Source organism: Notolabrus celidotus, chromosome 7, assembly GCF_009762535.1.
Source record: "Notolabrus celidotus isolate fNotCel1 chromosome 7, fNotCel1.pri, whole genome shotgun sequence".
Lineage (NCBI taxonomy): Eukaryota > Metazoa > Chordata > Actinopteri > Labriformes > Labridae > Notolabrus > Notolabrus celidotus.
In genome coordinates, this window is record NC_048278.1 from 33,793,260 (window position 1) to 34,040,543 (window position 247,284).

The 247,284-nt window shown below is 41.3% G+C and overlaps 3 protein-coding genes and 1 long non-coding RNA gene across 9 annotated transcripts; 2 read left to right on the forward strand and 2 right to left on the reverse strand.

Annotated features, from left to right (window-relative positions):
* Positions 1-11,116: 11,116 nt before the first annotated feature.
* Positions 11,117-36,085, reverse strand: ift27 (intraflagellar transport 27 homolog (Chlamydomonas)). Its single transcript, XM_034687507.1, has 7 exons — positions 35,883-36,085; positions 34,327-34,406; positions 16,943-17,002; positions 14,537-14,596; positions 14,265-14,382; positions 11,544-11,653; positions 11,117-11,425 (listed from the first exon to the last, which is right to left on the reverse strand). The coding sequence occupies exons 1-7, from the start codon at positions 35,914-35,916 to the stop codon at positions 11,321-11,323; spliced, it is 567 nt and encodes a 188-aa protein (XP_034543398.1). The 5' UTR covers positions 35,917-36,085; the 3' UTR covers positions 11,117-11,320.
* On the forward strand, positions 35,470-96,037 carry LOC117815662 (synaptogyrin-1-like). 5 transcript variants are annotated; one of them, XM_034687504.1, is made up of 5 exons: positions 35,470-35,549; positions 39,003-39,144; positions 79,868-80,105; positions 87,053-87,198; positions 92,530-96,037. In XM_034687504.1, exons 2-5 carry the CDS (start codon positions 39,043-39,045, stop codon positions 92,740-92,742), a joined length of 699 nt encoding a protein of 232 aa, XP_034543395.1. In that variant the 5' UTR covers positions 35,470-35,549; positions 39,003-39,042; the 3' UTR covers positions 92,743-96,037. The 5 variants fall into 5 exon arrangements, with proteins under 5 accessions (XP_034543395.1, XP_034543394.1, XP_034543393.1 ...); XM_034687503.1 differs by having other exon boundaries at positions 35,493-35,549; positions 38,928-39,144; XM_034687502.1 differs by having other exon boundaries at positions 35,494-35,549; positions 38,925-39,144.
* Positions 96,038-99,592: 3,555 nt separating this feature from the next.
* Positions 99,593-133,764, forward strand: tab1 (TGF-beta activated kinase 1/MAP3K7 binding protein 1). Of its 2 annotated transcripts, none has more exons than XM_034687499.1 (11): positions 99,593-99,663; positions 103,730-103,860; positions 104,638-104,791; positions 105,741-105,836; positions 106,622-106,757; positions 120,087-120,203; positions 123,407-123,518; positions 126,009-126,153; positions 126,511-126,724; positions 127,945-128,098; positions 133,069-133,764. In XM_034687499.1, the coding sequence occupies exons 1-11, from the start codon at positions 99,631-99,633 to the stop codon at positions 133,292-133,294; spliced, it is 1,518 nt and encodes a 505-aa protein (XP_034543390.1). In that variant the 5' UTR covers positions 99,593-99,630; the 3' UTR covers positions 133,295-133,764. The 2 variants fall into 2 exon arrangements, with proteins under 2 accessions (XP_034543390.1, XP_034543391.1); XM_034687500.1 differs by having other exon boundaries at positions 133,072-133,764.
* Positions 133,765-206,581: 72,817 nt separating this feature from the next.
* On the reverse strand, positions 206,582-206,799 carry LOC117816173. Its single transcript, XR_004631902.1, has 2 exons — positions 206,763-206,799; positions 206,582-206,662 (listed from the first exon to the last, which is right to left on the reverse strand). It is a non-coding gene; the product is annotated as an uncharacterized LOC117816173 (long non-coding RNA).
* Positions 206,800-247,284: the final 40,485 nt, after the last annotated feature.

Below are 247,284 nucleotides of genomic sequence, written 5' to 3' on the forward strand. Positions count from 1 at the left end.
TGACAGCTGCACACAGAACAACTCTGAAACTATAACAATGATGTGTATGATTTCAGCTGTGCAGGCAGAAACTGCAGTAACCTCAAATACCTCCACTTAACAAAAATGCAGTATGTTTAAATGAGTGTGATCACCTGAATATAACAATCATTAAGTTTCTGTAAAGTTAGAATGAGCCTTTAACTTCTACATAGGAGCAGGTTCCCTTCAATGGAGGCCGCCATTTTTCTACTGTAGCACAGAATGGACGCTAATGTGTTTTTTTATTAAGCGTAAGAGAGAAGTCAGAAGAAGCTCACAGAATTAAAGTTGTAAGAATCCTGTACACTGTAATCAAATTAGACTCAATCAATAGATTTTTGAGTCTAATTTGATTTTCAGTCTTAAAGTCAGAGTATACTTAGACCTCCTTCTACCTGTTAGATCTGACCTGACCTTTCTGGATTTTTTGGGGAATGTATAAGATAAAAAAATATTTTTAAAAATAGTGGAGAGTAAAGTTTTTGGATCTTTTACTTCACTACGTTGGGTGATAAGTCATTAAGTTATATCCTTATACCTTTGTTTTATTGATACAATTATTTTGTTTTGTTTATTCAAATAGTTTATTTTACAATGTTTTCATGTTTCGCATCAGAGACCAAATTTTCACTTTTTTCAGGTTTTATCTTCTGAAGCAACATTTTCACTTGATCATGTGTTTTCGCGTCAGAGTGAACATTTTCACTTTTTCATGTTTTTCATGTCAGAGGCCAAATTTTCAATATGTCATGGTTTTTTCGTCTTGGGAGCAAAAATTTCACTTGATCATGTGTTTTCGCGTCAGAGTCAAAGTTTTCACTTTTTCATGTTTTTTCATGTCAAAGGCCAAATTTTAACTCTTTTTCAGGTTTTCCTTAGTTACTTTTTTATTCTTTCCATTAGTAAAAGGCTCATCCCTTTTTTCTATTTCCTTGATTAACCCATACCTGATGCAGTGACACTGATTAGGAACAGAATGGTAGCCACACCCTTTTTAAGTTGTTCTGCCTGTCTGCAAAATGTTTGCCTGATGAAAGTCTCATACAGAAATGTTGCTGTTAAACTTTTTACCTGCAAGTGGAACAGTGTGCAGGATTCTTGCAACTCTATTTAATGAGTGACCACACAAATTGCAGCAGCTGGAAAATGAATTAGAAGAGAGTGGTTGTTGTGTGCAAAAAAAATTGTATTGATAGACATTTCTGATGGTACAAACATAACAAATGGAGGATCACACTTATAATGCATCACAGGAGCTTCTTGTCCATAAAGGCCACCGTCACTTCACTGACTAGAGGGATGGGCAGGGGAGCGATTCAGTCTAGAAACTCTGGGTTTCAAAAGTCTCTTTTCTTCCAAGGCAGCTAACTTTGTACAACAACTTGGAGAGACAGTGTGGATTTTTAGGGTTCATTGATAACTTTTTCATTTTAAATGTTTTTTTGGGGCCTGCCAAAGAGAGCATCTGCTGCTGCAGAAAAACACAATTGCCACTATTGTTTGGCTGTGAGAAGTTGCCATACAATCAACTGAGACTGTTATTGGGCTTCTGCCTTTATTTGATAGGACAGCTTGAGAGAGACAGGAAATGTTTGGAGAGAGTGGAAGATGAGATGCACGAAATACTGTCAGGACTGGGAGTCGATGAGGACTTGGGCTTTTTGGATAATCCTTGTATCATAATCCTGCAACAACTAGTTGACTAACGGGACAAATTCCACCAGATCCGTGTCTGGTCCGTCTCCAATCCGTCACTGGTTTCTATTCCAGTCAATGTGTTAACTTCCACTGGATCCGTTAGCTTTGAACAACAACTTTGAGTTGACAAAAAATGGTGCCTCAACTCTACCAACTCCATGTGCACAACATGTTCCCACATAATGTTTACACTTCCCTGAGTTCATGGTGGTATAAAATGCAGAAGTACATTGCAGCAGAGACTCTTCCTCAGGGTGTAAACAGTGTGTACTGCAACATGTTGTTTGTTAAAGCAGGAACACTTTTCAGTTCCAAGGTAGAGTATTCACACAGCATAATGGACACCGTGTCCTTTGCCTGTCTGCATGTCTTCTTCTAAGCACGTCCTCTCTCACTCTATCATCCACCGTCATTTATTCACTCTCTAATCTTTACATTCTCATCCACTTGTTCAGTCTCTCTCTCACTCCCTCTCTCTCTCTCTCCCTGTTAGATGTCTATTGCCTGGCTGACCTGCAGTTCCATCAGCTGCAGAATAAATGTCAAATTCTTCAACATCATCCTCCACGTCCTGCTGCATGATACTTTGTCTGTACATGCTCTATCTCCCTCTCTTCCTCCATCTCTCCTCTCCTCCATCTCTCTCTCTCTCTCTCTCTCTCCCCTCCCCTGGTGCGATGATCAAAGTGGCTGGCATGTCTCTCTGCAGTACTGCTGTGATCACTGAAGAGAGGCGAGCAAGAGAGAGCGAGGGAGGGAAGGAGGAGGGAGGGATGTAGGGGAGTTGAGGAGGAGGAGGAGGAGGAGGAGGAGGACAGACGGAGCCGAGCAGCACCACACTGCCCCCCTCTGGTGTGGAGGTACCAGATGAATTTTACATTACAGGGTTTGGACTCGTTGACCTCGGCAGAACATAAATCTTCCTCAATCAGCGTGAGTACGGCGGAGGGTTAATTTAGTTGACCTTTCCATATTTAGAACAGACACAGCTTTATTTTAAGATTAACACTCTTATGGAAGCATTTTAAACAAATTGGGTCTGCAGTTTGCTTCTGGAATTGTTATAGATTTTATGGATTAGGAACTATAAGTCAAACAAAATGATACATTTAACAAACTTCACTGTTGTATATCAACCAAGCCTTCACCAACATGTAAACAACTCACAGCCTACCTCCTGAGTTGAGCTTCTGCAACTAAGGAAAAACACAACTGTGAATAACTTTCTGGCTGGGAGAAGTTGCCACACAATTGCAAACTTTCCACTCCCACTGAAGATGCAGTTCAATGTAAACATTTAGATTGTAAAATGGCAAATCATCTGTTTTTTCACAGTTTTAATAAAGTCATGGATTCAACCAGAGTACTAAGAACCTTTAGTCTAAGGAAGTACTTATTAGTACTGTCAGCCCATTTAGATTCATGTGTATCTGAACCTGGGATATGAGATCTGGCCAAGTGGCAACCTCCGGTCTCAAAATATGAAGCCAATGCGGAAGTGTTATAAACTGCAGTTCATCGAGAATCCGCTTGAGGCTGGCTGCAGAAACACCAGAAACCACATACACACCAATTCAAAAAAGACGATCTTTGCAGCAGAAATAAACATGTTTACAGCCTGGTTCAAAATATATATATATATATAATATGGCTCCCGCCGACGATCAGCTTCAAAACAGCGCTTCAGGAACAGATGGATGAAGTCACGGATACTAGGTCCATTATTCAAACAGTCTATGGATCTGGCACATTAGTTACTAACTTCTCTTTTGCACACAACTTGACAAGAATGATGATGGCACGACAATTTGAACCTTTACTGCTCCAGGTTTTTACTTTTATACAGAATTTTGTCCACTGTATAAATGCTCAAGTGGGCCTGGATTTGTGTTTTGGTCCAGCTGTTGTCCGCTTTTTTAGAAGTCCTACTATTTGTTGAGGACAATGCATAAAAACCAACATACATGTTCCACTGCAGACTTTGGAAATTAACCCATAAAGCAGTTTTATTTAGATTTTATAAATTATATTAAGTTAAAATGTTAATACTTCTAGGGCTACACAGTGGTGCAGTTGGTAGCTGTGTTGCCTCACAGTGAGAAGGTTCCTGGTTAGAGTCCCTGGTCTGGCAAGTGCCTCTCTGTGTGGAGTTTGTTCTCCCCATGCGTGCCTGGGTTCTACTTCCCACGGTCCGAAAACATGCTCACCAAGTTAATTGGTCACTCTAAATTGCCTGTAGGTGTGAGTGTGTGCATAAATGGTTGTCTGTCTCTTCATGTTTGCCCTGTGATAGGTTGGTGACCTGTCAAGGGTGTACCCCACCTTCCGATTGAAGTCAGCTGGGATTGGCTCCGGCCCCCCGTGACCCCGAACGAGATTAGCGGTCAAGATAGTGGATGGATGGATGTTAATAGTAAAGGTGGGCAAAGTTTTAAATGTAAGGTAAGTAAGTAAGTGTGAGTAATCCCAGGATGAGACTACAGGCTGCTCTAAATTACACAAGAGTGGACACGATATGCCCAAATCATTCCATCATTGATAGGGTAATCTTTTTGTCCCATTCCAAAGATTTAGGGTCGAAAACATTTGTAAGAATTTCTAATTTTAAATAGACAAAGACCAGCTAACTTGTGACGACCACTTTGTAGCATTGCAACAATGGAGGAGGCTTCCAGAGAGCTGGGCTCCGGATTTTTGGAGGTTGAGCCTTAAAGGGATAGTAGCTGTAATGAAGTGCTTCAGACAGAGTATGACAGGAGGGTTTTCAAACATCAATCATTATTTTTTCTGAGCTGTACATCATGTAAAGCTACTCCAGAGGTATCAGAGGGACACCCCTCTTTAAAATGGAATAGAATATCTTGATTGACATTGTCACAAGAACAACGAAATTAAGTGCAATCTTGTTTCAGTGCAAATAGATAATATAAAAAATATGTGCTAAGAAAACACAGAAACCCACAAGACAGACAAACCCACACATACATCTACATTGGACATTCATTGCACAATTCCCTTAGGCAAGATATCACAGTACTGAATTTATCACAGTACTGAATTTATAAAATAAAGTTCTGTGAGCACCCAAAGTACCTCCAAAGGTTACTCTGTAGGGAAACTTACAGTTGAGGAAACTGAGCTTTACTGAGCTTAAGAGTGGGTAGGCTGCAGACTCTTTTATAGATTTTATAACATAAGCACACGGATAACAGATGGATGTAAAGGGATTTCAAAACCCACTCTTTGACACAGAGCCAGTGGACTTGTACCTTATGAATGTTGAATGAGGATGAACCATCGAGGTGTATGCAGCTTCTGATTGGCTTCTGCTTTTTTGAAAATAGTTGACATGCTGGAAGTTTGTTGTTTAATTTGTGAAAACATATGAAGAGACTGCAGATATGATACTTATTTTACAAGCCACTCGAAATAAAGCCCACAAACTACCCAGTTCCCTTGAAAATGTGAGTGCAATCTACATTTTTTAGTATGGGCATGGTATGTTTTGCAAGAACAGGCAGCTTGTTTCTGAAGATGGCAGAGATGCAGTCATGTAACAGAGCATATTTGTTATTATGCTTGTGAGCTTTGAGGCGTTATGGCTGATTTTTGTCACGCTGCAGTTCAGACAGGAGGGGAGCAGATCTGGGGGAACAGCTGCTGTTTCCTCTCTCACCTGTAATTAGCTAGCTTTTTAGGTCACAGACAGTTAGGGGCTATGAAAGTAGCTTTTCACAAACACACACACACACACACAGAGTGAGAGAGAGTGAGAGAGAGTAAGCGAGGACTAAGGTTGAGGTCAATTCAATCAAATTCCAATGTTAATATGGGTTAGAACAATTTACAATTAGGCTGTAATGATATAATTTGGTCATAGCGCTTTGGGGCACGTCTGATATAAACTGCAAAGGATCATGGGAATTAGCGTGCAGGAAGTCATAACTTAAGAACCATAGGGATTGGACACAGACAAGTAAGACTGGAAGTCACCAGACAGACAAAGAGCTGATCTGCAGGAAAAGTGCATGAGAAAGAGAAAAAGGGGCGAGCGTAGGTGTAAGATATGAGCTGGAACTCCGTGCCCTCTCTGCTCAGGCTGTGTCATGAATACAAAACTGTGTGTGTTTGTTTGGGTGAGAAGCACTGCAGTGAAAAAACAGCTTAAATAAAACCCTGACGTTCCAGAGCAGACTCACGCCTTGCACAGATAGGACATGCAGATATGCACAGAGAGGTACGCTAACGCTAAGGGCTAACTGCAGCTGTCAATGCAGCTCATAACCAAACATGCAACTTGCTTTATATGATGTGAAAGAGCAAAGTAAGCATCATTTGTAAGATGTGAGCATATGGCTGCATGATATTGTTAGGTAATCGGAGAATGAATACATTAAGTGTTAGCTGGAGGTGTTTTCTCAACTTTTGGCATTTGGTGCACATTACATTTTCAATTCTGCAGCTTCAGCCCTCCAGTTTTGGTTTATGATAATTGTCTGTGAATTTTCCACTCTCGTGAGAACTGACCTCATGTTTGAGGCTATGCAGTTGGTGTCTGAGATGTTCCATAAGCTAACCAATGCTTTGGTGCCAAATGTGCACAAATGGCACTGCATCAAGCAATACACTACCAGTCAAAAGTTTGGACACACCTTCTCATTCAATGGTTTTTATTCATTTTAATCATTTTCAACATTGTAGATTAATACTGAAGACATCAAAACTATGAAATAATCTGGTTTTGCCATAATCTGGATTACAACAGTAGTCAAATAGGGCTATCCATTGTGTACTAACCCTACCTCTGAACAACACAACTGATGGTCTCAAACACATTAAGAAGGCAAGTCATTCTACAAATGAACTCTTGACAAGGCTCATGTTAAAGCTACGGAAAACTAGCATGAATTTAAATGTAGCATTTCCTCAGGACTCCATCTAACCCCTCCGCCCCTCCCCTTGGAGCTCCTCCAAAATGACGCCCCCGCTCACATGCTCGAGCGCCGCTGATTCACGACCATATGATCGTGACTGATTCAAAACCGGTCCTCAGCACATCTTTGTGTTTTGCACTACGTCAACTCATGTCTCACTCAGTGGTAAGAAAACACCAAAACATTCTCATAGTGAAAGTTAAAAACACAAACAAACAGGAAATGTACGCGCAGGAGGCGGGCAGAACGGCAGGACGGGATTTGATTGGTTTCATAATTTGTCTCCTGATGGCAGGGATTGGTTGGTGTTTTCCCAGGTTTACTCCGGCTGTAGATAGCAGCTTTTATTCCCGCTCTTTTTTAAGAACACATTATGTATTGATTGCCATCGGGACATAAAGATCATTTTAACCAGTATAACAAAAAAGTGTATCTAAATCTGACTACCAACCCCCGCTTTAATTAGAAACCATCCAGAAGGAATTTCAACATTGTAGATTAATACTGAAGACATCTAAACTATGAAATAATCTGGTTTTGCCATAATCTGGATTACAACAGTAGTCAAATAGGGCTATCCACTGTGTACTAACCCTACCTCTGAACAACACAACTGATGGTCTCAAACACATTAAGAAGGCAAGTCATTCTACAAATGAACTCTTGACAAGGCTCATGTTAATTAGAAACCAGTCCAGGAGACCACTTCATGAAGCAGACTGAGAGAATACCAAGAGTGTGCAAAGCTGTCATGAAGGAAAAAGGGGGCTACTTTACAGAATGTAAAATATAAAACTTATTCTTCTTTGTTTAACACTTTTGTGTTAATTAAATAATTCCATATATGTTCTTTCATAGTTTTGATGTCTTCATTATTAATCTACAGTGTTTCAAATAATTAAAATAAATACAAACCCTTGAATGAGAAGGTGTTTCCAAACTTTTGACTGGTAGTATGCATTCAAATGCACTTTTTTATAAACTGCTGGAGCTTTTATTGGCATACATCTTCACCAAAGAGACTCATCAAAGACTAGCTCATTTTACACCACTCTCCCCTTACTCTGATATGTGATAATCCATATAACAGCAGTACGGTTTATTGGTGGTAGTGGTGATAGTTATAGCAAATGTTCCACCTCTAGATCACGCCTTATTTAAATATAAAAAGGAAGAGCCATGATAGAGCATGACACGGTGTTTCTGTGCCCACTGAAGCCATGCATGATAAAACCAGAAGCACTTATGGTATGCTTCAAGTGAAAGCAGCCACCTAATGGCACATGTAGGTATTAATATGTAAGGCATGAGCAGTTTTAAAACATTCATTAGAGGTCTGCTGAGCACTGCAAAAAAAGATACAGAATTAATTACAGTATATCGCATCATAATCTTCTGCTACATGGTCAAAATCAGAAGCACAAAGGCTGCACTTCCAACACAGTCGTGGAGAGATAGTTGTGTTTTGCGTCAGTGGTCTTAAGAGATGTCTGAGTCAGTATTCATTTTATCCTGACACACATTAAATACTTTCTAATTTGCCTCTATCACCTTCAGCAGGCCTCTCAGGTTTGAATAGCAGTTTGGGCGATCACTTCTTCTCTCCCTTGTGGCTAAAAGAGGAACAGCAGATCCTCCAGGTGTGCTGTAGAACTGCACCGAGGGAGTTAACGTGCTTTAAATGTGAATGAATAAGAGGAGAAATACTGCGTGTCGTAGGGACAGATGACTGAGCAAACTGGAAGAGTAAAAAAGCCACCAAAACAGGCTTATCTCAACGTTTCTATTATTGCTGACCAACTGTTTCAATATCTGTGGAAATGAAGAAGTCTGTCCCAAAGCAATAACCCGACAACCCACGCTATATCCGGAGATGTTATTAAGTGATGCTCCCAAGACAGGCGTCTCCATTTAAAATGAATAGAAGTCGGACTGAAGGATACCGTCGAAGTGCCGTGAGTTATTTTCCAGGATGGTCCAAAGCTTGTGAAACCTCAACGTGTGTGTGAGCATGTCAAAGCAAAAGGAAAGTACTGCATTAACAGAGAATCTACATGATGATTCACAAAGAAGCAGGCAGTGCTGCTATTATTTGAATAAACGCCTGCTAAAGATGAAGTGCAATGAGCAGACACAGCAGAAAACACATGCAGACACCCACACACAAACATATACACACGACAGGAAGGGAAAAAAAACAGTAAGGGTGAAAGAAAGATCTTAATTGCTATAATTACTGTCACCCACTGAAGGAGTAGAAACATTGTGCTGCAATAACAATAACAAGCTGTTAAATACAGTTTCTGCAGGGAAGAAAGTAGCCAATTAAGTTACTTAGCATGTTATGCAGTGACCCTGAAGTCTGTGTAAAAGATCATAGACTGTATACATAATGGATGTAGTATCCGGGACGTCACCCATCTGTTCCTGAGTAGGGTCAGCCCATCAAGTCTGTGCAAACTTATAAAGTCATTGACACAAAATGGAACTTTGAGGCAAACTGTGCAGCAGTGTGCAAAAAGGCTCACCAGTGTTTGCACTGTTTGAGGAAACTTGCATCCTTTCACAATGATCAAACTATTATGACCTTGTTTTACCGTGCGTTTGTTGAATCTGTTCTGTCCTTTTTTCTAGTGTCATGGTTTGGCCAAATCTCTCTAAAGGAAAGGAGTTCAACAAACCAGATTGTTAGATGATCAAGCAAGTTGATTGGTGAGCCACAGGCATACGCAGCATCCCTGTACACTAAACAGCGGATAGCGCCCTCTATTTTAAATAATGCCTCACACCATCAGAACAATGAATTCCAGCTTCTTCACTCTGGATGACGTTTTTTAGTCCCAAGGTGAAGGACAAAGCGATACAAAACAAGCTTTGTTCCTGCTGCTATTACTGAGCTGAACAAGCCACAGAAGTTTGACAAGTGGACTGGTGGCTGGAGAGGTGCTGGTTCACTTGCATCGGCCCTTGAGCAAGGCACCAAACCCCCAAGTGCTCAGGGTGTGCTGGTTGACGGCAGTACTCTGACATCTCTCCCTAACCATGTTCACTGCATGTGTGTGCATTTGTATGTATATACCAAAAAAAAAAAAAAACTGTATGTGTAGCATGTCCAAAAATAGCATGAGTGAAAAAATTTAATTTCCCCCCTGGGGATCAATAAAGTACCTTTATGTTTAGCACATTAAGTAGTTTGTTCTGTCTTGTGATTCTGTAATGACCCAACATTTCACTGGCTGCAAAACAAGTTTACCTATGGGTACAATAAAGTAACCTGAACCTGAGCGCTGGTTTGAAGCCAATCGTCGGCGGGAGCCATATTGGAAATCGTGAACTCAGCCAAACTTAGTGTGACGTAAGAAGGCAGAGTTTAAACCTCTCAGCCAACAGCAATGTGTTCCCGCCTGTCAGTCAAGTCAGTCATGTCCTTATTTGGGCAAAACTTGTAATCTTAATATCTTCTGAACTGACGTGTTAGAAAAATTCACCCCCGTATAGTGTGTGCCAAAGAGAAAATAGCTACATAGGTCCCAAGTCGTTTTTTGAACCAGGCTGTAAACATGTTTATTAATGCTGCAAAGATCGTCTTTTTTGAATTAGTGTGCATGTGGTTTCTGGTGTTCCTGCAGCCTGCCTCAAGCAGATGCTCAATGAACTGCAGTTTAAACACTTTTGCATGGGCGTCATATTTTGAGACGGGAGGTTGCTGCTTGGTTTGAAAAATGTCCGATGACTCTCAGAGTAAGGAAACATCCAAATGTTGCAATTCAGTGACTGCATACCTGAAGTAGGACACAGGACTGTCTCCTGCCTATTACACGCTGCAGTCACTTTAAATGTGGCGCATAATGAGATAAAACACCATTGTGTCTGGCTTGAACCAGCGCGCCCCCGTTTGAATGGTGGCAGCTGGCCTGAGAGGCGGGGGAAGAGAACAAGGACGTGGCTTTGACCTGGTTTGAATGGGAGACGGTTAATTAGAACGGTGATTACTGGTTGTTAGCGCCGCACCAGAGACATGCCTGAAATGATGTGAGAGGACTGCAGCTGGGGAGTTAACATAACAAGAGAGAGAGGGAGAGAGAGAAAGAGGACAGAGAGAGAGAGAGCAGGTAGGATGAGTTTTTAAAAAAAAAGCAACAAAAAGAGAAAAACTGATAAAAAGTGAGACAGAGGAGAGAGCAGAGCAAGTGAAGGAGAGATGAGGAAAACAATGAAGACAGCAAAAAGTGTCATTGTGATTATAATAACATATTAAAAAGTACGGGCAGGGAGGAATAAATAAGGCTGAGCTTGAATCTCTTATCCTGCATAAAATCCGGAGCAGATAAGGACAGAGGAGGAGAGAAGGTGCAGACTCTGCAGACTCTGCTCTTTCCTCCACAAAGAGCTGAAATGTTCCATCGTGGCTCTGCTGATGACCCTGTGAAAGTAAACCCCGCTGTGTAATGATAGACCCCACGTCATCTTAGAAAAACATCTTTATTCACGGTCATATCAAAATATCATCCTGAACAAGCCGTCGTCTGCCAGGTGGATACAAAAGAGCAGAGTTTCATCAGATCAGCTGACATGTGCAGATGTCAGCTTATTACATTTTCTGAATGGAAACCTGCGTTTATTAAGTTATGAGTGGAAAGTCAATGTGTGTGTTACTCTGGAGGGATCTAGCCTGGACTGAGGTTCTGGATGGTCTCCAGACGTTCTCTGTACAGAGAGTGGAAGGCCCGGGCTAAACTGAGGAGCGGTGCATCGCAGTTCTCCTTATCCTTCTGTAAGAGACAAACACAAAACCCCAAGGATGTGATGATTGATGGTGTTTGCTGCTCATACAGTCATACAACATGACCCCTTTGGTAGAATATAATGTCCATGTTGAGGTGCACTTACAGCTGATGTCTCGTGGTACTCCAACCCCTGGCCTTGGGCCCAGTCCTGGGCAACAGAAGCCTGGACCTCCCTTCGAGCAGACAGGTCTGACTTGTTGCCCACAAGGACACCTGAGACACACACACACAAATACACATATGGTCACACAGGGAAAAAGAAGGGGGAATAAACCAAAGCTTGATATGTAAGGCAGCTGGACTGGTAGAAATTCTTGAAGACGTTTCACCTCTCCTCCGAAAGGCTTCTTACAAAGGAGAGGTGAAACGTCTTCAAGAATTTCTACCGGTCCAAGTTGCCTTGCAGATCAAGCTTTGGATTACCATGACCTGGATGACTGAGAACCTTCACAGACAAGGGGGAATAAAAAACCCAAAAAGGAATATTTGACCAAGTATTGAAACATTGCTTTGGATTCAAACATTGGATTAACTTTAGCCTCAGGACCTTCAAACTACACATCAGTCCCTCCAGGAAGTCGCGATTTCGCGATCACAACTATCAATGCAAATTCAACTAATCAGCACGATTTTTTCACGGCCTTGCAATTTTATACAATCACCGCAACTTTCCCGCAAATTTGACCAATTACATTAATCTCAGCCCATGTACGTCATCGGTTTCGTCAGCAATTTGACTTCCTTGTAACATAAACGTAAGTCCTCACTTGATCGGCACTTTTCAACAACAAAACACGCACAGAGAACGGGTGTAAAGGGAGGACAGCAGGCAGGACAAGTGACGATGACGACGTTGTTATTTATAGATACTAGAGTTATTATCTGAGGGGCTCAGTGTTAGCTTGGTCACCTACCTGCAGCAGGTGTGCTTTATGAACCAGCTCTCCCTCCTCCATGCATCTGTCTCATCTTCATTGATGATTTTTACCCCCCGGTGTGCGTTAGTGACAAAGACACCATTGGGGGATGTCTGTTTAATATTTGAGGTTTGATGTTGTTGCAGCCATTGCCGTAAAAAGCTCCAGTCTTCAGCTTGATTTAATCCAGTTTGGTGATACATCAGACACATTTAGTAAGTTTTGATCAATTTCTAGTCATTAAAGATGCAGATTCATTTCAGAGTGCCGTGTCTGTGCCTCTGTCGCTGCGAGGTGCATTTAGGGACCGTCGTGAATGTGCAATACAGTCCTTTCATGGACTTTTTTCAAAAAGCTGTCGCAAATTCAGGCTTTTTGGGCCGCAACAATCACAAAAAAATCCTGCAAAATCCTGGAGGGACTGACACATGAATGATCGTCATCTGATTCTATCCATGTTCACTATCACCCAGCTGTGTTTGATACTGACTCCTATTGGTCAAAACCATAGACTGTGTAAATAATGTACGTAGTATCCGTGATGTCACCCATCTGTTTCTGAAGCGCTGTTTTGAGGCCAGTCGGTGGCGGCAGCCATATTGGAAAAGTTGAACTCAACATGACTGCTGTCGAGCGAGTGTGACGTACAGAGGTGTACTTTGAGTCTCCTAGCCAACAGCTACAGTGTTCCCGCCTGTCAATCAAGTCAGCTGTGCCTCTCATAATGGAAAACTCGTAATCTTAATATCTTTGAAATTGACCCATTATGAAAAAACTCAACCCCAGTACAGTGTGTGCCGATCAACACATGAGCTATCCAGACTACACTAGTTTGTACCAGGCTGTAAACATGTTTATGTCTGCTGTAAAGATCGGCTTTTTGGAATTGGTGTGTATGTGGTTTCTGGTACTTCGGGAGCTAATCCCAAGCGGATTCTTTATAAACTGTAGTTTATAACACTTCTGCATGGGCTTCAATTCTCGCAGCCAGAGGTTGCTGCTTGGTCAAAACTCCATAACTAACCCGCATAGCAAAATTGGTCTGGCCCGGTTCTGGCCCACAATACACTTAGACTGGGTATGTTGGCCGAGTCCGAGTCTGGCCTGATGTGGCATGCCATCATATATACAATGCCATCATTGCCAGACCTGGTCCACATCCGGTTGACATACCACTTGCCATGCCAGCAGTCAGCCAGCAGTGCCGGCTTGATGCCAGATCTGGCCCAGACCTATCAGACCAATTTTGCTATGTGGGAAGTTGTCTAATTTCTCTGAAAATTGGAAAAACCTGTTCCTACACATAAAGCCAAATCAATCTGAAAGGAGGTCGACTCACTTCATCATTACTTTTTGACACTGTGGCAAAAACGTCAGCCTCCGTTAGCATTATAAATCAGTAAACAACATGGAGGACGTTTCTAATGCTGCTTTCACAAAACTAAAGATTCATAGTTAACGGCTGCTGTCATCAGCAAGGAATAAAAAGGAGAGAAAGAGGGAGGTTAGAAGATAAGATCTTGAATGAAAGGAAAGACGGGCACCAAACACAAAACTTAACTTGGAATGGGCTTCGGTAGAGTTAGAGAACTGAGGAAATGTCACCAGACTTTAAAAGTTATGAGGCCAGAAGACCTTAATCAGCTTCTGTGGCTATTAATACATCAGCTCAGAATGCCAATGAAGAAACACTAAAAGTTAACATTACTGTGACCATAAATGGTTAATGTGATTTATGACTGAAAATCAGGCGTGAATAAAAATGAAAATGTTCGGTTAATTGATAATTTGAGAAAAATACAAGTCCTTCATATCACATCATCACTGAGAAAATCAAGAAATAATCAAGAGGTACTTCAAACTTCTATCCCTGGCTCTTCTCTACTTTGACCTTTACTTGTTGTTACCTGGAACAAGGCGACCCTGGCAGTGAGCCTGAACTCTCTCCATCCAGTGGCTGCAGTTGGCAAACGACTGCTCACTGGTCAGGTCAAAGACCAGGCACAGCAACGACAGCTCGCCCCACTATGGAGGGGAAGGTGACGGGCAGGAGTTCAGATTCAACATGTGAAGAGGAGAGGGAAAGAGTAAAAACAGCAGCTCCTTTATCCCCACTCCTGGATGGTATATTTCAGTCTAGTTTCATGCAAATGGAAAACTTTGGAGAAACAAGCCTCACCATCTTCTCGCAGGCTTCCACTAACGTCTCCTTCCCTGCAGAGTCTATGATGTAGAGCTCCTGGAGGGGAGAGGCGAGAGGAGAGGGAGGGAAGAAGTGTTAGACATGGAGATTTAGTCAAATTGCAGGGTTTTAAACTTACCATTCCTTGTGCTTCCTCTTGCTCAGGCATCACTGTTCTTCCTACAATGCTACCCCATCGCTTACTGAACACAGATAGGAAACTAACTGCATCACATATCAAGGAGATCTTCTGTCACAGTGAGTAATGCATTCCTATTATCACCAACCCCATCAGTTGATTTAACCAATTTCATAAAAGTTTCATCCGTGTGGAGGACACGAGATGGAGGAGGCAGGATTCAGCACAGTCACACTGTGGACAATATTTTATGCTTTTATTAAATGGACAAAATGTACTGCTTTATTTCAAGGTGCAAGTATTATGACCACGGGGGATCTATCAAACATCTGTACTTTAACTGCTTCCTAACTCTTCAATAAAAAGGCAATGGATAGGGAAAATTCAGATGAGCATAATGTTCATTACAACGTATGAAACAACATATCTAACGGCACCTCTCCTTTGGAATCATCTACCAGTCAGGGTCCAGGAGGCAGACACCCTCTCTACTTTTAAGAGTAGGCTTCAAACTTTCCTTTATTATAAAGCTTATAGTTAGAGCTGACTCAGGTTTGGACCCGCTTTTATCTTGGTTATGCCTCTATAGGCTTAGACTGCCGGGGGAACTGACACACTGACCACGGTTACATGATGTTTTTTAATCCTGAATTAATAATTTGGAATTAAATAATTCGGAATTAAAGTTTTCTCCTTCGTGTTTACATGGAAATAGTAATTCCGAATTGAGGTTTACATGGAAAACACGTTTAATTGTTTTTATTCAATTCCTCTTAACGTCTGGGGGTTGGGAAGGGTTCTGATTGGACATTGGTGGGCGTGACGTATTTACATTTACCGGAAGAAAACAGACTCCATTTCCTGCTCCTTTCATTTTCGGTTACAACATGGAAGACCACACAATAAGTTCGAATTTCGCTTTGATTTTGACTATAGTTTTTAAAAAAGCAGCTCGACACAAACGTACTGCTTCACTTTTGTCAGCTGAGGAGGAGAAGAGAGAGAGAGGACCAGAGAAGGGAGGCGGATGACTGTACTTTGGCGAATCAAATGCGGTTAGTGCAACGGCTGCTCTACCTCAGCCTGAAATATGTGCCCACCAGCGCGGAGTATGTGCGTCATCGCGACAGGACAAGGGAACGAGCATGAGCAGAACGACCGGAATTAATTTAAAGCGGAATGAACGTATACATGGTCGAGGAATTGCTTAACCCCTCTCTCCCCCCATCACTTACTTAAACCCTCCCTGTCCCATTAAAGTTACTAGCCATAGTCCTTTTTGGAGTCCCTGAGCTCCCTTGTCTCGTAGGTATCCATCTTACCACTATCATCTCTCTCTTAATCCCCTCTATCCTTCTTTCCAACCCAAACTCGGTCTCAGCTGATGTGTGTCTAACATGAGTCTGGTCCTGCTGGAGGTTTCTGCCTGTTAAAAGGAAGTTTGTCCTTGCCACTGTAACTTGGAAAAAATGCTGCAAAGTGCTCTGCTCATGGTGGATTAAGATGTTTTTGTCTTGGCTATGAAGAGAACTGTAACTTTGGACTGTTAAGTTGAATGTCACAATTGATGTCTGACATGCATTCACTTCAAAGCTTGCATATTACCGATTACGGTCTGCTTTCCATGTTTCTTTTCTGTGCATCACTGAGAGTGACATGCTCCTGGATGTCAGACTGCAGTGGCCCTGTGCAAATCACAACGGAAAATCAGAAAACACTACAACATTAACCAAACCATGTCCTTCCGGGTCAAAGGATAGACCAGTCCAATCAGCGACGAGTCATGTCCCCCGAGGGTATCTACTTCTTCTGGTGTGGTTAATGTCGTAGTGTTTTCTGATTTGTCGTAGTGTTTTCAGAATTGCTGTTGTGATTTGCACTTCAGGGCCACCGTATCAGACCCATCGGTGTTGCATTGGCTGCCATTTTGCTATGTTTTATTTACCCTGTCACTGTTTTGTGCACAGCTCTCTGCAGAGATGTAAGGATGCAAGATAGTTCACCCCTAAGCAACTCAGCAGCAATGTTATATCAGCTCCAAGCATGGGGCAATGATGTAACTGACACATTACAGACAATTAAATTTGTTGGCGACTAATTCTGTCATCAGTTTTCGTCAGTAATGACAACTAATCGATACACGGCTGTTTTGAAATATGTGTCTGTGTCTGAAAATATGGATTGATGATTTTTATGTCTGCTCAGCTGGGAAGCAATGAAGTTATATTGGTCGCCTTGTGAAGATGTTCAGTGAATGGACTCACCACGCTGTCGTTGGTCTCTGGGATGTTGACACATTTCATCAGCAGCTCCACTCCAGCTGTCTGCAGAAGAACCACAAGCAAGATGTTAATTCATGCAACCACAATGTAAAGCTAGCAGATCTTAAATGTGCAGTTTATGTTTGGTCTTTATGGTGAAAGACAACTCTATAAAAGCTCTAATTTGAAAGGTAGTCTAATCAGTTTTTCCACAAAAGCAGCACTTACTCAAATCTGATTGTAGCTGTTTTATCACTGAACACTTTACAGCTACAATAATCTTCCTGTGGGTTTATACAGAAAAAGAAAGAGAAGAAAAGAAAAGAGACGTTTTGCTGGCACCGAGTTGACACCATACACAGTGGCAAAACAAACTGTCTGGTTTGATTTATTGTTAATGTCGAAACACAAGCATGACTAATTAGCAGCTTGGCTTGGCTTGAAAGCAGCTCCACCGTCCTGAAACCTTCTCTCATGTGTCTCCATTACTGTGAATCTTATTATTCTTAACATCTCAATAAAGAAGAAAGCCTTTAGGGAGACAAACAGCAGCTCTGTCCAAGCCAAAGTGAGATACAGGCCTCCTTTGGGCCCAACAGTGGCAACAATGAAGACAGAGTGAGCGTCTTAAAGGTTAATAAAAATGTAAGGGTGGAGGTTACATTTATACCGGGTTGACATTTACTGGTAGGTAGTAGTTTGTCTGTTGTTTGTAGTCTAGTCTCCAGTCCTTTTAGCAGATCACAGTTTAGAGGTTGTTTTCCCTTTTCTTAATTTGACTGATAGAACGGTTCAGGACGGATGAGAGAGGGTTATAATTTTAATTTTGTGGCTGGAGAAAAAACGCTAAAGGTTGAAATATTAGTGGATGACAAAGTCTAGATATTAAAACCAGTTATTTGGTTGAAAAGATAGAAATGGCATGCAGGCAGTAGAAGGTGACAATACTGATGAATAACTTTGAAGGACAGCAAAATCTTCAATCAAATTGTTATTATTATTATCATTACTATTTAATTTTTTTTATTGTTGTTATTATATAGAAGAAGAAGAAGAAGAAGAGGAAGAAGAAGAAGAAGAAGAAGAAGAAGAAGAAGAAGAAAAAGATGAAGAAGAAGAAGAAGAAGAAGAAGAAGAAGACGAAAAAGAAGAAGAAGAAGAAGAAGAAAAAGAAGACGAAAAAGAAGAAGAAGAAGAAGAAGACGTAAAAGAAGACGAAAAAGAAGAAGAAGAAGACGAAAAAGAAGAAGAAGAAGAAAAAGAAGAAGAAGAAAAAGAAGAAGAAGAAGAAGAAAAAGAAGAAGAAGAAAAAGAAGAAGAAGAAGAAGAAAAAGAAGAAGAAGAAGAAGAAGAAGAAGAAAAAGAAGAAGAAGAAGAAAAAGAAGAAGAAGAAGAAAAACAACAACAACAATAATAATAGTTATAATAACAAAATGATTATTATTTTTTTTGTATTATTATTATATTCGTTGTTGTTCTTTTATTATTATTTAATAATTATTATTGTCATTGTTATAATTATTATTATTATGTGTGTCATTATTATTATTATATAGAAGAAAAAGAAAAACAACAACAATAATAATAATAATAATAATAATAATACAAATAATAATGATTATTATTGTTATTATTACTATAGTTGTTCTTCTTATCATAACTATTATTATTATTAGTGTGTCATTATAATTATTATTGTCATTATATAGAAGAAAAAGAATAATAATACTAATACAAGTAATATTGATTACTATTGTTATTATTATTATTATTATTATTATTATTATTATTATTACTATTTTATTATTGTTGTTATTATTGTGATTATTTTATAATCATAATAATTATTATATTTGTGTCATTATTATTGTTAATAATAATAATAATAATAATAATAATAATAATAATAATAATAATAATAATAATCAGGGTCTGAAAACATCCATGACAAACACAGACATACATCAGTATCCAACTTGAGCACTGTTTCTCTTCGTGATGATATTCACTTTCTTAAAAGCTACTTCATCTCTTTTTAATCTCAACCAGAGAGAAGAGAGTGTTTTAAGTTTTAACAGTTAAATGCTTAACTAAGCTAACCAGATAGTTGCTAACTTAGTCTATCAGGTGATGTACAAGTTGCTTTATCAATAAAAGGAAACTCTCGGGTCTGGCTCAAACCTTCACTTCCTCATACGTTGAAAGTGAGCTAGAACTGTAAATTTGTCAAATAAAAGTGTCTTAAAGGTGCAGTACATGGAAATTAGAATATTTAGCATTATAGTGGTCAGATTGTAGACTTAAACACTCCCCTCTCGTTGGTGAAGCAACCGTGGACTTTGTCCACACGCCTCTTATAGCTGCTTTAACAAAATAAGTGTTGATAGTTTCCTCACAAAGATTATAAAACAACACAAATAGTGAAAGTATGAACTCATATTACAGGAACAAGGTGACCTGAGACAGAAATAACATCTCTGTCTTGTTTTGCAGAAGTATATGATTAAAAATGTAGTCTTCTCTGCAATCTCAAGAATCTAAACTTTTTGAGTTTTGGTGCAGAGGATGGAGACATGAGAGGTGGATATTTCTTAAACTTCATCCAGGGCAGCTCACAGAGGTACAGCAGGGGAGATATAAAACGAGATTAGAGTGCAGGCAGCAGAGGGTAAGCAGGATATGATAAATATGGTCTTATGACAGATGCACGTTCTTCACAGGGCTTGGAGATCTAATGAAGTCCTAAGTGGACTGGATGCTTGCAGCCTGCCTTTCGCCACTGTGTATCCACTGGTGTGAGATCAGTGGTGACCTTGAAGAAGCAAGAGGAGGTTTTTTTTTTTTCTTCACATCAGCATCAAACTCTAAATTGATCTGATCTCCTGAGCTCACACTTAACTGAGCGTGTCAAATGCCAGAGACTGAAACTCTGCAAACACACACACACACACTCATACATTTCACACTCTCTGCCTCTGTGAAAGACAAACACACACACACACAGGACCAACATTTACCTGAATCATACACAGCAACAGTTCATAACACGGATCACACACACACACACACATAAGCAGACGGTGCAGCGGTCTAATGAGCTGGTGTGATGCATAGGAAGCCTCTCACTGGAATGTCAATGAAGGCCTATTAGTAACAAATAAGCTTGGAATATTGCTAACGGGCCGTCTGACATTTTCAAAGGAGGACGTGAGCAGAATGGCCGACAGCTTCCGCTACCCTTCAAAATGAAAAGTTGAAGAACATGAGGGATGACTATACGACGTCTCCAAACGAGGAATAACTCTTCAGAGCGCCGCGTGCTTTTGTCTTCGCTCGGGACGGAAAGGACACGCTGTTCCCTGTTTCCATCTGCAGTGAAATCTCCAGGAGAAAATCCAACCTGACACATCTAATGCTGCTTAAACTGCTAATGCACCTCTGAGTCATGACGCTCCGTGATCTATTCATGATGCTCTGAGTATGCACAGCCATCATAAAGCATTGGATTTCATGCACAGAGCCCGTTTTAGCAGACAGAGGTATTTGGAAACGTATACGTACACTGATCAGGTAGAGGAGACAGTAAAGAGATCCACTTTTATTTGTTTCTCTCTTTTTCTTACAAATTACTTCAAAAATTCAAAGCAGCAGTAAAAAAAAGGATAAACCACGTCTCACAGGAATAACTGTGAAATCTTTTTATTCTCAGCAGAACTAAATAAGACGTTTAAGATACTTTTATTCAGATCTATTCAAATTATTGAGCATTTATTTCTGGAGCACTTTTTAAATAATTTGACACCCCAGAGAACCTAATGGGATATTTAAACCAAAAGGCTTGTAAAAGCTTCTGCCTTGAATTGTTTTAAATATAATTTAGACTTTTATTGTTTGGTAAAATAACTTTAAAATAGTTTTCAGATTTCAATTCATGTTCAAAGTTGACATTAATTAGTTGTTCAGTTCTGTTAATTGACTGTTCAATGCAATGCAAAGATAAATGACTCCCTAAATAAATGTTTGGGGGTCTGTGAAATAATTAGAATACATTTATACATTATAAAACTGTGCTGTGTCATTACAAAACAGCATACACCATTTTTATGATACCATTTGCTGGCTTGAAGGGATATGTGAGTCTTGCTACTGTTAATTTTCTGAAAGCGTTTAAGATCAATTACTTGAAAAGTATAAATGCTGTCATGTTGAGTCCACAAGGAATGAAATGACCCTCTGTTTTAAAGTATACAAGTGGTATTTACTTGATTCAAATTGAAGTGTTATCTGTTTATCACTATGGTACAGGTCTGTAAGTGTTTACATTGATACGTTTTACAATACAAATAGTTCCAAGGGAAATAAGAGTGCAAATGGTAGTAAGCATGTGCTTAATCTGTGTTACAGTTATGAGGGGGTCCTTGTACAATTTTCTCACCTGTAAGGAGTCCCTGGCTCCAAAAAGTTTGAGAACCCACTACATACTGGGTTTGAATTTAGTATGTAGTATGACTGTTCTGCTCCATTTGTGTTGCAGTGTGCTGGGCCAGACGTCACTGGAATTCCGGTTTTGGGAAGCGGAAGTAAACAACGACCAAGTTGATAGATAAACTGCTTCTTTAACATCACATATAATTTAAAAGTTAAGAAGTGGTTTATATGTAATTTAATCATTTTCACAGAAACTAAAAACTGAGTTCCCCCCGTCAAAAAAGAAGAAAAAGAGAAAAGCGTAACGAGCGCTGTGCATTGTGGGAAACAGAACGCGAGGAAGACTGGACAGATGCATACTGTGAAATTTTACCGAAAACAGCCACAGTGTCTGCTTTCTAAACCACCTACTATACTAGCAGTACGTACTGATTTGGCCAAAATTCAGTATGTAGAATGTGAACAAGAGCAAAATCTGCAGTATGCCAAAACTACCTGGATGTTGACTCTGCTTTATAGTGAATCAGAAGAGCCGGCTCGCATCAAGAGAGAGCCGGCTCCCAGTTTTTTCCTTTCGCTGCTTAGCTCTCACAGTGCTCAGCCCCAGCTCTGCTCACAGCAGAACTTTGTTTTGATTGGTCAGCATGGTGGCCATGCAGCCAATCACATGTGAGGATATAGGATACAGGTGATGGAGGGGAGGCTGTGTATCGTGGCTTCATCTGTTCCTTCTGAGAGAGTCTTCTTGAAGACCGGACAAATACTCACTGAAAGGAGAAACCGGATGAGCCCATCTGATTTTTCTCAATGCCAAACTGAGGACATTAATAATGTTTGTTCCAGTTTAGTTCTGGTTCCGTTTGCTTGAGTTTGGTTCTGGTTCTGTTTGCTTGAGTTTGGCAAACAGAACCAGATCCAAACTGGAACAAACATTATTAATGTCCTCAGTTTGGGTTACGATTAGGGTTAGGGTTAGGGTTAGGGTTAGGGTTAGAGTTAGGATTAGGGTTAGGGTTAGGGTTGGTGTTAGGGTTACGATTAGGGTTAGGGTTAGAATTAGGGTTAGGGTTAGGGTTAGGATTAGGGTTAGGGTTAGGGTTCGAGTTAGGGTAAGGTTAGGATTAGGGTTAGGGTTAGGGTTAGAATTAGGGTTAGGGTTAGAATTAGGGTTAGGATTAGGGTTAGGGTTAGGATTAGGGTTACAATTAGGGTTAGGGTTAGGGTTACGATTAGGGTTAGGGTTAGGATTAGGGTTAGGGTTAGGGTTAGGATTAGGGTTAGGATTAGGGTTAGGTTACGATTAGGGTTAGGGTTAGGATTAGGGTTAGGTTACGATTAGGGTTAGGGTTAGAGTTAGAATTAGGGTTAGGGTTAGAATTAGGGTTAGGGTTAGGGTTACGATTAGGGTTAGGGTTAGGGTTACGATTAGGGTTAAGGTTACGATTAGGGTTAGGGTTACGATTAGGGTTAGGGTTAGGGTTAGGGTTACGATTAGGGTTAGGGTAAGGATTAGGGTTAGGGTTAGGGTTAGGATTAGGGTTAGGGTTAGGATTAGGGTTAGGGTTAGGGTTAGGATTAGGGTTAGGGTTAGGATTAGGGTTAGGGTTAGGGTTCGAGTTAGGGTAAGGTTAGGATTAGGGTTAGGGTTAGGGTTAGGATTAGGGTTAGGGTTAGAATTAGGGTTAGGGTTAGAATTAGGGTTAGGGTTACGATTAGGGTTAGGGTTAGGATTAGGGTTAGGGTTAGGGTTAGGATTAGGGTTAGGATTAGGGTTAGGTTACGATTAGGGTTAGGGTTAGGATTAGGGTTAGGTTACGATTAGGGTTAGGGTTAGAGTTAGAATTAGGGTTAGGGTTAGAATTAGGGTTAGGGTTACGATTAGGGTTAGGGTTAGGGTTACGATTAGGGTTAAGGTTACGATTAGGGTTAGGGTTACGATTAGGGTTAGGGTTAGGGTTAGGGTTACGATTAGGGTTAGGGTTAGGGTTAGGGTTAGGGTTAGGATTAGGGTTAGGGTTAGGGTTAGGATTAGGGTTAGGGTTAGGGTTAGGATTAGGGTTAGGGTTAGGATTAGGGTTACAATTAGGGTTAGGGTTAGGGTTACGATTAGGGTTAGGGTTAGGGTTACGATTAGGGTTAAGGTTACGATTAGGGTTAGGGTTACGATTAGGGTTAGGGTTAGGGTTAGGGTTACGATTAGGGTTAGGGTTAGGGTTAGGGTTAGGGTTAGGATTAGGGTTAGGGTTAGGGTTAGGGTTAGGATTAGGGTTAGGATTAGGGTTAGGGTTAGGGTTAGGATTAGGGTTAGGGTTAGGATTAGGGTTACAATTAGGGTTAGGGTTAGGGTTACGATTAGGGTTAGGGTTAGGGTTAGGATTAGGGTTAGGGTTAGGGTTAGGATTAGGGTTAGGATTAGGGTTAGGTTACGATTAGGGTTAGGGTTAGGATTAGGGTTAGGTTACGATTAGGGTTAGGGTTAGAGTTAGAATTAGGGTTAGGGTTAGAATTAGGGTTAGGGTTAGGGTTAGGATTAGGGTTAGGGTTAGGGTTACGATTAGGGTTAAGGTTACGATTAGGGTTAGGGTTAGGGTTAGGGTTACGATTAGGGTTAGGGTTAGGGTTAGGGTTAGGGTTACGATTAGGGTTAGGGTTAGGGTTACGATTAGGGTTAGGGTAAGGATTAGGGTTAGGGTTATGGTAACGATTAGGGTTAGGGTTACGATTAGGGTTAGGGTTAGGATTAGGGTTAGGGTTAGGGTTAGGGTTAGGATTAGGGTTAGGGTTAGGATTAGGGTTAGGGTTACGATTAGGGTTAAGGTTACGATTAGGGTTAGGGTTACGATTAGGGTTAGGGTTAGGGTTAGGGTTACGATTAGGGTTAAGGTTACGATTAGGGTTAAGGTTACGATTAGGGTTAGGGTTAGGGTTAGGGTTACGATTAGGGTTAGGGTTAGGGTTAGGGTTACGATTAGGGTTAGGGTTACGATTAGGGTTAGGGTTAGGGTTACGGTTAGGGTTAGGGTTAGGGTTAGGATTAGGGTTAGGGTTAGGATTAGGGTTAGGGTTAGGATTAGGGTTAGGGTTAGGATTAGGGTTAGGGTTAGGGTTACGATTAGGGTTAGGATTAGGGTTAGGGTTAGGATTAGGGTTAGGGTTAGGATTAGGGTTAGGATTAGGGTTACGATTAGGGTTAGGGTTACGATTAGGGTTAGGATTAGGATTAGGGTTAGGGTTAGGGTTAGGGTTAGGGTTGGGATTAGGGTTAGGGTTAGGATTAGGGTTAGGATTAGGGTTACGATTAGGATTAGGGTTAGGATTAGGGTTAGGGTTAGAATTTGGGTTAGGGTTAGAACCAGAACTAAACTCATGCAAACAGAACCAGAACCAAACTAAAGCAAACAGAACCAGAAACGAACCAGAACTGAACCGAACCAGAACCGAACCAGAACCGAACCAGAACCGAACCAGAACCGAACCGAACCGAACCAGAACCAAACCAAACCAGAACCGAACCAGAACCGAACCAGAACCAGAACCGAAAAGAACCAGAACCAGAACCGAACCATACCAGAACCGAACCAGAACCGAACCAGAAACGAACCAGAACCGAACCGAACCATACTGGACCGAAACCGAACCAGAACCGAACCAGAACCGAACCAGAACCGACCAGAACCGAACCAGAACCGAACCAGAACCGACCAGAACCGAACCAGAACCGAACCAGAACCGACCAGAACCGAACCAGAACCGACCAGAACCGACCAGAACCGACCAGAACCGAACCAGAACCGAACCAAAGGTAACAGAACCAGAACCAGACTCAAGCAAACAGAACCAGAACCAAACTCAAGCAATCAGAACCAGAACCAAACTCAAGCAAGCAGAACCAGAACCAAACTCAAGCAAACAGAACCAGAACCCTAACCCTAACCCTAATTCTAAGCCTAACCCTAATTCTAACCCAAACCCTAACCCTAATCCTTACCCTAACCCTAACCCTAATCCTAACCCTAACCCTAACCCTAATTCTAACCCTAACCCTAACCCTTACCCTAATCCTAACCCTAACCCTAATCCTAACCCTAACCAAACTCAAGCAAACAGAACCAGAACCCTAACCCTAACCCTAATCGTAACCCTAATCCCTAATTCTAACCCTAACCCTAATCGTAACCCTAACCCTAATTCTAACCCTAACCCTAATCCTAACCCTAACCCTAACCCTAATCCTAACCCTAACCCTAACCCTAATCGTAACCCTAACCCTAATCGTAACCCTAACCCTAACCCTAACCCTAATCCTAACCCTAACCCAAACCCTAATCCTAACCCTAACCCTAATCCTAACCCTAACCCTATTCCTAACCCTAATCGTAACCCTAATACCAACCCTAAACCTAACCCTAACCCTAATCCTAACCCAAACCCTAATCCTAACCCTAACCCTAATCCTAACCCTAATCGTAACCCTAACACCAACCCTAACACCAACCCTAACCCTAACCCTAACCCTAATCCTATCTAACCCTAACCCTAATCGTGACCCTAACCCTAATTGTAACCCTAACACCAACTCTAACCCTAATCCTAACCCTAACCCTAACCCTAATCCTAACCCTCATTCTAACCCTAACCCTAATCGTGACCCTAACCCTAATTGTAACCCTAACACCAACTCTAACCCTAATCCTAACCCTAACCCAAACCCTAATCCTAACCCTAATCCTAACCCTAACCCTAATCCTAACCCTAATCATAACCCTAACACCAACCCTAACCCTAACCCTAACCCTAATCCTAACCCAAACCCTAATCCTAACCCTAACCCTAATCCTAACCCTAACCCTAATCCTAACCCTAATCCTAACCCTAACCCTAACCCTAACCCTAATCCTAACCCAAACCCTAACCCTAACCCTAACCCTAATCCTAACCCTAATCCTAACCCTAACCCTCATTCTAACCCTAACCCTAATCGTGACCCTAACCCTAAATGTAACCCTAACACCAACTCTAACCCTAATCCTAACCCTAACCCTAATCCTAACCCTCATTCTAACCCTAATTGTAATCCTAACACCAACCCTAACCCTAACCCTAATCCTAACCCTAACCCTAATTCTAACCCTAACCCTAATCCAAACCCTAACCCTAATCCTAATCCTAACCCTAATCCTAAACCTAGGGTTAGGGCAAGAATGGTTTCGTAACAGAATAAATTGGGTAATTATAAGGCTTCTCATTAAAACACTGTACGTAAAAGGGTTTTCAACACAAACCATTATTTTTTTCAAAGTTAAGGTAAAACATACGGCTACATATGATCCTAAACTAAAAGTCGTTCGGGAGTCAAAAGAGCCGGCTCTTCTTTGGGAGCCGAGTCAAAAGAGCCGGCTCTCTTAAATTAGCCGAACTTCACATCACTAAAGCACATGCTTACTACCATTTGCACTCTTAGTTGCCCTTAGAACTATTTGTTTTGTAAAACTTATCAATGTAAACACTTCAGACCTGTACCATAGTGATAAACAGATAACACTTCAATTTGAATCAAGTAAATACCACTTGTAAACTTCAAAACAGAGGGTCATTTCATTCCTTATGGATTCAACATGACAGCATTTATACTTTTCAAGTAATTGATCTTAAAAGCTTTCAGAAAATTAACAGTAGCAAGACTCATATATCCCTTCGAGCCACTAAATGGTATCATAACAATGGTGGATATGCTGTTTTGTAATGACACAGCACAGTTTTATAATTTATTAAAAATGTATTCAAAGTATTTTACGGACCCCCGCTATGATTCGCGGACCCCCAGGGGTCCCAGGACCCCACTTTGAGAACAACTGGTCTAAGCACCCCACATACAGAGTCTATAGTCCTCGTCGCAGAGGTCACAGGTTCGACCCCTGACCGTTACCATGTACAGTCATGGCCAAAAGATTTGAGAATGACACAAATATTACATTTTCACAAAGTCTGCTGCTTCAGGGTTTTTAGGTGTTTTTGTCAGATGTTTCTATGGTATAATGAAATACAATTAGAAGCATTTCATAAGTGTCAAAAGCTTTTATTGAGAATTACACAGAATTCATGCAATAAGTCAATATTTGCAGTGTTGACCCTTCTTTTTCAAGACCTCTGCAATTCTCCCTGGCATGCTGTCAATCAACTTCTGGACCAAATCCTGACTGATGGCTGTCCATTCTTGCATAATCAATGCTTGGAGTTTGTCAGAATCTGTGGGTTTTTGATTGTCCACCGGCCTCTTGAGGATTGACCACAAGTTCTCAATGGGATTAAGATCTGGGGAGTTTCCTGGCCAAGGGCCCGAAATCTTAATGTTTTGTTCCCCGAGCAATTTTGTTATGACTTTTGCTTTATGGCAAGGTGCTCCATCATGCTGGAAAAGGCAGTCTTCATCACCAAACTGCCCTTGGATGGTTGGGAGAAGTTGCTCTCGGAGGACGTTCTGGTACCATTCTTTATTCATGGCTGTGTTTTTAGGCAAGATTGTGAGAGAGCCCACTCCCTTGACCGAAAAGAAACCCCACACATGAATGGTCTCAGGATGCTTCACTGTTGGCAAGAGACAGAACTGATGGTAGCGCTCACCTCGTCTTCTCCGAACAAGCCTTCCTCCAGATGCCCCAAACAATCGGAAAGGGGATTCATCAGAGAAAATGACTTTACCCCAGTCCTCAGCAGTCCAGTCCCTGTACCTTCTGCAGAATATCAGTCTGTCCCTGATGTTTTTACTGGAGAGAAGTGGCTTCTTTGCTGCCCTCCTTGACACCAGGCCTTCCTCCAAAAGTCTTTGCCTCACTGTGCGTGCAGATGCACTCACACCTGCCTGCTGCCATTCCTGAGCAAGCTCTGCACTGGTGGTGGCCCGATCCCGCAGCTGTAACACCTTCAGGAGACGGTCCTGGCACTTGCTGGACTTTCTTGGGCACCCTGGAGCCTGTTTGGCAACAATTGAACTTCTCTCCTTGAAGTTCCTGATAATTCGATAGACGGTTGACTGAGGTGCAATCTTACTCGCTGCTATAAACTTCCCTGTTAGGCCCATTTTGTGCAATGCAATGATGGCTGCACGTGTTTCCTTGCAGGTAACCATGGCTAACAGATGAGGAACAATGGTGTCATGCACCATCTTCCTTTTAAAGTGTCCAGTCACTCAATCATGACAGATTGATCGCCAGCCTTGTCCTCATCAACACCCACACCTGTGTTAATGTGTGTGACACCTGTGTGTCATTGAAATGATGTTAGCTGGTCCTTTTGTGGCAGGGCTGAAATGCAGTGGAAATGTGTTTTTGGTGATAAAGTTCATTTTCAAGACAAAGAGGGACTTTGCAATTAATTGCAGTTGAGCTGATCACTCCTCATAACATTCTGGAGTATATGCAAATTGCCATTATAAAAACTGAAACAGCAGACTTTGTGAAAATTAATAGTTGTGTCAGTCTCAAAACTTTTGGCCATGACTGTACTACATGTCTTCCCCCACCGCTCTACTCCCCACATTCCATGTCTCTCTTCAGCTGTCCTATCATAAAGGCAAAAAGCCCAAAAATATAACTTTAAATATATACATTTCAAGTACTATGAAACGGTTGGCTTGAAGTAGGTGTTTTAACAGTTGCATAGCAACAGCAGAGACCGTGACCAGCACTTTCGTGCTTGTTTCACTGCATCCAGCAAATTCAGTGGTGACTGCTGGACACAGAGCCTTGATCTACAGGTACACAAGCTAACCTGCATGCTTCTCCTCCAACTTTCTAAGTGACATCTTCTCTTCTTCTACACTTTCTACATATTTCTAACTGCAGGGTCGATGATTGTGGACGCTGAGTTATATATCACAAGACGGTAAAAAATCAATACAAATAAGGGTGGATTAAAAATCGATTCAACAAAATTTGCATTGGGATATTATTTTTAAACAGTAGAAGGCGCTATCTGCATTTCACTCCGCTTGTTCAACATCATGAAGTCTCTTGCGCTGCTCTCGTCACTCGCTGAGTTGTGTGTAACAGACATGGAGGCAGCAGGTGAAGACCGAGCAGTTCAGGATGCACCTTTGTGTTTCAACTCAGAGGTATGGCAGCATTTCGGCTTTCCCTGATATCCCCTAAAAAATACATGTCAATTCAAAGCCAGGAGCATGAGCTGCACTTTAGTTTATTTAACGAGATTCACCTTATTTGTTTTAATATTTAATACTTTCATATGGGAAACATTCACTTTCCATTATTTTAGAATTGTTCTGAAATTTTCCAACAAGGTGTTTTTGTACGGTCATTTTGAGTTATTTTGCAAGGTGCTGAAAAAAAAGTGTGCAGTGGTTTTATTTGAGTTACAACACACCTTAAAAATGAAAAAGGATGACTTTGTTTTGTCCTGTGTTGTTTAACTTGTTGTTGCTTGCTTGGGTTGTTTATTCATTGTGTGCATTTGTTGCTCAGTCTATACGCTGCTTCATTTGAATTGTATGCCGCTAGTTTAATGACTGATAGTGTCGTACCTTGACAGCCTGAGATGTGTATGTAGAAGGAAATTTGTGACACTGGTTTGCTTGTATAGTAATAAGTTTGTTACAATAAACAACACCAGTATTGAACAAGCACCACGGATGCCAGGAGACTGACTAATGCCAGAGGAAGTGTCCTCCCGAAGGCTGTTGGACATGTTCTTATTTAGGTTTAAGTGATGTCCACGATGCACACACGCTTCTCTTAACATCTGGTTTACCTTAGTACTGGACCCCAAGTTCTGAAGACATAGGGGGGGCAACTGTCACCGTAATTTACAGAACAGTAAGGGTGTCTTTATATGAACTTTAACATTTCCTGATTGCTGCTTCAGATTGTCTTGCTCTGTGTATTTTGTGTCCTTGGCCACTTTCTCAAAGACTGTCATGTCATCTCCTTGTGTAGCTTTTAGTCATTTTTAATCGTATGGTGCTATTTGTACTTTTAGTTTCTCCTCTCCTTTTTTATTTCCATTTTATTCATTTATTTTTGTTTAATCTTGATCTTTTAAGGGAGCCTTTTTAACGTCTGGCAAGGGGCTGCAGATGCAAACTAGCCTTTTGGCTAATTCTGCCATATTTACAGAAGTGTTAATTAATATGCATGGTCCTGTTAAAGCTGCTGATGGTAGTCGTGATATAAACATCAGTTTGGAGAGAGATTTTGAATGTCAACACAAACCCACCCCACCAGATTCCCCCTACTTCTGCTTCTCATGCTTGTTGAATGCTTGCTATGAGGAAGTAGTGCCAGCTTCCCAGCCAATCAGGACAACCTAGTAGGGGCCGCCCGCTCGACCAATGAGGACAGAGGGTCGAAGAGTGGCTCTGATTGGTTCGTGATAACGGGAACAAGGGGAATAATAACATTGCTTGATACAAAGACATTTGAAAACACAGAGATTTGGCCATAATGTCAAATTACTTCAATTACTGATGAGTATCAATGGTTATAGTGACTTTTAAAAATATATATTGCAATTGTCCATATCTGAGAGTTGAAATAAAATAATAGTTATTTCAATTTTGAGTTGAATCCAGTTTTCTTGAAAATCGTTAGTGAATCAAAAAATTGGGATTTTAATCGAATCCTGGGTTAACTGTATCCTTACATCCCTACTGAGTTATCATTACATCCCTACTGAGTTATCATACAGCCACATAGATGTGTTAAGGCCAGTTTAGCGCCCAGCTAACATCCAGAGTGGACCAGTGTAAATGAAAGACACAGCACCATGTCAGCGCCTTTCTACTCTGTTTGTCCTGTAGTGGTTCAACATGAACAGACACGTCCAGCATCACAAACTACAGTGCATCAGCCTATGCAGTGTGGAGGAACTCAACACTGTTGTTGTGTACTGTGTGTGTGTGTTTGTGTGTGTTTGTGCTTGTTAAGTACCTGTTCTGGTGGCTTTCCAGAATCCTGCTGTATTAATTATCGACGTTCCTGTCACCTCAGAACCCCCAATACTGCTGATACTGCAGGAGCTGCTGTACCACACACACATACACGCAGAAACACACACACACCCACACTTGGCTCTTGTCCAGTGTTTCACCCACCAACCCGTTCTGTACCCTAACCAGCTACAAGGACTAAAAGTAAACTCAGAAATTAGTGTGCTAATGCGGTGTTGGTCCCTGCACTGTACGTACCTGCATTAGCTAGCATGAGTGCTGAAAGCTTTTAGTGAGCATCCCCTGAAACACTGACGGAGGGACTCAGAGAGCAGCCGCGACCCCATATATCACAGAGTCAGGTTAATGACACAGTTCCCTCCCTCGTGCAGATTAGCATAAATAATGCAGATTAGCCTTCTCTGCATCAGCATTAATTGGTACATTATGCTGTTTTGCACTTCGGTGATTCCTGTAGTACATTCAGCAGACCTCTGCAGGACCTTGAAAAGCTTACAAGGAGTTCCACTAAGGAAAGTACCCGGGTTTTAAATGATCCACAGTATCACTGACCATCATTAGTCTGGATCATTTGTAACTGTTACATCTGGGGGAAATAAACTACAGAAGAAAAAAAGAACAAACATTAAAGTGGGCAATTCAATCTGTCCTTACTCCCAAATCAATGATTGATTGACTGCATGTGATGTTAATGACTTAGTGTTATTCATTCTGTAACTCAGAGCACTTTATTGACGTTCAGCTGCACTGTGTATATCTATAAGAGAGCCTAAGATCATGGCAGGTATGAGTACAGAGTTCCATTCCCAATACTATATAAGAAGCAAACACTGAGAATATTTTCAAACTGTCAAAAAATGTTTATTTTATTTTCAGATTTGTATTTTTAGTATCTTTAACAAGCTTAATTTTTGACATTTTCTTTTGTTATTACATATTTTCTATATTATTTCACACATTTTATTGTTCCCAAATCATATCTGTGTGCTTTCTTATTGGTATCTGTTTTATTTTTGCTATTTATTTATTTCCTGTCATGTTATCGCCATCAGACTGTTAAACTGCAATGGAGGCCACAGACTGCATCACGCTGTCATACAAACACTGAACAAACACGCATCTGTTGAAAACAGAATCTTTTGCTTGTTTTAGGAAAATGATTTGAATGAATTTAATGCCACCATTTCATTCAAAAGAAGTTGGGAAAGGGTCATGTTTACTTCTCAGTTTCAAGTTAAATAATATTGTTTTTAATTGTTTCACTATATGCCAGTGCAGTATTTCACAAAGTCTGGAAGATTAAGATGGAGACTGTCTGTGATGTTACCTGTGCGCAAATAAAGTTTATTTTGTCAAAATATTTGGAATCTCAAGCATTTTTTAGTAAGGCTACCAACAACACTAAAAACAACTGCCAATCATTTAGCATATTTACTTGCCCCTGAGATGTTATTGGGGAAAAAAGCTTAAGAAAAATTGCAACTTTCAATTTTTTCAAAAAGCTGTCACAAAATCAGGCTTTTTGGGACGCAACAATCACAACAAAAAAATCTGCGAAATCCTGGAGGGACTGATTATCTTTGTTATATTATATTATGTTATATAACATTATTATTGTTTACTTCAACTTACAGTCATATTATAAACCCATATGTATTTTTTACATTGCTTAATCTGTCATAACCAAACCATAATCACACCATGTCAACCTGTCACTACTGAAACATTTTTAATACTGCCTGTAATTACTACTATTTAAACCATTTGTAACATTTGTATATATCTTAAAGATGTATTCCCTTTATTAATCTATTTTATTTTTAAATGTTTTATATATTTTTTTAAACTTATTCTTGATTGTACTTATATCTGGGTTGCTGCAACAACTGAATTTCCCCCCGGGGATCAATAAAGTAATATCTTATCTTATCTTATATTTTCCTGTTTTTACCATATTATGAAATTCTTACACCCCCTCTTACTTCCTGTTAACAAACATAATGTGAAATGAACATTATGAAGCTCTGGATTCAGTTGATTGAGTCACAAACTGCAACTGCACCTTCAGGCAGGACTTAACAACTAAATACAGAAAAAATATTGCAGCACTTCACAGCACCTGGATCAGGGTATTCCCAAAATACTGCTGCCTATTCTGGGCTGGCAGGGAGCCAGAATTAAACCTCATGAGTTGCTCCTTCAAAAAAAATATTCAAGAGCCTCAGTTATCCTACCTGAATGTAAAAATATAAGCCCGTGGCTAGTCCCTGACTCAGAGCACAGCACAATCCCTAAATCCCTTAACTGGTTGTTTTACAACCTGAATCCTCCACTATGGCTGTGTGATGTGAATCTAACAGTGTATACTTCTCTTAAGAGGAGTCTTATATGTAGGTTGCTTCACAGCATATAAGGCAGTATGCTTGGGACTTCATGCACTTGCTGGGGGAATATAAGAGTGTTACACAAGAGATCAAACCTGCAACCTTTTATTTGTACGCATCAAGCTACGAGGGAGGAGAGCTGGTATAAGAAGAGGGAGGTTTATGGAGAGGAGATAGAAGCCGTGTCTCTCCTCTCTCATCATGGGCAACATGTGAGATCTCTGGCTAATAAGATGGACGGGCTAACAGGACTAGCCAGGAGTCAGATGGAGATTCAATGTGGCTGCATCAGGATATTCCCGACCACAACGTCTCCATTGGCGGCTTCCAGACTGTCCGGGCAGACCGGGATGGCACGGAGAGCGCTTTGGGCCTCCGACCATATTATCTGCACAGGGAGATCTCACATGTCATACTGGTAGCTGTTAACATCCCCTCTCTGCCAACCCGCCACCAGAGTGCCCTCTTCCTGATCTCCGGGGACTTCAACCATGTCTTTTCAACAGAGCTTATTATTGTATTTGTATAACTTATTGTGTATAGAGCAACTGTAATGACTGAATCCCCCCCCCTGGGATAAATAAAGTATTTCTGATTCTGATCAAAGTTCTCACCATGCTGTAGTTCTTCTGGAACAGAGTACCATCACTGTTGAACATATGGGATAGGGCACTTTTCCCCACTGCTGCGTCTCCTACACACACACACGCACGCACACACACACACACACACACAGAAAGAGAGAGATAGAGAAGATATTGACATATTATTTTAGCTTGTCTTAGTAATGCATGCTTTTAATGCCAGCAGGCTAGACTACTGCAAAGCTCTCCTTTCTGGTCTTCCAAAGAACACAATCAACAAACTGCAATTAATACAAAATGCAGCAGCAAGAGTTTTAACGAGGACCAGAAGGAGTGCTCACATTACGGCTGTTTTAAAATCTTTACATTGGCTGTCTCATATCGTATTGATTTTAAAATGATTTTACTAGTTTTTAAGGCGCTGCATGGCCTTGCACCTGACTACATATCAGAGATGCTTTTAGTGTCCAGGAAGGTCTCTCAGGTCCTCCGGCTCCTCTCTTTTAGCTGCTCCTCAGAGGAAAACAAAAACATTTGGTGACGCTGCTTTCAGCCACTACGCTCCCAAACTATGGAACAGCCTGCTGGAGGATCTGGAGATATTGAGACTTTTAAACGTTAACTAAAAATGTATTTATTCAGTCTGGCTTTTATGTTGGGTTTAACAATTTTATTACTTAACTTTAACTGTAATATTGATTTGAATGTTGTTTTATTGTTTTAGTAATTTTACCTGTTATCTTGTTCTATTTATATTTATTTATCTTATTTATCTACTCAGTTTTATTGATATTTTTAGCCTTAATTTTATTTTCAACTTTTATCCTTACCCTTTTAAAATTTATTTATTTTAACTATTTATATTGTTAATATTAATTTGATGCTTTAACTTTTTTTAATTACACATATTTAATTGTTGGTGTGCATTTTTCAATCGCCACCTTTCATACAAATCAAATGCAACCCAAAGTGCTTTAAGCAGCTGTATACATAAAGCTTGATTAATTGATTGATTGATTGATTGATTGATTGATTGATGATAGTGTGTTAACCATGCTTTCTCAGTGTCTGTGCCTGTATGCCAGACTGTAAATGCTGCTCAGCTTTTTTGTTTGTTAATCAACAGAAGACAAAACACCTGGGTTCACTCATTAACAAGGAATAAAGTGCATGTGCAAATGTCCCTCTTGGGTTTCCGTACAATTCAACTCGTCCACCACTCCCCTCCTTCAGCAGGCAGAGTTTGAAAGCTGGTATGGACACATTTTATTTTCAAAACATGTTTCAAAAAAGGAAATGTTACGGATTTGTCAATTAAATATAGGGTATGTACTACCAGGCGGAAGCTACATTTGTTTGGGGTGCAAATATCATCACAACGTGAGCGAGGAGCCTTAACTTTGTTGTCCTATACTGTCTTAAAAGAGGTGTAATAAAAACAACTTTAAGTGCGTTTAGGTGCATACAGGACAGCATTATGTGACTAGCTATCATGTTTTTAGTGCGTACTCACATAAAACGTGCTTTAGCATGATGTTTTTTAGCATTAGCTCTAGAAAGGTTAACACAGCTTGCTCAAACCTTACCTACAAGAAGACACCTCGCCCTCAACTTCACCATAATACGTGTCGAATCTTAAACACAGCTCGTGAACTCTCTTATTTCATCAGTGGCGCGTTTAAAAGGCTTCTAAACATGCAGAACTTTATGATATTAGCCGATTATACATCAGGGTATCTTCTTCCTACTTCCTCGGCAACATGGATACAACGCGTCTCTAAGCAACCAGCCACAGAGCGGTTTGATTGGTCCAGAGAGAGCATGCGCTGGAAGTAGTCGTGCTGTCATTGGCTGTTTGTGATGACGTACACAGTGACGCGTGTGAGCTATTTTTTCCTGAAGATTGACTGTCAGGTAGAGATATAAATCACTGGGAGCCAAATATAGAATAAAATAGTCAAATAAAGAGCCAGTTTGGTAGTTTTTTAACATTGCTGGTTGGGTTAGGTATGGAGTCAATGTTTTAGAATAAGAACAGCCTGATAAAAGACTAAGGCAAGTTTATTTATAAAGCACCATTCATACAAAGAGAAATTCAAAGTGCTTTACAGAGTTAAAAACAAAAACCAGAACAGTAACAATCCACAAAAACATACAGTGAACACTTCAAATTTTACATGAGGCCAGTTATGTTGGATACTCTCTCTCTCTCTCTCTCTGTACTAATGTAACTTAATTGTAATGTTATTATTATTATATTTATATTTTTATTTGTATGCCTTATTCTTATGCCTTTGTACAAAGAGAGCACATTTTACCAAGACAAATTCCTTGTGTGTTCAAGCATACCTGGCCAATAAAGCTGATTATGATTCTGATTAACGTAGGTAATAAATAGTGTTAGGTCTTATTATTTATCTAAATAAGGAGGGATTATTCTTAATAATCAGCCCGCTTTGCTGCTCTGAAGTGCTCCGGACACAGAATCACAACTGATCTTGTCTTGTCTTAATCCAAAATGAATAGTTGAATTTATCAATTCATCTGATAACTTCTTCCCAAGGATTAAGACTCACACACTGAATCTTTCCTGTGTCAAGTCGCAGCCTGAAGCTGGCTCAGACCTCTTGTCACCCCCGCAGGGTGCTCGTTTGCCCAACATTTAATTGTAGATCCAATATCAACTTAATTCCATAACACCATACCTTGTCAGAAAATATCCAGTTTAACCCTCCTGTTATGTTTGTTTCTCTGGAACAGCAACAATGTTCCTGGGTCAATTTGACCTGGGGCATATTCAGTTATCCAAAAGTGTCAGAACCCCAAAAAATCCCAATACACATTTTTGTTTAGAAATCAAATTTTTAACTCCATTACAAACCATTTAAATCAATATTTAGTCCATTGGTGTTCTTTAATTCTCACAGATCATGGCTCAGTGAGTATAACTCACTTGTTTTTCATTAGAATTCATGTTAAAACATTTTTAAATGTACATTGGAAAGCCCTAAATATAAATACAATAGTTTTACATTACATAGATTTTTGTTTATTTTATTTTACATTTGAATTTTTTATTTTTATGAAGTGATGTTGATAAATTAACACGAGACACCTCTTCTGTCACATGCTACCCAGATTTTTATGCTGCATTTAGCTGGTTTGGAAGGCATATATTGCCTAAAATAGACTTTAAAAAGGGTCAATTTGACCCGCAACATAATAGGAGGATTGAAGTCTTTAGCAGACTAGACTACTGTAATGGGGTCTTTACAGGACTCCCTAAAAAGTCCATCAGACGGCTGCAGCTCATACAGAATGCTGCTGCTCGAGTCCTAACAAGGACCAAAAAAGTAGACCACATCACTCCAGTTCTTAGATCCCTACACTGGCTTCCTGTCTGTCAGAGAATAGACTTTAAAATCCTGCTGATGGTTTATAAAGCACTGAATGGTTTAGGCCCAAAATACATTGCTGATCTGCTACTACTTTATGAACCACCTCGACCTCTGAGGTCATCAGGTACTGGTCTGCTTTCAGTCCCTAGAGTCAGAACGAAACATGGTGAAGCAGCGTTTAGTCATTATGCACCACATATCTGGAACACACTCCCTGAAAGCTGCAGGTCTGCTCCAACTCTCACCTCTTTTAAATCAAAGACTAAGACCTTTTTTTATTTGCCACTGCCTTCCTATCTTAGCTCATTTTAACTCACTTTAAATTAAAATTTTAATGTCATTTTTAATATATTTCTAATTTTCCTTTTCTTTTCTGTTATATTATATTTGTCATTTTAATTGTGTTCTTTTATGCCTGTCTGAATGTCTCCAATGCTTTTAATGTTTTAATGTAAAGCACATTGAGTTGCCCTCGTGTATGAAATGCGCTTTACAAACAAAGCTGCCTTGCCTTGCCTTGCCTAAAGGGTAAGGGTAATGTAAAGTATCTGACTTCCAAGCAAAGCTGTTCAAAACCACCAGGGGGCGTGTTGCCTTACCTCCCTCTGCACCACAAATCACTTATTGTGTCAGGGACTTTTTATTTTTTCGATGTTTAAGCATTTTTTTTTATCTCTGTCAAATTGTTATTAGATTGTAACAGCAGTTTATAAACAGAAGTCAAAGTTCTGAGTCAGCACAAGGTCACAGATCAGATAATAATCTATCTGTATACACTGAGCTGTCTCAGTTATGTAACTTAGCTTTAATGAATATCATGTTCTGCTTGAATCAACTTGTTCCATCGTCTACTCCTCCAGTATGCTCTCCGTTTTGTACAACAAAAAAAAATGCCCCTTGGACAAATGAGAAAAGCGCGTGACTTCTTGTGGCGAGCCTAAAGAGCAGAAGCGCGTACTCGCGACGTAGTGAGCGCTCCGTGCGAGGCGTGACAACAGAGGCGCGTTCACGTGTTCGCCACCGGCTCCTGCGCTGTAAAGAGAGAGGGGGGGAGAGAGAGCATCATCAAAACAGTGGCACACAGCTAGCTTCCTTTTGCCCTCACATCCGAAGAGGACACCTGGGAATTCAGAGGTTAAATCAGAATAAAAACAACACGAGAGAACAGAGGAAGCTGCGCGTAAAGGGACCGAGGAGAAACGAGCATCCATCCTTGCATCCTTGCATCAGCAGCAGCAGGAACAGATTCGGGGATTTTCCGTATCGGTTGCCCGGTGCTCCACACACCCTGTGCCTTTGAACCAGCAGCGGCGGAGGAGGAGGGGAGCACCAGAGAGGAAGGGGGACCATGGAGGGGATGCAGGCATATGGAGCAGGGAAAGCTGGAGGAGCCTTCGACCCCGTCACCTTCTTCCAGCAGCCTCAGACTATTCTCCGCATAGTGTCTTGGGTGAGTGACCAATGGAGGGAAAAAAAATATTGGGAATAATAAGTTTGTTTATATAGGCTTTTAATTGAAACCTCATTTTACGCACAAATTACGCATGCAATTACCAAAATACCAGTTTGAATGACTTCCCTTGTAACTGTTTATCCTGAAAAGGCCCAGGCAGGCATCATAAGAGTTAGAGACTATAATGCAATACACATCAAATCCTCCTTCATCCCATTATTCCACCTCCTTATTAGCCTAAATAAAAGGCTGCTTACACCTTGGACATTTTCCTTTGTGTTTATGGCTCTCAGTGTGGAGTTTTCATTAGCCTGATGTAGGCCCAGAATAAGTCCTAATCACTGCTAATAACATTAACGGCCCTCCTTTCTAATAATATATTAGTCAGCAACTAATGTTTTCTGATAAGCACAGTACAACACACAGGCACACACACTCCAAGGATTTGTTTACGAATAATCTCATAATATCTGCCCACCCTTCTTCCCTCTTGAGAAAGCATGTTGTTGAGAAGGGAGAGCAACTGTAAGTAGTGTTTTTAGCAAGCATGGCAAAGAGATGAGGGCAGGGAAAGTCCTCTAAGTCTCAATAACAACTATGGTATGTTCTTTATTTGTGGATCCTTCAACCTACATTTGTTTTTGGTGATAAATCATAAAAACAGTCAAACAAAAACAGAAGAGAGACAAAGATCGCTACAACAGCTTCCTCTATTATTAGCTCTACGTGTTTATTTCTTGTTACAGAAAGCACAGAATGCAAACTAGACTTCTCACATGTCTGCTGGATGAATGGATGGAGAAGTACTTTGTGGTAACTTCCACACATATTATGCACACTAATGTTTTGATTCCTCAAACTGGCAGTACAATTTGCTTCTAGGCTTGCATGAAATATGCTTTTTGACACATTTTAGTCATGGTGTATTTATTGAGTTTTCCATACGGACAGACAAATACAACAAAGACAATACAGAAATAATAAAGAGAAAACCAGACAAAATTAAATGCAACTGGCTTCCAGTCACAGGACAGCCAAGACAAAATGATATTAGAAAACAAAAAGCAAAATAAAGACAATAACAATTTAAAGGAGAAATATATAAATAAATTACATAAAAATAAATTAAACAGTGCACCAGATCGCAGAGTTGGTGATTCTTACAGAGCCATGCCCCTTTTTATCCGTTCAGCGGCACTGTCAATCGTTCCACGTAGGAAATAAAAGGATGCCATATTGTATATACATTGTAAATAGACACTGTTCCACCCCACTCACTGTGCTCTCGCATCTTCAACGAACATAGTGCCGCAAAATTCTGCCAAGTATTTGAAAGCCAATGCCCTCACCCACCCGTAAATTCACCTACCAATGACTTAACTGACCTTTTTAACTCTACGTGTCTATCCTTTTTAAATACCATTGCACCTTTTAAAGTAAGGTCTAAGTCAGCCAAAAGGAAGCAGCCCTGGATTGATGAAAATATCCGTAACAATAAAAGGAACTGCAGAAGGGCAGAGCGCAAATGGAAGAAAACTGGCTTACAAGTACACTACAACATCATGAAAGACCTTTTATCTCAATACAACACCTTGGTTAAGAATGCGAGAGCACAGTATTTCTCTGAATTGATTTTAACTCATCAACACAACCCTCGGTTTTTATTTAAAACGGTCGATCAACTTGTAAATCCAGAACCCCCTCCTGCCCCAGTTTTTAGTAACACTGACTGTGAGAAGTTTTTATCATATTTTACTGAGAAAGTGGATTTTATCAGAGCCTCGATCACTCCTGATTTTAATTACTCTGACGTCCCTACTAAATACGACGGTTTTAATCCCTTTTATCAGTTTTATCCAGTTACTTTGGTTGAACTTTTAGAAATGGTATCACATATGAGAGTGTCCTCCAGCCCTCTTGATGTGATGCCTACAAGGTTTTTACTGAAAGTAATGGATTCTGTGGGGCCTTGGCTGCTTTCCATTTTTAATAGCTCCCTGTCCAATGGTTGTGTCCCTGATTATTTTAAAAATGCCTGTGTCCATCCTTTGTTAAAAAAACCTGGACTGGATCCTTCCCTTCCCCAGAATTACAGGCCCATTTCTAAGTTACCTTTTATTTCAAAGATTTTAGAAAGATTAGTGTCCAAACAACTCCTCTCTGTGCTGGAAAATAACAAGACTTTTGAAAAATTCCAGTCTGGCTTTCGCAAGCATCACAGCACGGAGACAGCACTACTTAAAGTCACTAATGACCTTTTAATGGCTGCAGATCAAGGCATGTGCTCAGTCCTTGTGCTCCTGGATCTGAGCGCAGCCTTTGACACTATAGACCACAACATTTTATTGGACAGATTAGAGCATTGGGTAGGGGTTTCTGGTACGGTTTTAGAATGGTTCAAATCTTATTTTAATAATAGAAGGTTCTGTGTGTCTGTAAATAATTATGTTTCTGGTTTTACTGAGGTGAAGTATGGTGTGCCTCAGGGGTCGGTTTTGGGTCCGATTTTATTTTCCTTGTATATGCTCCCCCTGGGGCACATCATAAGCAAGCATGGTGTTTTATTTCATTTTTATGCAGATGATTCACAGTTATACCTGCCCATCAGACACACAGACCCTGGCATGCTGAGTTCACTGAATAATTGCTTGTCAGAAATAAAGAGCTGGATGTCAAGAAACTTTTTACAATTAAACTCAAACAAGACAGAGATCATTTTAATCGGACCACCACACATGACCAAGCAGTTACTGCCATCTGCTGGTCAAATGGCGAACCACATAAAACCTGTTGCAAAGAATCTTGGCGTCTGGTTTGACAGCAATTTAACATTTGAGCATCATATCACAAAACTTGTACAGTCGTGTTTTTACCACCTCAGAAACATTTCTAAAATTCGGTCCGTTTTAACTTTTAAAGACACTGAGACGATTTTACATGCTTTTATCTCATCACGCCTGGACTATTGTAACAGTCTTTTTAGCAGCCTGCACAACAAATCACTTGATCGTCTCCAGACTGTACAGAACTCAGCTGCCAGGGTTTTAACCAGAACCAGAAAATTCGACCACATCTCTCCGGTTTTAGCTTCCTTGCACTGGCTCCCTGTATGTTTTAGAATTGATTTTAAGATTTTACTGATTACTTTTAAAGCCCTGCATGGGCTTGCTCCGAGCTATATAGCAGACCTTTTAACACCCTATGAGCCGACACGTACATTGAGATCCTCGGGCAGAGGTTTACTGTGCATTCCAAACACTAAAATGAAAACAAAAGGGGACAGAGCGTTTGCAGTAAGGGGTCCGACGCTCTGGAACCTTCTGCCCGAGGAGATCAGGTCTGCTGAGTCAGTGAGCTCTTTTAAATCCCTTCTTAAAACATACTTTTATCGCAGAGCCTTCCCGGATTTTATCTGAATTTTATTTTATTTTAACCGTCTTTAAGAAATATATTTTGAAAGAATTTTATTCCTTTAGAGTTCTTTTAAGGGAATTTTATGTCTTTTAAAATATGTTTTATTTCTTTATCTTGACTTGTGTGTTTTTATGATCTGCCTGTTTTATTTGCTACCCATGTAAAGCACTTTGTAACCTGGTTTTGAAAGGTGCTCTACAAATAAAAAATATTATTATATTATTAAATACATCACCTCACAAATCCACCTGCTGAAAGTAGGAGGACGGTCACTCTTCCAATTCAAGAGAATGAGACGCCTCGCAAGAAGGGCTGAGTAGGCTATACGACTCAACTGCACTTTAGTCAGAGTGAGTTCCCCCGATTGCACCCCAAAAAGACCCAGAAAAGGACACGGTGTGATAGTTTGACCTGTAAGCTCTGAGTATACATGAAATATTGCAGACCAGAATGTTTTGAAGTTTGGACATGACCAAAAGGTGTGAATAAGACTGGCTGGAGCTTGTTTGCATCTGTCAGATGTAGGGCTAACACCAGGGAAGATTCTGGAAAGCTTGACCTTTGACATATGGAGGCGGTGAACAATTTTAAAGGTGACATATCATGCACAATGGACTTTTTAATGGTTCTTTACCTGAAATATGTGTCCCTGGCATGTCTACAAACCCCCCGAGGAATGAAAAAAATCCATTCTGCCCCTGTTTTGATTTCTCCACCTTTCTGTAAATGTGTGTGAAACCAGCCGTTTCAGACTTCCGTGTTTTTGTTACGTAACAACAATATCCGGTCTGTCACGGAGTCAGAGCTCGGAGCTTGTTCAGCCCATAGACTGTATAAAATAATACTGAATCCCCCCTCCGTTTTTCATTCCCTGCACAAATGTGTGCTAACAAGGAGCTTAGGAGGGAGGCATGCTAGTTGTAAGCTGTCTTAATAAACACAAAGGTCGGTTTTACTCCCCACGTCTGCAGATTTGAAGATCTAGTGGATGATTTTTATTTGTCATGGATAAGTGCTAGCGCTAGTTAGCATAGCTACATAGCTACATGTCGTAGCTGTGTACCAAGACACGTCAACATACTGACAAATAAAACAACAAGTAACACAGAATCTGTGACCAATCCTTCAGAAAGGTCCGGCTGCCTTTCTGGTAGAGGTCGGTTTTACTCCCCACGTCTGCAGATTTGAAGATCTAGTGGATGATTTTTATTTGTCATGGATAAGTGCTAGCGCTAATTAGCATAGCCACATAGCTACATGTTCGTAGCTTTGTACCAAGACACACGTCTTGTGTACACACGTGTATATTCAGCCAACATGTAAACATTAGATCAACGTGCTGGACAGCCGAGACCACATCCACTTCCTGAGGGGGCGTGGTCAGAGAGAAAACAGAGTGTTCTGAGGAGGGCTGAAGAAGAGGGCTTTTCAGGCATGCCAAAATCTGATTTCAAAGTGTTTTTTTGAGCATAAACTTTAAAGACATGTTTTGGGGACCTCTTAGACCAATATATATTGATGAGAAAAGCGTGATATGTCACCTTTAAACTGAATAAGGCCATGCACCGCACAAATGGAAGTTGAGTGAATTCCTTTAAGTATTTTAGACCATTGATCTTCAGAGATATTAGTTTCCAGATCACTTTCCCAGTTTTCTTTGATAATTGAAAGAGACGAATCTTCCAAATGAAATATAGCAGCATAAAGTTTAGATATTGTTCCCCTAGCTCCTGGATTGATTTCAAGGATCAAATCAACTGCAGTTTTTGGTGGCAGGGAAGGAAATTGAGCAAATTTATTTTGAATAAAGTTTCTAATTTGTAGATATCGGAAAAAGTTGTTTGCTGGAAGAGCAAACTTAGCTTTAACGTGATCAAATGACATAAAGATGTTTTCTGTGTACAAAAGTCTAAAGTTTGAGATTACTTTTTGACACATTTTGTCCAAAAAACTCTTGTTTTTATTTTCTTTTAATAATAACAAGGTCAAAATATGTAATTAGTCAAAATTAGTACAGGTTTTGTTATCAATTAAATCCTTTCACAAGTTTGTTTTTCTTCTTCATAGTTAGCTTCTTTTAAAAATGAACCATACAATGGAAACATAAAGTATGTGTTTATACCTTAGCATCCCTCCTGAATACAACACCCTGCTGGTGTATCCTTCAGAGTGTCCTCACTTTCCAGCAGAAAGTCATACAGATGAGATTATTTTTTATTTATAGGTCTGTGTCTGCGTGTCCTTAAATAACGCCAGGAGTGATTCCAGGCTCGCTGAAAGAATAAGAAGCAGGTGGATTCTTGTAGAAACGCAGATTACACTTTCCAGTAAAGCTGATCTGAACTCTCTGCTGCTTTATTACAAACAAACGAACACGTTCTGTTTTTCAATGGAAGGGTCTTTAAGAGTAGTTTCATGAACTCTTTGGCTTGTATTTCTTTTTTCTGAGTAAAGAGGCAGGTTCCCAACAAATATGGTCACCCCATGTTAAGAATGTGTCCCCCTTGTGACCGACTCTACAAGTGTGACTGAAAGCAAACTTAGACTAACCGTGTCTTTCATGTCTGAACTGTTTGAATTAAGCGTGGAAATAGGTCAAGTGCGTGTTAACCCTTTAGCTCTTACATGACTTGTGAAGCTGGTCATGTGAAGAGTCATTGAACCATGAGAGATTTCTCTGATTCATGTCATCGGGTCCAGTTTATTTTTAGCGTTATGGTTCTACATAAAAACAGAAACCAGTTCATCATTTTCATGACAGAAAAAGACTTTTGTTTTATTTGGCATTCCCAGTCATCACTATCATCTCTCTCTCTCTTCATCTCCTCAATCCCTCTTTCTAACCCCAGCTCGGTCTCAGCAGATGGATGAGTCTGGTCCTGCTCGAGGTTTCTGCCTGTTAAAGGAAGTTTATCCTTGCCATTGTAACTTGGGACACACTGGGATCCTGTCTCACCCCTCTCTCCCTCCCTGTCACTTACTTTAACCCTCCCTGTCAAATTAAAGTTACTAACCATAGACCTTCCTGGAGTCCCTGAGCTCCCTTGTCTCGTAGGTATCCATCTTACCACTATCATCTCTCTCTCTCTGTTAAGCTCCTTTATCCCTCGTTCCAACCCCAACTCAGTCTCAGCAGATGTGTGTCTAACATGAGTCTGGTCCTGCTGGAGGTTTCTGCCTGTTAAAGGAAGTTTGTCCTTGCCACTATAACTTGAGACACACTGGGATCCTGTCTCGTCCCACTCTCCCCACCTATCACTTATTTTAACCCTCTCTGTCAAATTAAAGTTACTAACCATAGACCTTTCTGGAGTCCCTGAGCTCCCTTGTCTCGTAGGTATCCATCTTACCACTATCACCTCTCTCTCTTCATCTCCCTCTATCCCTCTTTCCAACCCCAACTCAGTCTCAGTAGATGTGTGTCTAACATGAGTCTGGTCCTGCTGGAGGTTTCTGCCTGTTAAAGGAAGTTTATCCTTGCCACTGTAACTTGGGACACACTGGGATCCTGTCTCATCCCACTCTCCCCACCTATCACTTATTTTAACCCTCTCTGTCAAATTAAAGTTACTAACCATAGACCTTCCTGGAGTCCCTGAGCTCCCTTGTCTCGTAGGTATCCATCTTACCACTATCATCTCTCTCTCTCTGTTAAGCTCCTTTATCCCTCTTTCCAACCCCAACTCAGTCTCAGCAGATGTGTGTCTAACATGAGTCTGGTCCTGCTGGAGGTTTCTGCCTGTTAAAGGAAGTTTGTCCTTGCCACTATAACTAGCTAAATGCTGCAAAGTGCTCTGCTCATGGTGGATTAAGATGAGATCCTGTCTGTAAGATGGAAAATTAGCATAAATTTGAATGTAGCATTTCCTCAGGACTCCGTCTAACCCCGTTTTTTTGCCTCTTTTTTAAGAACACGTTATGTGTTATGTATCAGCTTCATAATTACCCCATTGGAGTTTGATCTTACCCTATTTATTATTTTCTTATACTGTTGTTTCTGTCAGGCAGTTCTGTTGGAGGGCCTATTTGCACTAAAGATTTTAGGAAGTCGTGAAAAAGCTGATCACAATTCCATTGTTTCCCCAGAGCTCAAAAAACAGCCCAAACTTAGAAAATGTTGACATTATAATTCAATTTAATTAGAATGTGACATCAAATTTGAAGCATTTTTTACATATTAAAACCTGAAACAAGCTATTTTTTTCTGTAATATACAAAAAGATAAAAATATTTTGTCCTGTTCTCCATTTTTGTCACACAGTTATGAATTGATTTAAAGGCGTATCTAATCTAGGAATTTAAAATAACTTGTAAAAAAAGGTGCCTACAGTTTTTTTTCCACATAGTTCAAAAAAGGCCAAATTTTAATTGTTAATCAATCATGAAAAAAAGTGCTGTTATTTAGTTTAATGTTGATTTACTGATCCACTCTGTCTCCCACTGTGTATAATGTCATCATGTTAAACAAACACATTATTTCCATAATCAGAACTCATATCAAACACAGTGCGTTAAGTACACCTTTGAGAACCTGGTATATAGTGACTTCACAGGTCCCCATGCGGAGCCCCGCCCCTTCAGTGTCACCCGAGCAACAATGTGTCTCCATAGTAACAGCCATAGCCTGAGTTGTGATGTTTGGTGTGATGGTGCTAAAACTCAGTCTGCTGTGGACTGTGGGGGAGGAAACACTCCGAGCACTTTCATGGTTTGGTGACGGGGACGTCAAATAAGGACCTGTGTGTGTGTGTTTGTGTGTGTGTGTGAAGTCAGTGTGTGGATGGTGGTTGAGAGTTCATCTTTAACTCTTTCTTTATCTCTCACTCCTTGTGCCTTTCGAAGACTGTGTAGAGGTGACGACAGTGTGTGTGTATGTGTGTGTCTGAGAGTGTGATTCAGCCTCAGGGAGCCCGCCCAGCATGTTTCTGGTGATGCAGGATGTATGGAGGAGATGAATTCAGCCACAGATGGAGGGAGAGCACCTTGTGTTTGATGATTTTCCAGATTCAATTAAAAAGTAATCTCCCTGCCTCTGGTTCTACTTTTGATCTACTTTCCAAAGAGCGTCATTTTTGAAGTTTGGATCATTGCTTTCTTTGCTTTGAGGTGATTCTGGAGTTTTCGCTGCTCTTCAAGGACTCGGGTTCATCATGAGGGCAGCTTAAAACATCTAACAATTCTTTTTTTGTGCGGCTAAATTTGGTGTCGCGGTTTCCTCTGTGCTCTATTTCTCAGAAGAATCATCTGAACTTTCAGAAGTCAACATTCGGAGAGCAAAGTTTCTGTTAGCCACTGGCTGAATTTGCAGAGGCCTGACTATGAACTGAAGTGAAACAGTGTGATATTAATGTGTGGTTTTCTTTTAAAATATACACTACCAGTCAAAAGTTTGGAAACACCTCCTCATTCAAGGGTTTGTATTTATTTCAAAACTATCAAAGAACATATATGGAATTATTTAATTAACAAAAAAGTGTTAAACAAAGCAGAATATGTTTTATATTTTAGATTCTGTAAAGTAGCCCCCTTTTTCCTTCATGACAGCTTTGCACACTCTTTGTATTCTTTCAGTCTGCTTCATGAAGTGGTCTCCTGGAATGGTTTCTAATTAACATGAGCCTTATCAAGAGTTCATTTGTAGAATGACTTGCCTTTTAATGTGTTTGAGACCATCAGTTGTGTTGTTCAGAGGTAGGGTTAGCACACAATGGATAGCCCTATTTGACTACTGTTGTAATCCAGATTATGGCAAAACCAGATTATTTCATAGTTTTGATGTCTTCAGTATTAATCTACAGTGTTGAAAATAATTACAATAAATAAAAACCATTGAATAAATCAATCTTTATTTGTATAACGCCAAATCACAACAAACGTTATCTCAAGACTCTTTTACAAACAGAGCAGGTCTAGACCACTTTATGTCAAATTATGAACAGAGACCCAACACCAAGACAGGGTAAGACTCAGTCTGACACCACCTTAATCCACCATGAGCATTGCACCTCGCAATATTTAGCTAGTTACAGCGGCGAGGAAAAACTTCCTTTTAACAGGCAGAAACCTCGAGCAGAACCAGACTCATGTTAGACAGCCATCTGCTGAGACCGAGTTGGGTCTAGAAAGAGGGATAGAGGAGAATAAGAGATAGAGGGAGCGGTGATAGTGATAGGACGAGTAGTAGATGTTGCCGTTGGAGTCCGGCACATCCGTATCAGCTGGAGTCTGGAACGTCCACAGCAGGACATCTACGGCAGCTCAGAGGAACCTACGAGACAAGGGAGCTCAGGGACTCCAGAAAGGTCTATGGTTAGTAACTTTAATGGGACAGGGAGAGTTAAAGTAAGTGATGAAGGGGGAAGGGGGTGAGATAGGATCCCAGTGTGTCAGTGCACCAGTTCCCCGGGCAGTCTAAGCCTATAGCAGCATAACTAAGAGCTGGTCCAAGCCTGAGCCAGCTCTAATTATAAGCTTTATAAAAAAGGAAAGTTAGAAGTAGAGAGGGTGTCTGCCTCCTGGACCCTGACTGGTAGATGATTCCAAAGGAGAGGGGCATGTTACCTGAAGGTTCGACCTCCCATACTACTTTTAGAGACTTCAGGTACGACCAGCAGGCCTGCATGTTGGAAGCGTAGCGTCCTAGAGGGGTAATAGGGCACTATGAGCTCTTTAAGATATTACGGTGCCTGATCATTAAGGGCTTTGTAGGTCAGAAGAAAGGAATGAGAAGGTGTGTCCAAACTTTTGAGTAGTAGTGTAAGACTCAAGTCAACATTTACTCTTAAAAACTACAAAGAGGGTTCCAAAAAGTGAAGCCTTAAGATGCTCCAAAACACTCTTTTTAAACCACTAACATGCCGTCATCTCCACGGGATATTCATGTAGACTATAATGATGATTGCATCCACCTGTTTTTATAAATTAGTTAAAGCCTACTCTGTTGCTTTAAAATCTCATTCTGTGTGCAACATTTCCGGTCAGACTTCAATCTTTTATCTGATTAACTTTGAGCAGCTGAAGAAACCTCTGCTGCAGGAACACTCCCACATGAGAAACGTAGGTTAGCATTTTTAGAAGTAGCCGTGTTGTTGTTGATGATTTTGTAATTGCTGAGTAAATATTAGCATCACAAACACACACTCCTCAGTGCAGCACATTCTATCAGCCCCATGTAAAACAGGAACACACACACACAAACACTCACAGTTTGTTAGTGCCCACATGTCAGAATTCAGCCGCAGCATGAGAGATATTTTAATATGCATGTGGCATATTTGCATTGTACTCATGCTTTTATGTGCCTGTAGAACTTATGTTGGACAAAAGGGTATTTTGCATTAAATGTCACAGTTATAAATAAGATTATTAATATGTCTTGGTATTTGTCCTGTTAGTGTCAATAAGAGTTTACAGTGGTAGGTTATATTGTGTTGAATCTCACTCAGTCAGTCAGTGCTCTCATGTTTCTATTACAACAGATAATATGACCTCACTGCTTCAGTTTGATGAACTACAGAAGAACACTTCATTAAGTTTGTTGTACTCCTCTGTTTGTTCACCTCTGTTGGTTTGAAGTGAATAAATCAGGTTCAGTGTCTTAAGCTTGAATTACAATCTACCTATAATACAATTTTAATTTTTAATCATTTTAGATCCCTCTCCTTCAGATATTTTGCACTTAATTGACAATATATGCCAAAAAAATAATAAATATTAATATTTTTCTTTTTTTATTTGTATTATTTTATCAAAATTCAAACATTTTCTCCCTCTTTCACATTGATGTGTGCTTTCAGGGCTTGAACCAACCTAATTCAACCTAAAGTGTGACTCTTAGACTTTTAACACGGTTAAAGCTCCAATGAGAAATTTTAGCTTTTTACAAAACAGACTGATATTTATATTGATGCCTCTTTATGACCTACAAAAGCTTAGAGACAATCAGTGACATGATAGATTACTCCCAAAAAGTCATTTTTGATGTTTAAATCTAGCAGAGGGTATGTGACAGTTGGTTGACTAACCGCACGCAACTGAAATAGTAATAATTTTATTTATAGAGCGCTTTCAATCAAAGGGCTTTACAAAGCTTAAAAACAAGTAAAAAAACAGACACAACACATCATAGGAAACAGCAGTAAACTACAGTAAACAGGTAGGTCTTCAGCTTTGCTTTAAATACATCAACCGGACATGCTAGCCTAATGTCGACATGCACCCGACTCTATGTTCCATAGAGTGGGTGCATGGAATGAAAAGGCCCGCTCACCAATAGTCTCACCACCGCCTTTTTTTTTTTTCATTTCCCATGGTAAAGATGTTCAGTGAGTGTTGAACTAAAGCTAGGTAAGATTCTTTATAAGAAAACACTGCCACAAGAAAAAAAATCAAAGAAATACCTCTTTGTCCACAGGGGGCGCCAAAATCATCACAAATCAAAAGTTCCTCACAGGAGCTTTAAGACTATTTTGTGTACTTGCTAGTTACAGCAGAGCCTGTCGTGACTTTGGAAGTGTAATTTCAGTTTTCAGTGTTCAAACGAAGCGGCAACCTCAGGCCGTGATAATTGAAGCCAATGTGGAAGTGTTATAAACTGCAGTTCATTGAGGGTCCACCTGAGGCTGGCTCTGGAAGTTCTGGAAACCACATACACACCAATTCAAAAAAGCCAATCTTTACAGCAGAAATAAAAAACACTGTAGCTGTTAGCTAGGAGGCTCAAAGCCCGCCTCTTTACGTCACAACCGCTCGACAGCAGTTATGTTGAGTTCAACATTTCCAATATGACTGCCTCCGCCGATTGGCTTCAACACATTCTCCTTATAATGTTAAAGGTGACATATCATGCAAAATGGACTTTTTAATGGTTCTCTACCTGAAATATGTGTCCCTGTCTACAAACCCCCCCGAGAATGAAAAAAATCCATTCTGCCCCTGTTCTGATTTCTCCACCTTTCTGTAAATGTGTGTGAAACGAGCCGTTTCAGACTTCCGTGTTTTTGTTACGTAACAACAATATCCGGTCTGTAACGGAGTCAGAGCTCGGAGCTTGTTCAGCCCATAGACTGTATAAAATAATACTGAATCCCCCCTCCATTTTTCATTACCTGCACAAATGTGTGCTAACAAGGAGCTTAGGAGGGAGGCATGCTAGTTGTAGGCTGTCTTAATAAACACAAACGTCGGTTTTACTCCCCACGTCTGCAGATTTGAAGATCTAGTGGATGATCTTTATTTGTCATGGATAAGTGCTAGCGCTAATTAGCATAGCCACATAGCTACATGTTCATAGCTGTAGCTGTAGCCTGTACCAAGACACACGTCGACATACTGACAAATAAAACAACAAGAAACACAGAATCTGTGACCAATCCTTCAGAAAGGTCCCGCTGCCTTTCTGGTAGAGGTCGGTTTTACTCCCCAAGTCTGCAGATTTGAAGATCTAGTGGATGATTTTTATTTATCATGGATAAGTGCTAGCGCTAGTTAGCATAGCCACATAGCTACATGTTAGTAGCTGTGTACCAAGACACACGTCGACATACTGATAAATAAAACAATAAGAAACACTAAATCTGTGACCAATGGTTCAGAAAGGTCCTGCTACAGGCGCCTCTCCGTCAGGATCAGATTCTGGATCAGATTCAGAGGGTTGAAGTAACGCGGGTCTGTGAGCAGCCGTGTATATTCAGCCAACATGTAAACATTAGATCAACGTGCTGGAGAGCAGAGGCCACATCCACTTCCTGAGGGGGCGTGGTCAGAGAGAAAACAGAGTGTTCTGAAGAGGACTGAAGAAGTGGACTTTTCAGGCAGACCAAAATCTGATTTCAAAGTGTTTTTTTGAGCATAAACTTTAAAGACATGTTTTGGGGACCTCTTAGACCAATATATATTGATGAAAAAAGCGTGATATGTCACCTTTAAGATCTGTCTACTCAGTATGTTTGTATACTAAAATGACTAAAGCTCCACTGGCTAAGATCGAATTACAAGTCATTGCAGCTCTAAACCACTTGTTTTACAGTCTTAACTTGTTTTCCATACAGAGCATGAAGTGAAAATTCCAGTATTTTAGTGTACAGGGGTTTAAGGACAGATCACAACCTCTGTTAATTCTAATGTTAATAATGCACCTCGGACAGACGTGAGCTTGATGTAGAATAAATCAGTGAAAATCCTTTTGTGGGCAATGCACATGTGACCGAGGGCCAGCAGGAAGTGATCAAACAGTATAAATGCAGATGGAATCAGTGGTGGTCGAGGTGGTTTTACATTTACTGGCAGACTCTCCGTTTACTGTGATGATTAAAGTGATGCGATTAAGGAGATGAAAGAGGACAGGATATGGTTCTGTGTCGAGTGGATGCGTCATTATCTCAATGTAAAGAATGACACACACACACACACACTGAGGATGAAACAGCTTTCAGCAATAGCAACAGGAGGAGTAGTGCTTGTGTTGCTTTTCTGTGGAGGAGAAACACGACTGATTGTGATAACATGATGTTACTTTGGCAAGTCCAAACACAAGTGATAAAAGGAGAGGTTATTTGTTTGATGCAGAAACATGATTGATGACATTGAGGAGCCTTAAAGAAATATTCTTCTTTTTGTTAATGGCTAATATGCACCACACTGAAAATGATAACTCTCTTTTTTGGTGATCTCATTTCTTTTTCAAGATCATACAGAGGCATCAGTGTCACTTTCAGTCTGTTTCATAACCAGCTAAAAACTCCTCATTGGAGCTTCAGTTCTAATTAACCTCACACGAGTTAAAATCACAAGAAGAAGTAATAAAGAGGAGGATTCTGTTGCTCTGCTTTACACGATCAAGGAACCATCTGTTTCCCAATGATGATCTATCATGTGATCATGTTTTCACTAATTGTCTCCTTTATTTGAAAGGTGAGGGATTGTAGAGCATCAAAAAGAGAGGCATGTTGAAAAGAGAGAGAGAGAGAGTGTGTGTGTGTGTGTGTGTGTGAGAGAGAGAGGGTAGAGCGGCGTGTCAATGAGAGGATATGAGTGTTTCTGAGTGCTGGACCTGTGATTGTGTCACTGTCTCTCCTCTGTGCTGCAGTGGCTCTCCTTGAATTGTACTTTGACAAGGTCTCCTCCCTCTATCATTCTCTCTCTCTCTCTCCTTCTCTCTCTCTCTCTTTCGCTCTCTCATTACATGAGCAGTTGCTGCCATGGTGACAGCAGCAATCAGGTATGCCCAGTCCAGGCCAGCACACCGCAGCAGCAGCAGCAGACAATAAGCCCACACACAGACACACACCCTAACACACCAGCACAGTGTAAAATATCCTCCAGCAGTGATCCTGTGTTATTATGTGGTCTAGCTCATTTCAATGCTGAATAGGGGCGTGACAATGTGGCAACGTATATATAATACGTCATTGTAAAACATCCATTATGCCTATCTCACTATATATATAATTAGATTTAAAAAAAAAACAATACGACACTCTAAACAGACTCTTTGACTCGACCCCCCACCACACGTGACTCCTCTTGGTGCTGCTCATGACATTAATCTGATAATTTACCTTTAAAGGTTATTTTGTATTCTTCATTCAGTCAGATACAGTTCATGACATGATTGTTTTGCAGTTTATAAGTTTTATCGTGGAACCGCTGTGTCTTGATATTATTATTACAGGCATTGTAGTATTGTATATTGTACCAAATATCGTGTCATATCAAATCCTGTGGCTTAATATCGCATTGTATCATCAGACCTATTGTTGTAGAACTATTATTGTATTGTGTGTAGAGATGACCACAATTAATCGATTATCGATTAATTGATTGTGAAGAAATTACTCGAAACACACATTTTTGTTATCAATTTTCCGTCACGTGGAACAAACATCATGTGGTCTCATATTACACTCAGCTATCAGGGAGGTGTTTTAAGTTTAAAGCATGTTTGGATATGAATCAGCTGTTAAAGGTGTTGCACACAGCGGAGACGCTCAGCTGGCGGCTGCGGCTGTACGTCAGGTCTCCACGTGCGCTTTTTAAAAGAGGATCAATACGCAACTGCTGCCAACAACAACACGGACACGAAGGTTGACAACTTTAAACAGGATATTTCCACCTTTGGATACGAAGGCAACAGACAGGTGGGAAATTCTGGTACGCTACGTTTACAGACCAGCAACATCAGAGCCGTCTGAGCTTTTCTCCAGCGGGACTGATTATGACCCGGTTGCGCTCCTGGCTGACACCTGACTGAATACACATGATTATTTTTCTCAATAAAAACGAGTAGACAGAAAACTGGACACTGTGAGTCTGAAGTACTTTTCTGTTAGTATTATGAGCCTTCACTTTATAAGATTATATCCTAGGAGAATATTTTAATGAGCCTGATCGTTGATATTCTGCGTGTCAAACACATACCCGTATTCAATCCCGTCAGTTCTATGCATTTTGTTGCTGTAGAAAATAAAATTTAGGGGGGAAACAACCTATTTGGCATTGTTTTTGACGTAAGAATAATATTTTTTTCAATTAATCGATAATTGATCGTTAACATTTTAAAAAATCGATCACAGAAAATACTTAAAATGTACATCCCTAATTGTGTGGTAACGTGTCGTATTGTCATATCATTACGTGTGGTGTGGTGCTGTTTTGTACCGTATTGTATCGTATCATACCGTGTCGTGTCATGTCGTACCATATTGTATTATATCGTATCGTACCTTGTCATGTCTGCCGTATTGTATTGTCCGTGTCGTGTCATATTGTGTTGTACCGTATTGTATCGTCCGTGTCGTGTCATTTTGTGTCGTACCGTATTGTATAGTCCGTGTCGTGTCATATTGTGTTGTACCGTATTGTATCGTCCGTGGCGTGTCACATTGTGTTGTACCGTATTGTATCGTCCGTGTCGTGTCATATTGTGTTGCACCGTATTGTATCGTCCGTGTCGTGTCATATTGTGTTGTACCGTATTGTATCGTCCGTGGCGTGTCACATTGTGTTGTACCGTATTGTATAGTCCGTGTCGTGTCATATTGTGTTGTACTGTATTGTATCGTCCGTGTCGTGTCATATTGTGTTGTACCCTATTGTATCGTCCGTGTCGTGTCATATTGTGTTGCACCGTATTGTATCGTCCGTGTCGTGTCAAATTGTGTTGTACCGTATTGTATAGTCCGTGTCGTGTCATATTGTGTTGTACCATATTGTATCATATCGTATCGTACCTTGTCATGTCGTACCGTATTGTATCGTCCGTGTCGTGTCATATTGTGTTGTACCGTATTGTATCGTCCGTGTCGTGTCATATTGTGTTGTACCATATTGTATCATATCGTATCGTACCTTGTCATGTTGTACCGTATTGTATCGTCCGTGTCGTGTCATATTGTGTTGTACCCATAGACTGTAAAAAATATGGACGTAGTATCCGTGGTGTCATCGTTTGAGACCGGAGTTTGCCGCTTGGTTGTACCATATTGTATAGTACCGTATTGTACCGTTTCGTGTGGTTTTGTTTCAATTCAATTCAATTCAATTCAAAACCTTTATTTATTCTCAAAAAGACATTTAGGTTTCCCTCATTTAAAATGTTGTCGAGATCACAGGCACATCAGAAACAGCAAACAAACATACACAATCATTCACAAAATAATATATTAATTAAAACATTCGTGTTGTGTCATGTTGTTTCGTGTGGTTTCAAATCATATTGTATCATCAGTGATGTAGAAATGTTATTGTATTGAGTGGTAAGGTGTCGTATTGTGTCATATCATTACGTGTGTGTGGTGCTGTTTCCTAACACATTGTATCGTGTCCTACCGGGTCGTGTCGTACCGTATCGTACCGTGTGGTGTCGTGTGGTGTGGTGTTGTACCGTGTTGTACCCTATTGTATTGTATCATACCGTGTCATGTCATGGTGTGTCGTACCTTATTTTATCATACTGTGTAGTGTATGTTGTACCGTACCGTATTGTATCGTGTGGTGTTGTTTCGTGTTGTGTCGTATCATATCGTTTCGTGTGTCGACATATCGTATCATTAATAACCCTGCATCACCTCTTTTTTACACATTGTACTAATCATTTGCTGTCTTCAGTTTCTATGATTAGAACCACCTCAAAGAAAGAAAACAAAGGGCCTTTGAGTTTTTGACTTTTTTTCACAAAAGAAGTGATCTGAAATCAACACTTGGGGCTCATATTTAATGTTTAAGAACCATTAGTGTTGGAAATAAGTTGATAAAATAATCTTAAATTGGAGCTTTAGATGCAACCGGCCTGTCATGTAAAGTCAAACCTTGATTTGTCTTCTCTTTCTGGTGAATGTGCAAAATTACAGCAGAGTTTTCTCCTTTTATTTGTATGTATGAATCAGTTTGATTGACAGGGACAACATGTAGGCATTGTTACATCATATTAAAGCACTGATGCAGTCTGTATACGTAGGGACCTGTTACTGTACATTTCTGTGGTTGCATCTAGAGTGGTTTATTGTGCTTTGAGTAAGCTTGGAATACACAAACCACACAAATTAAATGAAGCTGTGGATTAGGTTAACATTAGATTACTGTAGATTAGTGGTCAGAGTGGACCAGGGGCCAGAGGTGAAAGAGACTTCTGAGAATTCAGATTCTACTTCGCAGAGGTTTCATTTTTCATGTGGCTTTAATCCTTTTTTTTTCACGAGTGTAGTATTTTGTTGTTTTAATTGAGGCACTGTAACTTCACATCCACAGAGAGTGGGGTGAAATAACGTGACCAGCTAAATGCTGGCTCTTCACTAAACCAAGACTTAAGCAGAGGTGGTATTTTGTGTGGATTTGCAAAAGAAGTTAAAGCTATTCTATTTTAAGTTCTACTTTCTCTACACATTTTCTTCTGTCACTCTTTAATGTTGCAAATAAATGCAACATCCTAAATGACCTTTAAAGCTAGGGTTGGTAGTCTCGGTAAACCAGCATGAATTTGAATGTAGCTTTTCCTCATGACTCCGTCTAACCCCTCCCCTCCTCCCTCGGAGCTCCTCCAAAACGACGCCCGCCCCCCCCCCCCCCCCCCCCCCCCCCCCCCGCTCACATGCACGAGCGCCGCTGATTCTCGACCATACTATCGTGACTGATTCAAAACCGGTCCTCAACAAAACATTATCATAGTGAAAGTTAAAAACACAAACAAACATGGCTGCTGTTAGTACTCACAACTATCATGCTAGCATTATCCAGTTGTACCGGTGACACGATATCAGGAGAAAAGTTATAACACATATATAATACTGTAACAGCTCTACTGTTTGTTAAACGTGTTCAGTGTAGATGTTCTTAATTCCTACAGTGTTGACAGTCAGTGAAGGCATCAGGAGAGGTGTAGAGTGTGTGAGCGGGAGAGAGGAGAGACAAGAGGAGAAGTTCTTCATTCATTTAAACATTGATTGTTGTTTTGTTGGTTGGCGTGATCACGGCCGACAGTGACCGGTTATTAAAGATCAACGTGTTCACGAATCGGCTCGTCATCACTACAGCGTCCGGACGGACGCTACAATAAATATATATTTTCTGTAGGACTTACTGAACGTCATTAATTATTCTGCTTGTTGGTGAGAGCTTTTTAGACTCTGATCCGGACTACAGTCCTGAGCAAAGCACCTCATCAGGTCAGAGGGGACAGGCCCGAGGACGAGCGAGAGGGGCAGTGAGTAGAGTCAGGGGAAGTAGAGGCAGGAGACGGGGACTCGGAGGAGTGCACGCCGGGGAAATGTACGCGCAGGAGGAGGGCAGAACGGCTGGACGGGATTTGATTGGTTTAAAATTTGGGGAGCAAAAAAAACGCTGATTGGTTGGTGTTTTCCCAGGTTTACTCCGGCTGTGGATAGTAGTTTTTTTTCACTCTTTTTTAAGAACACATCATGTATTGATTGCCATCAGGACATAAAGATCATTTTAACCAGCATGACAAAAAGTGTATCTAAATCTGATTACCAACCCCAGCTTTAAGAGAGGCTGCAGAATGGGTACTGTGTCCTGCCTGTTGCAGCGGTTGCTGGTTGACTGCCAGCCATGACCATTTGCTTTTTTCTGCAAAATGTCTAGAGTAAATGTTAAAAAACTGTCTTATAATAATAATAATAATAGTACATTTTATTTAAAGGCGCCTTTCTCGGCACTCAAGGACACCGCACAGATATAAATATATACATACACGAATTTACATTAAAGGAAACAAAATCAGAGTCAAAAATGAAAACAATATAAACTAACAAGGGGTAAGAAAAAATAGAAACAATAACAAAGTGACAGTGCAATTGGAGTCAGACGGAGTAGGCGGTTTTGAACAGATATGTTTTGAGTTGTGATTTGAAATGGGGGAAAGAATCTGTGTTTGAGTTGAGGTGGCAATGAGTTCCAGAGACGGGGAGCAGAGCGGCTGAATGCTCGGCTCCCCATAGTGGTGAGACGGGCGGAGGGGACAGACAGGTGTATGGAGGAAAAGGATCTGAGGGAGCGGGAGGGAGTGGGAACATGGAGGAGGTCGGACAGATATGGGGGGGCGAGGTTGTGGATGGTCTTGAATGTCAACAGAAGGACTTTGAATTGAATCCGGAACTGAACAGGGAGCCAGTGGAGGACAGGAGTGATGTGGTGGATGGAGGAGGTTCGGGCAATGATACGGGCAGCTGAATTCTGGACCAGTTGGAGTTTATGGAGGGATTTGTGAGGGAGGCCGAAGAGGAGAGAGTTGCAGTAGTCCAGACGGGAAGAGACAAGGCTTATGAGTGTATTAACTTGGTAGAAATTGCCCTCACCTTGACATCCTCAGTCAATAGCGTTTCAGTCTAGCCTCGGTTTCCCCCCAGAACACATAACTCACAGACATAACTTCAGAACTCTTGGTGCTGTGGTGTGTGACACACTCACTCTTCATCAACTTGAAGGGTGTCATCGTCTCGTCAGATCATACCACTGTCCCAGTTCCCAACGTCAACACATGTCAAGAGTCCAAAAGGAAGCAGATAATTTGTCAGATTCACTGCACGTATCATCGCATCACGGCTCCTAGAACTTGTCTGCTTCTGCTTGGATGAATGTGGCTAGATGCCGTTTTACTTTGCACTTAAACTGTCATGATATTATGAGTTTGAGTTGCTCCACCTTTTCCATAAATACACTTTTCTGGATTAAATCTTAATATAATACAAGCAAAAGTAAAGTACATGTTTCAAAAAAAGCAATTAACTACCACCATTTTTTTATTCCAAAAATCATAGTTTTACTGATAAAGCCAAGCTGCCTTTTGATAAAAAAAAATCAGCATTTTTAAATCACTTTAAATCAGGGGAGTGTCTTGAATATCTTTATATATAAATTTATCAAAATAATATTAGAGTTCTGACCAAGCGGCAAACTCCGGTCTCAAACGATGAAGCCTATGCTGAAGTGATATAAACTGCAATACATCGAAAATCCGCTTTAGGCTGGCTGCAGAAACACCGGAAACCACATAGATATGAATGGGAAAAAGACGATCTTTGCAGCATTAATAAACATGTTTACAGCCTGGTTCAAAAAACGGCTTGGCCCTACAACGCTAATCTCTCTAATGGCACACACTGTACGGGGGGTGAATTTTTTTCTAACATGACGGTTAAGAAGATATTAAGATTATGGATTTTGCCCAAATAAGGACATGACTGACGTGACTCCCGGTCGGGAACACACAGCCATTGGCTAAGAGACTCACACTACGTCACACTCTGCCTAGTTGAGTTCCGCATTACCAATATGGCTGCTGCCATCGATTTGCTTCAAAACAGCTCTCAGGAACAGATGGGTGACGTCACGGATACTACGTCCATATTTTTTACAGTCTATGGTTCTGACTAGTGTTGTAGTACTTGAGACCGGTCTTGGTCTCGAGGCCGCTTATTCCAGGTCTCGGTCTCGTCTTGGAATCGAAAGCATTTTTAATCGGTCTTGTCTCGGTCTCGGACTGAGCGGACTCAATATTTTAAAACAAGACTGGTCCAGACCACCACTGATGCACTCTGTGTCCCTGTCATTACTGTGATAAGAGAAAAAACTCAACTTAAGGAGTCAGAAGAAAGGCAACAAAGACAAAACCAAACCTTGTTTGTTGCTGTCAATAGTATTCAAAGCAAACTTAAATAAAATAAACAGAAGTCTTTTATTTTGTTTACTCTCATGATGGTTTTTCATTGATACGTATGGTCTTGGTCTTGTCTCGGTCTTGCCCTGCCTTGATCTTGGTCTTGACTCGGTCTTCATCCCTAAATGTCTTGGTCTTGTCTTGGTGCACTCTGGTCTTGACTACAACACTACTTCTGACACTAAGTTGCAGGTGACTAAGCCTCTTTTTGGAGAGTGAGTGTGGTGGGTTGAAGATCAAAAAAGCCTTGGAATTACTCGTGTAAGTTCACTTGAAGAGGAAAAAACTCCCACAGGACTCCGAAGTAAAACTGATTAAACAAATTCCTTTAATCCACAGTTTTGTTAAACAGTCTTACTGGATGTTTCAAAGTCAAGCTTTCCTAAACAAAGAATTATAATACTACGGTAAAGAAACCGTGTGGCTCGGTCCTTGATTGATCCTCAACTGTTTGCCCCAGTCTCACCCTACGGACACACACAAAAGCTATCTCTCTCTTAAAGGGACAGTAACATACTCACTGCTGACAACAGTACCATTCTGCCTTTTAACTTTACAAAATATCCACATGAAATAAATGAAATTACTTTTAGCTGACTCAAACATATTTTATCACTTAACTTATACAATAAAGATGAAGATTAACTATCAACCATAAATTGTTGATTATTTATTTACCTTTTAATATGCCTGAACGTAACTTGGCCCTTACAGTGAGCAATGAACTTGATTTCTTTCTAATGGCCAGCAGGGGGCAATTCCACTTGTTATAAGCATAGACTGTATGAATAATGGACGTAGTATCCGTGACGTCACCCATCTGTTTCTGAAGCGCTGTTCTGAAGTCAATCGTCGGCGGGAGCCATATTAAATGTGCTGAGCTCAACATAACTTAGCGTGATGTAAAGAGGCGGGCTTTGAGCCTCCTAGCCAACAACTACAGTGTTCCCGCCTGTCAATCAAGTCAGCTGTGCCTCTCATAATGGAAAACTCGTGAAAAAATTCTCCCCCCGTACAATTTGTGCCGATCGAGAAATGAGCTATCCAAACTACACTTGTTTTTTGCACCAGGCTGTAAACATGTTTATTTCTGCTGCAATATCGGCTTTTTTGAATTGGTGTGTATGTGGTTTCCGGTACTTCTGGAGTCAGCCTCAAGTGGACAATCAATCAATCAATCAATCTTTATTTGCATAGCGCCAAATCACAACAGATGTTATCCCAAGACACTTTTACAAACATAGGAGGTCTAGACCACACTATGTCAAATTATGAACAGAGACCCAACTTCAAGACAGGGTAAGACTCAGTCTGACCCCACCTTAATCCATCATGAGCATTGCACATTGCAGTATTTAGCTAGTTACAGTGGTGAGGAAAAACTTCCTTTTAACAGGCAGAGCCAGACTCATGTTAGACAGCCATCATGCCTCGACCGAGTTGGGTCTGGAAAGACAGATAGAGGGGAGTAAGAGAGAGAGGTGATAGTGATGAGATGAGTAGTAGAAGCTGTTGCCGCTTGAGTCCAGTACGTCCGTATCAGCTGGAGTCCAGATCGTCCGCAGCAGGAGGACGTCTACAGCAGCTCAGAGGAATCTACGAGACAATGGAGCTCAGGGACTCCAGAAAGGTCTATGGTTAGTAACTTTAATGGGACAGGCAGAGTTAAAGTAAGTGATGAAGGGGTTGGGGGGAAGGGGGTGAACTAGGATCCCAGTGTGCCAGTTCCCCCAGCAGTCTAGGCCTATAGCAGCATGACAAAAGCTGGTCCAAGCCTGATCCAGCTCTAACTATAAGCTTTATCAAAAAGGACACTCGATGAACTGCAGTTTTTAACACTTCCCATTTGCTTCAATTCTCGCGGCCGGAGGTTGCCGCTTGGTTATAAGAAGATTTTGGTTTTTAATAGTACATGACGTCAAGTTGGAAAATAACTGAGTAACAGGTGATGAAGCACAGTACCCTTCAGTGTCTGGCTACCTGTGATTGACACGTGGCTGCAATGATAACCTGTCAGCCAGGGTTCATCACTTCTGGTTTGAACTAGCTAAGGTAGTGACAGTGACAATGTTAAACTCAGGGCTTTAAAAGAGCGGCTCACAGACAGATTGGTGATGATGCTGTGGTTATTTGCATGACTTTTATACATAGTTTTTTGGTATGAACACAATTTTGGCAAACGTGTGTTAATTTGCTTCATAACTTTAAAGGTTAAAGGTGTTTTATTATTTTTATTTTTATACATCAGTCGACTGTGAACACATTAAGTTGAAGGCCGCAGTCAGAAAGACCTGGACAAAGTGCAGCGTTCAGCCATGGTCTGTCCGTTAGTGTGTGTGTGTGGGTGTGGGTGTGTGCAGCTGAGTCTAACACAGGATTTTGTTGGAGGTACAGTGGGTAAATACCAGGGTGACCAGAGGCCCGGCTCAATTGTCTGGCCTTTACAAAGGATCCAAAAGGTCTTTCATCCAGCACAACAGCAGCTCTAAATCATTCACAACCAGCCAGACTGGACTGCTATGATTTAGGTCTACACAGGCACTGAGAGATCTGTTTGCAGTGGGAGTCTGTTACACATCGAGTTCACCAAAAGCTAGACCTGAGTTTTATTTCTAAAGCAAGAAGGGAAAATTATGATAACAGAAAACGTAAGGTAGAAAGATTAGTGACCTCTGGTGAAAGCACATGGATTCACGCATTCATGCACACAGTTTAAAGAATGTGGACGAACACACACACACACACACACACACACACACACACACACACACACACACACTTCCTTAATGTGCAATTTGTAAGTGAACCTCTGATAGTCACAAGATCAGAAACCCACGTGGTGTCCTTCACAGTGCTTGCCTTCATCATCACCAGAAGCCTTGTGATCTGTCAACGGATCAGAGGAGCCGGGGAACCTTCACACGCACACGCACACGCACACTCACACACACACACACACACACACACACACACACACACACACACACACACACAGATTAAGAAGTCACATAACAAAGGTATCACAGCTAAAAAGAGTGGGGGAGGGTGTGAAAGTCATATATGAAACCTTATCACATGCTCTACTTTTCATGGCTCCTTAGTGAGTGAGGAATGTTGTTGAGGTGCAGAGGGTTCAAATTCTTACTACATCTCATTTGTCTGACTTTCATTGTTTGAAATATCTCTACTTCTAAAATGTTCTTTAGCTCATATTGATCTGATTCTTGGGACCCCATTTATTTAGAGTAAGAACTTTTGATCTGTGGGTCAGCACAAATCAAAGACATGACAATAAAGCACTACAAAATTGTCTTTAACATCAACAACACAACATAAATAGAGACAAGAATTAGCTTGAAGCTAACCGATCACAGAACAGTACCTGTGTTTGGGTCCAAGTACCACAAAAAGAGCCAAGTTGAATTTTTAGCAATCACTCTGAAGTGTCAATTTTTAGAACTCTGCTGGTGAAGTTTGGAAAAGAGAAGTAAGTAAGCTAGGAGGAGGAGTTTTTTTCTTAAGATAACTTTCTTTTGACATGATGTTTAGTCCTCATGGCTGATACTGGAGCAGGATTAGCGAACATAAGTACATTTTCTGTTGAAGTATTGTCTTAGACGGAGGACCTCAACAACCAGGGCTTTGCTAGCAAGATTAGATTTTTATGCCGGCGTGTGAAGGCTTCACTGCTCTTTTAGGACATAAGAGTCAAACTGTGAGCTTATTTACGTTATTCAGACATTTATTGGAACAGCAGAGCTCACATCATGACACTGAGGCTGTGACAGGTAACGTTAACCTGTTTCATCTGCTCACCTTTTGTAAGCTAGCTAACGATAATAAATCAGAATTACAAAGTTTTGCTTGTTGATAATTTTAGGTAGCCACAAATCAGAACATGACCGCATCACTCTGCAGTTGTCTTGAGCAAAGAAAAGCAGTGTTTAAAAGAATATCTGTATTAGCACAACTAATGCTCGCTTTGGCAAGAGCGACATCTTTACAACAGTGGTTGATGGTGCTCATGGGAAATGCAGTATTCATCCCAGAAAAACACTTCACTGCTTGACTTTGACCAAACGTGTCACCTGAATCAATATGGTATGAAATTTCGTCACTGTGCCTTTATTGGAAAGGACAGCTGAAGAGAGACAGGAAATGTGGGGAGTAGAGAGCGGGGGAAGACATGCAGTAAATGGTCATAGCTGGGAGTCGAACCATCGACCGCTGCAACTATAGCTTCTGTACATGGGGCGCACTCAATCAACGGCTCTCTGACTGTGGTTATTGTGGCACTCAATATTACTTTTCATCTTCATTGAATGTAGCGGTAGTTTGTCTCAGTTTAACCAGGACCTGTGAGTAGCAGTCCTGGTTGCTTGACAAACTTCTCTTTTCTGTTGATCTTGGCGTCTACTGAGGAACAGTACCTCTGATCTCTTTGCTGATCTCGTCCTGAAGAAGCACAAGTCTTGATTGTGCAGACAATTGTTACACTGTTGTCCTGTAACTGTCTAACATATCACTGATTGTGAGTCTTTGAGGTTGAAAATGGGAACAAAGGTACTTTTGGTCCGTCAGTCACACAGGCCTTTAGTGCCCAGTGGAAAAAGGTATTAGAATAACTCTATAGATATAGTTATTGTTGTCACTGGTGCCCTTGTCTGCTGTTGTAGCTCAAACAGAGGTATCAATATTAGTTTCAGTCTGTTTCTTAACCAGATAAGAAGTCCTCACAGGAGCTTTAAAGCGTTGGATTTAGGTAGAAGAAATGCCAAGCATCTTGCAGAGGCCTGTCTGACGTCAGTGTCTTTTACAGCTTTGAGTACAATGATGTAGGAGATACAGATGTTTTTATGCTTCTGATTGGGACAGGCAGATAAAGAAAATGAGCATTACATCTTGTGATATGCTCTTGATGCGCACATGAAGGGCATGCTCCGGCTCCAGTCATCACAAACTGGGCTGGATTTCTGCGAGCAGCCGGAGAAAAAAGCTCAGTAATTCAATCTGCTCCTCGCCATGTGACAGCAAATATAATTGTGACCCAGAAGACGACGCACTTTCAAAACCAAACCAACTAGGTCATGCCAAAGCCAATCCTTGTTTCATGTGAGGACGTTTTTTGTGTGTTTGTATCGCTGAACGAGGGAGAGAAAAAGTGTGGAACATGAAGGCATGTAGAAAAAAAGAAGATGATCCCTGGTGGTGAGTGTGCGTCCCAGTGGAGACTCTCAGGGGAGAGTCATAAAACCAAACCGTGTCACACCGCTCAGAAGTAGTGGCCCTGCAGGTCTTGCTGTCCTTGTTATGAAACTGACTGTGCTTTTCTGTACCCAAGTAAAAACACACAAGGGGCACAGATGTATATGTTCTGTATTCATCATGTTATCCAAAGCCCTCTGTAGTCCAGCTTTTACAACACCAAACAGACTGTGTGTTTTTGGGAGCATTTGACGCCTTTGTTAAACAGTAACACGGACACAGAGGTCAGGAATGACAAACACCATGACATTGTGTCCACTCAGCCGTACAGAGGACCTCGATTTGTGTGCTATTCATTGACTCGTGTTGCCCTTTTCAAGAAGAAATGTAAGTCATGTTGTGAGCTAAGCTTAGAAATTTAATATGTGATAGCATCTGAAACATTAGCCTTCTTCATGCTAATAAGACTTTAGGATATATTGAATTCTGGAAAGGGGCTAAGTGAAGTTTCAGATGTTTAGTTTACAGATATTTGTTTGCAGAGGAAAAGGTTGATCTCACTACATCGTGTTTTCAAATGGTACAAATTGACAAGTACACAGACATGTTGGCCACATTGAAGTGTAAGTGACTTTGAATGCCTGCTCTGTTTGTCTCATTACAGTACTTTCAATCAATCAAGCAAGCAAGCTTTATTTATACAGCATCTTTCATACAAATCAAATGCAACCCAAAGAGCTTTAAATTGATTGAAAACAAGAAAGAAGCAGACATATTAAAAAGACATATTAAAATAACAAAAATGGATTTTAAAATAGAGGCTAATGCACACCAATAACAATAAGATATGTTTAATTCCCATTAAGAATATACATAGTTTAAATAAATAGATTAAAAAAGGGTAAAGATAAGAGTTGATAATAAAATGGCAATGTTCTTTGACACCTGTCTTTTGCTGCAGATTATTTTGGGGGGTTAATGCCTTTATTCGTAGGATAGGTTAGTGGAAAGAGTGGGACATTGGGTAGAGAGAGTGGGGAACAATATGCAAAGGGCCACAGGTATAAATTGAACCAGGGCTGCCCACTCCAAGGACTACAGCATCTGTACTAGCAAAATATTGCCTATACAGTATAGGTTATCTCAAAGGGTAGGCAGGATAAGCCTTGGCTTCAGCCTACACCTTTTTTGGTCAGCATGTGATTGGCTAAAATATATGTGGATGTCTATGCATGTGTATATGCATGCATGAATGTACTTGTGTATGTATGTGTATGTGTATGTGTACGTATGCATGTGCATATCAATATATGTGTGTGGACGTATATGTCTATATGTATTTTCTTGGTTGATGAATCCCTCAGTGAGTAAATGCTGTGGGAGTCAGTCATGTTTTCACAATTCTTCAATATTTGAAGATGTCAGGGTTGGGAGAGCCAATAACTATAAGACCACAAGGCCAAACAGGGCCTAATATTTTTGAAACATCTTTCCGGCATCAACTTTAAAATGTATTTACAACTTTTTTTAAAGTAATGTTTTTGGGCATTTTAGCCTTTGTTGGATAGGAAAGTTGGAGAGAGACAGGAAACATGGGGAGTAGAGAGTGGGGTAAGACAAGCTGCAAATGGTAGAGGCTGGGAGTTGAACCTGCAACCACTGCAACAAGGACTACAGCCCCTGTACATGGGGTGCACTTAAAACCTCAAAGCCCCAAGGTTCTTGCACTATTTTCAATTTTAGAGTTTAATTGATATGCAAACCATCAAAATCTGATTCCTTCAACATTTTACACAACTTTAAGACTTTCTGAAATTGCAGTTGTACTTGTATCAACTGATTAAGTGGGAGCATGTAAATTGAAAATAGCAGGGTACCTCAAATAGAACCCTGTGGAACCCCGGAGATGAGGGAACACTTAATGAAGAGAACTCACAGATTTGAACAGAGAAGGATCTTTTAGTTAGATAAGATACAAACCAGCTCAGAGCTCTCTCCCTGATGCCAACCAAAGATATCAGATGGTTCATTAAGATTTCATAGTGGACCGTATCAAAAGCTGAGACAAGATCAAGAAGAATAAAAACCTGTATCCAGAAACAAGAAGGTCTCTAGAGACCTTGATCAGAGCAGTATCTGTATATAAAGAGAGTAAAAGCCTGATGGGAATCTATCACAGACCAGGTTTTCAGTCATAAGGATGTAAGATTGTAGGTATGCCAGAAACATCGACCACTTTCCTCCTCAGTTTGTGCATCTTTGGAAAAGATTGAACTACTCTGAGAGGACAGGTCATGTGACTAACTGTGTTTCCTTGTGTGCTTTGCTATGTTTCTTGACCGTGATCTAAAGTAAGCCATTCCTGTGAGGCAGTGAACACACCGTGTGTTGCAGCCGTATATGCATGAATGTGTGTTTTTTGTGCGTCTTTGTCGGAGCACGCTCATTTTTCTCAAGACCGCTTGTGGGCAGAGGCGGGGCCAGCAATAAAGGGAGATGGGAGAAGACGAGAAGGAGGGAGGGAGAGAGCGATGATGCAGCCGGTCTAAAAATAGCACCGCCTCCATACCCCTTCTGCCCCCAACGCTTCCCTACGCTCTTCCTCACCGCAATCCCTCCATCTCTTCATCGTCTCTCTCCTTAATGAAAAAAGGCTGCAAGTAGATGGAGGGGCGATAGAGGTGTTACTATCCTCCTCCACACAGCCTCCGTTTCACAGAGAGGGGAGCGTGTGAGACTTTAGACGGAGCACAGAGGGGAAAGGGGACAGAAGGTAGAGCGTGCGAGATAACAGCTCCAGTTTGACATCAAGACGCCAGCTCATGTTTCCTCTCTTCATGCTGGAGAAAGCTATTAGCTGTGCACTTAGTTTGTCTTTAATGTGGGAATCGTTGATGTTATTTACAGCTTCGTTGCACAAAATGAACCTGAATCACTGTAAAGAGCATAATACTGAGTCACTAGTGTTATGGCTGATTAATAGGCTGCAAGAGATAAAGCCTTTACTTAATCAGAGACAGTCAAACAGGAAAGATACACTTACTGTTGTTTCCCTTAGTCATGAGACAAAAGTCAGACTGGTGCTCAAGAGTGCTTCAAAGGAGCTGATTGCACTTTAGATAAACATTTCATCTAAGCTAACAGGCCTCAGTTTCAATCCAGATATTTAAAGGACAAGTGCTTTTGTACAATGTGATATACTACATCAGGGGTTCCCAGAGTTTTCAGCCCGCGACCCCCAAAATATAAGTGCCAAAGACTTGCGACCTCCACTGTCCCTCAAAGTGATTTAATGTGGCTTCATTTAGCTGGTCTGCAGAAAATGAGCCTACAGTTATGAATTAACCTGCTGCTCATAATGCTTTTGATGATGAACTGTTCACAAACCTTAAACTTAGGAGTCATCTGGCAAAAAGAAAGGCAGAAAAAAATCATTACATTTTCTATTTTCAAGGTCAGAAACCAAGTACTTAACATTAAAGCTGGGGTTGGTAATCAGATTTAGATACACTTTTTGTCATACTGGTAAAAATGATCTTTATGTCCTGATGGTAATCATTACATGATGTGTTCCTAAAAAAGAGTGAAAAAAGCTGCTATCTACAGCCGGAGTAAACCTGGGAAAACACCAACCAATCACCGTTTTTGGCTCCCCAAATTTTAAACCAATCAAATCCCGTCCAGCCGTTCTGCCCGCCTCCTGCGCGTACATTTCCCTGGCATGTACTCCTCCGAGTCCCCGTCTCCTGCCGCTGCTTCCCCTGACTCTACTGATTGCCCCTCTCGCTCGTCCTCGGGCCTGTCCCCTCTGACCTGATGAGGTGCTTTACTCAGGACTGTAGTCCGGATCAGAGTCTAAAAAGCTCTCACCAACAAGCAGAATAATTAATGATGTTCAGTAAGTCCTACAGAAAATATATATTTATTGTAGCGTCCGTCCGGACGCTGTAATGATGACGAGTCGATTCGTGAACACGTTGATCTTTAATAACCGGTCACTGTCGGCCGCGATCACGCCAACCAACAAAACAACAATCAATGTTTGAATGAATGAAGAACTTCTCCTCTTGTCTCTCCTCTCTCCCACTCGCACTCTCTTCACCTCTCCTGATGCCTTCACTGACCGTCAACACTGTAGGAATTAAGAGCATCTACACTGAACAGGTTTAACAAACAGTAGAGTTGTTACAGTATTATATATGTGTTATAACTTTTCTCCTGATATCCTGTCACTGGTACAACTGGATAATGCTAGCATGCTAGTTGTGAGTACTAACAGCAGCCATGTTTGTTTGTGTTTTTAACTTTCACTATGAGAATGTTTTGTTGAGGACCGGTTTTGAATCAGTCACGATCATATGGTCGAGAATCAGCGGCGGTCCTGCTGCCTTTCTGGTAGAGGTCGGTTTTGATCCCCACGTCTGCAGATTTGAAGATCTAGTGGATGATTTTTATTTATCATGGATAAGTGCTAGCGCTAGTTAGCATAGCCACATAGCTACATGTTCGTAGCTGTGTACCAAGACACACGTCTACATACTGATAAATAAAACAACAGGAAACATTAAATCTGTGACCAATCCTTCAGAAAGGTCCTGCTGCAGGCGCCTCTCCGTCAGGATCAGATTCTGGATCAGATTCAGAGGGTTGAAGTAACGCGATCTCTGAGCAGCCGTGTATATTCAGCCAACATGTAAACATTAGATCAACGTGCTGGAGAGCCGACGCACATCCACTTCCTGAGGGGGTGTGGTCAGAGAGAAAACAGAGTGTTCTGAGGAGGACTGAAGAAGAGGGCTTTTCAGGCAGACCAAAATCTGATTTCAAAGTGTTTTTTTGAGCATAAACTTTAAAGACATGTTTTGGGGACCTCTTAGACCAATATATATTGATGAAAAAAGAGTGATATGTCACCTTTAAGTTTGTATTAGAACAACCCTTTTGCTTGGGAAGTCGAGAAGAATCCAATGAAGGCATTAAGGAAACATATTTGAACCTTTAAATGAAATACAGAGGACACATACTGATGTCAGATAGGTCCGCTCAGGGTTAAACCAGGACATGTCCTTAAACAGTGAAGATAGTTTATAGTCAAAGTGTTTCCTCTTGCACAGTGAACTGATTGTGAAACAGAGTATTTTAGTTTTGACATGATAAAGTCAAGTGCAATAAAAAAAACTGTGGCTCTGCTTCGGTTGCACTTCAGATGTTGAGTTCTTGACGTCAGCAGTGAAAATGTTCCCGAGTGTTCAGTAGACGGAGTAACAGAGAGACTGAAACGCAGATAAAGAAGAGCAGAGGAGAAAAACTGAGCTGTAATCCCCATCATGACTGACATCCTGGTTTCCTCCCAGCCTGGTTGTTCATGGCCTTCGTGGTCGGGCAGCTGTCAGTGGAAACACAGTCTATTGTGGATTCTCTCTTTTGTATAGCTGTCATTTCTTACATAAACACAGACACAACAGCTGGGTAAATTACTGGAGCAGCTTAGGAACGTAGGGTCCTTTTTTACTCTCACACTCTCACACACAAAGTCCTTAAACACATGAGCTCATGACATTATCTAAACTATTTTAGGACGGTCAGATTCTCTTGAATGGTCCTTAACACAACTTAAAGTACTCAGACTGATTTAGATGAGAGGGGGGCTCCTGAATGGGAGAAGGGGGACCCTCTGTAATACTGACTGTCTGGGTTAGAGTTGAGGTCAATACAACTGCAACAGGTATAACGACATACCCGCAATACCAACCTCTATTTACATATCCTGCACAATCTGTACTTAGGGGACCAGATTTTGGTATTGGAAGTGTTCTGTTCTCCTTTTTTATTTTTGATTATAAGCAGTGTAGTCTATATTGTTTCAACGTCAATAGCAGAAGAAATCAAAATAATCCAAGTGGAGAACAGAACAGGCAAAACGTGAACCAACGTGATGCCAGATAGAAGCTCAGGGGTGGTTGTCAAATAATGATTTAGCTTTACTTAACCTCTATTTCAGATGCAAGTATAGTCAGTTGTTTGCTCTTGGGTGTTCTGTCTCAACTACAAATCCATTCTCACTTCTGAAGTTCCTTGTCCTGAGGGAAGCTAACAGACGGGAGGTTTTATGCAGATGATGAAGAAATTCCTTCCATCAGGGAAAAGTCAGTGAAGAGTTTGGGTAGAAGATATGATGAGGACCTGAAGGATAGGAATCAGGTAGGACAGTTTAGGAAAGATGTAGCAGATCCCAGATCAGCTGGGTCCATCATAGAGAGAACTACATACAAACCACAGGTTACAGAGCCTTTCTGTGGTTGAATTTCTACTCATTTGGAGAGTATTCCATTACTTTTGTGCTTTAATCATCACTGAGTTTGCTGCATAACTACAAAGTTTAGTTTTTGCAGGTTTAGATGAATTTAATATGAATAATTCTGCTCTACTTTGTTGTCCTGTTACCTTCACAGGGCACGCTCCCGAGACGGAGCGCCCTGTGTACACATGAGCATTGACTAGAATGGGAACATATTGGCTGCGACGTTTGCGGCGCAGGTGTAACGGGACACTGTGCATTAAATTGGGGGTGGAAAGTTTGCAGCACATTGGTCCGCCCACTCCCTCTTGATTAAAGCTGGGGTTGGTAATCAGATTTAGATACACTTTTTGTTATACTGGTTAAAATGATCTTTATGTCCTGATGGCAATCAATACATAATGTGTTCCTAAAAAAGAGTGGAAAAAAAGCTGCTATCTACAGCCGGAGTAAACCTGGGAAAACACCAACCAATCATTGTTTTTTGGCTCCCCAAATTTTAAACCAATCAAATCCCGTCCAGCCGTTCTGCCCTCCTCCTGCGCGTACATTTCCCCGGCGTGCACTCCTCCGAGTCCCCGTCTCCTACCTCTACTTCCCCTGACTCTATTTACTGCCCCTCTCGCTCGTCCTCGGGCCTGTCCCCTCTGACCTGATGAGGTGCTTTGCTCAGGACTGTAGTCCGGATCAGAGTCTAAAAAGCTCTCACCAACAAGCAGAATAATTAATGACGTTCAGTAAGTCCTACAGAAAATATATATTAATTGTAGCGTCCGTCCGGACGCTGAAGTGATGACGAGCCAATTCGTGAACACGTTGATCTTTAATAACCGGTCACTGTCGGCCGTGATCACGCCAACCAACAAAACAACAATCAATGTTTGAATGAATGAAAAACTTCTCCTCTCCTCACTCCCACTCGCACACTCTACACCTCTCCTGATGCCTTCACTGACCGTCAACACTGTAGGAATTAAGAACATCTACACTGAACACGTTTAACAAACAGTAGAGTTGTTACAGTATTATATATGTGTTATAACTTTTCTCCTGATATCGTGTCACCGGTACAACTGGATAATGCTAGCATGACAGTTGTGAGTACTAACAGCAGCCATGCTTGTTTGTGTTTTTAACTTTCACTATGATAATGTTTTGATGAGGACCGGTTTTGAATCAGTCACGATCATATGGTCGAGAATCAGCGGCGCTCGTGCATGTGAGCGGGGGGGCGTCGTTTTGGAGGAGCTCCGAGGGAGGAGGGGAGGGGTTAGACGGAGTCCTGAGGAAATGCTACATTCAAATTCATGCTGGTTTTCCGAGACTACCAACCCTAGCTTTAATATCCCAGATTATTACCTGCTTCATCCACACATTGGCTCAACCTGACTATGGGTAGACTATCATTTTGGGGGGCTGGCAGGTAAAAACAGCATAAAATCAGGGTGAAAAATTCAAGCTGTCTGGGCTCACACATCCAAAAAAAAGTTTGGAAATCCTCAGAGGTGCACATGTAAAAGGGTCTTCACACACTCAGGATCCATCACTCAGCACAGTAAAACACACACACACACACGCAGGCTGCAGACAAACATAAACACACTCTGTCGTGGTCTCATCCAGACTGAACGGGCTCCCTGGAGGTTCGCCTCGAGGGTTTGTCGTTGGATGGAGTTTTCTGATCGGTTGTTATCAAGTGAAGTACAAAGCGGACTGCTCCGCTGACTGCGCTGCAGGGTGGAACGCTAACACTGTGGGTGTTTTGTGTGTGTGTGTGTATGTGGTCTCATGTTTACGGTCTTTCTGTGATGCTGTAATGATTGGACGACAGCAGAGCAGAGGAGAGGAGAGGAGAGATGGTATCTTAGTAACCTGCTCCTGGCATGGGTTCCATTTCGTGTCTTCACTCGGGGAGTTAAAAGGCAGACAGGAGAAGAGAAGAGGAAATAGGAGAAAGGAGGGATGAAAGGAGAGGAATACAGAGGGTCAGATGCTGTCATCGGAATCACATCCCACTGTCAGATTGACTCCATTTTGTCGCTAACGTCGTCACTGAGCATCCACAGCGAAACCTGCCTCACTTGTTCTTTGGTTTAATAAAACCTGCATCAGACTTTAAACTGCTGCCGTGCATTTGTTCAATAACTCAGTGAGGCTTTCAAGGATTTGAAAAGGTCAGGAATCACAAGAGGGATGAGGAGTCCACCAGGGGAATCAAACACAGCACTACCAAGTTTTACAACCACGTCAAAAGGAATCCTCACTTCATAAATTTGTCTGTGATATGTTTCTGCTGGTGCAATAAGGATGATTTATAACTTGTGGAAAAAAATAACAGTTTGCTATACCGGCCCAGAGAAGGCTGATGGTTATCTTTATGTTCATGACTTGTTTCCTCTGCCCCATGTTATCCTAACATTTTGTTCTCAAACTCAAAGTTGCTTTACATAAAAATAAAGCAAATAAATAAAACAGAACAAGGACAAAGACAGAGGTGGGGCGGGAGTAGAGGTAATCTATTGTATGCTTTTTTGAACAGGAAGGTCTTGAGGTGGTTTTTTTTTGCCTTTTATGATAGGACAGCTGAAGAGAGACAAGAAATGCGGGGAGTAGAGAGCGGGGGAAGACATGCAGGAAGTGGTCATGGCCGGGAATCAAACCCGCAACCCCTGCGACCAGGACTGTAGCCTCTGTATGTGGGGCGCTTAGACTGCTAGGCCACCAGCGCCCTGAGGTGGTTTTTAAATGATTGTAATTCTGGGGCGCTGGTGGCCTAGCGGTCTGGGCGCCCCACGTATAGGGGCTGTAGACCTCGTCGCAGAGGTCGCATGTTCGACTCCTGGATGGTCGACCGTTTGCTGCATGTCTTCCCCCGCTCTCTGCTCCCTGCATTTCCTGTCTCTCTTCAGCTGTCAAAAAAATAAAAATGATTGAAATTAGTCAGAATGATGGATGTGTGGAGGGAGGGAGTCCCAGAGAGTCAGGGCAAAGGCTTTGACCCCCAAGATGTGGTGCTTGCACTTGGTGATGGGGGACAGGAGGTCGGCATCTGATGATCTGAGGCAGTGAGATGTGGAGTGACGTTTGAGGAGGTCAGTCAGGTGTGAGGGTGCAAGGTTATTGAGGGCTTTACGGGGAGACAGTGGAGGTGCTGAAGGATGGGTGTGATGTGGGCTCTGGAGAGGGAGTGGGTGAGTAACCGGGCAGCTGAGTTCTGGGCATATTGGAGTTTTTGGAGGTCAGTGGAGGGAAGGCTGTAAAGGATGCTTTTTGCAGTAGTAGAGGAGCAACTTGGAGCAATTTGCCCTGTGCAATAGCTAAACTATGCACAAGTAGAAAGTGTCCATAGTGTATATATTATTTATGTAAATATTTTTGGTATTTTTTAATTTTTACCCTTTATTATTATTTTTTGACTTTGTAAGTACAATGTCATACTCTCCTGTCTCTAGCTGAAAACTGCTGTAAATAAAAAATTCTATAAAGTCTATATCTTATCTTATCTAGTCTTATTCACTCACTCCAGCATCCAGGTAAACCATCTCAATGAACGCCTGAGTGTTTAAAAAAAGTCACACAAAGTGATTCTGAAGCAGCATATTGTGTATGTAATGAATAATTCCACTTTTTAAGAAATGTCAGAGTCCAAAAGTTCCAGCAGCAGCTCTAAATCTCACTTAAAAACTCATTATTGATAATACCAACAACAACAAACCGAGTGTACAGGAGCTGTTTGTTACCTTTGAACACTGCCAGGCTCATTTTTTTCCCCCAATGCTAGTCTTTATGCTACGCTAAACTAATCCACTACTGACTGTAGCCTTTGAACTGACAGATCAGAGAGAGCTTAATCTTTCATCTAACTGTTGGCAAAGAAAGCAAATGTGCACATTTCCCAACAACTTCAAACTCTTCCTGCAGGAAGAGAAAGAGATGTTTGAAATATTGACTCTCACCTCGAGTAAAACTGTACTTTTAAAGATCCTGTTGGAGCAGATGAGAGATTTGTTGATTTCATTGAAGCTTATTCAGAGGTATAAAGGTGCTGGTATGTAAAGCACCTGTGTTATTTTTTAAAAGACTGCATGTCCCCAGTGCTGAAACAGCTTTGTATTGCCTATGGCGTAAAATTAGAAAGCAGAGGAATTGTTGAATGATAAAAGGCTAATTAAATTTTATTGTAATTTAGTGTTTCTTTCCTCTGATGTCTGCTCCACTGAGATAATTGCAGAGTTGGTTAATTTGCTCCTGCAGATAACAGAAGTTAAGGGCAATAAAAAATGTGATGGATTGTGATTTCACAGGCATTTAAGTGTTTTAATATTTTAAAAGAAAAAGAAACAAATAAGGTCATTAACTACTCTCACCAAACATGATTAAATCTCTGATGTTTTTCTATGTGATTATTTTCTAAATCAGACACAGCCTTTTTATCCTCATTTACACAACAACATAAAAGCTAAGCATTAGCGCTGTGCACTGTGGATGTATTGTAAATATCAGTGTGTGTTTAGCAGCAGTCACACTGAATTGCAAACAGCACAGGAAGCTAATTTCTCTGCAGTCAAACTCAATATTTTCTGTGGAAACCCAGAGGCACGTTGAGCGAAAGTGTTTTAAAAAAGACACGACGGATTATTCATAAAACTCCCCCGCAGGGTTTCTGTGACATTACGGGGCTGAGAGCGTCACGCCAGAGTGTTTGCTTTTTCAAATATTATCCAGTCAGTCTAAAAATACCACAGCAGCAGGTCGTATGCAGTCGTGATGTAAAGGGCTTTTTATGAATTATTACAAAGCAGAACAGGCTGAGTCAGTGGTTTACAAATTCATCAGTGAACAGGTTGTTCAGGTTAGGTCCTTAATTTTATCTTGCACACACACAACCACAGTGAGGATGGACAATGCTCTGAGCAGACTGTGCAAACAGTCTTTGAAAGGCAAAGATTCACACACCAACATTTACTCAGGTAAAGACCACAGGAGTGAAGCTTAGAAAAACTATGGGAAAGCTCTAAGTAGTGTGATTACCTAGATAACATTATTCAGTTTTTATGACATTTTTCAACGGCATAAATCATAATGTCTACAGTTTTGAGACATCAGTATGCAATTGTTTAATTTTTATTGAATGGTCTTTAAAGTTGAACGGGAAGATTGATTTTCCTTGAGATTAATAAATCTGAAACTCTTTTTTTCATTAAAGCTTTGTTTATTGGACTTTTTACACATTTTGTACAGAAGATCGACTTTACCAATTCAGGCAAATTATGTTTTTCTGTTAAAGGCCCTATGAGGAGTTTTGAACTGGCCGAGAAACAGACTGAAAATGATACCGATGCCTCTTTATGACCTTCAATAGGAAACAAGATCATCAGCGACAACACTAACACCTTCTCTGTAGTCATTTTTAATGCCTGAAACTGCCCTGAACGGGTTGGTGCTAGACCAGATGATGGACATCTCGCTTCAGAAACAGCCTTTATTTTAATGTTTCATGGAAAATAATCACATTGCCTTATAAAGTTGACTGTTAAAAGACAACAGGATGAGGTTTTTGTTGAAAAGACTACTTTTGCATGTATAGGACAAGAGATAAGAGGTATCACTTTGTCCACAAGGGGGCGCCAGAATCAATACAAAACAAAAGTTCCTCAAAGCAGCTTCAAATGAAACATCACAAAATAAATAAAATCAATATATCAGCGAGTAAAAATAAATGATAGAAGAGAAAATATAGATTAAGGGTCTTGACATTGTCCACAAAATAATGCAAGGAGTGCAAATACAGATTATACACGTACACACATTACAAATTACATGTTTGTTTAAGTGGATAAATAATTCATTAATACAAAAAAAGTAATAATAAATCATATTATTTCTAATAATTTGAAATAGAAAATAAAATACAATAAATATGAAACTCTTTTTATGGTGTCCTTTTCCATAATTTTTTTCAATACATTTCCTGCCAAAAAGAGAAACAAAAATAGAACTTTTGCTGTTTCCTTCTTCTTCTAGTTTTCTGATGGTAATTTTCCCCCCTAACTTTCTGATTCAAGGTTCAAGGTCCCCTTTGTCATTCACGGTGCCGTTTTTTATGCACCCTTGAGGAGAACTAATTACTCCAAATCTTCTATCCGGTCTGCTATCAGGCTTTTAAACTCAGACGGTAGTTATTTTAGTCATTTTAAATAACATTGGTATGACAAAGTATATTATTTTGTCTTTTAATCTTTGCCTTATCTTACTGTTATTTATCACACTTCATATAAACTAAATTAACTTATTGCTGTCCTTCCCCGACCCTCTGGTCTCATGTACAGATCCGGTGCTTCACTTGTAGCATGCTTATATGATGGATGTGTTGTAAATGTTAAATGTTGTATGGTAAGCTATGAATGAAATGCTCTTCTTGGGATCAATAAAGCTGTCTGAATCTGAATCTGAATTCAATCATGTTAAAAACCTGTCCTGTCGGACTCTGGCTCTCTGAAGTTAATAAATGTGTTCCACTAGAGAAGATAACTTACAGCCTGAGAAATAGGAGTAAAACATTTTATAAGATATGGCAGCCCTCTCTGGACTACATGGAAAACCTGCCATCTCACATGATGGACTATGTCACTGTATAACAAAACTGTATTGAGAATGTCTTGAATATCACCTTTGAGGTGAAGATTCATTTTTGTCTCTCGTCTATTTTTGTAACTTTTATTATTTTTAAATTATTGATTATTATTTTGTTTTGTTTTTCTATTTTTTATTATTATTTTGGAACTACCTACAGTCTGTATTTATTAATTTAATATTAACTCCTCATATAGTAGGCTTCCTTCTATTATATTCTGTCCTTTGTACAAGTCTATTTTCTGTTTGTGTTTAAATCTAAAAAGCAAAATAAAATATAAAAAAAAAACATGAAGGAACAAAAATGTTACTCAGGTCCAACAGGGTACAAGATAAATAACAAGCTAAAAACTAAATAAATAGATATAGACCCCATAAATAAATAGAATACATAACCTTAAAGCCTATAGTAAATTAATGAAAAAACATAGTTCAAAACCAACATGTTAAAAAGAAAAGTGCAGTTAGTATTTGCACGCTGTCACAGCAGTAAAGTGCAGAGGACAGACTTGGGTAGAAATATATATAATATGAAAATAATCTCATAAAGATAGTGAACTCCAGCCCTTTGTTCATAGATTCAAACTATTGCTAAAGATGCCCGCATGTTGTCAGATATCATGAAACATCATACTACTCTTCCAAAATCTTCCTTTTCATTTGACTTCTGTCCGATCTGCTTCACTCTGAGAACTCAAAAGACCACAGTCCGTATATTAGGTGGTAAAAGTGCAGACATGCTGGAGTGATGCTGGAGGTAACACAGTAATGTGTACTGACAGGTGTGAACACACCTCTGTTAAAGGCTTCAAAGCATAAAGCACGGCTCTCCTGGTGTACCTTCTCCTGCCTGTGTGTGTGTTTCTGTGGGAGGACAAGTATTAAAACAGATTTCTCTGTGTGGGTCCTGTCGACACAAAGGTCCTGACATTATCATGACCTGCGAAGGCTGGCTGTTTCCTCTCTCACAATCCCATCTCTTCTTCTCTTCTCCTCTGCAGCTCTTCTCCATCGTGATCTTTGGCTGCATCGCCAACGAGGGCTACATCAACCGCCCCAATGAGCGGGAGGAATACTGCATCTTCAACCGCAACCAGAACGCCTGTAACTACGGAGTCTTCATGGGCTCCATGGCCTTCCTCTGCTGCATGGCCTTCCTGGCTCTGGATGTGTACTTCCCCCAGATCAGCAGCGTCAAAGACCGGAAGAAGGCGGTGCTGGCTGATGTCGGGGTATCAGGTAAACTCAGTGATCATTCAGGCTTCATCTACTGAACTTTTTGATGAGGGAAGTCTAACATAAGGCATTTTTCGACCAGAGGAACTTTACCCCGGAACTACGTGCGTTTCAACCGGTGGACCCAGGGTCTAAACTTAGTTCAGGGGTAGATAATCTCCCCCCTAAAAAAACCCTGCTAAGGGGGTAGTACTTTTCAAAGGTCCCGGGGCTCAGGACCTGCAATGCTGAATGTGATTGGTAGATTGACCGCAGTGTTTTCATTCCACCCGTCGTCCACAATAACATCACACACATCTGTGATTCACTTGATTTCTCTTTCTTTCATTAGTTTTTATTTGTTCTATCTTTTTTGTATGTGTGTGTACTTTTCAAAAGAAGAAGCTGTGAGTCTCTTGATTTAGCAGCTTGTAACAGTAGTCTTCTCTCAGCCCACTGTGAATGCGTCTCTCCCGGTGTTGCGGTTTTAAAAGTGACCCTGTAAACTGAAGACCTTCAGCTGAACGTGTCAGTGTTTGTGGAGTTTACACAGCTGTTGAAACACAGAGGGAGTTCCTGGGAATGCAAACTAGTTTAGTTTTTTATTAAGATTTCAAAACATCCTCATCAGATATTTAATGATCGTCTAAAGACGTTTATGAGGGATGCATCCGGCTGAGAGTCTCCAGTTAACAGGGTAGCGGTTTAAACCAAAACACCGGCTGATCTCTGCCACGGCTTTTTGAGTTCAAAAGGATTTTAAAGCCGTGTTGAAGCAGTCTTATCTCCTCTCACTTGTTGATTCAGTGAATCCATCTGTGATGAAATATAGCACAATCTAAAACAGCTGATGTCTCTTCCATGCTAACAGGCTAACTGTTGTGTTGCTCATAATGATACCTGCCTGTCCGTCTGCTTCTATGGTGTCATCTGTGATGAATGGCATCCGTCTTTGTTTTACTGCCCTCTACTGGTCTGGTGGTGTAGTGCATTTACTTTTTTTTTCTCTCCATATGTCACTGGCCTGATTTGCACAATCAGCCCGCGGTTGAAACGCAGACAACAATGTTCACACATCAGTCACGGGCCTTTGTATTGCTCTAACTTTTCACCCCCATACAGCGACCCTTTGTGTTATCATAGTCCTGCAGACCTTGGGCTGACACTTCCTGACCTCTGTTTTGGTGAAACATCTTTATTTTTCACATGTTTTACATAAATGCAACCAAAGACTATAATAATGTTTCCCATGAGCTCACTTCCCACGTACCCTGGCATAAAAAACAATCAAAACAGCAGCTTGTGAGGCAATAACTCTAAAAAGTGAAGGACAGGATCAAATCCAGTGGCTGTCATTTCTCTCTGGCTGTACCGACAAACACAGTTACTACCATGGTGTGCAGAAATAAATATGTTGCCTTAAGATTAAAGTAGCAGATGACAGATCATGGGTAAGGATTCATCATATAAACCAGGTAAAATAAAATCAAGTCAAAGAACATGACCTTCTCAGGTTTGAACTTTGATGTGTCAGCACTTTATCTGAAGCATCTGAAACACAAATATTACAGACTTAGATTTGTCCGTAGGTACCCTGGGATTCCTGAAGATCTCCCTACATGCCTTCAAGGCGCCCTCAGTATTCATAGCTTATCCAGTTGTTATGGAAAGCATTATGGAAAACTCTGCAGACACAAAGAAGACTAAAATAAGCTGAAGTCTGTGAGAGTGCTTCTGGGTTGGATTCTCATTTTTCAATGTGTTTATCACTTTTAGCTCCCCCTTGTTACAGTACAGAGTTGATGATGTAGTTGAGATTGGATGTATGAATGTGTGTAGATATAGTTCCTGACTCTTCGCTAGAAACAAAAAGAGAGACCACATCACTCCTGTTCCAGTTTCCCTCCATTAATAATAATAATAATACATTTTAATAATACAGACACTGTACAATTGTTCAAATCAATACAAGCAAGGAACACAAATAAAAAACAACAACCGTACAATCACAAATTAAAAGCTAACTTAAAAAGGACAGTTTTTAATAGAGATTTGAATGTTGAAGGGTCAGAGTAGTTTTTGATTTGAGTGCGGAGAGAGTTCCAGAAGGTGGGGGCGGCTATGGAGAAGGCTCTGTCCCCCCAGGTTAGGTGCATTGGCTCCTGATACATTTTAGAATTGATTTTAAGATTGTATTATTGACTTTTAAAGCACGCTCTGGACTTACACTCCAGTAGATTAATGATCCCCTCACGGCATACGTGCCCGGCCGTATCCTGAGGTCATCCCACAGTCGAGGCTGAGGACCAAAGGTGACTGGGCGTTTTCTGTCAGAGCTTCGACCCTCTAAAACAACCTCCCCGAGGAGATCAGATTGGCCACTTCTTTATCCTCTTTAAAGGTGACATATCACGCTTTTTTCATCAATATATATTGGTCTAAGAGGTCCCCAAAACATGTCTTTAAAGTTTATGCTAAAAAAACCACTTTGAAATCAGATTTTGGTCTGCCTGAAAAGCCCTCTTCTTCAGTCCTCCTCAGAACACTCTGTTTTCCCTCTGACCACGCCCCCTCAGGAAGTGGATGTGCCTCGGCTCTCCAGCACGTTGATCTAATGTTTACATGTTGGCTGAATATACACGGCTGCTCAGAGATCACGTTACTTCAACCCTCTGAATCTGATCCAGAATCTGATCCTGACGGAGAGGCGCCTGCAGCAGGACCTTTCTGAAGGATTGGTCATAGATTTAGTGTTTCTTGTTGTTTTATTTATCAGTATGTCGACGTGTGTCTTGGTACACAGCTACGAACATGTAGCTATGTGGCTATGCTAACTAGCGCTAGCACTTATCCATGATAAATAAAAATCATCCACTAGATCTTCAAATCTGCAGACGTGGGGAGTAAAACTGACCTCTACCAGAAAGGCAGCAGAACCTTTCTGAAGGATTGGTCACAGATTCTGTGTTTCTTGTTGTTTTATTTGTCAGTATGTAGACGTGTGTCTTGGTACACAGCTACAGCTACAGCTATGAACATGTAGCTATGTGGCTATGCTTATTAGCGCTAGCACTTATCCATGATAAATAAAAATCATCCACTAGATCTTCAAATCTGCAGACGTGGGGAGTAAAACCGACCTCTGCCAGAAAGGCAGCCGGACCTTTTCTGAAGGATTGGTCACAGATTCTGTGTTTCTTGTTGTTGTATTTGTCAGTATGTCGACGTGTGTCTTGGTACACAGCTACAGCTACGACATGTAGCTATGTAGCTATGCTAACTAGCGCTAGCACTTATCCATGATAAATAAAAATCATCCACTAGATCTTCAAATCTGCAGACGTGGGGAGTAAAACCGACCTTTGTGTTTATTAAGACAGCCTACAACTAGCATGCCTCCCTCCTAAGCTCCTTGTTAGCACACGTGTGCAGGGAATGAAAAACAGAGGAGGGGTTGAGTTGTATACAGTCTATGGGCTGAACAAGCTCCGAGCTCTGACTCCGTGACAGACCGGATATTGTTGTTACGTAACAAAAACACGGAAGTCTGAAACGGCTCGTTTCACACACATTTACAGAAAGGTGGAGAAATCAGAACAGGGGCAGAATGGATTTTTTTCATTCTCGAGGGGTTTGTAGACATGCCAGGGACACATATTTCAGGTAGAGAACCATTAAAAAGTCCATTTTGCATGATATGTCACCTTTAAATCTCTTTTTTAAAACACATTTTTATCAATGTGCCTTTACAGGAGATGTCACCTGAGGAGGACTTAATCAAGAGGTTTTTATTCTTTTTAGGCAGCATCACTGGCAGGATTTTATAATTTTATTTTGTATATTTATATTTTAAAAATATGTAATTTATATTCTTTATATTTATAACCCTAAGGATTTTCTTTCTTTCTTTCTTTCTTTCTTTCTTTCTTTCTTTCTTTCTTTCTTTCTTTCTTTCTTTCTTTCTTTCTTTCTTTCTTTCTTTCTTTCTTTCTTTCTTTCTTTCTTTCTTTCTTTCTTTCTACCTACCGCAATAAATTTCCCATTTGGAGCCTTTAGTTATTGTTTATATTACTGTGTAGCAGGCATAACCCATTAATGGAAGCAGGTCTGGGATAGGGAACCTGAATTTAGAAACATTTCTGCTCAAAATTTTAAAGAAACGGCTTCTGATTAATCAAAAAGTAAATATAATGCAGCAACTTTTTTGTGATTGTCTGTGTTTAAACAAATAATAATAAAAAAAAACAAGTATGCAATTGAATATGTTAGCCATCTATATAAAGTTGAGTCACCATACATGGTGTGTCAGCATTCCCTTCTTCCTAAGCAAAACATTTTTCCTCTTTCACACTAGTTCTGTTCCTCCACACTTTGTTTTTCATGCTGTTAGTTTATATAAGGTTGTTTGGATCAGGGAGCATTTCGTACTCTCTTTATTTAAGACAGGAACTCCCAGCTCACTAAATGACCTCCCCCTCAGAGAAAATATAAATGCTCTTCACAGTCTATCAAAATGATATTTCAGGGAGTGCTGGAAAGGTTATCATCACAACAAAAAAGACGGGAGGTGTGAGAGGGATGATAATGAGTGGAGAGCTCTTCTGGCTCTGACAAGCCTCTGAGACTTAGTGCTTCGGTCACTCTCCTTCTCTGCTGCAGCTACTCAGACATGATGACAAGGTATTCAAGTGTGGAGTCTATTAGTGAGCCCTGCTCCTGTCATAAACCAGGCTCTCAGTACCTGATGTCTTTAATCACACAGATCCTAATTCTGTTTCTTCCTCCCGGTGGTCCTATTTCAAACTATCATATCATATGAGGAATCTTACTTTCAAGAAACAAAGAAAACGGCTGTCTTATTTGTCCTGATTTTACCTGGATGCTTTTCATGAAGCTTTATCTTCAGTTTTTTCTCATTGCCACACTTTCAACTGTTAAAGGGGGACTGGGATGATGTTTAAATTCTCTTTGAATTAATAAACAGCTTTATCAAGTCCACATGGGACTGTAGGTTTGGGGTTAGTTGGTGCTGTTAATGAGTTGAAACACTGAAGAAGAATGCAAAATAATCCTGATCATCAATAAAAATGATACATAACAAACGTGATAACTCAAAGTAAAAGGATCAACAACTGACAGGGTCCAACTGGAAGTGGTTTTGGGGTAATTCCCCTTTAAAGCTGGGGTTGGTAATCAGATTTAGAAACACTTTTTGTCATACTGGTTAAAATGATCTTTATGTCCTGATGGCAATCAATACATGATGTGTTCTTAAAAAGAGTGAAAAAAAGCTGCTATCTACAGCCGGAGTAAACCTGGGAAAACACCAACCAATCACCGTTTTTTGGCTCCCCAAATTTTAGACCAATCAAATCCCGTCCAGCCGTTCTGCCCTCCTCCTGCACGTACATTTCCCCGGCGTCCACTCCTCCGAGTCCCCGTCTCCTTCCTCTACTTCCCCTGACTCTATTTACTGCCCCTCTCGCTCGTCCTCGGGCCAGCCCCTCTGACCTGATGAGGTGCTTTGCTCAGGACTGTAGTCCGGATCAGAGTCTAAAAAGCTCTCTCCAACAAGCAGAATAATTAATGACGTTCAGTAAGTCCTACAGAAAATATATATTTATTGTAGCGTCCGTCCGGACGCTGTAGTGATGACGAGCCGATTGGTGAACACGTTGATCTTTAATAACCGGTCACTGTCGGCCGTGATCACGCCAACCAACAAAACAACAATCAATGTTTGAATGAATGAAGAACTTCTCCTCTTGTCTCTCCTCTCTCCCGCTCACACACTCTACACCTCTCCTGATGCCTTCACTGACCGTCAACACTGTAGGAATTAAGAACATCTACACTGAACAGGTTTAACAAACAGTAGAGCTGTTACAGTATTATATATGTGTTATAACTTTTCTCCTGATATCGTGTCACTGGTACAACTGGATAATGCTAGCATGATAGTTGTGAGTGCTAACAGCAGCCATGTTTGTTTGTGTTTTTAACTTTCACTATGAGAATGTTTTGGTGAGGACCGGTTTTGAATCAGTCACCATCATATGGTCGAGAATCAGTGGCGCTAATGCATGTGAGCGGGGGGGCGTCGTTTTGGAGGAGCTCCGAGGGAGGAGGGGAGGGGTTAGATGGAGTCATGAGGAAAAGCTACATTCAAATTCATGCTGGTTTTCTGAGACTACCAACCCTAGCTTTAAGATACGGTGTTCCACAAGGGTCAATTTTTGGTACATTGTCATTTTCAACAGAACCAGTTCTGCACAAATGTTTCGTTGTTACGCTGATGATATTCAGGTGTATTTCCCAAAATTCACCTGCAGCTTGAGCAGTTTAGGATTTTCAGCCTGCCTCTCTCAAATTACTTGAAGTCTTCTTTATCCAGACCAAAACTAATACCTGCCACAGAGGGTTTACATCACCCCTGTTCTTCTTAACTAAATTCAGATGAGGGGGAAAGACGCAAAAAATATCTAACTATAGCTGATTGTCCGAAAAAATGAACGCCATATGATCCAAGTGTGTTTAGCAATGAGGGGCTTTGCTGTAAAGAAATGTTTAACATTTTTGGTCAGATAAGTTTGTTGCCAAGACTTAGATTAGGACATTGTTCCACTGTTATGTCTGTACTTTATATTTGAAGCAGGAGCCAGCAGGAGGTTTGCTTAGTTTCAATAAAGAACAGAAGCAGAGGGGGAAGCTTGATCTGTCTCCTGCTTCCCATCTAAATGCTAATCACCTACAAACTTAAGACATATTCATTGGGTATGAAAAATGTATTAATATAATTTCCTTGGGGGGAAAAAGTTTGCAAGTATTACTTTATCTGATACATCCTGCTTGTAAAGTCTCTGTCTTTAATCCAGTGTTAACCTGAACACAACATTCTATCTCTCAGGTGGTGTCGTGTTCCCGTCATATTGTTTTTCTAACACACTGTATGTATTCTTCTGTCTCCTCAGCGTTCTGGTCCTTCATGTGGTTCGTGGGTTTCTGTTTCCTGGCAAACCAGTGGCAGGTGACCAATCATGATGACAACCCCCTAAAGGAGGGGGGAGACGCTGCTCGGGCGGCCATTACCTTCTCTTTCTTTTCCATCTTCACCTGGGTAAGAGCCTCCTCCTCACCTTTCATGTCTGAAGATTAACACAACATGTGCTGAACTGTGCCTTCAGGCGGGGACGGATGGCAAAAGACTGACCCTCTTTAAGGGGCTGTGACCACTGACGCTGTTTTTAGCACTGACAGCTTTGACTGAGACTAGGTTACAAAAGTTGTCCTAGGGCACTTCCACTTCTCTTGGTCGTTACGTCTGCTTTAAAATGCTCTGTATGCTACATATGTTCATTTAATGGAATTTTAAAAAGAAAGTGTAATGTCACGGCAACACAACCCTGGCATGAGCGTGGTCTAGGGCATCCAAGCATTGGCTGCCCGTGCCATAATAAAGGAAGGAAACAGGTGGCTGTTAAGCAAAAGGCAAAGGGAAAAGGCGGCCCTTACCTGTAGCGACTTCTTCCAAGACCACCATGCACGGCTCCTGGACCAGCTCATATGCTTCCTTCTTGTTACCCCTCAGGGTTTCAGATGACAGTTCATTTTAAGATAACATATACAACACACGACGAAACTCAACGCAATCTTCCACAGGTGTCTGCCTGAGCTAATCAATACCACAGCTTTCCCGTCTCATTGGCCAATTGGTCACGTGACCAAGAAGGCCCGCCCACCTGTAGCTCGACAGCCACAACACCCATGCTCAGGACAGTGTTGCCGTAACAGTAACAACAGTTGATTATAATTGTGTCGTAGCATTAGCAGCAGCTCCAGACCTGCAAATTGTAACTTGAAAAAGTGAGTTTGGTTACTCAGAAGTCCCGCCCCTCCTTGATTCTGATTGGTCAGCGGTCAAACAGGCACTGCCAGTACAAAAAAAAAGCAGCATTAGCGGACACAGCCCCAAAGTCCTTCCTTTCCTAGCTTCCAAGACATTAAGAATGTGTTTCTTCTCTTGCTTCTTCTTTTTTTCTGGATGCTTTAAACATGTTAATAATTTGTATATGCATGCATGTAAACTCATCCATGTGTGGGTGTTGTTCCTACAGGGTGCTCAGACTCTCCTCTCTATGGAGAAGTTAAAGAACTTGTCGTTTGAAGAGGAGTATACCAAGCTGTTCCCCCCTCAGCCCAATTAACCTTTTGTCTGACTCTGCTCTCTCTTCTCTCTCGCTGCATTAACACTCCACAGCCGATGGTCCACACACACACACACACACACACACACACACATACACACCCACTTCTGTGGTTGCACTTGTTTAAGGGCACCTGTGGCAACATGAAATAGTCCTGACAGTGCGTGTGTTTGCAATCCGTAGTGAGAAGAACAGCTGTGCCATCAGTGAAATGTTGCTCGATGTTTTGAGGTTGAATTATTGAAACAACCTCTGATCCATGCACATTATCATGGTAATGTATGTGCAGGTGGGTTGATTCAAGTGTCGATCAATACGGATGAGTCAACAGTTGCAGCGCCAAATGCTGAGATTTCTGCCCTTTAGCACCCACTTAGAATCCTGTTATCTGTTTTGGATTGGAAGCTCCCTGCCCACTTTTACTTTAAAATGTTAACCAAAATCATATTTCACACATCAATGTGGATATTTATTTTAATTTAATACCAACAAAACAATATACACACAGAGTCTACCAGTCAAAAGTTTGGACACACCTTCTCATTCAATGGTTTTTATTTATTTTAATTATTTTCAACATTGTAGATTAATACTGAAGACATCAAAACTATGAAATAATCTGGTTTCACCATAATCTGGATTACAACAGTAGTCAAATAGAGCTATCCATTGTGTGCTAACCCTACCTCTGATCAACACAACTGATGGTCTCAAACACATTAAGAAGGCAAGTCATTCTACAAATGAACTCTTCACAAGGCTCATGTTAATTAGAAACCAGTCTAGGAGACCACTTCATGAAGCAGACTGAGAGAATACCAAGAGTGTGTAAAGCTGTCATGAAGGGAAAAGGGGGCTACTTTACAGAATCTAAAATATAAAACATATTCTGCTTTGTTTAACACTTTTCTGTTAATTAAATAATTCCATATGTTATTTCATAGTTTTGATGTCTTCAGTATTAATCAGTGTTTACAATAATTAAAATAAATACAAACCCTTGAATGAGAAGGTGTTTCCAAACTTTTTTTTTTTTTAATTGCAAGATTCATATAATTTATTGCAGTTTGCACACAATTTAAAAATGTCAGCAGCACACCAAAAATTACAAAACTAAACACAATTAGAATTTAATCCCCTTGAGTAAAAAAAAAAGAAAGAAACCCAACTATGATTGTCAAAGCTAAAAATGACTAAATCTGAAAAAGGAACGTAAAATAAAAGCAAAATCAATTCTTAATCTCAACAGGGAGAAAATAGATTTAAATCAAAATCTGCTTGTTTTTTTTCCCCAGACAGTGATTGTCCTTTTTCAAAACACTCAGTCATTTCAAGCCCCCCCACCCTTGAACCCTCCACCCTCTACCCCATCCACCTTTCTATAAACTGTCTATGAAATTTGAACATTTTATTTTATACCTTGCTTTTAAAAAAAAAAAATTCTCCCCCCTTTGTTTTCAAGTAAGCACAGCAAAAAAATAAGGAGATGTTTCGTCAGGGTGGCTACTTCACAGAGTCTTACTCCCACAACTCCACCCCACACTTACACTTCAAAAAGAACATAAAATAAAAATACAGCCCGGACTACAGCAGTTTAAGGCGGTCAAGTACAACCAGAAGATCAAAAAAATAAATAAATAAATCAGCAGTAATGATGAAAACAACAGCAGGATGGAGTGAGCCCATATGTAGAGATGTTTGCACCGCATCTTCTCATTTTTTTTTTCCCCTCTGCAAAACGTTATTTCTTCACTGGCAGCGTCTCTACATATGGTTCCAAACTTTTGACTGGTTGTAAGCAAGCTGAATCAAAGTTTTATATATCTAGTCCTCAAATTTAAAATAGTTAACTATCAGAAACTTGTGTGTTCTTTATCGCCATGTGATTTTATGTGAGTCTTTGATATTTGAAGCTGTCAGGTCAGCAGTTTGTTGCTGAGGTAGAGAGGTCTACAATAGTAAATTCTGACTGTTGTGACTTCAGCCCTTAAACAAGTGCAGACTCACTTTACAGAACAGGCTGCATCTTTTTCTAATCAACAACATGAGAGTTTACAGAGCGATCGGTGCTTTGTCTTTGTGCCAGATGAAGTCCTTCAGGTGATTTTTTTATATGCATCAGGTTTTGTTGAACACATGACTTCTTGGATCTTTTAGTGAGCTCTTTTTTTAATAAAACTCCTGAGAGTGTTTTTGTTTGAAGTAGAGAAGTTTAGTTTTCAAATTCAAAGCCCTCTCTTTATTTTCCGGACAAAGCTCTCTGACTTTGGAAATGTATTTTTCACTTCATGGAACAACTCAGGTGTTTGTTTTGTACCATTAAGCTTGGGCTAGCAGCTAGCTGGCATAGCTTAGCATACAGACATAAAACAGGGGGAAACAGCTAGCTTGATCTTGTTTGGAGGTAAGGAATTGTTTCCATATAAAATAATGGGTTGTGTCCTTTTGCTTTGAAAGCTGTCGTATGAACCATTGACTGTATGAATAACGGACGTAGCCTCCATGACATCACCCATCTGTTTTTGAAGCGCTGTTTTGAGGCCAATTGTCAGCGGCAGCCATATTGGAAATGTTGAACTCAACATAACTGCTGTCGAGCTAGTGTGAGGTAAAGAGGTGGGCTTTGAGCCTCCTAGCCAACAGCTACAGCATTCCCGCCTGTCAATCAAGTCAGCTGTGCCTCTCATAATGGAAAACTGGTAATCTTAATATCTTCGAAATTGCCGTGTTATGAAAAAAATTCACCCCTGTGCAGTATGTGCCGAACAAGAAATGAGCTATCCAGACTACACTCGTTTTTTTGTACCAGGCTGTAAGCATGTTTATTTCTGCTGTAAAGATCGGCTTTTTTGAATTGGTGTGTATGTGGTTTCTGGAACTTCTGGAGACAGCCTCAAGAGGACACTTGTGGAACTGCAGTTTTTAACACTTCCGCATTGGCTTCAATTCTCAAGGCTGGAGGTTGCCGCTTGACAAAAATTGAGGTGCTGCAAAAGATGTAGTCGTTTTTAGGGGTTTGTGTTGAGATAGCGTTTTGGCTAACAATCCACAGGTCCTCCCAGCTGAGTTTGCTAAATTATGCAACATGTTATTAAAAAAGCTTTAGCATTTGGTGGATTTTTTTTAACTTATGGCTGAGTCAGACTAACTTGTCCCCCTTCATTTAGGCTGTATGCTAAGCTGAGCTAACTAGCCCCATATTGAACACACAGATAACATTCTTCTCATTCAAAGTAAAAAAGAAAGCTCCCTGACTCTGAGTTTTTAGTGCAGTTTTTCTTGTACTTTCCTCTCCTTCAGTGCACAGAAAGTTCTGCCACCCCCTCTCTGACTGTTATCACGTTTATTTGGTAGATTTGTTGCTCTAATGGCCTTTTGAGATTGACTTTGCAGTTTAAGTGAGACCGTTTTAAGACGCTCAAATTAAAACATCAAAGCGTTTTATTGCATATTCATAGGATTTTATGACTTGTAATTGTGCATGTTATTGGGTCATAAATAACCTTTATTATAGGGACACCTGCCTACAGTGTTACTCATACTTATTAACACAATAAAGACACATTCAGGTACATGTCAACTGTTCCGTTTTATGAGAGAAGGACTACAATCATTTCATTTTTCTATTTATTGAATTGTTTTTATGATTGTGCAATCAACCAAATAAAAGATTTCATGGAAACGTGACCGATTATTTTATCAGACTGAAAGGAAACTTTACTCTGAGTGAGAAACACACCCCTCACACTTCCCCTCACTAAAAGCCTGGAGTCCTTTGACTTCTTCTGTGGTTTCCTCTCTCTTTGTGTGAGTGTCTGTGTCTTCTTTGTTTTGTTGTTGTATTGATACAGCTCTAAATATCGACTCAGCTGAGATTTGTGTTGTTTTTTCAGTGCAGGGCCTCAGCTGTTTAATAATGCACATAGACACACTTTAATTGCTCGGTCCTGTTCCTCTGTGGACTGAAGTGGCATTGAGCTGCTGTTTCTCATTATGGACTGAACATTGAATAACTGGCCTTCTTGCTCTGCTGCCTGTAGAACTAACCTGCTCTAACTGACTAAATGACTCACTCTTAGTATCTAATCAAGCTTTCCGAGTCAACTAATCAACGTGTCTTTCTCTCTCTGTCCCAAAACCCCTCTGCTCTAACACTACTGCATCTCTGCTTCACTCACACTCCATTTCTCCACACCCATCCGCCTTTTTCACCATCTTCCACCTCCCACCCTTCCACTCTCAAGGCGGGTCAGGCCTTCCTGGGCTTCCAGAAGTACAAGCTGGGGGCCGACTCAGCCCTCTTCTCCCAGGACTACACGGACCCGAGCCAGGATGCAGCCGGAGCCCCTTACACTTCCTTCGGAGGGGACGACGTGGAGAGCCCTGGAGGAGGGGGCCAGGCTAACAGCGACGGGGCCTTTGACGGGAGCGGCGGCTACCAGCGTCAGGATTACTGAGTTGCTGAAGAGGTTCTGCAGGTTGAAGTTGCCCACAGTTTCCAATGTAGAGTGCGTTAGAACAGTTTCAGTCACGCTAAAAGCACCGGGTTCATAGTTATAGCACCGACACACACCACACCAATGGGATCTAGTGTGAGACCTACAAAGAGTAAAGGATGGTGTGTAAAATTAGAGAATCTGTTTGCAAAGTTACTTTAAAAAAACGTCAATAAAATATTCAAAATCAATCAATCTTTATTCATATAGCACCAAATCACAACAAATGTTATCTGAAGACTCTTTCCAAACAGACCAGGTCTAGACCACTCTATGTTCTATTATTAACAAAGACCCAACATCAAGACAGGATAAGATCCAGTCCAATCTTACAGACAGGACTCAGTCTTACCCCACCTTAATCTACCATGAGCATTGCACCTTGTAGTATTTAGCTAGTTACAGTGGCGAGGAAAAACTTCCTTTTAACAGGCAGAAACCTCCAGCAGGACCAGACTCATGTTAGACACACATCTGAGACCGTGATGGGTCTGGAAAGGTTGTTTTAATGACTGTATAGACACCTGAGGATGGGAGGTGTGGGTTTTCAACCAAAGAGAGTACTCATGATGACCGTGGTTGAAGCAGGCCTCATTCACAGAGTCCACTATGTTAATCCACTCATTTTCTACAGTAGCCCTTTAAGGACAAACAAAACGCTTCTGCTAAAACAGGCTTTTTTTTATGTTAAGCTTTTACATTTAAAGCTGCTGTTGGTAGGAATGGTGTAAATGTGTTCTGCTGGGTTTGGAGAAAAGGTCATAATACCCATCTGTACTCATGTGAAGTGAAGTAATTTGAGATTATGGCGATATCTCTGTGTTTTCCAATGCCTTTGCATCTGGCATTGTTATTATCCCCCTCTTTCCTGTTATCACGGACCAATCAGAGCTACTCCCCAACCCTCTGTCCTGACTGGTCGAGTGGCGGCCCCACTACGTCGCCCTGATTAGCTGGGAAGCCACTACTTCCTCATAGAATGCACACAACCATAGACATAAAGAGTAGACACCACATCGACTGCTACTACCTATTGGCGCTGACGTGCCGTGGGGCCGCCATCTTGGTCCGGTCACCTGCTCCACTCAGTGTAATCTGTTTGGCAGTGTCAGTGCATTTAATCAATCATAACTCACTGAATACTGAACTGATTTTCATGCAGGGTTTTTTTTCTGCAAACGTCATACATGTAGGTATGATACAGGACACATGGTTCGGCGTATTTTAACATTCACAATGGGCTTAACAGTAATAGAATATTCTGATATCTGATGTATGATGAGGTATTTTGCTGCACAGTGCTCTGGCATCTTGAAGTCTCTGCTGCTTCAGTTTACGTTTACAGGTAGGATCATGGGTAGGATGACCAGATCAAGATGGCGGCCGTATTTCTTGCGCCCCTACTCTTTATATGTCTATGCGCACAACAGAGCACTTTTGTGGGCGGGGTTATGGGAGCAGAGAGGGGGAAGCTACCAACAGCAGCTTTAAAACTGCAAAGGAAGAACAAACAATGATGAAAATCTGTAACAAAACTGGACATGTATGTTCTAGAAGAGCTGGAGCAGGTGATCAAAGTTCGTAACTAGTTTAATTTGACTAAATAACCTTAACAATTAGATTAAAACACTGACACTGGGTTCAAAAACCAATGTCTTGGGTAATGTAGGTGATGTAGTGACCCAATCTGACTTTGATCCGGTGCTTTTTAGTGTGTAGCACTACATTAGGTCGGGGAGAAGCTGGTTGGTTTCGTACCTCTGGCTGTGACTCTGAAGTTATGGGGCTGATTTCCATTAGTATAAGACTTTACCTCTATCACAGAAATTATGGGCAACTTTCATCGATTTTCAGAGGCTAGGAGAACAGCGAAGTTTTGGAGAAGATGTCAATTAGCTGTGAGTCTGCAGGGAAATACTGCAAAGGGTTCAGGGAGTCCGGGGTTTTAAAGAGACACTGTGTGTGGTTAGAGATGTTAAAAAACAAAAACAGAGGTGAGAAGCATTCACAGGTCAAGGGTACACAGAAACGGTCACCTCGTAGCAGATCAGTGCTAGTGACCACAATGCCTTCATCTTCTGACGTCTGCAGTCAGTCAGCAAAACGACTAAGATCAGTGTTAATTGAAACACAAACACACAGGTAACAGACACACACACACATACGAGCACACGTACACAACGCATCGATTTCAAACACACAACACAGGTTTTCTGCTGACGAAACTCCTCAGAGGTGCATCACAGGATCTCAGCATAGACAAACAAGCAGCAGTGGCATATCTGGCAACTAATCCCCTCAACTGTTACAAGGAGTGTGTTTGGTGTGTGTGTGTGTGCTGAAAGGTCTCCTTTGGGTTTTAATGAAGCGTGGATGTGGGACAATGTGTGTTTTCTTGTTTCCCTGAAGAAGCCACTTTTTTTTCTTTCCTCAATTGTTGCCTTAGTGCTGACTGCCAAGTGAAATCCAATGAACACAGGACAACACAAAACCCAACAACATGCGCGCAATCCAAGTTTCTCTTGCAGCGTGTTTGGAGCAAAAGCAAGCAAATCTCCTTTTTTTGCTTGCTTTTGTTCCTGAGCATGTTAAAACACTGAACTAAACAAGCATTGTCATAGTGATAGAGCACCTCAAAATGACACAGTCTCCTATCAACAGGCCTTTACACACCAAATTCAACACTGAAGAACTGCAGGTTGTTTATCTCTCCACTATATTTCAACAGATCTACGGATGAGGCCACCCTGAGCATCCTGAGTATTTATGAACATGCATTGCTCCATTTTCTTAAAGAATAAAGTCTATCTATCTCTCTATAAATATATGTAAATCTATAATTCAGTATATTAGAGTGTTTGAAGAAAAAGATTCTGCTTTATTTTAGGGCATTATGCTAGTTCTGTACAAAAAAAGAAAAGACATAAGAAAGACGATCTATGTTCTGTTGAGTGTTATCGTGATAAGATATACAGTGGGGTCGTCCACGCCTCCTTTTTGTTGCTTTCAGGGTACGGAGAAGTTTTTATTTTGGGATAATAATACTAACTATAAAAAAAAGCAACAAAAAATGTGACCAAATTATCAAAGTATATATGCGTATATACTTTATACTGTACAACCGTGTAGCCGTAGAAATGTGTGACGTTCCTTTGTGAAATCTGTTAAAAATGCAAGGTCAGATTTAAGGTTGTGTACAAATGTATGTTTTTGATGTGTTTGATTTTAACCAATAAAAATAAAGATAAGATACTGATATGAACGTGTGCTGTGGTTTGCTGTCCCACAATATTTGTGTTTGAAACACAGTGAAAGTGTTTTCAATCAATCAGTCAGTCAATCAGACTTTATTTGTGAAGCGCTTTTCATGCAATGGCATTGTAACACAAAGTGCTGTACATGAAAACAACTTAAAATAGAATAAATTAAAAATATTTTAAAATAAAAAAGACACCGCCCATCCTAATCCCTACCCCAAACCCACCCCACAATCCTAAGGTTAAGAACATGTGTGCAAAAAATGAAGGAATAATAATAACAACAACAACAACAACAATAATAATAATAACGATAAAAATATAATAATACAAATAAATGAAAAAAAAAAAAAAAAAGATGTTGCTGAAAAAATGAGGAAACCCTATATATGATACAGTATATTAATGAGGAAACACTGGAGGTAAAATAAGATGTTAAAACTCAACACAGGAAATTAAGCTCACCAAAATAAAACAAATAAATAAGATAATAAAACACAAAAAGATTAAACCAGTTTTATTTTATTATTATTATTATTATTATTATTTATTTATTTTTATTTATTGCACATATAAAAGAGCAAAACAAAACATTGCTGTTCAATAACACAAGCTAAGATATAGCAGCTAAATTCAATAATACAACTAACCACTAACATGTAATGTGCAGGAGGAGACAAACAAACAAACAACCTAACAGACTTGTCGTGTGGCCCTCCTAAAGAAAACAATCAACACAAAGACAAAGCATCCATGTAGAACAGAATATCTACATACAAATATTAACAAAACAAAAAAAGATTAATAAGAGGGATTAATATTTAAAACAATGATGAAAAGAAAAGAACCAGTAAAAGAAATTAAGATGCTATACTTAAAAAAGTGACTAAAATTTGAACTAGATAATAAATAAATAAAGTAAGGTGAAATAAAACTATTTGAAGTATAAAACTCAGTTAAAAGTGAGACTAAAAAGGTATCTCTTTAGGTTTCTTTTAAAAATGTTTAATAAGAATGTGGTTCATGTTTGGGTCTTAGGACAAACTATTGTGCATCCTACCTGGCTTCCCTATAGCTCTCATAGTAAGTAGCACACTACATATTATAGATACAATCACATTTTAAAAATACTACAGTCCTGTGTTATTGCTGAGCTCCTGCATTGAGTCAGAAATGTGGCACATGTAGAACTGTCTCCCTCCAGTGGCAGGATTTTCACCAAAAATCAGAAGAGGATTTACAAGATAAGACGATGATTTGATTAAAGGCTTACTCATCTAACTCATTCATAACTCATGCTCTTTCCTGTGTTACTGATTTACTTTGTATTAATTAATCAATTAGGCAGTAATAAGTGATTAATCATAATAGACACAATTAGTATCACTACATCCTGATTTACTGCATCTAAAATATAGATTGCGAGTAGTGAAGGAAATTAAATATGTGTGCTTCTTTGTTGCATTGAACAAACTTTAAATGTCAGTAATGAATAAAAGGCAGTGTCAGTTCACTTCTCTAGTTCCAAATGTGTCCATAAGGTGGAGATACTGTTCAAGGAATTTCGCATATTGGCAACACGGAAGTGGTGAATGTTTTGAGTTGATTTCCCCTCTTTTTTTTATTGAACAAAATGACGAAATAAGATATTATTTAAATTAATATGATTGCACAGAAGCTTCAAAACATTTATAATATGAAAATAAAATTTAAAACGTGAAATCAGACAAGTAATTCAGATGCTGCCTTAAAGTTCAGTCGGAAATTTTGCTTAGATTCAGTGATTGTAGAATTTAAATAATGAACACCACATGAAAAAAAGAGAAATGACATAAAAAGTAGATACAAATGTATCAGATTAGATTAGATTAGATTAGATTAGATTAGATTAGATTAGATTAGAGAACTGTATTGATCTCCTGTGGAGGAAATTAATATGCCACAAGGGTCTGTTCACAGAATCAAAAACAACAAGACAGTACAGTCACAAAAACATGACAAATAAACAAATAACACAGTCACACCATTTGAGGCCTAATTAACAGCTATGGGTCAGATCCATAACTACAAATGTTCATTAAAAAATCTGACTGCTGCAGGAACAGAGGACCTTCTAAGACATTCTGTGGAGCACTGCAGCATCACCAGTTGCTCACTGAAGGAGTTTATTTAACCTTTATTTAACCAGGTAGGTCAATTGAGAACCAATTCTCATTTGCAATAACGACCTGGGTGAAAAGGCAACACAGGCGGCATGACAATAAATAAAAACAAAACAAAAAACAGAGAGGACATACAGAGAAACCTAGAAACAGAACAATACAATACAAACATATGACAGGAGTGAACAACTTAAAAGCAACTTAAAAGCAAGTGCAGTGATGTCTTCTCAGTCCATTAAAAACATTGTGCAGGGGATTGCCTTCGAAGGTCAGAAGTTTTCAATTTAGTCCTACGTATCTTCTCCAATGTAACCTCAAGAGAGTCAGGGGTAATCCCAATTACAGAACCAGCCTTTCTGATGAGCTTATTTATTATTTTTCTGTCATCAAGACGAATGCTGCAACCCCCAGCATGAATGAATCGTATGAAAGCTGAATTATAAGGCACCAGAAATTCTGCTTTTACTGATTTTGTGCACCGTCTAAACCAGGCATGTCCAAAGTACGGCCCGGGGGCCAATCGCAGCCCAAGGTCCATTTATTTATGGCCCCAAGCTTCCATCTTAAGAAGTGCTATTTATAGCACAGAAATTAACCACCTTCTGAATCATCTGTACATTTGCAGATTCTTTCAAGCGTACAAACAAAACTAAAGTCAATCCAGACAAGGTTTTAAAATTAATGTTTTTATTATGATGTGAAAATGTTCTTGATGAACACTGAAAGTTCAGAAGGCACAAAAGAGGACACAAGACAAGATCAAAATTATGAAATCGTACAGAAAAGGCAAAATTTGATGCATAAAAAATGTTCAGAGCGCAGGAAAACAATTATTTAGTTCTAAAAATGTTGTCTGCTGGTCAGAAAAGTCTTAAAAACAACATGAAAAAGAAGTGTGATGAAATCCAGATCGTGATCCTGCCATAGAAAAATAACAAGACAATATTTTTCAACCCTGATGAAAAACATTTTCCTCCAGAAGAAGATAAAGTTTGCTAATGTTTACATGGCTTGTGCAGAACTGAGGACTACCTAGTTATTGCTTTATTGAGAAAAAAAATAAAATAATTGTTATTAAATACATATTTCATATATAACTTTGTGATTCCCAAGTCTCAGTAGGAGCCTCTGGCCCTGAGGTATTCTGACAACATCATTTGTGGCCCTCTTTGAAAAAAGTTTGGACACCACTGGTCTAAACCCTTTGAAAGAATTGAGATTTCTCGATCCTTACTGAGAAGTGAAAGCCTAATTAATTCAATATGTATCTGGCATCTCTTCATCAAAGCGTTTAAATAATGAATGTTCTGTATTATGTGATTATATGATTCAATATTTTAACTTAATGCATTAACAGGTGTCTTTATCACCTCGATACTTGTAATTCCGACCGTGCCATGAGTCCTTGAACGCACCGTGCACCGTCCAACATGGCGGCCCAGCGTCGGAATTTGATGCAGAGCGTGAGTGAAAACTCAGCTTTTTATCACTTTCTCGACTGTGTAAAGTTGTTGTTACACTTCACTATGAGGGCGCTGTGGGGTCTTTTGTTTCCTCCGGGGTCGACTTTGTTGGTTTTGTTCTTTTCTGCCTCGTTTAGCTCCGTTCATTGATGCTAACGCTAGCTTACTCTGTTGATGTGATGCTGTGGTTTGCTAACAGTTAGCTTCACAAACTTTAATCTGGAGATAATCTGGATTATTGTTAGTCGTTAGTGTATGTTACATTATCAGAGGATAACTCTGTGACTGGTATTAACTTAATAACGCTGGGAGTATCCCTCTGAACTCTCTGTGTGAAGCAGCTGAGGGTGTGGATGGTTCATTTACATTGATGCTCATTAAGTAGAATTAGCTTAAATGTATTGTTTAAAGGTTGTTTGTTTATGTCTTTAAAGTGTTAAATTGTGCTTCCGGTTTAGTCTGTGTTGTTTATTTAGGTCAGTACACATCATTTACCTTTCAATACAAGTGACAGAAGAACACTATGTTTTCCCTGTGGCCTGCCTGAAGCAAGCACTGTAGTGTCAACCTGATATATACAGCAACACAGCATGGTTATTATATAAGACAAGACAGGAGATTTATTGACATATAATGTCCACTTGAAATGGTCTTAAAGTGCTTCACAAAGAGCAACAAGTAATATCTGCAAGATAGGAGGTGCACCATTTATACAGAGCAACTCTGAGTGCTTATTGTGCAATTAAAATGTTGAATTTATCAGAAAAACGACAAGAACATACAAAAGGAAATCAAGCAAAATTAATATTTGATGTGGTCCAATGCGAAAAAGTACAATAATGTATGCTTAAAATGAATTGTCCTGTTCCAGAAAATGTTTTCTCTGTGGTGACACACCCCTACTGCTGAAATACTCAATATTACTTCAAAAAAAAAAAAAAACAATGATTAAGATACAGTGGAACAGTCAAAAACAAAAAAATAAATGCAGGAGGATAAGCAATACAGCCAAGCGGCAAACTCCGGTCTCAAACGATGAAGCCAATGCGAAAGTGATATAAACTGCAATACATCGAAAATCCGCTTGAGGCTGGCTGCAGAAACACCGGAAACCACATAGATATGAATGGGAAAAAGACGATCTTTGCAGCATTAATAAACATGTTTACAGCCTGGTTCAAAAAACGGCTTGGCCCTACAACGCTAATCTCTCTAATGGCACACACTGTACGGGGGGTGAATTTTTTTCTAACATGACGGTTAAGAAGATATTAAGATTATGAGTTTTGCCCAAATAAGGACATGACTGACGTGACTCCTGGTCGGGAACACACAGCCATTGGCTAAGAGACTCACACTACGTCACAATCTACCTAGTTGAGTTCCGCATTACCAATATGGCTGCTGCCGTCGATTTGCTTCAAAACAGCTCTTAAGGCTGATTTATACTTCTGCGTAGGTGCTACGGCGTAGCCTACGCCGTGAGTCTGAGTAGCTCGCGTACCTACGCAGAGGCCTACGGACGTAGTTGACGCGCACCTCCTCCAAAATGTAACTACGCGTCGAATCGACGTGTAGCGCTCGGCTGTGATTGGTCCGCTCGGCGACATTGTATTTCCTGCATTTATAACATTTCCGGTATCGCCACCATTCACAACCTTTCACCGATTTAACCATGGACCAAGCCGACGAGAGACTGTGCGAGGAAGTGAGGAGGTACCCTCATCTGTACGACTGTCCTGCACCGGCCAACACCTGCGCCCTCTCCGTTGCCTGCTGCCCTTCCCTCCCAGTCATCCCCACTGCCCAATCTGCAATCTCCTCTAGCCTCTAGAGGAAAGAGGAAGAGAAAGGAGCAGGATCAGGCTGTGCAAGTGCGGCTGGAGCAACTGGAGCAACTGGAGGAGCGTAGACTCCAGTTGCAGCAGACACTATTGATGGGGACTGATGAATATGTGCGGTTTGGACAGACTGTGGCAGACCTCATTAGGAGGCTGCCAGAAGACCAGAGAGGAGCTGCGATGTTTGAGACGCACAGACTGTTGTTCCAGTGGCAGGAGAACATGGACAGTGTGCATTTGCAGCTACTTTGAGGATGTTGAAGTACTTGTATTAAGTTAAAAACTTGCACTAAAGTGTTCATTTGAGTGTGTTTTTAAGGAACAGATGGGTGACGTCACGGATACTACGTTCATATTTTATACAGTCTATGAATACAGCTCAAGACGAAACATATTATAACCGGAATGACAGTCTTTCATTTGATTAAACGTCACAAAATGTAAAACAATAAAGGTTTGTTTTGAAACCTTTGAAAGAGTACTATGTAGTGAATGTAGTTTCAGTTCTACTTCCTGACTATGCAGTGAAAGACGCAAACAACATGTACGCACTGAAAAAGGTGTAGCCACAGACTCACTGACTGGCTTCTCTGCTGTAAGATTTCTCACGAGTCCCTTCAGACCTCATACCTGTGTGAGCTTCTAACTGAGCTCAGCTCCACAAATTGAGAATAAGACCAAGTTCTCAATGGGATTAAGATCTGGGGAGTTTCCTGGCCAAGGGCCCAAAATCTTAATGTTTTGTTCCCCGAGCCATTTTGTTATGACTTTTGCTTTATGGCAAGGTGCTCCATCATGCTGGAAAAGGCATTCTTCATCACCAAACTGCCCTTGGATGGTTGGGAGAAGTTGCTCTCGGAGGACGTTCTGGTACCATTCTTTATTCATGGCTGTGTTTTTAGGCAAGATTGTGAGAGAGCCCACTCCCTTGACCGAAAAGCAACCCCACACATGAATGGTCTCAGGATGCTTCACTGTTGGCAAGAGACAGGACTGATGGTAGCGCTCACCTCGTCTTCTCCGAACAAGCCTTCCTCCAGATGCCCCAAACAATCGGAAAGAGGATTCATCAGAGAAAATGACTTTACCCCAGTCCTCAGCAGTCCAGTCCCTGTACCTTCTGCAGAATATCAGTCTGTCCCTGATGTATTTACTGGAGAGAAGTGGCTTCTTTGCTGCCCTCCTTGACACCAGGCCTTCCTCCAAAAGTCTTCGCCTCACTGTGCGTGCAGATGCACTCACACCTGCCTGCTGCCATTCCTGAGCAAGCTCTGCACTGGTGGTGGCCCGATCCCGCAGCTGTAACACCTTCAGGAGACGGTCCTGGCGCTTGCTGGACTTTCTTGGGCGCCCAGGAGCCTGTTTGGCAACAATTGAACCTCTCTCCTTGAAGTTCTTGATTATTCGATAGACGGTTGACTGAGGTGCAATCTTACTCGCTGCTATAAACTTCCCTGTTAGGCCCTTTTTGTGCAATGCAATGATGGCTGCACGTGTTTCCTTGCAGGTAACCATGGCTAACAGATGAAGAACAATGGTGTCATGCACCATCTTCCTTTTAAAGTGTCCAGTCACTCAATCATGACAGATTGATCGCCAGCCTTGTCCTCATCAACACCCACACCTGTGTTAATGTGTGTGACACCTGTGTGTCATTGAAATTATGTTAGCTGGTCCTTTTGTGGCAGGGCTGAAATGCAGTGGAAATGTGTTTTTGGTGATAAAGTTCATTTTCAAGGCAAAGAGGGACTTTGCAATTAATTGCAGTTGAGCTGATCACTCCTCATAACATTCTGGAGTATATGCAAATTGCCATTATAAAAACTGAAACAGCAGACTTTGTGAAAAATAATAGTTGTGTCATTCTCAAAACTTTTGGCCATGACTGTAGTCTCCCTCAAAACACAAAGTGCAAACTGAATATTAGATAATATTAGATTAAATATTCCTCATATCCATAATGTTGCAACGTCTATGATGAACTTGTGTGAAGGGAGTTGTTTATCAAATGAGCGAAGCGCTTTATGGGCCTCTCCAAACCTGCCTCGCTCACAACCACTTCCACATTACGCACACTTCCACATTACGCACACTGTCAGTCACAGTGCTGGTGTACCATGAAACCAAAGCAGGGTAAAACAAAGATTATTTACAGCAACAAGCAAGACTGAATACAACATGACATTTTTATAATTTGTTATCGATGTATTTGTCCACCATGACAGCATCAGAGCTGGACCGATGACCTCCCCCTGTGTCAGATGTGCGGGGTCGGCTCAGCACCGAACTGTGTGTACGGTCCTGATGGGAAAGGAACTCAGAGCCACACTAATGAGGACGGACACCTCCGGTTCAGGTAAGATTACCTGGATATTACAAAGTGTTTCAAGAAGAATGAGGTGGGAACAATAGAATGATAACATTTGAAAAACAAAAATGGAAAAAAACATACAGGAAAAAATGGAAATGAGTGATAACAGTGGAGGAAACTCTGCCTAAAGATGTCCAAAAGGCTGGTCTTGGTGCAACTAGAAATGGAGATTTACAAACTATTGGTCTGTCACCTTCATTTGATCTTAAATCACAAGATTCACCTTATCATAAGTTGATGTTATCTTATTTTCTGTCCATTAGTATTCCTCTTTACTCTGACATCATTCAGCAGAGGCTAAAGTGAATCACTAGCAGCAGAAGCTCAATCACAGAAATGTGTTCAGCAGGTTTTCTCTGTCACCGTTCAGGATTGCGTTCCAAATCACGTGTAAACAAATCCCCTTTTCCAAACACAGGTTTATTTACATAACATGTTGTTAGTGTCTGATGTTTGTTGACTGACAAACAGTCACATCGCTGTAAGTAAAGCATTTAGTACAGACTGAATCTTTTAGGTGCAGTGATCTGTGACATTAATGCTTTATAATTCAACTTTTAAGGATACTTAACATTAAAGTTTTAGAATGTAGTCAGAGCTTGAAGAATAACAGCTTCAGGCCACTCTTTAAAATCGAAGTACACAAAACTCCTGACAGTCCTAAGAGCTTATCACAAGTTATGTTTTCTTTATTGCCTTTTTTTTCTCAAAGTAAACCACAAGTCATATGTTTGTTTCTTTTGTTTCTTCTCCACCAATCAGAGGCGAGGATGGCTGCTTCCTGTACGGGGTGTTTAACGGGTATGACGGCAGCAGAGTAGCCAGCTTCGCCTCCCAGTGTCTGACAGCTGAGCTGTTACTGGGACAGCTCAACTCCAGTCACACAGACAATGACGTCCGCAGGATCCTCACACAGGTCAGTGCGTGTTAGTGTCATTACACCATACCCATATTAACAGCTACAAAACACAAGATTTATTGTAGTTGTATTTTTGGACAGGTAAGAGATAGACTTTAACTCTTTCAGCGTGGGGAAAAATTAGGACTTTGTCTATTAACAAAAAACAGAACAAAGAACTCTGCATGTGGAGAGTGGATCATACACATACACACAGGATCCAAAGACTGCACATTTCTAGCCAAAATGCAGTCTTTGGTGTTTAATTAAACAAAAAAGGCTTCTTAGGCAAGGCAAGGCAAGGCAGCTTTATTTGTATAGCGCATTTCATACACGAGGGCAACTCAATGGGCTTTACATTAAAACATTAAAAGCATTGGAGACATTCAGACAAACATAAAAGAACACAATTAAAATGACAAATATAATAAAACAGAAAAGAAAAGGAAAATTAGAAATATATTAAAAATTACTTTAAAATTTTAATTTAAAGTGGGTTAAAATAATCTAAGATAGGAAGGCAGTGGCAAATAAGAAAGTCTTAATAATAGGAATATAGATAGTTAAAATGAATACATTATAAAGGGGAAGGATAAGAGTTGAAACTAAAATTAAGGCTAAAAATATCAATAAAACTGAGTAGATACATTAAAAGATAAATTAATAACTACATAAAATAAACAGTTAAAATTAATAAAATAATAAAAACTATATCCTTCAGGTGGAAAAATAACCGCCTTATAAAAACTAATGTATATCTTTCCATTCATAATGTGTTCAGGTAGTTGATTGGCTGAACAACAAGCAGAATAATATAGAGTTCTGAGGTAGTTTTGGCAGAATAAACACCATCAGGGTGCAGCAGATCTTGATTCATCCCCCTGAAGGTGTTCGTATGTCACTTCCTGTATACTGTGGACATTCTCCAAACTGTGTCATCCAGATATTTGTGTCGGTGTCCTTGCAGGCCTTCGACGTGGTGGAGAAAAGCTACTTTGAGACAATCGACGACGCTCTGGCTGAGAAAGCTCACTTGTCCAACTACCTCCTCCCACATAATGAGGTACACACACTCACACACACACACTCTCTCACACACACCATCCTGGGCATATTGACACATCAAGCTGAAAATTGAGTCGAGGAGTTCTCTTTCGGTTCCCATGGCAACCGCAGATTTGGGCATTAGAGTGAGCTCATGCTCAGTCATTGGAGAACGAGCTTGTTATGTTTCTAATTGGGCTCATCAGCCTGTTTCATTAGATAAGCCGGTCTCAGTTCCCCTTCCCTGGATCCAGCTCTCCCTGTTCATCTGCCCCCCTCCTCCTCCTCCTCCTCCTCCTCCATCATCCCTCTTTCTTTGTGCCACATCTCCTCCTCTCTGCTTTGCTTCTTCACACACACACACACGCTTATACCCTGATGATATTGCCGGTGTGGGTGTTTGTGTGAGGTGATGTTTGTTTCCTGAGCTGCTTCATTAAGAACATCCCGTTCTAATCTTTCTCTTTCTCTGTTCTCACACTTTCTCGTGTCTGCTTATCTTTACCTCTTTCATGCTCTCTTTCATATCTCCTGCGCTCTTACTCATCCCTTATCCTTTCTCATCTCACCTCCTGCGTGTTTTCTTGTTCCTCGTCCTCCTCCTCCTCCACTCCTCCCTCTCCTCTTGTTCCCACTCTCCTTTCATCTCATCTCACGTCTCACGCTCTTTCGTTTCACACCTCCTCTTTTATCATTTGTCTCATTTCCTCTTTTCTTCCCTATACCATCCCTCTCTCTTCATGTTTTTTTATTAACTCTCCTCCTCTCTGCTTCTGCCTCCACCTCTCCTCCTCTGTTGGTCAGAACGTGTCATTCCACCACTCCTCTCAGAGTCAGAAGGTGCAGGAGCGTCTGAAGGAGCTGGAGCAGGAGGTTTCGGGAGGAGCAACGGCGGTGGTGGCGCTCATCCTCAACAACAAGCTGTACATCGCCAACGTCGGTATGGAGACACACACACACACACACACACACACACACACACACACACACACACACACACACACACAAGCGCACACACACCTTTACATAGGCTAGGGTTATACTGATAAATAAAGTCCTACATAAAGAGACCATAAATTATATTTTTAAATTCATAATAAATGACTATATTTGGGCGCGGACTTAGCCCAACCCCCAATTTACACAGGATGCGCAGCGTCACATTACGCCTGCGCGACACACACGTTGCAACCATAGACTGTAAATAAAAATGGACAGCGCTGCTCCGCCTCTTCCCGTTGTACGGTTCTGAAGCCAAAAAATCCCGCTCCTGGGCGCCGCCATTGTGCAGCCAGAGTCTGTGAAGCCACTGTAACAAGCTCTGCCCTACAGCGTAGCGTCACAAGACGCTGTGTGTTCTTTGAAGTTTCACTCCACGGCGGCTGTGAATTAAAGGAAACCAGGAAGTAAAACCTCGTTTTTTTAAACTCTAATAACTAACGAAAAAGAAACTTTTCAGAAAAAAGAGGCCTTGGACACAAAACAGTCAAATACTAACTACATGTTACCACAGCATACGGATGTGAGAAACATTCGTACGATGTGTATTTATTTTTTAAAGTTAGACTGATTTTTTGACCTATATCGCAGCCAGCCACCGGGGGGCAGACACACTGCTGAAAGCCTCACCACCAGGGCCGAGTCCGGCACGCTTGGTTTCAGCCAATACGTTCCCATTCTAGTCACTACTCATGTGTACACAGGGCGCGCCGCAGCTCCGTCTCGGGAGCGTGGCCCCGCACCCCTTTGCCAGAGATACGCTTCGAGTCTATTTTCGACGGCGCCCAGCACGCGTCGTTCAGCACAGAAAAGAACGAACTGGACAGGAAGTCCGGCACGAGGATCGCATGCAACATCCGCCAATTTCAAAATAAAGCACCATATACAGACTCCTGACCTTTTAAAGATCGTTTAGATCAGAAATACTCATCGATTATAGATGTAAGCTACAAACAGCCACATAGCAGTGATCCAGGACGACTACAACAGGACTTTAAGATGATCACTGTGTCAGAAGGTAACAGGACAACAAAATAGAGCCAAATTATTCATATTAAACTCATCTAAACCTGCAAAAACAAAATTTTATAGTTATGCACAATACTCAGTGATGATTAAAGCACAAAAGTAATGGAATACTGTCCAAATGAGCAGAAATTCAACCACAGAAACGCTCTGTAACCTGTTGTTTGTATGTAGTTCTCTCTATGCTGGACCCAGCTGATCCTGGCTGCTCTGAGCTGGCCTCTTTCCTGCATATCATTCCCCCCACTCTCTCCCAGTTTCCTACACTATCCACTGTCCTCTCCTCTCTAAAAATAAAGGTGTAAGAGCCCCAAAAATAAAAACTTAACAATGTTACAGTATCATTTAGCAGACGCTTTTATCCAAAGCGACGTACATACGAGAACAAGAACAACACAAGCAAAGATCTAGACAAGAGGAAACAAGATCAGTAAGAGGAACAAAGTGCTTCAAGTCCATTCGGATGCAGGTACTGCCAAGCAGTGTAAAGGCAATGCACAAAAGTAAAACTTAAAACAAAAGAAATAAATGACAACATTTGACAGAAACACAAACCTTTAGTCTGACCTTACTTTCGTCTTTGAACTAGTGTTGGAAGTATTTGCACCAAACACCAGCCTGCAGTGATAACAGCTCAAAGTCTGAGCTGCACCAGTAGATGTCAGGCTTCAACAGGTTTTGGCTGAGAGCCTGGCGGTCTTTGAAACTCCCTGTCAGGTGCGAGCGGAGCCACAACTCTCTCCTCCTCACACCGCCTTCCTCTCCTCAGTGGTCCTATCAATAAAGGCAAAAATGTATTTATCTTATCTTATTTATTTATTTAAAGGGACAGTGCATATTAATTAACATTTCAGCGTAGCATCCATGTAAACATGCCAGAGTTAGCCATAAGGCTAATTTTCATCCGTAGTCCCCGGCAGGTCAAAACAGAGTTCATAACAAACACTAAAGATAAATAACAGATGGAAACAATACATCATGATAGCATGACAATGAAAACAACAGCACATCACAAGAGCACATAAAAGTTGTACAAAAGTGCAAATAAATGCATTAAAGTGCCGTTCAGCATAATCGAGAGATACCCATGTCTGGAGTTGGACCGAATAAACATGGACCAACATATCAGAATAACACACAAGTGAAAATGCATACATAAAACCTGCAGAATAACACACACGCGCGCACACACACACACACACACACACACACACACACACACATGCAAACACACAGAGTGAGAGAGAGACAGGGAGAGAGTCAGCAATGGATTTAGATTAGTGATTGCAGACCTGAAGTTGTGAATGTGGGGTAAGTGGGGCATTCTCCTATTGCAACTGATATTTTGTTCCAGACCTCCCCTCCCTTAACAGACAGCACATATTTTATTTATTTATTTATTTTAAGAGGTAAAAAATGTTAAAGAACCAGTTCTCATTTACTCAACTCAACTCAACTCAACTCAACTTTATTTATAAAGCACCTTAAAACGACCACACCCGGGACAAAGTGCTGTACATAAATAGACAAACAAAGCAGGCATAAAAACAATTAAAACACAGGATAATAAAACAATAAAAACAATAAATAAAAACAAGCCATAAAACACTAAAACAGGAGCAGAGTCTCATGCAGGGTTGAAAGCCAAGGAATAAAAATGGGTTTTAAGACGAGTTTTAAAAATTTACAAACATGACCTGGCCGAGAGGCGCCAACAGGAACACATACACATGTAAACTACAGTCACAAATAGACATATAAACATAAAATAGAACAAAAGTGAACAAGTAAGAAGCAATGTGCGCGAGGTGTAAGAAAGTAAAGTCCAAAGCGATCAGCAGGAGCAACAGTCAACTACAATCTGTTGAAGTTTTAAGCCTGAAGGTTGGAGTGGAGTCAAAGTTGAAAGTTTGAGAAAGATATTCCAGTCGTCAGCTGCTGCAAAACGAAAGGAATTATGGCCAAAAATAGTAGAAGTACTGGGCATGATGAGCTTGTGGTATTCACTGGACCTGACTAAATGTAGTACGCCTATATGGTATCACACATCTCCTCTAGTGCCGGCTCTGGTTGCAGTTCTGTCACTAGATTTAGGTTTTATATATTCCCTGAGAGGCGGTGGAGCAAGTCCATGTGAGAATTTATGAAACAATGTTTAGATGAAGAAAAAAACAAAAAAGACAACAACACTAATGGTTTACTTTGTTGTTCTGGTAGCTGGTGTTGACAGACTAGATAGGAATTTAGAAGCTTATGAATTCAAGTTGCAGGAATTTTCCAGGGAACAAAGATCTGTTCAAGGGAACCTGGAAACTTAACTTTTCGTTGGAACTGCAGAAATAAAAACAGGAAACATGTTGTTTCTGTAAAGAAAAGTCCCCGATGAGCAAGTAGAACAACACAAACATTGACTGTTTTGATTATTATGTTATATTCGTATTGCTGACTTCCAAACTAAAGAAACTGTAATGCGTATGATTGAAATGAGAGCTTAAACAAATGTGCAGTTCTTCCCAGGTTTAATGTTTCCATTTGAAAAACAAAGTGATCTCTGTTTCTTTAAAACATTTCATTAAAAGGCCCAACAAGCCCATGTCGTCTGATCTGAGAGGACGGGCAGGGTTATACCTAGTGAGAAGGTCTGGGATGTACTGGGGAGCCAGATTGTGTAGAGCTTTGTAAGTTAGTAATAATATTTTGAAATCAATGCAGAATTTAAAGGTGACATATCACGCTTTTTTCATCAATATATATTGGTCTAAGAGGTCCCCAAAACATGTCTTTAAAGTTTATGCTCAAAAAAACACTTTGAAATCAGATTTTGGTCTGCCTGAAAAGTCCTTTTCTTCAGTCCTCCTCAGAACACTCTGTTTTCTCTCTGACCACGCCCCCTCAGGAAGTGGATGTGCCTCGGCTGTCCAGCACGTTGATCTAATGTTTACATGTTGGCTGAATATACACGGCTGCTCACAGACCCGCGTTACTTCAACCCTCTGAATCTGATCCAGAATCTGATCCTGACAGAGAGGCGCCTGTAGCAGGACCTTTCTGAAGGATTGGTCACAGATTTAGTGTTTCTTGTTGTTTTATTTGTCAGTATGTAGATGTGTGTCTTGGTACAGCTACGACATGTAGCTATGTAGCTATGCTAACTAGCGCTAGCACTTATCCATGACAAATAAAAATCCTCCACTAGATCTTCAAATCTGCAGACGTGGGGAGTAAAACAGACCTCTGCCAGAAAGGCAGCAGTACCTTTTCTGAAGGATTGGTCACAGATTTAGTGTTTCTTGTTGTTTTATTTGTCAGTATGTAGATGTGTGTCTTGGTACAGCTACGACATGTAGCTATGTAGCTATGCTAACTAGCGCTAGCACTTATCCATGACAAATAAAAATCATCCACTAGATCTTCAAATCTGCAGACGTGGGGAGTAAAACCGACCTTTGTGTTTATTAAGACAGCCTACAACTAGCATGCCACCCTCCTAAGCTCCTTGTTAGCACACATTTGTGCAGGTAATGAAAAACGGAGGGGGGATTCAGTATTATTTTATACAGTCTATGGGCTGAACAAGCTCCGAGCTCTGACTCCATGACAGACCGGATATTGTTGTTACGTAACAAAAACACGGAAGTCTGAAACGGCTCGTTTCACACACATTTACAGAAAGGTGTAGAAATCAGAACAGGGGCAGAATGGATTTTTTTCATTCTCAGGGGGTTTGTAGACAGGGACACATATTTCAGGTAGAGAACCATTAAAAAGTCCATTTTGCACGATATGTCACCTTTAAATGAAAGTAGAAAGAGACTGCTTCAGCTGGAATCTGAAGCCCACAGCAAGGTGGAACTGGAACTGTAAAAACAGAAGTATAACACGTCAGGATTAATGCGGCTGTGTGTTTGCATCACTGTTTCTGCCATGAGACTTCACAACAAAACCACTAAAAGGTTAACAGTGTTTGGGAAAGTCAGTTCAACAGGTAGTGAAAGCTAATAGAGATGTATCAGTTTAAGCTGGAGACAGGACCAAGCGTGTGGAGGAAATAAATCAGACTGTATTTGTTGATTGATTCTCTGTCGTCAGATTCCCACAAACAGAAAACATCCCTCTGAAGAGTGGGTGTTCTGGAGGTTTTTGTCTCCTCTTCCTCCTCTCTATTTCTCCTCCTTATTCATTCAATAAATACGATCAAAGTATTGGCACCAGCCAACAGTAAATACAGTCAACATGGCTTCACTCTGGGCTGGATCCTCTGCGGCTTCTCGTTGCATCTGGCAACAAATTCAGGGTTTCAGCTGAAGTGCTTTGTTTGTACTGAGAGACCAAACATGTAATGCATGCCGGCTGCTTTAGAACAAGATATTCATAATACTGCTTTAAATTGCTTCTTGCTGCAAACTTCTATGTGATCCACATTTTAGGATTAAAACAGAATATCTTTCAAACACCTGTTTTAAGCCAGGAAGCCCATTCCAGCAGGCGTTCATCTTTCTCTTGTGCTCCTTTTATCTCTTTGGAAAGGAGAGGAACATACAGCAGCAGCTACAAGCAGAGCATGGATTTGAGTCGAGCAGGTTAGCCTCCCTCTTTGACATCCTCATACAGAAAGAATCAATAACTGAACTATCTGACATGATGGTTCTTTAAATCAAATAACTTTCTTCATCCTTTATATTAAAGCCAAGCGGCAACCTCCGGCCTCGAGAATTGAAGCCAATGTGGAAGTGTTAAAAACTGCAGTTTGTCGAGTGTCCACTAGAGGCTGTCTCCGGAAGTACCGGAAACCACATACACATCCATTCAAAAAAGACGATCTTTACAGCAGAAATAAACATGTTTACAGCCTGGTACAGGTGGGAACACTGTAGCTGTTGTCTAGGAGGCTCAAAGCCCGCCTCTTTACGTCACAATCACTCGACAGCAGTTATGTTGAGTTCAACATTTCCAATATGGCTCCCGCCGACGATTGGCTTCAAAACAGTGCTTCAGAAACAGATGGGTGACGTCACAGATACTACATCCATTATTTATGCAGTCTATGATTAAAGCCTGTTGTTGCTAAAGTTGCTGGACAGTTAATTATCATTCATGGAAATGATGTTGTAAAGATTCATGCAAGGGCATGGTCAGAAGTAGCAACAAGATTTTTTTCTCAGTAGCTCAAGGGAACCTCAGCAGGATGAATGACTAGTGTTATGATGTTTCTTTTTTGGGGGTGGGGGGTGGGGGGCACACAATCAATTGAGGAGGTGTTGTAAACAATGCCTCTACCCTATATTTACATTTTAAAGGAGCTGTGGTTCCATGATGAAGATACAATAACCCCCTTCAAGGATTATTGACACTATCTTGGTTGGTTGCCAAAAGCTGCTTTTCAACTGGAGGAACCAGGGTCTAAATTTAGTTCAGGGGTAGTTAATCTCCCCCTAAAAAGCCCCTGCCTTTTAGGGTAGTACTTTTCAAAGGTCTATGGACTTTGGGGGGGCAGGGCCTGCAATGCTGAACGTTTCTCCAAATGTCACTGGCTTGATTTACATAACTTTCCCAGGACTTCAGCTTGCGGTCGAAACACAGACAACAATGGGGGGCACAGGAACATTTTAGTTCAAGGTAAAGTAGTTCTGGGGGCTAAAAGACTCTGTAACTCTCGGTGAAAAAGCACCTAAAGATAATAGCTGCAGTATCTAGTCAGTGTTGTGCATTAACATGTCTTAAGACAGGTTGAGTGGCTTAGTTTTCTGATCATGTGGTCTTAGTCGAACATATGCACATATGCATTCCTCTTTTTGGACTCCCAATAGGGTGCAAGTGTTGCTATGACTTGCATAACAGCTTGCAGGTTAGTTTTAGAATACCCAGGCCTCTAATCCAAACTATGCAGAGTTTATGTCTTCAGGGAAACTGAAATATTTTCCCACAGGTTCTGTTTTCTTAGGCCCCAGATGAATCAAAACAAACCTACAATGTGGGTCACTGTCTTCCAGTAGCCTGATATGTTGTTCTGAGTGTTGACATTAGTCTGTAATAATGTGTGTTTCTGTGCGCAGCGTTCCACCGTATGCCTCAGGAAAAGATTCATTTGTTATTAATGTTCTGATACACCAACCAGCCGGCTGCTTTCGCTCCTGAACTGAGACTGTGGGGGGAAAAACACACACACTAATCATGAGGAGCCAGAGTCATCACATGAAAGTATTTCTCTTCAGGAGTCATCCCAGTTTTCATGATGCGCCAGACTCCAGCTGGAGCTCTTCATGTCACTTCCAGCTTGATTTAATCACTTGTAAGGCTGCATTTATTTAAAGAAACTCTGGTTCCTTGAGTACATCCCTTCATGTCGTGGATGTTTCTGTCGCTTTGTTTACGATTTGGAATCTGCGTCAGGTGAAGGAAAAGAGCCCCTCACCCTCTCTCTCTGGGATTTCCTTTTCTTTTGTCCTCAAGGACGAGGCGCGGAGCAGAAAGTAGGGCGGGCGGTAATTAGCAAAGGAGGGCTCCCCGCTCTCTCCTCGTTGGTCTGTTCTGTTAGGTCAGGAGTTCAAAGTTGACAGAACATGAATCCCAGAGGGGTTTAAACATTAGAGTAAATGTTCTCTAAAAAGCACTCCCAGCTGTGTGTTGATGTGAAATATATTTGACAGTTAAGGTTGTATGACCCATAATTTGATATGCTGGGAGAGGGAGTGTGTGTGTCGGGGGAGTCAAGGGTGCATGAACATACAACAGACAAGGTAAGCTTTTCCATGTAGATATGTAGAAAGTATACACAACAGCCCTTAAGAATGATTACTACGTTTATAAAGATGGCATGTAGAGTGTGTTTGGACACGTGTATCAGATAGAAACACTAAAACAGTGACGCCGTCTGTCAGCACCGCCAAGAGCTGAGGCTCAGGGCCCCACAGAGAGGACAAAGTGGAGCACATGGGCCCCCGCTTGCAATTCCACTACAGTGTGATTGTAACTAATTGGATGTCCTTGTCTGCGGTTTAAACATGCAGCACAGGATGGGGTTGATATGAAAAGGACTCTGTAAGGACTCTCCATGTCACCCACTGGTGATGTTATTTGTTATTGTTCTGTGTCTAGTGTGCGCTCATGTCTGCTGACATTTGGTTCTTCTTTTCACTTTCTGAATGAGCTAGAAAACTCAAACCCATGTTGTTGTTTTTTATGAGCCAAATGTGAACCAGAGTGAACTTCCACCAGTCCTCACACTGCACTGAAGTTTCAAACTAGGATGATTTTGTTTATGGAAAAACTCAGTGGAGCACGTTGTATTGAAGGTGCACCTTCTGTCTGTGTGCTCCACTGAGTTTGGGTTATGTCCTCTCCTCGGAGGCAACAAATCCAAATCAACTCGCATCAAGCTGAAGCTCAGTGCATCACCAGAGACGACTTTGATTGTGTCTGTGGTGATTGATCAGAGTTTCTACTCCCTGTACACTTGCTGCTGGCATGTTCTCTACTCACAGATTCAACATTAAAATGTAGATTCAACAACTTCTGGATTTTCAGCATGTGAATGATAATAACTTTAAAGCTGGGGTTGGCAGTGGCAGTTCTGGGGAGGGGCCAACAGGGGCCAGTGCCCCTGTAAAACTGAACCTGGACCCCCCTGTGCCCCCCCCCCCCCCCCCTCCACACCAAACAAATATACAATAAAAAAAGCTTCGGGATCGCGCCGATGTTACAGGCGGAACAAATGCGTGTGGCACTTGGTTCCAGTCCCTTAGAGCGTTAAGGGACTCATGTTGAGTGTAAACAGTCAAACAGCTGCTGTCAGTCTGCATGTTGATCTAGTACACAGTAGTATATATGTCTAGTATATAGGGATACACTGATTTTTTGCCAGTTTGTCCTCAGCCGGTCCTCACCCTTCTCAGTCTCTTTTGTCAGGTTTGAATGTGTCCCTCTGTCAACTCCATTGTCCCCAGTCTGCCTCCCCCCCCCCCCCCCCCCCCCCCCCCCAGTAAAATTGGTCTAGAACCACCACTGGGGTTGGTAGTCAGATTTAAGATACACTTTTTGTTATACTGGTTAAAATTATCTTTATGTCCCGATGGCAATCAATACATAATGTGTTCTTTAAAAAGAGCGGAAAAAAAGCCACTATCTACAGCCGGATTAAACCTGGGAAAACACCAACCAATCCCTGCCATCAGGAGCCAAATTATGAAACCAATCAAATCCCGTCCTGCCATACCCGCCTCCTGCACGTACATTTCATGTCCGTGCGGGAATGCTATGTTCAAATTCATGCTAGTTTTCTGTGACTACCAGCCCTAGCTTTAGATAATAACTTTATTTATTTAGCGCCTTTAAAAACAAATCTTTACAAAGTGCTTTGACAAACAAAGCATGGTTTGAATAACAAAGTAAACCTTTTGACAGACAGAGAGGATGATTCTTAAAGGTGACATATCATGCAAAATCGACTTTTTTATGGTTCTCTACCTGAAATATGTGTCCCTGGCATGTCTACAAACCCCCAGAGGAATGAAAAAAATCCATTCTGCCCCTGTTCTGATTTCTCCACCTTTCTGTAAATGTGTGTGAAACGAGCCGTTTCAGACTTCCGTGTTTTTGTTACGTAACAACAATATCCGGTCTGTCACGGAGTCAGAGCTCGGAGCTTGTTCAGCCCATAGACTGTATAAAATAATACTGAATCCCTCCTCCGTTTTTCATTACCTGCACAAATGTGTGCTAACAAGGAGCTTAGGAGGGAGGCATGCTAGTTGTAGGCTGTCTTAATAAACACAAAGGTCGGTTTTACTCCCCACGTCTGCAGATTTGAAGATCTAGTGGATGATTTTTATTTATCATGGATAAGTGCTAGCACTAGTTAGCATAGCTACATAGCTACATGTCATAGCTGTAGCTGTGTACCAAGACACACGTCGACATACTGTCAAATAAAACAACAAGAAACACTAAATCTGTGACCAATCCTTCAGAAAAGGTCCCGCTGCCTTTCTAGCAGAGGTCGGTTTTACTCCCCACGTCTGCAGATTTGAAGGGCTAGTGGATGATTTTTATTTGTCATGGATAAGTGCTAGTGCTAGTTAGCATAGCCACATAGCTTCATGTTCGTAGCTGTGTACCAAGACACACGTCTACATACTGATAAATAAAACAACAAGAAACACTAAATCTGTGACCAGTCCTTCAGAAAGGTCCTGCTACAGGCGCCTCTCTGTCAGGATCAGATTCTGGATCAGATTCAGAGGGTTGAAGTAACGTGATCTCTGAGCAGCCGTACATATTCAGCCAACATGTAAACATTAGATCAACGTGCTGGAGAGCCGAGGCACATCCACTTCCTGAGGGGGCGTGGTCAGAGAGAAAACAGAGTGTTCTGAGGAGGACTGAAGAAGAGGGTTTTTCAGGCATGCCAAAATCTGATTTCAAAGTGTTTTTTTGAGCATAAACTTTAAAGACATGTTTTGGGGACCTCTTAGACCAATATATATTGATGAAAAAAGCGTGATATGTCACCTTTAACAATGCAAAACAGAAAACAAGGAGAGGTTAAAAAGAATAAACGTAAATTAAAACAGAATGAAGAGGTGTGACAACAATAGACCAATAAATCATTGTTTAAGAGTTTTTTCAAGGATAAATAATAAATAAAGATGGATAAGGAAATAAAAGTATTAAAAGGAAAATAAAAGGAAAATTAGAAAAAGTGAAAAAGATAAATTAGAAACATTAGAATACTAAAAGAGAAAATTCAAAATAAATTAAAACAATAAAATATCAAATAAAATAATCAAATACAATTTTAAGCAAGGGTGAAGGATGAAGTCTCATAGAAGCAAGTCTGTAAAAATGGGTTTTAAGAAGAGAAGTGAAGTGTTCTTGTTTCTCTTTGTTTGCAGTCCAAGTAGTATTGACCAATCACGCTTCAGCAGGCTATGGTGTATGCAATAAAAAAAAGGTCTGCGTGGAGAGCAAAAGCAGGCGTTTTTTATTGCATTTTTACTTTGTATAATTCTTTATCAGCTCCATTGACATTTAGACATGATGAAGTACAGCAAAGATTATTATCCACATTCTAATTTTTGCCCAAACTATGATGTTGTGGTTTTGGGAAAAGGTCACAATTTGATTTGGTTGGTTAAGGGCTAAAATAAATAGTTGACATTGTCCTTTATGATTCTGTTTTTGTAGGAAAGCCCAGTTCTGCTCCTCTGCTAGGCGAAAAAATGACACCAAAAACAGAGAGTTAGTCATCAGAATTAGTCATGAATCCTTTATCACCTTATGCCTTTCAAACTCGCTTTCTCATTCAGCATTTAATATTTATCTTCTTTTTCTTCACTGATTCATTGGAGTAGGTTTGGGCCTGTGAGTCACCTCAAAGCAACGTCAATGAAGTTGTGTCTCTGCATCATTAATGTGTGAGAATATTATAAGGCCAAATCTGTCTCCAGAGTGGGAGAAGAGATGAGTAAAATGCTCTCATGGAGGGTCATAGTAATCTTTGAACTCATGTGAGGTTTAAACTGATTAAAAAACATCTTACCTCGTATCCAGCTCCGTCAGGAAGGATCTTCTCCTCGTGTAAATTATGACCCACAAGTCGACAGTTTAAATTAATAACTAATCTCTACTGGTCCACACTGTTGTGAATAACTAAAGTACATAAAATATTTAGTCCTTTGTTTTTACTATTCAGGGAACTTACAGACACCTTCATCCTGTGCTTGTCTGTTTCCACTTAAAGACTTTAAGCCAATGAGAGAGCTCATTTTTGTAACCATGGCAGCTGTTTTACAGGTTTGCATAAGTTACACCCATGTTGTTTATTTTTCATCATGACAAATATATCAGCTTTATTTGTTTTGTATTACTTATTAACACGTCACCTGCGATTCAGTACAATTCATACCAAGGTTATTACAGTTTTGCATTTTTCATTAGTTTTTATTTTTATTTCGTTTTGACTTTTTGTTTTCAATTTCAGTTTAGTTTTAATTAGTTTTTGAAGCGGGTTTGCTAGTTGAGTTTAGTTTCTATTTTTTGAAAATGCTTAGTTTTAGTTTAGTTTTTATTAGTTTCAGTATTAGTTTTAGTCTTTTTTGCCTGTGTGCCTGGCCGGGGGTTAGCTTCTGTTTCAGGGTAAGGGGGCTGGGCGCTCTCTCTTGCCTTGACAAGGTATGCTAGGTTAGCCGTCTTGTGTGAGCTTTTCAAATGGACTTTAAGATTAGTGGGATTTTCCCCCTTGAGAAATGGTCCACATATTTTATCACCTTCCATTGCAAGGCACTTACTCCTATCAGAGACAGTCACATTCAAAGTAATCCCAAATGGGGCTCTGTCGCTTTCTCCTGACTTTCGCTGCCATTAACGCTCTGCAGGCAAAGTGTGGACGCGTGCCTGCTTGTGCGAATGAGCCAAATGAAGTGAAACTGGCAGAAAACAAACAAAAAATTCATATCCTAAAAAAATAGGGAATACTGGTAGATACTCTGTAGGATAGTACTCTCCCTGGGGTGTCGGTCAGAACACACTGGACAGGAGACAGGAGGGAGCTTTAACCGTTTAGTGAATATTCTCCTTGTACAGCACAACAGTACAGCAGACCCAATGAGGCCACAGAGGCCAACACATCAAATAAATACACAAACATAAGGGTGATGGTCACAATATGGACACTTAGGCTAGCATTACTGACCCTCTATAGTGTTAAATAATATGGTGATTCACTGATACATCCTTAACAATAAAATAAGCAATAAACAATAATCATTGATACAGAGATAATGATTCAGATGCTACCACTACAAGTATACTAATAATCATATCACTCTAATACCACTGCCACCAATTAACCATTAACACTTATAATGATAAATGAACAGAACAGGATCATATGGGTGATTCATAATATGAAGGGGGCAGAGAGCAGAGACGTCCACCCGATCAGTCTCGATCTCTATTACATATCCACTCAAAATACTGAGTTTAAGACGAAAACTAAAGACATGTTCTCTATCATTTTAGTTTATTTTAGTTAGTTTTGTAAACTCACAATACAGTTTCAGTTAGTTTTCGTTTTTTTGTGAAGCCTCGTTTTTATTTTTATTTCAGTTAACGAAAATGTTTTTTCACCTCTCGTTTTCGTTATTTCGTTAGTTTTCGTTAACTATAATAACCTTGCTTTATACATTGTCTATAATTGAGGTTTTCATCAACATAATCAAATGCTTGTGTTTGTGTGGGATTCCAGGTACCAACCGGGCCCTGCTCTGCAAGTCCAGCAGTGATGGACAGAACCAGGTCCTCCAGATCGGCCGACCTCACAGCACCGACAATGAAGACGAGCTGCAGAGACTGGCTGCACTGGGTGAGACAAGCAGACCCAGATATCTACTCAGACCCTCATGGATGTAGCTTCCTGGTTTCTTGGCTAGCAGGCATCAACTCACCTGATATCAATAAGAGCTCTTCTTGTACAGAAGTCTATGAGAAAATGAACTTGCTTCCCACATCATGTTTTACCTCAGGAAACACTTTCCTAACGAGTTCTAGGTCTTAATCTGTAGTTTCAATCTCTTTGGGCAGGACAGGTTTTTTGGGGTGTGTGGCTACCTGTCATTGACATTTTGATATCGCAGCATTTGGACTCAGGCATAGTAAGTTAGATCCTCCCCGTCTTCTATAAAAACATAGATAACTACAGACCGCCAATGGGTAGTGGTCTGTTCCAATTCCTGGGAAGTTTCTGAGTTATGGTTTGGTTATTTATTTATTTTTTAAAGTTATATTTTTGGCCTTTTGCCTTTATTTGAGAGGACAGCTGAAGAGAGACAGGAAATGTGGGGAGCAGAGAGTGGGGGCGGTATTAAAAAAAAACGGAGATGCGATTGTGAAAATTAATATTCGATTGTGGAAAAAAAACACATCGGCGGTTGCTTTGCGAGTGGGCACACTGCATGACGGGTCAGGGACAGGTCACAGGAGTCACACATGCACAGCGTGAAGCAGACGGCAGAGAGAAATCTTTCCGTCCCCGGATCCTCAGTGCGCTCTGAACGCGTCTTTTCCTCCGCTGGGAACATAGTGAATAAAAAGAGATCGGCACTGGCCTCTTCACATGTGGACTGTCTGATCTGCACTGGCCTCTTCACATGTGGACTGTCTGATCGGCACTGCCCTCTTCACATGTGGACTGTCTTGTGTTTTTGGCAAATAACCTGTCCGGCCTAAAGGCTGATTTATACTTCTGCGTTGAATCAACGGCGTAGCCTACGCCGGGGGTCCGCGTAGCTCCCGTACCTACGCCGAGGCCTACGCACGTAGCTGACGTGCACCTCCTCCAAAATGTAACTCCCCGTAGAGCCGACGCGGACCGCAAGCTCTGCGATTGGTCCGCTCGGCGGCTTTGTCTTTCCCGCATTTACAGCACTTCCGGGATCCCGGACATCGGCCGCACATCGGCCGTGTATTTCATCTCCTCCTCTCTATTCTTCATGTAATCATGTCTGTATGATAAACAGCAACATGTATCAGCTGTAGATTAACATAACACGCTCTGAATCTCTGTGGAAAAGTAAACAGAGATCGTAGCGGGACCGGAAGCAGGCGGCCGGCTATCAGAGAGACCACACTGCCCTCAGGCGTTTCAGCGGAGAATTGCTGCGCGACACAGACACACCGACGCTGCTGCGTAGGGGAGACGCAGAAGTATAAATCAGCCTTAAGACCCTACATTGGCAGTGGACTAAAAGAGACGTGAATCAGTGACACTGGGATAAAATGCAGTTTTTCCCCTTTTTTTTTCATACAAGCGCCAAGAATATAAGTGGACTACTCTTTCATTTTTAACTTTAACTTTAATTATTGTTAATAATATTTGCTTCAATCACTGATTGAAGCCTGCCTATATTAGGGACAAGAGTCGGGACCTTTAATTGCTCAAGTCTTGTTCTGCACTCACTCAGCGCATTGTGCACAGAGAGGGGGGCGAGCGAGCGAGCGAGCGAGCGAGAGGTCTTCAAAGTGTTACGGTATAGACCATTAGGTCATTTACTTGTTTTGTAATGTGTAGGTATGTTTTAGGCATGTTATATCTTAAATAAAAATACATATACAAGTAGTTATGTCTCCTTGTATTAGTTTGTCCACCTGTTATTGACATAATGCGCAAATATAGATATTCGAATGGTTCAAACCTATGGGATTTTTTTAGAGCGAATATTCAAATGTCATTTTGGAGCAATTTTGACAGCCCTATTACACATTGAAAATACCTTGGTATCAATCTGTTACATATTAGCAGTGATTTTACAATCCTGCAGTAGCACTTGAAATCCAGTGGTGGCGCCGTAGAGAGGATAGGATTACGACAACAACGCTTCCCAGAACGAGAGCAGACCGACGTAGAGTAAACACAGCAGAAAGCTAGCATTGTATAGCAACAAACTGAGTAGTTTAAAGAGTAACCATTAGTCCGCATAAAACAAGGACGTAGTCTCCATGACGTCACTACATGAGTAGCTTTTACCTTTTGGATGGAGCATAATGGGTGTAATGACCGTGCTTTTACAACATTTAATTCAGCCAGATGAAGCTGAAGAGAGCTTTTAGCTACTCTTAGATGATGTGGTGCTGATTTAGTGATGAAAAAATGCTTTCTGGATTCAGGAGGGACATGGTGTGAACACAGGAGATTGCATAGAAACTGACAGTTAAAGCTCATATGCACTTGTTAATATGTGTTCATTTATTTCATTATATATCTGTATCATCGCATTTTCTGTTAGATAGTTTCAAAGTGGTGAAAGTCAGGTTTGGATTCAGGTTTTGAGAAATACCTCTCAGGATTTGTTTGACCCTTCCTGTAAGTTTTCATTCACACCACAGTGAAACATGAGGTCACCACAGACGAATAGACCGTACCTTGTTGAAAACGTACATTCAGACGTTGTTACATTCCTCACATTCTGTGCAGCATACACAGATACACCCAGAGACACAGCCACTAGTGTATCCCAGCTGTTAAAGACACACATGCAGCCATCCATCCACGCTGGAAAGCACAGCTAATGGTCCAGTAATGAGGGCTGTGCATGTACCAGGAAATACATACATTGTGATTAGCTTTGCTGGGGAGGCATTAGGTGCAGTCTGGCACCTGTAATGAGTGTAATGGAGAATTAGCCGCATTGTTTAGCATCATTTCACACCACACAATTAGACGACGAGGCCGCCCTCTCTGTCTCTCTTTGCTCCTCTCTCTCCTGTTGGGAGTCTCATAATCATTCTGTTGTTCGGGGCCTTCTCTGAGTGATTTAAATGAAATGGCAGTCATTCCATTAACCCAGCTGAAGGTGACCTCTTCCCTCATATTTTCATGCATCCCACTCTCCTCCGCCCACTCCCACCTCCTGCTTCTCCTTATTGTTCTTGTCTCATTGCTTTATCCTCTCCATCCTCATACAGAACATCCCCACTCCTCCCCCCACACATTCCCTCTGAATATCATCATACTGCAATCCTCAAACTCATCTCCTCCCTCTCTGTCCTCCCTCTCTGCCTCTCAAACAGGCGTGGATTCATCCAGAGTGAAGCAGGCGGGGCAGATCGCTGGGCAGAGCAGCACCAGGAGGCTCGGGGACTACCGAGTCAAGTTCAACTACAATGAAATCGACTTACTCAGGTGGAGTCAGGACTCTGAGCTCTTCTTTTCTATTGTGGCGTTTTGCTTTTGTAAGCCATTTTTTATGTGTTTCTAAGAATAAGCTCTGTGCCATTCAGCTGAGTCAATATTGGCAACAATCGAACATTATAAACACGATCTCTGCCAGCAGGACTGAATTCTGAGTATTCACAGAGAGCTCCTTCCTATTCAGACCGGGTGAGCAGCCCAGTTTTTAATGCCACAGCCTTTTCATCCTATTTAATGTTGTTATTATTATTATGCAGTAAAAGCATTAATGTGGCAACTGTGTTAGATTTGGACCGGTCTGACTCAGAGGAGATTAATCTTATTGCAGGTTCCCATTGAAGACATCATCCCATTTTAATGCAGTTAAGAATGAAATAAGAAAAACCAACAAAAAACAGAAAAACTAAATTATATATATACATACATATATATTTTTAAGTTATGATTTTGGGGCATTTTTGCCTTTATTGGATAGGAAAGCTGGAGAGAGACAGGAAATGTGGGGAGTAGAGAGCAGGGGAAGACGTCCGGCAAATGGTCAAGGCCAGGAGTCAAATCTGGGAACACTGCAACAAAAACTATAGCCTCTATATATGGGGCATTCGCCGAAACCGCCAGGCCAACAGTGCCCCAAAACAAGAGAATATTAAAGCCTCTGGAAACATAAAAGGAATATTTAAAATCCACATAGAATATCAAAAGTAAATGTGTGATCAAACTTCAACAAAAATCTGAGTGAAAATAAACATCCATAACTATGAAAAAACTCTGTTCAAAAACAGCTTATTTTACAGGTCAGAGCATTTCTCTGTATGGACGTGGCCTAACTCTCTGATTGACAGTTCAAGAGAGAGTTCACATCCTGCATGTTTGAGCCGTCTGACTCTGAATCTAAAGACATAAAAACTCCAGGATCTGGAAATTATTCATTTCAAATGGTCTCTGAGTGCTGAGTCACAACATATTTCAGAATCAGGACTTCTATCATTTATTAGATTTATCACTCCGTAGTCTCCGGGGCTTCAGGACCATGGGACGCCCGGAGCAGAGGAGGCTGAAGTGTAGTATGTGCACGCAGAGGAGCTCGGCTCCGGGTTTCAGATGGAGCTGTTTGTACAAACTCTGAGCTGTTTAAGGACAGTTAGTGAACCGGTCCTGAGGGAAAGTTAGTGAACCGGTCCTGGGGAAAGTTAGTGAACCGGTCCTGAGGTAAAGTTAGAGGACCAGTCCTGAGGGAAAGTTAGTGAACAGGTCCTGGGGAAAGTTAGTGAACCGGTCCTGGGGACAGTTAGTGAACCGGTCCTGGGGATAGTTAGTGGACCAGTCCTGGGGAAAGTTAGTGAACCGGTCCTGGGGAAAGTTAGTGAACCGGTCCTGGGGAAAGTTAGTGAACCGGTCCTGGGGAAAGTTAGTGAACCGCTCCTGGGGATAGTTAGTGGACCAGTCCTGGTGAAAGTTAGTGAACCGGTCCTGGGGAAAGTTAGTGGACTGGTCCTGGGGAAAGTTAGTGAACCGTTCCTGGGGAAAGTTAGTGAACCGGTCCTGGGGAAAGGTAGTGAATTGGTCCTGAGGAAAAGTTAGTGAACCGGTCCTGGGGAAAGATAGTGAACCGGTCCTGGGAAAAGTTAGTGGACTGGTCCTGGGGAAAGATAGTGAACCGATCCTGGGGAAAGTTAGTGAAGCGGTCTGTATTTGTCCACAGGGGGCGCCAAAATCAACACAAACTGAAACAGTTCTTCACCAGGCTTAAAGTGAAGGGGGGCTGTGTTACACACTCGATGAGTCTAGATACAGACTGTTCATTCAGGCAGATTATTCTTCTCTCAGCAAGACAACAAACAAAGAGAACTCCCTGACTTCCTGACATGTTCAGCTTTCTGTTTTCAGTAACTGTGATACATGTAGAACTGAAGCAGTCGTTACAACATGTTGAAGTAGAACGTACCCTCAGCTCTACCTGGACTGTTCAGGCTCTGTCTCCACATTATGTTCTTTATTATCAGATCTGACTCTCCTCCAGCCTTTCCTTTACCACAGCTCAGCTCTTCAAATTCCATGATCCGGCCCCCCCCCCCCCCCCCCCCCCCCCCCTCTCTCTCTCTCACACTTCTCATTTCCTGCCCCCATCTGCGGTCCAGGCCAAAAGAATCAGGCTCAGATATCTACAAGTCATTCCGATCCTGATCCTCGATAAAACACACAAAAGGATCTTTATAGAATTTCCTCCCGAGTGCTTTCAAAGAGAGTGCAGGAAAACTCAATGTGGGCTACATAAAAACAATTCTTTGGATTTATGAAATTAGCCCGGTTTATTGTCTTTACACCGGGTGCACTTAGCACTCTCTCTCTCTCTTTGCCTCAGTTACTCCTCCTTTCTCTCTCTCCCTCCTCCAGTCTTGGCTTTTTATTCCTCCTCCTCTGTCTTTGATTGAAACGCATTCGCTAACATATCCATCTCCCCCTGTCCTCCTCCACCATCAGCGCGGCCAAGACAAGGCCGATCATCCCGGAGCCGGAGATTCATGGCAGCCAGTCTTTGGACAGCGTGACAGGCTTCTTGTTGCTGATGTCAGAAGGTCTCATCAATGCCCTTGAGTCTGCCCACGGAGCCGATCAGGCCAATCAGGTGAGCAGATCCAATCTGACGCCTGAAACCACATTCCTTTCACTTTTTTATGTATTCTTTCTTTTTTTAATCTCTTATTCATCTGTTTGTTTACTCTTTCTGTCCTTTTCCTTCCTCTTGTTCATCTTTCTCTACCCAAACAACCTCTTATCTCTTCTTCATCTAGGTCATCTTCCTGTTTCTAGTTTCGTTAACTCCTTCTTGCCTCTTTCTGCTCTCAGAGTCACTCCGGTTTCTCTTTTGCCTTTTTTGCTTCCTGTTTTCTGTCTTTTCATCCTCATGATCCTCTTTTGTTCTTTAACCTCAACTCTGATCTTTCTCTCTCTGACTCCCTTTCTCCTCTGCTCTCCATTGTAGGACATTGTTGCCATGGTAGCAGCAGAGTTGGCCCAGCAGACCAGTCTTGAAGCAGCGGCTCAGTCCGTGGTGGAGCGCGTCAAACGGCTGCACCACGACGTGTACGTGTCGGGCCGTCAGAGGGCGACTTACTGCTCCCGACACGAGGACATGACCCTGCTCATCCGCACGCTCAACTACCCGCTGGCCGACGGAGCGCTGACGCCCACTCAGGGTAGGACAGGGCATCCTGGATTTGGTTAAGGCAAACATGCTCGGGGCAAACCAAACTACCACACCGTTAAAGTTCCCTGTTAAAAAGTTTTCACTGAGAAACTTTTGAAGACTTAGAGGCATGAAGAAGAGGAGTGAGTCGGGTTCAACAGAGCTGTGAAAATCATTCAACTTCATATTCAGTGCTCCTTACCCTAAAGAAGAAACACAAAGCTTAAAGAATAACTAGGGATGCACCGATCCTACTTTTTAGGTCCCAATACCGATATCGATACCTTGGCTTTTTTTCATTGGGGATTCGTAGACAGGGACACATATTTCAGGTAGAGAACCATTAAAAAGTAGATTTTGTATGATATGTCACCTTTAAAGCCACACAAGAGGCAATTTAGGGTCCCATGCAATTTGGTGCAGGCATGGAGAAGTTGTTGGTTGTGCAGCTGCTGCAATAGTGCACCAGTAGTCGGTGGCGTCACCATGAACCAAATGTAGACGTTGAATGATTTTGGGCACATGAAGCAGTGTTGCACCAGCTTTTCCCAGAAGGTGGGACCTGATGTGTGCCCTGATTTCACTGAGTTTTGGGACACGTGAAAGCCTCTAAATTCTAAATTAATTTGTTGTTGAAGTAACTGTAATCCACACTGGGGTCCCAATAGTGTCCTCCTACAGTGTTTCAGAGCCCAGCCTCTAATTAAAACCATACTGACGTTTAAAAAAACACTGAAACTATTTTGGATCTGGTGTTGCATGTAAAGGCTTGGTTTCCCAGACACGGCTTTGTTTCATTCCATCCACCCTGCCCTGAAAACTTTACACCAGTGGTGGGACTCACTTCTAAAGAAACCTTGGAAAAACACAGAGTTTACCCACATGTGAGTCGGCAGCCTTCACAGAAAGAAATCAAAGATTTTTAAGAGGAGCCGCCAAGAATTCCACACCGAGCCAAAATAAAGTTCAGGCAGAAAACAAAAAAAAAATCCAATTTCTCCAAGTTCCCAAGGTGCCTATTTGATGCTGAGGCTGCACATTAGCTGCTCTGTGTTTTTCTTGATAATAGCGCTTGTGAAAAGTATTGAACACAACCCTCGCTGCTTTCTGACACTTTCATTAGAAAGCAGTGTGACAGCAGGGTTTAACTCACGGCTGGAACATCTTAAAGGGACTCTAAATCAATGAGACTTCATATATTCACGTGTTTGCTCTCTGTCCCTCTGACAGGAGGGCGTATCTACCCGGTGTCAGTGCCCTACTCAAACAGCCAGAGCACCAGTAAAACCAGCGTCACCCTCTCCCTGGTCATGCCCTCTCAAAGCACCCTCACCAACGGGACCAACACGGCCTCCACGCTGGAGGAAGGAACCCCCACACCGGGGTAAGTTTGTGTTCATGCTTCCATCCCTCCCTGTGTTTGTTTCAGCTTGTTTTCTATGTGGTGTGCATGCTCTGACTGCACTTAATCTCTTGTTTTCATGATGCAGATGTTGTGATCTAGCTTCATAAACTCCTCTTCCTCTCTTCTGTTGTGCTCGCTCGCTCTGTGGGAGCCTCATTTCGACTGCGCTCCTCCCTCCCTGCTGTTGAGTTTATTTTGGGTGTAATTTAGATAAGCAAGATTTATCAACTCGCTCATTCCTCCCCTTGCTATATTTATTTTAGGTAAGCTTGATTTTCACTCCCCTGCCTCCCTCCGCTGCTCTGCTTATTTATGTGTCAGCATGGATTCTACCTCCCCATTGTTCTGCCGCTGCGTGTGCTGCATCAACCCAGGGTTTCTTTCTCAGACGAGGAAAGACAGACGCATCGAGACTAGCAGCTGCAAAACTATTTCAACATTGAACTTTCCTGTAAAAGAATAATGGGATTGTTTTAATGGGATCAAATTAGTTTCACTCTGTGGGCCATTTCTCCCTCCGATACTTCCAGATTGTTCCGCTGTTAGAAACTTCACAGAAACACGGGGATGTCCAGGCAGGAGGGAGACTTCAGTATCAGATTAAGATGTTATACAACTCTTCAAAGTTACTACAGTGCAAGTTTTATCTTTCATCATGAAGATCAGAACAGTTCTGCATATAAATGACAAAGCAATTGGGAATGTGTGCTTTCATGCATCTCACTGGTCAGCACAGACTCTTACTGGACTTCTCCTTGCATCAAATGAAGTCTAGTTAAACTTCTGTTCCTGCAGCCCCCCTGTCAGGCCTCCTCTGTATTGTTCTGGTCCAGGCTCAATCCAGTCTCGGTCCTTATGTCCTTCAACACTCTTCAAGAGGCCCAGTTCTGCTACAGTATCACGTTCCTCCTCCATTTAGCGTGGAGCTGTTTTAACTGGGACAATGTCACGCTGGCTGAAAAGGAGACACTGTTGCCAAAAGTGGTAACTGTGTGATTATGAACTTTGGATTTCTCAGCATTTGGAACAAAAAGGGTAAAATAAGAACAGCAAATTAGGTTTTTTTCAAGGGTGAGTGCTGTTGAAATGAATGATAACAAACAGCGGCTGTATTTGAGAAAGCCTCCTCTGCCTCGTTGAGTGCATAGACTGTATAATTAACGGACGTAGTATCTGTGAGGTCACCCATCTGTTTCTGAAGCGCTGTTTTGAGGCCAATCATCGGCGGGAGCCATATTGAAAATGTTGAACTCCACCTAACTTCTGTTGAGCGAGTGTGAAGTAAAGAGGTGGACTTTGAGCCTCTTAGACAACAGCTACAGTGTTCCTGCCTGTCAATCAAGTCAGCTGTGCATCTCATAATGGAAAACTCGTAATCTTAATTAGGGCTGGGCGATAAAACGATAAAGATAATTATCGTGATATAATTTTTCTCAATATAAATATAACAAATGTAGGAAAAAACGTTGATATATTAAAACCTGTAATTACAACCCCCAACCACTGGAAAGGGTTAGTGTGTCTTAAACACTAGTTCCCACCCAACAATAAACAGAAGAAGAAGTCGGCATGGAACAGCCAATCATGTCGCAGGGTAAGATGTAGGCAGGCTTAAAGACGTTCCTAGCAGAATGTAAAGGAAAAAAGGAAATGCAAAACCTAGCAGCTCAAAGCAGAGTGAAAACATGCTCCACAAGAAAGGCCACTAAACTTTATTAGTGAAGATAATTTGGCAATTTACTAGACGACTAAATCCCAGATACAAGCTAACAAACCGCCTGGTTCCTTCAACAGGAGAAAACATTCTGCCTTTAAAATAGGGATGCTCCGATCGATCGGCCACCAATCATTATCGGTACGTGATCGACGAATGCCGATCAATGCCTTTCATTGCCGATCACAAAAAACCATCACCTGTAGCTCATACTTTGCAGCCTGCAGCCTGAAGAGGACCTGTGTGTAATATGCCCCCCTTCCCCTTTCCTTCACACTGCGCAGGCGCGCAGCGGCAAACCACAACAAACATGTCTGCCGTGTGGAACTTTTACACAGTCTGTGAGAGTGATGTAAAGTTTGCATCCTGCAACACATGCGACGAAAAAATACCTCGCAGGGGAAGCACGTTAAAAAAGCCTCAACACAACCAATTTAATAAGACATTTAAAGAGCAAACACTTGGTGGAGTATGGTGAGGTTTTGAGGCTCACGGCAGTGAATGAAAAGAAGACAGCCGGAGCAGCATCAGTCAGACGGCAGCTAACACAGCCCACGGTGGCAACACTCGCCCGTATGAGCGTGACAGTCAGAAGGCTAAGCAAATAACCCGAAAAATAATTGCATCGGGCGAGATGAGCCTTTCTCAGTGGTGGAAGACACCGGGTTCCGCCGACTGCTCTCTCACTTGGAGCCCCGCTACGTGCCACCGGGACGTAAATAATTCACAGACGTAGAGCTGCCAGAGCTCCACCAGACAGTGTACTCTCACATCGAACGTCTCCCTAAAGAAGGAATCCCATTCTCTGTAAGTTTCACGAGTTTCAAACATGGCATATTCCGAAAGACAAACTTGTGAGACATATTGTCTTTTATTTATTTGACTTTCTGTACTATTTAGCCTGTTGAGAGCCTTAATGTTTCCAATCTGTTAAAGATTGGGTTACTGATAGCAGGTACGTGTAAGTGTCTCTCAGTTGTCCTTTTTGACTGAATAGTTGCTGCATTGTGCCTGCAACGTTTCAGTATTTTTTCTCTTGAAGAAGTTTGTAAAAAGATGTTTTTTTTCTAAATTAAGGTGATTTTATTGTTCCTTTTTTCCCTAGATCATGTAGCACTCACCATAACTAAATTGAAAAATGTACAGAAAATCCATGTGATCGGTATCGGTGATCGGCAGTGATCGGCACTCATGGCTGATCGGTATAGGAATCGGCAGCATAAAACCTGATCGGAGCATCCCTACTTTAAAATGATATTAAAGAAGAATTTGATATTCCTCGTGAAAATTATCGCGAAAATTATCGCAAAAAAAAAAAGATGATATGGTGTTGTAATAATAAAAAATTCACCCCAGTACAGTGTGTTGATCGAGTAATGAGCTATCCAGACTAAACTCGTCTTTTTGTACCAGGCTGTAAACATGTTTATTTCTGCTGTAAAGATCGTCTTTTTGAATTGGTGTGTATGTGGTTTCCAGTACTTCCGGAGCCAGCCTCAAGTGGACACTTGATGAACTGCAGTTTTTAACTCTCCCCAATTGGCTTTAATTCCTGCAGCTGGATGTTGCCGCTTGGTTGAGCGTCAAAATTGCAGACAACTTCAGATGTCCTCTAAGGCTGATTTATACTTCTGCGTCTCCCCTACGCATCAGGGGCTGACGCGGACATGAGCCGCACATACTTCTGCATCGGTGTGTCCGTGACAAGCAGCAATTCTCTTGAGGGCAGTGTGGTCTCTCTGATAGTCCGGTCGCCTGTTTCCTGGCCCGCTACGATCTCTGTTTACTTTTCCACAGAGTTTCAGAGCGTGTTATGTTAATCTACAGCTGATACATGTTACTGTTTATCATACAGACATGATTACATGAAGAATAGAGAGGAGGAGATGAAATACACGGCCGATGAGTGGGGATCCCGGAAGTGCTGTAAATGCAGGAAATACATTGACACCGATCGGACCAATCACAGGGCTTGTGGTCCGCATTGATTCGACATGTAGTTCCATTTCAGAGGAGGTGCGAGTCAGCTACGTGTGTAGGCCTCTGCGTCGGCACAGGAGCTACGCGGACACCCGGCGTAGGCTACCTCATCTATTTGATGCAGAAGTATAAATCAGGCTTTAGTGGTGATGTTTTGGAGATAGCTTTTTAAAGGCGGCCAACAGCCAATCACTTGTTAGATTTAGCATTTGGCCAAAATGTATTTTTCAAAGATTATTCATTCAGAACATTGAGATCATTTCCTTTAATTTGCAGGAACTAAAAGGACAGACGTTTTCTCATTAATCTGCTCAATTACCAAATCAAGAAGCACTTCTGTTTCCATGGACAGAAGTTTGTTCCAGTGTTGTATTTCAGTAACAGAGTGCAACACCTTTAGCTGACTTAGCAACATGCACACAAGAAACCATCTCTCTCTTTATGGATGATCTCACCGTATAAAGGATAAAGTGTGATCTAGATAATCTCTTGGAGGAGAGTGAAAGGTCAAACTCTGATAAGTGTGTGAATAATGGCTGAGTCTTGAATCGAGCAGATACTGTGGTCAGCAGAGTGCTCTAAGTGGCCCATAATCTCAAAGAAGCACTCAGCAGCCATCAGTGTTCTTTCTCCACTAAGTGATGTTTCTTTTTAAAGGACGCTTGAGTTATAGACGGCATGCCACCTGAATGCACCTGCTTGAGTCTACCTGTAGCTTAACAGACCTGAACACTCTGCTGTATTCTATTTCCAGCACGTGCACACTGTTCCTCCTCTGTTCTCACCTCTTCCTGCTTCTCATCGTCTGACTCACGTCTTTGTTCTCTTCCTCACGGCCCTGCCTCGCCGATATCTCTCCTTCGTCCTTCCGCTCCGTCCTTCCCTCTCCTTTCTGCTCCTTTAGCACGTTCAATCCCGCAACCTGCCAGCCGCCCGTCAACATCCTGCAGCCTATAATCGAAGTCCCTTTCTCCCCCTTCTCTCCTCTATACCCTCTCCCTCTCTCCTCCTCCCTCTTCTCTCTCTCCACCACCCCTCCACCTCCCCGCCCTCTCCCTTTCTCCACCTCTCTCCAATGTCTCTCCACCTGGGACACGGGTCCACCCCTCTCCTTGGACTCCCTTGCTCCCTCTTCCTCGTCCTCTATCCCCACCCTCATTCCTGCTCCCTCCTCTTCCTCCTCTTCCTCCACCCTCCCCAACCAACCACCATCATCCTCTTCTTCCTCCTTCTCCTCCTCCTCCACTCTCTCCAGCAGTCAGAGCCCCACAGCCACCCTCCAGTCCACCAACACGCAGACGCAGAGCTCCAGCTCCAGCTCGGGGGACGGGAGCCTCTTCCGCCAGAGGGGAAGTCAAGCGGCTCAGCCCGACGAGACGGGCCGGGTCCCGCCTTACGTGGACTTCAGTCAGTTTTACCGCCTGTGGGGGAGTGACCACAATGACGGCCAGAGCACGCAGGGGGGACTGGGACCACAGTGAGGAGGATGAGGAAGGGTACTGGGTGCAGGTTTGAAATGGATGGACTCCTGGCAGTGAGGACAAAGACTTTGAGAAGAGGGTTTGAATTAAAGAGAGAATGCTTTTAATGTATCATAACTGAAAAAGAGGAGACCTAAAGGCGCATGGGGGACTCATGGGAGGACGGACTTGGGGGTTTTAAGGTCTTGCTATGAAAAGGTGGGTGAAGGCAGAATGCAAAGAACATCCTTGAAGCACCATCATCACGTTAATCTTCTGAAAGAGATGCTGGTCATGAGTGATTGTGAATACATGTAATCCAGACCGTAGCTGTTATTGTCACATGTAACGTTGTGTATCTGCAAACAGGACTCTCGTAGACTCCAGGGTTTGTAGACTTGTGAATGATAACACACTGTAAGGCCTTATAATGAATGAACGGGTTTGAAAGTACTTTTTTTATTTGTAATGAAAGTATATATCCAAACGAGTCCGTTGCTTCTCTGGGAGTCTCTTTGTGTTCACACTCACAGCTCTTGATAGTTGAGATTTTCTTTCAGATTGAAGTCTTCATTTTCACCGGAGACCCCATTTGTTGGGCAAGACAACCTCTGCTGCGATCTCTCATAAGATGAATGAGATTAATCCACACCTATGCTGAATGGCGGAGGTGTTCGTGCCAGCCAGGAGAGGCAGCAACTCACGAGTGATTCATCAGAAAAGGAGCTCCTCAGCTGTGGTTTCGTCAAGCTTGTGTTTTTTATCCACATTTTAAAGGCCTGTTTATAAAGGCACTCTTACACAGGACTTGTCCGGTCCGTCTTGTGCATGAATGGAGAGAGATGTCTGTGTGATGGGGCTGCCAATGGGCGGGCGCTTCTTCTGCCCAATTTCCAAGCTTTGTCCATACCGGGACCTAGCTACTGCCACCTCCAAGATCTGCTTATTTAAATACTTGAACTATCAAACGGTCAGCCTCTAACACGGGGACTTCGCAGTTGTTGTTTAGGCCCGTTCTGATCTGCTGAGCAAATATTGCATGCTTCATGGATAGAAGACGATGCATCTGAAATGCATTCAAGGTTGCTACATGGTGACTCAAGAGACAATAAGATAATTGCTGAAAATACTGGTCCCAACGGAGTGCATCTGAGGCGCCGGTTATATCTATCAATCAATCAATCTTTATTTATATAGCGCCAAATCCCAACAAACGTTACCTCAAGACGCTTTTCCAAACAGAGCAGGTCTAGACCGTACTCTATGTTCTAATATTAACATAGACCCAACATCAAGACAGGATCAGATCCAGTCCCATCTTACAGACAGGACTCAGTCTGATCTCATCTTAATCCACCATGAGCAGAGCACTTTGCAGAATTTAGCAAGTTACAGTGGCAAGGACAAACTTCCTTTAACAGGCAGAAACCTCCAGCAGGACCAGACTCATGTTAGACACACATCTGCTGAGTTGGCAAATCTTTTTAACATGGATTTTAGAATTTAACTAAGAATCCAAAACTGTCTCCATATACTTCACCTCAGTTATTTGTTCAGTTAGTTCACCTTTAATCCTGACATTCAGAAGTGCTGTTGGTAACTACAGCTATTTATTTCACGTGGGACAAAATAAGCAACAGTCCAAAGGGGGGACTGATACTGACACAACCAGAAAGTCCCTTAAAAAAACCTCAACCAATGATGAAACAAGATTATAAACCAGGTAATTTCTGCACTATAATATTTACTTATATATTATATATACTAAACTATAACGCAATAGTTGTCACACCATTTCCCTCTATTAAAAAAATTAACTTCTTCAACCTTAGACATCACACTTAGCCTCATTGCAAGTACTGTTATATGAGGATACATACCACTCAGCCCTACACAGGTTGTTTCAGCCACAACCAGCCAATGAGCAAATGTTTCACCCACTCTACATTCTCAACTCAACTCAACTCAACTTTATTATTTATAAAGAAAATCATAAAATCAATAAGAACAATAAGATAAAAAAAGTTGAACAATAAAAATAAAAATAAAAAGGCACTGAAACAAGAGCAGGGTCTCATGCTGAGTCGAAATCCAGGGAATAAAAATGGGTTTTAAGACGAGTTTTAAAAGTGGACAGTGAGGGGGCTTGTCTGACGGCTAAAGGAAGATCGTTCCACAGTTTGGGAGCAGCGACAGAAAAAGCCCTATCCCCCCCCCCTGAGCTTCCGCTTGGACCTCGGTACCTCCAGGAGCAGCTGATCAGCTGACCTGAGTTACCGAGCAGGGGCGTAGAGATGGATCAGCTCAGAGAGGTAGGGCGGGGCGAGACCATTTAAAGATTTAAAAACAAATAAAAGAATGGGCGTCATGTGCTCCCTTTTACGTGCTCCAATTTAAAGGCGAGTGGCTGCATTCTGGACCAACTGGAGACGTGCGAGGGAGGACTGACTGATTCCTAAATAAAGTGCATTGCAGTAATCCAGCCGGGATGTGACAAAGGCATGGATTACTGTTTCAAAGTGCTGTCGTGCAAGGAAAGGCTTCACCTTTGCCAGCTGCCTAATGTGAAAAAAGCTGGACTTTACTATAGAGCTGATCTGCTGATCCATCTTAAAATCACTGTCAAGCTTAAAACCCAAGTTTGAGACTTTCGACTTAAAATAGACGGCCAAAGGGCCCAGATCAACCGGAGGGAGTTCACAAGGGCCACTGGGACCAAACACCATTACTTCTGTCTTTTTTTTTTTTCATTCAGCCTGGAAGATTTCCCTGAACATGCATGATCACATTTCTAAAGTCAGAAAGGAAACTAATGTGCTGGGATGCACTCACAGAATGTTATTGCACTGAATGCCCCCTTTCACAGAAGTGACAGCACCAAACATGGCACTGCAGGTACATATTAAAATGACTAAAATGCGGAATCTTTGAACAGTCACTGTGGAGTCAAAGTGAGGATGGATCTCATATCTTCTAAGAGGATTTTTGTAATTCGATTTCAAGGCTAGGAGTCGCTGAGTTTAGACGCCATGAATAGAAAAAGAAAATCCAACAAATGAAACATTTGACTGACTTTCTCTGATCCTAATGAAGCTGAACCTGGAGGATTTCAAGGATCACCGATGAAACGATGTGAGTGACGAGCTCCTGCTCCAGAAGACAATGAGATGAGCGAGAGGTGACTGACTGGAGGCTGCTCTCGATCAAGTGCGTCATAGCCACAGTGTTCGAGACCTTGACTGTGAAGTGTGGTCGGCTCTTTCAGCACGATGAGGAAGAGGATGCTTCAGCAGCGTGACAATGATGGATGAGAAGTACAGAGCACCAGCTACCTGTGATCAGGATTCACTGAGGTTGAGAAATGCATGATGAAGAGAGGGGAGGGTCGATGAGGAGACACTCACTCATCGCTTTATGATTTCACTTTTACAAACAGGAGGTCGAGACCACTCTATGTCAAACTATGAACAGAGACCCAACACCAAGCCCTTAATCCACCATGAGCATTGCACCTCGCAGTATTTAGCAATAGTTACAGCAGCGAGGAAAAACTTCCTTTTAACAGGCAGAAACCTCGAGCAGGACCAGACTCATGTTAGACACACATCTGCCTCAACTGAGTTGGGTGTGCAAAGAGGGATAGAGGAGAATAAGAGAGAGAGGGAGAGGTGATAGTGATGAGATGAGTAGTAGTAGCTGTCGCCGCTGGAGTCCAGTACGTCCGTATCAGCTGGAGTCTGGAACGTCCACAGCAGCTCAGAGGAATCTACGAGACAATGGAGCTCAGGGACTCCAGAAAGGTCTAGTTAGTAACTTTAATGGGACAGGCGAGGTTAAAGTAAGTGATGAGGGGGTTGGGGGGAAGGGTGTGAGATAGGATCCCAGTGTGTCAGTGCGTGAGTTCCCCCGGCAGTCTAAGCCTTTAGCAGCATAACTATACCGTGTTCCTACATTATATGCAAGTTGCATTTTTGTGAATATTTTAAAAACTAGGTTAACAGTTGTTTTCAAATCGCCTCATGAACTGGCCTCCCTGCTCATTTGATCTCAACCAGACTGAGAACTTGTGGTCAATAATAAAGAAGATCATTTACAGTAATGGCAAGAAATACAGCTCAAAAGAGCCTCTTTGGAAAGCCATACAAGGTACAGCTCACAGTGTCAGCAGAGAAGTCAGAAACTAAATCAGTTTACAGTGACCTCTGACCCTCACTGGGAGAAAAGGAGGTTATGTTGGACATTTGAGAAACACTTTAGATTTGAAATGTTTCAAAGACATGACCAGTTTTATTTTGTATACAAATGTAAAGAAAACTGTTGTTTTTGTTGAAGTTTGAATACAGTTGTAGTAAATATTATTATTTTAAATCAATAGAACATTAAAAATGGTGCCTAGTTTTTAATTTTTACAAGTTATAAGCTCTTATCACCAATTTGCATAATAATTTGGAACACAGTGTAAGAGCTGGTCCAAGCCTGAGCAAGCTTGCAGTACTTTGTTAAAATGTAAGTAAAAAAAAATCCACACATTTGATTTAGTGCGTTTTTGAAAATAATGAGTTCATTTCAGTCATTTTCTTGAGAATATGACCCCACGTTAGTTAACCATAGGTCATATATCTAGAGTTGCAAGAGCACAAAACTAACATAGAAACAGGCTTCAGGGCAATAGTTGACCTATCACAGTGACCAGGCTGATGTTGTTTTTCTGGATCTTCAGAAAATGTTGCTGTTACCGTGAGAAAACAGGTTCATATATCTCTAAAAACATAAGATGAATTTATACAAAAGGAAGGAACCTACGAGACAAGGGAGCTCAGGGACTCCAGAAAGGTCTATGGTTAGTAACTTTAATGGGACAGGTAGAGTTAAAGTAAGTGATGAGGGGGTTGGGGGGGGAAGGGGGTGAGATAGGATCCTAGTGTGTCAGTGAGCCAGTTCCCCTGGCAGTCTAAAGGCTGATTTATACTTCTGCGTCTCCCCTACGCAGCAGGGGCTGACGCAGACATGAGCACCACATACTTGTGCGTTGGTGTGTCCGTGTCGTGCAGCAATTCTCCGCCGAAACGCCTGAGGGCAGTGCGGTCTCTCTGATAGCCGGCCGCCTGCTTCCGGCCCCGCTACGATCTCTGTTTACTTTTCCACATCGATTCAGAGCGTGTTATGTTAATCTACAGCTGATACATGTTGCTGTTTATCATACAGACATGATTACATGAAGAATAGAGAGGAGGAGATGAAATACACGGCCGATGTGCGGCCGATGTCCGGGATCCCGGAAGTGCTGTAAATGCGGGAAAGACAAAGCTGCCGAGCGGACCAATCACAGAGCTTGCGGTCCGCGTCGGTTCTACGGGGATCTACATTTTGGAGGAGGTGCACGTCAGCTACGTGCGTAGGCCTCGGCGTAGGTACGGGAGCTACGCGGACCCCCGGCGTAGGGTACGCCGTCGATTCAACGCAGAAGTATAAATCAGCCTTAAGCCTATGGCAGCATAACTAAGAGCTGGTCTAAGCCTGATCCATCTCTAACTATAAGCTTCATCAAAAAGGAAAGTTTGAAGCCTGAGCACCTCCTTCAAATGATCTGAAGTTTCAAATTTAAATTAAATACCTTCTTTTTATGCCAATTTTTTTTACATCATTTCAACTTCAGGGTTGCTTTAGACAAGACTTTAATATCAGCTTCTTCTTAACTGTGAGGTTTGTATTTCAGAATTACTTCTCAGGAGGAAGACAGAGATTTTCCAGCTGAGAAAACAAATTTATCCTGCAGCCTGTAACAGGCATTCAAATATACCAGCTGTGACTGCATGGCATTCAGATGTATTCAGGTAACTGATTGTGAAAGATGAAATTGCATCTTTGTCCTACCTACCACGAAAGCAGGGCTGACACTAGAGAGTCAGAGGGAACAAAGTAGCTGCATGAAATTACATTGTATGCTTCTGGCTGGTAGAAACACACATACAGTATATATTTCTACAAGGAGGAGCAGTAGCAGGAGTCACTATCCGTTGTTATTTCTAAAGACCCATCGTTTTGAAAGTGAGGAGTTAATCTCGTTCCATAAATTAACTTCACACTGTTATGAAACCTTAATTGGCTTAATCAGGCCTGTAATTAGAAACACACACACAAAAGTAATAAACGTGGGCTAAATGATCTCCCATTAAACCATCAAATCACCAGTTGGAGCGGCACTGTAACACGCACACTAGTTTGGTATCAAAGCAGACCGAGCATGTTACTAATTGCTCATTTTGGAGCTAATTGGTGTTTTCCTGCTGCTAAGGCCGTGACCCCGCTCGTGATAAGTGGGTTCAATTACCTTTATTGCTCCTCGTAGAAGATGAAGGGAAATAAAAGAAGTCAGGTGAAGGATGGAGATGGCGTCATGATTGCAATGCACTACATGTTTCCTCCATTAGTTTTAAAGGGAGGCTACAACATGCACACATTAAATGTTATCAGTAATTGCTGCGTCCAAACTACCATCCCGTGTTCTGTTATCTTAGATGCTTTGTATTGATCTGCTGCATGCTGGGAGATGAACAGCACTGCCCTGCTACAGTAAGTGTATTCCACAGGCATACTGTGTACATGTGTTGCTGTGATGGATTGTCTTGGTGGGAGCTCGGTGTTAAGCACCGTGGTCTGAATGTTGAGGATCCCAGGAGCATGTTCCAGGGCGGAGGACATTGAACAAGTCTTTTTTTCACTTACACATAAAAAACTAGAGTCTGACAGAGGGACAATGTGCAAACACTCAGCTAGGAAATGAAAAAATCTGCTTTGCATATACAAAACAGGCTTTATAGATGTTGCAGAAACTACATTATTCAAAAGAAGGCTGCATAAAGACGGTGCAGGGAAAAAACTGTGTGTGGTATTTTGTTAAAATGCAAGTAAAAAATACCAAACAAATTTGATATACTACGTTTTTGGAAATAATGAGTTCATTTCAGTCATATCCTTGAGACTATGACATGACTATGTCATATTTGTAGAGTTGCAAGAGCTCAAAACATACATAGAAATAGGCTTAAAGGCGATAGTTGACTTTTCACAATGACCAGGCTGTTGTTGTTTTTCTGGATCTTCAGATAATGATGCTGTTACCATAAGAAACAGGTTTATATATCTCCAAAAAATAAGATGAATTCATGTAAATAAGTCTAGATCTTAAAGGTACAGTGTGTAGTTCTTCTGCATGTAGTCAAACAGACTTGTCAGAAATGGACTATACTATCATAAGTATGGTTAAATTACTGTATAATCACCTGAATATATAAAAATCATCATCTTTTTGTTAATTCAGAACAAGCCTTTAATATCAACATAGGCGTGCATCCCCCTTCCACAGAAGCCGCCATCTTGACCCACCATGTTTCTAACATATCCGTTTTTGTATTCAGAAATGGGGCAGCGTGAAATGCACCCAAGTGGACGACAAAGAAGAAGAAAGTGGTTGTTGTTGTTGTTGTGCACAAATAATCTGTATTAGTAGAGGTTTTTGATGGTAAAACTTCAAAAATGAAGGATCATACTTATCATGTAAACAGGAGCTTCTTGCCCTTAGAAGCCACTGTCGCTTTACTGACAGGGGGCGTGAGTAACACATGACTTCCACCAAATCCAGGTCCAGTCCGTCTCCAATCCGCTGCAGTCCAGCTCCGTGCTCTCTCATCCGTCAACACCCACCGGTGTTTTCAGGCCACAGCACAGAGCAGGACCGCCGTACAGCTGGAGTCATGTGACCGAGGTTTTCCTGCAGCAATCACTGAATCAAGGATTCTCCTCCTCCTCCTCTCCTCATCCATGTTGTCTTCATGGTCCTCTGAAAACCTCTGACCTGTTGACTCCAGGCCTGGCTCCGCTCATCATGACTTTGGTTTGTTGTTGTAGTTAAGTGAAATACGATCTGGTGATAACACAGAGTGTTTTATTCTGAAAATTAACCGGATGTTTTCCTTTTGTTTTGGTGAAACCTGACTTCCTGTCCCGCTCCATCTGCTCTGTTGAGATTGATGCGTCGTGCTCTGGCATCCAGCAACAATAGAAGTCTTGTGTATCTGATCCGGAGGGCTCAGACCTGCCGGAAGAGAGACGCAGCCGGAACGCAACGGAGTGGATCCAGTGGAAGTTAACACATTGACTAGAATAGAAACCGATCAGATCTGGGGCTGTGACGGATCAGAGACAGACCGGACACAGATCTGGTGGAATTTGGCTGTTAGGGAGCATTTTAATCCAGAATCTGACTGCTACATATTGCTCAATATTCATATATATATATATATATTTCCACACTGTACCTTTAAAGAAACAAGTGAAATTGATTTATTGTCATGAGAATTCCAGCGTTGTTATCTTTAAACCACAGTACATGTAAAGATGCTGAGAAAACAATCGTGAAGTGAAAGTAATCACAGAAAATGTAATAAATAAAATGCATGTCTGCTTATAGGGTCTCTCCAAATCTACACAAACCTGAAAACAACAAGAAGTGATTGCTCAACAGTTACTGCTGGATTAATTTGTAAATAAGTGACCAGGTAGTGTGCCTGCAACAAAATGTACATGAATGATTAACTTATCAGCTGCTTACAGTAGTGTATAAATATCTGTGAGATAAGGTGAATGTGATTTATAGTTTAAAAACACCCTTACAGTGTTTCTTAAAGGTGCTTTATGAGTGTAGTGCATTTACTGTACTGTATGATTCATTATGAGTTAAATGGATGTAACGTATAAAAAGATGCCACCCACGCCTCAGAATATAAATCCGACCGTTGAAAAACAGGAAACCAAAGGTTGATCTTTACAGAGAGGAGTCAGTTAGCTGTGCACACCCTGTTCACTGTGTTAAAGGTGATATGTCTGTAATCACTAACAGGAATGATAACAATGTATGAACATAAAAAAATCAAGTTATCCTTTGTTCACCTTGTCTTTATTAGTCGAGCATGTCATCGCTTGTCAGAGTGACAGCTAAGATCAGTGGGAGGAGAGGTATTCAGAGTAATGATACCTGTATGTCAGCATGCTGAAGCAGCAGCACCTTGATATATTCAAACTTTTAGTCCTCATTCTGCAGCTTAAGGCTTTCATCATTAATATATTATTGGCTACTTTTTTGTTTTACTGTGCAAGGAGCAAAGACTTTAAATCAGGGGTGTCAAACTCATTTAAGTTCAGGGGCCACATACAGCCCAGTTTGATCTCAAGTGGGCCCGACTAGCAAAGTCATCGTCTATAAACAAGGTTTCAAGATGCTAATCTCTTCATTCAATCAATCAATCTTTATTTGTTTAGCACCAAATCCCAACAAATGTTATCTTTCCTCTTTCCAAACAGAGCAGGTCTAGACAGTACTCTATGTTCTATTATTAACAAAGACCCAACATCAAGGCAGGATAAGATCCAGTCTCATCTTACAGGCAGGACTCAGTCTGATCTCATCTTAATCCACCATGAGCAGAGCACTTTGCAGCATTTAGCAAGTTACAGTGGCAAGGACAAACTTCCTTTAACAGGCAGAAATCTCCAGCAGGACCAGACTCATGTTAGACACACATCTGCTGAGACCGTGTTGGAGAGAGGGATAGAGGGAGATGAAGAGAGAGAGAGATGATAGTGTAGAGACAGATAGCAGTAGTTGTAGCAGCTGGAGTCTGGAACGCTTACGGCAGCAGTCCATTTACGGCAGTGGCTCAGGAACCTACGAGACAAGGGAGCTCAGGGACTCGGGACTGAAAAACTGTCATGTTATGTAGTTATGAGCTTGACCTGATCTTAGAGCAGCAGCATTTTTTTGTTCATATTTTCCAACATATTTCAGGTTTTGCTCGTCTGGAGGAAGTCCTCAGCTTCCTTAACAGAGTGTAAATAGAAGAATAGAACAATATGAACAAAAATGTTACCATCTGATGCATTGTAAGCTAACTCCGGTACAATGCACCAAATGGTAACATTAGTGCTCATATTATACATGGTCCCTTTGTCCATCCATCCATCTTCTTCCGCTTATTCGGGTCCGGGTCGCGGGGGCAGCAGTCTCAGCAGGGAAGCCCAGTACACTCCTCTCCCCGGCCACTTCCACCAGCTCTTCTGGGAGGATACCGAGGCGCTCCCAGGCCAGCTGAGAGACATAGTCTCGCCAGCGTGTCCTGGGCCTTCCCCGTGGCCTCCTCCCAGTCGGACATGCCCGAAACACCTCCCCAGGGAGACGCCCGGGAGGCATCCTAACCAGATGCCCGAACCACCTCATCTGGCTCCTCTCGACCCGGAGGAGCAGCGGCTCTACTTTGAGCCTCTTCCGGATGTCTGAGCTCCTGACCCCTGTATTTATTTGTAAATAAATCAAATAAATACAATTAAATTCAATATCATAGTCTAACTTTAATCTTCACAAGTCAACTCAAAGTACTCTTTAAGGAATTGTCAGTAAAATACACCAAGTAAACACTAGGTTACTTGTAATGTGTTATGTTGATATAGAATATTATAGTAATCTGTGTTTGCGGCTCAAAAATATGAGGGGGACTTCTTTAATGTATGTCTTAATTATGAAGTAAATTGATACATTTTGTCTACTGCTGGGAGGATTAATAATAACTTACTGTAATAAAATCTTAATATTTATTTGAATTGAATTGAATTGAAAGCCTTTATTGTCATTGTACATAGTACGAATGAGATTTGGGAGAGCAGCTCATTTAAAGTGCACACACAATATAATATAACAACACAAGAGGTAGATGTTGTTGCACAAAGAAAACAAAGACAAGACAAAAAGGGCAAGACAAGATATCAGTGCAGGGTGGTTTAAAAAAAATGAATAACGAATATTGCACAGAGAGTGGAGGTAGTTATTGTACTGTGTGCAATAAGTATAAGTCCCCTGGAGGAAACTTTTTTTTCCTTTTCTCCCTCTTTCACCAAGTTCAGAGTGCTGACTTCCAGGCTCCAGGGGCCCTCTGTCACACGCCTAGGCCGGCTGAGGGAGCTCACAGGGCGGTCAAAATACCTCCGGAAAGTCCCCTGGAGGAAACTTTTTTTTTTTTTTTTTTTCAGAGCGTTGACTTCCAGGCTCCGGGGGCACTCTGACAGCCAGCCCTGCCCTCAGTCTGCCCCAGAGAGAGTGCGCCATGGCTGTGGAGCTGCACAGCAGCCAGACAGCTCCACAGCCGGCCCTCTAACCCTCCTCCTCACCCCACAGACTGTGCACCACGGCTGGGGAGCTTATTGTGTACTGAGTGTCATCAGTCCGGGTTATGTCAGTGCATTTGTCTCAAAAAGTATCTTGAAGTAAGAGTAATTGTTCTTGGGTAAGAGGGACGATGCGTTCCTTTTAAAGGTATAAGTAGTGTAGTATCTCTAAATGGAAATCATCTTCATCATCATCATCATCATCATCATCATCATCATCATCAACCTTTATTTATACTCAAGAGATCATTGAGGGGCAACCCTCATTTACAATGACATCGAGTCAGTTACAGTGACATTAAAAAAACAAACAACAAGGCATCAAGAGTATCAAAGTCATCAAATAGGATCATTTGTGATTTGGAGATAAAAACAATCAAAAGATCAAATAAAGTAATACAAATAAAAGGAGGTGTATGGGATTGAGTATGAAAGCACTAAAATAGTAAGGGACTGTGGATTAAAATGATACACACAGTTGAACCTAGCTTAAAAGGAGGTGTATGGGATTGAGTATGAAAGCACTAAAATAGTAAGGGACTGTGGATTAAAATGATACACACAGTTGAACCTAGCTTAAACAGTTACAAGGCAAGGTTGAAAGGTTGAAAATTAAGTTTCTAAATTGTCCAAGCGGTAAAAGTGCATTTAATTCCAGGAGTCAGGAGCAGAGAAACAGAAAGCTGTTTTTCCAAGTCCTGACTGAACTCGAGGAACATTCAAAAGCAGCTGGTTTGAGGTGCGAGTCTGATTTAAACGCTCTTGGTAATTAAGAAGTTAAGTGAGGTATGGTGGTGGTTTTCCTAAGAGAGCTTTATAAATAAAAAGATGCCAATGGATATTGCGTCTTCCATGGAGAGAGGGCCAGCCAACCTTATTGTCACGAATGCACCCATGTGCAGACAACAAATCTGTAAACTGTTCCCCATGAACATGACTTCATTGAATATGTTGAGTAACATTAGAGAAGTGAAGAAGTCTACATGTTGATTTCCCATGTGTGTTTTCTGCTGTTTGTTTCTCCCAGCCCATCAGATGGCAATGTGGAGCTACATTTCCTGATCTGTCACAGTTCACAGTGACAGGAGAGTCTTCAAGTAGCAGCTTCTTCTTATGGGTTCTGAATTAGTTTACATTTGGCCACATTGAAGCAAACAGGTTGGAGGAAAATAACTGTGACCTTAAACTTTAAATGCAATTAATATTAAATGTTATGCAAGCCACTGAACCAATTCTAATCATATTTATTTCTGCAAATGTGTAGCATTAAAAAAATGAGCTCAGCCAGTGATCACATTCTGACCTTTTTATATCTTATGACTCCTCAGATAGGAGTTATAAAGTCTCCAGCCACAGCTATCCTGTGGGTGTGTTTAGGGTATTATCAAAACCAATGATAGCTTGTAGCTTGTCACCAAGGGCTGAAGTGGATTGGTGAGTTTGCTCAGCCCACTTTCGCCTGCTTCTTCTCCCCTTAAATGGCAGTGCTCATTAGTGTCACCTGGAAGCAGGAGCACCGGACTCAACAGACAGGGGTGTGGTTTACCTGGAGCTGGACTGTTCACTCTGACTGCAAAACATGAGATTAAGAAGATGGGAGAGGTAAATACACCAAATTTTTACTCTGCTGCTGAGGTACCTGTGTGGGTGTTGATACGCATAACAAATGTGGGGATGACAGCTTGTTTGACACTGTTAATCTCAAGCTGTGAGTGTCAGGAAGTCTTGAGTGTTGTTTCTGAGAGGAAAACTACTGAAGAGTTTCTCCTGTGTGGCAGGAACTGTGGCAGGATGTGAGGGTTGTTTTAAATGCAGAGATTGACAGTTGGTTTCGTTTTCATATATTTAGTGTCTTGCAACTTTAGGTTCCTAAAAAAAGCAAAAACCACAAAGTCCCTGAACCTACACAGTTACATTAACAAAAACCAGGAAGTTATAAATTCAGACCAGGAGTAGTGTTTGATCTTTGACAGAATCACAAGGTCTGCTGGTCAAGAGTCTACAATAATAACTCAGGGGAGTGTGTGGCAGTCCTTTCAACTTATGATGACATTTAGTCCAAGGAATACTTTGACATGTTTCTGGGTTGGTTTTTTTTTCTAGAGTTGGATGCAAAGATTGATATCATGATGTTTGTTTGATCACATGCTGGATTCAACAGATCAGTAGTTAGCTTGGCAAACTCAAGACCTACCTTTTTTTTAGTCTTGCTTTTAACTGAGTTTTATTCTTATAACAGTTTTATTTCACCTTATTTTATTTATTTATTTATTCATTAATTATCTAGTTCAAATTTTAGTCAATTTTTTAATTTAAAGCTGCTGTAAGGAACTTTTGTTTTGTATTGATTCTGGCACCCCCTTGTGGACAAAGTGATACCTCCTTATCTCTTGTCCTATACATGCGAAAGTAGTCTTTTCAACAGAAACCTCTTCCTGTTGTCTTTTAACAGTCAACTTTATCAGGCAATGTGATTATTTTCCATGAAAACAGTCAAATAAAGGCAGTTTCTGAAGCGAGATGTCCATCATCTGGTCCGGCACCTACCCCCTCAGGGCGGTTTCAGGCATTAAAAATGACTACAGAGAAGGTGTCAGTGTTGTCGCTGATGGTCTTGTTTCCTATTGCAGGTCATAAAGAGGCATCTGTATCATTTTCAGTCTGTTTCTCAGCCAGTTCAAAACTCCTCATAGGGCCTTTAATTTAATTTATTTGTTTATTTTAAGTATAGCATCTTATTTTCTTTTAATATTTTAGTGTTTTATTATCTTAGAAATTTATTTTATTTTGGTGAGTTCAATTTCCGGTCATAACTTTTAACATCATAGGTTTCCTCCAAGCGGCAACCTCCGGTCTAAAAATATGAGTCCATGTGGAAGTGTTAAAAGCTGCAGTTCATCGAGGATCCGCTTGAGGCTGGCTCCGGAAGTACCGGAAGTCACATACACATGAATGGGAAAAAGCCGATCTTTGCAGCATTAATAAACATGTTTACAGCCTGGTACAAAAGATGAGTGTAGTCTGAATAGCTCATGTCTCGACGTCCTCTCACTGTGAGGAGGGTGAATTTTTTACTAATTCGGCAATTTCGAAGATATTGAGATTACTAGTCCTCCAATGAGAGGCACAGCTGCCTGCAGGAACACTGCAGCTGTTGGTTAGGAGGCTCAAAGCCCGCCTCTTTACGTCACACTGGCTCGACAGAAGCAATATGGCTGCCGCAGCCGATTGGCTCCAAAACAGCGTTCAGAAACAGAAGGGTGACGTCACGGATACTACGTCCATATTTTTTACAGTCTATGGTTTCCTCATTAGGATATCATGACGGCGTTTCCTCGGTTCGTTCAGCAACTTCTTTTTTATTTTTCATTTATTTATTTATTTTATTTTCATTGTTATTATTATTATTGTTGCATATATTGTGCTCTTAATCCTCCATTTCTGTTGCGGGTCAATTTGACCCATTTTAAAGTTCAAAAATCTAAAGAAAAATGTTAAAAGTATTTTATCGGGATGAAACTTCTGCTTGGCTTAATTAGCTCAATCAACATATAGAATAATTTACCAACATCACTCCAGAAAAATAAAAAATAAAAAATCTAGGTCATGTAAAACCATTGTAATTAAATTTAGGTCTTTCCAATGTACATAAAAAAAACCTTTTAAAATGAATTTTCATAAAAAATGAGTGAGTTATCCTCATTGAATCCTGATCTGTGAGAATTAAAAAAACACCATTGCACTAAATATTGATTGAAATGGTTAGTATATGAGTTAATAATGAAATTAAAAAATTTCTATCAGGATTTTTGGGGTTTCTGACACTTTTGAATCATTAAATATCCCCCGGGTCAAATTGACCCATGGAACATTATTGATGTCCCTAAGACACGAACATAACAGGAGGGTTAACCTTAGGGTTGTGGGGTGGGTTTGGAGTCAGTGCTGGGGTTGGGATAAGGATTTTTTTTTTTTTTATAAATATCTTTCTTTTTTTTAATATATTCTATTTTAAGTTGTTTTTATATACAGCACTTTGTGTTACAATGTCATTGCATGAAAAGCACTTTATAAATAAAGTCTGATTGATTGATAGCTTAGCAGAAAGGCTAAAAAGAGGTTGAGAAATGTTATCACAAAGAGCATCACTCTGTCCAAAGAGAATGAAAGAACTAGCAGCTCCTCTGAGGATCAGCAGTTAACACCTTTAAGTGTTGTTTAAATCATACAAAACCAGCAGTGTCTAAGTGATAAGATGAGATACGTTGTGATAAGATAAGTTGCAGGATATTAATCAGCCAGTTTTTTTGTGGGTCAGATGTGTTTGTTTACTTGAAAAAATCTGCAGCATTTGCAACAGCTGTGACCCATTCCTGTCAACGTGACACATCAGGAACATCTAGAAGGAATTTTACACATGTAGCAGAAACATTCCCGTCAATTCAAGGACGAAGGGAGGCGAATTAGGTGGTGAAAAGTTTCTCTTCACTGTGTCATGGTTGCAAAATTCTAATTAGGAATGCAAATGTTTGGTAGGACATAATGTGATGACACATTTGCAAGTCATTCAAATACCCTGTGCAGTTTAACCCCGTCTTCCCACTCTGTATCTCTTCCTCGCTCTATATTTAGCAGACAGAAATGAGAGAAGTATGGATTTTTTTTTATCTAACCTCTGGCAAGAAAGCACGCAGTAGGTGTACTTGCAGGAATATGAATATTTTACTCTAAGTCGTCAGGCTTTCAGACTTTGATAAATGTTTTGGTTTTGGCTTCTTTCTCTCAGCCCACATTGTTGAGCTGATTCTGCAGACACAGTGCATTAAAAGGATCTCCTTACTTATTGTATCAGAGAGTGAACCACATTGTATGTTACAGTGTATCCTCATTCTCATCACACACCTTCATGTCCCTCTAACTCTGAGTTTAGCTTCTCCTCCAGCTCCAGCTTTCTGTCCTGTCATTCTGGTATTTTATCTTGAGGAAGCTCGGTGGTGGATTCTGTAGCCAACAGTAAGAGTTCAGTTTTTTCCTGGCGTTGGATCAAAGTCTTCCATAACCTTCATATCTCCAGTGTCATCTGAGAAGGCCCTAATGCTGAATATTTAACATTCTGCGCTCAGAGATCTGTGTGAATCCTTGTGTGCGTGTGTGCACTGCACACAAAGTGCACACAGAGGAAATCAGATCCATGTTTTCCGTTTTCTCTTAAAGCAGAGGTTTTTTTTGTTGGTTTGGGTTTTCATACGTGGAGACAGACGCTGGCTGGTTTTGCATATGATGAATATGTATTTTCAGTGTGATCTTTAAAGTAGCAACACAATCATTAGAGTTAGTTTTTGATTGTCAGTATACTCTACAGCTGGGTGCTGGTGTTGTATTTAGACTGTGGCTGTGTGGAAATGTATATAACCTTCTTCAGATACATTCTTTTGTTGCATATTGAAGGAAAGGAGACATTGATGGAACATTTTGCAGTTTCTTTTTACTATTAATCAAACTGTAAGATTTTTTTTGTATTGTTTTGCACATATAAAAGAACAAAACAAAACATTACTGCTCAATAATATAAGCCAAGATGTAACAGGTAAATTCAATAATAAAAGTAACCACTAACTTTAGTGACATGTCATGTGCAGGAGGAGCCTAAAAAACTAACAGGCTTGCAGAGTGGTCCTCCTAAAGAAAACTATCAACACAAAGACAAAGCATCAATGTAGAACAGAATATCTACATACAACTAAAAGCAAAATAAAAAGGTTAATAAGAGGGATTCATATTAAAAACAAAGATGAATATACATATTTATAAGTTAGGAAGTAGTCCAATTCATTCACATAAGCAGTTTATTTATGAGGGAATTTTTGCAAGTTAAAACTTCTCATTTTTAAGTGAGAGTTTATTAAATAGGCTTCACACCCACCTATACACATATTAGCATTTAGAAGCAATACATTTTTGGATACAGTACCAGTCAAAAGTTTCTCATTCAATGTTTTTTATTTATTCTAATTATTTGGAGCACTGTTGATTTAATACTGAAGACATCAAAACTATGAAAGAACATATATGGAATTATTTAATTAACAAAAAGTGTTGTTTTATATTTTAGATTCTGTAAAGTAGCCCCCTTTTTCCTTCATGATAGCTTTGCACACTCTTGGTATTCTCTCAGTCCGCTTCATGAAGTGGTCTCCTGGAATGGTTTCTAATTACCATGAGCCTTGTCAAGAGTTCATTTGTAGAATGACTCGCCTTCTTAATGTGTTTGAGACCATCAGTTGTGTTGTTCAGAGGTAGGGTTAGTACACAATGGATAGCCCTATTTGACTAAAGTTGTAATCCAGATTATGGCAAAACCAGATCATTTCATAGATTTGATGTCTTCAGTATTAATCTACAATGTTGAGAATACTTCCAATAAATGAAAACCATTGAATGAGAAGGTGTGTCCAAACGTTTGGAGTGGGCCGCCACTCAACCAATCAGGACAGAGGGTGGGAGAGTAGCTCTGATTGGTTCGTGATAACGGGAACGAGGGGAATGATAACATTGCTTGATACAAAGGCATTGGAAAACACAGAGATTTCACCATAATCTCAGATTACTTCAATTACTGATGAATGCCGATTGGTATTATGACTTTTTTTCCAAACCCTGCACAAAAAAAGTATCATTGTTTTACCCCATTCTTACAAACTGCACCTTTTTAAGTACTGATTTATTTACAGACTTACTTGTTGGCTAATTTACTGACCTATCCTTGAACCGAATAAAAGACAGGCTTGTGTCTTTACCTTGATATACACCAGGAAAAAAGTGGGATTAACCCCAGAAGAAAATATTACTGCTCAAGGCTTTCTCTTCTAAGTCTCTGGAGACAAAATTGAGATTCTCACTTCAGCCTCATTCAAGTTTCAAATTGTTCTCATTGGTTTCTCATTAGTTTCTCCTAAAATTCACTAGGAGAAATAGTTGAGACCATGACATGAGTCTTATTTGAGACTTAAATGAGAGATCTCATTAATGGCTAATTTTCTTCTCTTTTTTAAAACATATTTTTGGCCTTTTTGCCTTTATTTGACAGGACAGCTGAAGAGAGACAGGAAATGTGGAGAGTAGTGAGCGGGGGAAGACATGCAGGAAATGTTCAACCGGCCGGGACTTGAACCGGCGATCCCTGCGACGAGGACTGTAGCCTCTATATGTGGGGCGCTTAGACCGCTAGGCCACCAGCGCCCAAAAGAATCCACCCCTTTAATTGTAATAATCTGTCTAAATCTGGTCAGCCCTTTTTGCGGCCAATATTTTAAATAAATGGTCTGTCATACCTGGTATGAAATCTCTATCTTTTGCAATTTCTCTCAAATCCACTAAATCTTTGTGAAGTTGTTTTATTCCAAACAGACTTGAAGTCAAAGAAGAGATCATTTCACATCTAAATAGCTGATCTTGAAGTAGTTCAAATTGCATTGAAATCTTAATTTTGCAGGGCACTATAAATGTTCATGAAAAGATGAGCTCAGGCTCTTTCTTTGCTCCATCTGAGCTCAACTTGAGACACAAAAACTGAGTCTGACAAAAACAAATGGATGAGGTTAGATTGAGACAGTTGAGAGAGCTCCCTGATTTCTCCACCTGAGCTCAAAAGGAGTCCCAACACCTGAGAAATACCTGAGAATCATTTCAGATTCTGACCAGATCTCCTTTTGACCTGAAAGGGAGACTAAGCTGAGACTTTTTGTAACTTCTTTCTGGAGGCAAGAATGAGAAACAGGAGACATAAGCTATAGTCTCATTTTGCTTTCAAACAGATCTCATTGTTGTCTAGGAGACAGGAATGAAACCCTTTTGAGATCTCCTCTCTAAATTTATTTTCCTATGGGTCCTCAAATTCAAGATTTAGCTATTAAACACTTTTATTTGTTACAGCTCTGGAGCCAGGAGACAAAAGGTGGAGTGGCACGGTGGACAAAGTTGCACCAAAGTAGGATGAGTTAACAGATGACTGAGGGGAGGTTGTGAAATAGCCAAGCTGACTTCTTATTGGCTGATTAACTGTAGCCTGATTTATTTATTTTATATAGCTTAGTGTCAGGGATGAAAACGTTGCTCTATAAGCCACATGGCCACACACTGGCAGCTCCAGAGGAGGAAAAATGAGTCTGTGAGGTTTAAGATCTCAGGCTGATATGAGGGATGTTACATACTTGAAGCTTAACATCCAGCTGTATTTAATGTATAAATAACAAGCTGAGGATCTGGAAACTTCCCTGACTGACTGACTGAATGAACACTGACACTGACTGTTGTAGAAGTAAATGGGTCACAGGACATTGTAAGTCCGAGCTGTAACACTGCCCTCAAATAATGAGCTCCTGGACTTCTTGTTCACATGAGTGAAACAGCTCTCTACAGCCTGAGTCCGAGGGAAAGTGACCCAACCGTTACCTGATACTGATCCCAACACAATGCCAACAAAACCAGTCCAAAGTCAGGTTTTTAGGGCAGATTGTTGACATACATTTGACTATAGGCCAGAAGAGCAGTCTATCAAACAGTCAATTGACAAATCCCCTCATGATCAGCACACAGTCTCCCACTGAACACAAATGTAGAGTTAGAAAATATAAGAAAGGTCAAGTCTATTTATAGTCATTACTCAGTGTAACAGAGCATTGCATTTGTTTGCTATGACAGCAATAACATCAATACAGAACAAATTATAACACACACTTTGGAACATCAGCAAATACAAATATGTCCTCACAAACTTTTAAAAGCTGGAATGCTTCTCAGACCCACATTTGAGTCTCTGTGGACCCCTGAGACAGATCCAGCTCACAGACAAGGCTGAAATCCTAAACTTATCCGTTCATGGAGGGGCTTTTTGGTCCTGTTCTTCTGGTTTTCTATTGTTGTCAGTATTATTTTAGTCATGCTAGTAACCTGTCTGTGTGTCAGACTCTCAGAATTAAATATTCATTACTTTGATTACCTTGAAATGTTGTTGTTTAGTGTTCTTTTCACAGGAAGAGGGGTGGATACATGTTTATGAGACAAACTGACACAACTTCATGGTTCCCAGGATGCAGCCTACTTTGGCTCCCCCTTGACTAGTCATCAGATTCCTGCAGACTTAAGACTCCCAAGCATCAAACATCAGCTTCAGCTATGCTTCTTGCAAAGTGTTAATTATTAAGTGCTATCATGCTAACAGTCAAAACTACAGTGGGGACCATGTTTAACAGCATGTATGCTAGACATAAGCATGTGACTGTGACGGGGTGCCCTTTGGCACTCCCGGCCTCTGTATGGCGCTGTGCCAGTCCTAGACTTGAGGTGACGGAGCGCACCTTTTAAAAAGGTGCCGTCACCAAACCACTTCCCTTTCCTGAACCTGGCAGTTGGCGGTCGGGGACTGATGGAGTTGGTTGATGTTGTTTGCCTGGCCTAGACACAGAGGGGCGCACAGTTTTGGGTGGCCTATAACGTTTATGTGTGCATCAGGCAAAAGAGGTAAGATGTCCTTGTCATCGGCTTGCTGTATAACATGAGGCAAATTAATCAGAGGTCTCTGTCCAAGTTCTTGTCCCCACCCTATAGAGCACAGCTGGTGTGGCTGCAGGGGGACAGGAGGTTCAGGAGATATTAAGATTATGAGTTTTGCCCAAATAAGGTTTGACTGACTTGACTGACAGGCGGGAACACATAGCTGTTGGCTAGGAGGCTCAAACCCCGCCTCTTTACCTCAAACTAAGTCTGGTTGAGTTCAGCATTTCCAATATGGCCGCCGCCGCCGCCGATTGGCTTTTAAACAGCGCTTCAGAAACAGATGGGTGACGTCATGGATGCTGCATCCATTATTTATACAGTCTATGTGTTAACCTCATGTTGTATCATGTTTGTATTCTTCTTGAGCATTAAAACTATTTGTCATGTTAAATATTTAATAAGAAGACACAAGAACATGTAGTTTAACTTAACAGTGCAACTTCTAGAACTACAAATCCTAGCATGCTAGTTTTCTGATTTAGCATTACTCGTTTGTAGTTAAGTAACATTTTAATATAATAACTTTATTTTTGAATACCTTTTAATATATTTTCTAACCGTGACTGTTTCAATAGTTGTGACTGCATTGTGAGTTTTAACCCTAACAAGACGCCTAAAACTGCAGATTTGAATGAATGTTAAATGACTTTGATACACTTTTAATAAGCTACATTACATCCATCCAACTAAAGAAGATCTTAACAACTTCTTCAATAACTAAAAGTTATCAAAGAAATCAACTTTGTTCAGTGTTGTATTGTTGAAAACAAAATAACTGGTCATCCGCCTCTCCAGCACTCACAACGCCGCCCACATCAACAACGAAACTATGGAGATAGTGTTTCAAATATCTTGAACTCACCTTGAACAATCAGAATCAGAATCAGAATCAGCTTTATTCGCCAAGTATGCTTGAACACACAAGGAATTTGACTTTGGTAAACTGTGCTCTCTTTGTACAAGGCATAAGAATAGGAATAAGAATAAGAACTACAATAAAAAATAAAATGAAAATATAATAACAATAACCTTAGCTATAAATACAAAGAAACAACAAATAGCTTGACTAATATGTACAGGCTAAAAAAATATGATAAAGTGCAGTGGTGAGTTGCAGAGGTAGTTTTACATTATAAAATAGAAGTTAAATAATACAAAAAATAGAAATATGGAATTCTGCTTGAGAATTGTTGCATTGTATATCTACATGTATATTTACAGAGAGTATTTATCCAACAGGTATGACACTGTTATGGTTTAGTGTTCATCAGAGTGACAGCCTGGGGGAAGAAACTGTTCTTATGGCGGGTTGTTTTGGCGCACAGTGATCTGTAGCGCCTGCCGGAGGGGAGGAGTTTGAAGAATTTGTGTCCAGGGTGTGAGGGGTCAGCGGTAATGCTCCCTGCCCGTTTCCTGGCCCGGGACCGGTACAAGTCCTGGATGGGGGGCAGGTCGACACCGATGATTTTCTCTGCAGTCCTTATAGTCCGCTGCAGTCTGTGTTTGTCTAGTTTGGTTGCAGAGCCAAACCAGACAGTGATGGAGGTACACAGAACAGACTGGATGATGGAGGTGTAGAACATGATCAGCAGCTCCTGGGGCAGGTTGAACTTCCTGAGCTGACGCAGGAAGTACATCCTCTGCTGGGCCTTTTTTCACAATAAACTTAACTTTGAAAAAAACACCAAGTACATTCACAAACACTACCAACAAAGACTTTCTGCCACCCGTCAACTCAGAGCACTTTCCGCCCCCCAACCACTTCCTGCTGTTACCTCCCAAAAGCATCACCCGCCCTTTCCCCTCTACTGTTCCCCGTTACTACAACATGCTAACCGTCTCCTATAGAAACAAACTCACACACACATCACCAATCACCAACAATGCCACCAAAATCATCTGCCAACCTGTCTGACCTCCACAGCAGAGCCATCACATGCAGAGCCAACAATGCCACCAAACCCCAACCTGTCTGCTATCATACGCAGAGCACGCATCATAACACTCCACCTCAGACACCCTCTGAACTCATTTTTCACACTGCCGCTATATGGCCGTAGATACAGATCTCTGGCATGCTGGGTTCATGCAGAATGTGTGGGTTGATATCAGGTAGGGTAGATGTGAAGTATCTATGTTTTGTATGCATGTGCTTGTACAGACTGGCAACATATGTCCTTGCTAAGGACAATAAAGGTCTTGCTATCTTGTGTAGTTGTTTCTGTGTTGTCTATCTATGTAGCTTTGAAACACAAGCAGATAAAGTAGAAGTGAATACCAGAATAAAAACATCTGAATGAGGAACTGTTCAGTTAATATATAAAAAAAAGAAATTATTAATCTGACCAGAGGACAGAGGACAGCTCTCAGTGTTGTGTGCACGTGTAATTTGGTCCTAAGGGGTCCATAGGTCGTACTAAGGCCTCGTAACTTGGTAATAAAACACACAGCACTGCTCACAGTTCTCTGAAACAATTAAAGGGTGTGATATGTGTGTGTGTGTGTCTTTGCTTCCATGCATGTCTACACAGATTCAGCTCAACTGCAGCCCGTGTTCATTGTGATCACCTGAGGGTAAAACCTGTCCGCCTTGTTTGATCTCTGAGTCTTCATTTGATTTTACACAAATATTTTGGCTTCTAAAAAAAATTCCTGCAACAGTAATAATAATTCAGTTTATTCATGCATGATTCATAGGTTACCTGAGCTTTATTGCAAGTTGTCACTGTTTGACTTTCAGTTTGACAGAGGCGACAAACCATGAACTGAAACAGCCAAATTAAAGTCTCACAATAAAAACATGGAAGTGAACTTTTCTACTAGACCAACCCAAGTGTAGTAAACCCACAGTGATCTTTTATAGAAATGAATCTTACATTGAGGATGTAACAAAAGATGTATAAGGAAATGTGATGTTTCATATACAGGCCAGTAGTTCAGAATGAATCACAACTGACCAAGGCGTTCTTCAACAGTGAGTACAAACAGGAAGACAATGGTGAGGACGATGAACGTGTTTTCAGAAGATCCTACTCTGGATGGAACCATTTTCAAAAGTCTGTTTTTAAGTGAACAGCCTCTTTGAGCTTGACAACCATCCTGTCATCTGCCATGTTTGTTTGCTAGAAGCTGCTAGCTGCTTAGCTATCTGAAGCATCATCATAGACTGTATAAATAATGGATGCAGCATCCGTGACGTCACCCATCTGTTTCTGAAGTGCTGTTTTGAAGCCAATCGTCGGTAGGTGCCATATTGGAAATGCTAAATTCATTCAAAAGAGTGTGATGTAAAGAGGCGGGGTTTCAGCCTCCTAGCCAACAGCTATGTGTTCCCGCCTGTCAATCAAGTCAGTCATGCCCTTATTTGGGCAAAAACTCGTAATCTAAATATCTCCTGAACCGTTGCATCAGATAAAAATTCACCCCCCCATACAGTGTGTGCCGATACAGAAATTAGCTACGTAGACTGAAGCCATTTTTTGAACCAGGCTGTAAACATGTTTATTTCTGCTGCAAAGATTGTCTTTTTTGAATGGGTGTGTATGTGGTTTCCAGTGTTTCTGCAGCCAGCCTCTAGTGGATACTCAATGAATTGCAGTTTATAACACTTCTGCATGGGCTTCATATTTGGAAACTGGAGGTTGCTGCTTGATCACACACAGGCAAGTCTTTCACCTCCTGAATCCAACGAGTCTGTCTGCACAGAAGTTTCAAAACGTTTGATAAGCTCAACCTCAAAGTCCTGGTTGTTATTGTGCTAATCACAGCCTTACCTGTACAATACTGTACATAATAAGAAACCTGATCCTGGACAGGTGTGGTAGTGACTACATTACAGAGATCACCAAAGGCAAGCCAAGTCTTTGGCATCCCAAAGTGTCCACGGTGTTCAAGATCACACTGTGTTTAAGTCAACAGTTAATGTCCAAGTGCAGTTCATGATGCAGACTATGACTTCCAGGTGTGATAGATCTGACTTTACTCTTTGATGGTGCCTGAAAAAACAAATATCAATTGGGAACCCCCTGCTTTAGTGTGTGTTAAAACGTTGGTGAGTGCTTGATATGTATGGTGATATATTTATTATGATTCTCTTTTTTTAAGTTCTTGCTCTCATCTATTCTTTTTTTCTCTAATGTCTCATAAGTCCATGTGGGCCGGGCACCCTTCTGGTGCACAAAACATGTCACTTCTACTACCACATATCTCCTGAACCAAACATGACAACACAGGAACATGATGCTTATCCCTATGTTCCATTAATCAGTAACAACTATGATATTAACTGCATCGATGACTCATTAATGATGTGATTTCAGTGAAAGACTGATCTAAGAACTTGTTTTGTCAAGTCTGTGTTAAGGGTTTAAAAAAGGAGTCAAATAACTTTCAAAAATGGAGATTGACGTACAGAATTGAATTTGTTTTTGGACATTCTTGCTATCTTTTCATAATCACAAATTTGCATTTAGTGGCCTTTCTTGCAGCCACCTTTTTTATGGTCAAGGCTAAGTTGTGGAAGAGTTACACACACTGGTCTCCATCATAACACAGATATAATGTCCCATTCTCTTTACACTTGATCCATGCATTTTTTTTTTTGTGGTATGTAATTTTCACTACCACCTCACGGGGGCTCTGCTGTGGTCAGGATTTAATGGCTCTCCAGTTGTGCAGGACTCACAGAAGGTTGGATATATTTAGTGTAAGTGAGCTCTCTCAGAGAAGAATAGCAGGAGGAAATAAAGCTTTAATAGTACAAATAATTACAGCAGTCTTCCTCTCTCATTAGCCCTCTGCAGAAGTTCCCTCCACACCCCCACCTCTCATATTTCCTGAGTAGTACCCCTCACCACTTCCACCCTCATACATGATGGGTGCCCCCCTCATCCTGATAAGCAGCATAACGGGGGAGGAGCTCTCTTCTCGCGGGGCTCCTCCTTCCTTCCAATGCCTTCGTTTTCTTTCACTTGCCCCCTCAAACACACTCCACCTCCCCCTTCCACCGACTTGCAGCCACAGAGAGAGAGGGAGAAGAGGATGAAAAGGGAGTAAAAGAGAACAGGGGGATCTTATTGTTGTTATCTGAGGAGCGGAAAAGGCGTCACACCGGGTGCAGAGCGCAGCGCGGAGGACGGAAGAGAGGGGGAGACGCATCACGGAGAGAGAGAGAGAGATAGAAGAGACAGAGAAGGGAGGGAGGGAGGAGGCGACAGCGGCTCGTAAACACGACAGAAAACGGCGAATAGGACGGCAGACAGCGGCGATCTACCCCCCCACAGCCAACCCCGTGTCCCTCCTCATCTCTTCATCTCCATCCTTTTTCTGCGCTCCTCGGCTCATCCATTTGCGCACGAAATAAGCAGCTCTGCGTTTTTTTTTGTTATTCCCTCTGTCTCTTTTACATTTTGTATCCAATTTGCTGGGGTAGACTATCCACCGATTTAACAGCAGAGGCAAAGAAGAAGCAGAGGCAGTGCCATCACCACCACCACCACTACCACGGACAGGATCCTTCTGCAAGTCCTGCTCGGGACGATCATCGGCGCAACCGATCCGGTGCATACACCCGGAGGACACTAGCCGGATGACTGAAGAGTAAACCCAGGGAAAGAGAGAGAGAGAGAGAGAGACCCCGTCCCCCCCTCTCCTGGTTATCACCGAGACTCCAGCATCACCAATGCGATGGCTTAGCTGGCTCCTGCAGCAAAACTGCCAGACCAGAATCGGATCAGCAGGGCTGTCATCCACCATGAACCTCTGAAAGACATCCGACACAGGCACAGATGGGTAAGACGAGATGCTCTGCCTTTTTTCTTGAGTTATTTATTTATATTTCATTCCGGGATATGGAGGCTGGGCATGCAGGGGAAGGAGGTGGAGGGGAGCAGGGAGGCTTGTGACGTGAAGACCCCTGCACGTACAGTACAAGACTGTAATGTAGAGGAGGAAGGGGGATGTCTGTGTGTGCGTGAGGCTGATGAAGTTGTTTCTCACGAAATTAGGATGGGGATGATTGGAGATGGACAGATGGCCTATTGGTTCTGGTCTTTGTGGTGATGGAGTGTGCTTGAGGCTATATGCCACCTCAGGGGGATTCTTATTCGACTCTGTTGGAGGCTATTCTGGAGGTCTTGGTTATCTGAGATTTAGTTTCATAAAACAGCAGCAGGGACCATGGATGAAGCACTGAGCTTGAACAGGGGGAAAGGCCTCAGGGGGCCTGAGAGGTCAAGGAGCAAAGATGTCATTGAGGGCGAAAGGAAAGCAACCTCTAAATCTGCAAAACTTGGGCGAAGACATGCTAAAAAACACATGCAGCAACACTCCAAAGACATGCACTAAGATGAAGAAATGATCGCACAGTAAGATAAATGACCTTTAAGAGACACCATAAAAAGGGAAACTCTCACTATGACACAGAAGAAAAGCAAAATCACCTCAAAGCAGTTGGAAATGATGCCGATAAAGAAAGCAAAATGATCTCAGGAGATGCAGACTAAAGCATAAAACTGAAACTGAAGCTGAGGTCATATTCACAAGAATCCCATGATACAATATATTCCGTGTCACAGGGTTTATTATTCATATATTGGGATATTCTGAACTTTTAGAACCAGAAGTTTAGAAATAAATCACATTATGAATCAAACCCTACCCTATGAATTAACTGCATGCAAAACATGCTTTCCAGTGTCATCAGAGCTGACCAATCAGCATTTGCCTTCACCCCAGTGTGTAACATCCAGCATCATCAGCGTAACACTACTTTGCCTGAATCATCAAAATATTGTCTTTTATTTATAGTCCAAACAGCTGTCAGTGAAGGCATTGTAAACACAAATGACATTACTGAAGTGTGTCACACATTTTCTGACACGCACAGCATCATGTGACTGTACTCAGGGTTTCGCCCACCGTGTCCTCCACGCCTCGGACAGTACATACTTTCAGCCCAAGCTTATTCCATGCAAAAAGTTGTCCAAGCATGGACAGTCCTCGGTGACTCGGTGAACAGATGTTATTCAAAAAAAAAAGGAATCTCACTTCAAAGATTTGAAGTCTGGTTCCTCCTTTTGGCTGCCCATCCTTGAGTGACTGTGAGATGTTTAAAGGAGCATTAAGTTTCCCTCTTTTGCAGCAGGCTATTTTTTTATTCTCACACCGTCACACATCACCTTTCCCCCGTCCCCGAACACCTGAACTGATGGCAGCGTGTTCAGCTTTGTCAGTCTAACATCTCCCAGCCCAGAGGAAACCCCTGCCAACGTCACCTCAGCACGTCTGAATCACCCTGCCCCGGGCGCTTGTCTTTATGTATGCAGCAACTGCAAGCCTCACTGACAAGATACATTTTCATCTCCCATCTCGTCCACCGAAAAAACTCAACCCAACAGAACACCGAATCCCATTCTAATTTCCCACGAGAGCAGGCCCGGCTCCCTGGTTACTACTAAGGGGTCAGGTATTGATCCGGGGTCCCAGATGGGTTTGAGTTTATAAGGGATTGAGTAATCTGATCTCTGATTGGCTGTTAGTGGCAAATTTAGTGCACATGGTTGGTGGTCACCCGGATGTTTTAGAAGAGTAGATGAAAATTTGTTTTGAGGTGAAATGAGACGCAGACCACATACCTGAGGTGGACCTAGCCTGTCGTTTTAAAGTGGGTGACCCTACCTCTTATTTCCCTGTGAATACCAGTCAATATGTTCCTTTTGGTTGTTGCTGTTAATCACCATCTTGACATCCTTGATGCTATGTTTCTAAATGATGGCACCATTTAGAGTAAAATCAAGGATCAATCTGTGCATGCTTAGGGTGTGGCTACCTGTGATTTAAAACGTTGATGCAACAGCAACCAGGATAAACACACAATGTGCATATCCTGTCATCCTAGTAGTATCACCTCTAGCTAAGACAATTGATGAGTCCCTTAATTTTAAACATGTGCTGTACCTTGTGAAAAAAACTGAGGCTTAAATTTAGTTTTTACTTTTGAAACAAATCCTGTTTCTCTTTTAATGCAAAAAAACATCTTGTTGCTACAACTTTTTTTTACCAGTTCTTGATGATCTTTTGTACATGCACACCACTGCTCAGTGTCTTCACAAGATTGATGCAGCCTACGTTGTTTCCTTTAGGTTCATTACAAACTGTAAAGCTCTGACTCAACGTTGTGAGTTGTACTCGCAGGTCGGTTGGCCGTCTCTGGCAACCCGTAGGTTGGATGTTTCCCTATTGCGTGTCATACTACGTTGGTGCGTAGGTTGGTCTGCTGCCACACTACTTCTGTGTCTTTATCACATGGAAAAGGGCTGGACAGTACTCTCTGCGTTCCCAGGACTTCTTAATGCTTTCTGTCCCAAAAGCTTGTACAGAAATTGGGAGAAGGGCTTTCAGGTATTCTGCACCCTCAGCCTGGAATTTGAATGCAGAATGGCTTGAAACTGAAGGAGCTGGTCTCACTAACTGTTTTTAAATCTTAAATGAAAAACCTTGAAGCTGAATCTTCAGGATTGTGTTGTTTTTAGTGTATCTAGCTACAACTGCCTCCTAGGTAACTGCTCTTTCTGTGACAAACTTTGTGCTTGTGAAGTGTACTTCGATGTCTATGTCTTTAACTTTGACTGTCTTGGCCAGGTCTCCCTTAAAAAAGAGATCTTGGATCTCAATGGGACCAACCTGGTTCAATAAAGGTTAAATGAAAAAAACAACAAGATGGAGATATGGCAGTTTTGTAGTTTGCTTATGCCAGCATTCCCAAGAATTACATCAACAAATTGAATTTATTGCAACTAAGGAAAAAAAGGTACACTAACTAGTAAGACTGTCTCCCTCAGCGTGTGTTCTTTTACATTTTGGATGAAGGCATGCTGATGTTGGCCTTGTTTTATCACCATGTAGCTGCAGCCAAGTTCATGCTAGCTATCAGTTAGCCTTAAGATGTACAAGTATTGCGGATAGTATCAAAAATCTGTCATTTGTTTCTCGCACCTCATATCGCCCTTCTAATAATGCATATTTTTGTCATCCTGTATGCATAAATGGAAACAGTCAAAAGCAGGGTTCAGGAACATGAGTGACATCACCGTGGCTACACTCACTTATTTTTTACAGCAGTGGTGCCCAACAAGTCGATCGTGATTGACCTGTTGACCTTAGACTGATACCCCGTCGATTACGTGACCCTGGAAATTTATTTTTCCCATCTTGATTCGAAAAAGGTTGGGCACCCCTGTTTTACAGTCTGAGCACAAATGCTAGAAAAACATCTGGATGGCAAAGCTAAACCTCTGTCTCTCTCTCCCTTGACATTTTGCCCTTGAGCAAGGCCATTAATCAGCAATAACTCTATCCGAGCGGCTCAGCGGTGCAGCAGTAGCAGACTGGTTCTGTACCTGGCAGCTCCCAGGTGTGAGCATGTGAAACAGGGCAGCGCTGATGAGCATGCTCAGTGTGTTCCCTCATGATGAATCTGGGTTTTTAAAGATGCATGTCAGGTAGAGGTAATTATTTCAGAGACTAAAGGTTTGCTCGGAAGGGAGCTCAGAATCAGATCCAGAACCGGCCTCTTGATGAAATGAGTGCGTTATATTTTTTGACATGTTTGGACAGCTTATTGGTCCTGAATGTGATCCTGCCAGACATGTAAAAGAGAGCAGAGAGGGAAAGAATTCAAGCCTGCGATAAGCAGGAAGTTCTCACTTAAGGCATGTTTTGCAGCAAAAATATGTGGAGGCCGAGGCCTAGAACTATTCCCCCATTGCACAGGTTCACTAGTTATCTCATTGTGGCTTTCAAATGGTCGACTAGGCCCCGGCCTGCATCCCAGATCCCCACGTTTCAAAACAACAACATCAAGAAAGACCACATCTCATGGGGATGCTGGCCTTTTCACTTCACAGTGATGCTGATGCTAAGAGACAGGGCAGTCTGTGTGTGTGTGTGTGTGTATGTGTGTGTGTGTGTGTGTGAGTGTGTGTGTTGTAGGGGGGGTTGTTATGTTGGCTTCCAAAAAGAGGGAGAGAGCAAAAAATAGAAAATGTTTCAGAGGCATCTTTGGGTTTTTCTTGGATGCCACAGCTGGAGACTGACTAACATATTTGTCAGACATGAGTATGTGGGTTGTGTGTCAGTGTCGGTGAGCTTAAAGGAGATGTGGAGATACAAGAGATGAGATGTAGAGATAAAAAATGGATGGATGTATAGATGGAGTAAAAACAGGGGAGCAATAGAGAGTGAGCTTGATGAGAGGATGGAGGGATGTTTCCCTATCGCGTGTCTGACAGAGTGCCTGGACTCCAGAGATCCACCTGAGCCCCACAGCTGAAGCCCTCTCCTTTTGCCAGATTTGATTAAGAACACATCCCTGTGATTTCTCCCTCTCTCTCTCACACACACACACACACACAAACACACACACACACACACACACACTAAATGTTGTTTTCAGTTAGGTTTACTGTCATGTACATACATTTGTGTTGCAAAAGCAAATGGCAAAGATAATAGGTGACAAGTTACACAGAATTAAGAAGGCATGCTGCGTGTAAGACAAACCCATTTTGCAGAAACCTGAGACAAACATCAATAAATAAATAAATAAATGAGGCTCTATTTTTTTCTTTATAAACTGAAAGGAACAGTTGAGCAGTGAGGGAAACAAATACTTACCCGCCAAGAGTTTGATTCCACTCTGCAGTCTGAATGATCAGCCTAAAATTAGCAGCAGGTTAGCATAACACAGGTACAGTTTCAAAGCCAGCTTGGCTTTGAGTGAGGGTAACAGAGTCCAGCTCCCAGCACTTCTAAGTTGACTCATTGAACCTTGGCCAGAACATTTGTTCAGAGCTATTTTTGTCGCATTAAAACATTTTTTACAACCATATAGATGCCAAAAAATCAGATGCTCTGGAAAAAAAGAAGTCCAAAATCTATGTCTATCACAGGCCTGTTCATTACACATTACAAATAATTCTAATTCAGACCAATGCTACCCGTAGCAGAGCTAGCACCACCAGCCTTTTGGTCCTCCTTGCAGGTTTAAATTCACATGCCTGTGCTGGTCATGCATTGATCTAGCCAGGTGGTTATATGCCAGTTACCACACTAAGAGATGCCATGCTAGTTAGAGATCCTGCAAGGAGTTTTTAGCTCATTGAAAATATACTGACTTTTGAAGATGTTACACTTAAGAGGTATACATTGGTTGTGGCTGAGTTGACTAATGGGCAGGGACCATGTAGCGGTTTGCCAGGAGGCCATAACTCTGTCTTAACTCCACCTCTTTACCTGTTGTTAGGTTTCCAGTCTGAGTCAGCATTTTCAATATGATGATTCTTTAGAGACCATGGGGTGTCCTCACCAAGCGGCAGCCTCCGGTCTCAAAATATGAAGCCCATGTGGAAGTGTTATAAACTGCAGTTCATTGAGCATCCGCTTGAGGCTGGCTGCAGAACCACCAGAAACCACATACACACCAATTCAAAAAAGACAATATTTGCTTGATAAACATGTTTACAGCCTGGTTCAAAAAACAGGTTGGGTCTATGTAGCTCATTTCTATCTGCACACACTGTACAGGGGTTGAATTTTTTTCTAACACGACAGTTCAGAAGATATTAAGTTTCCAAGTTTTTGCCCAAATAAGGACATGACTGACTTCACTTACAGGCGGGAACACATAGCTGTTGGCTAGGAGGCTCAAACCCCGCCTCTTTACCTCACACTAAATTTGGTTGAGTTCAGCATTACCAATATGGCTTCCACCGATTGGCTTCAAAACAGCGCTCAGGAACAGATGGGTGACGTCACGGATACTACGTCCATTATTTATACAGTCTATGAAGAAGCTCCTGTGATGCATGATAAGTATGATCCTCCATTTTTGAAGTGTTACCATCAAAAGCATCAATTAGTACAGTTTATTTTGTGTACAACAACAACCGCTTTCTTCTTCTTTGTCTTTGAATCCGGTGCATTTCCCGCCGCCCCATTTCTGAATACAAAAACGGATAAGTTAGAAACATGGTGGGTCAAGGTGGTGGCCTCTGTGGAAGGGGGACTCACACCTATGTTGATATAAAAGGCTTGTTCTGAATTAATAAAATACTGTGGATACTAAGTCCATTATGTATACGGGCTACAAAAGCAAACCGGGTTATCAACATAGAGATTGTTTCTATAATGTTGTTTTTAATGTCTGCTGTAGCTGCAGTTTAAGAGTGATACTAATGTGTTGAAATAAAGCACAGTGAGATATAAGATATAACATGAAATTTGCATGTACAGGACAAACTCAGTAAAGAGATGACAAGTATCAGTTTGTCCACAGGGGGCATCAGACTCAACACAAACTAAGTTCCTCTCAGGAGCTTCATCTGTCATTCTTCCATCTCAGCTTTTGTGCAAACTGGACCGATGCCATAGTAATATCAATCTCCCCTAATAACTCTCAGCAAGAAAGCAGCCAGTTGTACTGCCTAAAATCCCAAACTGTTCCTTCTAAGGCAGTCAGACAGCTGACAAAGACTCTGTCGAGCTGCATCTGTCTTGCTCCATGGCAGCAGATAACAAACTTAACTGCTGGCTCTGCTGTGCGTCTGTCAGAAAGAGAAAAGAAAGGGAGTTAGGCACGGTCCAAATGTCTGTAATACTGCAGATTTCTCTCTTTGATCACATTCAGCTGACTTCTCTTTGTGTTGTGGATGCACAGCAGGATGTTTTGACGTACAGCGGTTTGTTTCTGTCTCACCTTTTCATCGAGGAGAGTCGACAGAAACGTAATGCACCGACTGATCTGTCGAAGCATCGGAAGATGAGATGAACGCATGTTGAGAAAAAGGAATAACTAGTGGAAAAATGGTTGTGTCATTTCTCCATTTCTCCAACTGCTGGTCTCAATATCAAAGTTTCCACGGCAGCTTTACACCTTTCCACTGTTCAATTAAAATCCTCCATCCATCCTTCTTCACTTCCTCTCTCATTGTAGCTCCATTAAGTCGCTCCTTCTTTTAACTGCCTGTGACTCGAGTTGCAAGGCCACAACAAATGGCTTTGCTGGCACACAGAGAGGCTGCCAGTTAACATTTCCAGAGGTGATGTGGGTACGCAGAGATCAGCAGCCTCTTCCTCTTCCACAGTATCCTGTTAGGAAGGCCTGACTACTTAAAGACAGACACAGTTTTCTTTCCTGGGGACTGAAGTGTTTGTCATGAATCTCCCAATGGGTGTAACATTTTGCAATCAAAGAAAAAACACAGTTTACAAACTTGAAAGCATTCACGTTAACTCTATGTCTCATTCTTTGGAGTGCTGCTTCAAATCTAAAGGAGGCCGCCCCGGTCATTCTCCAAGTCTGACATATTGCATTTTGTAAGCAGTGAGAGTGTAAGTTTGCAGGAAATGGACACAAACCAGCCTTGTTGTTCTAAGCAGATGGATGCAGACATCTGATATCCTGCAGTGTGTGAAGGACGGCACAGACGGATTTGCATTGCCAAAGTATATTTCCTCTATCAGATACAGGAAGCCTGTGTATCAGGGATTTCAGTTGTTGGTGTGTTTGGACGTCAGGATGTGAATACAAAATATGACGCATGCAAATTTAGAAAATTCATAATACAACAAAGGTTTCCGTGGTTGAAAGGCATGATCGTGGTAGCTCATTGGTCCCTAGAGGTATGGAACAATGCAGAGTTTAATATCAGGAGGTCGTTTTCACTCTGCTGATGGAGGAACGTTTCTGTTAGTTCACCTTTTAATTGTTGTCTTCACGTGTGCTTCCTCATCGTTGTGTCTTCATTTTGGACTTAGATCAAGTTTAATGTCTCTCACTTCTCAAAAGTCGCCCATGACTCTGATCTGAACTAAAACATCATGTTCAGTGAGGCTGAGCGATTTATTGATTTCTGATTGAAACTAGATTTCAGACAACGAGATCATGTGATCGCCAAAGCTGTGTTTTTTTTTGCAGTGCTCCTGACTGACCCAGGATCTGTTGTGTCAACTATTTTACACATGCATGCCGTCTCCCTGCCATCCTGCCAAGTTCACCTATCAGAAGCGGCATGCTACTCGTGGACAGGTCACGCTAACCAATCAGCATTGTAGTCCGTCAATCAATCATTCAATCAATCTTTATTTGTATAGCGTCAAATCACAACAAACGTTATCTCAAGACGCTTTTACAAACAGAGCAGGTCTAGACCACTCTATGTCAGATTATGAACAGAGACCCAACTTGAAGACAGGGTAAGACTCAGTCTGACCCCACCTTAATCCATCATGAGCATTGCACATCGCAGTATTTAGCTAGTTACAGTGGCAATGAAAAACTTCCTTTTTAACAGGCAGAAACCTCAGGCAGAACCAGACTCATATTAGACAGCCATCATGCCTCGACCGAGTTGGGTCTTGAAAGAGGGATAGAGGGGAGTAAGAGAGAGAGGTGATAGTGATGAGACGAGTCGTAGAAGCTGTTGCCGCTGGAGTCCAGCACGTCCGTATCAGCTGGAGTCCAGAACGTCTGCAGCAGGAGGACGTCTACGGCAGCTCAGAGGAACCTACGAGACAAGGGAGCTCAGGGACTCCAGAAAGGTCTATGGTTAGTAACTTTAATGGGACAGGCAGAGTTAAAGTAAGTGATGAGGGGGTTGGGGGGAAGGGGGTGAACTAGGATCCCAGTGTGTCAGTGCACCAGTTCCCCCGGCAGTCTAGGCCTATAGCAGCATAACAAAAGCTGGTCCAAGCCTACAGTGTCCGTCCCGTCCCGGACACTGTAGGAATAACGAGCCGATTTGTAAAAAACTACCTTTTTAATAACCGGTCACTGTCGGCCGTGACCACGCCTGTTTCAACAAGAGCAACAATCAACTTTTTCCTCTATCCTGCTCGCACACTCCCTCCTCCACCTCCGCCCCCTTCCTGATGCCTTCACTAACTCAACATTGTAGGAATTAACAACATCCACACCAAACACAACCAACAAACAGTAGAGCTGTTACAGTATTAGCCTGCTCCTCGTGCTTTGTAACATTAAAGGTGACATATCATGCAAAATCGACTTTTTAATGGTTCTCTACCTGAAATATGTGTCCATGTCTACAAACCCTCCGAAAATGAAAAGAATCCATTCTGTCCCTGTTCTGATTTCTCCACCTTTCTGTAAATGTGTGCTGAAACCAGCCGTTTCAGTTTTCAGTGTTTTTCATACGTCACAACGCCATCCGGTCTGTAACAGGAAGTCAGAGCTCGGAGCTTGTTCAGCACATAGACTGTATAAAATACAACTCAACCCCTCCTCCGTTTTTCATTCCCTGCACACATGTGAGCTTAGGAGGGAGGCATGCTAGTTATAGGCTGTCTTAATAAACACAGAGGTCGGTTTTACTCCCCACGTCTTTTGAAGATTTGAAGATCTAGTGGATGATTTTTATTTTTCATGGAAAAGTGCTAGCGCTAGTTAGCATAGCTACATAGCTACAAGTTAGTAGCTGTGTACCAAGACACACGTCGACATACTGACAATTAAAAACAACAAGAAACACTAAATCTGTGACCAATGGTTCAGAAAGGTCCTGCTGCAGGCGCCTCTCCATCAGGATCAGATTCTGGATCAAATTCAGAGAGTTGAAGTATGAAGTACATCCACTTCCTGAGGGGGCGTGATCAGAGAGCTCATTCTCATTTAAAGGCACAGACACAGAAAACAGACTGTTCTGAGCAGGGCTGAAAAAGAGGGGTTTACAGGCAGACCAAAATCTGATTTCAAAGTGTTTTTTTGAGCAATAAACTTTAAAGACATGTTTTGGGGACCTCTTAGACCAATATATGTTGATGAAAAAGAGCGTAATATGTCACCTTTAACGTGTTTTGAAATGGCTTCAGTGGAACCAGTAGCGGAGTTAAGGGGATTTAATCTCAAAGAAAAAACAGCAAGTCGCTCATTTGGGAGTATTTCGGGTTTGAGGCTGCAGACGTGCACCAGAAACAGGTACTGTGCAAAAGCTGTCACGCTAAAGTTGCATCATCCAGCGGAAACACAACCAACTAATACCGTGTGTGTGTGTGTGTGTGTGTGTGTGTGTGTGTGTGTGTGTTTGTGTGTGTGTGTTCATTTATTTATTTATTTCACTGAAGCTTGATTTGAAGAAAATCACGAGTCGAATTGAAACCGCAATATCTGCCAGAAAAATCGCACTTAGATCTTTTCCTAAAATCTTTCAGCCCTAATCTTCAGTGTAATTTCTGCCTCATGTTTCCTGATACTCATCTTTTCTCACTGTGGTAATCTTACCAATGTTAGCTATCACATTGACATCACTAAGATAGTTTTCCTGCACCAGCTTACAGCCAAAAACAACTTCTTAAATAATCAGCCCACAGACTTGGCAAAGACAGGACCAATGAATCAAACACACCCTGCCAACACTGTCTGTGTCGAAGAATAACGAATAGCTGTTGCTCATATGATGCATCTTAACTACACTACAAACCAGTGAAGTCACAGTTTGCATCATGATGTCTTTCTTGGAACAAATCATGACACAGTGAAGGAAACTTCTTCGGCTTGAACCGAGGAGTTTTTAGACAGACGGTGGTGTTCTCTTCAGCTGGGGTTTAAAGACCATAAATCTCTGCTTGGCACAAACACACTGGAACCTTTGAGAAGACAATTGCCTTTCTGTTGTGTTGGGCGTAACTTAATATGTTCTTTGAAAGAGACACCATGAAGGTTGCACTAAAGTTGGAAACAGAGGACGTTTGTCAGGAAATCTGTTCACTTAAAAAATCTGATAGATGATGAGAGACGGGGAGAGGGCTCGTCTGTCCTGTTACACAACTGTGCCAAAAAAAGATGCTCTGTGACACGTGGAGCAGTTAGGAATCTTACAATGGGATAGGTTGTGCTCGTGAAGTTTGACACTTAATGTGTGGTACTAATTGACAGCATGTTCTGATACCAGGAAGTCAGAGTTTGTCCTTTTAGAGTCTGTTTTGAGATACCCTGGAGCTCTTGTTTTTAAAGTGTGATGATATGAATTTCAGTGCAATTATTTTTAGTTTGGAAAAGTTTGGACAGTAAATAAGAAGAGCATGATAATTGTGATTTTGAGACATGTGCCCTCCAGTTTAAAAATAATGAATCTTAAGTTTTTGGCAGATTTTCCTCTCTTCCATGAAAGTCAACAAAGTCCCAATGTGTTGATGGTTTTAAAGATAATCCTGCCAGATTTTCCTGTGATGTCAGGTATGTTTAGAGTGAGTTCGCCTTCCTCTATCTGCTCGGATATTATATTATATTATATATTTCAAATATATTCATATTTACATTCAGATATCCTGTTGATTGGGGCGAACCCTGAGGACATCCAAGCCAGCACTCTGTGGATGTCACGTAGAATGAAACAACAGCAAATCAGGAAGCAAGCTGGCTAAAGAAGGAAGCAAAACAAACCCAGCCATGACAACAAAAGTAAACAAAAGCATTAAGTATGATGGATGTAAGAGGTGGAGGGCACTTGTTAATTTCGAGGAAACAACACAAGTACTATACGTGTACAACGTGTCCTGTAAAACACTCCACAATCAAACTGACAAGGTAAAGAGTTGAACAGAAATCGCGGCTGCAATGGATGCTTCAGATGGCTAAGAAGCTTGCAAATTTTGGCAAACAAACATGGCAGATGACAGGCTGGTTGTCAAGCTAAAAGTAGGGATGCACCGATAGATCGGATATCAGTGACAAAGGGCCGATATATAGTGCCGATCCATATGGCAGATCTCTTCATCTCAGCTCTATGCGTTTCTGTGTTTATAACAGCCATGTGCGTCTCCTACGTCATCAGCACTGGCCGGTCTGTGCATTTTTACCCGGTGGAGCATGATGGAGGATAACCACAGAGGCTCTGCAGTTTAGCTGCATGTCACGCTTCTTTTGCTAACAACTCCGCCGGAAACTTGCAACATGTGCAGCGCTAATGTTTCCACGGATGGCAGTTGCGCTGAAAAGTTTAATGGGAGTCCAAAGGAAGAAGTTTACGTCAGCTGTAGCCGACTGCAAAGAAGCAAGAAACCCTCTATTAATGGATTCAAAGTGTGAAAAAACGGACAGGTTATTGGATTTAATTGTTCCAGATCCTTGAAATTAAGGGATTCCAGCCTCTTGTTCAGCACTTGGAACCCAGGTACAGTTCACCATCAAGTCAGAAAAGCCTGAAGTTGCCAAAACATGATTCTATCCTCACATTAAGGAATAGAGATTGTTAAATCAATACTAGGATCGGATCGCCTAGTATCGGTATCAGCAGATACCTAAGCCCAGGTATCGATATCGGTATCGGGACCTAAAAAGTAGGATTGGTGCATCCCTAGCTAAAAGAGGCTGTTTACAGAGACAAGTATTGTTCTTCGGCCATTTTCGAGCAGCGTTTTGAGTGGATAAAAACCAAGCGGCAAACTCTGGTCTCAAAATTTGGAGCCCATGTGGAAGTGTTATAAACTGCAGTTCACCTGAGGCTGGCTGCAGAAACACCGGAAACTACATACACACCAATTCAAAGAAGACGATCTTTGCAGCATTAATAAACATGTTTACAGCCTGGTTAAAAAAACGGCTTCGGTCTACGTAGGTAAATTCTCTATCGGCACACACTGTACGGGGGGTGAATTTTTTTCTATCGCTACGGCTTAGAAGAAATTAAGATTACGAGTTTTTGCCCAAATAAGGACATGACTGACTTGACTGACAGGCGGGAACACATAGCTGTTGCCTAGGAGGCTCAAACCCCGCCTCTTTACCTCTTACTAAATTTAGTTGAGTTCAGCATGACCAATATGGCTCATGCTGCCGATTGGCTTCAAAACTGCTCTCAGGAACAGATGGGTGAGGTCACAGATGCTACGTCCATTATTTATACAGTCTATGGTGAAAACAGACTTTTGAAACCAAGTTCAAGGATGGAATCTTTTGAAAACACGCTCATCGTCTTCGCCCTTGTCTTCTTGTTTGTACTCAATCTTGAAGAACGCCTTGGCCAGTTGTGTTTCATTCTGAACCACCGGCCTGGCATGCATACTCGCACGCAGATCGTTCCGCAGCATTGTCATGAGAAATGCTGGTTTCTGTTAAAAAACAGAAGGAAAAAGGAACAACTTTTTTTTAAGTTCATTTGACTGAAACAGGTATTTTGACATTTACAGATTACAAAGTGTGGACTGGTTGTTGGTCAGTGTGTGGTGTGCTGTGTTGGCGACATCATTGCACTTCCACACTCTGAGAACTTCACTGTTAAATCTGTCATTATGTGTCATCATGTGTGGAGAATCTCACATTTTAAAACTCTTTATATGTGTGGCAGGCTTTAGAGACATCCGGTTTCAGAACAACAGTCATACTTTTGTAGATTCTGCTTTTTAATAAGGCAGGAGGCGTAGATGTGCTTTCAGGACTTTAAAACCAGGCAGTGTAACTTTTTACTGCCCTTCTTAGTAATACAGCTGAGTATTTATATTCAGAGAATCCATCTTTAAAATGCCTGGAAGAGATCTTTAAAAAGTCGATTACCATGAGGAGATGTCTGAAGCTGTTGTTACTTATTGAAGGATCCTGGTACACACGTGTCTGCAGGCGGATTTCTGCCATACTTCCCTGAAATAGTTATCTCCTGACAGAAACTGATCATCCCTGTCTCATGATGCAAATTTGAAGCATGACTTGTTTCTTGGATCCTGAAGTTGGCCCCGAGGAGCAGCTGTGGATGAAATGGATCATCGTTTCTCTTGCCTGTTTTTCTGTACCCATGCACAAGGCTTTAAATTCAGCTGTAGAGGAATTATTTTTAAGTTAAATGCTAAAAAAATTAAGGCTCACAGTTACTCTGATACTATTTAACCTGGGTCAAGATAACAAGAAGGAGAAACCGGAAAGCAAAGGTTGAACATAGCTGAATTATTGTGTCTCTGTAAGCTAGTGTTACTTCCTGCACAGGGTGGTCTCTCTGGCTTTAATATGCTCTTTATTCCCTTTGGAAGTCAGAGGGACAAAGAGATGTTTTCAGCACTGACACGCTGAGGAGAAACACCCCAGTGAGCGCCGGAGTAATTAGAGGACGTAGCTCAGCAGAGGGCGGAAGGAGAGCGAAAGGAAACATGCAGCAGCTTTGGGATGGCTTGTTGCTTCTTCTGTTGACCTGGATTGAAGAGTAGAGCAAATCTCTGAGGGAATCATTACTGTTGTGTGTGTTTTTGTGTGTGTAATCTCAGGGGAGGACTCCTAATAGTCCACCAAATATTTAAAGTCCCTTCAGTCGTCCATGTTTTTATTGGTCCTGCATAAAAGACAGGTATTTAACTTTTATCATATGGTGCTGCTCACTTTAGTTCCTGTCTTTTTACTAGGGATGTAAGGATATATCACAAGAGGGTAAAAAATCAATACAAATGAGGGTGGATTGAAATCAATTCAACAAAATTTGTATTGGGATATTATTTTTACACAGTAGAAGGCGCTATCTGCATTATACTCTGCTAGTTCAACATCGTCAAGTCTCTTGCGCTGCTCTCTCCTCACTCGCTGAGTGGAAGTGTTTTAAGTTTTAAAGCATGTCTCAGAATCAGCTGAGACGCTCAGCTGGGGGCTGAGGCAGCTGAGTGACAGGTCTCCAAGAGCGCTTTTTTTCTCTGCCGCCGAACTGATTATGACACAGTTGCGCTCCCGGCTGACACCTTACCGCATTTAAATGCTTATTTTTCTCAATAAGAACGAGAAAACTGGACACTGTGAGTCCAAAATATGATTCTGTTCAGTTGTCCTGTTGCAGTAAATCCACATGTTGTAGTCTGACATGGGACTTCCATCAGATCCGTGTCCTGTCCGTCTCTAATCCGCTGCGGTCCGGCTCCATGCGCTCTTGTCCGTCAACACCCAGGAGCAGGACCACCGGACAGCTGGAGTCATGTGACCGAGGTTTTCCCATTCAGCAATCACTGAATCAAGGATTCTCCTCCTCCTCTCCTCATCCATGTTGTCTTTCTGGTCCTCTGAAAACCTCTGACCTGTTGACTCCAGGCCTGCCTCCGCTCTAAATTACATTTTTTTTTGTCATAGTTAAAGCTGCTGTGAGGAACTTTTGTTTTGTATTGATTCTGGCGCCCCCTTGTGGACAAAGTGATACCTCTTATCTCTTGTCCTATTCATGCAAAAGTAGTCTTTTCAACAGAAACCTCTTCCTGTTGTCTTTTAACAGTCAACTTTATCAGGCAATGTGATTATTTTCCATGAAAACAGTCAAATAAAGGCTTTTTCTGAAGCGAGATGTCCATCATCTGGTCTTGCACCTACCCCCTCAGGGCGGTTTCAGGCATTAAAAATGACAACAGAGAAGGTGTCAGTGTTGTCGCTGATGGTCTTGTTTCCTATTGAAGGTCATAAAGAGGCATCAGTATCATTTTCAGTCTGTTTCTCAGCCAGTTCAAAACTCCTCACAGGGCCTTTAAGCTAAATACGATCTGGTGATAACACAGATCAGTGTTTTATTCTGAAAATTCACCGGGTTTTTATTTTGTTTTGGTGCCTGACTTCCTGTCCCGCTCCATCTAGCTCTGTGATGAATTGATGCGTCGTGCTCCGGCATCTGGCAAAAATAGAAGTCTTGTGTATCTGAACGCAACGGAGCGGATCCAGAGGAAGTTAACACATTGAGTAGAATAGAAACCTATCAGATCTGGTGCCGTGATGGATCGGAGACGGACCGGACACGGATCTGGTGGAATTTGGCCTTTAGTCTGACCATGTTTCCATGGAGATTATTTATAAGATAAGATATTACTTTATTGATCCCCCGGGGGGGAAATTCAGTTGTGACAGCAACCCAGACATAAGTACAATCAAGAAAGAAGTTTCAATAAGTAAAAATAAAATAAAATAAAATAAAAATAAGTAAAAAATAAAAATAGATAAATGAAGCTAGAATACAATTTAGATATATACAATGTTACAATGGAATTCAAATTAAATAGAAGTGATTACAGGCAGTATTAAAACATTTTCAGTAGTAACAGGTTAACATGGTGTGATTATGGTTGGTAATGACAGGTTAAGCAATAAATAAAAAATAATACGGCAATGCAATATGACCATGAGTTGTATTTAGAATAATAATGTAATATAACATTATATAACATCACTTATAAGCCCTCTCCTCACGTTCATGTTCAGCGTGTTTAACATTTTGAACAACTCAATATGATCCGTCGTTGTTTAATACCGAGAGAAAAAATACACTTCCCAACTGTCCATATCTGAGAATTGAAATAAGATAATAGTTATTTAAATTTTGAGTTCAATCCAGTTTTCTTGAAAATCGTTCGAGGATTGTGAGTGAATTGTATCGTGAACCAAAAATTGGGATTCGAACCAAATCGTTGGTTGAGTGTATCCTTACATCCCTACTTTTTACTCATTGAAATGCACCAACAACCCCATGACATATTTCCTTGTATGTTCACACCTACTTGGCATGAACCTGATTCAAGAGAATCTTCACTTCAGGGTATCCCTGGTAATCCTGAGAGTTCAAGCCGGGTTGCCCAAGGCTCCGAACTAACCACCACCACCACCACCAGGTTAGGCACTGCTGAGCACAGCCTGCTGAGGGAATTAAGCCGTGTTCCACCTCTGATCTGGCATCTGTAGAGACACATACACACACACGTGCGCACACACACACAGTGAGACTCCTGGCTGTGCTCACACTGTTCCTGGAGAGAGAAGCCGACACACAGACACACATCTCTCGCCCTTTTCTGACATCTCTTTCGACACTCTCTCTTTCACCTGGCTTATCGGGCTTCCAGCAGTTGCATTGGCCACCTCTCCTCCTCTCCGCCCACACATACATCCAACGTACACCTGCATTACCATCAAAACCTCCACCCACGTGCACGCTGCAGTAACCTGTGTGGCGTTTAATGACAGAAAAGAAGGGGATAGATGAGGAAATAAGTGAGAAAACTCCCATTTCCTGGTTTGAATCCCCTGTATTGCCTCTGGATTCGGCGTTCAAAGCCCTCATTAGTCTCGTACCGTGTTTGATGGCTGATGCACGAACAGCTCTGAGTTTTCCCTGTCACTAACCTTCTGTCAAACCGCGGAGAAAAAAAAAGAACTCATCCCGGAGCTGAACACATGAAAGGTAGCGCTCTGCTACTCGGCTTTGGCTCGGCATGTCACTGCAGTCTGTGAAGCTGTTTTTCTTGTGCACCAGCATAATACCGTGTGAGTGGTGTCCTTTAAGCTAGGCTCTGAATACAAAAATAATGTAACAGGTGTCAGAAGTGTTACTTGACAAATTGTGGCAACACATCAAGTTGTTTTGGGGAAGCAGAGCTTCTTTTGACAAACCACATTAAAGGATCGGAGACATTATCAGTTCATGACATGCATTTTGAATTACAACATGACAGTCGAGATGAAAGAGATTGTGATGACACAGTTTGCCTCTGGGGTTGAATTAGAGCCAAATAATACATGGGTAGTCTTAGCTGTCTTCTGTGATTGTCATGTTCTTCTGCCACGTAGAAATCTGGAGTTGATCAGTGAATTATTTCTAGATTTCAGGATAAAGGTCCAGTTTTCAACTCCCTATTTTATCACCTCACTTGCTTTTCTTTGCAAAGACATTTTAAGCATGTTTTGATATAACATACATATTTTCATGATCCACCTTTCCTCTTGACTTTCAACCATTAATCAGTGTCCCGGGACACTTCAGGAGGAGGCCCCATGCTTCCTAGTAAAGTCACAGGGGTCATCACGTTGAACAACACGTAGCATCACACAAACAGGAGCTAATGCAGTGTTTTGAGGCTGATTCCTGTCCACCTGTTCCGGCCAATGACCGAGTAGAAACCTCCTGGTGTTGAGAAGTGAAGGCCATGTGGAAGCATAAATAAACTGCAGTTCCTCAAGTGTCCACTTAAGGTTGTTATTGAAAGCAAAATAATTCCCATGAGGCTTCAAATTAAAACGCCTAGCAGAAATAAACACGTCTACAGCCTGGCACAAGAAAACTTAATGTTTTTTTGTAGTTCATTTCTTGAGTGTAGTTGCTTTTTCAAGATTTTTTTGTAATTTTTTTCTGCAATTCTTATTTGGTTTGATTCATTTAAATTCATTTTATTGTATTTTTTTATTCAAATTCTTAAGTCACTAAGTTGTTTTGTTTTATTTATTCATGTGTTTTCTATTTTTAATTCAAATTATTTAATCTGGACATTATTATGATTTATTTATTCATTTATTATTTTTAATTAAAATTCTTAAGTCACTACATTTTTTTGTTACATATATTTTTATTTTATTTTTTTTAACTCAACTCAAAAAATTTTAGTGGCTAAATTATTTTGTTTTATTTATTTATTTATTATTTTAAATTCAAATTCTTTAGTTGGTGAATTACATTTATTTATTTATTATTTTTAATTCAAATTCTTTATTCTGTATCTTATTTGTTTGACATATTTATTTGTTTAATTTTATTTTTAATTCACATTCTTTAGTCGGTAAATTATTTTGTTTGATATATTTATTTTTTAAATGTATTATTTAATTTTTATTTTTACTCAAATTCTTTAGTCGCCTAATCACAGGGTTGTTTCAGAGAGCTTCACAATCAACACAACATGCAACAACCTGTACCTGACACTATGGGTATAATAATATGATAATTTTTCACACACTTATATCAGTGAGTAGTTTTCCACTGCACCAAGCACACAAGATGGACCATTGTAAATGTTCTCCTCAATCTGTTTGCTCAGGCTTTTATAACACCCGTCATCATCTTGTGTTTTCACCCTGACCTTGTACGGACGCCAGCTGCCCGCCTGTAAAGATCACTATCAGAGACATTTCATACTCACAGAGTTTAACAAGGAACTCGTAAAAGTATCAGAGGTTGTCCAGAGACCTCATCAAACCTGCTGGTCAACACAGAAATGATAGACTCTCGTTAATATGTCAGTGAAATACAACAAAGCGGCGGCAGCAGCAGCAGCATCCATCTGTTCTGAGAGATACTGGCCTTTAATGTAGAGAGCATTGAACAGTGACTTGACCTCTGACCCGGCACAAGACATGAGCCCACAGGAGCCCACATTACTGTGAGGTCATTTCTTCAGGTGTTTTCAAATGTGTCACTAAGTGTGTCATGTCTATTAAATCTCTACAACCTATGCTAAAAGGTTACATAAGGTCAATTAACTTTGTATTGTTGATACAAATATTAACTCAGAGTTATAGGTGATACATACAAGAATCAGACTTGAATTTTCATCAACTTTTGCTTAATAAACTTGTGTATTAGTCCAAATTTAAATTACAAGAGTAGAAACATGATTAAAATATTGTCATTTCTATCAGCAGAATGCAGCAGCTCTTGGATAAATTAATCTATTATAGATATACATGGCTTCCATTTTTGTTTTGCTTACGCACATACACATCCCAGATTTGGATCTTGCAGCTAACATTTACTGGATGTAAGTTAGCATGAAGTTAAGACTATGGAATGTTCACAAGCAACTAACTTTCTCGTCATTGCAACAGAAATTAAATTATGCTTAAGCAACTAGTCTAAAGGCAAAAGAAGAACTCTCAGAAAGCAGTAAAAATTGAGCATAATGTATTTTGAGTGCGGCTAACATTAACAGAGCTAGCACCACCAGCCTTTGGTCCTCCATGCAGGTTAACATCAATACACCTGTGCTGGATACACATTGTTCCATTCAATTGGTTATATATCAGTTTAACCACACACTTTCTAGAACAAAATACCACCGCTATGAGATACTGTCATTCACCTGTGCTTGTTTACATCCGGGTAGTAGAGGTTTTCAGTATTACAGCAGTAGCCATTAATTGGAAATACAGACCTGTCTAGAGGCGGGTGGTTTTGTGAAATGAATGATATCCTGTTGCCATTTTGTGTCCCCCCTGATATTTTGACATTTTAACCCCGTCTAAGAAAATGTACAGTCCGGGGCAAATGTTCACATAAAGGTATTAAAGACAGATGGTGTACATTTCAGCTGGAAAAGATTGAAAACTTTAAGATTGAACATTATAGTTGAAAAGTAGAATTAAAATTATATTGTTGACTCTTTTCAGGCTCGCCTCAAAACACACTTTTATATTTTAGCATTTGAGTCCTGCCCTGGATAGATTTCAATTCCCAATGCTCTGCTTTCCTTGTTGTTTGTTTGTCTCTTTTCCAAATAATAGTTTGGTTTTGTCTCACATTGTGTTTTTTATTTATTCATTTATTTGTATGTATTGTACAGCACTTTGGTCAGCTTCTGCTGTGTTTTTAAGTACATTTGACTTGACTATAACTTTTTATTGAAGATCAATTTAAACACGATTTTGCAGCCAGTGATCACGCAGTGTCTGAATTTTTGTTGAGAACTGAATAATTGCTCAACAAACATGAAACAAGATACCCTGAAATTTTGAAGCCTAAGCTTCCAGCTGCAGAAGAAGTGCTCTGTGTACCACAGTTTGTATTTTCAATTGATTTAAAAAGTTTCTTATTACAGAAAAACTCGTCCAAGCCCATTTCTCAGCCTTGCATTGACTCTGATTTTCGCTGCATCTACCATTAAATATTGATTTCTTTAACAAATGTGCAAAGTAATGTCTCAGTACGCAGAGGTCTAAGCTTTCTGCTGTAAACAAATGAAGCCTCGGTCTATTATAGTCATTACGGCATTTTGATTTTATTTCAACAGGTTCTTGTTAAAATCAGATCCGAGGGTGAACATTTTCTAAAGGTTAATTCCTCTCGATACCCCTCCATAGTCTTCCCGGCTCACACACAGACGCACTGGGTCTCTGAGCAGGGTCTTGTGGGGGCAGCGTTTGGGATGATGAAGTATGGATTTCTGTATCTGCAGGTCAAACCGAGTGTGTCTGGGCTTTGTGTGGAGGCGGATGAAGAGCTCTCCACACACTGCTGCTGTTTGTCAAGGACAGGACCAACATCACAACCTCTTTCCTTTCATCACTGTCTCTCAGTTCCTCCCCTCCTCCCCTGCTGTTTGGAGGGTGCTCCCCCTTTCTAAATATGGCAGTTTCTCCCTCCGTGACCCCCCCTGCACTCACACACGGCTGCTGTGTCGAACTCCTGTCAGACAGCCAAGCCCAGTTTACCACCGGGCCAAAATAGAAGCCGCCTGTCCTTGAGGATCGCTCTTTCTCTCCAAACCCTGTTCACCCTCAGTCTTTTTGCCTTCTTACCCCCTCTTGGTAGCCTCAGTGTCACCTTACAGTTGTGTCCCTGCCCTGCGTGGAGACCTCAGGAGACCCACTGAGCAGGGAGGGAAAATGGTTCTGACCTGTGCTCGACCCAGCATGTGTGTTTACCCAGGCTACATTGCTGGGGCGTACCACTGGAGCACTGTTTCAGTGGGGGGGGGGGGGGTTGTTGTTGTGTGGTGCAAGTTGGAAATAAAGCAGGAGTTATGCCTGGGTCAGAGATGAACATGCAGATATTTCTCAGTGTGGTTAGTCTGTGTGGAGGAACAGATGGTTCGTGTTTGTTTAAAGCGGGGCAAAAAGTTTAAGAAAAGAGAGTTGAAATATTGAGGGAAAGTTTTCCCATTTGCAACCTTAACCCTGTCGATCTGCGTGATGAAGTGTGAAAGATGCCAGAAGTTATTCTGCATACTCCTCATGTCTTTGCTGTAAGCTGCAAAATCTGATTTTCTCTTTTTGCACCAGTTTTTTGATGTAGAGTGTTTGGCCCAGCAGAACTACGGACTGGCTACATGAGGGAGCTGCTGGCATGGTTCACTGAGCAGCAGAACTCAGCTCACTTGGCTAGTACGGCGCACACCGAGGAATTATGGTTCAGTCGTTTCATTTAACTAATTTATGCACAGAGGCTACAGTCCTCAGGTGGGTAGCCTGGGTTCGATTCCAACATGCAGACCCTTTGCATGCCATTCCCCCCTCTCTCTCTCTCTCTCTCTCTCTGTCTCCTGCTCTCTTCATTGTTTTATTCTCTCTGAATGAAGAAATAGGAGCCCAAAAATATAAGTTTAAAAGTGGAGATGTTGGAGGAGATGGAATGCACGGCGATTCTTGAAATGCAGGAAATATGATGCTGCCAAGCGGACCAATCACAGGGCTTGCGGTCAGCATCATCTTGACATGTGGTTACATTTTGGAGGAGATGAACATCAGGCCGGGCTGCACGGTGGTGCAGTGGGTAGCGCTGTTGCCTCACAGCTAGAAGGTTCCTGGTTCAAATCCCCGGCCGGGCGGGTGCCTTTCTGTGTGGAGTTTGCATGTTCTCCCTGTGCATGCGTGGGTTCTCTCCGGGTTCTCCGGCTTCCTCCCACAATCCAAAAACAACACGGGTTGATTGATCACTCTAAATTGCCTGTAGGTGTGAGTGTGTGCATGAATGGTTGTCTGTCTCCCTGTGTTAGCCCTGTGATAGGTTGACGACCTGTCCAGGGTGTACCCTGCCTTCCGCCCCGAAGCCAGCTGGGATAGGCTCCAGCCCCCGGTGACCCCTAACGGGATAAGCGATCAAGATAATGGATGGATGGATGAACATCAGGCCTCTTGTGTAGACTTCTGCATAGGAACAAGGCTACATGAACCTAAAGCCTGGTTGATACTTCTGTGTCAGATCGATGCTTTAGCCTACGCCGTAGGTCTGCATCATAGACTTTCTGTTTGTTTAAATGTTGTAAGATGACCTTAAGTGTCAAGAAAGGCGCCTATAAATAAAAGGCATTATTACTATTATTATTTATAAATAATGGAAGTAGTATCCGCGACATCATCCATCTGTTCCTGAGCGCTGTTTTGAAGCCAATCGTCGGCGGAAGCCATATTGGAAATGTTGAACTCAACCAAACTTAGTGTGAGGCGTGGTTTGAGCCTCTTAGCCAACAGCTATGTGTTCCCGCCTTTTCGACCAAGTAAGTCATGTCCATATTTGGGCAAAACTTGTAATCTTAATACCTTCTGAACCGTTGTGTTAGAATAAAATTCACCAAGCCGTTTTTTGAACGAGGCTGTAAACATGTTTATTTATGCTGCAAAGATCTTTCTTTGCAGGTCTTTGTTTCAGCCTGATTTTCACCTCTTCCAAAATGTAACTTTGCGTCGTAACGTCTCATAGCTGACCGCAAGCCCTGTGATTGGTCCTCTGGACGGCATTGTATTTCCTGCATTTACAGCACTTCAGGAATCGCTGCACATCGGCCGTGCATTTAATCTGCTCTGAACTTTCCTCTCTATTCTTCCCTGTAATAATTGCTGTATGATAAACAGCAACAAGTATCAGCTGTAAATTAACATAAGACGCTCTGAGTCGCTTTAAAAAGTAAGAAGACAATGTAACAGGCGACCCAACTATCATAGAGACCACACTGCCCTCAAGAGTTTCGGCGTAGTACTGCAGAGCTACGCAGGCAAGGCTGAGGCTTCAGCTCTGATTCAAACCAGGCTGAAGATGGCGGCCTCTGTGGAAGAGTTGTTCAGATTATAAAAGGCTCATTCTAAGTTAACAAAAAGCTAAATAGGGGTTATTTCAAGTGACTTTAAAACTAATTTAAACACACTATGAATGTTGTATTTAATTTGTATCTTCTGCTAAATGCAGCTAATAAAACACTGCTCCTTTTAAGTCCTGTTATAGTCCAGAGCCACACTGATACATTGATTTATTGATCCAAAGAATTGCATCAGCACTATTTAGATAATCGTTATTTTTTATATTCTTTCTAAGCAAAGTTGTGTAAAAACTTTTGATTGAAGCTCAGAGGATTACTTGTATTTGTTTTTATAAAGTAGTTAAAAGAGAGTTTGGCTGCTTGGACTCGCAGACAGAAGCACATTGAAGTTTTACTTTGAGATCCGGGGGAATTGGGAGAATTTTTGTATTACTTTTTTATTTATCTCTCATGGACCAGACAAACAGTTTTCAGAATAATCAGCAGCCAAATCAATACGAAGAATACTGAAAGCCTCATATTGTCTGTAGTAAAGAAAGTAAGCAGTGTGAGAGAAGTCAGTGTGACTTTGCAGAAGTTACCGACCACACAGACGGTTATTTCTCTCTGTGTGTTGCACATAAAAGTCCACTACACTTGTGACACCCTTGTATTTTACTGCCTCCTGCAAGCCTGCAGCGTATCCTTAAATGACTCTGAAAATCTGCCTTGAAATAGCCGACCAAGCTTGCACCATTTTTCCCTGAGCAGAAAAATGAAGACACACTGTTTTTAACTTGTCAAACTCAACGATGTGTGAAGAAGAATGGAGCTTTTTTTTTCTAGAAAGCATATGTGTCGTCAGAGCTGGACGGAGAGCGGCTTACTGAAGGGGGATTCTTGTCATTTTAACAGGGAGAGTTCTTCCACAGCATGCACTTCAGTAGGTGCTAGAGAACGGAGAGTAAATAAATGAAAGAGAAGGAGAATCTGGAGTGATCAATGGATGCCAAGGTGAAAGCTGCAGACTGAGGATGGAGAGGGAGGTTGGGGGTGTTTATATGAGTCACTTTAATCGACAACAAAAGTAGTCGGACCCTATGACTTGCTTTCTAAGAATGACAATGACGCAGTCCACTCATTACTTTTCTGTTTGGTCGATGAATGAAACCTACGTCAACGTCCAGAAGTCTGTTGCTGCTGCTGGTGGTGGTGCGAGGGAGGTGAGACGTGCTCAGAGGAAGAGAGAGGAAGAGCGAGGGAGGAGAGTCAACCGTTTGTGGAGAGATGGAGAGAACGAGGGAGAGTGAGACATGAAGAGGAAAGACATTTTCATCAGGATTATCCTGCAGCAGAGAATCTCATCTGGGAAAGTGGCCCAGTGCTTACTGCACACACACACAAGTACACACACACACACACACACACATAGAAACACACAGGAGGGTGCAAAAACTGGAAAAGCTGTGCTTCACCTCGGTTTGCCCAGGAAAAGCCCCTCTTTAGGCCTGCTCCCTCCAGATAGACCCTGCTGCTGGGTCCACAAGTACAATTCTCTGCGTCTGTCTGTGTGTGTGTGTGTGTGTGTGTGTGTGTGAAAGTGTGTGTGGTCCATCCGTCTGTTGTGCTGTTGAATCCCAGTGGAGATCCTCCCACCTGATTACACTGTTTATTCACCCTCCATCCCTAAAACTCCTGCCCAGCCGCCAGCACGCTGCAGCCAGGACAGACAGCCTTGATAGCAGAGAGGTGCTTTGAATTTTAAGGCTTTTATTTCCACATGGAGATTTCATTCCAGCTGCATATGACTGTGAAAGTTTTTAGATTAGCAGAGCACACACAGACACAGACAGAATAATGCGAGTGCCAGAAACGATTAGTGCATTCGTCAGATACTTGATCGGACAACAAATCTGATAATTGATTTTTGAACTGCCAACTGTTGGCAAGTCCCAGCTTTTGCAAATATGAGGATTTGCTGCTTGTGTTTATTCTAGGTGAAAGTAAGAGGAATACTTTTGAGGTTTTGGATGTTTTGTCAATACGAAGTGTTATTTCATGATGTTTCCTTTGTCTCTGGGAGAGGCGTTTGTCAAACCTAAAGGAGAACTTCTTTTGTGTGAAAAATAGTTCTCCTTTTAAAAGATACTACGGGCTGCACGGTGGTGAGGTGGGCAGCGCTGTTGCCTCACAGCGAGAAGGTTCCTGGTTTGAGTCCCCCTCTCTGTGTGGAGTTTGAATGTTCTCCCCGTGCATGCGTGGGGTTCTCTCCAGGTACTCCTGCTTCCTCCCACAGTCCCAAAAAATGCTCGCCAGGTTAATTGATCACTCTAAATTGCCTGTAGGTGTGAGTGTGTACGGGATAGTTGTCTGTCTCTAGATGTTAGCCCTGTGATAGGTTGGCGACCTGTCCAGGGTGTACCCTGCCTTCCGCCTGGTCAGCTGGGAATGGCTCCAGCCCCCCGTGATCCAGAAACGGGATAAGCGTTCAAGATAATGGATGGATGGATGAAAGATACTCATGTTATTTTAGAGTTGTATTTTTTGGGGTCTTTTTGTGCCTTTTATGATAGGACAGCTGAAGAGAGACAGGACTATGGCCCCTGTATGTGGGGCGCTTAGACCGCTAGGCCACCAGCGCCCCAACTCATGTTATTTTAAGTTTATTAATGCAGCATACAGTATTTGTGTTGGTGTTTTCATCAGTCCTTGCAGAATAACTTATATGCAGAGTTTGTGGAGTAATGAGATAGGACTGACCCCCCACCGGAGCCTACAGGTGGATGCTTGGCAGGAGGTGGGGTTGAAAGTGGAGCAGAGCAGCAGTAGCATTGGCAAGGCCGATGCTGAGACAGGAAGTCTTGCAGCTTAAACAGACCGTCAAATGAGAGGATGTGTGGTCAGCTGACAGAGAGGATGATGTATCAGTGTGAATCAGTGCAGCTTGAGTTGCCTGCATGAATTAGCTTGCAGGCGGCGCTCCATTTAAAGAGGTGATGAGATGATGAAATGAAGGGGTACCAAGCTGAACTTTCACCCATAATACCCTGAGATACTAAAGGAACCTTGGGTCAAATTTGTTTAAATCCACACATGGACATTAGTGCTTAAATGTACTGAAGCGTATTGCGTTCACATTAGAAAAAAAAAATCTGAATTAACAAGTTGATTATCTTGGAATTATGAGAGAAGTGTTAGAGACACTAGTTTCTCCCAATGTCTTAAACCCAGAGCAAAATAAAACTGGATTAAACTGAACAACATGTTTACTTCCTTGTGTGACACCAGATTTTTTAAATTTACAAATACTTTTCTCATATTTCCAAGATAACTAACTCGTTACTTCAGAAATTCCGAGATATTCCACCGTCACGCCTCAGTACCATGGGTGCCCGAGCCTTCAGCTGCTCAGCACCCAGACTCTGGAACTCCCTCGCCCCACACATAAGACAGTCAGACTCCATAACATCATTCAAATCCCAGCTCAAAACCCACCTGTTCAAACTGGCATATTCACTCTAACTGGACTCTCTGCACTTCACTAGTTTTTATTTTTTATTTATTACTTTTTGTTTGTTTGTTTTTATGATGTTTTCACGATGAATGTTTTTATTCTCTTTCAATATATTTATTCTTAAATAAAAATTTCACAAATACACAAAAACCCCACAAAGAAAATAAACCCATAATGCTCACAGAAAACATTATCAAAACAAAGCAAAACAAGACAAAAATTTTTTTTTAAATAAAAGACAAATTTTTCTTTCACAGTGTTAGTACATGCAGCAAACACAACCTGAAACATGTACTGTATACATTTAACATTTTAATGTGATACATTTGATACCCCTATACTTATTACTCTTACCCATTCTTCTTTCAGATAAGTTGCTATTGGTGACCAGTCTGTTATAAAAACTTCAAGAGTGCCTCTGAGAACATGAGATAATCTCTCTAATGGTAAAATAGACATGAGTTTTTCATACCATGTTTTAATGTCAGGAGGCTCTTCATCCAGCCACTTCTTGAGAATAGTGAGCCGTGCCGCATAAAGAGCAATTCTAAGAATGTATCTGTGTTTTCGTTGATAGGTTGAATCTAATCCCAATACAAAACTAAATGGGTTTAAAGGAACATCAATTTTAAATATCTTCTTAATTTCCATTTGGACAGATTGCCAAAAACTTTGAACTTTAGGACAGGACCACATCAGATGACTATGAGTACCACAGCTAGTTTTACATTTACAACAAAATGATGAGCACATGGAATCATATTTACTTCGAATAGCTGAATAGAATGTTTTTATTATCTGTGAGGTGATTTGAAAGGCGCCCAAAATAAAATGTAATATTATTATTAATAACTAACTCGTAATTCAGAAATCCCGAGATAACTAACTTGTTAATTCGGAAATTCTGAGATAATGAACTTGTTAATTCGGAAATTCCGAGATAATGAACTCGTTAATTCGGAAATTCCGAGATAACGAACTTGTTAATTCGGAAATTCCGAAATAATGAACTTGTTAATTCGGAAATTCCGAGATAACTAACACGTTAATTCGGAAATTCAGAGATAACTAACTTGTTAATTCGAAAATTCAGAGATAATGAACTTGTTAATTCGGAAATTCCGAGATAACTAACACGTTAATTCGGAAATTCAGAGATAACGAACTTGTTAATTCGGAAATTCCGAAATAATGAACTTGTTAATTCGGAAATTCCGAGATAACTAACACGTTAATTCGGAAATTCAGAGATAACTAACTCGTTAATTCGGAAATTCCGAGATAACTAACTTGTAAATTTGGAAATTCCGAGATATCTAACTCATTATTTCAGAAATTCCACGATATCTAACTTGTTAATTCAGAAATTCCAAGATAACTAACTCGTTAATTCAGAAAAACAGAGCAAAATTGTTTTTTAATTCAGAAAAACTGAATATAATTTTTTTCTCATGTGAACGCAATACACTTCAGAATAAATGTGTGTCACCTACCACAGTATAAACCTCCAATGTCAGCAGTGCAGCTGCAAAAATAAGCAGATAAATCCACACTATTACCTTCATAGATATCATCATTCTTGATTTTCTTTGTTGATTTTAAGTAAATGAAGACTCTTTGGTTTTGGATTACTGGTTGGAAATCTTCACGCTTTCTGGTTCAGAGAACAGCAGCCCCAACTCTATAAACCTGTCAGTGAGAAAAACACGACCAACCTCTGTGCAAAGCTGCTGGTATATTTGCAGTTCCATCGTGTCATGGCTTCATCTCGCACGCCGCTGTCGGCTATCCTATCATTATCTTACGACACCAGGTAATTAATACCACAAGGTAGTAATTAGAAGAGAAGTTCAAATATTCTGAATGTAAATATATCAATGCACAGTCGAAGATTTCACAGGTGACACGCTGCAAGCCTGAGAGCGGCGACAAGGTAATGATACTGCTGCAAATAGCTTTTTGTGTTTTCACTTATAAAAACTGTAGCTGTGACTAAAGTTAGAGTTTCTATACCAGGTGATACATTTCTGTGTTCTGAAACTAAGACTACAGTGAAACAGTGGTGACACAGTTTGTAATTAACTGCTACAGTTACTTCTCTTGGCTTCTTCCTGTCAATTCTCACTTCTCTCTAGTGTCAAAGTTCATGGTGGCTTTGGCATGTTGAACATCACATTTTTATAGCCTGCTGATGTTATGTAAAGATATCCGGCTGAGTTGTTAACAACATGTTTTGGCAGGGAAATTCTGCTGCTGTGAATGCAGAGAGAAGCAAGCTAGCACTCGCTGCTTCTAAAACTTTGTTAATCTTTTGCTTTTATTTGACACATTTTATGAAATAAAGCGGGTCAGTTTTGTGACCCACTTGCTGAGTGTTTAGCACTTATCCCTTGACAGTAATATTTTGCAGTCTTTCCTGCAGAGTCATGTTGCCTATATGTACCAAGATGCATTCAACAGCAGTTACATCTCATCCTTTATTTGCAATGTTTCACGCCTGAAAATCAGATTGCAGATTGCTGTTTGTGCTTGGTTTGAGCTTCATTTTCTAAAGCTAATTTGAAATTGAACTGAAGGGAAAATACAAAAATAGAAAGCTGAAATGTCTCTAGTCTCAGGCTACAGGTTCTGTCTAATGAATAATAGATTTTCCACATTTTCCAGCAACAATCAGAGGTGTTTTTCATCATTTGAGTCTGATTTTAGAACGATAAACAATGTCTGTAATTTTCTACTTTTGGCATTCAGGAAACCCTCAGATTTGGATCTACTTCTTCACATCATCAATCAATCTTTATTTGTATAGCGCCAAATCACAACAAACGTTATCTCAAGAGGCTTTTACAAACATAGGAGGTCCAGACCACTCTATGTCAAATTATGAGTCTGACCCAACCTTAATCCATCATGAGCATTGCACATCGCAGTATTTAGCTAGTAACAGTGAGTAGAGGGGAGTAAGAGAGAGAGGTGATAGTGATGAGACGAGTAGTAGAAACTGTTCGAAACTGTCCGTATCAGCTGGAGTCCAGATCGTCCGCAGCAGGAGGACGTCTACGGCAGCTCAGAGGAACCTACGAGACAATGGAGCTCAGGGACTCCAGAAAGGTCTATGGTTATTAACTTTAATGGGACAGACAGAGTTAAAGTAAGTTATGAGGGGGTTGGGGGGAAGGGGGTGAGCTAGGATCCCAGCGTGTCAGTGCGCCAGTTCCCCCGGCAGTCTAAGCCTATAGCAGCATAACAAAAGCTGTTCCAAGCCTGATCCAGCTCTAACTATAAGCTTTGTCAAAAAGGAAAGTTTGAAGCCTACTCTTAAAAGTAGAGAGGGTGTCTGCCTCCCGGACCCTGACTGGTAGATGATTCCAAAGGAGAGGGGCCTGATAACTGAAGGTTCTACCTCCCATACTACTTTTAGAGATTTTAGGTACAACTAGCAAGCCTGCATGTTGGGAGCGTAGAGTTCTAGAGGGGTAATAGGGCACTATGAGCTCTTTAAGATACGAGGGTGCCTGATTTTTAAGGGCTTTGTAGGTTAAAAGAAGGATTTTAAATTCTATTCTACATTTTATTGGGAGCCAGTGTAGAGAAGCTAACACTGGAGAGATGTGCTCTCTCTTCCTAGTTCTAGTCAATACTCGAGCTGCGGCGTTTTGAACTAGCCGAAGAAGCTTTACAGACTTATTGGGGGAGCCTGATAAGAGGGAGTTACAGTAATCTAACCTGGAGGTAACAAATGCATGGACTAGTGATAAGTCCTACACCAGCACAGTTTCACTGACAGAAGGATTGAGCCGAGTCTTTGTCAGTAATACTATAAAGAGTCTGGTCTTCACTTTATCTCAAGACTCACGAAGACTTCTTTATTGTGTTTGGCTTTTCATAAATAACTCTTGATTGAAATGAGTGAGTGACTAGAAAGACAGAGCTGACATGTACGCAGAGTTAATCTGAAACCCACTGTTGTCGGCTTCACACTCCTTCTCACACGTTAATGCTCTTATTTCCATTGACCTATTGCCCCGGGATGAAAGTTTAATCTTCTATTCTTCCATCTCCAGCCCTACAAGCCTCCCGCAGTGTAGATTAAAACAGCTTTGATTTCCTCACTGCTGACAGAACGAGCCGTCAAGGGCGATATGACGCTCTGCATGAGATGAGTCAGTTGACATTGAGCTAAATTAAAACATTTTTGTGTGTTTTTTTTTTGTGTTCGGCTTCTGTTTCAGTGTCACATTCAGCTGTCTCCACGTTAGAATGCAGGAAGACTTGTAGCCTTGTTAGCACATTAACACGTCTGCTGTGAGGCATGCTGGGGAGAAAAGGGGAGAGTCAGTGAGGCTGCGTGAGAACACCATCAAACTTGGAGTGCTGACATTGATTTAGACGTTATTAATACTTGCTCTGTTAAAGATTTTTAATTTGTTGTAAAGTGATTAAATGCTTTACATCACTATCAGGGCTGACAGGTGTATAATTAATGGTAAACGCACCAAGAGAGTGTGAAATCCTGCAGTGGATTAAAGATTAAGATGCTTTTGTTACTGTTTCTTCTTCAAGTTCAGATAAAAAAAATACCTGAAAGGTTCAGATTTTCATTTAGCACCTAATCCATTCAGATTTTGCCCCAGACCATGACTTCATTCTGTGATATGTAGCTGCGTACGTTATTACAGATTATCAGCAGGCCTGTGAAAGTGTTGCATTTAAGTCCCCGCCTCTCGATGGCTGTAAGCACCTGAGGCATGGATTTGATATTGTCTGAAAACCAGGAGGAGGTTTTTGAGTGCGTGTGTGAGAGAGAGAGAACGAGTGATGCATCTTAATTCTAAAAGTGGCAAGTGGGAATATTCATCATCTCACTCCTCCTCATGGCATCATCTTGTTACCGACATAGTTGCATATCATTAGTTGTGTGTGTGTTTATGTTTGTGTGTGTGTGTGTGTGTGTGTGTGTCTCCCTTTACCCTGCCGTCACGTGGCTTTTAAATGAATTGCGCACACTATCAGATTATGTTTTGAACAGCTGGGCCCACCCGGTGCTTTATCACACCGTCTCATAAGACCTCAGGTGGAGTCCGCTCCACCGGTGATACGATTAGAGACACTACAGGAAGGGGGTTTATATAATCAAGCAACACACCAATACGGGGGGATTGTCCATGACCTTTGACCTCTGCTGGAACATGCCCAGCTTCACTTCAGGTTGATGTTCAAAAAGACACGTTACTATATTAGAATGGGGCTTTTTATATCGGTACTAACCAAGCGGCAACCTCCGGCCGCCAGAATTGAAGCCAATGCAGAAGTGTTAAAAACTGCAGTTCTTCGAATGTCCGCTTGAGGCTGGCTCCGGAAGTACCGTAAACCACATACACACAGCTGACTTGATTGACAGGCGGGAACACTGTAGCTGTTGGCTAGGAGGCTTAAAGTCCGCCTCTTTACGTCACACTTGCATGACAGTTGAGTTTAACATTTCCAATATGGCTGCCGCCATCGATTGGCCTGAAAACAACGCTTCAGGGTGACGTCACAGATACTACGTGCATTATTTACTCAGTCTATGGTTCAGACTGATCAAAAAGACACATTACAATGTGAGAATGGGGCTTTTTATACCAGTATTACCTCTTTATTTGCTTTCTGCTCGATAAAAGTCCAACCTCCTGATTTACTTTTTCTCAGTGAGATTTCTGCATCTCAATACGTCAAGGTCTACTCATTTAAAGATGGTGAAACTGTGTTTTAGGAACATCTTACATCTCAATTCAACCCTGACATATATAACATGTGACATTGACTTCTTAGATGTAGTTTAGCCACCCACCACTAGGCGGTGTTGTAGCTCTGGTTAACAGTCACAATCATAATGCTACAATGCTCTACTACCCGGATGTAAACAAGCACAGATGGCATCACTTATGGAGGTAATGGGGATAAAGTTGTATGTAGGCTGCGTCTGGTTAAACTGGTGTATAACCACTCAACCGGAGCAATGTGTAACCAGCACAGACATGCAGACTGAAGGCAGGTGGTGCTAGCTCTGCTAATGTTAGCCACACTTGGCAACATTTCTTACCTGCAGACCTTTAGACTCGTCACCTCCTAAATTTCAGAGGAATTAGTCACTCGCAAAAAGCATATTGGATTTCATTCCAGTGGACAATAACAGGATTGTACAATTAGATTAAGTTAGCCGAGAATACAGGCAGTAGTGAAGGTAGACATCATTCCTGTCCAAAGTTATTATTTGACTTTTCATTATTTTCCAGGATAGAGTTTACAACCTAATTTTCTAATCAAACAAAAGCAATCATGCCAAACAAGAAACTCTCGTCGCTCCAACAAACTGTATCTTCCTTAGGCAAACATTAACAAAGGACATGCAAAGTGCAGTTCTGCTTCCACTACCAATGACTGAAATCAACATTATGTTTGATTTGAAATGGAGTTTTAGGAGAAAAACATGACTTAAAGCCAAAGACACTGCTTTGGAATCGGCATGGCTTAATTAAAGGGATATTTCAGTTTTTGAAGTGGGGTTGTATGAGTTACAGTACACTATTGCTCCTGCTAGCCACACTGAGTGCCGGTGAGCTCTTCCCCTTTTAATGAGAACATTTCCAGATGACCGGCCGGCAAGCTAGGCTATTTTCTCTGCGGACGGGGCCGCCTATTTTCTCCTAATTTAGCTAAAGCTGAGAAAATATGGTCCAGGCACTCATCACGGTGCAAATGCATGCACCAGTAGAAAACATTGGAGCTATTCAGTTTGCCGTCTGAAACCCCCTTTTTGTTTTGGCACTGTTTTCGGACGCACCTTGCAGACCGGTGTTCTTTCGCTGCATGAGCACGGATACACGCCGATCAGCTGTTTGCATCAACAAGCACGAAGCATTTTTAGGATCAAAAACTACAAACTGCAAACATGAGTGATTCTGACATCAATGATGACATGCCGTTTACTGTGGACACAAGAGGATACCTCTATGAACTAGAGTTTACAGAGGAAGAACTCCAGATGCAGACCCAACGTACCAACGAAGAAGAGAGGGGAGAAAGGGTGATATAACTCATACGACCCCACTTAAAAAAAAAGTGAAATATCCCTTTAACAAACCAGATGTATTTAAGGTTGTAGGTTATATTTCTTTGTAGACATAATGACATCTTGGACTGATGGGTGCAGATAGGGTTGTACATCTACTGTCCTCCATGTGATTGCAGTGAAAGCAAAATGATATATCAGCCCCTTATATTTGTATCACTTATCTGGCGCTTATGTCTTATCGATACCCATTATTCTTGGTGCAAAACTTTGCCATTAAAAGCTTTCCCCTCAAGTGAAGTCCATGTACAGTACGCCTTATGCAATCTTTTAATAAAGTCAGGAAAGTCCGAGTCAGTAATAATGTGCCGAACCCCAGTTGTGTTCTTTGGCGAACACTCTGTTGACAAAAACTCAGATTAATCTAACAAAGCACATGTTCAGCATTTTTCAATAAGCACAAAGCCAGGAAATACTTGCATAACCTAGGGCCTGATGCTATCTTATCCCCATTCTATCTTCTGTGTTTCAACAAATTATGACCCGATTCTGTTGGTGGTTACATGGGGTTATCTTTCCGTGTACATCCCCTCTCATTCTGTCTAGATTTTAAGCCTTCCTGTGAGCTGTTAGCATCACAATACGACTCGCAGAAGTGTAACACACCTCCCTGCCCTCCCTGCCTCGCAGTCACACACTGACCACACAGTGTTCTTGTGTGGCGTTTCGCTCCACTGCTGCTGTATTGTTCCGTAAAGGTTGTGTAAGCAGACACCTCTCCCTGCAGCTCTGTAGATACCTGCAGGACGAGACAGGGCTGAAAGGCCCGACTGAGCCGCGACTATTCGCAGATTGTGATGAAAGGTCATGTGAGAGCTCAGGTGTGTTGGGGACTTTGTGTGTTTTGTAGAGCATCTTGGTCACACATGGGCTGGTTCACATGTAACAGCTGTGTGAGATTACAGGTCAGTCTTACACACCTTCACACATTGTCCGCAACCTGTATACTCTGTCAGATCAGTTGCAGCTTTAACAATGTTTGTATAGGTCATGCAATATATGCTTCAACAAGAACCTGCTGCAGGCATCTATATTATATGTCCGTGTCACTTATATTGTGTACATGACATCATGTAGCTCACGTCATGTGACACCTTGTGAATGTAAATATGTCAGTCATCATTGTGACAGAGGGCTTAGATCCTAATGTGAAAAAAGTAGTTCAAGGAAAATTGATGCCTCCAAGAAGAAGAAGAGGCGTACCGTATTAATCCTCTTGGGGAGGGGATAGCACATATAGCAGTTTTTGGTTAGCTGCCTCACAAGCAGCTAGTCCCATACTTTGGTCCTTCGAGTAGTCTGAGCTACAGTTGGGACATCGGTTTAATTCTGTATTAAAGCCCTTCTCAGACTAAATTCTTTAGTTAATACTTTAATTTACTCTTTTACTAATCCCCCACATTTGAATTAATTTCCTTTTTTTTTTCTGGAATCCATTTGTCACTTGAAACGTCACCAATGATAGGAAGGTATCAAAGAAAACATCCCTTTAATCCAAGTAATAAATACAAACATCTGTTTTTATTTTGGATATTTTTCCTTGTAAAATGATGGTTGATCTTTATCTTAATAACTTAACCATATGATGTAACACTGGAGATTATTACCACATAAAATCCCTTTCTAGAATTCATTTGAGAAACTGTAACACAAATCCAGTAAAATGAACTAACAGCCAAATTCCACCAGATCCATGTCCAGTCCGTCTCCGATCAATCATGGCACAGAATCTGATAGGTTTCTATTCTAGTCAATGTGTTAACTTCCACTGGGTCCGCTCCTGCGTCTCTGATCTGGTACGCCGGAACGCAATTGGTCAGATATGCATGACTTCTATTTTTTGCCGGATGCCGGAGCACAATGCATCAATCAGCACAGAGCAAATGGAGCGGGACAGGAAGTCAGGCACCAAAACAAAATGAAAACGTCTGGTTAATTTTCAGAATAAAACACTCTGTGTTATCACCGGATCGGATTTCACTTAACTACAAGAACAAACCATCACGATGAGTGGAGCCAGGCCTGGAGTCAACAGGTCAGAGGTTTTCAGAGGACCTTAAAGACAAGGATAGTTATTAATGCATTGATTACCACGGTAAAACCTCGGTCACATGACTCTGACAGACGAGAGAACATGGAGGACACGGATCAGGTGGAAGTCACATGTTACTTGGACTCAGACTCAGGTAATCAAACACTGATGACTCCAGTCGAGACTGGTTTGGTGACTCTACTACAGCATTAAACTTTCCATTACTCTCTGTGCATTTCTGAAACAGAGTGAGTGACTGACCGACATTGCTGTCCCTATCATGTCTAGGAGGAAAGTAGTATTTCCCTTTGAAATGCAGTATAGAGGAAAAATATATTAAATGGAGACAATCAAAAGATGTATGAGTTCCTCTGTAGTGCCTCTTCTGGCATACGGCGCTCAACTAAATGTACAATGTATTTCCCATTGGTGCATAGCTCTTACAATCCAAATGTGATTATAGCGCCCCCCCCCCCCCCCCTTGTTTGATTGCTTTTAAATGCAGCTCTGCCGCAGATTGCCCTTTGATCTGCATCTGCACACACACAGAGTTTTGAAAGGCAGAAATAATCACAATAATACAGAGAAATGTAAGTGGTTGGGAGCCAATCTGTTTGAGTGGGCCACCAAAAATAAATCCAGTGTACGAGAAACGTTACTCCCTCTGACAAAATGACTGTGTCTGCTCTGCAGGAGACAACATCTGTAGGGTTTTCTTCTGTTGTAACAAATCCTCTGAAGATGTTTGTGGACAAATTGTTTGAATTAAGGCTTTTACATTTGACCGCTGAGGTTGGACTCATCTTAGTTTGGTAACCAATTTAAAACAGCTTGATCTTGAGACAGGTGTGTTGACTTTCTGGGGTGCAACCATAGACTGTATAAATAATGGAAGTAATATCTGTGACGTCACCCATCTGTTTCTGAAGCGCTGTTTTGAGGCCAATCGGCGGCGGCAGCCATATTGGAAATGTTGAACTCAACAGAACTGCTGGAACTGCTGTTGAGAGAGTGTAACGTCAAAGATGCACTGAAATAAATTTTTTTGGCCGAAACAGAAAACAGAAAACGAAGAAACCAAGGCCGAAAACATAAACACCGAAATAAATGATTATGCCAATTATTAGTAGGGAGACAGGGGACAGTTGTAACATTTCACTCCTTGGATTTGAGATTAATCCATGCACAGGCATTTTCTAGCCCATTTATTAGCTGACACTTGAAGTTAGTTTGAATAGCAGTTTGAACACACTGGGTTAAAAGAGCTTTATGTAATAGACAGAAAGTTCAAAAATGTTAGAACTGTCACCAGTCTCCCCTACCAAGTGGCGTGTCCAGAGGGGTGGCCAAGGGTGGCACTGTCAAATTGGCCAAATTGAAATCCAATTGGCCACCCAAGGGGCCATCCCAAAATCCTAAACTATGATTGGCTGTTTGCCTTGGGGCAGCAGTAGCTCAGTTCATAGGGACATGGCTTGGGAACCGAAGGGTCGCCGGTTCGGTTCGAGTCCCAGTATGGACGAAGTTTGGCAAGTGGACTGGTGGCTGGAGAGGTGCTGGTTCACTTGCATTGGGCACTGCAGAGGTGCCCTTGAGCAAGGCACCAAACCCCCAACTGCGCTGGTTGATGGCAGTATCCTCACTCTGACATCTCTCCCTAAGCATGTTCACTGCATGTGTGTGCATTTGTATGTATATAACAAAAACACTGTATGTGTCGCATGTCCAAAAATAGCATGAGTGAAAAAAATCAAATTTCCCCCCTGGGGATCAATAAAGTACCTTCTTTCTTTCCTTGTCAGATTTGGGTTTTCTGTTAAAATCTATAATTTTCGGCAGCCGAATTTTCAGTGCATCCCTAGTAAAGAGGCGGGCTTTAAGCCTCCTAGCCAACAGCTACAGCGTTCCCAGCTGTCAATCAAGTCAGCTGTGCCTCTCATTGGAAAACTCGATCAGGAAATGAGCTATCCAGACTACACTTGTTTTTTGTACCAGGTTGTAAACATGTTTATTTCTGCTTTAAAGATCTGGTGTGTAAGCGGTTTCTGGTGGTTTCTGGTGCTTCTGGAGCCAGCCTCAAGCAGACACTCGGAAGAACTGCAGTTTTTAACACTTCCTCATTGGCTTCAATTCTCGCGGCCGGAGGTTGCCGCTTGGTTGCAACCTTTTGTCAACTTGTTCTCTGTTCTTATCAGTCAAGTGTCAAGCATGCTATTGGCTTTCCCATGACAACTTACCATTCAATAACTCCAGCATGCAGTGTTACACTCAGAGAAATAATGAAGCCATATATCATGCTGTCAGAGGGGATTACCACTCTGCTGCTGCTGCTGCTGCTGCTGCACGGCATGTTCATATCTATGTTCTGTTTTTGATGTATGAAAATGGGTATTTATGTATAATGATTCACCAGTGATTAGCTCTGAAGGCCATAAGGTTGTAAGCTAAAGACATGCAACGTGACGAATAACCCTCTTAAAGCATGCTACTGTGCTCTGACATTACATGATGATAAAGGTCTGTAGTTATTATAACTCACAAGCTGACACACCACCCCGTCCCCCACGTTCGCTCACGATGGTATTACATCAACGTAATGACAAATCAAAGATGGGCTTTACGGAGGATTATGTGAGCGCGAGTGTGTGTGACTCACAGATGAACACACACACACACACACACACACACACACACACACACACACACACACACACACAAACATGCTCCCTTCCCCAACATGGAGCTGTGATGCAGCACTATTCTGGAGACGGGAGGTGGCTGCGGAGCTGAATGGGCTTCATTGTGTTCAAACAGCGCTATCAGGGAGACGGGGAGGCGGGCCAGTGAGCACACGCACGCAATCTCGCACACGCCAAACCCATATGTACACACACATATATACAATACTCTGTGCAGAGGCCCATGCTTGACCCCACAATGCACTCTGTTCCTCCCTCTCTCTCTCTCTCTCTCTCTCTCTTTCTTATGCACACATAATGAGAAGCACTGTCCTGGAATGTGAATCAACAGCCGTCTTGTTCTCTAATAAGCGCTGAATATTAACACTGTTTGTCCACATTAGCTTCTGCTCGTCTCCAAAACTCCTCATCCAGCCGTATAGCTTTGAGAGAGTAAGTGCAGCTCAGGTCACCGGTTGTGGTTTTTTTTAAACCTTACACTTGTCTTTAAATGAAGAAGGGGATGTGATTTACAGTCAAATTGAAATGTCACAAGATAGCAGTCACTCTGACATTATTGAGATGTGGGGTTCTTTTTAAGATTATTCTTTGCGGCACTTTTACCTCTGTTGACAGAACAGCTGAAGAGAGACAGGAAACATTGAAAGAACAGAGTAGTTGAAAGCAAGAGGAAGAGGGTCAGAGTTGAACCTGAGGTCGATGCGTCGCAGAGCATTTATAATCCAAAATATGATTGTCCACCTGTCTGGCTCCGTGCAAGCGTTTCCCCTCCAGGCTTGAAAATACTTTACTGGGTGTTCAAAGCTCTTCCACGAGCCAACAGTCCCTCAGTGGTCTGAGCTTTCATTCTGACTCAAACTGTACAGAAATGATGTGGTGAGAGATTTCAGTGTTGTTGTTTTTACAGCATGCTAATCTGTTATTTTTAGCAGATGTACTTTTTGAGCTATGAAATGTTTTACTGGCCATTTAAGGACAGTGTGGGTACTTATGTGGCTTCAGTGTCCTTTTGGTTCTTGTTATGCTTTCGGTTTTGTCATAACAGTAGATTTTTTTAGGGATGCACTGAAGTATCGGTTGAACATCAGCTTTTATTCCCCCTTTTGACAGACTTCCAACACCATGCACCAATTTATATTTAATTATTTATTTATTTTAAATGATTTAACCAGGAAAACCTCATTGAGATTAAGAATCTCCTTTCCAAGAGTGTCCTGGCCAAGATCAGCAGCAGCACGTTCCAACAAAGTTACAGACAAACAACACAGATGTCAACATATCATGGATTTCATAACAAAAGTAATCAGTCAAACCTTCTACAAGCTGATGCATCTTCCTCAAACGCCTTCAATCTGCTTTTAAAAACATTTAAAGAGACAAGCTCACTCAAACTCAGGCTCTCAGCAGTGTATCTGTGACCAGGTCAGCATCCAGTATTTTTTAAATGTATAAAATTCAAATACATACGAGGGAGGCAAGTTAAGAATTGCCTTTATAAACTAGGACATACCAGTGATGTAGTCTACAGGTAGATAATGCAATGTCAGTAGCTGCTTTTTATCTGTTGTGTTGCAACAGTTTAAAGCTGACAATCTAGTAAGTAAGTAAACTTTATTTATATAGCGCTATAGAGATTCAGAGCAAAGCATGCATGAGGTCTGCAACCACACTCAGCAGAAACCATAGTGTTTAAAGACTGCTCCAATAATACTTTGCGTCTATGCTTCAAGGTTTGATCAACTCAACAGAATATCTTTATTAGACCGCTTGCTGACCTTATGTCTTATTTGTATTTAATCATTTCTTATTTTAATGTAACCTTTGTTTTGCATACATTACAGATTGAATGCACGTCAGTCAAGACAACATTACACTTAAAAGAAGACAAAGTAATTGAGGCGAAAACAAAGAAAAATGAAAGTCAGAAGAAATCAAAAATGCTTCACCAGAGTTTGGAAGATGTACAGCCAGATGTGCTTACACCCAAGAAAGTTCAAATCACTGAGCTCCTGAAGCTTCTGCAGCTGCTTCCAAGAAGAGAGGGCCTTATTTTCTAAGTGTCATATTTTCTGCATGAGTGTAAATAAAGGTTTATTCCTTAACTTGATACACTGCAAACATTAAAAGGTTTGACCCGTCTGCTACAACTGTACTGTGAAAGCAAAGCTCGGCTCTCTCTGTTTATTTCATTGAACTGAGCAACTGCATTATTTAATGATTGGGAGCAGGACAGACGGGTGTGTTGCATTTTTTAGCGCCACACCGACTGTAAAAGAGAAAGTCTAGATGTGATAAAAAAATCACACACACACACATCCACATACACACTCTATTAGCCGTCTCTGGCATGCACACACACTGTTAGATCTGTCTTCTCTCTCACACACTCATATGCTCTGACACTTCTGTATCTGTGTCGCTCAGAAACACAGGCTCCCTCTTTGCTTTCCCCTCCGCTCTCACACTGTACCGCACAATCAGCAGAGATGTGACACACCGAGAAACACGACTGGAATATAAATCAGCCGGCAGGAGATAAAAGTCTGCAGACAGGTAGAAGTGTTCACGCTGGCTGTATCAACACAAATAAAAGACACATAATCAGGCTGCACGCCTTGGAGTTTATACGGGAAATGACTGCACGGTTTCTGCAAGACAGAAATCTCTGGAAATCAAAACACTTGCACTGCAGTGTAATATCACTTCCTCTTTAATCAAGGACTCACTCCTCATGTTCTTGCAACATTTTCCCTCTCAAACAACATGCTCTTCCATTTCTTTTCCCACAAACCATTTGATTAAAACACTGTTTGGTTACTTCGCCCAGAACTTCAGTTCTGTCATACTTTGCATGAATCAAGGACGGCAACTTTTTCTTTTAGTGCACACCTAACATTAAGTTACTGGATAATAAATTCAGTTTGTTTGCAAGAATTAAATTTGGTTGTTAAGTTGACGTCAGTGGCAGGAAGTCTTATATTCTAAGAATCAGAAATACGTTATTGATCCTGGGAGGGAAATTCGGTCCTTACAGAGCTCTTAAAAACAGTATGTAAGAAAGTCAAAATATTAATAGAAGAAGGAATAAAATAAGATATACAGTGGGTAGGGAAAGTATTCAGACCCCTTCACTTTTTCTACATTTTGTTATGTTACAGCCGTATTCCAAAATGGATTAAATTCAACAAATTGAGTTTCAAAGCTAAGGGTCTGAATACTTTTGCACATGCGATATTTGAGTGTTTTATTTTTCATTAATTTGCAAAAATTTCCACAAAACATTTTTCACAATGTCATTGTGGGGTAGTGTGTGTAGAATGTTGGGGAAAAAAAATAATTTAATACATTTTGGAATAAGGCTGTAACATAACAAAATGTAGAAAAAGTGAAGGGGTCTGAATACTTTCCCTACCTACTGTAAATACTAAAAAAAATAAAGATAAAATAAAATAGAATAACATAAGATAATAATAAAGTATATACAGAATCACAGCTCCTGGTTCAAGCTCTTGTAATGTCACGCATTGACTACTGCAACTCTCTACTGGCAGGCCTCCCTGCATTCACAGTTAAACCTCTGCAAATGATCCAGAACGCAGCAGCAGCACGACTGGTCTCAAACCAGCCTAAGACAGCTCATGTCACTCCCCTGCTCATCTCACTACACTGGCTTCCAGTTGCAGCTCGCATCAGATACAAAACTATAATCATGACTTACAAAGCAGTAACCAAAACTGCTCCAGTTTACCTGGAACCCCTCATCCAGGTCTACTGCCCTTCTCGCCCGCTACGCTCAGCCTCTGAAAAGCGCCTAGTGCTTCCAGCACACAAGGCCTCAAAATCACTAGCTGGACTCTTCTCTTCTGTTGTCCCTAAATGGTGGAATGAATTGGCCAACTCCATTCGATCTGCAGAGTCCCTCTCTACTTTCAAAAGACAGCTAAAGACCCAGCTCTTTAGGAAGCACTATGCACTTAGCTAGACTGTTCTCCACTGTTGTCCCCAGTGGCAGATCATGTCTTCCAGCTACAGTTGACTCACACTGTCCTGCTCTACTCTGGGAATCTGTGTTCAGCTCTTGAGTGACCCAGCACTTGGTACTTTGGTCATTATTGTGATGATGTTAATTGTTGATGATGATAACGGAAGGTCTTAAATTGGTTGGTTGCTTCATTGTAGATGTTAGAATAGTTAGAATTACCTATGTGCAAAAGAGTATGGAATGAAGGAGATGTATACAATGATGTTAAAGTGAGTATTTGTACAACCATAACCTTTGCATTTATTTAAAATTGTAACAACCTTAGATATTTTTTGTGCTTTTGCTGTTTATTCCACTCTTTCAGCAAAGTAGAGCTAAACACAGGATTAGGTTACTGTTGTTGTTGAAGCTTTTCCTGCTCCTGGTGAATAATGAAATAGAGACTTCTGACAGCCGACAAGGTTTTATTTCCTTTGCAAAGAAAAGGGAAATCAACACACGAGCGGTCAGAATGAAGAAAGACCCCAAGCATGGGGAGATCTAAACATTTATACCTGAGGAAACACAACCCCTAAGGTATGCTTCACACCCTTTGTCTGCTGCAGGTATCTGCACCAGGACAGTGTTGTGTATTTGAGGAACCGAAATTGCCATTACAATGTCCGCATGCGCTGGTTTTGCATTGCTCAGGTTGAGTGGTTATAATCCTGTTTAACCAGACAGCCTACATACAACATTTCCTAGATCAAAATACTGACAAACCAGTCTGTGCAATGCCATCTGTTTTCTGTGCTTGTTTACATCTGGGTAATAGAGCATTATAGCATTATGACGAAAGCCATTAACAGAGCTATTACCCTGGCTAGTGGTGGGTGGCTGCTACAGCTGTGACATAACATATGGCCAGTGTTTGTTGTCTGCAATTATACAAGTAGCAATGATTTGTTTAACCCACTTGTAATCCCAGTGTCGACTAGGGTGATGTTTAATCGTCTAGTCCACCTAACCTTCACATCTCTAATAAGAATACCCAAACATTCCCTGAAAGCCTAAAACAGTGTCATCCTAACAGGATATTCTGGATGGATATCAAAGTATTCCTCTTGTTTGGAGGGGCTGACATGCAAAGTCTGATACTTTGTTTAAATTGAATGCAGTTTTGCATGTGAAGGCTTCCCAGAATGGCAACCACTGTCTGTTGGTGGACTGAATGACACAGAGCAGTGAGATTGTTGTCATGATAAGTGCATGGATGTAAATGACAAATGGAAAGAGCTACTGAACCATTACCCCCCTCATTGATCATCACGCTCATTGAAATCATCTCAGATAGCTTTTAATTACTAGTCGACTGCTTTAATGTAACCTTAGACTACAACAAGTGGACTTAGCTACTGTGACACCAGACTTGGTCTATTTTTCTGGACTTTCTTTTAGACTTTATAACAACGGTGAAGCTGAAGAGGAACAAATGGCTTGCAAATGCTGAGTAATTGGTTGATGCCATAGACTGTATAAATAAAAGATGCAGTATCCGTGACATCACCCATCTGTTTCTGAAGCGCTGTTTTGAGGCCAATCATCGGCGGCAGCCATATTGGAAATGTTGAACTCAACCAAACTTAGTGTGACGTAAAGAGGCGGGCTTTGAACCTCCTAGCTAACAGCTTCAGTGTTCCTACCTGTCAATCAAGTCAGCTGTGCCCCTCATTGAGAGATTCAACCCCCGTACAGTGTGTGCCAATCAAGAAATGAGCTAATCCAGTTGCACTCGTTTTTTGTACCAGGCTGTAAACATGTTTATTTCTGCTGTAAAGATTGAATTTTTTGAATTGGTGTGTATGTGGTTTCCAGTACTTCCGGAGCCAGCCTCAAGCAGACACTCAATGAACTGCAGTCTTTAACACTTCAGCATTGGCTTCAATTTTCACGGCCGGAGGTTGCCACTTGGCTGATGCTAGTGCTAGCTTGTTTAGCAAGATTCTGTGATAATTTATGGCACCTAAAGTACTTACCAAAAAGATGACATCCAATGTCTTGTGGTTCATTGATAGAACAAAATGTTAAATGAAACATTTTTCAGGCTGCTTCACAACTTACTCACCCTGACCTTGCTTTTTTCCACATTTTTGACATAACTGGGAGTGTTATTTACAAAAGCAACATCCTGCTCTACTGATGAAGACTTGAAACTAGCACTTGAGACAACAAACTCATAAATCATTTTTTTTACTGAGGTAATAAATCAACAGAGAAGTAGGGTCATTTTCTCATAGACGCCCATACAAAGGGATTTATTTTTTGCAATATGTTAAGCCATCAGAAAGAATGCAGCTTTAAGGCATTTCTGCACAGGGTTCAATTTTTGAGTCCCAAGGCTATTTTCCTCTAGTCGCATGCTTTATAAGCAGCCAACACACACTGAAATAAACTCACACCACCTCACACATATTAACTCACGCAAAGTTTCCTTCTCTTCTCACTTCATGTCACCCCCCTGCCTCGCTCTACCTATTTTCGTCTCCTCCTCCTCTCTGAGTGACTGTGGTTCAGTGTCACGCTGCCTCTCTGCGTGTCTCTTGCCATTACTGCCAATCTGCTGTCACACTTCTTTCGATCTATCAGTGTCACATTGTGATGGAAGGCTGTGGAAATCAAGTTCTATAATTACACGAGTGGATTTTGGGGATTTTTGGAGAACTCAAACGTTTTTTTATGAATCATAAAGTTACAAGATGCTCGGCGAGAACGGATGTCTAACTAGACTTAAGAGAACTAAGGCTGTAAAAAGTCTGTTCTCTCCTGATTAGGGATGTACATTTTAAGTATTTTCCGTGATTGATTTTTGGAAATGTTAACGATCAATTATCGATTAATTGATAAAAAAAAACATTATTATTCTTACGTCAAAAACAATGCCAAATAGGTTGTTTTCCCCCTAAATTGTATTTTCTACAGCAACAAAATGCATATAACTGCCGGGATTGAATACGGGTACATGTTTGACACGCTGATTATCAACGATCAGGCTCATTAAAATATTCCCTGTGGACATAATCTTATAAAGTGAAGGCTCATAATACAAACAGAAAAGTACTTCAGACTCACAGTGTCCAGTTTTCTGTCTACTCGTTCTTATTGAGAAAAATAAACATGTGTATTCAGTCAGGTGTCAGCCAGGAGCGCAACCGGGTCACTATCAGTCCAGCTGCAGAAAAGCTCAGACGGCTCTGATGTTGCTGATCTGCAAACAAAGCGTACCTGAATTTCCCACCTGTCTGTTGCCTTTGTATCCAAAGGTGGGAAATGTCCTGTTTAAAGCTGTCAAACTTTGTGTCCGTGTCGTTGTTGGCAGCAGTTTTGTATTGATCCTCTTTTAAAAAGCGCATGTGGAGACCTGACGCACAGCCGCAGCCGCCAGCTGAGCGTCGCCGCTGTGCGCAACACCTTTAACAGCTGATTCATATCCAAACATGCTTTAAACTTAAAACACCTCCCTGATAACTGAGTGTAATATGAGACCACATGATGTTTGTTCCACGTGACGGAAAACTGATAACAAAAATGTGTGTTTCGAGTAATTTCTTAACAATCAATTAATTGATAATCGATTAATTGTGGTCATCCCTACTCCTGATGCTAGTTCACTCAACAATGTGTGGTGTGAAGTCAAACACGCCGGGTCCAGGGCAGGTTTCGAAGGTTTATTATCAACAGAAAGGATCAGCTCAGTGCAGACAAAGGACTGAGTTCGGATGTGGATGATTTGTACTATCAAACAAAAAGGGACAAAAAGGGAGATATTAAATATCTAAATAAACAATGTTGCATAACACTGATAAAGATAATATAGAAATAAGGCGTTACTTACATCAATAATGCATCCACTCCAGGTAATAGTTCAAAACTAGTGATGTTACAAGATGTGCCGAGGCTTCGAAGCGTGTGTCGAGTAATGGAGGGGGCGTTTCCGTGAAGCGTGTATCGAGGCTTGCTTCATTGAGGGGAGGAGCCGAAAATGATGACGTCCGAAGCCTCGCTGCCCGGCTGTACCACGTGACTGCTTCGGCAAGTGGTTCAGATTTAGCTGCGAGGTTTGACAGCAATATAAACCCCTCAGGCCCCATTCAAAATGTGGGTGTTTGATGGAGAGTTGCGGTCAGTTCAGACTTCGGATAGAGTTTTGATAGTTTGGACACTAGAGTTTGGACAGCGTTTATATAGTTTGGAGAGTTTGGAGAGTTGAGAGTTGAGAGTTGAGAGAGAGAGAGAGAGAGAGAGAGAGAGAGAGAGAGAGTTTGGAGATTTAAGGCTGATTTATACTTCTGCGTCGAATCGCCTAGTAGCCTACGCCGTAGGTCCGCGTAGCTCCCGTACCTACGCAGAGGCCTACGCACGTAGCTGACGTGCACCTCCTCCAAAATGTAACTACGCGTAGAGCCGACGCGGACCACAAGCTCTGTGATTGGTCCGCTCGACGGCTTTGTCTTTCCCGCATTCACAGCACTTCCGGGGTCCCGGACATCGGCCACACATCGGCCGTGTATTTCATCTCCTCCTCTCTATTCTTCATGTAATCATGTCTGTATGATAAACAGCAACATGTATCAGTTGTAGATTAACAGAACACGCTCTGAATCGATGTGGAAAAGTAAACAGAGATCGTAGCGGGACCGGAAGCAGGCGACCGGCTATCAGAGAGACCGCACTGCCCTCAGGCGTTTCGGCGGAGAATTGCTGCGCGACACAGACACACCGACGCACAAGTATGAGGGGCTCATGTCCGCGTCAGCCCCTGCTGCGTAGGGCGACGCAGAAGTATAAATCAGCCTTTAGGAGTGAGAGGAGGACAGGTAAGACAGAGCCAGCTAGAAAGAGGGGAGTTCGGTGCGGACTTGTTGCGACTCTGGTGCGGTCTTGGCCTACTGGTTAAGTTGCACGCCTTTTTTTCCCCCCACTCTCTCCCAGTTTCTACACTGTCCTCTCCTCTATAAATAAAATGAGTCAAAGCCCAAAAAATATAACTTCAAAAAGAAAGAAAGAGGAGGATTTCCCCTGTGTGACAACATTTTGATTTAATAACTCCTAACTCCTAATAACACAAGCATATTCAGTGCCCTCTTCCTAGTTCCACAATCACTTTCACTGTCCTCTGTCTGCTTAAGCCAATTCCATTTTCCTAAAGTGACAGAAAAATAGAATTACACAACCTGCCATATCATATGATAATAACATTTTGGGAAAATGTACACACACAGAATACATTCAAAAATATTTTATCATACACATATATGATAATTTATGTACAGAAATTATTTGGTCATACATTTTTTTGCAATTCATAGTCATTCCCATAACAGAAACAAAAATTCAATGCATCACACATTATGTGGTTAAGATCCAGCTGCATGTAATGATAAACCTGGCCAGTAGGTGGTTTCGTGTGCACATGAAGCCTCGAGTAATGAACCCTTTCTCGAACCAATTGGCTCAAGTGGTTCCAAGCCTCATGAGGCTTCATCTCACCATCACTATTCAAAACCACATGATACAAACATTTCAACAGAAGGAGTCACTGGCACATGGCAGGTTTGGAGGGAAAAGGAGAAACAAAGGCTTGGGTGCAGGCTTTTATAGTGTAGGGGGCGTGGCTTAGGTGATCAGGTGTGGCCTGGTGAATTAACAGTCAGGTAGAGTGGAGACTTGTGATTTAACAAAGGCCAATGAGCATGCTCAGTTAATCAGTTCTTCTAAACTGCATGTATTTTTTTACCTGTCAAACTAACAATTACATTATATTGAAATGTACATAGAACAAGAATACATACTACAGGTTTCTCCCTCAGTGCCGTGGTCAAACCAAAATCCCTCTGGTGCACCAAACGTCACATCTAATTGTCATTTTCTTTTTGGACGCTCAGATTTTTGTGTCAGAACACTTGACCACACAAATTTGTTTGATGTTCTTTGGTTGGATCTCTGTTACAGGAAGTCCTGCAGGAAGGTGTCAGTTCACTTCCTGGTTACCAGAGTGTTTACAGTGACATAGTCGGCAAGTGTTAATGCACATGAATGGGATTGCTTAATACTGATGGCTCCTACTAAAGAAACCTCTGCCTTCAATGTATGAATGTGGTGTGTGTGTGTAAGGGTGACGAGTAGTGTGAAAGCGCTTTGAGCGATAACAAAGACTGAGTGCTATATAAGTACGAGTGCATTTACCATTTTCCATGTGGGATGGCATGAATGTACCAGCTTCAAAGCATCACATATACTACCAGAGTTTTGGTTTTGCTTTGTCATTCTGCATAATGGAGCACTTAAAGCACTAACTAAAGTTACAAAAACAACTCTAGAGAGTGTGGTTGGAAAGTCATGACTCTTTTTCATATACACTACCAGTCAAAAGTTTGGACACACCTTCTCATTCAAGGTTTTTTTATTTGTTTTAATTATTTTCAACATTGTAGTTTAATACTGAAGACATCAAAACTATGAAATAATCTGGTTTTGCCATAATCTGGATTACAACAGTAGTCAAATAGGGCTATCCATTGTGTACTAACCCTACCTCTGAACAACACAACTGATGGTCTCAAACACATTAAGAAGGCAAGTCATTCTACAAATGAACTCTTGACAAGGCTCATGTTCATTAGAAACCATTCCAGGAGACCACTTCATGAAGCAGACTGCAAAGCTGTCATGAAGGAAAAAGGGGGCTACTTTACAGAATCTAAAATATAAAACATATTCTGCTTTGTTTAACACTTTTTTGTGAATTAAATAATTCTATATATGTTCTAGTGTTAATCTACAGTGTTTCAAATAATTAAAATAAATACAAACCCTTGAATGAGAAGGTGTTTCCAAACGTTTGACTGGTAATGTGCCTCGTTTTGAATTCTTAGGGCTCTGGACCAACGATGAAAGACCACCTCAGCTAACACGATAAAAAAGAGAAGAATTAGAAGTGTATGAAATAAATTAACCTTTTGGGGAAAAGAGACACTGCGTCATTGAGTGAGTGCAACACTTGTAATGAGTATGACTGATGTTGAGAGGTTGAAAGTGATCACAGGACCAGTGGGTGTTTCACCTCTGCTGAATCATTTCCAGTGAAAAAGAAAGACAGTTTTAAACAACCGAGGACGAATGAAATGACCGTCACCACGCTGCATTTCACCAACAACTGAGCGGTATGTTATCTTTAATGGGTTGCTTTATGTTGTGGTGACTGCATACCGATGTATAGAGCGACCACGCTCAGATATTTGTGTCAGAACACTTGACCACACAAATTTGTTTGATGTTCTTTGGTTGGATCTCTGTTACAGGAAGTCCTGCAGGAAGGTGTCAGTTCACTTCCTGGTTACCAGAGTGTTTACAGTGACATAGTCGGCAAGTGTTAATGCACATGAATGGGATTGCTTAATACTGATGGCTCCTACTAAAGAAACCTCTGCCTTCAATGTATGAATGTGGTGTGTGTGAGTAAGGGTGACGAGTAGTGTGAAAGCGCTTTGAGCGATAACAAAGACTGAGTGCTATATAAGTACAAGTGCATTTACCATTTTCCATGTGGGTTGGCATGAATGTATCAGCTTCAAAGCATCACATATACTACCAGAGTTTTGGTTTTGCTTTGTCATTCTGCATAATGGAGCACTTCCAGCACTAAATAAAGTTACAAAAACAACTCTAGAGAGTGTGGTTGGAAAGTCATGACTCTTTTTCATATACACTACCAGTCAAAAGTTTGGACACACCTTCTCATTCAAGTTTTTTTTATTTGTTTTAATTATTTTCAACATTGTAGATTAATACTGAAGACATCAAAACTATGAAATAATCTGGTTTTGCCATTAATCTGGATTACAACAGTAGTCAAATATGGCTATCCATTGTGTACTAACCCTACCTCTGAACAACACAACTGATGGTCTCAAACACATTAAGAAGGCAAGTCATTCTACAAATGAACTCTTGACAAGGCTCATGGTAATTAGAAACCATTCCAGGAGACCACTTCATGAAGCAGACTGAGAGAACACCAAGAGAGTGCAAAGCTGTCATGAAGGAAAAAGGGGGCTACTTTACAGAATCTAAAATATAAAACATATTCTGCTTTGTTTAACACTTTTTTGTGAATTAGATAATTCCATATATGTTCTAGTGTTAATCTACAGTGTTTCAAATAATTAAAATCAATACAAACCCTTGAATGAGAAGGTGTTTCCAAACGTTTGACTGGTAATGTGCCTCGTTTTGAATTCTTAGGGCTCTGGACCAACGATGAAAGACCACCTCAGCTAACACGATAAAAAAGAGAAGAATTAGAAGTGTATGAAATAAATTAACCTTTTGGGGAAAAGAGACACTGCGTCATTGAGTGAGTGCAACACTTGTAATGAGTATGACTGATGTTGAGAGGTTGCAAGTGATCACAGGACCAGTGGGTGTTTCACCTCTGCTGAATCATTTCCAGTGAAAAAGAAAGACAGTTTTAAACAACCGAGGACGAATGAAATGACCGTCAGCACGCTGCATTTCACCAACAACTGAGCGGTATGTTATCTTTAATGGGTTGCTTTATGTTGTGGTGACTGCATACCGATGTATAGAGCCTGTAGACGGTAAACTGCTCCCTTTCTCTTAAATAATTCTTGTTATTATGTTTCTATTATGAGAAGCGGGGGAATGCATGTTTGTGTGTTGAACGCTCTTTAAAGCTCATTGAGGAGGCACAGCATCAGGAAGAGGCCTCTGACTGTGCTGCAGCCCCTCACTGTTCCAGGAGCATAATGCAGCATTTTATCAGAAAATAGAGTCTGTGTGTTAACAAGATCCAATTTATCTATTTGTGCAAACAGCTGCGTTCCTGCACTGGTTATAGAGTTTAACCAAGAGACACCGCTCCTCCATTGTCGCTCATTTATGGAATTTGTTGATTTGTTTTTTTCTTTGTCCTTAACCGGAAACTTAATTTACAGCTCATCTAAGAGCACAATGCACAACTCTCACCACAACAATGCCTACGTGATTGGGAAACACTAAATTAACAATGGTGGCAGTGTGACCTTCTTGCCTTTTCTCCAGAGTGTGAGTCGCTGTAGGCTGAAAACCCATCACGTTAAGAATAACCTCACGCCACCCCGCCGAATCACATCCTGTCTCCTACATTGTCCTCCTCTGCTCGTGCTAATTACTCTCATTTTAAGACATCCACCTTCCTCTCTCCCTCTCTCTCCTCTCGTCTTAAACTTCTTCTTCTTTCTAATATGATGTGTTCAAGGTCAGAGGAATTTTGTTTTTCTTTTCTGTTGCTTGGGAGCAGAGGCTTTCCAACTCGCTCTTTTTTTTTTTACAGACGGCTGATTGAAACCGAAGTGATCCAGGAAATTAAGCGTATTCAGCTCCCGATGCCAGATGAATGTCAAATGTGAGCAATGCAAAGAGCAGGAAATTGAATGAGCAGTGGAGTGGGGGGGGGGGGGGGCTTGCTGGAGCATTTTAGTGGTGAAACTTTGCAGGAAGTTTGTGTCAGTGAGAGAAAGAGAGTGTGGTTAAAGCTGCGATTCACAGGTTCTTATTTTTAGTTTGAGATTAAGGCGAGCGAGGTGAGAGCAGATTGACGAAGACATGTATTTATTTAAAATGGAATGATCTTTGAAAGCCAAAAAAGGGTTACATAGAGGAAATGAATATATTCCATTTCATACTGAAGCCTTAAGGTGACCTCGTCGAGGTTCCCACGTTCAGAACGCCTTGCACAGTTTTATTATTGACGCTACTTTTTTGCATGATACATCTGAAGTACAGTGTTTGGTTCTCTACCTCAGATTCTGCAAATATCCTCTTCTCATAAGACAATCCTCGGGGCATTGAATGCAGCTTTGAAGCAGATGGGATACAGATGGCAAAAGGAAAACAGGAGAAGCAACTCTTGAAATTAAGATGCCTCTGAATACATGGGAACCTTAGTTAGGTATCTGATTTAGCGGGGAACAGATAGCTTGAGCCGATCAATCCAGAGAAGAACCACGTCCAACATCGGCTTTATCTTTGAATCACATTCCACTTTGTTGCAAGATTCAAATGTATTTTGTTTGCTTTGGTCAGATACTGGAAATAAAACCATGCTACATGAGTTTCAGAATTGTCTGCACTCAGATGAGAAGTGGAAATAAATGTTCCTTCTCTGTTGAGTGTATTGACCTGAATTATTGATCGCATCTGACTGAACTTTACTGTTCACTCTGTGCAAACGGAATGTCACAGTGGTCAGACAGAAACTCCATTTCTGCAAAAGGTCATTTTGTTTCATTTTGAGATCAATGTTGGTGTGTAATCTTTGTGCACCAGAGTTTCAGACAGCTGTTCTTCTATTTATACTGTGCAGTGTCTTTAAGTGAATTGTTTTCATAGAGTGCTACCTGACGCAATACAAAACATCTACTTTTACTTCTTAGTCTGATTAGCACCACCTTAAACTCCTACATTAGCCTACATGGGATCAGAGTTTCACATTACCACACTTCAGCTGCACAGTTTGAAGAGGTCATATTAAGTAATGAGCAGCTGAACATTTCAACCAATGTTTCTGCTATAGTGTGCCAGAACACATCACTTTCAACTTCAACAATAATGTTTAACTGTATGAAGGATTGCAGTCAGGTCAGCTCAAGCCCTGCTGAGGTTGTCATGTAGCCAGAGTGTTTTTACCTGTTCACATTTTCCAGTTATTTTTGTTTTAAAAAGGAAACATGTCAGCCAATCTACTCTCAGTAAGACTCTCATAAACAATAAACACTGAAGGAATCACATCTTCAAATCTCCCACTTATTCTGAGTTGTTGTTTTTTCTTTTTTGGAGGGACAGTTTGGCTTTGTCTGGAAACCATGTGAACAAGAATCAGCAGATACATCCTAACCCCAAAATAAGCCTAAGACTTACAAATGTGCTTGAGGCAGCTTGGCTCGCAGACCCTCCTGCAGTCAAGCATCTTCTGAAGTTCAGCATTGGAGAAACAGCGCCTTATTCAATGTTTCACCCAAGCTGCAACCTCCTATTGAGATTACAAGTCTTCCAATGAGAGGCACAGCTGACTTGCTTGACAGGTGGGAACACTGTAGCTGTTGGCTAGGAGGCTCAAAGCCCGCCTCTTTACATCATAATCGCATGACAGCAGCAATATGGCTGCAGCTGACGATTGGCCTCAAAACAGCGCTTCAGAAACAGATGGGTGAGGTCACGGATACTACATCCGTTATTTATACAGTCTATGGTTTCACCAGTTTTATTTACCTGGGTAGTATGTCATGAAGTAGACTTCTTCAGGCAAACAACACACACTGAATGACTAAAACCAGCCCGACGGCTCTAATGGCAGCTCAGCTCGCAGCCACTTTGGACATCCTGTGCCTGTCAGAGTCGAGCATCAGAGAAACCCTGAACTTTAAAGTGAAGCTGCTTGATTTAGTGTTTTCACAGGTTTTAATCACACACATCGTCAGTTTAAGAAAGAGGGAGACTTCTGAGGTTCGTTCCAATGCCAGTAAACACTTAGTAAATGAGTTTGGAATAACAGCCTCTCCTGCTGTTGCTCTGCATTGCATTGTGTTAAATGATGTGGCTGAAACAGAAGAAAGTGCAAAGTCAACTAGAGGTCTCCTCAATGGTTAATTCAAATCTTTCACTTTCAAGTGGGCAGCCTTATGTTCATGGCAAATCTCTTTTAGATGTTACTTCATGTCAGGATGGAAAAGCCTTTAAAGCAGCATGTGGACCATTTGATATTGTGACTGTTTCATGGGTCATGCAGCTTTTAAACGCCCTCTGAACTCGATCTACAGCGACAGAAATGACAAGCTTTGAAATGATCACACAATAGAAATGTAGAACTGTGCAGAAATCAGGCCGTCATGGGTCCAGTCCCAGCTGCTCACCCACATGCAAAGCAGTACTCAGAGGGAGGCAGACATATGCAAATCTACAGCAGCCATTAGTCAAGAACTCTCTCATCCTGCCGTCATGAGAAGGAAGGCTTAACATCACTAATAGGCTCTCTGTAATTGCGTCGTGTGTGTGTGTGTGTGTGAGGTTGGGTGTGTGTGAGCTTGTGTGCGGCTGATTGAATGCTGAGGAGTCAAGATGAGGAGGAGTGGACAGATGTTGCTGAATTGCCAAGAACTCAATCACATCTTGCAGTAAGTGGGAGTTGTTCAACGCTGTGTTTGCTTCCCTGAATATATAGGCAAATGTATAAAATAACGTCTATAGGCTATATATTTTCTCGGCTTGTTTGTCTGTCTGTGCGTTTCTTCATCTGCCTGTGTGCGCACTCAACTTTTCCTCCTGTTACGTCTAATAGCAGGGGTGAGATGCTATAGCTGAGAGCTGCACTCGCCCACAGCTAGCATCATTAGCAGGTTGTCTTCCAGGGTATAATGAGCTGCCAGTCACCTCTTCTTGCGCTCACATTTCCTTCCACTGAGAGGCCTGGTGGGACAGGTGCTCATTATCTAATTTTTCAATTTTGTATTGAGAAAAAAAAATCTCTTATTTGTGTCAGTGTCAGTCGGGTTAATGTCCCTGTGACAGCTTGCAGGTATCAGGTGAGGCCTTTATTCTTTTCAACTAAAGGGTGGCATGTGTCCAGAGACAGGTTCTTGCAGGTTTGCAGAAGCCTGTGTGACCTGAAATGAATTTATGACAATCTATAGCAACCCTGAGTGCACAGATAAAAAAAACTCATGACTTTAGGTGTTTTTGCAAATTTCATATGAAATCTGCCGATACCTTTAACCCCAGATGGCTTCATTTTTATGTTCTGATACAGATGCAGGGTGATTGTTGAGCTCACATGATGTTTCCTGTTTTACTGGCAATTTTTCTTTTTTCTTTTTTCACACTTTTGTTGCAGTTTACAGTTTGGCAAATTCAAGAGAATCACCCCTTGGGCTGTGTTGAGACACAGTCACACCAAAAGAGTCAAGTTGAGCACAATTTGTCAAGTCGAATTTATTCATATGGCACATTAAAAACAGAGTGAGATGACAAGAGTGGTTCACAGACAGATGCAAAATAAAACAATGTAAGAAGATATGACGATCATAGACAGAACAATGTAATTGAATACTACACATATACTAAACTAACTAATTTAAAGTGCTTTTAATGTTTAAATGCTTTAAATTAATGTTACATTTGTTCAGCTGTGGTGTAAAATGTGCTGTTAGACACTTGGTGATGTTGTGAAGACTTGCAGGGCTTGAAGGTGAACTTCTGTGTCCAGCACAAGTGGCAACCTCTGGCCGCGAGAATTGAAGCCAATGCAGAAGTGTTAAAAACTGCAGTTCCTCAAGTGTCCACTTGAGGCTGGCTCTGGAAGTTCCAGAAACCACATACACACCAATTCAAAAAAGTTGATCTTTACAGCAGAAATAAACATGTTTACATCCTGGTACAAAAATGAGTGTTGTCTGGATCAGCACACACTGTACGGGGGTGATTTTTTTTTCATGACGCGGCAATTTTGAAGATATTAAGATTACAAGTGTTCCATTACGGGAGGCAGAGCTGACTTGATTGACAGGCGGGAACACTGTAGCTGTTGGCTAGGAGGCTTAAAGCCCGCCTCTTTACATCACACTTGCTCGACAGCAGTTAGGTTGAGTTCAACATTTCCAATATGGCTGCCGCAGATGATTTGCTACAAAACAGAGCTTCAGAAACAGATGGGTGACGTCACGGATACTACGTCCATTATTTATACAGTCTATGGATGAGTCCAACCAACGATATTCTGCTCTTTAGATCCTTTTGTTTGATTAATTTATTGAAGAAGAGTGAAACCCTGAACTCGTTAGCTTGCTGTCAATTAGCTAAATGTCAGTTAGCATGTGGAGCTTTGTAAATTACAAGGAAGTATTTGATTTGTGTAGTAAGATTTTACCACTTTCGGGCGCGGTTGGCCTGGCGGTCTGGGCCCCCCACGTGCAGAGGCTGCAGTTCTTGTTGCGAGGGTCGCCTGTTCGATTCCCGGCCGGTCGACCGTTTCCTGAGTGTCTTCCCTCGCTCTCTGCTCCCCACGTTTCCTGTCTCTCTTCGGCTGTCTTATCAAATAAAGGCAAAAAGGCCAAAAATATAACTTCAAAAAAAAAAAAAAAGATTTGACCACTTTCACTTCTGTTGTGACCACACCTTTAAACAGGTGCATGTACAATTAGCTTTTATTCCAGCAGGAAACTTCAGGGTTTCAACCGATAGCACCTTTCTGTGATGAAGTGGTAATTATGATAACATATGAAAACAAATTTGTCAGTGGACTAATGAGGAAAGATCCCGAAACACATTTAAACATCCATTTATATGTTATTGTACAATGGAACAGGTTAAGCTACAGTCAGACAATTTAGCTGCAACAGTTCAATGTAAGCCTTCAGGGTTTGTGAAGCACAAACTGCAAACATAATCTTGTCCCATCCTCTAAAGTGGGATGGTTTTCTATTTTACTCTGTCCTACAAGGCAGTGAGTCAAATGTATTTTAAGTTTACAGCTACTGAGAAAAATGTGAAATTTCAAGATGACTCACTCAGCTCTGGGAATCTGCCTCTGACATTTTATACTCCAAGGCAAAAAAAAAAATCACAGAGTAATGAAATAAAACGGGCACAATAATCCAGAAATATTAGCCCCTGCCAAACAGCAGGTGTTATTATTGAATTGTGCATAATAGTCATTAAAGCCTTTCATAGTCCTACTGGTTTACTTCTTGATATGATGACCATGCACTTTACTAACTGCTGACCTAAGCTCCAATTAATAACACTTGCCTCAAAACTAAGGTCTGATTATTCTTTAAGGCACCCTGTTGTGTCCAGGGCTAGTGGGGGATATGTTTTCTGTTGTTCTGCAGCATTAGCAAAAGAACAACAACCATCTCCACACTGTGCTGGAGCTGTATCAGCAGCATTTGCCTGCTGTGTGTGTTTATTTTTTTACATGAGGCACATGCAAAGTGGGAGTGGGATGGAGCAGGTGAAGCCTAATTTGCTTTGATTAGAATAGATGACAATTGGAGGCCTATCAGGGAACAGGTCACAGAGAGGCGCTGCAGTGGTTCTGAATTATGTGCTCATATGGTTTCATGTCAGGCAGTTCATTTCACTAAAAAGTTCGACCTTTCTGAGCAAGGCTGTGCTCATTAGTGATTCATCTGCTGTGTGATTTGACTGCAGTGAAAACCTGCATGTGACAGCTTTAGATGAAACTGTTTTTCTTTTGAAGCAAAATGAAACTGGTGCGGTTAAATTTGTATCTCCTCGGTAATAACTTCCTTGTGTCGTAATGACTCTTTCCCAGAGAGGAGATTACTGTGAGATGTTGCCATATTGACTTTTCTGTGCCGTCTGTGGTTTCATCCAAATTTCTTGATGTTTGTTTGGATGAACCCTCCCTAACCCCCCTTGGCTCGTGCAATCACTCCATTAAAGCAGCAAAACGCACTGGAAATCGTCATTATTTACATTCTGTAAATGTTCCGTTTGTCTCCAATCAACCAAAGCGCAGGAGAAGCCTCAAGTGGCTCATCAAACCGCTGTGACCCATCTGCTCCAGTTTCATTTTGGAGCGTCAACAGAGAAGTAGCGGCAGAGTAGATGTATCCTTCTGCATATTTTTAAATGTGGTGGTGGTTGTAGTTGGTCCAAAAAGGAGGCACTGTGAAGTTGTGCCATACTGATGAAATGTTAATTAAATAAGCAGAATTACATCTGAAAGGACCTGCAGGAAAAGATGTGGTGAGGAGATTTGTTTTTTTTATGATTCCAGTCGTAAAACTGTCTTCATCGAAAAGAGATAACAGTATTGGTTGTTGGTTTTACCATGACTTATTACTGTTAGTATCTTGATAACACACGGTTACTGCTTTGGGGCTTTGTATCATAGGATCCCATTTAGTGGATGTAGTTTGCTAAGTTATTATAGTAATATATAACTGTGTATCCTAGGGATGTCAACGATTGATTGATTGTTAAAGGCGACATATTATGCTCTTTTTCATCAACATATATTGGTCTAAGAGGTCCCCAAAACATATCTTTGAAGTTTATTGCTCAAAAAAACACTTTGAAATCAGATTTTGGTCTGCCTGTAAACCCCTCTTTTTCAGCCCTGCTCAGAACAGACTGATTTCTGTGTCTGTGCCTTTAAATGAGAATGAGCTCTCTGACCACGCCCCATCAGGAAGTGGATGTGGCCTCGGCTGTCCAGCACGTTGATCTAATGTTTACATGTTGGCTGAATATACACGGCTGCTCACAGACCCGCGTTACTTCAACCCTCTGAATCTGATCCAGAATCTGATCCTGACGGAGAGGCGCCTGCAGCAGGACCTTTCTGAACCATTGGTCACAGATTTAGTGTTTCTTGTTGTTTTATTTGTCAGTATGTCGACGTGTGTCTTGGAACACAGCTACGAACATGTAGCTATGTGGCTATGCTAACTAGCGCTAACACTTATCCATGAAAAATAAAAATCATCCACTAGATCTTCAAATCTGCAGACGTGGGGAGTAAAACCGACCTTTATGTTTATTAAGACAGCCTACAACTAGCATGCCTCCCTCCTAAGCTCCTTGTTAGCACACATGTGTGCAGGGAATGAAAAACAGAGGAGGAGTTGAGTTGCATTTTATGCAGTCTATGGGCTGAACAAGCTCCGAGCTCTGACTTCCTGTTACAGAGCGGATGGCGTTGTGACGTATGAAAAGCACTGAAAACTGAAACGGCTCGTTTCAGCACACATTTACAGAAAGGTGGAGAAATCAGAACAGGGGCAAAATGGATTTTTTTCATTCTCGGGGGGTTTGTAGACATGCCAGGGAAACATATTTCAGGTAGAGAACCATTAAAAAGTCGATTTTGCATGATATGTCACCTTTAACTTGCTTGAACACATTTTTTGTTTCGATTTCCTATCACGTGGATCAATCATCATGTGGTCTTATATTTGGTTCAGCTATCAGGGAGGTGTTTTAAGTTTAAAGCATGTTTCGATGTGAATCAGCTGACTGAAGGTGTTGCGCAGAGCGGAGATGCTCAGCTGAGTGACAGGTCTCCACGAGCGCTTTTTCCTCCGCCACCAGACTGATTATGACCCGGTTGCGCTCCCGGCTGACACCTGACCGCGTTCACATACTTATTTTTCTCAATAAGAACAAGTAGACAGAAAACTGGACACTGTGAGTCTGAAATATGTTTCTGCTCAGTTCCCTTGTTGCAGTAAATCCACCTGTTGTAGTCTGAGCCTTCACTTTCTATGACTGTGTGTGTCCACGGAGGTTATTTTTATAACCCTGCGCCACATGTTGATATTCAGCGTGTTTAACATTTTGAACACCTCAATACGATCCCTAGCTATTCAATACTGTCAGTTGTATACATTGTGTCATGAAGGAAAATTTGATTCAGGGAAGAAAAACGCATTTGGCATTGTTTTTGACATGGGAAAAGTTTACGTTTTTTTTAATGATTAATTGATCGTTAACATTTCCAAAGATCGATCATGGAAAATACTTGAAATTTACATCCCTTAATACTACTGATAGTAGCAATTAACCTATTTCAGAATCAGAATCAGAATCAGAATCAGCTTTATTGACCAGGTATGCTTGAACACACAAGGAATTTGACTTAGGTAAACTGTGCTCTCTTTGTACAAGGCATAAGAATAGGACCTACAAATAAAAATGAAATAAAATAATAACAATAACATCAGCTATAAATACAACTGAACAACAAATAGGCATGACTAATATGTACAGGCTAAAATAATATGATAATAGTGCAGTGGTGATATTTTATTCACTTTACCTTGTTGATGTTTTTTTAACTTACTGCCTGACTTTGAGAGTGCTTGGTTGTGTATGGCACACACTGTATGCTGCTGGACACCCGAATGTCCCCTGTTGGGGATGAATAAAGTATCTATCCATCTATCCATCTATCTATCTATCTATAATAATGGTAATTTGGGTTCCTTTGTGGTCAACTGCCCGAGACGCCCCATCTCCTGTCCCCTCATCAAAATACCAGGTCCCATTGTGTTTTAAATTGTGACGTCTAGACCCCGAAACCTCCTTGATGAATACACAATCCTATCCTGATGCAGATGCCTGCAACAGACAAAGGGGGCAACCTTAGGGGGCGGTCCTCAGGTATAAATGTTCAAGCTTTCCCCATGTTCGAGGTCTTTCTTCATTCCAACCGCTCGAGTGTTGACTGACCTTTTCCTTGCAATGAAAATAAAACCTTGTCGGCCGGCAGAAGTCTCTATTTCATTATCTATCTATCTATCTATCTATCTATCTATCTATCTATCTATCTATCTATCTATCTATCTATCTATCTATCTATCTATCTATCTATCTATCTATCTATCTATCTATCTATCTATCTATCTATCTATCTATCTATCTATCTATCTATCTATCTATCTCCTGGTTCTGGAAAAGAAATGGTCTATACAGTGCTTAAAGTGGAAAAGATAAGTGCAGTACTCCTCTTATTCACTTGTTGGTAGTGTGTATCATGGATATAAGTAAAGCCCTACATTTCTGTAGTTAATAAATGCTGATTTTCACAACATACATTTATTGAAAAAACTACTTCAGTGTGTCACACAAACAAAGAAACCTCAGCACTTTGCATCGCCGTGCTCCTCTCCAACGGTATCCCACCCCATTGGAGTCAGGCCAACTCTCCAGTCATCTTCCTTTCACTCATTTATCAACGCTGCAGAGACTTGCAACTTGGCATTAGTTTGACGTGACTCACCGGCGAAAAAAACAGACGAGTGATCATCATGTAACACCCACTGAAGGACGCCAGCATCATGTTGTGCACCGTGGGTAATGTATTTTGGTGCTGTTATGAATCGTAAAGAGAAACTGTGATATGGAGAGGACAGGAAAGGGCACTGACAGCTGGTAAGAAGTCTCAGTACGCCAAGGGGGTAAATTTAGAAGTGTCGGTCCTGCATACCAGGTCATCTAAACAGGTTAATGTAAATAATACTCGCAACCACCGGCATTGTGACAATAATTCACACCTCAGATAATGTTTTCATGTCATCAATGATTGTTGACTGTTATGCTTTTGATTGCATAAAGGCTCTACCCATAGTGGTTTTGATTTTAGACCAAATAAAAGATTGTAGACTTTGAGGTCATTATCGTCTCCTCCTGTGTTGTAAACCGCCATTCTCTCTGAATATTAACTTTACATGACTCTAAAGGCACCGGTGGTTTTGTGTACTTTGCCTATCTCTTGTGGTTTTTTCTAAATATCAGCCGTCCTGATGGCACAGCAAGCTTGAAGTTGTCATACTTCTGCACACCCACCAGGCAGGAGGTCAGGTTTAATGCATGCAAAATATGCAACGGTGACATTCAAACTAGATTCCATATCGCCTCCTTTCCTCTCACCATGACGGGGATCCTCCTGCATTAACAAACAGCCTTCAATGCCTGAATTCCATTACCCTTAAACCAGAGGCGCTGAAGATCTGAACACACAAGTATGCAGTCAAACATGTCACTGTAGGTTGAAACTGAGAAATGACCCATGTTGTGGTCATGTGATCAGCAGACACTCAATTGAACTGGTGGTAGTAAAGTTTTCTAGACATTTTGATCAAGACACTCTAAAGTCAGCTTTTAAGCCACAGTGGAGGGAAGATGTTGTCTAAATCAGAGAAGGGCAACATTTAAAAATCTTCACCGTAAACTCGGCAAACTCCCTCTGAAACATGCTCAGGGTGGGAAGCTCACATGAGAGAGTCTCGATGTTGCATTCCAGGTTGTAAGTTAAGTATTTGTCAGGTACAGTTATTATGACTTCATACCATAGACTGTATAAATAATGGACCATTCAGAATGACTCCCCATCCTGTACTGCTCCCATTTTTTTCCTTCTTTTAGTCTCTAAGCATTACACACCTCAACGTAAAGGCATTACCTTCACAATTCACATACTGTACCTGAGTTTTGGAAAACTAAGACCCAAGCACTCACCTCGGTTTAGGTGTACGCTCTACTTGTGATTTTTGTCAGCACTTCACTTTCACTTCAAAACCCGTTCGTTTTTTGCATTATTTGCAGACACAAGTTACCCATGCTCCTCCGCCTGCAGCACACTGATCAGCTGTGCAGGTCTGCAGTTTCAAAGTCATAAAAATACAACTAAACTTAATAATGAAGGATTCTGACCGTGCCGATGTCATGCCGTTTACTGCCGACACGTCGTGGACACCTTCCAGCAGGAATCCCTAAAAAACGTCAGCCTCTAATCCAGACTACACTCGTTTTTTGAACCAGGCTGTAAACATGTTTATTTCTGGTACTTCCGGAGCCAGCCACAAGTGGATCCTTAATGAACTGCAGTTTTTAACACTCCCGCATTGGCCTCATATTTTTAGACCAGAGGTTGCCGCTTGCTTCATACCAATGTAAAGCAGCTAAGCAGCTCTACCTCTCTCTCAGAACAACTAAGATATCTTTTCACTTGGAATCTAGAGCGCAATGAGTTTCTAATTAAATTTGAGCATTCCCAATGTGTCTCCACTTATATTTTTGGCCTTTTTGCCTTTATTTTATAGGACAGCTGAAGAGAGACAGGAAACATGGGGAGTACGGAGTAGGGGAAGACATGCAGGAAATGGTTTGACCGGCTGGGAATCGAACCGGCGACCCCTGCGACGAGGACTGTAGCCTCTGTATGTGGGGCGCTCAGACCGCTAGGCCACCAGCACTCCAATCCTGTGTGATTTCTGTGCACACACACGGCACTGCAGCCTCATGCCCCTTTATGAGCATTTCAGGGGAGTGCACCTTTACTGATTTGGAAACACCGAGCACAAGAATCAAACTTATGCAGACATGGCATTCATCAGTTTATGACACAGGTGCAAACAATTCTGCGGTTTCATGAATTTGACTTCTCTTTGAATATTGGAGACTGAGGCCCATTTTGACTGAATCTGCATGTTGCTTTCATTATACATTCAAATACTTCCTGGTTCATTGAAAGGCTTTTTAAAACATTATAAGTAATAAATGATTCTCTGCAGGGATGATTAATGACTTTGCAGCTACTTGATCATTTGACACGACAAAATGATCTGTGGCATGATGTCGAGCTCATTACTGAACTATGCAAGTCTAATTTTTGTGCCTTGTATACTCATTATTCTGCGTCACTGTTTTAATAGAACAAATGTGCTCCAGTGATTATCAAACCTTTAAGCTGTTCCAACCTGCCCATCATGCTTGGCTGCCAGGAGCTCTTTGTAGCGGCTCACCATGATATTGCCTCCGGTGATTTATCATTGTAATAATGTGTCATGTTGATGTGCCGTAGTGCTTTTCAAGAGGCTACAATATTTGAAAAATGATGTACCTTACTGTAGAGTTTATGGAGCTTTCTTTTTGGGACATGGAAGGCTAATTCTAAGGCCTGAAGCAGAAAACAAGATGGTTACTCTGGAGGAAAGGTTGAAGAGGAGAGAGGAAAGAAACAGAATGACAATGAGATGCTGAGAAAGGTGACAATAATTGGTATATTTGTGTGTTTGCGCACGTCTGTGTGAAGATTAGCATGAGCGCTAGCAGGCCGGGCAAGCAGCCCAGGGTTATTCACCCAGCTCTCTGAGGAATCGGACATGCTAGCACGCTGCCTCCTCTTCTCTCTGACACACATCCTGCAGACACGTCGCTCAGGGTGCCTGACATTTTCCTTTGCGTTCAGCAACCTCCTCCTCCTCCTCTCCCCCTCTGGTTTTCTTTTCCCTCTTCGTTCCTGACCTTTCCAGTTAGCGCCCCGAGTGCAGGTGAGGCTTGTGCTGTCAAAAGGGAAGAGGGGTCGGCGGAGATAAGGGCACTTGAGATGCTAATCGGTTAGCCTGGCAGCTAAACGGTGACGGTGGACACCCCCCCCCGGCGAAGAAACATGAGCTGAATGTAGAGATAGTGATTAAAAGGATGTTTGTTCTTGAGCTAAAGCAGCTAAACCGACAAATCATTCAAACACTATATGCATGAGTGACTCACACATTTACACAAGGGATAATGTGCAGTGAGTGATGAGGGGAAAAACTCAGGTTGATGCAGGACTCACCCTGGCGAGGGTTTTTTTACTGCCATAACAATAATCCTAATTGTACATTATCCCAACTATTACATGGCTACATACCAGGGACGTGTTGTCATGAAGAGTAAAAAAAAAAAAAATGATTAAATAAAAATCTTTTCAATTTTAGTTCTCTGGTCAATCAATCAATCAATCAATCAATCTTTATTTGTGTAGTGCCAAATCACAACAAACGTTATCTCAAGACGCTTTTACAAACATAGCAGGTCTAGACCATTCTATGTCAAACTATGAACAGAGATCCAACTTCAAGACAGGGTAAGACTCAGTCTGACCCCAACTTTATCCACCATGAGCATTGCAACTCGCAGTATTTAGCTAGTTACAGTGGCAAGGAAAAACTTCTTTTTAACAGGCAGAAACCTCGAGCAGAACCACATCTGCCTCGACCGAGATGGGTCTTGAAAGAGGGGTAGAGGAGAGTAAGAGAGAGAGGTGATAGTGATGAGACGAGTAGTAGAAGCTGTTGCCGCTCAAGTCCAGTATGTCCGTATCAGCTAGAGTCCAGAACGTCCGCAGCAAGGAGGATGTCTACGGCAACTCAGAGGAACCTACGAGACAAGGGAGCTCAGGGACTCCAGAAAGGTCTATGGTTAGTAACTTTCAATGTAAAAGGTAGAGTTAAAGTAAGTGATGAGGGGTTTGGAGGGAAGGGGGTGAGATAGGATCCCAGTGCGCCAGTTCCCCCGTCAGTCTAAGCATATAGCAGCATAACTGAGACCTGGTCCAAGCCTGATCCAGCTCTAACTATAAGCTTTATCAAAAATGAAAGTTTGAAGCCTACTCTTAAAAGTGGAGAGGGTGTCTGCCCCCCGGACCATGACTGGCAGATGATTCCAAAGGAGAGGTTCCTGATAACTGAAGGTTCTACCTCCCATACTAATTTTAGAGACTTTTGGTACGACCAGCAGGCCTGCATGTTGGGAGCGTAGTGTTCTAGAGGGGTAATAGGACACTATGAGCTCTTTAAGACACGAGGGCGCTTGATTTTTTTTTTTTGGTGTGTGCTTTATATTGATTTTCTTTTTGAATCCAATAATGTCCATGATTTCATAGTCAAAATTGCTGAATTTGCATATTTCCCGTTCAAATACATGGGTGAGACGTGAAAAGCGGCAGCGAGCAGCCTCACCTCACCTCAGATTGCGCAATCCCTCACTAACTGGGTTGAGGCTTGTAATTGTCAAGTGCCTGTTTCTGTCTCTCTTCACATCTCCAATATAATGTTATCAGACACTTTTAATATGCACTCTAGTTTTCCACAGTCAGGCTAATGTATTTAATATTTGTTTGTTACATATTTATTTTAGCTGATCGCATAAAACCACAGATAAAAAAGCGCGAGGTGAGGCCTCACTGAAGGGGGCCTATACAAATACAAATTTAAGATATATACAAATGTTACAAATGGTTTAAATAGTGGTAAGTTTTATGCAGTCTGTGGCCTCCATTGCTGTTTAACAGTCTGATGGTGGTGGGCACAAAGGAGCGCCTGAAGCGTTCAGTCTTGCACCCTGGTGGGATGATACGCTGACTAAACGAGCTCCCCATCAGCCAGTCATGGAGAGGGGTAGAGGGGTTGTCCAGGATGGCTTGCAGTTTGTCCATCATCCTCCTCTCAGCCACCGACTCCAGACTGTCCAGTTCTAGACCAACCACAGAGTGGGTCTTATTTTTTCCACAGCAAAGAACAGAGCACTGGCCACCACAGACTGGTAGAAGGACTTCAGAAGCCTGCTGCAGACACTGAAGGACCTGAGTCTCCTCAGGAAGAACAGTCTGCTCTGTCCTTTCCTGTAGATGGCTTTAGTGTTGGTGGACTAGTCCAGTTTGTTGTTGATTTGGACCCCAAGGCACTTGTATGAGTCCACCCTCTCCACTTCCTCACCCTGGATGAGGACTGGGGCTGGGGGCCTCCTGTTGCACTCTAATCAGTGTATTATCAGGAGGACTTCTCTCACCTGCAGCAGGGCATGTGCCAGGTGCTGATGGTTATCAGACACGAGGGGCAGAGAGTTATGGGAGATTGTCTAAATCACGGATCCAGGATGGAAATCTTGTAACAAAGATAGAAAAAGAACAATGGTGTCGTCTGTGATGGAGACTCAGCATGTTGCTTCTCCAGCTTTTACAAGTTCAATCAGTATATTTTCATTAAGAATCATTCAAAATGTGAAAGGGTTTGCAGGTATAAAAATGTGTAACCCAACCCTGCTGTTTCCTTACCTTCCTTGGAAATGATAGCGTCTTTCAGCTGATAGTTTTGGCTCTCTGACCTGCAACTTTCCTTATTTTTTATTTTCCCCTAGCTCTCCCCACTCTTATCAACTTTGTCTCCAGCAGCACGGACTCTGATAAACCCACTGTACACTTCCCATCCCATCCTGCACCAATCCGGGAGGGTCAGTAATAGAGGAAGTCTCCCTGATAAATCTAATTGAAGCATTTCCAGTCTGCCGTCTCGGAGAGCTGGCAGCTGCAAAACCTTTAAAGGGTGAATCAGTCTTACTCCTCAGCTCTCCTTCAGTGCGCTTACTGCTGTAATGTCACTATCTCAGAGTGAAGGAGCTCTTACTCTGACAGTGACTGCTGCCGACACCTCACTCTGCAGCCACTGTGACCTCTCTGTCGGCCGGGAGTTTAATAGAGTTTTTCTGGTTTGAGGATGTGCAGAGCTCTCCCTGCAGTGCAGATTTAATCTCTGTATCCCTCTGCGTCCTATCACATATCATTTACACTCACTATTCATTCTTCTCTTGCATATTTTTTGCTCATTTTGCATCCCCTTTTTCACTAACAGTGCACAGAATTAACATTACACTGAAGCAAAGGTGATCTGAATATACATTGAGAGTATATGCAGCTGATTATTTAGTTTAAAACTCATGTAGTCTTCAGTTTCAGTAATTATCTTCCTCCTCCTGTCGCTCCTGTTCTCTCTGCAGCTTTTTGGGTTATTGTTATGTAACCGCACCGAGGTCGGCGATGGCAGCACTAATTTTTTTGCAGCACAGTTTTGCAATTAGGCAGCTCTTCGCCCACCTAAGTCCCATCCAGCAGTCACTTTAAATCACTGAACAGCACTCAGGGCAGCTGTGGATTGCCACAGGGTTACACCTGCACTGGCTGCCCTGCAGGAGGTGAAGTTTAAGTGAAATGTGAAGTCCATACCTGCTAAAATACAAAAACTTATGTGCATGATTGGCTGCTTCGAGTGTAAGCTTTCGATGGCAACGCTACAGGACTGAAGCTTCTGGACACAATTTGGATTTGTTTTTCCTAAATGTGTTTTGGATGCATGTTTCGAATTTGCTTCCAGTCTGGGCCTCCAGGTCACGTCTGCATGGAACAGAGCCTGATTAAAAAACACTCAAAGTTTATCAGACTCAAAATAAGCCAGTGGTCAGTGCAGAACCAGAAAACCTGCCAAACCCTCTTAGATCCACTGTTGATTCTCTAAAATTGAAAACAGAGCACATGCCTCATTGTGAGTCGTGTTGCTTTTAGAAGTCAATTTCTGCGGCTTACTCGTTCCCAAGCAGATGTCTTGAAAATGACGCATCCCCTCCTTCACTCTCAAGCGGGTCACAGAGAGGTTAAAGGAGGATTTCAGAGCCACCGAGGAGTCGTGGTTCATGGAATAGGCAGTGAAGTGCGGTTTGAGAAAATAAAATTCCCTGGCCTTTTTTTTATTTTGGGTTTGTGTAACTTTTATATGCGGGTTTGCTTTCCACTTGCTTGGCTTCACTGTTTTTTGAGGCTAAATTTAGCTTCCCAAATGTCAAGTCTAAACGTGAAAGGGAGGGTGTGGTGGGAAGGCTTTACAGGCAGTGTTATGGTGATAACAGCAGCCCACACAAAGAGCCCCAGTTTCTTTAACAGACATGTATTCACTCAAGTAGCATTCAGTACCCACACGCCTCTTTTTTTTCAATGTAGAAACACAGTCACACACTTTTTGCCTTACAAACACTCTCAGTTTGCAGAACAAGCAACTCAGAATTCCCAGCATGCATGGCGCCTCCTGAACTGTGCCTGCGACAGATAAGTGAGCCATGGAGTGCAGAGACAGGCCCTGTGATCGCAGTTGGCACCGCGCTCGTTGCAAGTCTGGACAATCGCCGCGGCCACACGAATCTGCCAGAGCCAATCGGACAGTGTCGCCGCTCTCACACGTGCGACAACAACTGCTGATCAGTCTGCGACGGCGCTTGACGACTCTCCCTCAGGCAGGAAAAGAGCTGCAGGGCTGCATGGAGGGGAAGGAAACAGAGGAAGTTTTATGTGTGTGTCACTGTGTGTGTGCGGGTCAGTGATACAGGTCTGAGCGTGTATTGGGGTTGTGTGAGGTGAGGAGCGTGGTTATGGGCTGAGTCAACAAATAGGTCTTGGAGTCAGTCTGCAGAGTGTGGATTCAGCCTGAGTTTGATCAGTAATATTCCATTTAAAAACACTTTGAGTTTCATACGTGAGACGACAGCTTAAAAGGCACATCATTAAAATCGCAGCAACAAAGGCAGTTTCTCTGGAAAGCTATCAAGATTATGTAGATGGCTGCTAATTAGCGGCATGTGTCAACTTTTTTGAAAAGAGCTCTCTGATAAATACTTTTTAATGTGAGTTTCAAAAGCTGCATACAGCAAAAAGAAACCACATTCCCGACAGAGCCACAGAGGAAAGAGGAGCTGAAATCTGACCTTATCTCACAGCAAAAGGCAAAATGACCAAAACCTCTTGACACAGACGGACGCAGTGGTGAGTAAAGCTTTATATCACAAAACCAATGAAAGGTTGTAGTTGGGAGAAGATGAAAGTCTCTCTGAGTTGAAGTAGTGTTGTGAAACTGTGGCAGTTCATTCAACAAAACTTGGTTCAGGAGAAAGGTGAAGTAGCTCTGTGATGAGTTTATTTCATTATGTTGGATGAGGATATACCAGATCAGGTCATAAAACACTGAAAGGGGGGTTAGGAGACACCTTCCAAAAACAAAAACTATTTAAAATTACATATTTTATTATTTCTTTTTTACTTTAAAGATGTTTATTTGAATTTTCACACATTATATACAGAAGGTAAATGTAAACAATTAAAGTAAGTGATGTTTTTTTGCATAAGAAAACAAATGAAGTAAATGAATGAAAAAACAAACAATAGATAATAATAATGATAATGATTTAAAATAAATGATAAACAAATAAATAAGAAAATAAATGATAGTGAAAATACGAAAAAAATAAATAAGTTAATATTTTTAAAAGAGAAATAAGTGCAAGAGGTAGAAAAGCAATAAAATAAACAATAATACTAAATTATAATAAATTGAAATAAAAGATAAATAAATAAATAAGAAAATAAATAATAGTGAAAATACGAAAAAAATAAATAAGTTCATATTTAAAAAAAAAAGAAATTAGTGCAGGAAGTAAAAAAAGCAATAGCAATAAAAAGAAACAATAATACGAAATTATAATAATTTGAAATAAAAGATAAATAAATACATGTGAAAATAAATAAATGTGAGAATACAATAAAATAAATAGGTTAATATTTAATAAATAAATAAGTGCAAGAGGTAAAAAAACAATTATGATAAAAATGCATAATAATAACACCAAAAACAAACAGAGAAATAAAAGAAAAAAAACTTGTGATAATCAACATATTTTATCCATATTCATAAAAATATGACCAAAGGCCTTTTTTTTCTTATAATGTGTCTGTTTTTGGATTTGTCTGCTAATGTATTCCCACGATATAGAGGAGTATTTAACCACCTCAAGGGACAGTGGAGGTCACCGGTCTCTGGCCCTGCTATATTAAGGGTCACTGGCTGAAAGTTAACTAGATTACATGACATTGCATTTCCAAAGGTCATGTCATGTCATGTTTTGTAACTTTACATGATGCATTTGATGACCTGGCCAGAGATTAAGTTAACGTAATGTTTGGTCTTGACAACAACAATACTCCTCTAGTTTTAGAATGAAGATTGTAAAGTTTATGAAATCCAAGAGGTGAATTATGTTAGTCTTGTAACCGAGTCACCAAACCTTGACTCTGACTCTAGTTTTAGGAGATTTGAATCATCATAGAAGTTACAGCACTGTGTGTCATGCACGGCTCTCTTGATGAGGAGACACACTCATTGTTTCTGCTGTGGTGGGATCACTGCAGGTGTCTAATAAACTAAAAGTACCTGGAACACACCCTGTAGTTTTTCCTAATTTATGTTGGGCTTCTTTACCTTTTATTCAGAGTGATGGGTCAGTACAGAGCAGGGAACTGGGGAAAAAGAGCCTCAAGCACAAACCGGTGCCCCTAACTCACCTGCTATTAATCTGGATACTTTCTAGCCAAACATCTTGGACCATTCTTGTTAGACAGCAGCTTGCTAACGGTAGTCCAAGTAACTGTAGCATCTCAGTTGATTTTGTGCATCCTGTACAGATGTTTGCTAATTCTTGAGCGTCTTCTTGTCCAAGTCATCAGTGCTCGAGCTGAAGATGAGTCACAAGGCTTGGTTTGGACTTCAGTCCAAATCCTGGGCTCCAGTACTGCAACACCTTCAGATATGTGATTTAAGACACTTGGTAGTCTGCTTTCCTGTATAAAGAATCCTGTGTTTGTGATCTGTGTTTCTTTATGCAGCCATGAACTGCAGGTCCAGTATCTATGAAACCATGAATTCAGTAGTGTACATTGATTTAGTTGTAAAGCAGCTTCTGTCCTATAATCAGCTGTCTGTTAAAAAACTGCAGGTTTCACTTTCGACCTCCATGGTTTCCTGAGTCATTCCTGACCTCAAAACTGAAGCTTTCTTCCCTCTTTTTTTTTTGGCCACACTGGCTTGCTGTAGATCTAAAAGCTGTGGTCTAGATATGAACACACGTTAAAGTGTGAAAAACAAGTCAAGCGACACATCGACAGACTCACATCTCCGTTGCTTACATCTTCTGTTCCTACATGACTTCTCGCTCAGTTCACACACAGCTGAACTCTTCATCTCACTTCCTCTTTTATCACTGAAACCATCAAATATGCTTCAGTGTTTGTCTGCCGCTGTGCCTTGCTGCCATCTGTTATTCAATAACTATAAGAAGTCAGCCTTAAAAAGGACACAGAAGTCAGAAAATAAGGAAGTGAAATATGTTTGTCAGGGCTCATTTTAGACTCTATGCGAGGGACTACTTTTGACGTCCATGTGTCAAATTTCTGGGAGCTCTGACTAAGATATCCTTCCACAGAGCCCGCTCTGTGCTCATGAGACAGTCCAGCTTTATTTATTTAAACCCGAAGGTGATATGTTGTGACATCATTTCCAAAATAGGGCCTTAAGCTTCGAGCCGATTCTGGGAAATCTGACATTTTCATTAACATTTTTATCCTCTGGTGCTAAGCCTCCTGTAGGTTTAACTTTTCTATTGAAGAGAGCCGAGGTGTTGATTCTGGCGCCGACAGAAGTGAACAAATCCCTACAATTAAGAAAAAGATGAATGGCTTTATTGTTTGCAAGTGAAAAAAGGGGGAAACAGGATCTCTATTTACAGGCAAATGTTGCAGATTAATATGCTCTGTGGTGCAACACTTATCTCACTTTCCTCTCTTTTATGAAAGCACAGATCCAGTGAACTTTGTGTCTAGAGAGCTCATTTTCAGAGACAAGGAGGGGACTGGCAGTGTGTGCCAAGTGCTTTCAGGCTTTTTCTCCACCCGTCTTTTCAGTAAGTGAAGAATAGATGACAGCAGCGTCAGGAAGAGCAGGCCTGATAGCAGTTTTACCCCGACTCTCTCTCTCTCTCCCTCTCTCTCTGCTTTTATTTTCAGATCACACAGCTGACAGGATTCACCTGACTCTCTCTTTCATCTCTCTTTAAGAGTCTGTTTCTCCGTCTTCTTTCTACCTTCCAACTCGTCACTCTGCTTCCACCTCGCCCTCAACCCTCTACAGTTCCTCCATCGCTCACAGTGTTTACATGGACTCTCATAATTTGATTAGAGGCAGTAGGTTAATGTTGCGACAGTCAGATAAACCCCTTCAGAGTTATCTGTCTCGAATTAAGGTTGTGATGGCAGAGCCAGAACTCTATTAACCCGGCTGGATTACAAAAAATCCTCTTGGCACCTACACAGCTCCGTGATTTCCTTCCTCTTCAAAATGAAATTTTACTGCTGGAAACTATGTCGGGTAAGCTATGTAAACAAAACCAAGTGTGGCTAACATTAGCACAGCTACCACCTGCCTTCTCTCTTCCTTGCAGGTTTGCGTCTGCATGCCTGTGTTGACACATTTCTCCGGTCTTGTGATTATATGCCGGTTTAACCAGACTCAGCCTGCATACAACTTTATCTCCATGTTATAGATCAAAATACTGACAAACCACACTTTTGTATTACCCGTCTTTGATGATGCTTTATTCTGATTGGTCAAACCCCTTGACAATGGTTATTAACTTTCACTTATAAGCGCAATGCCAGATGCAACCTGATCACACGTCATGTCAAATCAATCCGCGGGAGAGAGTTCCGGCACATTTTGCTTCTACTTGTTGACAGCACAGACCGTAAGGTGAGGTAAAACCGTTAGCTTCCGTTAGCATCAAAACAGTGTGGCTAAAACCTTAGTTTCGGTTAGCATGCTAAATCGTCAGCCTACGGACATTTTCATGTTAAATCCTGTCCAGCAATATTAGTAACAAGCGGAGCAGCTGAGAGCAACTTTAAGTTACTAGTTGCTTCAAAGAAACTTAAATCATGAGCGGTGGTGATGATAGCAGCAGGGATCAAAGTTGTGATATTTGCCTAGTTTATTTCTAAAGGTGACGCAGCGTGGCGTGTGTGTTTACATTTTACAGCCATGCTCAGTCTCTGGAAATACATGTGTAGTAGTGTGAGATTCAGAAGTAAGTAAGTAAGATGTATTTATAGAGCACCTCTCAAGAACAGAGGTCACAAGGTGCTTTACAACAACAACAATAGCAAACATTAAAAGGCAAAATAGTGATTGCAAATACATCCACAAACATGACATAAAAAAACAGACAGGTTAAACAAAGGCAAGTCTAAACAGATAGGTCTTCAATGCTTTTTGAACCTGTCAACAGTGTCCACAGTTCTCAGTTCCAGAGGGAGACTGTTCCAGAGTTTAGGACCAAGAGTTTAGGACTTTAGTTCTTAACCTGGTATGAGGCACAACCAGAAAAAACCCTGATCAGAGGACCTCAGAGTCCTCCTGAAGTTATAAGGTTTCAGCAGCTCCCTGATATAGACTGGAGCCTGACTATTGAGCGCTCTGTACACAACAACAAGAATTTTAAACTGGATCCTACATTTAACTGGAAGCCAGTGCAAAGATATTAGGATTGGAGTAACATGAGACCTTTTTAGATGATTTGGTCAACAGCTTAGCAGCAGCATTTTGGACCACTTGTAGGCGGTTCAGGGATGCATTGCTAAGACATGTCAAAAGAAAATTCACAAAAGCATGAATAATCAAACGGAGAAAATCACTGCGACCGTCGCTAATGTTTTCTTCTTCTTTTGCTCTTTAATGCCGTAAGCATTCTTCTTCTTCTGTTTGCTAATGCAGTTTGCAAACAGCTTTGGGACTCTTCTATAGCCACCGTCTGGTGGGAATACCTTATTACAACCAGGCACCGGTAAAAATGATGAAAAATTGTACTTTTAACCCTAGAACACTATCTCTAAAATTAGTAACACCAGGACTAATGCTGGGTGTTTTTTACCTGATATAGTATACCCAATAAAAAGTACTTGTCATCAAAATATGGCGATACATGACAAATTATAGTAGTGCTCTTTTATTTTAAACTGTGCCATGTCTAACAAAATGAAAAAAAAAGGTATCATGTGGGGACCCTATAAAAATGCAAAATTGCATTGGACCAAAAATTTTTAAAACAAAAAATGATGAAACTGGAAACTTGGTGTTTGGTCCACCCATTCCCTACCCACGCCTTCACCAGGGACCCATGACACTCAGACAAACACAACATAATGAAAATCATGTAAATGTTTGCTCAGGTGAAAATCACCCGGCGATAGTGTTCTAGGGTTAAAATGAAAAAATATTCAAAGAGTTGGTGGCCTAGCGGTCTAAGTGCCCCACATACAGAGGCTACAGTCCTCGTCGCAGGGGTCGCCGGTTCGATTCCCGGCTGGTCGACCTTTTCCTGCATGTCTTGCCACGCTCTCTACTCATCGCAGACCTGCTCCACCCCTACCTCACCAGTAGGTCACTCAGGTCTTCTGACCAGGGCTCGCTGGTTGTCCCTCGAGCTCGTCTAAGGACAAAAGGTGACCGTGCTTTTGAAGTTGTGGCACCGACATTGTGGAACGCTCTTCCTGTAAATGTTCGTTCAGCTGTCTCTGTTGTCGCCTTTTTAAAAAAACATGTGAAGACACATTTATTGAAACAGGCCTTCGACTCACTGTGTTCAGAGTAATGTTTTATTTATGCTATGGACTGTTTCTTTGAATGTGTTGGATATTTTCCAACAAATCATTGCCCATCCCTACATGGCAGTAGCCATTAACCACAGATACAGCCCCAGCTAGTGGCGAGTGTCTATGCTGCAGCTTTGACACAACATATGACCGCTGTTTTGGTCCTATAATAATAAAGATAAGAATAAGTTTGGCAACAAATGCTGGTCAAACAGGTAAATCTAATACTGGCTAGGGAGGGTGACAACACCTGTTCAGTCAATGTAACACAAACATCCCTCTTAACTCATCTAAAGCATTTTGATTTGTTATTCTTTACTAATCCTTGAGGGGGAATTAAGTGTTTATACTGTGTTGAAACATGCCACACACACACACAGGCCAAAAAACACACAAACATGCACAAACAGGTTATTAAGAACATGCACTAATGAAGAGATGCAGAAAGAGGGAGGGGCGCCCCCAGCAGTTGGTGGTTTGTTGCCCTGGCACCTTTCCAGCTACCCGCACAGCTCCTACCAGGACTTGAACTGGAAACCCACCGTAAACTAATTTACCACCGCCCCCAAGAGCTACCGCCGCCCAGGATGTTAGTATTCTCTTTCTAAGTCTAACATCAGACAGGATTTATTATTCAGGTCATCAGGTTACTGTAAATCCTGCTTCTGTCTTTATCAAACAGTTCTCTTTAATCTGTGAATCCACAGCGCTGAAGCTGTTTGTGTGCATGAAGACGTTCATCCTGTTTCATCCCTGTTGTTTAACAACGTCTCCCATCCAGCTCTCTCCTCCACGCTCTGATCTCGTCTCCAGTCCTGATCTCTCTCTCGCACACAAACACACACACACACACACACACACACACACACATGCACACACATGCACACACATGCACACACATGCACACACATGCACACGCAGCTTCTGGCTCTTTCTTTATTCAGCACTTCCACTGCTTCCTCCCCCACAAATCCCTCTCTCTCTCTCCTTCTCCCTCTCTTATCTGTTTATTTCTCTCCCTCCCTCCTTCCTTCCGACTCTAGCTCACATCCACAGCCTCACATCTTCCGACCGTCCTCTCCTCTCTCCTCACACTTGTGCTTCCCCTTTAAGACTGCCCTCTCTCACCCTCTTTCTCTCCCTCTAGCTGTTTCCTTTTTTGATATTTGCTCTCTACATTCCTCCGCTCTAATCACTCGCTTCTCTCCCTGTGATCACGCCCTCTCCTCGGCCGCCTCCATCGACCTGTGATTAAAAACAGTTGGCGTGGATGGACAAGCTGCGTTCAGGTGTGACCTCTGACTCCTGCCCTCTCCCTTTTTCCTTTCCTCCTGCTGCCTTTTGAACACCTTTCATTACAAGCATCAACACATCCTCTTGCCATATTGCGTGGGAGAGTGAAATTAAGCAGAAAAAGCAGGAATTCAACATATTTTTGTCGATTTCACGAGCGTGGGTTGCAGTAAACCGCTGTGTATCCTGTTCTGCATTACACAGCAGCAATAGTGGACACAAAGGCGCCGTTCTCTGGGCCCATCAGACTTGATTCTGTGCATTCAGCAATTACTGTCTGGACCTGAGACTAATGCAAAGACCATGAGGACTGACTCGAGCCAAAATGGAACCTTTCTAATGGCCCTCCATCTTCCTGTTTCCGTAATAACAATGTAAGCCAAACACACAATAGGAGTGTGTCAGTGAATCCTGCAGCCCACTGTGTTTGGGTGTTGTTGACCTACTTAAGCTGATCCCAGGCCTGTGTGTGCCAAGGCTGTGCAATTAGGATACAGCTGACATTGAGTTGTCACATTTTTTTTTCTAAAATATATTTATTTATGAAAGAATCAAGATAATTTTATCAGCTGCATGCAGTATTTACTTCTTTTTTTTTTTAACAATACCCACCCCACTATATGGCTATACTTAGTACAGCCCTCAGCCAATGACTGACACCGACATGGACAGACATGGATGGATGGATGGATGGATGGATGGATGGATTGATTGATTGATTGATCCCAAATGAAGCCCAGCTAGCTGCAAAGATTTCACAGGAATATTTAATAATATCATAAAAAGATGCATGATGCCACGTTGCCATGTTATGTTTTTTTTTGTTTGTTGGGCCAACCCAGCTACAGTATGTTTATTAAAACCCAACCCCAAGCCCAACATGCACTGCAGATGTAGCCAGTAGAGTACATCCAATACCACAATGGCTCCAAGAATGCTCCCTATATTATGCCACAGGGTCAACAAGCATTGGAACAAGGTGCCAATGATTCAGAAGCTGCTTAAGATAATCCCTGCCTTCAGCACATATAGGTGACATTAAAGTTCACAAACAGGTAATTTAGCATTTTTGAAACCTCTCAGCTATCCTTTGTTGAAAATGAAGCCTTGGGGAGCAACAGCCAACTTTAAAAGTAAAGTAGAGAAACCCGCTAGAGAACCAGAACAGTGACTAGGATATGAGCTGCTGTAGACGGGGTCAGCTCTATCGTATAATTTAGCTTACTTTAAGAGATTCCAACACAAACGCTGACGTCAGTGTCAGTGTACGCTTTGTAGCCGACTGTTTTGCCATCAGAAAGCCTGTTCCCTTGCACGCTATAGAGGCGACACACTTATTAGATGCCCCATTTGAGCCACATGGGTCAAAAAGTCTGGATAGGTTGGTGTAGCCAGGGATTATACTAAAGTAGATTTATGCAGAGACTTCCTCTTTCATGCCCATGTCAGTTTTTAAAGTCCAATTGCAACTTCAGATGAAGCTTACACTGTAAAAAAGAAAAAAAAGTCAAATTTGCAGTAAATTACTGGCAGCTGCGGTTGCCAAGAATGTACTGTAAAAAAAAAAAGGGGAATAAGTACAAGACAAAATTGTTTATCTGCAAGGTAACCTTAAATTTTATCAATCAATCAATCAATCAATCAATCAATCAATCAATCAATCAATCAATCAATCAATCAATCAGACTTTATTTATAAAGTTTATCTATAAAAAATAGAAAAAAAAAAAAAAAAAAAAAAAGATATACAAAAAATGTAATTAAAAAAAAACGCCCCCATCATAATCCCAACCAAGCCCCAACCCCAAAACCCACCCACAATCCGAAAGTGAAGAACACAATATATATGCAACAATAATAATAAAAACAAAAATAAATAAATACAAATTAAAAATAAGTTGCTGAACAAACTGAGGAAACACCCTGATGATATCTTAATGCGGAAACACTGGAGGTAAAATAAGATGTTAAAACTCAACACAGGAAATTAAATTCACCAAAATAAATTACATTTCTAAGATAATAAAACACTAAAATATTAAACCATTAAAAGAAAATAAGATGTTGTACTTAAAATTAATATATAAATAAAATAAATTACTGTAATAATAAAACACTAAAATATTGAACCATAAAAGGGAAATAATATGCTATAATATGCTAATAAAAAGTGACTAAAATTTGAACTAGATGAAAAATAAATAAATAAATAAAACTGTTATGAGAATGAAACTCAGTTAAAAACAAGACTAAAAAGTTAGGTCTTGAGTTTTCTCTTAAAAATGTTTATGCTCTGTGCATTAGGTTAGGTAATCTTAAATTGTACTGTAGAGAACATATTTTTTTTCACTGAAAATCATAGTAAAAAAAAAAAAAAAATATATATATATATATATTGTAAACCATTATTCTGTAATTTGCTGTAAAAAAACCAAATATTTTGCTGTAAAAACAACAAATATAATAGTCATTTTTACAGCAATTTGTTGTTTATTTAACAGTAATAGGATAAACCTTGTTATTGTAAATAACTTTATAAACAACATAAATATGGTGAACCTTATTAAAGTCTGTCAATTAAAAAGACAGTAAAATTGTGCAACAAATTCCAACATTTTATTTTGACCAGTTCAATTTCCCTGTAAATTCCAAGCAACCACAGCTGCTGGTATTTCACCGTTAGAAATACAGTATGAGCAACATAAGAAGTTTGGCGAGTTGAAGCTGAGAGACTTCCACGACCACATTTTGATCTTTTATGCAGATGTCTTTTTAGAGAGAAGAACAAAAAGCTCAATCACCATGAAAATAAAGCCAATGCGTCATACTTCCCTTTGCCAGTCCAACAAGTGACTTTAACACATGTTCACACTAAAACGTTATACTGTGCAGCCAAAGTGTGCATGTCTGTTTGTTGTCTATCTAACCTTTGTTGTTGTGAAACGAGAGCTACATTTCCAGTAAGCTCTATAGTGGATGGTGTTAATGACTCGATTGTTGACTTGGCGGATTGACCGCATTGTTAGCCAGGCGCCTGATTTGAGACATGAGGCAGACGGTTTTTCCACTGGAGAGGAAGGGATGAATTGAGGGGTGCCGCAGAAGCAGATGAAAGGATGCGGATAGGATAAGCAGGTGCTCTTTCACAAAGGCCGACCCGCACTGGGACGTGTTCACACGAGTAAACAAAGACACACAGAATCAGCTGTAAAGTGCGTCTGCTGTCATTTTCTCCCACACAGACACTGTGATGCCTGTACGTTCAATAGACAGACACATCCACCAGAGGGACAACTGTCGTCCTGCTAACTCGCCTATACACACGCACACACACACACAAGAAACAAACTAATGACTTCAATACTTCAGGCACAAATAGAAGCTGGCAGTCCTTGCAGCAAACAATTCTCACTTCGGCAGACATCCGAGAGGATGAGAGACAGAGTACGGGGAAGGAGTGGGAAAGAAATCAGAGGGAGAATTGGTGTTTTCATCCTGTCTTGAAAATAATGACACACCTGGGGAACGCATCTCAACGAGGAGAACATCTTTGTTTACCGTCAGGATGATCTGCAGAGGCCTGTCATTACCTCTGATGTTATACAAACACATGCATGAGTCAGCTGCAGGATCACAATCTGAAATGGTAACAAATGAACACAATAGATGTGATGTTGGCTTTTTAGCCTCTAATGGAGTCAAAGTGAGTGGGCGTGGCATGCAAAAAAAAAAAAAAAGAGAGAGAGACAGGACGAAAACGGCAAATGACTAAAGGAGTGAATCACTGCAGTGAAGATTGCCTTTTAAGAGAGCTGTGTTCATTAGTGGAGCTCGCTCAGTAATGACAGACAGTGCAGGGGATTGTAGGAAACAGAGAGGATGGACATTAAAGCCGTTTGTAGTAGACGGAAATTTCCCTGTAGACATGTTTAATTGGCTCTCCTTTTTTTTTTAAATCCCCAATTCAGTCAACAAGACTGGAGACTGGGGCAGTCGAATCAAGATCAGGGGAGCTACAAGGAGACTTATTAGATTTCAAAGGGTGAGGGTAATTTGGAGTCAAAGGGGAGAAACTGAATCCAAATCAGGGTTGGAGAGTTTAGGATACAATCAAGGAATGTGTTTGTATCTTGCAGCTTTTTCTTTGATTCTACAACAAGACTTTAAATAAGCCTCTACTGAAACGTGTCAGCTCTATTTCAAATTCTTTTTTATGAAGTTTTGAACATTTTAACAGATAATGTCAAGTTGATTTAAATAATAAGGCACAGGATTACAGTAATGTCTTAAAGCTGGGGTTGGTAATCAGATTTAGATACACTTTTTGTTATACTGGTTAAAATGATCTTTATGTCCTGGTGGCAATCAATACATAATGTGTTCTTTAAAAAGAGTGAAAAAAAGACACTATCTACAGCCGGAGTAAACCTGGGAAAACACCAACCAATCACCGTTTTTTGGGTGCCAAAATTTTAAACCATTCAAATCCCGTCCTGCCATTCTGCCCGCCTCCTGCGCGTACATTTCCCCGGCGTGTACTCCGAGTCCCCGTCCCCAGCCCCTGCTTCCCCTGACTCTATTTACTGCCCATCTCGCTCCACCTCAGGCCTGTCCCCTCTGACCCGATGAGGTGCTTTGCTCAGGACTGTAGACCGGATCAGAGTCTAACAAGCTCTCACCACGGGGGCTCTGACAAGCAGAAGAATTAATGACATTTAGTAAGTCCTACAGAAAGGGTGAGCTAGTTTCCAGTCAAACAGGATCAGCCGCCGAGCTAACAAAGTAGTGAACGCAAGAGCTTGTTTCATCGCAACAGGGAGGCTAGAGTCGGGGGCTATGCCAAAGATGGCTGAGAGTGAGTTTGGGGGGATATCCTGGTTATAAGCTTTGCTCAGTGTATCAAAAATTGTTGCCCCAGAATGTTGTTAATCTTGGGCTCTATGACTGTCTACATTTATGGCCTTTTTCCACTGGCCCATCTTAGCCCTACTCTCCTGTTGCGTTTCCACAGGCGCGGTACCTCGTGTCAGAACCACCAGTTTTTCGTACCTGCTCTGCTGTGGCTCCAAGTGAGCTGATACTAAAAAGTGACGTCGACAGACTGCCGGTCACTGATTGGTCAGAGAATGTCGTCACCAAAGAGTCATGAGCGCGACGCCCAACACAGGAGTCAAACCCGCCATTTTTTTTTTTTTTTTATAGATATGTTTATTGATTTTTCTTTTCCTTTCAAAAACAAACAGCAAACATCACAGGGACGACTCCCTTGAAACAAACAAACTATAAAACAAAACAAAACAATTGGCTCACAAATCCAGCAGGAGGACGTCTACGGCAGCTCAGAGGAATCTACGAGACAAGGGAGCTCAGGGACTCCAGAAAGGTCTATGGTTAGTAACTTTAATGGGACAGGCAGAGTTAAAGTAAGTGATGACGGGGTTGGGGGGAAGGGGGTGAGCTAGGATCCCAGTGTGTCAGTGTGCCAGTTCCCCCGGCAGTCTAGGCCTATAGCAGCATGACAAAAGCTGGTCCAAGCCTGATCCAGCTCTAACTATAAGCTTCGTCAAAAAGGAAAGTTTTAAGCCTACTCTTAAAAGTGGAGAGGGTGTCTGCCTCCCGGACCCTAACTGGTAGATGATTCCAAAGGAGAGGGACCTGGTAACTGAAGGTTCTACCTCCCATACTACTTTTAGAGATTTTAGGTACGACTAGCAAGCCTGCATGTTGGGAGCGTAGAGTTCTAGAGGGGTAATAGGGCACTGTGAGCTCTTTAAGATACGAGGGTGCCTGATTGTTAAGGGCTTTGTAGGATAAAGAGGGATTTTAAATTCTATTCTACATTTTATTGGGAACCAGTGTAGAGAAGCTAGCACTGGAGAAATGTGCTCTCTCTTCCTAGTTTTAGTCAATACTTGAGCTGCGGTGTTTTGAACTAGCTGAAGAATCTTTAGAGACTTATTGGGGCAGCCTGATAAGAGGGAGTTACAATAATCTAACCTGGAGGTAACAAATGTATTGCACATGTTAGGGGTGAGATAAAGAATGATAATTGCACATTAATAAATAGACAGGGGAAATATTGCACTTGAGTCCGTTTAAAAAGTCAGACCACTGCAGGAAGAAGAGACTAAGAAGAGCAAGATTTGAGTTGAAATGAGTTTGAATAAGTCTACAATGGTACTTAAGTGATGATTCATACATGACTGATGTCGTGCATGTATTAAGCTGACATTTCAATCACTGCATTTGGGGGGTTTTCTACCACATCCATCAATATCCACTTTTTATACTGTCATAATATCTACAACCATGAAAGGTCACTGCATAACTCTTTATTTGAACATAAGTGCACAGGCAATCTACTCATCAGTATTTTTGGGAAGGGTCCAACTGAAACACTTAATAAAAAAATGAGGTCCACTGACTCCCTTCCTCCAACATCTGACCATAACAAACAGTCTCTCCATGTACTGAGTTTGAGTTTCAGTCTTGGTGCAGTATGTGTTGACATTTTCTATGATCTGAGCATCCGTAGGAAGTTGGATGTAGTGCGGTGGAAGACTAAGTTCAGATTTGTTTTGTTGACTTTTGTTCAAGAGGTCAAGAATAAAATGTCAAGAGCTTTGGAGAGGATATGGTGCATCAACAAATGTACCTCTGTATAGAGACCAGTAACATCACCTGTAAAACTTTCACCTCTTGAATACAATGACCTCTTCAGTACAGCAACTTTTACTGCAGCTGAAAATAACAAACAACAGGCTGACTGGACTTGAGTCACAACACATAAGCGTGTCATTAATGTCCAGCGCTTGTGGAACAGACTCAGCAGATACAACAGAAAAAATATCTGTGACAGAGGAAATGGGTAGAGTGCATCTGAGGTTGGATTAGGGTGTCTTCACTGCCTCTGTGAACTGCTGGTGTCAGAATATTTAAGCAAAGGAAAGTAGGAATAAGAGAAAGGAAGGAAGGAAGGAAGTGAAGAAAGAGAAGGGTTCAATAAGTCTTGATAGAGAGAGCTCAGTTGAGAGAGGATTAATTTTCTATGAGAGAAAATGACTGTGCAGATTTCACACACAAACAAAAGTTATACATATATGTAAGAGTGAAACACAGACCAGGACTACTACTGAGATACTCACATACTGCAGGTCCCAGTACTGTTTACACTCCTGTTTTTTCTTATTACCCAAATGCTGCTGCTACTGGAAGTGTTGTGCACAAACAACAACATGTGGGCTTCGTTGGGATTTCATTTTGGCCAATGCTTAATAGGACCAGTGTTATACCAGGGGCAGTTAACAGGAAGTAAGATTCTAGATGGAAGTTGCACTTTGGAAAATGTAGTTTCCCCATTTTTTGCAGCTAATGACTAGAAGGCACTTTAATATCTCAGCTTTTGCAGATTGGAGCTGAGTTGACACCTTAGTAAACAAACAGCTGACTCTTCAGTCGTTTGACATTTTGATTTCTTTTTTTTGTGCAACCTGCAAAAAGTTAGCCACAACCCACAGAAACTAAAACATGTTTGCACATTGAAGAAACTGATTGGTCCATGCTGGGCTTCTCACCCACCAAGCGAAGGATGAGTTCAACCACCATATAAAGAACAGAGGAAAGTGAAGCTTCCTGTTGTTTACACCAGCTGAAAACACTGTTGAGGTCTATTTCATGCATCTTTTGCTTCTGGGTTGCTGGTGTGCCATCCAAAAAATGACAAACTGGTGCAGCTATCTCAACTCAACTCAAACTTTATTTATAGAGCACAAATGATCCAAACAATGCCAAAGATACAATACTAAGATACATAAACACAGTGCAAATATAGAATAAAATAAGATAGAATAAAATGAATTAAAATGTAATTAAGAATTTGCCAGATGCCCACTCAACCTTGATTAAAAGCCAGGGAGAAGAGGTGTGTCTTTAGAGATGATTTAAAAACCTCAATTGATCCCACAGAGCGGATATACCAGGGCAGGTTGTTCCAGAGCCGAGGGGCAGCCGCCACAAAGGCTCGCTCACCTTTGGTTTTAAGCCTTTTTTTGGGGGTGACCAATAACAACTGACTAGGTGATCTCAGTTCTGGCAGGGACATGATAATGGAGAAGCTCAGTCAGGTACTGGGGGGCTAGGCCATTAAGAGCTTTAAAGACAAACAATCCAATTTTAAAATCTATTCTAAAAGCAACCAGGAGCCAGTGCAGCAAAGCTAGGACAGGGGACATGTGGTCACGCTTGCATTTGCCAGTGAGCTATATACCAGCACTGGTTGGTTCAGTGAAAAAAGGGCAAAATGGGCATAATGGGACATTGTTGTTGTAGGATTGCTTCATAGGAAGAGTTGTATATCTATAAAAATGTGCAAGGGGATGGACGGACAAAGAGATTCAGGGAAGTAAAGCTTAGTCATCGTGGCAGGGCAAGTCCGGTTTCATTGTATAACTGATTCCATACACAAAACAAGTGCTTTATGTAACACATTACATATTCAAAATGAAACAACATACTGTCAGATATTTAAGAAAACAAATAAAGGCAGAGAGTCTGGTTTAAAAGTCGGTGATATAAGCTGTAACTGATGATTCTAGTCAGTGACAATAAAGGATGGACATATTTTCAACCTGTTTTTGATGTTAGGCGAAGTCTCGAACACAGTGCATCCTCCAAACATCTTCATTGAGTGAATTTCTCTGGGCTGCTGCTCACAGCTGCTCCTGCCTCTGGAGAGAGAGCGCTAGATGGGAACGGATGAATGAGGAGAGACAGTGAAATGTACCGTGCAACACTCGTCTCCACCTTCAGTGCAGGGAGCGAACAGGGGGGCGAGAGAAAGACCTCACGGACCGCTATGGAGCTGAATTATAGATGAGGTCGGGGTAAAGGAGGCACTCCGCCGGCGTTTCCCGTCCTCCAGCCTCAGTGCACATACACAAACACTAAATCAAACCTCCTTCACCTAAACAGCATTCCATACTGCATCCACACTGCAGCTCTGGATCCCTGACTTCTCAACATTCATGTACACTTAAATCCAGACTTATCTCAAAATACGCCAAGTTTCAGGTTCAAAAATGCACACACACACACACATGCAGACTTTCTGGGGCCCTCCCTGTGTCTGCATTATTGAAACCCACTTAGCATGCTGGTTTTCTCCTGACATCTGACTCACCAAACCAGCGACCCATGAGCCTGGAGAAAAAGAGCTGAACTGCCTGATTCTGCAGCAGAAAGAGACAAGAGAGGAATACTCTCTGGTCGGGTTAGAGCGGGACAAGACAGGAAAAGCTACTTACTGGGGCTGCAGACAGAAAGAGAAAGGGGGGGGGGCACTTTTTCTGCTGTGGGAGGAACAAGAGAAGAAGAGCTGGCCTTAAAATTCTACAACATCTTATCATAGTTTCTCCTTCAAGCAACATTCTTCCAGATTTCTGACTTAAAAGAGCTTTTATGTGACTTTTATCATGGTGTTTGTTTCACAAGCTTTCAAAACATAAGCTTTTTGTGCCTTGGGGCCCAGAAAGCAACAGGTCTAAGCATTTAGAGTTCGAACATACTCTAACTTTGACATCCAAGATAGGACATTTGCTTTGCAGCCAAATAAAACCATGACAAAGATACAGAAAGCATTAGCAATACAATAAATAAAACATAGCTTCAAAAAACCAAGGGGAGCCAGGGAGACATTAAATCTCATGAAAGTAGTACGTGAAATAAACTTTACAGCTCTTATGAGCTCTGAACTGTATGAATGGATCACTGTATTTGTACACTTTTAAAGTGACCATATGCTGCTTTGTGTGGATGTCTTTTATGTGTTGATGGTTAATATTGTCAGCTGAAACATGAACTCTCAGTTCATGTAAAACTGACCCAGAAAGATGAGTCCTCCCGCCCACAGATTGATGCATTCAGTGCCCACATTTACCAGGATGCGTTGCACACAAGCATCCACAGCCTAGGCCATGAGAAATTACAATTTCTCTCCCTGTATTCTCTTGCTTTGGTAAAAAAAGTGTCAAGTCTCTGAGCCTGCCAAGACACAGTGATATGTGTTCATATTTAAAACATCCTCTGAGCTTAAATTTTGTTACCCACAATTTTGCTTTTTGGCGCAGAGATTAGAAATCAAAGCTCAAATGGAGGATAGTTCTGCCTGCCCAGCTACCTTGTCTAATGATGGCGTAAGTGGCCAAAAGAACAGGTGATTATGCCAACACAGACAACATCAACACATACATTTTCATTTCATCTCTTACTCTGTAAAACAACCTTGGAGATAAAGTTCTGAATTGACTAAATGTAAGCACACCCATGGGAGCTAAACAGAGAAGTACCAGACACAACCACACTACATTCGTATATTGCACGTCACCCTAAACAAAAGTCTTCTGCATAATGCACACCAAAAATAAACA

What these genes read in the sequence shown, in the direction of transcription:
- tab1 (XM_034687499.1), top strand. Translation starts at nt 99,631, where the DNA reads ATGGCGGCCCAGCGTCGGAATTTGATGCAGAGC. An exon ending in GTCGGAATTTGATGCAGAGC is followed by an intron (nt 99,664 to 103,729) that starts GTGAGTGAAAAC and finishes CCACCATGACAG; the next exon opens with CATCAGAGCTGGACCGATGA. An exon ending in ACCTCCTCCCACATAATGAG is followed by an intron (nt 105,837 to 106,621) that starts GTACACACACTC and finishes TCTGTTGGTCAG; the next exon opens with AACGTGTCATTCCACCACTC.
- ift27 (XM_034687507.1), bottom strand. Translation starts at nt 35,916, where the DNA reads ATGGTGAAGTTGAGGGCGAGGTGTCTTCTTGTAG. An exon ending in CAGAGACCAACGACAGCGTG is followed by an intron (nt 14,597 to 16,942) that starts GTGAGTCCATTC and finishes TCTCCCCTCCAG; the next exon opens with GAGCTCTACATCATAGACTC. An exon ending in TGGAAGCCTGCGAGAAGATG is followed by an intron (nt 14,383 to 14,536) that starts GTGAGGCTTGTT and finishes TCCCCTCCATAG; the next exon opens with TGGGGCGAGCTGTCGTTGCT.
- LOC117815662 (XM_034687504.1), top strand. Translation starts at nt 39,043, where the DNA reads ATGGAGGGGATGCAGGCATATGGAGCAGGGAAAGCTGGAGGAGCCTTC. An exon ending in GGCTGATGTCGGGGTATCAG is followed by an intron (nt 80,106 to 87,052) that starts GTAAACTCAGTG and finishes CTGTCTCCTCAG; the next exon opens with CGTTCTGGTCCTTCATGTGG. An exon ending in TCTTTTCCATCTTCACCTGG is followed by an intron (nt 87,199 to 92,529) that starts GTAAGAGCCTCC and finishes TCCACTCTCAAG; the next exon opens with GCGGGTCAGGCCTTCCTGGG.